Source organism: Lepidochelys olivacea (assembly GCF_965140295.1).
Source record: "Lepidochelys olivacea isolate rLepOli2 genome assembly, chromosome: 15".
NCBI classification, from domain to species: Eukaryota; Metazoa; Chordata; order Testudines; family Cheloniidae; genus Lepidochelys; species Lepidochelys olivacea.
Genome location: NC_140425.1, coordinates 21,092,580 through 21,380,937, shown reverse-complemented (window position 1 = coordinate 21,380,937; position 288,358 = coordinate 21,092,580). Strand labels below are relative to the sequence as shown.

General features: G+C 42.7%; 1 protein-coding gene across 3 annotated transcripts; it reads right to left on the bottom strand.

Moving 5' to 3' along the window:
• Positions 1-61,553: 61,553 nt before the first annotated feature.
• On the bottom strand, positions 61,554-286,692 carry GALNT9 (polypeptide N-acetylgalactosaminyltransferase 9). 3 transcript variants are annotated; one of them, XM_084649614.1, is made up of 11 exons: positions 286,265-286,688; positions 242,239-242,419; positions 208,933-209,099; positions 206,281-206,455; positions 185,023-185,220; positions 165,199-165,316; positions 92,049-92,234; positions 88,261-88,398; positions 84,338-84,433; positions 68,923-69,090; positions 61,554-67,452 (listed from the first exon to the last, which is right to left on the bottom strand). In XM_084649614.1, exons 1-11 carry the CDS (start codon positions 286,506-286,508, stop codon positions 67,306-67,308), a joined length of 1,818 nt encoding a protein of 605 aa, XP_084505740.1. In that variant the 5' UTR covers positions 286,509-286,688; the 3' UTR covers positions 61,554-67,305. The 3 variants fall into 3 exon arrangements, with proteins under 3 accessions (XP_084505740.1, XP_084505739.1, XP_084505741.1); XM_084649613.1 differs by lacking the exons at positions 206,281-206,455; positions 208,933-209,099 and having other exon boundaries at positions 286,265-286,692; XM_084649615.1 differs by lacking the exons at positions 208,933-209,099; positions 286,265-286,688 and having other exon boundaries at positions 242,239-242,314.
• Positions 286,693-288,358: the final 1,666 nt, after the last annotated feature.

The window sequence follows — 288,358 nt, the reverse complement described above, 5'->3', positions numbered from 1 at the left end:
AGTGGGATAAAATGAGTCACATTACCACTGGATTAAACTCAGTGTCGCTTCACTTAACTGGAGCTACACCAGTTTACATCAGCTGAGGATCTAGCATGCCAAGCTGGCACACACGACTTGTGTTGATATGTTTGGCTAGCAGTCTGAGACTACAACTAGCGGAGTTATATTAACTGAATAATTTATTTAGTGAATTACACAATATTTTATCATAAATTATTCAACTTGTCTTTTTCCCTTATCAAGTTAGGTTAATGCTTCACAAATATTTGTTAATATACATTTAATGAAATTTTGAAAATATTAGCAAATAATTTTTCCCTCTCACCATTTGTCCAGCTCTTTGTTATACTTCTAAGGAAGATACTATAAATAGAATTCCAGAAGAATGTGCATTATTATTAATTTATATTACCTTTAGTAAGAATTATAAGCATGTATCTACAGGAGATTATACCTCTTAATTTAATTGTCAAGAATTCTGTTCAGCAGAGCTCTGAACAACAAAGAACAATCCCCTCCGAGATCCCAAGCAATATGGCATTAGCATGGTATATTGCTTTCCATCAAGAGCTCCCTAGGCTTCTGATACAGATGAGGTTTAAAACAGATAAAAATCCCGCCATGCACAGTTGGAGAAATTAAGGAATGAGACCCAACAGAGATTTTGGAAGTATGGTTGCAATTGGAATGAGGATGATCTTGGAAATAAGGCCCTGAACTGAGAGTCCGGAAACCTGAGTTCCATTCATAATCGTGCAACAGATTTCCTGTGTGACTTTGGGCAAGACCCTTAGCGAAACATCTGCCTGTCAGATGTGCCCAGCTATTTGAGTAACCATTTCTGATGTGTCCTTGGATCTAGCCACGTGCCAACTGCTTTGTGCAGAATGCTCTACGTGGCATTAGAACATAAGTGCTCAGCTTGAGAGTCCTGGCTAGATCCTGTCAGATAAGAAGGTGGTCCCAGGTATGGGAAAAGGGCCCCAGTATGGAAAAGGTTGAGAGAACCCCTGCATTAGAAAGCCCATGACCCAATTAAGGAACTTCAAGACTTGTACTTCAATGGTTGCCTTAATTTCTTTCATATGGAAGCTCATTTTTATCTCACACTAAAATTTTCCAGCAGTTTTCCATGAGCCCATTAGGGGGCCTCATTCCCTAGCAGGATGTTCAATGCCACCAAAGAGTATCAGAGTGGCAGCCGTGTTAGTCTGTATCCGCAAAAAGAAAAGGAGGACTTGTGACACCTGAGAGACTAACCAATTTATTTGAGCATGAGCTTTGGTGAGCTACTGCTCACTTCAGCTGTAGCTCACGAAAGCTTATGCTCAAACAAATTGGTTAGTCTGTCAGATGTCACAAGTCCTCCTTTTCTTTTTACCAAAGAGTATCTGTCTCTAAATCATCCCCACTAAGAATATACACTCATCCAAGGCTCACCAGCAACAGACGCAGCTTTCCCACATGATAACAACTCTATTGTCATGTGTGGTCACGGAGCATTGGAAATTCTGATGACTGGCTTAAGGATATTTGTAAGCATGGCTTTACCCCCATTCCAGGACTCTTCTAATTATCACCTTGCAAGAATCCTTTAAGCAATTTGTTAAAAGGGAGCTGTTAAAAAAAAATCTGTACAGGAGTCTGAAGTTCTTTTTAGTCTGAGGGCAATATTCCTTAATGCTTGGGACTCTCTGAAGCCTGGGTGATGCTCCTAAAGGTGTCCTCAACCTAGAACTGCAACCTAGCATGGCCCGAGAGCAGCTGCTACTTTAAAGTGAAAAGCTGTTCACCAGCACCATGATAATGCTTCCTCACTCATTCTGCTTTCCACCAGAGAATGGACTGAAGTATAGACAACAGTACGATTCAGGAAACGATGCACAGGAAAGAGTTTTGCACAGAAGGGTTACAGCAAGAGCATTGCATTGATATTGAAACACTGTTTCTCTAGGTTAGAGGGCTTCTAATGCCACAAGCCAGTATGGGCCTGATTCTTCTCTCACTTAAGTCAGTGTACAACTGGGGTAACTCCATGGAAGTGAATGGCATCTTCCTGGTGTAAAACTGGTGGGAGGAGAATCAGACCATACATGACTTCCTTAGGTTTAGAATCAGGACAGTGGATGACAGAAAACAGAATGTTGATCCTTCACAGTTTAAAATAAAATTGTTTTGGAAGAGCCAATCATGGTCCTTCTTTAGTTGAGAACACTATTTCTGGAGCATTCAATGGGCTATCAAGGAGATGTATCACTACAATGCTAGAACTCGGCTCTGTTGCTCAAATAGTATATCGGTATCTTATTCAGAACTTGGTTTGAAATGAAAGTCATGAACAATGCTTGTTCCCAAAGATTTATTTCAAGAAGTAGTTTTTCCAGCTGAGTATATCCACGTGCTTCTCCTACTACTAGTTACTGTAGGTACACAGTATGTAAAGCATTGCAATGTGAGCGCACTTAAGAAGTTCCTTCTGGTTTTAGAGGTTCTCATAGACTTTAAGGTCAGAAGGGACCATTATGATGGTCTAGTCCGACCTTCTGCACAACGCAGGCCACAGAATCTCACCCACCCACTCCTGTAACAAACTCTTGACCTATGTCTGAGCTATTGAAGTCCTCAACTCATGGTTTAAAGACTTCAAGGTGCAGAGAATCCTCCAGCAAGTGACCAATGCCCCACGCTGCAGAGGAAGGCGAAAAACCTCTGCCAATCTGCCCTGGAGGAAAATTCCTTCCCGACCCCAAATATGGCAATCAGCTAAACCCTGAGCATGTGGGCAAGACTCACCAACCAGACACCCAGGAAAGAATTCTCTGTAGTAACTCAGATCCCACCCCATCTAGCATCCCCTCACAGGCCATATTTACCGCTAATAGTCAAAGATCAATTAATTGCCAAAATTAGGCTATCCCATCATACCATCCCCTCCATAAACTTATCAAGCTTAGTCTTGAAGCCAGATATGTCTTTTGCCTCCACTGATCCCCTTGGAAGGCTATTCCAGAACTTCACTCCTCTGATGTTTAGAAACCTTTGTCTAATTTCAAGTCTAAACTTCCTGATGGCCAGTTTATATACACGTTTCAGAGACACTTCATGACTGGAAGAAACTTTTAAAACTGTGGTCACTGTATACATTTAAGATGGTGTTGAGTTAGATACTCAAGCACCATTGATAGTCAATGGAAGTTAGGTATCAAACTCTCATAGGCTCCTTTGACAACCCCAATCATTTGAAATGTGAAACCTTGCAAAATGTGGGTCAGCCAAGAGGTGCTTTTTCTGAGGGTCAGGAACTCCCCTTGTCACTACAATGGCAAATGAAAAAAGCAGCACAACCCAAGTTATTCAGAATCTTTGGGATCACTCACTCATGTTGCTTCTCAGGCCACTAGCAATAGGCACGCAGGAAGGTGGTCACTGCATGGCAGGAGAAAACCATTTTTTGAAAGCTGTGAGAGGTGGGAGATGGCGGTGGAGGGAGTGGGGTAGAAGTGATGGAAGGGGAACTAGGTAAAGAAAGAATGAAAAGAGAAAAGGGAAGCATCAGGGAAAGGTGGGGTCAGCTGCCACTCCCCTTTCTTCTCCTTTCCCTCCCTCCCTCCCTCTCATCTTTCCCCTTCCCTGTTTCCAAACCCATCTCCCCTTTCTCACCGGGTTGTTTTCGCTTCCTTTCCCATTTCTTCCTCCCAATAGCCAAGCCCCCTATTTTGTATGTTAAACAGTTGGCAAGTATTGCTTGGATTGACTCTGCCGTTAAGTCAGAACAAGTTGTAAAGCAAGGTAGCCAGAGGTGTCGTGTGTGGAAGATACAAATATTCTTACAGCTTTCTGAAGAGCTGGACTTTCTATTAGAACCACAGGCCACAAATGCCACCCAACAGCCTCACACTAAACCCAACAAACCCAGGAGATTACAGCCCTCAAGAGACTAAACTATCATGTGCTACAAGAGGAGGGACTCAAGTGCACCAGTCCCCAAGGCCTGCAATGGCAGGGTATTGATTAAGTGAGCTTTGCCCAGATGATAACTTCTCAAGCAATTAATATTAGTCATTCTTATAAACAATCATTTGCTGCACATTGTCAGGCTTCATTATTCAAGGACTATACCACAATCCATGATCCTTTCTCCATGCAGACTTCCAGTTGCGTCTCATCTGTGTCAAAAGTCATCTTCAGCAATTAGTTTTCCTTCCCCAATTTTCCTGTCTCAAGCAGTTACAAGTTTTACAATCCCTGAAGGATCCTGTGCCACGGGTCTCTTGTGGACGGAACTGAAAACTTCTAAAAGACCTCAGCAAGAAGGGATTTTGCCATGCCTCAGGTGAATGTGTACGCTCTGCAGTCCATGACTGATTGCTTTTCAGCAGCCTGAGAAGTACAGATGTAGTAGAACAGTATGCCTGTGTCTCTGTGGGTGTATTTGCAGTGTGTCTGCATGTGTGCACACAGGTGAGCCTCATTGCTATTGTAAAGCAGGTCTTTCTTTTAAATTAAATTTCCTCGTTTTGACTCAGATCTTCTATAAGAGAAGGGCAGTGAGGACCAGCAGATCTTTCCCAGGGATGCCGAAGGAGAGGCAGCTGTGGTTCTGTGTGGCACAGTCCCTTCTGCTTCAGGCCCTGTGGAAGTCCCTCTACTGAGGCTGTACAGAGAACTGGCCCCATGATGTGTTAGGAGTGAAATAGGGCGGAAGTGGAGACCAGCCAGTCTCTGTGTTTAGCTTATCCCATTGGGAGTGACTCCTGGTTGAAACAGCATGTAGAATTTCATTACACTATTGTGCCGCCATAGAGACTCAACCAATAGGTTTTAACCTGGGAAGGGGAGATCCAGTTCACTGTTATCTGGTGAATTATTTATGGATCCAGAGAATAACTTTTCAGAGAAAGCGTCACATGTTTGATTTCTGGTCTGAGGAATTCTCTTTGATGTGCCCGTTGACGAAGAGTCAGATCGGATCAGTTTGTACCTTGTCCTCATGCTCTATAGAAGCTGTTTTCTAGGGGTAGAATTTCCTGTTTGTTTTGAGTTCATTGTTCCTGATGATGGTTTTGGAGATGTTCCATAATAAGGTAATTCTGTGTTTTGCAAGTAAAATGTTATCTGGACAAAACATTTTTCTATACATGTCTAGTATCATCCATGACAACACACAAACCTTAGCTCCATTGGTCAGGTCTGTGTTAAATGTAGATGTAATTTTCACGTTACCATTCCAGTAGCACTTAAATTTCAGTGACACCCATTACACATGGAGCTATGTCCTGTCTGAGCATTACAATCACACTGATGCTTATGAAGAACAAGATGATATCACGGTATCTCAAAACCACAGCATGGTAACTGGCTTTTTTATGGAGACTGTCAAGGAGAGGTTCCAGAATGTGACCAACCAACCTCAGGGCAGACTGTTACAAACCATACTTAGATTTCACCAACCAAGCATCAAGTGTGAACTCTTCAAGAGCTACAACAGCCTTAACATGGAGTCACAGACAGTCCATTTGAGTACTCCGGTCTATCTTGCCACTTAGGCAAGTTTGTCTTTAAGATAGATGGTCCTTTACACCATAAATCACAATAATATTCAGGTTACCCCCAATCCCAAAGGACTAGTCACTTACCCCAGGTCAACTGCACTTTAGATTTTACACTAAATGCTGGCAGCCAATCCTATAATAAGCTAACTAAAGATTTACTAGCAAAGAAAAAGAAATGAGAGAGTTATTTGCAAGGTTAAAGCAGTTTTACATACACACACAAATGAGTTATAGTCTGAGTTTTCAAAAAGTAATAGACGCTTCTATAATAAGCGAGCTCTGTATGTCCTTCAGGGCTAAGCCAGGCCAAGCACTGAGGATCTTTGCTTATGCTTAGTAATCCTTGCCCTTCAGAGTTCAACCAGCAAAAAGATAGTTTTATCTTGTCAGGGATTTATATTCCCTTCCCCCAAGAGTTCAAAATGATGGAACGAGTTCGTATGCATGTCTCTTCTTCCTGAGTAGGTGGGGGAAGCAATCAACAAAGTCTTTTGTCCTCTCATGTTTCACAATGGTTTGTCTGGTGTCTATGGGCATCTTTTGTTGGAAGGAGATAAAACCTTTGGTAAACTAGTATTTCACACTTGGTAATGTTTCTCTCTTGACTGAGGATTTACAGTTACAGAGCAGACACATAAATATTACCTTATAACACGGGATACAGATATTATAAGTGAGATTAATGCATGAAGCAATTTATCAGCATTTCATAAGGTCTACACACTAAATACATTCGTACAAATTTAACATAGATTTTACCAATACTAACACACAGGTGAGCCAGACTGGTTTCCAGCAGGTTAGTGTTCAGTTGTGGCCTAGGGGCCTTGGCATGAGCTGGCATCTGGTCTGCCAGAGTCGCAGAGACCCAGGTACATTTATTTCTCTTCTCCCCTTACAATTAATCTCTGCTCTAATTAGAACTAGATTATTAGTTAGCTTTCCTTCAAGGTCTGTACGTTTGATCTTAATTATAATGTGATCAATAAATGACCTTTGGCTCCATGCAATCATCTCTGTCAATATTTCCTGTTCTGTCATCAATACACATATTTGTTAAGCCTTCTTGGACTCTTTCTGATGCTCTACACAATGTAATTAACAGGTGGCTCACTGACAGTCAAAGTTTGAGCAGCACTATCCCCAGAGCAACCCAATTTTCTCTGTGAAGAAGATTTTTCTACAGTTTGAGAAATTCCTCTAAGGAGGAAGGAAATTTCATTACCTGAAATGTTCGTGGCTTTCATACACTCAAAAATGATTCCAAGAAGGAAAGTTTCTAGGTAATATGTTTTCTGTTCTTGTTTATCTTGTTAAATATGCCTGGTGATACATGGACATTCAGTATCTCCCATTAAATATACAGAAGATGTGCAATGTGACCAAGTTTTAATGTGCCGCAGAAAATGGGTTTTCCCTTCCCAAAGCTTGATGCAAACTGAAAAATACCCATGCTAAGGGTGAGATAGGAGGAAGCTTCCTTTGAACATAGTCAGGTATTTCTAAAGTGTGGTTCAGTCTGAACAGTGACTGTATCAAAATAGCTCATTTATATTCTTATGGAAGGGTAAGACACAGCACTGCAGTCCCTGAAAATTTCCAATTCGCCATTATTTTTCTTCCTATTTACACTTTGCTCCTTATCTTAATTGTATTAAAATGAAATTAATCATGTGCAGCTTTTCATCTTCCAGTTTCTGTATTCTGCTTTTAGAACAATTTTACTGTGCCCCATTTCTTTAAAATTTAATTTCACTTCTAATTACCGCTCTCTTTTTCCATTTGATTTTCATTACATTTTATTTTACACAAAAAGATTAACTCCTCTTTATGAATTCAAGTTTCTCTGTGTTGTTCTTCTCATCGCCTGATAGATAAATTATAGTTCATACATATTAACCCCCATTCTGCAATGGTACTGCACAAGCATTTCCTAGTTTTCTCATCCTATGAACGAGTTCATTCTCTTTATGCTCAGATACTTCCGTGTTTAATTTCACTTTCATTTTAGCTGAAGCGATTCAGAATTCTGTATCTAAGAGAATTAAATAGTAGCTGGGGCCAAATTCAGTCTGGATGTAAATAGGGGCAACTCTATGGAAACCAGTTTGCAGAATCAAGCTGCTTTTTCAGGATAAAGTCAGAGAACATTAATTCAGGCTTTATAACAAGAATAATATTGAAACAAATTGAAATCATGTTCACTGTAGCCTGAAGGCGGATATGTTCCTTGTAAACAGACCTGGCCTGAACTCCAAGGGCTAAATTTTGCTCTCAGATGTGTGTGCGCAATTCCCATTGAATTGCAGGGTATGTGCCCGCCTTGGAGGGCAGGATTAGACCCCTGGGATGAATTTATGGTTGTTCTAGTGATTGTCTGTGGTGCATCTTCAAGATTTGTTTTCCTCTCACGTATTCTATTTTAGTGCAAAGCAACAGCCTAGTGATACATTGTTGTGCTGTGAGATTGTCACTTTCCAAGACAAGAAATCATCTTTGTGCTGTTTGCATGATCACACCTTTAAATCCAGTCACAGTGGTTGTTGCACTGATTGCCCTGTGGCTGGTGCTGCTTCTACAGACAATTCTGGGGCCAGGCTTTGGCCTATCTAACATGGCCATGCAGCCCACATTGCGGTTAGCAATGTGGTGAGGATAGCCTCACCAAGACACTACATCCAATGCCACGCCTGCAGGCAAGGAATGGGCAGGAACGAGGTGAAATCTTGTGTCTACCACCAAAACTCTAGCCAATGCACTGTCGGATCAGAATAGGGCTGGCACCATGTATGCTCTGCTACCCACCTCCCCAAAGATCAAGCATGAATGGGAGGCTAATTGTGACTGTGTCAATGGGCATCCCTCAGTCTGCTCTGGGGGAAATGCAGCTACATACTCCCCCATGCACAGGACTTGTGGCAAAGCCACAACCAACACCTAAAAGCAGGAGCAGTAACAGACAGGACATATTTATAGTGATTCATTAGCTAAACTGGGCAATTTAGTAGATGAATCATTATATTAAACCAAAACTATAGTCAGAGACACTGGAGAAGTTCTCTGAGCTTGGACCCAATTAATAAAATATTAAAAGACTTATTCAAAAGATTGATTCCTATTTGTTACATTTACATATCCAGCCTTAGTTAAGTTGTCACTTTGTTCTGATCACTTCTTTGCTTATTATTTATTTTAAATTATAGATGTATGAACCTCCCGCGACTTATGCTTCCTTTACAAGCTGCTGGAGAAAAGTCTGTACCTGTCTCCAACCTGTTTATTGCCATTTTTAAGCTAGGAAAACCTGACTATAAATTGATCTAATCTCTCCTTGTTAAAAATAATTCTGCCCTGCTTTATATTTGCCACAAGTAGCATCCTTTAATTAGCCAGTGGAACGTATTCATTTTCATCTAGGTGAGTTGCACCTTTATTACACTGTAAATGATGTGATCCAGCAAGGCATTTTACAGCAAATGGGGCTAAATGGCCAAAGCCTTTGTAAACCAGTTATCAACATCAGGTGCTTTTGTCAAAAATTACAGGGTGAGATGTTCATTACAACTCCAATTCATACCAACTCTAAATTCCAATATAGTGTAAATGGAACACATCATGCTAGGCCATGGACTAATACATTTGCCTGTGTGGCGTCAAGATTCACCTGAATTAGAACTTGTTTTTCAAAGTTAGCGGCAATAATTCAGCTCACAAAAATGACTCTGGTAACAGTAGTTTTCTATTCTGTTTCAACTCATCTTTACCTGTAATTATAGCTTCACCATAGTCCTTGAGGGAGAACATCTGTTTTCACAGATCATGGTAATGTTGGACTTAGTACAACTGTCTTTAGCATTCCCTGAAACACATTTGGCAGATTCTAAACATGTCTTATGTTAGATCATTTTTAATGCTGTGAAAGGTTGTTTTTTTTTTACCCTTCCCATCCAAATCCCGCGCATCAATGCCTTTAGTTAACTGACAAGGAAATATTGCCCTGCTTCCATTGCCTGGAAACAAAGCTACAGCATGATATCATTACCATTACTGTGTTATCATTACTCTCAACTACTCTTCAAGCTACTGCTACAAACAGTACGTGAGAGCATCCTTATCCCTTGCAACTGAGGAAAGTAGAGTTATGAAAGGGATAGAAGGGGTCATAACAAGCCTGCCTTTCTCAGTCAGATTCTCCAGTCTGCTGTTTTCGAAAGTAGCCATTTTCTTGTGGCCATGATGAAGGACGGGACAAATAAAAGGAGAAAGGGTCGTCAGGATTCAGGGGGCAGATTGTGTAGTTTGCTTATCTCGCTTCAGTCAAAATCACCAAACCCAATCAATTCTGACTGTTGCTATTCTTGGCGATGGTGCTTCTTGGAATGAAGTCATGGCACTGAGAGCTACTGTTTGGATGCTGCTGCCCGGATGTCATTTCCCACTTTCCAGAGGTAGTTCCACTGTGAATTAAAACAGATCCTCTTGATAAGTTGAGCACTTGGAGACCTTGCTGAAGTCATGCAGGCCTAGGGCTCCTACTACAGCCCACTGGTAAATTCTTTATAAAAGAAATGGGCCCAATTAATTCCTGCTAGTGAAGGAGAAGATGTTGTTTAAATGTACCTCCCTGTTCCAGCCCTGGGGGAATTCATGCAGGGGAAGACAGGTAGCATTTCCATTCTAAGCTGTCTTTAGAGTTCAAGTTTCAGTCACCACTGGGCTCTCCATAGCTGAGATTGTAGCAAGGATTTTCTTAATTCACACTTCCTACGTTGCTCTGGCGATGCCCCTTCCCAGGTCAGCATCACACACCATTTGGGAGACAATGGCTTTTGCCAGGCCTTCCAGCAAGGTTGAATCACAACCTCCACCTATTGTGGTTCTCATCTATGGTCTGAACCAGGGGAACTTCCCTGGTTCACACTTGTATTCAGTGTATGGGCCGCTTCACCTTGAATGGTCCCTTGAAATATGTGTTAAATCATTATGCTAAATAATCTGTCCCACCATGTATTTAGCTGTGACACTCTGAGTAAGTTTCCCAGACCTGAAGAGCTCTGTGTAAGCTCGAAAGCTAGTCTCTCTCACCAACAGAAATTGGCCCAATAAAAAATATCCCCCCACCCACCTTCTCTCTCAGGTTCACACTGGTAGAATTTGACTTGCAGTAGGTAGATCTCTGCATAGTTCTTTTGCCTGTTTTTTTGGTGGTTATTGATTATTATTGAGTTCCAATTCACTGTAATTTAAAGAACTGAGGGCTTGTAGAGTTTTAGTCCAAGAATCAGGCACAACAGAATCAAGGTGATCAAGTTCAGTATCTGGTTGGGAACCCCGGTGTGCACAACAAAGACATACTGAAGCAGAGCAAAGCTTTAACCTCTTTTATTAGCACAGGTGAGTAAAGACAGAAAAGCTCTGACCCACAGAAACATATAGCAATAATACAGAGTTAGGGTTATCTCTTGTACCATTCCTTGCATATACTCACACCCTTCTTTGGGGATCTGACGGTAAGAGACAAAAGTCCAGCCCTGTCCTGCCATGCCAAACAAGTCTGATGGTCCAGATCTAGATCAACCGACCCCACTCACATGGCGCTCCAGCCTATTTTAGGGTCTCGGGGCTGCCATGGACATTCACTCAAAGGCTCTGCCCCCCTAGTCCACATCTAACTTTCTCACCTTAATAATGTTGGGGTACATTTATCCTATAGATTAGTATATTAATGATTTAAGCTTATTACCACGTACATCAATTTGTTGCCAATGCAAATTCGCAGTTAAGCATTTGCCATCATTTTATCCTAAAATATCCAAGCCTAGTATCAGTTCAATGTTCTTGAGGTTACCTGGTATGAACTTTTCCCCCCTTAAATGCTCCTTTTCCAATTCCCTAAAACTCAGGGCGACTGTCAGGCTATCTATCCAGGCTGAAGTTCATAGGTCTCAAAGCCTTATGCCAACAGCTTAAACTCAAGACTCTCAGGTACGATACAGGCCTGTAGGTTCCTTGCATTACTGCTAAGTAAAACTGAATGCTAAAGCTAGCTATATGGGCTACAGATCTTTGGTGAATTTAGCACTTGTGAAATGTTCCAGGCTGATAGCTAGAAAGACTGAAGTCCTCTATCTACTGAAAGGGTTCAGCTTGGCTAATAGTGGTACAAGCTTCCATTATCCTACCCCAGCAAATGCTGGAGGGACCTACTCTGGAGGTGAGTTGGTACGAAGTCCATTCTACATAGCCTTTCTCCTCAGAGTGCCAGCAAGGGTTGCATCAGTTTTGATGGCAGTTTGCGTAACACTAAGTGAGCGCACACAAACCACTGAGCAGGCATCAGCCAAGTGTAGCATGTTGTTAGTGACTGCCATATCTAAACTGGATTTGAACAGATGATCTAGGAGTGTGTATTAAGATCATAGAATATCAGGGTTGGAAGGGGCCTCAGGAGGTCTGATGTAAAGAGTTGCACAAATGAAGCCATTTTCATTGCACAACAAGTTGTATTACTCCTACAAAATCCAGAAACTTATACTACATATTCTGGAGCACCATCTTCTGGCACCTTATCTATCAACTGCTTACTCATAAATAGAACATTTCTCATTTACGGAGCACTTCTGTAACAGTGTAACGTTACTGGGCCCTTAATATATCTACTCCCGCAATCTCGTCTTTAGCTGTCTCTGCCTATCACTGACACCTTACAGTCTTTCCATTCTCTTATGAAACTTTCCCTCTGGCTGTATTCTGGATACATCACTGTCCTGGACAGTAGAGATTCTACAACATATCCAACTATTATCCCCCATCCAGGCCCATCAGTTGTACACATACAGGAGGAAAATAAGACAGTAACACTGAGACTTCATTCATTTTTTGGCCCTGATAACTCATTATTTAGAGGTTTCAGAGTAACAGCCGTGTTAGTCTGTATTCGCAAAAAGAAAAGGAGGACTTGTAGCACCTTAGAGACTAACCAATTTATTAGAGCATAAGCTTTCGTGAGCTACAGCTCACTTCCTCAGTTTCTACAAGCCATTACCCTCTGATCCCACTGAGAGTTACCAAAAGCAACTACAGCATTTGCTCAAGAAACTTCCTGAAAAAGCACAAGATCAAATCCGCACAGACACACCCCTGGAACCCCGACCTGGGATATTCTATCTACTACCCAAGATCCATAAACCTGGAAATCCTGGGCGCCCCATCATCTCAGGCATTGGCACCCTGACAGCAGGATTGTCTGGCTATGTAGACTCCCTCCTCAGGCCCTACGCTACCAGCACTCCCAGCTACCTTCGAGACACCACTGACTTCCTGAGGAAACTACAATCCATCGGTGATCTTCCTGATAACACCATCCTGGCCACTATGGATGTAGAAGCCCTCTACACCAACATTCCACACAAAGATGGACTACAAGCCGTCAAGAACACTATCCCCGATAATGTCACGGCTAACCTGGTGGCTGAACTTTGTGACTTTGTCCTTACCCATAACTACTTCACATTTGGGGACAATGTATACCTTCAGATCAGCGGCACTGCTATGGGTACCCGCATGGCCCCACAGTATGCCAACATTTTTATGGCTGATTTAGAACAACGCTTCCTCAGCTCTCGTCCCCTAAAGCCCCTACTCTACTTGCGCTATATTGATGACATCTTCATCATCTGGACCCATGGAAAAGAAGCCCTTGAGGAATTCCACCATGATTTCAACAATTTCCATCCCACCACCAACCTCAGCCTGGTCCAGTCCACACAAGAGATCCACTTCCTGGACACTACAGTGCTAATAAACAATGGTCACATAAACACCACCCTATACCGGAAACCTACTGACCGCTATTCCTACCTGCATGCCTCCAGCTTTCACCCTGACCACACCACACGATCCATCGTCTACAGCCAAGCTCTGCGATACAACCGCATTTGCTCCAACCCCTCAGACAGAGACAAACACCTACAAGATCTCTGTCAAGCTTTCTTACAACTACAATACCCACCTGCAGAAGTAAAGAAACAGATTGATAGAGCCAGAAGAGTTCCCAGAAGTTACCTACTGCAGGACAGGCCTAACAAAGAAAATAACAGAACGCCACTAGCCGTCACCTTCAGCCCCCAACTAAAACCCCTCCAACGCATTATTAAGGATCTACAACCTATCCTAAAGGATGACCCAACACTCTCACAAATCTTGGGAGACAGGCCAGTCCTTGCCTACAGACAGCCCCGCAACCTGAAGCAAATACTCACCAACAACCACATACCACACAACAGAACCACTAACCCAGGAACTTATCCTTGCAACAAAGCCCGTTGCCAACTGTGCCCACATATCTATTCAGGGGACACCATCACAGGGCCTAATAACATCAGCCACACTATCAGAGGCTCGTTCACCTGCACATCCACCAATGTGATATATGCCATCATGTGCCAGCAATGCCCCTCTGCCATGTACATTGGTCAAACTGGACAGTCTCTACGTAAAAGAATAAATGGACACAAATCAGATGTCAAGAATTATAACATTCATAAACCAGTCGGAGAACACTTCAATCTCTCTGGTCACGCAATCACAGACATGAAGGTCGCTATCTTAAAACAAAAAAACTACAAATCCAGACTCCAGCGAGAAACTGCTGAATTGGAATTCATTTGCAAATTGGATACTATTAATTTAGGCTTAAATAGAGACTTGGAGTGGCTAAGTCATTATGCAAGGTAGCCTGTTTCCTCTTGTTTTTTCCTACCCCCCCCCCCCCAGATGTTCTGGTTTAACTTGGATTTTAACTTGAAGAGTGGTCAGTTTGGATGAGCTATTACCAGCAGGAGAGTGAGTTTGTGTGTGTATGGGGGTGGGGGGGATGTGAGAACCTGGATTTATGCAGGAAATAGCCCAGCTTGATTGTCATGCACATTGTGTAAAGAGTTGTCACTTTGGATGGGCTATCACCAGCAGGAGAGTGAATTTGTGTGGGGGGGTGGAGGGTGAGAAAACCTGGATTTGTGCTGGAAATCACTTTAGATAAGCTATTACCAGCAGGACAGTGGGGTGGGAATAGGTATTGTTTCATATTCTCTGTGTATATATAAAGCCTGCTGCAGTTTCCACGATATGCATCTGAGGAAGTGAGCTGTAGCTCACGAAAGCTTATGCTCTAATAAATTGGTTAGTCTCTAAGGTGCCACAAGTCCTCCTTTTCTTTTTTCATTATTTAGAGAGGAGAGTGATTTTATGTCAAATCTGACTTAAAAAATGACTGAACACCTCCGATAATTTTCTTACAACTGAATGCCTTATGGGCACATTTTCAGTGAGATGAGCTAGGAGCGACATACACTCATACTTTTTACTAACAAGATGTTGCCTAACAATCTGCACCCCCATCCAAGCCCTTTGCCCTTTCCATGTTAACACACGTGCAGAAGCAGGGAAAGGACTCTGGATTTAGACCCAGCCTTTCTTCACTATTCTTCCCCCCTTGTCTTTGGCTTTCTGAAGAGGCCACTGGCATGAAATGGAGAGTTGCCTCATTCCCTTTCTCTCCTTGCTTTCTTCTCTCTCTCCATCAGAAAATCCACTGTCCCCTATTGTTACGTCTACAATTAAAATATGCTAAAGCTTCTGAATTGCAGAGGGACTGATCTTTGCAGCTGATACAGCTGTGTTGCAGTCTTGCCCTTTTTTTTTTTGAAGGCATAAGAGTACCACGAGAAATGGAAGCAAATGATAAAAGAAGAAAAAAGAAGGTCACACTAGTGATCATCAAACACAGAGAAAAGTGACAATCCTTAGAATCAAATGATCCCATTATTGACAGGAACTAGTTTAAAGAACACAGAGAACAATAGCTCGATAAATAATACCTCATTAGTGAGGATTCAAAGAGTGACAGGATAGTGAGAGCTGGGGGTCCTACTTGCAAATGAAACTTTCGATTTGGAACATGTAGAGAAAGCTGGGGCTGAGTGATGCAGCTCAAGGCACATTTATGATACTACCCAGGTGCCAGACATTTTCTCTACAGGAGCCTGCACAAAGACAGACTCTCCCCGCCCCCGCCCTTGCATACAATTGTCTAGTGTTTTCAAGTAAAAGCTTTAACTGTTAGAATGTGGCACGGGTAACAATGGGATGATTTGCACATCTGATGTTTCTCGAACAGGCAACAAGCCTTGCAATCCAATTAGCCGCCTTTGATGGCAAACTTAATTTCTAACCTCGAGTAAAACTGTTTCAAATAGACTACTTTATGCTCTGAGCTCTAACTGCAGGTAACATTTATTTGTCACTGTCAGAAATGCCAGCTACCACCTCAAAGTGCTAAGGGGGAAAGCTTTTGAAAGTTATGTTTAGTATAGATGTGGTAGAAAAAGGCAGAACAGCCAAACACTCAAATTCCAAGTTTCCGCTTGACTAGCCCTGGTACATCTCACTTAGTTAGTTAGTGAACAGTCACATGGAAGTCATTTGGGGGATGGCTGTATTCACTTGTGATCAAAGGTTCATGTGACAGCAAGAGTAAGAATGATTCATTATTTGCTATTCTCCTGGCCAAAAAGGAGCAGAAAAAATACCGCATGATCTAAGAGACCAGTCAATGTCATGGAAGATTAGGGTTGGAAGAGACTTCAGGAGGTCATCTAGTCCAACTCCCCTACTCAAAGCAGGACCAACCCCAACATGCAGACATGCACCTCAGGCTGATAGTTGCACCAGATGGTTTGCCAACACCCCATAGGCTGAAACAGTTTTGTCTAAACCTCTCAGTAAGTGTTTACAGATGATGAGCATATTCACAAACAGAAAAGCATAAATGAACTATTTATAAAAATAAAGGAGCAGCAAATCTGGAGTGAACATATTTGCAAGAAATAATTCTACCATCTCAAATTAAATACAGTGTATCACAAATGAAATTAGCTTAGAGCATCTTTGCACTTTGGGACGAAAAACAATTCATACCACTTAGGACGTATCAAGTTCAATGAGCCCATTGCTATGGGAGTGCTTGAGAATATAATCTATGGTACCAGCACACATGGGGTACGTTCTATTTCCTACTGAATGGTAAAACTTTTATTGATTTCTGTTGCAACAGAATTGGGGTCTTTATCTTGACTTTAGGGTAGATGCTCAAACTAGTCTTAGTCTGGGGAACAACCACTCTTCTGATACTCTAGGGTAAGAGTGTGATAGGTGAACTGGACCAGGTGGTAGGAAAGCGTCCAAAATCTCTGCTCTCTCTTGGGATACTTAAGTAGAACACTCTTTGAGCATGTTACATACCAGTGGACTCACAATGCCCAATTCCTTTTTTGAATAGCCTTTTTCTCTCTCACAGGAGTGTCTGTATGAGCAGGGAATGAAGGGGGAAAACGAGAGGCACACAGACCCAGGGAAAGTCATGAGGAGAGAACATACCTCAGCCAACACACATTGCTAGGGGCCCTTGGAGGTCTGCATGTGCAATTAAGGGACTGAGGCAACAGGAACAGAGTCCAGTCTTTCAGGTTCTTAAGCAAGGCCCCCAAACTGTGGGCTTTTCTCCCTATTGCCTTTTTTGGAGGGGAGTTTGGGGTGGCATGGGGTAGGGGAATGCCTCCTTACTAAAATGCTGTGTGTTTTTTGCTGGGCTCTGGGATGTTTGTTTCCTTTACAATAAGGAGAGTTTGACTGAAAGGAATAGATAATAAGACAGAAACTATCGTGTTGCCTTTATATAAATCCACGGTACACCCACACCTTGAATACTACATGCAGATGCGGTCACCCCATCTCAAAAAAGATATAGTGGACTTGGAAAAGGTTCAGAAAAGGGCAACAAAAATGATTAGGAACAGCTGTCGTATGCGTAGAGATTAATAAGACTTGGACTTTTCAGCTTGGAAAAGAGACGATTAAGGGGGGATATGATAGAGGTCTAGAAAATCATGACGGTGTGGAGAAAGTGAATAAGGAAATGTTATTTACTCCTTCTCATAACACAAGAACTAGGGGCCACCAAATGAAATTAATCAGCAGCAGGTTTAAAACAAACAAAAAGAAGTATTTTTTCATACAACGCACAGTCAACCTGTAGAACTCCTTGATAGAGGATGTTGTGAAGGCCAAGACTATAACAGGGTTCAAAAAAGAACTAGCTAAATTTATGGAGAATAGGTCCATCAATGGCTATTAGTCAGGATGGGCAGGGATTGTGCCACTAGTCTCTGTTTGCCAGAACCGGGGAATGAGCAGGAGGGAATGGATCACTTGATGATTACCTGTTCTGTTCATTCCCTGTGGGGCACCTGGCATTGGCCACTGTCAGAAGACAGAATACTGGGCTAGATGGACCTTTGGTCTGACCCAGTATTGCCGTTCTTATGACATTGTTACTTTTCAGAAGCACCCAAATTAAATTCTATTTTATTTATTCGAAGGAGTTGGAGGAAGTTTTTGGAAAACGTACGGGACAATTTCCTGGTGCAAGTGCTAGAGAAGCCAACTGGAGGGGGGGGAGCTTTTCTTGACCTGCTGCTCACAAACTGGGAAGAATTAGTGCGGGAAGCAAAAGTGGATGGGAATTTGGGAGGCAGTGACCATGAGTTGGTTGAGTTCAGGATCCTGACACAGGGAACAAAGGTAAGCAGCAGGATACGGACCCTGGACTTCAGGAAAGCAGACTTCGACTCCCTCAGGGAACGGATGGGTAGGATCCCCTGGGGGACTAACATGAAGGGGAAAGGAGTCCAGGAGAGCTGGCTGTATTTCAAGGAATCCCTGTTGAGGTTACAGGGACAAACCATCCCGATGTGTCGAAAGAATAGTAAATATGGCAGATGACCAGCTTGGCTTAACGGTGAAATCCTAGCGCATCTTAAACATAAAAAAGAAGCTTACAAGAAGTGGAAGGTTGGACATATGACCAGGGAAGAGTATAAAAATATTGCTCAGGCATGTAGGAATGAAATCAGGAGGGCCGAATCGCACCTGGAGCTGCAGCTAGCAAGAGATGTCAAGAGTAACAAGAAGGGTTTCTTCAGGTATGTTGGCAACAAGAAGAAAGCCAAGGAAAGTGTGGGCCCCTTACTGAATGAGGGAGGCAACCTAGTGACAGAGGATGTGGAAAAAGCTAATGTACTCAATGCTTTTTTTGCCTCTGTCTTCACGAACAAGGTCAGCTCCCAGACTGCTGCGCTGGGCATCACAGCATGGGGAGTAGATGGCCAGCCCTCTGTGGAGAAAGAGGTGGTTAGGGACTATTTAGAAAAGCTGGATGTGCACAAGTCCATGGGGCCGGACGAGTTGCATCTGAGAGTGCTAAAGGAATTGGCGGCTGTGATTGCAGAGCCATTGGCCATTATCTTTGAAAACTCGTGGCGAACGGGGGAAGTCCCAGATGACTGGAAATAGGCTAATGTGCCAATCTTTAAAAAAGGGAAGAAGGAGGATCCTGGGAACTACAGGCCAGTCAGCCTCACCTCAGTCCCCGGAAAAATCATGGAGCAGGTCCTCAAAGAATCAATCCTGAAGCACTTACATGAGAGGAAAGTGATCAGGAACAGTCAGCATGGATTCATCAAGGGAAGGTCATGCCTGACTAATCTAATCGCCTTCTATGATGAGATTACTGGTTTTGTGGATGAAGGGAAAGCAGTGGATATATTGTTTCTTGACTTTAGCAAAGCTTTTGACACGGTCTCCCACAGTATTCTTGTCAGCAAGTTAAACAAGTATGGGCTGGATGAATGCACTATAAGGTGGGTAGAAAGTTGGCTTTTAGATTGTCAGGCTCAATGGGTAGTGATCAATGGCTCCATGTCTCGTTGGCAGCCGGTGTCAAGTGGAGTGCCCCAAGGGTCAGTCCTGGGGCCGGTTTTGTTCAATATCTTCATAAATGATCTGGAGGATGGTGTGGATTGCACTCTTAGCAAATTTGCGGATGATACTAAACTAGGAGGAGTGGTAGATATGCTGGAGGGCAGGGATAGGATACAGAGGGACCTAGACAAATTGGAGGATTGGGCCAAAAGAAATCTGATGAGGTTCAATAAGGATAAGTGCAGGGTCCTGCACTTAGGACGGAAGAACCCAGTGTACCACTACAGACTAGGGACCGAATGGCTAGGCAGCAGTTCTGCGGAAAAGGACCTAGGGGTGACAGTGGATGAGAAGCTGGATATGAGTCAGCAGTGTGCCCTTGTTGCCAAGAAGGCCAATGGCATTTTGGGATGTATAAGTAGGGGCATAGCGAGCAGATCGAGGGACGTGATCGTTCCCCTCTATTCGACATTGGTGAGGCCTCATCTGGAGTACTGTGTCAAGTTTTGGGCCCCACAGTACAAGAAGGATGTGGATAAATTGGAGAGAGTCCAGCGAAGGGCAACAAAAATGATTAGGGGTCTGGAACACATGACTCATGAGGAGAGGCTGAGGGAACTGGGATTGTTTAGTCTGCAGAAGAGAAGAATGAGGGGGGATTTGATAGCTGGTTTCAACTACCTGAGAGGTGGTTCCAGAGAGGATGGTTCTAGACTATTCTCAGTGGTAGAAGAGGACAGGACAAGGAGTAATGGTCTCAAGTTGCAGTGGGGGAGGTTTAGGTTGGATATTAGGAAAAACTTTTTCACTAGGAGGGTGGTGAAACATTGGAATGCGTGACCTAGGGAGGTGGTAGAATCTCCTTCCTTAGAAGTTTTTAAGGTCAGGCTTGACAAAGCCCTGGCTGGGATGATTTAATTGGGGATTGGTCCTGCTTTGTGCAGGGGGTTGGACTAGATGACCTCCTGAGGTCCCTTCCAACCCTGATATTCTATGATTCTATGATTCAGAGGGCCTAATTCCCCTCTCACACCAAAGTCAGTCAGGAGCAATTTCACTTGAGTCAGTAGCAGTATGAAACTGCTGTAAGTAACAGTAGAATCAGGGCCTGACTACTTATTTCTACCTCCCAACTGAAAATGAATGTTTCCTTACAAGCTCGAATTGTAATTACACCCAGAGACATTTCCTTTTAAATTCACACACACAGCATCCTGACTAATGGTACCAGACTCCTAGAATACACCACAATGCAGTGAATTCCCAAATTTCCCTAGGCTCTCCTAGCTCAGTGCTGGTATTATGGCTTCTCATACTACTACTGGCTTTAGAGATTGCTTCTAAACCAGGTAAAGTTATAGGAGCATCAAAGCTGTTTTGATGCTCATCTGCAGAGCTCTCTCTCAAAGCCTTTTTAAGCAAGCTAGTCAGGGGCGCCCTGGTTTGTTGGATGAGTTATTCCTACATAGTCTTTAGTCCATGAGACCCTTTGCTATGGGGCAAATTACCCATTATCACAGCATAGGACTAGATTCTACAGAAGTGGATATGCTCCTCTCAGATCCTACATTGCTCTTATTTAATGAAGGTGATGCAGTAAGCTAGCTCATAAGCCTCACCATTGCTACAAGCCCCCCTATGTTAGTATTACAATGCACTATTTTAATCAGTCTACGTAGCCAGCTACCAGAAGACTAAGACATAGCTACAGAATGATTTTAAAAGAGCTGGTCAGCCCTGGGTTTCTTCACCATGAGAAATTCCTCCTATCTCTTTACTTTGCTGGCTCTTCCTTCCCCAGCACAGAGCTCCTGGGCAAAATGAAAACCGAGCAGAAATACAAAAAAATCCCCTTTCCAGAGCATTTCAATAGACTTTCTAATCAACAACCTCCTGCTACTAACAACCCTGAAAGCAACACAGCAGTAGCAGCATGAATCTCCCACTCCTTCCTTTTATATGGCTCAGTGCAGCTGTTTACCAAATGCTAATTGAAGATAATTAGCCCTCAGTTATCACCTGTTATATTTTCACCTGTTCCACTTGCAAATCCCCAGCATTTGTAGCTTCTCCAATTATCATGGTCTGATCAGAACAGAGTAGAGGCCCTGCCCATTTGGCTAAGGAGTTAACCCTTAACTTGCCAACCTTCCCTGGTTTCGTGCTATATAATGCTATCATTGGAAATTACATTCCTTTCAATCAATCCAAAGAGCACCTGCTCAAGCTTTATATTTACAGATCTAGGGCAGCTGGTTCCTGATATGGTGGATATACAACCATGGGCTAAGATTTTTAAATGTGACTAGTAACTTTGCCCTGGTCTACACTAGGACTTTAGGTCGAATTTAGCAGCATTAAATTGATGTAAACCTGCACCCGTCCACATGATGAAGCCCTTTATTTCGACTTAAAGGGCTCTTAAAATCGATTTCCTTACTCCCCCCCTGACAAATGGATTAGCGCTTAAATCGGCCTTGCCGGCTCGAATTTGGGGTACTGTGGACACAATTCGACGGTATTGGCCTCCGGGAGCTATCCCAGAGTGCTCCATTGTGACCGCTCTGGACAGCACTCTCAACTCAGATGCACTGGCCAGGTAGACAGGAAAAGAACCGCGAACTTTTGAATCTCATTTCCTGTTTGGCCAGCGTGGCAAGCTGCAGGTGACCATGCAGAGCTCATCAGCACACGTGACCATGATGGAGTCCCAGAATCGCAAAAGAGCTCCAGCATGGACCGAACGGGAGGTACGGGATCTGATTGCTGTATGGGGAGAGGAATCCGTGCTATCAGAACTCCGTTCCAGTTTTCGAAATGCCAAAACCTTTGTCAAAATCTCCCAGGGCATGAAGGACAGAGGCCATAACAGAGACCCAAAGCAGTGCCGCGTGAAACTGAAGGAGCTGAGGCAAGCCTACCAGAAAACCAGAGAGGCGAAAGGCCGCTCCGGGTCAGAGCCCCAAACATGCCGCTTCTATGATGAGCTGCATGCCATTTTAGGGGGTTCAGCCACCACTACCCCAGCCGTGTTGTTTGACTCCTTCAATGGAGATGGAGGCAATACAGAAGCAAGTTTTGGGGACGAAGAAGATGATGAGGAGGAGGAGGTTGTAGATAGCTCACAGGAAGCAAGCGGAGAAAACCGGTTTTCCCGACAGCCAGGAACTGTTTCTCACCCTGGACCTGGAGCCAGTACCCCCCGAACTCACCCAAGGCTGCCTCCTGGACCCAGCAGGCAGAGAAGGGACCTCCGGTGAGTGTACCTTTTAAAATACTATACATGGTTTAAAAGCAAGCATGTGAAAGGATTACGTTGCCCTGGCATTCGCAGCTCTCCTGGATGTACTCCCAAAGCCTTTGCAAAAGGTTTCTGGGGAGGGCAGCCTTATTGCGTCCTTCATGGTAGGACACTTTACCACTCCAGGCCAGTAACACGTACTCGGGAATCATTGTAGAACAAAGCATTGCAGTGTATGTTTGCTGGCGTTCAAACAACATCCGTTCTTTATCTCTCTGTGTTATCCTCAGGAGAGTGAGATATAATTCATGGTCACCTGGTTGAAATAGAGTGCTTTTCTTCAGGAGACACTCATGAGGAGCCCATTCCTGCTGGGCTGTTTGCCTGTGGCTAAACAGAAATGTTCCCTGCTGTTAGCCACACGGAGGGGGGAGGGTTGAGGGGGTAGCCACGTGGTGGGGGGAGGCAAAATGCGACCTTGTAACAAAAGCACATGTGCTATGTGTGTAATGTTAACAGCAAGGTTTACCCTGAAAGAGTGTAGCCACTGTTTTATAAAATGTGTCTTTTTAAATACCGCTGTCCCTTTTTTTTTCTCCACCAGCTGCATGTTTTTCAATGATCACAGGATCTTCTCCTTCCCAAAGGCTAGTGAAGCTTAGAAAGAAAAAAAAACGCACTCGAGATGAAATGTTCTCCGAGCTCATGCTGTCCTCCCACACTGACAGAGCACAGACGAATGCGTGGAGGCAAATAATGTCAGAGTGCAGGAAAGCACAAAATGACCAGGAGGAGAGGTGGCGGGCTGAAGAGAGTAAGTGGTGGGCTGAAGACAGGGCTGAAGCTCAAATGTGGCGGCAGTGTGATGAGAGGAGGCAGGATTCAATGCTGAGGCTGCTGGAGGACCAAACCAGTATGCTCCAGTGTATGGTTGAGCTGCAGCAAAGGCAGCTGGAGCACAGACTGCCACAACAGCCCCTGTGTAACCAACCGCCCTCCTCCCCAAGTTCCATAGCCTCCACACCCAAATGCCCAAGAACGCGGTGGAGGGGCCGCCAGCCACTCCACCACAGAGGATTGCCCAAAAAAAAGAAGGCTGACATTCAATAAATTTTAAAGTTGTAAACTTTTAAAGTGCTGTGTGGCATTTTCCTTCCCTCCTCCACAACCTCTCCTGGGCTACCTTGGTAGTCATCCCCCTATTTGTGTGATGAATGAATAAAGAATGCATGAATGTGAAGCAACAATGACTTTATTGCTTCTGCAAGCAGTGATCGAAGGGAGGAGGGGAGGGTGGTTAGCTTACAGGGAAGTAGAGTGAACCAAGGGGTGGGGGGGTTCATCAAGGAGAAACAAACAGAACTTTCACACCGTAGCCTGGCCAGTCATGAAACTGGTTTTCAAAGCTTCTCTGATGCGTACCGCGCCCTCCTGTGCTCTTCTAACCGCCCTGGTGTCTGGCTGCGCATAACCAGCAGCCAGGCGATTTGCCTCAACCTCCCACCCCGCCATAAATGTCTCCCCCTTACTCTCACAGATATTGTGGAGCACACAGCAAGCAGTAATAACAGTGGGAATATTGGTTTCGCTGAGGTCTAAGCGAGTCAGTAAACTGCGCCAGCGCGCCTTTAAACGTCCAAATGCACATTCTACCACCATTCTGCACTTGCTCAGCCTGTAGTTGAACAGCTCCTGACTACTGTCCAGGCTGCCTGTGGCTTCATGAGCCATGGCATTAAAGGGTAGGCTGGGTCCCCAAGGATACATATAGGCATTTCAACATCCCCAACAGTTATTTTCTGGTCTGGGAATAAAGTCCCTTCCTGCAGCTTTTGAAACAGACCAGAGTTCCTGAAGATGCAAGCATCATGTACCTTTCCTGGCCATCCCACGTTGATGTTGGTGAAACGTCCCTTGTGATCCACCAGAGCTTGCAGCACTATTGAAAAGTACCCCTTGCGGTTTATGTACTCACCGTCTTGGTGCTCCGGTGCCAAGATAGGGACATGGGTTCCGTCTATGGCCCCACCACAGTTAGGGAATCCCATTGTAGCAAAGCCATCCACTATGACCTGCACATTTCCCAGGGTCACTACCCTTGATATCAGCAGATCTTTGATTGCGTGGGCTACTTGCATCACAGCAGCCCCAACAGTAGATTTGCCCACTCCAAATTGATTCCCAACTGATCGGTAGCTGTCTGGCATTGCAAGCTTCCACAGGGCTATCGCCACTCGCTTCTCAACTGTGAGGGCTGCTCTCATCTTGGTATTCATGCGCCTCAGGGCAGGGGAAAGCAAGTCACAAAGTTCCATGAAAGTGCCCTTACGCATGCGAAAGTTTCGCAGCCACTGGGAATCGTCCCAGACTTGCAACACTATGCGGTCCCACCAGTCTGTGCTTGTTTCCAGAGCCCAGAATTGGCATTCCACAGCATGAACGTGCCCCATTAGCACCATGATGCATGCATTGGCAGGGCCCATGCTTTCAGAGAAATCTGTGTCCATGTCCTGATCACTCACGTGACCGCGCTGATGTCGCCTCCTCGCCTGGTATTGCTTTGCCAGGTTCTGGTGCTGCATATACTGCTGCATAATGCGTGTGGTGTTTAATGTGCTCCTAATTGCCAAAGTGAGCTGAGCGGCCTCCATGCTTGCCTTGGTATGGCGTCCGCACAGAAAAAAGGCGCAGAACGATTGTCTGCCGTCGCTCTGACGGAGGGAGGGGCGACTGACAACACGGCTTACAGGGTTGGCTTCAGGGAGCTAAAATCAACAAAGGGGGTGGCTTTACATCAAGGAGTATTTCAGGCAGGACTTCATGGAGGGTTCCAATAAGAAATGGTGCACCTAAGTTATTGTTCTTATTGGAACAAGGAGGTTAGCCTGGCCTCTGATTGATACATGGCTAGATTTACCTCGCTGCACCTTCTCTGTGAGTGACTGCAGTGTGACCTAGAGGAATGAGTCCCCTAGATGGGGGATGAGGCAAATGAGTACAAAACAAATCTGGTCTATTTCTTGTTTTGATCCACTCCATCTATCTTTTACATCTTTGGCTGGCAGCAGACGGTGATGAAGGGCTGCATGCCATCCACATCTCATGGCTGCTCGACAGAAGATGGTACAGTACGACTGCTAGCCATCCTCATCTCTTGCCTGCCCGGCAGAAGATGGTACAATACGACTGCTAGCCATCCTCATCTCTTGCCTGCCCAGCAGAAGATGGTACAGTACGACTGCTAGCAATCCATATCGCCTGCCTGCTCACCATAAGACGGTTCAATAGGACTGACTGCAGGACTAAAGAGAATGACCTGGTCAAGTCACTCCAAATTTAGTCCCTGTGCCCATGTCTGCCCAGGCACTCCCAGCTGACGTGGCCAGGAGCACCTCGGACACGACGAGGACGGCTACCAGTCGTATTGCACCGTCTGCTGCCACAAGGCAATGGGTTGCTGCTACTGTGTAGCAATGCCGTACCGCGTCTGCCAGCACCCAGGAGACATATGGTGACGGTTACCTGAGCGGGCTCCATGCTTGCTGTGGTATGGCGTCTGCACAGGTAACTCAGGAAAAAAGGCACGAAACGATTGTCTGCCCTTGCTTTCATGGAGGGAGGGAGGGAAGGGGGACCTGACGATATGTACCCAGAACCGCCCACGACAATGTTTTAGCCCCATCAGGCATTGGGATCTCAACCCAGAATTCCAATGGGCAGCGGAGACTGCGGGAACTGTGGGATAGCTACCCACAGTGCAACGCTCCGGAAGTCGACTCTAGCCTCGGTACTGTGGAAGCACTCCGCCGAGTTAATGCACTTAATGCACTTAGCGCATTTTCTGTGGGGACACACACACTCGAATATATAAAACCGATTTCTAAAAAACCGACTTCTATAAATTCGACCTTATTCCGTAGTGTAGACATACCCTTTGAGTACCTTATTTTTTGAGTGACCAACTTAAGACCCCTTATAGGGGATTGATTTCCAAAAAGTGCTCAACATCTAGCCTTTCAAAGTCAGGCTTCCTTAAAATGGCTCAGGTTAGGCATGCACACATCACTCATCACGGTTGATAATCTTTGACATGGAACCTTCAAATTCTAGCTGGAGACCTGAGTGCTGATTGGGCACTGCAGGAGTGGACCACGCAGGAGAGAATACAGGTGCCATTACTCTGAAACTGTCATGGTTCTGATTTCACAGGACCTTTAGATTTGTTGGCTTCCTCTACAAAGTATTCTGGGTCCAGTGGCTTTATCAGAAAATCTTCCTCCCCTTCAAAAATAAAGGGGAGAAAAATAAAAAAAGGCAAAGTTATTGTTAACTTATGACCTCCATGATGAAAATGCATCCAGTTCTGAATTAATTTATAAGTAGCATAATTATTATAAAGTTAATTATGTGTAAGTGAATAATGAACTGCAATCATTTACTCACTGAAGAAATATAAGCCCATCAATTTGTATTAGAATAGTTAAGCAATTTAATTCAATTTTGGAATGACTGTTGGGTTTAAAGACTAAGAACAAACAACAAATAAGGCTAGGCTCATTTTATTTATCCACTAGCTGTTAACTATATGACTTACTGAGATTGGCAGTTTAATTAAACTGGGCCCTTGTGGGAATCTATCTCCTATTGATAAATGTAACAAAAGTGCACACAATGTTCCCATTGCAGGAGATCACTCCCTATTACATTGGTTATTGCCTTTCAAGGAATATGTTTATATTGGAAAGTGAGCTAGCCTACAGGCAAACCTCATTTTACAAGAGTCTTAAGACACTCACAAAACTTTCATAAAGTCATGGTTTTGTAAAATCAGGGGGAAAATAAAATTGCCTTCTCTTCAGCTGGGGGCCACAAAGGCATTTTGTCCAAAATGGAGTGCTGCAAAACCAGGGTTTATCTGTCGTGGAGCAGGGGACTAGCACTCAGGACTCCTGGGTTCTAATCCTAGTTCCGACTCACTATGTGAGCTCATGCAAGCCATGAAAGATGAAGACCCTGACTGAGGAAAAACACTTAAGTGCATGTTTAAGCTGAAGTCAATGCACAACAATTAACCTTAAATGTGTTCGGGGTGGAGCACACCCTTGGAAACTCCCTTTAAAAATTTCCACTGCTGCTACATTGCCCTCCTTCAAATCTCTGCTTAAAACTCTCCTCACTGAGTAAAGCACTTGACAAGGGCCAGGAAGGGAGGTGAGCTGTGACCACTGATTATCACCCTGATCATAACTTTCTCACTGTTTGAGGGTAGGGAGGACAAGGTGGTGGTTGTATCCATGCACATGCTTGGCAAGCCCTTGGGGACAGTGATTGTCTTTTTGTTCTATTGTTGTACAGTGCTTAGCACAATGGGACCTCAGTCCTTGCGTGGGGCCTCTGGTCAATCCTGCAGCACAAATAAGAAAAATTAACAACAATAATTAATAAGCAGTCCCTACCCAAGGGAAAGAGACAGGGGAGTTTCTTATTATAGCCAAAGCTGGGTATAATAATATTTGCCAGCAAGTTAAAATATCTGTCCATTTGCTTTAGTTTTACTGATCTCTGGTCTAATTTCCCTGGGACGCTTCCAGTTTAACATGCAGCACAGACCTTCCATGTCAGTGGACCGGCATTTTTTAATTATAGCCATATCGCTGAATGTAATGGCAATAAGGTTCCCATAAATGTTCAGAATCTAAACTTCATTGTGCTTTGCAAAGTATAACCATCATTTCACTGAAATGTGAGAATGCCTTTTACTCCCTTTCTCTATTTCCCAGCAAGCCTCTCAGGAGGACCATGAGTTTTAAATTAGCTTGTGCATGAAGCGATTGTGTCCCCCTTGAGCCTTTGTATTATGATAATGCATAGATAAAGGTAAGTTTTATTAATTGGAGCTGTATCCATGGTGGTTACTATAGAGCAGGGGAAGGGGGAACTGGGAGTAGCTCTATTACACGCTGATTCAAGGATCCAAAATTTGAAGCACAACACCCTTCTCCATGAACCTGCCCTCTTCACCTGCACACTGATTTAATGTGAATTGTTCCAGGCAGCACTAATTCTAACAACTCAATCCAATTTATTGTCTTTAAAAAAAAAAAACAATACTCCAAACTCTCCTCTGTACTGGTCTTAAAAATTGCTCTCAGGCAAGACTGGAATTCATTACTGTAGCCTTTGCATAAAAGTACTTTGGATTCACGCTCTGTGCTTTCCTAACAGCTCTCTCTTTGCTAACAGCACAGAGCAGGGCTACGATAGATTTTTCAGCTTTTCCTTGTTTCTCTAAACCTAAACCATTTCACTGCTTCTTAGTTGGCCTCCTGTCATATAGTCTGTTCTCACTATTTTGTTTTTCTTTTCATTATCTTCTGCCCCGACCCCACATCTCAATATTCAATAGATGCCCAGAGATATTTCTTCTGACAGTAGTGCCTGCTCTCTTCTTTGAATCTCACTTTGGAGGTTTGTCTACATGGAGACACTCAAGCAAATTCATCAGAATTAACTTTCCAAGTGGATCAGTTAAATCACATTAAATCCTTGTGTAGAATCTCTTTGGCTTGTCCACATTTGAAACTCTACCCCTGCAGTGCTCCAGCCGTGCTGTCATAGTGCTTCAGTGTAGACACTTACGACAGTCATGGGGGAGGGCAGGGGGGTTCTCCTGTTGGTGTAGTTAATCCACCTCCTCAAGGGGTGGTAACTAGTTCAACAGGAGAATTCTTGCTTTGACCTAGCCATGTTTACACTGGGGGTTATGTGGGCTTTACTACATTACTCATGGGTCTGGATTTTTCACACCGCTGAGTGATGTAGTGGGATCAACTTAACTTCTGAATCTAGCCCTGGCCTTAATTCACTTTGATAGCGAATTAAACGCAACTGGATTAAGGCCACTCTAATTCTCAATAAGAGCATCCACACTGGGGATTAATATGGTTTAACTAGTCCACTTTAAATCCACAGCTTCAGTTAATTCAGATTAATTTTCCTGCATGTTCCCTGTTAAACAAGCCCTGACAGCATTAGCTAGTCAGCATGCAGCTGGTTTGCCATTGTCCAGGGATTTGCCATGGATAAGCCTGACTAGTACTGCTACTGCCTTTGGACTATATTGGGAAGCTGATCGTTTCATAGATCCAAAGGCCAGAAGAACTATTATACTCTGACCTCCTGTATAACACAGGCCATAGAACTTCCCCTAAGAATAATCCCTATAGTAAATCTTTCAGAAAAACATCCAATCTTGATTTAAAACTTGTGATTGAGAGGCCACCAGGACCCTTGGTAAATTGTTCCAATAGTTAATTACTCTCATAGCTAGAAGTTTATGCCTTATTTCCAGGATGAATTTGTCTAGCTTCAACTTCCAGCCATTGGATCATGTTATACTTTTATCTGCTAGATTGAATAGCCCGTTATTAAATATTTGATCCTCCTGTACGTTCTTATAGACTGTAATCAAGTCATCCCTTAGACTGAATCCACCACAACCCCCAAATCTTTTTCAGACTTGTTGCTTCCGAGGATAGAGTCCCCCATCCTGTAAGTATGGCCTACATTCTTTTTTCCTGGATGTTTGCCTTTACATTTAGCCTTATTAAAAAGCACATTGTTTTCTTGTGCCCAGTTTACCATGCAATCCAGGTCACTCTGAATCAGTGACCTGTCCTCTTTATCATTTACCATCCCCTCTATATTTGTGTCATCTGCCAATTTTATCAGTGATGATTTTATGTTTTCTTACAGGTCATTGATAAAAACGTTAAATAGCAGAGGGCCAAGAACCAATCTCTGTGAGACCCCAGACCTACTTGCCAATGATTCCCAAGGTACAGTTACATTTTGAGACCTATGAGTTAGTCAGTTTTCAATCAGTTTAATGCGTGCCGTGTTAATTTTATATCGGTCTAATTTTTTAATTAAAATGTTTTGTGGTACCAAGTCAAACACCTTACAAAAGTCTGAGTATATTACATCAACACTACTACGTTTATCAACCAAACTTCGTAATTTCATTTTAAAAAATTAAGTTTGACAGAATCTGCTTTCAAAAAACACATGTTCATTACCTGCCTTTAATTCTTTATGAATCAAATCCCTCATCAGCCACTCCATTATCTTGCCCAAGATTGATATGAGGCTGTCAGGCCTATAATTACCCCGGTCACCCCATTTACTCTTTTTAAAAGTTGCCACACTATTAGCTTTCTTCCAATCTTCTGGCACTTTCCCAGTGCTCCTAGACATATTTGGATGAGAGAGACATTGCTGAGGCGTGCGCCTCACCAGGGGAACATCCCAGGGGAATTCTCACTATTACTAGATGAGTGAACATTTTAAAACATGAAGAAAAGGAGGACTTGTGGCACCTTAGAGACTAACCAATTTATTTGAGCATAAGCTTTCGTGAGCTACAAAGTGAGCTGTAGCTCACGAAAGCTCATGCTCTAATAAATTGGTTAGTCTCTAAGGTGCCACACGTCCTCCTTTTCTTTTTGCGAATACAGACTAACACGGCTGTTACTCTGAAACCTGTCATTTTAAAACATGTAACTACATGCTGTGTGGAGAGACCCTTTAAAGCTTCCTGGGGTCAGGTGCTAGGGGAAATTTTGGACCCATGAAAGTCCTGATCCAAAGCCCATTAAGATCAAAGACTCCCCACGAGTGAACTTATTATGGTTTGCTTGGAAGGGAAACATTAAAGGAAGGGGGAGAGGAGAGGAAAGACCAGCTTCTTCAACTCTGGGGCTAATTCTGCCTGCCTTGCAGCTTGTGTAGTCTGTGACACCAATGCACCAATGTCACCTATTGTCCCCTGCAGCTGAGGGCAGGCGCACCTGTTCCTCTGTGCTTTTGTAATCTTAGTCAGCCATCCTTCTGTTTTCCCAAGGCTCCAGGATGAGGCCTTATTGGGGCACCTCTGCTCAGGCAGATAAAAGCCCAGGTGCCAAATTATTTCTAGGGTTTCCCTTATCAGCCTCACGATGTAATTAAGTTTGTAGGCACCCAAGATAAAAAGAAAGAAAGAAAGAAAGAAAGAAAGAAGGAAAGAAAGAAAGAAAGAAAGAAAGAAAGAGAGTGGTGGCAGGCTATCATTTGTTATGTTGCTGGCTCAGTGAGCCAGCAAACACGGACCTTGAAGATGATTTGTAGGGTCTGCTAAGCTGCTCATTTGTTAGTGGGAATTACAGGGTGCAAGGGCTCCTCGTTCATAGCATTAGCAATTGATGGATAAATAGCTAGGCACCTGGAGGGACATATGGGGCCCAATTCTGCTCTCAGCTGCTCCTGTTGACTTAAATGAGAGGCCTATGTGAACACACAGAGACAGAATTTGGCCTACAGATGCTGAATGCTAAACAGGGCCCAGTGTTTCCTCCTCTCTCTTCAGCCATACTGTGGGGTGGGGGTAAGGGCTCCCCCCCTCACAGACAAAGGGGCAGAGCTGGCTGGAAAATGACTATTCCAAATCATGTCATCTTCCCAGGTTTCAGGATCTGCTTTTGTTCCATATTGGCGTTCACCCTCCCACAGGGACTGAGATCCTTCTGTGGTCTCTCAGCTTAAGAATTGTCCCATACACGACAAAGGGGAGACTAAACCTCTGAGGATTCACCACTTGGCAGCTGAGGAGTGCAACTGGAGTGGGGAGGGGCGAGCACATCATTGCTTTATTGTGAAATAAAAGGAAGCCCCTGCCACTCTTAAAAGCACCACCCGTCCACCACGTTCTGAGTGCTCCTAAGGCTGGACCTCAGCAACAGAATGCTGAGGGGACACTGTTCTTAGTATTGCGCAAAACCTACAGCAGGGAGACCACTGCCTCTCAGAGCTTTAAACTGTGCAAAGTTGGGGGTTGGATCAGCCCTTACCTCCTTTCAATGTATTAGGGCAGCATAAATAAGACAGGTGTCTTAGAAAGAGACATCAGACTCTGACACAGGTGTGGGCTGCCAGGTGAGCTTGACAGCAGCAGGTGCTAAATCAGGGATGGCTGTCACATTCCTAGCTGTTTCTGGGAGAGGTGTCGCTTTCCTATAGCACACACTGGTGCATCCGTCTTAGGTACTTATAGACACCGGAATCATAGGGTCTGAGCTCCTGGGTAGTAGGAGTGAGCTGTTACACTCATGTCATAGACAGGGAACTGAGGCCCAGAGAGATGAAGTGATGTGACCAACTCAACGGAACTCTGCTGATTTGCCCCAGCCGAAGATCTAGATCCAAGAGTTTAATGTGTACTCGCATGTTATAGCATGTACTGGAAATAAATAACACATTTAATAATGGTTGGCAGCTGGCCTGACTTCATGAACCTCAGTACAGAAGTATGAGCTGGTAGCCCTGCTAGCTACCTCCTTTCTTCAATAGGATGCAATAAACAAAGTTCTGTTTCCTAATCTGACAGCTGAGGAGAAATTGTCTTAGAGAGTTTAATTACTTTAAAAACCAACAACCCACCAATGCAGTCGGTTGCCATGGCAAGAAGTTCTATCTGGATGGAATGGCACTGGCAATATTGAGGAAAGTGTCTGTCTTTTAAATGCTGGCCTTATAATGAAAGACAATGATCAGCTATAAATGCATCAAGGTATTTAAAGCTGCAAATACAATTGCTAATATGATAGTCAAGGACTTGCCTTGCTGTTATGAGAATCTCAGTGTCTTGGTTACTGGGCTAACTGTACCTCAGACACCTCCTGACCTCTCCAAGCTCTTTTTGCTCCAGGCCTTGAGCCATCACAGCTTTCTTAGGGTGAAAACATACATTTCTCCTACTCAGACCAGATGCTGAGGGTATGTCTACACTACGGAATAAGGTCGAATTTATAGAAGTCGTTTTTTTAGAAATCGGTTTTATATATTCGAGTTTGTGTGTCCCCACAGAAAATGCTCTAAGTGCATTAAGTGCATTAACTCGGCAGAGCGCTTCCACAGTACCGAGGCTAGAGTCGACTTCCGGAGCGTTGCACTGTGGGTAGCTATCCCACAGTTCCCGCAGTCTCCGCTGCCCATTGGAATTCTGGGTTGAGATCCCAATGCCTGATGGGGCTAAAACATTCTCGCGGGTGGTTCTGGGTACATATCGTCAGGCCCCCGTTCCCTCCCTCCCTCCGTGAAAGCAAGGGCAGACAATCGTTTCGCGCCTTTTTTCCTGAGTTACCTATGCAGACGCCATACCACGGCAAGCATGGAGCCCGCTCAAGTAACCGTCACCCTATGTCTCCTGGGTGCTGGCAGACGCGGTACGGCATTGCTACACAGTAGCAGCAACCCCTTGCCTTGTGGCAGCAGACGGTACAGTACGACTGGTAGCCGTCATCGTCATGTCCGAGGTGCTCCTGGCCACGTCGGCTGGGAGCGCCTGGGCAGACATGGGCGCAGGGACTAAATTTGGAGTGACTTGACCAGGTCATTCTCTTTAGTCCTGCAGTCAGTCCTATTGAACCGTCTTATGGTGAGCGGGCAGGCGATACGGACTGCTAGCAGTCGTACTGTACCATCTTCTGCCGAGCAGCCATGAGATGTGGATGGCATGCAGTCCTTCTGCACCGTCTGCTGCCAGCCAAAGATGTAAAAGATAGATGGAGTGGATCAAAAGAAGAAATAGACCAGATTTGTTTTGTACTCATTTGCTTCCCCCCATCCCGTCTAGGGGACTCATTCTTCTAGGTCACACTGCAGTCACTCACAGAGAAGGTGCAGCGAGGTAAATCTAGCCATGTATCAATCAGAGGCCAGGCTAACCTCCTTGTTCCAATAAGAACGATAACTTAGGTGCACCATTTCTTATTGGAACCCTCCGTGAAGTCCTGCCTGAAATACTCCTAGATGTAAAGCCACCCGCTTTGTTGATTTTAGCTCCCTGAAGCCAACCCTGTAAGCCGTGTCCTCAGTCGCCCCTCCCGGCATCAGAGCAACGGCAAACAATCGGGCATCTGAGAGTGCTGTCCAGAGCAGTCACAATGGAGCACTCTGATGGGGCTAAAACATTGTCGCGGGTGGTTCTGGGTACGTATCGTCAGGCCCCCGTTCCTTCCCTCCCTCCGTGAAAGCAAGGGCAGACAATCATTTCGCATCTTTTTTCCTGAGTTACCTGTGCAGACGCCATACCACGGCAAGCATGGAGCCCGCTCAGGTAACCGTCACCCTATGTCTCCTGGGTGCTGGCAGACGCGGTATGGCTTTGCTGCACAGTAGCAGCAACCCATTGCCTTCTGGCAGCAGACGGTGCAATACGATTGGTAGTCGTCCTTGTCGTGTCCGAGGTGCTCCTGGCCACGTCGGCTGGGAGCGCCTGGGCAGACATGGGCGCAGGGACTAAATTTGGAGTGACTTGACCAGGTCATTCTCTTTAGTCCTGCAGTCAGTCCTATTGAACCGTCTTATGGTGAGCAGGCAGGCGATACGGACTGCTAGAAGTCGTACTGTACCATCTTCTGCCAGGCAGGCAAGAGATGAGGATGGCTAGCAGTTGTACTGTACCATCTTCTGCCGAGCAGCCATGAGATGTGGATGGCATGCAGTCCTTCTGCACCGTCTGCTGCCAGCCAAAGATGTAAAAGATAGATGGAGTGGGTCAAAACAAGAAATAGACCAGATTTGTTTTGTACTCATTTGCCTGTCTAGGGGACTCATTCCTCTAGGTCACACTGCAGTCACTCACAGAGAAGGTGCAGCGAGGTAAATCTAGCCATGTATCAATCAGAGGCCAGGCTAACCTCCTTGTTCCAATAAGAACGATAACTTAGGTGCACCATTTCTTATTGGAACCCTCTGTGCAGTCCTGCCTGAAATACTCCTTGATGTAAAGACACCCACTTTGTTGATTTTAGCTCCCTGAAGCCAACCCTGTAAGCCGTGTCGTCAGTCGCCCCTCCCTCTGTCAGAGCAACGGCAGACAATCGTTCTGCGCCTTTTTTCTGTGCGGACACCATACCAAGGCAAGCATGGAGGCCGCTCAGCTCACTTTTGCAATTAGGAGCACATTAAACACCACACGCATTATCCAGCAGTGTATGCAGCACCAGAACCTGGCAAAGCGATACCGGGCAAGGAGGCGACGTCAGCCGGGTCACGTGAGTGATCAGGACATGGACACAGATTTCTCTGAAAGCATGGGCCCTGCCAATGCATGCATCATGGTGCTAATGGGGCACGTTCATGCTGTGGAACGCCGATTCTGGGCTCGGGAAACAAGCACAGACTGGTGGGACCGCATAGTGTTGCAGGTCTGGGACGATTCCCAGTGGCTGCGAAACTTTCGCATGCGTAAGGGCACTTTCATGGAACTTTGTGACTTGCTTTCCCCTGCCCTGAGGCGCATGAATACCAAGATGAGAGCAGCCCTCACAGTTGAGAAGCGAGTGGCGATAGCCCTGTGGAAGCTTGCAACGCCAGACAGCTACCGGTCAGTTGGGAATCAATTTGGAGTGGGCAAATCTACTGTGGGGGCTGCTGTGATGCAAGTAGCCCACGCAATCAAAGATCTGCTGATATCAAGGGTAGTGACCCTGGGAAATGTGCAGGTCATAGTGGATGGCTTTGCTGCAATGGGATTCCCTAACTGTGGTGGGGCTATAGATGGAACCCATATCCCTATCTTGGCACCGGAGCACCAAGCCGCCGAGTACATAAACCGCAAGGGGTACTTTTCGATAGTGCTGCAAGCTCTGGTGGATCACAAGGGACGTTTCACCAACATCAACCTGGGATGGCCGGGAAAGGTGCATGATGCTCGCATCTTCAGGAACTCTGGTCTGTTTCAAAAGCTGCAGGAAGGGACTTTATTCCCAGACCAGAAAATAACTGTTGGGGATGTTGAAATGCCTATATGTATCCTTGGGGACCCAGCCTACCCCTTAATACCATGGCTCACGAAGCTGTACACAGGCAGCCTGGACAGTAGTCAGGAGCTATTCAACTACAGGCTGAGCAAGTGCAGAATGGTGGTAGAATGTGCATTTGGACGTTTAAAGGCGCGCTGGCGCAGTTTACTGACTCGCTTAGACCTCAGCGAAACCAATATTCCCACTGTTATTACTGCTTGCTGTGTGCTCCACAATATCTGTGAGAGTAAGGGGGAGATGTTTATGGCGGGGTGGGAGGTTGAGGCAAATCGCCTGGCTGCTGGTTATGCGCAGCCAGACACCAGGGCGGTTAGAAGAGCACAGGAGGGCGCGGTACGCATCAGAGAAGCTTTGAAAACCAGTTTCATGACTGACCAGGCTACGGTGTGAAAGTTCTGTTTGTTTCTCCTTGATGAAACCCCCCGCCCCTTGGTTCACTCTACTTCCCTGTAAGCTAACCACCCGCCCCTCCTCCCTTCAATCACCGCTTGCAGAGGCAATAAAGTCATTGTTGCTTCACATTCATGCATTCTTTATTCATTCATCACACAAATAGGGGGATGACTACCAAGGTCCAATTAGGATGACTACCAGAGGAGGGAAGGAAAATGCCACACAGCACTTTAAGCACAGCACTTTAAAAGTTTACAACTTTAAAATTTATTGAACGACAGCCTTCTTTTTTTTGGGCAATCCTCTGTGGTGGAGTGGCTGGTTGGCCGGAGGCCCCCCCACCGCGTTCTTGGGCGTCTGGGTGTGGAGGCTATGGAACTTGGGGAGGAGGGCGGTTGGTTACACAGGGGCTGCAGTGGCAGTCTGTGCTCCAGCTGCCTTTGCTGCAGCTCAACCATACACTGGAGCATACTGGTTTGGTCCTGCAGCAGCCTCAGCATTGAATCCTGCCTCCTCTCATCACGCTGCTGCCACATTTGAGCTTCAGCCCTGTCTTCAGCCCGCCACTTACTCTCTTCAGCCCGCCACTTACTCTCTTCAGCCCGCCACCTCTCCTCCCGGTCATTTTGTGCTTTCTTGCACTCTGACATTATTTGCCTCCACGCATTCGTCTGTGCTCTGTCAGTGTGGGAGGACAGCATGAGCTCGGAGAACATTTCATCGCGAGTGCGTTTTTTTTTTCTTTCTAAGCTTCACTAGCCTCTGGGAAGGAGAAGATCCTGTGATCATTGAAACACATGCAGCTGGTGGAGAAAAAAAAAGGGACAGCGGTATTTAAAAAGACACATTTTATAAAACAGTGGCTACACTCTTTCAGGGTAAACCTTGCTGTTAACATTACATACATAGCACATGTGCTTTCGTTACAAGGTCGCATTTTGCCTCCTCCCACCGCGTGACTACCCCCTCAACCTTCCCCCCTCCCTGTGGCTAACAGCGGGGAACATTTCTGTTTAGCCACAGGCAAACAGCCCAGCAGGAATGGGCTCCTCATGAGTGTCCCCTGAAGAAAAGCACTCTATTTCAACCAGGTGACCATGAATTATATCTCACTCTCCTGAGGATAACACAGAGAGATAAAGAACGGATGTTGTTTGAACGCCAGCAAACATACACTGCAATGCTTTGTTGTACAATGATTCCCGAGTACGTGTTACTGGCCTGGAGTGGTAAAGTGTCCTACCATGAAGGACGCAATAAGGCTGCCCTCTCCAGAAACCTTTTGCAAAGGCTTTAGGACTACATCTAGGAGAACCACAAATGCCAGGGCAAAGTAATCCTTTCACATGCTTGCTTTTAAACCATGTATAGTATTTTAAAAGGTACACTCACCAGAGGTCCCTTCTCCGCCTGCTGGGTCCAGGAGGCAGCCTTGGGTGGGTTCGGGGGGTACTGGCTCCAGGTCCAGGGTGAGAAACAGTTCCTGGCTGTCGGGCAGACTGGTTTCTCTGCTTGCTTGCTGTGAGCTATTTACAACCTCATCATCATCATCTTCTTCATCCCCAAAACCTGCTTCCGTGTTGCCTCCATCTCCATTGAAGGAGTCAAACAACACGGCTGGGGTAGTGGTGGCTGAACCCCCTAAAATGGCATGCAGCGCATCATAGAAGCGGCATGTTTGGGGCTCTGACCCAGAGCGGCTGTTCGCCTCTCTGGTTTTCTGGTAGGCTTGCCTCAGCTCCTTCAGTTTCACGCGGCACTGCTTCGGGTCCCTGTTATGGCCTCTGTCCTTCATGCCCTGGGAGATTTTGACAAAGGTTTTGGCATTTCGAAAACTGGAACGGAGTTCTGATAGCACGGATTCCTCTCCCCAAACAGCGATCAGATCCCGTACCTCCCGTTCGGTCCATGCTGGAGCTCTTTTGCGATTCTGGGACTCCATCATGGTCACGTGTGCTGATGAGCTCTGCATGGTCACCTGCAGCTTGCCACGCTGGCCAAACAGGAAATGAGATTCAAAAGTTCGCGGTTCTTTTCCTGTCTACCTGGCCAGTGCATCTGAGTTGAGAGTGCTGTCCAGAGCGGTCATAATGGAGCACTCTGGGATAGCTCCCGGAGGCCAATACCATCCAATTGTGTCCACAGTACCCCAAATTCGAGCCGGCAACGTCGATTTAAGCACTAATCCACTTGTCAGGGGTGGAGTAAGGAAATCGATTTTAAGAGCCCTTTAAGTCGAAATAAAGGGCTTCATTGTGTGGACGGGTGCAGGTTTACATCGATTTAACGCTGCTAAATTCGACCTAAAGTCCTAGTGTAGACCAGGGCTAGGTCACAATACAACAGCAATCACCTTAGCAGGTCTGGGCTGGGTTCAGACTCTGCAGGGCAATGACTGAGGTAGTTAGTGACCAGACCAAGTAGCTTCCTTAAAGCATAATTTATTTAGAACAAAAGACTTTCAGAGAAAACACAATAAAGCAAACTCAATGCAAAGCTAGGTCTTCCCTAAGGCTTAGCCTTGCCTGGATCTGGGAGGCCCAATTCTTTCAGACTCACCCATAGAGCCTATCTGTTCCAGTCATCTGCCTGGACAGCTGCTCACAAGTGACCTCCCCCCATCTCCTTACTGGTATATATTAGGGTAGTCAGTGAAGCCTATTGAAGTCAATGGATCTAAATAACAGTATGAGTGTGATTCAGAAAAACACTTAAGGATATGTTGAAAGCCACCTTCATTCAATACAGGGCTTAATCATGTACTTAACTTTAAGTATGTGTTTAAATCCCATTGACTTCATTGTGCTATCCTAAATAAGGGTGTTTTCCTGAATTATAAATAGTAAGACAAACTAAATTAATGTACAGCTAATCTTCAACACTTGGGCACATGTTGGTATCCTTGTAAATTCTTAGTTAGCAATTGATCTCTCTCTCACTCACTCACACTCACGCGTTTCAGTCATCACCAAGAATATGTGGCAAAGCTTTGCTTGCTTGATTTTAGTTTCATTAAATTAATTGCAGTAATTGATTTTTTCCCCTGGAGAATATATTCTGCATTTCACAACGAATTGTCTCCTGGCAACACCAAATACAGTCTTGTCTACATTATGTCTCCCCAGCATTGGGGGGCGGGGGGGGGGACAATTGTTATATGTCACACTGAATACCAAAGAGACAACAAAGAAACTGTGACAGAGCTCTGACCTTGTCCCTGTTGGTCCCGCATTTCCAGGCGGTTTATGCTAGCTTCAGTGGCTCACTGCAACCCTCTACGTAGCCCTTCTCTCTCTAGGGCCAGGGATACAGTCTACTGAGCACTTTTCATCATAAGCCAGCAATGGAGGTTGGTGAGAGAATTGCCACCGTCTCTGTTGCTCCTACGGCCTCATGCCAAAATAGTTTAGCCTCCTGTCCTGACGGGCCTGTTTTCCCCTCCCAGGAGGTGTTTCTGTAGTGGTGGGTTGGGGGGAACCCAGGCCCGCCCTCGACTCCGGGTTCCGGCCCAGGGACCCTAATGGTAGCAGCTGTTGGCAGCCAACCTTTCACTGCCAGATTTGCTACATTTCCCTGGACCACTTCCCCACAGCTCTCCTGCTTCTCCCTTCTTCACCCTTACCTTAGGGCTCCCTTACCAATGACTTGAGGATGTCTTTATTAACCAGCTCTTCAGCCGCACTTCCTCTCCTCTGGCTCCCCTCTGCCTGACTGGAGTGAGCAGGTTAATTGGAGTCAGGTGTTCTCATTAGCCTGGAGCAGCCCCTGCTCTGGTCAGTCAGGGAACAGAAAACTGTTAATCCAGTTTATAATATTATGAACTAGCTAATTAAAATGTAGCTGCACCATGAACTTCAGATCTTTGGAGAAAAAGGAAAGAACTACACAGGATGGAAATAAGAAATCAGTTCACCCCAGTAAAACCTATGCAACTTAACTAAGACAAAAATGTAAAAAAAGAACTATGCAAAATGAGAGCTTCTTCTCATTTATGCTATATTATTGCAAAATGGTTTGAAATAAAATGATACCTTTCTTTGAGTGAAATGGAACTGGGATTGTTTTTAAGCAAGTAGATTATATCTTTTTTCATGGCACGATGGGAAAGCGCAATGTTTCAAGCACTTGACCTCACAACAAGATATAAAGTGACACAAAATTAACATTACAATTGAAAAATACATTTGGAAATTTTCTCTCTCATCCTCTTGCAATAGCAACAGTGAGGATTTGATTCTGACAATTCATCTGGACCCACTGAGTGTTTGTTCAAGGTGAGATCAAGCAATGAGCATGGATTCAGTGCAGGTCAAGACACCCAAAGATAACAGCATGGGCCAATATTTGTTTCCTGACTTCTGACAGAAGGAACATATTTTCAGTGAATATATGGAACAGATTTCCCTCTAAGGGCCCATAGAAATATATAAAACATTACTACTTAGTTTTTATTTAGGGTTTGTCCCTAAATCTCAAATGGCTTTACAAATTAATAAGCACTGTGACTGCACAGTGGGTTTAAACACAAATCTGTCACTGCTCTGTTTATTTTCTACAGTTAGGGCTTCAAGGTGTTGAAATAATTGGAGAAGTTTTATTGTATCATGTCAGGGTATAAAATCTGGACTGTGTGTACAGATCCGTGGGAAATGGGTGGGTTCTGGCAGACAGAAAGGTATGCTTTAAGAATAAGTAGCTGACCCGTGTTCTTTGAAAAATCTATAATTGCAATGATTTTGTTGGTGGAAATCATCAGGGCTCTTCTAAAGGAAAAAAAAAAGTTTGCTTGCAGCTAGAACCTGGGATTTGGAGGTCTGAATCTTGCCTTTGCTCTGTCAATACATTTCAAGACGGCATTATAAGGTCCTATCTGCAGGTGGGGATTTTGCAGCTTTGCTTGCAAACTAGCAGGAAGGCAAAAATAAACATTTGCAAGGCTCCACAGCTGACAGTTTTCAGGACTTGACTCTGTGGAGCTTGGTAGGAGAGAATGTAAGATATTATTCTGTCCTGCAGGTAAGGATTTGGAAAGCTTCCCCTCTATCAAATTAAAAAGCAGATCATCACAGTATATAAAGCACCCCTACATGAGGGATTTGCTACGGAAAGTATTATTCTTCTTTTTGTGACAGACTGTTCAAAATAAACCTCATTGGATTGTGCCTTATGAAGACTAGTAAAGAGCTTGTCAGACTGGCAAAAAGCACAGGAAACTGAAATGGATATTGAATTGTTCCTTTAATTCAAAAGAAGAGCTGATAGTCATGCAGTATTTATCGCTGAAGGGCATAGGAAGCAATAAATGATGCTCTCGCACTTGGACCATATTTTAGAGGATTCTCAAACGTGCACTGTGGATGAGATTCACCCTTCTGTAGAAAGCCAACACAAGCCCTATCCACCATCTGTGTCCCATTTTGAAAGCATCAAGGGGTATATAGGCTTGGGCTGATCCTGCAGCACAGGGGTGAATTTCCATCCCATAGGAGTTAATTGCACCTAAGTGAGAGCAGAATTCGGCCCTTTACATTGCATACAAGTGGCTCGTTGTCACAGACTGGGACATGGATGGTCAGGCCTTGTGGTCAGAGCTGGAGTCAGGAACCAGGAGGACTGGAACAGGGTGAGGGCATGGCTAGAGCATAGGTGGGGACATGGCAGGAACAGAGGTAGGGCAGGGCTGGAACAAAGCAGGAGCAAAGCTGGATCAGCGCTGGGAGCAAGGCAGACCCAGGAGCGATCGCAGCATCAGTGGACTGAGCTGCCACTGGTGAAGTGATACTGCTCAGCTCAGCCAATTAGGAAATCTGGCCAATTAGGGGTTTCAGCTGCAGTCAGCTAGCTGCTCCCAGGCCTGGCTGCAGGTCCCTCATTCCTGACACTGATCACCATGGAAAAGAAGACAGTACCTGATGGCGAGTGCAGCAAAACCAGACCATGCCATATGAGTTAGAAAGATTGGTCTTTCCTGGATGCAGTATTAGGCTACCCTCTTTATTATTATTATTTCTATTATCATCGTGCCTAGGAACAGAGTCATAGACCAGGACCCCAGTATGCTAAGCATCGTACAAACAGAAAAAAACCAGTCCTCCCCCAACAGCTTATTCTCTCTCTTCTCCGGTCCCCTCTTCTCTCTCAAATCTCACCAGGTTTGCTCCCTGCTCAATGAAAACTCCCATTGGTTCCAGTGGTTTGCTTGATTAAAACCCTCTCGGAAGCGGAGACAAAAATGCAGAGGACGTAGCTATTATTATTAATGGCCCAGGAATCCTGAAACAGCCGGTATGGTATGGATTTAGCCCTTTTCTTTGTCTTCAAATGCTTTTGGCAAAAAAACACAATCAAGTGAAGATACATTATAATTGACAAGAATAATCATTCATTTATGAGGTAGACAGGCCATCAGCAGCTCATTTTTCTGGAAAGCACGTGTTTACAGCCAGCTACAGGAAAGGAGAAATATACCCAACCAGCATGCAGTAAATGGGGGCGGAGGGGAGAAAAGATTAACAGTGAGATTCAGAGCAGAGCAAAACCCTTTGGGTTTCCCTTTGTGAAACTATCAACATTTGGTGAAGTGTCACGGTCATGCTTTCAGCCATGCCTTCTGTTCAGTTTTATGCAATTGCTCGGTGGAATCAGCAACAGTGTATTTTTTAAAAGCAATCGTTTTATGAATTGCTCTGTGGTGTTCATGACATTTACCATTTTTTGCCAGCAAACCCTGCCATGTGTTCCTGGGGAAAACGTGTAAACCTGCACAAAAGGAAAAGGGACTTTTTCTTCTATTTTCTCATGCATGCACAAAACAAAAACAACAACAAAAAATACAGCTATCATGTGGAAGTGTTAGTTCACTTTTCTTAGAGCTGCTAGAAGAAGAAGGGGCAGTTACTTCAGTGCACCACTGGTTTTTGAAAGATGGTTAGTGTATTAACATATTCCGGTGCTATCATGGTGTATGGAGCGCTGAATGACACTAATTATAGCTTGATCCCAGAGGCCTAACATATGTACGATTCCAGTAAACTTTGGCCTCTCCAAGTGGTGAGCCCTGTGTACTTACACATAGTCCAATTTTGTGAGGGTGCATGGGTCTGGCTGCATGGGGCAGCTTGTAGGTAGCCCTTGTTGGGAATTCCATAGGTTGAAAGGCCTTTATAATGGTATGCACCATATATGTAATGTAAGGGATAGCTGAACTGATTTGGAAAAGGAAGCTCATTGCTCAGGACTCTTCATTCATGTATAGAACTGCATTCAAATGGATTTTTTAAAGGTTCTTAACTATTCACATCTAAGTTGGGCTCAGTTGTCTAATGCTTTTGTTTCCTGCTAGATTCCGTAAAAACCCTTATGAAAACAAACCCACCAGTGCTGTTGTTGAACTACCTTGAAATGCACCACTCTGGTTTCTTACTTTCTTGGATGTCTTTGTGTTTCCCTTTCAATTTACTGCTGCTGATAAAAGTGTGTGTATGTATATGCACACACACACGCTTTTTAAAAAGGCCTTGCTTTTATGTAGCTTTTGAGTAAAATAAGCTATTCATCTCATTCTAAGGGCTAGGAATCAGAAGGCGTCTGCATCCTTATATCGGAATGGAATAATGGACCCTTTGCATAGCTGAGTGGAAGAAGCTGCCATAAAAAAAAAGGCAGGGGTGGGGGAGAAATCAGGAAAGAAAGGAGTGTGTGCTTTCAAATCCTCAGGAGCTTTTTGCAATCAGATCACGGGATGACTTGAAGCTTGCTTTCCCCTTGTCATGAGAAGGGAATGACTGAAGTCTTAAATCTGAAAATGATGCTCTTATTCCATTATTTAATCCAGCAATGAAAAGCTCCTTTGATATGTGGATACTTCATTTACTTCAGTTTGGAAAACATTACGGACCAATGCTGCAATGAGAAGCCTATATGGAAATGGAGGTAGATTGGTGCTCTTTGGTTTGTTCTTGGCACTAAAATGTGGACAGCTAACACTACACATTTCTGTGGCTGCTGGAATCTCTCGGCACTGTTTTACTCTCCCATACACAGCTACGAAGTGCTAAAAGCCAAAAGGAGCTAGTAACTTCTTGCTTTCTACTCTGATGAAAAGCAAACTCTTGAAGAGAATATACTCATAGGGAAAAAGGGCTCTAGGTCATTCTTCCCTGCTGCCCCAATATTTCAACAACACAAATGAAATCCTATTTCAGTGGTGGCATACTTGCTACCGGGGCACGTGCCGCAAGATATGACTTTGCCTTCAGCAGGCTAGCTTTGAAAATTTCCCATCTTTGAAGAACTGCACAGTACCCAATGCACGAAGTAGCTGTCCTAGCTGTGAAAGGATGTAGGTGTAGGTGCAGAGGCCAAAGGTCATCCACCATGTTGGAAGGTGGGGCTCTGGTCTGCAGGGAGCTGAAGGTTGCCATCAACACCTGGCTTTGCTTGCTGCTGTGTTAGAGGCAGATAATATTCTAGTAAAAACAAGGTGAGCATTGAATACAAGCTCTGGCTCCGTGCACAGCGAGTCGTTAGAATTAGAGAGACTACTAGAGATATTGTTTGATTTCATCCATAGTGAGCCCATCGGTGTTGATGAATGATGATGCTTCAGAGGAGGCGTCCTGTTGATTTGGATGAATATCTGTGTTATATTACATCATATAGCAATATTTGTTGTCTAAAAATATATTTGAACCACGGATGTTCTTTGGCCATCCAGTCAGAGAACAGAAACAAGATCATGTGACTAATTTTGACGCTCTCATATAAGCTTTGAATACTGTGTAAATTCTCTCTAGATTGCCAGTTATTAGCTTGTAATAGTCACCTGTTGAATATTTTTGAATACTAAATATATTTTGGGGGGGAAAAAAAGGTCGGATTCATGAATGCTTCGGGAGGCAATATCTGACCCAATAGTTAGTATTTGTTTAACAGTACTCAGCTAATTCTAATATTGAATATGATACTTACCAGATATGGACTTTCATGGGCATTTGTTGGCTTTGAAGTTGAGGGAATTCAGTGAACGTAATCATAATGGGTCATGGAATCGAACATACTAATACCAATGCTAAATTTAAACCATTCAAGTCATAAATATCACCATGGAAGTGGATTCTTCTAATTTAAGATCCGCTTAGAATTTTGAGGGTGTAAGTGACATTGAGGTGGTGCATAGAGGCTCATGCTTCACCCCAGTGAATAAAAATGAGTAATTTCGCTCACCACTTGGGTGGGAATCTGTTCAGCTGCACAAAAGTGGGAAAATTAGACTCAGGAAGTCCTTGGGTACAAATCACAGCTTGAGCTACTGGTTTCTAATGATAGTCTGGAGATCTTTTTGTTTCTAGGGCAGCAGTTCTCAAACGTTAGGAACCTGAGGACCCCCATTTTGATTTACAATTTTACCACAGACCCCCAAGCTCTCCCACTCAGCCCCAGCCCTCAATCTACCCCATTTCCTCAAGGCCCCACCCATCTCTTCCCCCCTGCTCCACCGCTGCCCCTCCTCTTCCCCACCTTTTTCTGCCCCCTCCACCAAGTGACCCCCTCTTCCCTCTCCCTCCCAGTGCCTCCTGCACTCCGGGGAACAGCTGTCCCACGGCGTGCAGGATGTGCTGAGAGGAAGGGGGAGGAGTTGATCAGCGGGGTCAGAGGACCCCCTGGAGTACCCTTGAGGGGTCCACGGACCCCAGTTTGAGAAACGCTGTCCCAGAGGAAAAAGACTAGTATGTGTTCACTTCAGGAATAAAACACATAACCCACCTCCACTCTTCCTCCAAGCTATGTATTGCTGTAAACAAGTTTCCATGGAAAACTAAATTGAGAGAGAGAGCACCAAATTCATTTCACTTGGGACAGCTCAGTAATTTAACCAAGCTTGTCTCTGGACATTCCAGTCATGGCTAAGCTTTAGGCTCCAATCTCAGAGGGGGGAAAAGTGATTACTAATGCAAACAAATCAATATTTGGAGGCAACGCGGCTCCTAAAGTGTAGTTATAAACAAAAAGGCATTATTAAAACATAAAGAGCTCCGGGGTTCTGAGGTGGACTGTGCATTTAGATTTGATGATTAAACTCTCTGCCATTATCATGCCCTCACCAATAGGGCTTTTCGATTTCGTATCACAAAGTCAAACCCCCAGGACCAACGGGTTACCATTTATTTTCAGCAAATGGGCAAGACTTGCTGGTAGAATAGTGAGTGAAGCCAGAATGAATTTAATTTGCGCATACACACACACATCCTGTCTGGGGTTTAACCTCTGGCTTCCACATGTGAAAAGTGTTAGCTAATGAGATCTGCTTCAGGATTAGATAGGGCAGGGGAGAGGAGTAGCTTCGCTTGTTAATGCAGCAGGAATAACTATGACAAGAATCTGAACTGAATTTTGGTGCCCTTCTTGTACTAGCTCTAGTGGCCCTTCTGAAAAGGCGTCTCAGCTTCCTAGATATTAAGCATCAACCATATTGAATGAAGATGATATGAGATCCAGGGAGGCCAAAAATGACAGTAGCCACAATAGCAGATTCACTACCATTATGAGGCCCTTTCCTACTCAGCTAGTGCCTTAAAACAAGATCTGTTTGATCCCATCTCTGATGAGCACTGAGGTAAGGTACAGGCAGATGATAGCTCAAGTTGTCAGAGATGCTAGGACTGCAGCTAGTAGAAACTTAAGCAAACCTCAAGCCATTTAAATAACATGGGATCAGAACTCCCGCTCCCCCACGGAAAAAAACAACCACCTCCTTTACATAAATTGCAGATGCAGCCAGAATTGCTGGATTTATTTCTTTGCAGTTCTTTGCGTATGTGATTCGAGGGTCAAATCGATCCATCTTGAAACGATCTCTAGCATCGTTTTTCACCTATTCACATTAGCATGACTCAGTCTGTGGGTATGATATGCTGGACCGTGCCAGATGAAATATGTTATCGTTAACATGGTTTCAAAGCTTCTGCACCCAAAGAGGTGTCTTGTTTTCATCATTACCCAAGCTTGTTAAGCTAAGGAAAAAAGTGGGAGGGAATCTGTTACATTTAAGTTTTATCCAGTTCAGCTTCCTAAGATTAACTGGAATAGAAAGGAATGAAAAAGAATAGGAGAACTGTTATGATTAAGGACAACATTAAGGAGAAAATTTCACCCTATGAGAAATGGATGTTAACATAGAGAGCTTTACTGCCTATTTCAGCCGTTCACTTTTCTGTGGTCACAAAAATATTGTTCTCCCTCAGAGCCCAGCTTCCTCTCTGGGATCCTATTGATTTCAGTGGAGCTGCACCAGAGCTTCATTTGTACACCCCCCCCCACCCCGACGGTGTTTGTGACATCAGATTTTGTTGCTATGGAAATAACCAATCTGTCCCTGAGTCAGTATTATGACATCTCCACAGGATCAAATAAGAGTTGATCAGCTGAGAAGGAAGCTCCTAGTTAAAGAAAGCTCTCTCTGTTTGTTTGTTTATTAGGAGAAAAGAAACCGGTGATTATGAATGGATTACTGTCTGACAGATCTGACAGTAGGAAAGAGGAAAGACCCCTTTTAGGGTTTGACTTTAGTGATATTTGCTGTTTAGTTTTTCACTCCATGAGACTGCAAACTGTTGAAGTGAGGATTTACTCAGAGCAGTGACTTTATTAAAAAAACAGCACCTGCTTATTTAACAGTTCCTCGGTCCTGGTTTTCTGTCACTGTGGCCATTGGGCAGTCACTTTCTTTAGTGGAAAGTAAGTGTGCCATGCTACCAAATTAGAATAGAAGCCTAATTCGAAACCCACTTTGTATGGGTGGAACACAAAAGGTGCAGAATCATAGAAATCGTAGAAATATAGGATTGACAGGGACCTCGAGAGGTCATCTGATGCACCCCCCCACCCCTGCACTGAGGCAGGACCAAGTACAGTTGAACCATCCCTGACAAGTGTTTGTCCAACCTGTTCTTAAAAACCTCCAATGATGGGGATTCCACAATCTCCCTTGGAAGCTTGTTCCAGAACGTAACTATCCTTAGAGTTGGAAAGTTTTTCCTAATATCTAATCTAAATTTCCCTTTCTGCAGATTAAGATTATTGCTTCTTGTTTTACCTTCAATGGACATGGAGAACAATTGATCACTGTCCTCTTTATAACAACCCTTAAAGTATCTGAAGTCTCAAGTCCCTCATGCATATTCAGAATCATATCTCCTGACTTTGGAAGCAAAGATAAATTCTTAGGCCCAGATCCTCAGAGTATTTAGGTGCCTAACTCCCATTGATTTTGAGGATCTGGGCCTTACTCTTTTCACTCCTGTTAACAGAGCCATCAGCGCTGAAAGTTAGCTGCAGATGCTATTCCACTGGGTGTATCATCAACTGAATAGCTTGCTAAATTCCCACCAGCTGCTCCTGTGCAAACCTGTTGAAGATAATGGAGTTTCACAGGTGTCACTGGGGGTGTCATTGAAAGACAGTGGGGTTGCACAGGTGAAAATGAAGACCAGCTGGACTATTATTACTGGTGATGATATATGAAAAAGCAACAACCCATCTTGAGTCTCAAGTCCCAGGCAGCCTCTGCAGGGGCTAGCAGTTAAAATGGAGAGCAGCTATTTATTTATCAACAGAGCACACTTGATGGAGAAGTCAAGAGAGACAATAAATATGGGTCCCCCATGGTTGATTTTAACAGAAATTTTTCAGAGTAGAACCTCTAGTTTCTGGGTTCCCAACTTTAGACACCCAGGCCCTGATTTGTGGTGCTGTTGAGCACCCCCAACTTCCTCTAACTTCAGTTGAGTGCTCAACATTTCTGGGAGTCAGGCTAAGATATCTCAGTTATGCATTCAAGTATGAGCCACCTCTGCTGAAAAATTTAGACAAATGGCCAGATTTTTAAAAATATCTAGTGGCTGAAAGTTTCAGATAGGCATTTTCAAAAGCTCTTAGGCACCTCAGCCCCCTTTGATTTCCATTGACTTTCAATGGCTCCTAAAGGCCTAAGTCACTTTTGAAAAGAGGACTGAGCTATCTAAGTCACTTAGGCCCAGCTCCACAGAGACATTTAGCAGTCTAACTCCTATTGATTTCAATGGGAGTTAGGTGCCTAAATACCTTGAAGTTCTGGGCTGTAGGGAAGCAATGTCTAAATACCTTTAAAAATCTGGCCCTAAGTGTGAGTTCACACAGGACCATCTATGGCAGAGCTCACAATAGACCCTTGATCTCCAGAGGCCCAGTTCAGTGGCTTAGAAACAAGTGTCCCTACTTTCTGAAGCTGTGCAAGCTTCCCCAAAGTGCTCTGCCCATGCTCCTGCTAACCTGTGTAACCTCCTGACATTTCAGGTCTCCACCTCTCTTGAATGGCCATCTAGCTGCATATCATTGTGCAATGCTTTTGTGAACTGGAAAATAGTCAACGATCTCCTCCCCCTTGTTGATGACTGCTCTGGGCTTTGACTCCAAATTTGCCGAGGTGAAAGGCTTCAAAGCCCACTGCCTTGCTTTCCTTGATCAAAAATATCCCCAATTATTGCACCCAGAACAAACGGCAGAAAGCTGCAGCCTGCAAACTTCTCAAAACCGGAATTACCTTTAGCACAGTGAGATGAAGTCATTAGTTATTTATTCTCTGGCAATGTAGGTAGATAATTAAAGCATAAATTGAGGTTTTCTAGGTATGACAGCTTGTTCTGATAGCTGCCCCTGGTCCTGATTAAATCTCTGCGTCAGATCTCACAGCAGTTCTTATGTGAGAAAATTCCAGGCTCTGCCAATATTGGGATACAATCTCTCAGTTTGAAATAATTGCAGATTTTATGGGAGGAAAAAACCCCTGAAAACTTGTCTCTTTTTCTGTTTTGATGAAACTTGAGCCTTCACATCTAACGCACATGTGAGAACATCAACCATCAAGTAGGGAAAAGATGGGAATATTATAAATAAGGCATAATAGCATTAAGAGCTGGGGAGTGTAACGTCTCCAGTGAGGCAAATATGCATATTTATGAAAAAAAAGAAAGTAAATTGTATTAAAATTGCTGTAGCCCCTACACAGAGGACAGGCATGGAGGCATTGCTATGCTGAGTCAGGCTGGTGGTCAGTCCAGTCCAGTATCCTGTTTCCAATAATGGTCAGTACCCAGTGATTCAGAAGATGGTGTGAGAATGGCAGTAATGGCCTATTAGACTATTCTAGAACTGAAGCCCAGATTTACATTGCCAGTACTTTGGTGGCAGACTCCAGTCTGCAAGGGAGAGGTTATCACAGTACAAGCCTCCTGGAATCTACCATCCATCCTTTTGAACTGGGAAATGGATAAAAGACGACTGAGGGTGGACCTGATAATCTTCAAAGGGCCATTATAAAGAGGATGGTGATTACTTGTTCTCCATGTCCACTGATGGAAGGACAAGAAATAATTGGTTTAATCTGCAGCAAGGGAGATTTAGGTTAGATATTAGGAAGAACTTTCTAATGGTAAGAGTAGGGAAGTACTGGAACAGGCTTCCAAGGGAGATTGTGGAATCCCTGTCTTTGGAGGATTTTAAGTAACGGTTGGCCAAACACCTCTCAGGGATGGTCTAGGTGTCCTAGACCATTTTTTGTCCATAGGACATAGGTCCATATTTGGTCCTACCTCAGTGCAGGAGGGATGGCCCTCTTGAGTCCCTTCCAGCCCTAAAATACTCTGATTCACCAAGGGACCAGCAAGAAGTGATGGTTGTCCCAAACGTGCTGGCCATGAACAGGGTATGACTAGAATGGAAACCTCCTATAAAGCCTTGGTGGAGGCTAGTGCCTCCTCTCCCAGTTGGAACCATTGCTGGATGGTAGCTGAAATACCACTTGCCTTCCTCCTAGGATGGCTTCTGCCATCTCTGCACCTTTGGAAAATGTCCATTGCACATCCATGGCAGCTTGAGGCTGATTTTTAGAGGTGCAGAGCTCCTGCAGCTCCCCTGGACTACCACTGGAGATTTGCGTGCTCAGCCTGGACCATCCCAGTTTTGCAGCATCCCCCAGAATGCCAGTGAAGCAGAAGGGTAGCAGCAGAGGTCAGGCTAATGAGATATTGATTTTACAGATGGTGCTGGCAGCGGGGTTCCTTGTTCCCACCTGCAGCTCTGAGATACAGTTACTCGTTGTAAGCAAGATCGGCAGATTTTCTCCTTTGTGCTTGGAAAGGTCACAGCTCTCTGAAGTGTCCAAGGTTTATTGTCATTTCCTTCCTCCGTCGATTCACTAAATGCCAGTTCTCCCAATGGCCTCAAGCAAGAAATTAACACCAAACAGCATAAAATGGACCATAATCTCTGATGTACAGGTGGGGTTTGTGCACAGATTTTTTTAAAGAGGGTTCTTTCCCCATGAAATACTTGAGCCATTGCCACTTCTCTTCCTAGGTTGCTTCCTCTTTTGTTTTTGTTTCCCTGTTGTCATTACTCTTTGCTAGACCAGAGCACAATGGGCTGATGGGGATTGCCCAGGAGTAACAGAGAAGACTTTGGCCTGGGGTGCACCCAGAATTCCACACCCTTGCTGCTCACCAAGGTCTCACAATCCTTCTGGAGTAAGCAATGCTGTACTATTTATATTTTGATAGGTCCTGTGGGCTCTAACAGAGATTGGAATGCCATTGTGCCAGGCACCATGAAGACACATAGAAAAAGGTAGTCCATGCCCCAGAGAGCTTCTCCTAGTTGGAGAAGACAGGGAAAGGGACTATTACTTATCCACATTTTACACATGGGCACCAGGTACAGTGAGATTAAAGCCCAAGATCCTCAAAGGTATTTAGGTGCCTAACTCCCATCGAAATCAATTGGAGTCAAGTACCTATGTGCCATTGAGGATCAGGGTCTAAGTGACTTGCCAAATGTCACATAGCAGATCTTTAGCAGAGACAAGACTAGAAAAATATTCCAAGTTCCAGGTCAGCCCCCTTAATCCCAAGACCATCCTGTGTGAACGAACATCAGATTCTTCCCTGCAGCCCTCCCAGAATTACCCTCCCCAGCACAATAACTGCCTCTAATGATCTTAAGGAACACACCCCACTCTGACTCTGGGGTGCAACCTCTGTTGCATCTCAAGTGTTAGCCAGCAAAGGACAGGTTCATTTGCTAATACATGAATCATTATTGCTCTGAGCCGCCGAGCTGTCTTTTTTACAAGCGCGTTTCCAAATGTAGCTGATTGCTGTTAGAAATCATTGCGCTTACACTCGGCAACCAGGCAACCTTAAGCCAATATGCTCCACCTGGCACTGGGAGAGGGTGTTGTGAGAATTTAATTACTAACGGCAAGACGCTGTGCATCTGGTGGATGTAAAAGTGTACAATTCCATTTTTCCCCTCTGAGATAATAGCTGCAGTAGTTTAACTCCAGTTTATTCAGATTTTCTCTGACATTTATGATAAAATGGTTTCAAAGCAGATAACCTACAGAGAGCAGAGCTCTGTATGCCCCCTTCACAAACTGGTTATGGTGTGACACTTCCGCAGAGAACTCTTGGTTGTGAGGCACCTCTCCACTCCCCATCCTTAGCATACGGGAGCCTTGTCTGTGCCAGCTATGGATCAACTCCCTGAAACCACCAGCACCACAAGCACCACCTTTCAGGGCTCACTCTCTCTGTACAGGTCAGCGATAGGCTCACACCAACCCGAGTCCTCCAGGCATCCCTGGGGAGTCCTTAGCCCCTGTTCCACAGAACACTTTTAGAACTCTTCCATCTGCTATTCCTAAAGGAATAGGCCACACCAGCTTGTAAGATTCAACTCAGGACCACCACTCTGCTTAAGACAAAGCCCTTAGAGATTATACATATATATATAGTGAAACAAGAATAAGTGTATCATCAAAGCACAGCGATTCATGTGATAGTGCATAAAAATACTGGAAACAAATGGTTACATATAAAACACAATCATAACATGCTTTCTAGAGACTAAACTAACCGGGCTTTCCCCTATCTCCTACAAGATCGCTAACCCCATGTTCTTGGCCCAGCAGTTTCAACAAATTTGGTTGAGACCCCATCTCATAAGATCAAGCCCACTGGCAGCTTGTCCTCACAAACTGAAGGAACATCTGGACCCCAAATACAGTTTCTAAAGTTCATTGGATAAACTGGATAACTGCTGCTGGGTTTTTTTCCTCCAGCTCCTGAAATCTATTGTTTAGCATTTTGCTCAGACAGTAAATGGGCACTCATTGCGAATGATACAATACTCAGTTTGTATATGATCAGCCAGAGCGTTCTCTATCCCCTGCCCCCTGTCTGCCAGCAGGACATGGATCACCTTTTGGTGACCTGTTGTAACTCACAGACCTAGAGAACATGATTTTTAGTATATATACACTTAACTCCTCACATACATCACAGGCTTTCATTAGAGACCTTACATGACATTCTTTTGGTGAACCCAGGGGATCCCTGTACCCCTATGTACTCCTGCGCCTTCTGACAGTTGGTGTCAACAGTTCCTTGGGTCACACACGGATAATAAACACCATCCACGCCAGGAAGATCTCTCTCTCTCTCTCTGCCCTGCTGCACCACTAGGTTGGACAGCTGAGATTTAAGTTACTTAGTTGTTTGAATATAATGAAGCTTTTGGCAAAATCATCATTCAAAGTTATGGGATACAAATAAACAGTGCTCAAATGCAGACTTCTGGGAGTAGGGTGGCAGAATCCCCACGTTATTCACTTTATTTATTTTTAAGGCCATCTCCCAAACTAATATTGCCAAGGAGACACCAGGGGTAAAATTCAACAGCATGGTCTGGAAACCTACATTCCTGCTATAGGATGGTTTGTTCTCTTTCTTTAATTCCAATGATAATCTGTTTTCCTTGGGTGTCTTTATCTGGTGCAATTCAGATCAGAAGGCTGGATATAAAGACCACGATTTGAATTTATTGCAGAGGAGATAAGTGCTGTGGATGGTGAAAAGCAGGACTGAAAATCTGGAATAATGATGCCAGAAATAGAATCATAAAAACTGATTTAGCACCAACATCCTGAGAAGCATCTGCTGACTTCCCTCTCATTATGAAATTGAATCTGCTCCTGAAAACCCATTCTCCCTAGACGGTGCATCTCTGTGGAGGCCGATTTGAAGGAATTTGATAAGGCGCTATTCAAAGGAGAAATCAGTAGAGAAATGCACCAAAATAAATATTCTCAGCAAACATGGACTGGCTTTTTTAGGAGACCAGAGAAAGTGGCCATTATACGTAGGCACAGGCCTGAATGGCATGCTCTCAGCTCTGGTGTCCTGAGTCACCTGCTCTTGCATCTCTACCAAACCGTACATTACTTTTGGGGAAAGTAGCTGGAAAATTGTAACTGCTGTGCGCCAAATCCAACAAACCAAATCCACTTTTATATGAATAGGTGGCTAACAAGGGGGAATGATGGTCTTTTGGTTAAGTCACTCACCTGGGACTCAGGAGACCTGTGTTTAACTTTCTGATCTATCACAAACTTCCTCTGTGACCCTGAGCATGTCACTTAGTCTCTCTGTGCCTCTCTTTCCCACTCAGAATATCTCAGAAACCTGCTATGGGGATAAATTCATTATTATTTATGAGGTAAGTCAGCATGGTGAGGGAGGTCCTATGGGTGTTTAGAATAATCTGCAGATACCGCAGCAGGCTTCTGAGAGCTTTTCTTTTGTTCCTCTTACATTGGTTTAGTCTGTGTTGTGCAGGCGGGAGGGCGTCTTTCAACAATAAAATGATTGATATTACTGCCTAGATACTGTACCTGTCACTTCAGTAGTTCTTTGACTCCTGAGCTTGCAAAACACCTATGATCCCCATTTTCCCGGTGCTTGTGACTTTTCAAGTTTTCTTAACCTTTGCTCTTCATTGTGAGCCCAATAAGCACACCCAGTTGTAGAGCAAAGCATGCAGTCTGCAGGCCTTTCATAAACAAATGAATGAGGAGCCTGGCAGGTTTCTTAAGCAGCAAATAGCATATCACAGCTTTGTGGACAAATTCTCTGCTGGTTTAAGTGGGTGAAACTCAATGAGAATCGCCAGAGCTCTGCACACGTACACCAGCAAAAAGTTTGGTCCTAGCTTCTCAAAGCATTTCAAAGAGAGAGGCAAGTGGATCCAGGGGGGGTCCCATTATCTGTCTCCCTCTCAGCTGTGTAGGTTTTTGCTCCAAATATCCCACAAAGCAAGGTCAGAAATGAAATAACATTTTGGGGGTTGGCTGGCCTCCCTTAGCACCCTGAAAGCTGTCAATCCCGTCCAGTGAAAAGAGGAGCACCCTCAGGCCCCACTGAAGATATAAATTCCAGGGGCGCTGAGCGTGCTGATCATTGTTTGTGATTGGTCCCTTAGATACCACATGCAGAAGTTATGCAGCATCCTTTGGCACTGAGAGTTTGGTCTGTTTTGAAGATGCTCAATAAATGGAGCGTGGATGGCTGGCAGGCAAGAATGATCTAGATCAATGCAATTGGCTCTCATTTGTCACAAGCTAAAATTAACTGTGTTGAGAAAACTTAAGTTAGGCCTTGGCTACACCCAGAAGTTGCACCAATTCATCTAAACTTGGTGAGTGTGTATGTACAATTTCTATATATATAATGGTTACGTGTATAATTATACAGTCTATATTATATAATTGGCATATTTATATTTAGCCAGGCTCTCTAGGAAACTCTGCTTCTCCAACCCTTTTTTGATTGTGAGAGTCTATACCATCTGCCCGGCAGATTGCAATGAACAGTTTAGTCTGAGAAGTGTGCTGGTCCTTTTAAAGTTTAAAGGGAAAGCTTTATTAGTGTACCTTCTCTCTCTCCCTGAGCCTGTCATTGCCAGAAGCAAGCAGACAGGGGAGGAGAAAGCAGAGATCTAGCGCTTAGGGTCTGTGGATAGGTGTAGTCATCAGTTTAATGTACCAGTGGGTTGTTATAAAAATTAAATAGATGTCTTAGTGAGAACAGACTGCATGGCAGCTAATCTGGAATGCTGAAAGCCCTGGGCCTGAAATGAATGAAGCAAAATACTTTGGTGTTAAAGTCTCTATGCTGCAAACTCAAGAAGCAAGGAGGGAGGAGAAAATAAACCTTCCTCTGGCCTTACAAGATGTCACAGTGGTATATGAAAGACTGTGGGCCTGATTCTCAGTTCCTTTACAATGTTCCGGTGGCATAAAGGACCTTCACCTGGGTGGAAGCAGCTCCGCTCCCATTCCCCAGCATAGCATGTGTGTCAGGGACATGGCCCAGCTCACTGATCTATGGCTATTATTCATTGCTTCCACAGGGGCCACAGGAAGCAGGATACAAGTTAAAGCAACCCCGAGGCTGCTCTAACTTACACTGGGGGTGGAAGGCCACAGGATATGAGAAGCACAGACATGGCTTAAACCTATTTCCTCCCTCCCCAATTTCAGCCCCAAGCACAGGAACAGAGTGACTGGGAGACAAGGCCAAATTCTTCTGACAGGACATGTTACCAGGTGGTGTTAAGAAAACCTTTTATTAGGTCTCCTGCACCAGGAGCATGGCTCATCTAATTCCCTTGGGACCCATACTGACCTCACTTTCTTAAAGTGCTACCCCAATGTAGCTCTATGGACTGCTACAGAGCAACTCCCAATCTACACAATGAGATCAGAATCAACTCTGGTCATGCTGTCATGGAGGCAATAGCCCAGGGTTCACTTTGAAAACTGTCTTTGGACACAGGGAAAGCACAAGCCATGCTGAGTAACAGACAGCCAGAGAAACCATGTGAATGAGGAGGGATTTAAGGGACAGTTTCATAACTCTTAGATGTGTAGGATTTATTTACCTTGAATAGCTGTGAAGTTCCCCATCCACTAAGCCCAGAGAAATGAAGGTAGCCGAAACAGAAGGATGCTTCTGCACTGAAGCAGCCATACCTTGAAATATTCTCCCTGTAACTGCTGCAAACAGAAGTAGTAACTTTGGATCAAGGATACCATAATAAATGAGACACAAATATTGTCCATATTTTTTCTGCTAATGGTGTAAGGCAGACAAGTATAATTTCCTCACTACACCAAGTGAGCCACATTGCTTAGTGGGCTTCAAGGTTTATTTTTGACTACAAAGGGCAGGTGAAGGGTGAAATATAGTATCTTGGGTATAAATACTATGGTAACTTGACACCATTGTAAGGGGAGTATTCTATACTGCTGGCCTCCCTACCCAGAGCAGTAAGTCACTCCAGGATCTACTTTGAGTGACTTAATAAAACAAAAGATTCGTTCAAAACACACATTGCCAGTGAAAATGGGTTAACATTTTCAAAAGCACATAAGTGACTTAGGAGCTGAAATTCCAGTTTCAGAAGTGACTTTTTTACTGAGCAGCCTTCGTCCCACTGCCTTTCAATAAGACTTAAGCCTCTAAATGCCTAAGCGCTTTTGAAAATGGGCCTTAGGTTTTGTCATAAATATAAAGGGAAGGGTAAACACCTTTAAAATCCCTCCTGGCCAGAGGAAAAAACCCTTTCACCTGTAAAGGGTTAAGAAGCTAGGATAACCTCGCTGGCACCTGACCAAAATGACCAATGAGGAGACAAGATACTTTAAAAGCTGGAGGGGGGGGGGAGAAACAAAGGCTCTCTCTGTCTATGTGATGCTTTTGTTGGGAACAGAAAAGGAATAGAGTCTTAGAACTTAGTAAGTAATCTAGCTGGATATGCGTTAGATTCTGTTTTGTTTAAAGGGCTGATAAAATAAGCTGTGCTGAATGGAATGTATATTCCTGTTTTTGTGTCTTTTTGTAACTTAAGGTTTTGCCTAGAGGGATTCTCTATGTTTTGAATCTGATTACCCTGTAAGGTACTTACCATCCTGATTTTACAGAGGTGATTCTTTTACTTTATTTCTTCAATTAAAATTCTTCTTTTAAGAACCTGATTGCTTTTTCATTGTTCTTAAGATCCAAGGGTTTGGGTCTGTGTTCACTGATGCAAATTGGTGAGGATTTTTATCAAGCCTTCCCCAGGAAAGGGGGTGTAGGGTTTGGGGAGGATTTTTGGGGGAAAGACATTTCCAAGCAGGCTCTTTCCCTGTTATATATTTGTTAGATGCTTGGTGGTGGCAGCAATAAAGTCAAAGGGCAAAAGGTAAAATAGTTTGTACTTTGGGGAAGTTTTAACCTAAGCTGGTAAAAATAAGCTTAGGGGGTTTTCATGCAGGTCCCCACATCTGTACCCTAGAGTTCAGAGTGGGGAAGAAAAGTCACATAGGCACTTTTGAACATTTGCCCCTTGAGAACTCCACTGTGGAGCATTTCCAGAATCTAGCTAAGCCCTCTTTTGAGAGATACAGTTGCTGGAACCCACCAAACTTCAGACTTAAAAACCAAAGAGTTTACAGACCTGTGTTCTTCCAACCTCTCCAACATGATGTGGTCAGGTCACTCAGGAATCTTGCAGATCTTTTACTTATTATTAGGGCCCTACCAAATTCACGGCCATGAAAAACGCATCACGGACCATGAAATCTGGTCTCTCCCTGTGAAATCTAGTCTTTTGTGTGCTTTTACCCTATGCTACACAGAATTCACGGGGGAAACCAGCATTTCCCAAATTGGGGCTCCTGACCCAAAAGGGAATTGCAAGAGGGTCACAAGTTATTTTTGGAGGGGGTGGGTGGGTTTGTGATATTGCCATCCTTACTTCTGGGCTGACTTCAGAGCTGGGCAGCCAGAGAGCGGCAGCTGTTGGCCAGGCACTCAGCTCTGAAGGCAGTGCCCTGCCAATAGCAGTGCAGAAGTAAGGGTGGCAATGCCATTCCATGCCACCCTTGCCTCTGCGCTGCTGCCTTCTGAGCTGGGCGGCTGGATAATGGCGGCTGCTGACTGAGGGCCCAGCTGTGCAGGCAGCAGCGCAGAAGGAAGGGTGGCAATACCACACCAGTCCATCCTTACTTCTGCGCTGCAGCTGGCGGCTCTGCCTTCAGAGCTAGGCCCCTGCCCAGCAGCCACCGCTCTCCAGCTGCCCAGCTCTGAAGGCAGCACCGCCAACAGCAGCAGTTCAGAAGTAAGGGTAGCAGTACCGCGACCCTCCCTACAATAGCCTTGCAAACCCCTCCCTCCCCCCACAATTCCTTTTTGGGTCAGGACCCCAACAATTACAACACCTTGAAATTTCAGATTTAAATAGCTGAAATCATGAAATTTACGATTTTTAAAATCCTAACTCTGTGAAATTGACCAAAATGGACCCTGAATTTGGTAGGGCCCTTATTATGGTAAGGAGCTCCATGCTTGAAGCTTATCCCTGATAAAGCAGGCATTGAAAAGAGGGGGGCATTGGCAGGCCTTATCTCACAGGTAAAGGGCTTTACATAAACCAAAGTTCAACTAAAGTTGCTTGTACTCAACACAAATGGAATGAGGGGGAGGAGTGATAATGAAACTAAATTCCATTCCCACCTCCCCTATGAAGGTTAATACCAGCACCCTTTCCCTCATACCTCCCCCCTCCCCATACTCCCACTTCTAGGACCCCAGAGATCATTTCAAATTGCCAAACTAAAATGTATCTTTCCTGATATAAAGACTTTAATACCAACAAGGCCCATGCTGCTTCTATTGTCACTTTCCCTTTTTCAGTAAGATAAGGACCACTGTGAAGATCTACTGCTCCAATAGACTTTTCTCTGACAGATCATGGATTGTTATAATGAGTATTTAGTGCTTAATGAATGCCATTTTACTTTGGTGACCTTACTTTCGGAAAGAAGCACTGTAGATTGCAATATGATCTTTGTTAATTAGAAATGCTCCCCTTTCCAACACAGACGCTTTCATAAAGTGCAGGTCATTCACACTATTAACCGGTCTGAAAATGAATCATCGTACACAGTTATATTAAAGAAAGACAAGGAAATATTTAGCAGAGCTGGCCTAAACTGAAAGAAAATATGGCTAATTACTAATGTTGGGCTAGAGAGATAGACCCTTTTGCAAGGGTACTGTTTCCTGCACATGTAGGGGAATGACTGCCATATGCTATCTGATTCTTTCCAGCTGCTCTACGATCTTAACTCAGTCAGCTCATCACATCACGTACCGTACTACGAACTTTTGGTGTTATAGAAACAGCCTAGCCTGGATCCAGAATCAATACAGTAAATACAGGCTGTGTGTTTCATATTGATAAGTAATACAAAAACTCACCTGTTATCATGATGCTTATTACCTGTTCATGCTGATTACACTGTAAGAAATTCCTGATGTGGAATTTTTTTTTAACCTGGATTTTGACCACTGTCTGTGAAACACTTACTAGTCCCAGAAGGACTTGCGAGAACTTTAGTTGATATTTCTACATGGATTGGCCACTGCAGGTGCTGTACTCTTACATATCTGCACTGGAACTGGGACTCCAAGACCAGACTTCCCCGTGATATAATAGACACAGTGCAATCTTGAACTGCAGAATTATGAGGCTAGAACTGGCAATTCACTTTAAAGGGCTAGATCCCCAGCTGGTGTAAATGGTCATAGCACCTTTGACTTCAGCTGAGGAGCTCAACTAGGTATCAGTGCAGACTACCAAAATGGGCTCATTAGCGTTCATAACATATTACATTTAATCTACATTTTATAATGAAGCATACCTTTTTGTTGCTGACTTTACATTTTATTAGAAGATTTCAAAAGTTACAATAATCAAGACTGCAGCTCATGTCACTGGTAAAATGCATAGTGGTTATTAATTCTTCAGGTGTAAGTACAAAAGGGCTTAGCATGACAAAAGGATGAAAAATTATTTGCAATTGCAACTTGCCTTGCAGTTGGCTGTTAGCCTTTTTTTTTTTTAAATCAGATTTATTAGAAATAGTTCAAAGCCTAGGTAATGCTCAGTGCTGGGCAACAGCAAACTGTAGCCCTATGAAAAAATAATAGATGCTTCTGCAAGTCCTTGAAGTAATATCTTGGTACAGAAATTCTACTCTTATCAGATTGACATGCATTGGTTGAGCTGGATATTTCTGATAAGTAAATGTTGTCTTGATTTATTAGAACAAGCCAAAAGTACTCTATCTAAAACGTTGTATTGATACTTCTGTAACTAAGTTGTTAAACTTTGTAAAACCATACATGAAATCAGCAATCACGTGCTAGACGTGCCATTGTATAAATCCACCAACAATCAGGTGGTTGTAGAACCTCAGCCAAAGCTTCATGTGGACATAAAAGTTCAAGTGGTTTTATAAGGCCAAGCTGTTATTTTAACAATCCCCAGTTTTAAATGTCAGCTAAGATCCAAGAGGTGACTAATACATTTCACTTTTTAGAATATTCCTAGGTGATATAAACATAAATGAACTTTACACTGTGTTAACTGAGAATTCTTAGACCTATATGTACAATGTTTACTCCTTGAGTTTCTTTCAATTCATGAACCATGCAGATTCCATTTCCAGATGAACATGAAGATGTTCCAAGAACATTTCATGGTTGTTTTTTTCTTAAACACACAAGGAGCTATAGATGCATGATTCATGCACTCCATTAGATCATGGTGCCATTTAATAATTTCCTGTAATTATGGCCCTTACCTTATTCCCACGGATGTCATGGAAAATATGCTATTAACATCAAGGAGGCAGGATCAGGACTTACAACAAGGCGATAAGTATATTCTCAACTCCTATTCATGAAGAAGCAATAGAATAGCTAGCCCCTGTACAACTCAGGACTAATGCCAGAGAGGGCATGATATGGAGACCAGTGTGATGGTCTGAGGTTCTAAAAATGGGAGAAGAAAACCCCCCTCCGCATCCCTCCACCCCACGAGCCATCCAGGATGCTAATTAATTCCTGTATTTTGAATGATCTTGTCCTCTCCATATCCAGACTCTAGGAGGGGAGTTACTATATAGCATTCAGCAGTAAGTAAGCGAGCAGTAAGTAGCAGTTAGTCAAAACGGCATGAGCCACATGGCCCTTCTTCATTGCTACAAACTTGATCAAGGGAATTCTGACCATTGCTCTTCCTCCCAAAAGCCCCTGCACAAAGTCCAGGTGCTTGTATCTTTTAACTCTGTATATTGTATCCAACATTCTGGATACAATCCTACTTCTGTTGAAATCCATAATCCATACAACCCTATTCACTGGGAGCAGAAGTAGGCAGGCTGCTTAGTATGGCTGTAAATAAGTCATTTCAAATGAATGCTATATATTGAAGGAATTACAAACTGTGTAATTAATCTAAGGAATTGATGAGGGTCAGTGTTATGTCACTGAATCATATTAGTCAAGGCTTCGGTATTTAAAATTTCAAGTCATGTGTCAAAGATTTTGCCCTTGCTATATGGTGAGTGGAGATTCCATCTATGGAACAATATGCAGTCAAGCATCTTTATAAATGAATGGGCCAATGGGAAAAGAACAACTATACTAAACAACAGGGAAGGATTTGTATCCTTATTAGCAGGGAAGGATTGCCTGATTTTCAGAGGTGCTTAGTTCAGGAGCATCCACTGAAGTTCAGGATGCTGCCAGGGCTCAGCACTTCTACAAATCAGGCCCTGAATATCTTTTCAGATCCCTTGCCTGTGGCTGTACACTCAACAGGATGCTGCATGCAAGTAGCAGCATGAAGAGCCTCCTGCTGCACCACTGAAGGTGGGTGACAGCAGTGACCCTGGAGCTGACCCTTAGATTTTAAGCTCTTTGAGGCAGGGATGACCCTGGGAAAGACCTATAGGCATAGCTGTTGATACAAAAATGGATCCTTAATAATCTTGTAGTTCTTGGTTGATTTCTATACCTGGGTTTGCCATGGGACATGCAAACCATACTGTGAGTCACATGTCAGCCCAGCAATATAGCATCCCAGGGCCTGATTCTGAAAGATTCCATTGACTAGAGATGAGTGCTTCATCTCTAGGCATGATGGGGCCCCTGCGAAGCAAGCTTGGGTTACAATGACCTTCAGGGCCCAGTGCAAAGTCCATCAAGCATCTTTTCAGCCGGGGGTTTCCTGTAGCTGATCCCCAGCCCTGAAAGGAGCAGAGCACCTTTGCTTCCTATTGAGGGGGGCTCAGCACCCGCACTCGTGGAGTGAGGAACATTTTTGGGTGGATGGATGGTGGTAACTGTTGGTGTGGATTAGTGCTTTAGTGCTGCTAGTGGACAGACTAGGGAAGCATGTGTGCCTGTTTGGCTTCTGAATTTTGTAGACAGTCCAGATAATATGGTGACAGGTGCCAAGCAAGTCTCTAAATAAATCCATCAATAGATAAAACAACTATTGCCATTTAGAAACAATGCTCTAGATATTTGAAAGTAATGGTGCTGGCACCAGATGGCTTGATTGACTAAAGTAGGTGATAGTCTGGATCTGTAGTGTAGGAGAGATCATGGGAAAGATTTTCCTTGACTCTAAATAACTCAGCAACAGAAGTTGTGTTAGGGCTTTACAACATAAGACCCTGCACCACACACCTAAGCTGCTAACTAGAGGAGAATCAGCCCTGATTCTCCAGTCACATTCCCATCAGGCTGCAGTAGAGATTGAGTCCCTGAATGACTTTTTTTCTGCTCCAAGCTTGGAAACTTCTCCATCCCCTGGCTTCCTGGATCATCTACGGAGGTCACCAAGAGCTATGAAACCTGGGGGTGGAGGGTATGTATGTGTCAGGAAAGCAGATGTTAGAGTTCAAATGTCCTGGGTCCACAAAAGCGCAGAGACCTGTCCATATGTAGAGAGGCAGCTGGTTGAGCCACTCATGCGTTGCTTTGCACAGGAACCTGGAAAATCTGGATCAGGTTCATAGTGTCACTGAGTGGGGCTTTGGCACCAGGCCTTGCAATCTTTCTGGAAGCGGATCTCAAGGACAATCCTTTCCTGTTCATTAACATGTGTAGGTCTCTGAAGTAATGAGGAGGTCCCCTTGCTCCTGTGAAACTCTTTGCTGGGAACTGCAGATCTGCCTTGGCTTCTCAGCTCAGGTCACCAAGCTGGAATGCAACATTCCCTTTTCGATGTCAGGTTAAGAATCCTGCATTCCCTCAAGTATCTCTAGAAGATGTGTTCTTTCCTATTATTCCTTCCAGGCCTGCAAGGGCTCAGGCGGGCTTGCTGTCCCACCCGAAATCCATAATTATGTGAGGATTCATGATCCCTCACAAGAGAAAAGAGTAGAAATAGTAAGTGCAATATGTGGATAGGTTAAGGGGGACAGTTAAGGTTAATGTTACACTTGAATAGGTACATGAGTAGTCTTTTCCTCAGCTTCAAACCACCCTCACACAAACCATTACTGGGCATTTGTGAACTGGAAAGGCTGCTTGTTACAATGGCGGTGAGTGGGAATGAGTGTGCCTCTGTTCCTCAATAACTTTCCTTTCCTTTGTCTTGTTTGTCCAGGCCAAATATTTCAAGGCATAAACTCCAGTCACGGTAAATGACACAGAACAAGGCCTCAACACAACTTTTCTCTCTTTACACTGTATCAGGGGAGAAGATGAACTTTCATTCTTACAGGGCATAAGAACAGAGTGCATTTTTCAAACCTATGTAGAAATCCTGTGCCAATCCCTGCACATACTATTTAAGACCTACTGTACAATATAGGGCTAGAGGATTTAAGTGGTGAGCTTCTGTGGATCTCCTGTACTGAATCTCACCCAGATTCTATATATATTATTAAACTGTATATTTAATTAATACATAACCCCATCCACATGACCCAGGAGTAAAGATCAGTGGTTTGTCACCAGAACCTCCAGAAGGAATACCTTTATATTACATAGTCACATATTCAGCTTAAGAAATAAAATAAGGACAAATCATATTAATGTGCTCTCCAAGTTTCAGCTAAAAGTTGACAGGAGCCAATGAAATGTACATGTTTACTTTTAATGTTTTATTTAGTACAATGCCCTGGATAGAAATTAACTTTCTTTGCTTCTATTTCATTTTGCTCCACTTGCCTTGAAATGGGAACTGCAAGCTCTTTGACAAGCAGATCATCTAATTCACTCTACCATGGTGTCTGTAATTACCTATGATTCCTTAGTGAATTCTAACAGATATTCCCTTCCCCTCCTACCCCTTAACACTGTGACTGAATCCTGTGCTGCAAAATGCTGTGCACCATGGGCCTGATCCAAAGCTCACTGAAGTCAATAGGAGTATTTCCATTGACTTCAGTGACCTTTGGATCAGGTTCCATCCTTGTTCTAGCCCTTTGCATACGGACCCTGATGGGTCACACAGTGAAGTGCAAGCCTACAGAGGTGCTGTCAGTGCTAAGGATTATATAGTCAACAATAGTAAAACGTATCAATGGCACATTAATAGAAACATTACTTTTTATGTTTTCTGGTTCTTTCTTGTTTTAATCTTGGACAATTTTAGGATTTATCCTTGTCTCTTTTCTCAAGTGATAAAAGGATGTGGTTACAGCAGGAAATGTGCCCTTGTGATCACTGACATTCTGCACACCTATGGGATGTGTAGCAGGGGGTGCAAGATCTTTAAAAATAAGAGCCTAAAGTCAAGCTCCTAAATGCAGATTAGGCACCTAAATAAATCACCTAATTATCTGAGTATCCAGCAGTTCCCCTTGGTTTCAGTGCAGAGCTTCGTAGGTGCAGTGTTATGCCTTACATTGTAACTGCAGTCAGAGGGTAGGTTCCAGATGGATGTTCTATAAATCCAAACTACAGTACATACATTGTCCCTCAGGAATTAAATAAGGAAGTGCTGTACTGTGGTTCTTTTATACTGGCAAGACCTAGAGGTGACAATAAAATGGAGCATGTTGATGTTTTAACTATTCAGAATTTACATGAGGACCACCTGGATGCTGCTTTTGAGCAGCCTGATGGTACAAAACCACTTGTAAACATGTGCAGAACTGGCTCTTCCTATAAATACAGACGCTCAGGCAACCACCCTTGAAATTTATAATATATCATATTTTGAAGTGTTATTTATTCACAGTTTTTAGCTGTTTAATACAATGAACCAGACATGCTGAAAAGATGGGATTTCCACTTGTATAGGAAGTACAGTAGAAAAGGCACATGATTATTCATCATAGGAGTTGTGCACCAGTCAATAACTTAAAGCTAAAAAGCTATCCATCAGAGGATTCTTTTTAATGAGGCAGTAGAGGGAACTCCCCTTTGAACTCATCACAGACACAGCTGTCTTTTAATTCCTCTGGGAGAGCTGGAATGAGCCCACTTCTCTGTTCAGTTTGACCATCCCAAGATTTCCAGGGCATCCACTGATCTGAGGGAGAAGGCAGGATGCTTATTTGCCTGTTTGTTAATCAGTGCCTAATAGTCCCTGGCCCTGGGGAGTCAACTCCTTTTCATAGTAGTCTGCTTTAACACAAATGCCTTGAAGGGTATCACACACCGAGCAATGGACGATGGCAGAGGTGACAGCTTCTCAGCCCCAGTAGTCAATGTCGACCATGTTTTATCCAGTTTCTAATCATCCATTTTTGCCCCGAGCATCTTTGTACCACAAGTCTGAGCCCAAAATTGGCATCCTTTGACATTTCCACTTCTAGACACCGTCCAGTGTTTCTGCTGATGATTGGACCATTCTGAATTGAAGAAAGAAAAACGTTAGCACTGAGGATTTGTCCACACTACCCAATGGCTGATTTTTGCATTACAGTCTTTCCATTATTCAGGTATTTGAGAGAGGAATGAGCCTGCATTTGTGGCTGGTTGCTGACAGAGTTGTGCTTGGCAGTGTGGCTAGAACAGAAATTTCTAAAACAGAACAACTTAGCTGTGCTAAGGCTCCTTGGGATGAACCTCTGCTAAGAAAGGTGGGACGGGACTGTCTGTAAATATGCAGCATGATCACTTTCTATCGGCAAAAGTTTAGAGCCCAGGAAGTGGATTCATACAAGGCAAATACTGCTCTGCCTGAAGTCTCCGGGAATAGGTTTGGGTCCACACACAGATCTGGTGTGATGACACAGGTGCATATGGCAGCTGCAACCAGTTGGAGGCAGCGCAGGAGTAACAAAAGTCTATCTCTTGCTGTTTCAAAAGCCTCTATGACAGCTAGCCACACGTTTCATTTGTAGATCAGTTCAGAGAAGCTGATGACATCCTTAACTGAGCTCTGATGCCTTTACGGGGACATTGTGACTTTGAGAATCTTACACAAAATGATTTTTTTCTTCCTGTTAATCCATCAGCATGAAACAAAGACGTGATAAAAGCTGGGGAGGCACAGGGGTCGAGTGGATATGGTACTGGTGTAACAGTCAGGATGCTTGGCTTCATTTCTCAACTCCGCGGCAAACTGGCTGCATGACCTTGGGCAAACCGGCTCACCTTTGCCTCTTTTCGCCCTCCTGCTCTGAGTCTGTCATGTCTATTTAAGACTGGGAGCTGTCTGGGACAGGGACTGTCTCTGGCCTCCGTGCTTGTACAGTGCTCAGCGCAAGGGAGAGCTGTGCTGATGGCATGACATAGCCCGGGGATGCTGGCTTTCATGGCTGAAGTTCTCTTACACTAAGGACTTTATACTTTGCCAGTACGCATTTGAAACGGTAACACCCTATGTCATTGTTTTTCTATTAAACTGAGAATTTTAAAACCAGCCTTTGACTCCAAGGGTACATCTATGTTGCAGCCAGCGGGAGCTATTTGCAGCTCAGTTAGATGTACCAGCACTGGCTGGACGCTAGCTAGCTCGTGTGAGTCCATCTATGCAAGTTGCCATTCCCATCCCCTGCTGCAATGTAAATGTATCCTCAATGGAGGGGTAAGTGGAAGGGTTAAGTCTCATTTGTAGCTTCAGAGAAGTGTGTGTGTGTAAAAGAGTTGACGCAATCTCAATATCTTTCCACCTGGTCTTGTGTTGTGAGCTCTGAGCTCTCTCCCTTTTCCTGAACTTTCTGAGGAACCTGTGGTTGGAGATATATAATCAGTGCAAATAATGTGCTTTACTTTTGCTTAGCAGCAAACAACTACATGGATTCCCTATTACCTAGAGCAAGCACTCCAGTCTAATTCATAGGATCACAAACCTCTTTGAAAGCTGTCTTCCATACCTGTGTAAAATCCCAGAGTCTTTGTGCTGGTCTCAAGACATCTTCACATTTCTTCAGAGTAGGGGTCCTGCCTTTCCCATCATCAATGAGACATTTGGAGTCAGGCAGAAAGGTCGTAGAGCCCAGAGGCCCTAACTGCAGAAGCCCTTCAGAACTATAGCGGACAAGCTGGAGAAAAGAAGGAAGAGAAAGACAACACACATTTTAAGCCATATCAGCACCACTAGAGACTTCCAGTGCCAAAGGCTGGAAAATTATGCTCACCCACCACATTTTCAACTGTGGTTGCTTGTTTTGGGTGCCTTACTTTGGACAACTAGGGCCTGAGTTAAGGTGTGCCAACTTCAGAGGGAGTTGAGGCTGGACTAACTTACACCAGGGGATGGTTAGAATATAGGGAACACACAAATGGCTTAAAGCCACCCTGGCCCCACCATCCATTTCTGCCTCAAGTGCAGGAATGGAGCAACTGAGAACAGGGCCCAGTAGCTCCTTTGTGTTATCCCTTGTGGTTGGGGTGCCCTATTCCAGCACATACTTTTTATGCAGAGAGGGAGTGAAACATATATTACCAGCATGGCATCGCTCATAAGACACATAGTTCTTCCTCCTTCTCCCCACCCTCTCAAAAGAAAAAAAAAAACAACGTTGCAAAAGGGCAATCAAGAAAATGAAGTAATCAATATGTAAATCATAACCACTCTTGAATCCATTCAGTGGGAATTGATTTAACAAGGACACAATGGCAATTTGCCATGCAGTTTGTTCTTAAGAGCTCTGTCAGAGCCTATTGATAGCAACCACTCTAATTAGTTTTTGTAAATAAACATTACGGAAAAAAATCCATCAGCACAACTTGTACATCAGGTATCCAAAAATAAGAGAGGAGGAAAACAGTCGATTCATGAAGGAAATAGCAGATCTGCTAATGTATGCTTCAGATCTGGACAACAATGAGCTAGACTCGGCTATTTCACTTCTGTTGAGGGCTAAATATTCAGAAGTCTAGTGATGTGGTAAATGCTATCGGCTATAATTAAAGGGTTTAGTAAATGACATCTCTTATTTTTGAGCTTTTTTTAATAAAGAAAAAAGTTTAAGCAGGCTGCATGCAAGCACTAATGGCTTAACACACACAACACATGATACACTCATTAATATTTCCTATAAGAGTATAATGACCTTCAGAATTTACCCTTTCTTCATTACACACACACACACACACACACACGACTATTTCACTTGTTTGAAGCCATTGTCCAGTCCAGGAGATGTGAAAAATGGATCTTTTGGAGCTGTCACTATGTGGAAGCAAGGATTCATTTTATTACATTAGGGCCTGGTTGGGGGAAAATATTAAAAAATCAAGAGGAGGGCCATTGCTGCTCATGACTAAGGGTTGCTTGTACATCATGCAGTACCAACAAATCTCTCATTTGCAGGTTCTCATTGCATTTCATAAACTGAATATGATAATAATTAATAGTACTTTCCTCAGAGTTATAAAACAGCCTTTCAGCAGAAGACTCCAAAACACTTTTAAAACATCTTAAATTTCATAACACCCCTGCCCACTCAGGTGGAGAAATGTGTTGTCCATTTTACAACCAGATAAACTGAGCCACAGAGAGGTTAAGTGATTTGCCTTACTTGAAATGGGGAAGTATTTTTAGCCTTCTTTTATAGACTGGTCAAGTAACATGTTCACGATCGTGCGTCACAGAGGTCAGGAACATGTTCAAGATTACACAGCAAGTCGAAGGTGAGCCAGGGATAGAACCCAGGAGTCCTAACTCCCAGTCCCTCCTTCCCAACCACTATCAAATGCTTTTTCTCCTCTATAAACTGTTTTGAATTTTTTAGTTAAACAGTAAGGGCATATTCTGCCCTTCTCAGTTACATAAATGTGATTCTGGGATAACTTTGTTGCGTCAAATTCCGATCAGTCGCTTGTTTAAATCCGGGGTAACTCCACTGATGTCTCGATTTACATGTAAATGAGATCAAATTTTGGTCCCTGGGCTCTAGATTTAACCATGAGCAGAATTTAGCTCTAAGGATATTGCTAACTGGAGACTACTGTATGGCTCACATTTAGTATGAGGCAGAGAGCTGCAGAGCAAAATCTTCAGCCATTGGAGAAATGCAATTATCACCGAGAAATTCACTACCTGTCTTGACTTATTGCTGTTATGAGACTGAAAATACTTAAAAAGGAATGGAAGGAAGGTCGTGGACCCTTGGCATTTACTGGATATTACTGACCAGGGCAAGTGATGATATCATTAAGGGCCAATCAAAAAGCTAGATTGCTAAAGATATTTCCTCATTCTTCTTAGCCTCAGCAAGCACATACTGTGAATAATCATATCTTCCCATGGCAAAAGAGCTTTGTCTGTTCACTTTTAGACCCGAGGTCCTTTGACAGAGCATGTGTTCAATGTTACCACCTGACATTTTTTTTCAGTGCAATCATGTGGAGCAAGGAGTTAGGCTGGAGACTGCATCAGAGAAAGCAGTAGAATAACCCCATGAGGATTTCTCTTGTGGATGAGTAAATGACATCAGTCAGTGTACTGTCTGTACATTGTAAATCAAGGTCTATAAGACACCTTTTCTTGCCTTTGCCTCTGCGGGGTTGGGGAAGTGTTTAAAGCAGGCAAACTAGTTCAACATCTGAATGGCCTGTCAGCTCACACAAGTGAACTTCTTTTCCTTCCATACAAGGGTAAAATCTGTTGGGTTTTTCAACATTCTGCATATTTCACACTTCCAACTCACTGGGAAGGATGAGCAGAGAGTGAGAACGAGACGCAGTTGTGGCTGGGAACTGCAGCCACGGCAATATGGTTGGCTTGTGTTATTGTAGTTTTTATGTATCCACCCCTCCCCTGCACAACTCCAAATCAAAATATTCACTGAAGACTGGTTAACTTGCACTAGCTAGACAACTAAGTCCGGTGTTGATAATCAGCTACATGATCTATAGTCCAGGGTCAATTTCCCCTGTGGATCAGAACACTCTGTGGTTTAAATGACAGAATTTGCCACTGCAAACCCTAAAATAAACAGCTTTTCTATGATAAAATATTTCATTTCCTTTGGAATCCCTACAGCCTAGAATTGTGTGTGCTGAACATCACAGGAACCAGCACTTTCTGATGTTATAATATTTATAGGGCAGACCCATCAAATACAGATAACCTGCTAAGTAATGTTATTTCTGCTTAGGTCTTATATAGGAAATATATATGTATATATGTAAATATATATATATATATGTATATATATATATATGGTGAAAGATACAGTCAGTCTACAGAAGCCAGTCTACCTGCTACCGTGACGGAGTGAAGGCTACAGCCAGAGAACAGATCAATGCTCTCAATTATCTCAGTAGATGAAAATGGTCCCATTTGTGCCATTGTTGTAAAGGGCATGTCAAGGGTTTAGTCATCAAGGATTCATATTTTCATTTGAGTCACATTGGCCATCAAGACTTCAGTCCACCATGCAAGACCTTAACACCATAATAAGAAACACAGTTCTTAGCATCCACTCCTGTAAGAATTGGAGTTTAAAAACTCATGCCCACAATCAGGTGGTTGATAAAATGTAATAGTCCTCCAATTACTCCAAACTTGCATATGGCTAACAGATCCTAAAACATCCCAAGTCATCAGTGCTAAAGTACTTTCATATTAAAGTAAGTGGTTTAATACTGTAGATCAGAAAAAAGGGGCAAAGACAATGCTTCAACTCCCCTGTGGCCTTCCTTAACAATATAAATAAGATCTGGAGCTTTGATGCCAACTTGTTGGAATGTTATTGGATTTTGTCAGATATTGTAAGTCAGACAGAGAAATCTCTCTGCAGCATCTGAATGGATACAATAGAAAATGTTAGTTCTTTCTCTGACTAACATTTTACTTTCTATCAAGGACAGAGGGGAATTTAGAGAGCTAACTTCAACTCTGGTGATCATTCACTGAGGTCAGTTTAACTACACCAAGGGTGAAATTAGTTCATACTATCCTACCTGACTGCATGGGACTCATTTGTTTCTTCTTCCTTTGTATTGTGGTGGCACTTTGAGGCCCCAACAGAGATCAGGTCTGATTGTGCCAGGTACTGTACATACATATACTGAAGAAACAGTTCCTGCCCTGAAGAGATTATAATCTAAACAGACAAGATAGAGTAAAGGTGGGGGGAAAGAAATTCTATTATCCCCGTTTTATACTGGGGATCTTAGGCACAGAGGTTACACAGGGAATGAGACCACATATTGAACACAAATCTCCTGAATTCCAGAGCCTGGCCTTCTACCAATATTTTATAGTGTGCTCTTTTTTCTTTTTAATCACCTAACACACATTCATAAGGTTCTGTTAACTTATTAAGAGAAAAGCTGAAGGCTGAGGCGAGGTAGCGAGATATATACTGCAACTGTTAAATTAAAAGTTCTTTTCAGAGGGTTCAACCTTTGTGGGACATGCTCCCAACCAGAAGAGCATCTATACATTCTCCCTGCAGCATGGGTTGTAACATCTTGGGCCAAATTCTTCCCTGGTGTAACTCAACTAAAGTCAATGGCATTGAACCCTTTCATTTCTCTCTATAAAAACAAGTATAACGCTGTCTCGATGTAGATTATATCCCTGCTCGTTTTACATGTTCATCTTCTGTCGTCCAGAATGAAAACAAAAATATGCTTTTGAGACTGGCATGAGGCTGAACCTTAGCCAAGCGTTTCCCTTTTATCAGAGAAGAGCTAAGCGATCCATATAAGTGAAACTGAAGCCAAGTGTTCTATTGAATACCTCAAGATATAATCCTCTGATTATCTGTTGTACATGTGACACTAGAGGATTTTTTCCTTCTACCCTTCAGGAACCAAAGTGGAATGAGAAAACCGCCAGAGGTTATTTATCAAAGCAACCATCTCCAGTTTTAAAATGGTAAGCAGTGCTATCTCTGGAAGGTGTCACCCAGATGGTAACTTTCTGATAAGTAAAAGATAGCTTTTAATTCAAGGTTGGTAGCTTAGAGTGTCTGCTCCACCTCATTTTCATTCCACAGAGACAAAGTGTGAAGATCTCCACATGCTCAGATGACTGTTGTAGGAATTACCACACTGATGGACTTTGGCAGTTTTTAAAATTAAACTTTTTTTTTTTTTTTAAACTTCCAACACTGTTTTGTCTTCCTAGGCTAATTTTAAAGCAGGCTCTCTCATCTGTAAACCTGTACGGAAAAAAAGAGAGAAAGTCCCCTTGGAGTCTGAAACTTCCAACCTACTCGGGAGCATAAAGAAATGATGAATAAATATACAGATTTGTACAGAACATGCAGGTGCCAAGAAGACAAGCAATCACGCTTTCATCCACCCCAGGTTCCAAACAACTGACCGCACCATCCAGTATGCAACTCTAGAACACCAGAGCCCTGTCAAGTAAATTGTTAAATATCTGCCCTCAAGCAACAGTTCAAGCGAGGCCTTTCATCTACTCCTTTCCCCTCTGTTTCTGTAGCTACAGTGCTGCGGGAATCCAAATGCTGACCTCTCCTCTTTCTGCTTGATCTATATGCCAAGAGAGTTCTCGCTTCCCCATCGGCAGTGACTCATCTCTGTGCCAGTGGGGGAGTGTGTATGCATGGCGGCGGGAGGAAAGGGAGTTGCTGTACGTTGTTCATCAACACGTTTATGTCCCCGGCTGCCATTTCCCCTCTTATTAAATCCCCTTCCTCTTTCGCACACTGTATAATATCAGGGCTACCTCATAGCATTCAAGATAGACACTGAATTCCTTTGAGACTGTGCCACCATTCGCAGATAGTTGATGCAGGATTGTATATAAACTCTGCAGCCATTCTGCAATGCTCCCAGCCCAAGTTAGCCAGGAATAGGAGAGCCTGGAAATGATTCTCCTATGAGACAGCATATCTTCCACTGACTGCCTCATCTTCTCGTTCAGAAGCGAGTCTATAATAATGGTTCATTAGACAGCAATGCAAACCAATGAGTATTAGAGATGGTGGTGCAAGACGGCAAACTTGCAGACCCCCGGTCTTAGCAGTTCAAGATTCTTGTCATTCTTATTTCTTTCCTAAAAACTCTTAAACCCTATACCACATTTTGCATGTTCTTCAGTCATTTCTTGTCCAGCAATGACTCACCGTAGTTTAACTACAGGTGTGTTTTTAAATAGATTTGGTTAAACCAGTGCAAAACCCTGTGTCCACACGCTTCACTTGGTTTAAACCTGGCTTTTATTGATTTTGCTTGAGTCAGTTCTTTCACAAGTTAAGCTAGTGGTAACCCAGCGATAACTGGTGTCAAAAGTGTCCACACAGGAGTTTGCATCGATTTAACTAAATCGATTTTAGTTAAACTGGTGCAACTTATGCAAGAAGATAAGACCTTAGCTAGTGAAAAAATAAACCCAAAGAAAGAAGTTTTGTTAATGATGAGGATTAAGGAGTTAAAGGTGGAACGGTTGGGGTGTCTTTGGCTAGTTGTATGGTGAAGGCTATGGTTCTAGGCTATGCAACACAGAAAGAGTGAAAAGGATAGGTAGTGGAAAAGGAGGCTAGAATGAATAATGCACTCATAGACACTGATTCAGCATGTGCTTAATTGTAAGCATGCCGTTGCTCACTGGCTTCAATAGGACTTCTCACATACGAGCAGTCAAGCACATGCTCAAGTACCTGGCAGAATCGGGGCCACAAAATCTAACAGATCATGGGATGAGTATTGAGCTGCCTTCACAGCAGTGAGAGGCACAAAGCATTGGTGATAATCCAACTGGTGAAAACAAGTGCCGGTCTAGATGGGATACAGTCTCACATGCAATAGGAGCATTAAAATAACCCAACACAATACAATACAGGCATCTTATGTCTAGTACATGAGACTTAAAATGTCAGGAACTCAAAGCTAAACCTGACAGACAACTATATTTACTCACACTCATTACAGAGGGGTTTTAAAAATGATTTAACCTAGTAAAGTGCTAGCTGTCAACACCTTTCGTGCTATCTACTTGAATATCCTTGACTAGGGTTTGTGCTGCTGCGGTCCTCACACTGAATTAATTTTGTAAATTGTGGTGAGATGGTATAATTTTTCCAGCTGTGTAATCATTAATTAACTTGGCTCCATGTGAGTGACTCCAATCCATGCTTATCTGCTAAATGCTCATCTTAGATAACACAGCACCTCTCCATACAGCTTGGCGTTTCTTACAGAATGTAAACTAAACTGGGGCGGGGGAGGGGGGATGGATAATAGTACTGGATGATCCAGTAGATTAACTCCTCCAGTTTGCCGATTTACTTCCCCTAAATATCATTCTCAGGCCCTGGAAAAAGGTATTTTATAGAGCGATGCAAATGGAAGCGGGAGGTAGTGTGGTCTGGTAGGGAAGGCACTGGACTGGGAGTAAGGAGAACTGGGATTGATTCTGGGTTCTGCTGGCATGAAGGGCATGTCATTTCACTTTTCTGCGCTTCTATTTCCCCTCCCGTCCTTTGTCTTGTCTATTCAAATTGCAAGCTTTTTGGAGCAGCGACTGTCTCTTCCTATTCTTTGTACAGTCCCAACCCCCAACCCCCAGTGCTACTGTAATATTAACAGCAACAACAGAGTTTCAACATTTCTCTCAAAATATGACTGCAGTAGGTATTGAGTATCTGAATGCAAGAGGTTTTAGACAGAAAAATCTCCAGCCTGATGTACTGAACAGAACCATCAGTAGCAAATTTTGGACAGGGCTATGAAACAGTTCTTGTCCTGCCTCCAGCCCTAAGGGATTGAGGGGAGGGGTTAGTGTTACAGTCCAATACTAACTGAATCCTTTTATAAATGTGTAAATGAGGGGGAGGGGAGGGGAGTCTTTAGGTGTCCCTCAGTCTCCAGTTGCATATGAAGCCAAGCTCAGATGCTCTTGCTTAGGACTGGGCATAGCTGGTGAAAGGGCTTGCAGGGACACTTCCCAAGCTTGCAGGTTTCGGGGGTTGCCAGGCTCCTGGCTGGTGAAGTGGGTTTGTGTGCATTCTGGCATATTGACACCTATTAACTAATCAAGAGACAAAATACTCCTATGATACAGGTAGGTAAATATCATGATCCCCATTTTACACATCGAACACAGAGATTAAGTGGTTTGATTAAGGAAGAGTTGGTGTCAGAACTAAGATGAACATCATGTGCTTAGTCTATGAGATGACAATACTTCTCCCACTACGGAGCTGCTCCTCCTTGTGCTCGGGACCACAACAGCCATTCAGCAGATAAGCCAGCCCAGCTGCAAGCAGCTATCTGGGAGGGCATCTTCAGCAGCATTCCAGGCAGTACTGCCCATCAACCAGCTATGTGGAAACCAAATATCAATGCCATTTTGGTTCAAAAATATTCAGATTCATGCACCTCCTTCTCCCCAACGCTAATAAATGCCTGGTCCCTGTTTCCTCAGAGCCCTTCCAAACAAACTTCTTGCTCACCTTCCCTCGCTATTGGGCTCCAGGGCTTTTCAGATCTTTGCCATGTTGGCTGTCTCTGCAAGATCAAGAATTCTGGGTCTCCCATGCTCACACCCGAGAGGAGCATAGTTTATTACCTTCCTTTGACACATCAGTTCTCGTGGAAAAGAACGTGTGTGGTCCATCATCACTGAGCACTGTAGCTGCATGATGGATGCGCTACTTCAATGGGAAGAATTCCCAACCCTCAGAAGAGGATCCATATCATCTACTGGGCAGTGCCGTGTGATCCTGAAAGGCAAGGGGGACTTGTTACGTCCCACATGAAATGAACTAAGATCCGACTGGAAAGTCATGGGAGAACCTAGTCTCTGCTGATACATTAACTGAAGCTTAAGACCTATGCAGCCTGATAGCCAGTTGGTAGACATTGGGGGAAATGACTACTCTGCTTTTCATGGCTGTTGTTAACCTTAGCAACTTTCTAAACCACAACTGTGATGCATCCCATACCCCTTTCTTTCGAGAGTGAAGTGTATTGTATCAAATAAGAGAGTCAGGGTGACCCACTTCTAGGTTGAACCTGCAAAATAAATTACAGTCAGAACCATTTACCTCACTATCTCCACGACTACTGGCACTAGGCACAATATTAGAGATTGAAAAGAGACCTTCTACAAGGACTTTAAACTGGGACCTTCTGGCTAAAAGAAAATTTTGCTAGAGATTGAACTCTCTGTATGAGCCTTGGCAGCCTCTCACTGAAATGGACTCTTCCTGGAAATCTCATTTGCATCTAATTAAGAAACTCTATTTTGTTATCTTAACCAAAGGCTACTCCATCTAAATTTACTCTGAAAGTGTCAGTCAAGTGTCTCGTAATAAGACCACCAAGGGTGGATGCTTTTGCAGTGTGAATTGAACATCTATCCACTTTGCTGTAATAAGGTATGACCTGTCACTGGCTTGCAATTAACCGCAATAGGCAATACTTATATTTTGCAAATCTTGTTATGCTTCCATGGTAATGTACAAGCTAAGGTTCCAAGCCAATAATATGTATAGCTGAACTTCAGTTAATCGTTTAGTCGGTAATAAGGTCAGACTTTATTTATGCATGAATGCCGGTTCATTAATGCGGGTCTGATTTAGATGGTGCTTCAACAGAATTTAAAATAACATCACAGGAAAAAACAAAGTCCTGGATTTAAATAATATCTATGTTCATTAAAAAAAGTAAAGTAACAGCAATACAAGTGTGGCATGAAGAGATTTCATTTTAAAACCTCAAAACATTTGTAAGAAAAAAATTATATACATACAGACGCTCCCCGATTATGCAATCGTTCCGTTCCGGAACGCCTCGCGTAACTTGAATTTTGTGTAAGTCGGAAATGTATACCCAACCATTGTGAAAAAAAACGAAACAAACAAACAAAACCCTCTCCTATTTCTAGCTTATGGAACTTTTTCCATAAGTGCGGATTTGCATAAGTTGGATCTTGCGTAACCCGGAGACCGTCTGTATTTAGGAAATACACCTTGATTAGAAAAGCACTTAAGCATACAAATTAAACCAATTTTCATAATAGTCTTAATTTAAAATGTGCTTAAACACCACGTACATCAACTTTAAGCATGTGCTTCACTCCATCCCTATTCAGCAATGCACATAAGCATGCGCTTAAAGTTAAGCTCATGCTTAAGTGCTTTCCTGAATCGGGCCTTACCGGTCTACTCTAAAGCTCAGTTAAGTCAATAGGACTTCTCCTGCGAGCAAGTGATAACAAACATGTGTAAGGGTTGTACCTGCTAACCTGAATTAGCTAAATTTAGTATTTTGCAATGGGTCTCTGAGTTATAAGAACAAATTAACAAGATTCTGCTATTTTCTTTAATTGACATCTTCAGAACATAGATTCACATAGTAAATTATGTAGTTCTTTTATTACTATAGTGTGAACAAAATGACTGGATTTTGTTCAATTAAATTCTTACGGTGAAGCCAGACATTTTCATTTAGGATTTAGAGAAATTTTTGGTTTATAATTATTATAGGTCAATATATTTGTGAAAATATCCCCTATAAATTGGAAAAGCATGTGCCTAATATCCCATTCTCTTTGTTTGGCTAATATTGTACTGGGATCAGTACTGTTCAACATATTAATAAATGATCTGGAAAGAGAGGTAAACACCGAGGTGGTAATGTTTGCGGACCATATAAAATTACTCAAGATAGTTAAGTCCAAAGCTGACTGCAAAGAGTTATAAAGGGATCTCACAAAACGGGGTGACTGGGTAACAAAATAGCAAATGCGATTTAGTGCTGCTAAAGTAATGCATGTTGGAAAACATAATCCCAACTACATGTACAAAATGATGGGGTCTAAATTAGCTGTTACTACTCAAGAAACAGATCTTGGAGTCACCGTGGATAGTTCTGCAAAGACATCTGTTCACTGTGCAGTGACAGTCAAAAAAGCTAACAATGTTTGGAACCGTTAGGAAAGGGATAAATAATAAGACAGAAAATATCATAATGCCACTATATAAATCCATAGTACGCCCACACCTTGAATACTGCACGCAGTGATGGTGGCCCCATCTCAAAAAAGATATATCAGAATTGGAAAAAGTACAGAGAAGGGCAACAAAAATTATTAGAAATATAGAACAGCTTCCATATGAGGAAAGAGTAAAAAGATTGGAACTGTTCAGCTTGTAAAAGAGATGACTAAAAGGAAATATGATAGAGGTCTACAAAATCATGAATGCTGTGGAGAAAGTGAATAGGGAAGTGTTATTTACCCCTTCACGTAACACAAGACCAGGGGTCACCCAATGAAATTAATAGGCAACAGTTTAAAACAACCTAAGGAAGTAATCCTTCACACAATGCACAGTCAACCTGTGGAATTTGTTGCCAGGGGATGTTGTGAAGGCCAAAAGTATATCTGGGTTAAAAAAATAATTAGATAAATTCATGGAGGATCGGTTCATCAATGGCTATTAGCTAAGATGATCAGGATGCAACCCCATACTCTGAGTGTCCCTAAGCCTCTAACTGCCAGGAGCTGGTACTGGATGATGGAGGATGGATCACTCGATAATTGCCCTGTTCTGTTCAGTCCCTCTGAAGTATCCGGCACCAATCACTGTCAGAAGACTGGATACTAGGCTAGATGGACCTTTGGTCTGATCCAGTATGGCCATTCTTATGTTCAAATGTTTATGTACTAGTGTGAGATTGTACTGACCTTCTTTAGCAGGAAAACATGATTAACGAAATCTCTGGAAGGTACGAGGCAGTTCAAAAATCCTTCTGGAACAATGTGAGTGAGGTGGATTTCCTTATGAAATACCTTGAGGTGAGGGAAATGCAAATTCTCCCTCTCAAAAACCAACCTTTGGAAGATATGCCTTTGGGAGATATGTGTATACTAGTTCAAACTGGATTCTCCAAAGACTAACAGACAAAGAAAAGACTTTTGGACAAAAAGCCTGACTTTAGGCTGACTCAGGGCCTTCTTTCTGACCCAGCAAACTGATATGTCCCCCTGTCCTTGGAGGACCCGCACCCTTAGGAGAGGATTGGAAGGAGCTGGCCTCATAAAACTGTGTGCTTGTTCTGAGCTGAAGCTCTGATGAACTTGTGACCTCAAGGAAGGCCCTAGGGTAAAGTGTTGAAAGATTGCTGTTGCCAGCACCCGTGAGAGAGTGGGGATGAACTCTGGTAAGTTTATTAGCATGCGTGTAGCTTCTTTCATTTTTTTTTCTGTGTAGTGCTTTTTCCCATAGGAATAAAGTAGGTTTGCCTAGAAAACTCTATGTGGTAACTTATATCTGTAGCAATCACTCAGTTACTAGTCTCTAAGGAGAAAGCAAGCAGGTCTGTTTAGGCAGACTCTCTTTGCTGGGAAATATACAGTGAAGGCAGGGAACTGTGCAGCCTGGAAATACCCTGGCCAAAAGAGAGAGACGTGGGTCTCCACCCAAGACAGGCAACAGCTGGGGAGCTTGAAGCCTGGGAGTAGGTGCCCTCACTGAACCACTGAGGGGAGCTAGGGGTGCAGTTGCCCTGAACTGTGATGTTACAGGTATAGTGTAAAGTACAACATAGTATAAAGTCTAGTCTAGTCTAATTTTTAAAAAAAATACATTTTAAATGACTCTCTGGGTCTCATCACTCCCTAGATAGTTATGCTATGGATCTTTGCAATTCCCAAATGATATGATACGCCAAACATCCAATGACCATTGAGATTTATATCTATGGCATACTTATACCACCAAAACCAGCTAGGATTCCCACTGGATCTAGGAGAAGAATGGGGGAAAAAGTTTTGAACATATTTTCGTCAAAGAAGGTCGTGGCATTGCAAACATCTGTGAATTATTCACCCAGCTTCTAATGAAAAGACATTACCCAAAATTATTCCATTCAAAAATATGATCTAGTGGTGAAGTCACTTACCTGAGACTCAGGATATCTGGGTTCAATTCCCAGCTCTGCCACAAATTCACTGTGCAAACTCTAAAAAGTCATTTAATCTCCCTCTGCCTCAGTTCTCCATCTGGATAATGGGATACTACTACTTCCTTTGTCTGCCTGTAGCTATTTGCATTGTAAACTATCCCAGGCATGGATATAGCTCACTATATGTTTTTACAGATTGCACAATGAGGTTCTGACTGGGGTCTCTAGGCATTACTGTAATGCAAATAATTAACAAACCACCACTGCCACAATTAATTGACTAAACTATTTAACTGGCTTGGACAGTTACCTGCATGATCCTGTTGAAGGACATATTCACACCAATGAGTGATACCGTGTTGGCACAGGCCGATATTGTACAGGTGTGGAGGGGAAAAGCGCTGGAGTACTAGAGTATCAAAGATGACCTGATAGGGGACCCAGGGGATAGCTGAATGATAGCCACCCAAGTGGGAAGCATGCTCAAAAAGCTTCGGGGCTCATCTGGGACTGTTAATGCAGGCAAAATTCCCATGGCTGCATTGTTTAATCAGGCTCTGGCTTTGGTAGCAGAAGGAATGACAATTTTGTGAAGTGAAAAATAGTTTTCAGCAGTGAAAAGAGCTTTCTGAGTAAAGCTTGTTTCTTTGTGAAACTTGTTGGCATAGGAATAGCTGAGATGTTTTGACTGCTCATAAAAATGGCAAAACCATACATTCAATTAGCTATACTTTATGTATGAAATGTGTCACACAGTTTGATTGCCTTCTTCTCCAGGGGAAAAATCTCATTTTAACAATCAACTGGGATTTTTGTGTGTAGGTGTGACATTTATTTACTACTCATTACTACTCATTCAAACCAAGGACCCAATCCCGCAAGCATGTGCATGCTTAATTTAACCACTTGGGGCCTGATTCAAAGTCCACTGAAGTCAATTGAAAGTTTCCCATTGACTTCAGTGGGCTTCGGATCAGGCCCCTGAGCGATCTTATTCAATGGGACTAATCATGCGCATAAAGTTAAACACATGCATAAGCACTTGCAGGATTCAGGTCCAAATGAAACTTTTTGGTAACAACTACTTTATACATACAAGCTACCCCTGCTAAACCTAGTCTACACACAAAGCTGCACCAGTTTAACTAAAGTTAGGTTTTAAAAATGATTTAGTTGAGCTGGTGCAAAGAGCTGTGTGGAAAATCTTATTTTGGTTTAAACCAGGCTTATTTTGGTGTAGTTTAAATCAATTATAAGCAGGTTTAAACTAGCCTGAAATAAGACACACAAACCAAAATAAGACTCTCCACACAGAGGTTTATATCAGTTTCACTAAACATGTGGTGTGTGTGCGGACAAGGCCTCAAAACCCTGTGTAGACATTCTTAAATAAATTTAAAACGGGCTTACATCAGTTTAGCTTGTCTGATGCAAGGATTTGCTCCAATTGCCCTAAGGAATTGCTCCAAGTCAGTTTTTAAACCACTTTTAATTAACCCAATGCAACCTCTGTGTATAAATGTGGCTTTGCTCTTTCAGCTTTCATTTGATCACTGCTGCGCCAGAAAAAATATCCTCAGTTACTCAAAGGATAAACTAGTAGGGACCAAAAGCCCAAATTTTGCCAATATCCATCTGTAGTGGGTCGACACCCGCTCAGGCCCACAGTGGTTTAAGATAGCCCTGGGAGAGGGCTGGGGCAGAGGAAGGCAGCTAGGCTGATTGTGGAAGCAGCCTGAGCGGGGTGGGGGGCTGGGGGGGATGGTAAGGGGCCACTCCCCAATCAGGGCTCAGCTGGCTCTATAAAGGCTGTGAGCCAGAAGCCCAGAGAGACTCTCTCTAGCTTCTGAGAGCGAGGGATCTGGCTGCAGGGACCTAAGCAGAGTACCTAGATTGGAGCAGGGCTGGGGAAGGGCCAAAGGAGCTGGGGAGCTCTAGCCAGGAAAGCCCCAGGCTGCGACCTAGCATTAGGCCCAACAGGTACTGGGGTTGCAGGGCACATTCCAAGGTTAGACAGAGGCAGCAGGTCCAAACCCAACCTTGCCTGTGATGAGTGGCTCATACTGCAGTCTGCCCAGGGCGCGGGGGCTAGCTGGTGACTGGCAGGAGCCTATGACTGAGGTGAGGTAGGGATAGTGGGTGGGGGGGGGGTTTCCTGGGAGGGGGAGACCCAGAACTGTGGGGTACTGCCAGGGGGCAGCACCCAGTGAAAGGGGCATCGGGGTCCTGGGAGGGACACTGGAACCAGCAGCAAGGCGAGACACCGGCCTGAAGAGGGCGCTACAGAGGCTGGTGACCTAATTCCCAGAGATGACCAGCAGGGGGCACCGCTGGTGAGTCTGTGCCCGGTTACACCATCAAATCACTTTTTGTTTCCTTTGAAAGTTTCTTTGTTTAGGTCTAAGGCTTTCCATCACTTAATGGTAACAAGAATTTTAGTTAATTTACCTGGGAGGACATTCCATGGCATGGATAGAGGATCGCTTTGTCATCATCTTCTGCTCCCTGGTCTAAACAGTAGCCACTAGCTTTGCTGTTACGTACCTACAATGAGAGCAGAAAAAACAATTGCTTTAGGCACCGCTATCCATAATAAAAGCCCAGTTGATTGAAACTTTGTCGCTTTACAATTACCAAAGCAAACCGTATATGAAGATGCTCAACATTTCTTTGAGGAAGGAAAACACTCTCATTCACCATCACTGACACTTCATTAGTCCTTTACAAGTGTCCTACGAGAGACTTTGACAGTGAATTCCTTGTATGAAAAACACAGCTGCATTATCAAAATGTGCTACAATCTTGCCAAACTACCAACTTGGACCAGATCTGTATTTTCAAGTAATTGCACAAAGATCATAAACCACTAAAATTCACTGTAAAAGCCATAGGCCAAATCCTGCTCCGAGGTATGCTTGTGTAAATCTAGATTAATTATGTTGACTTCACTAGATTTACAATGGAATAAATAAGGGGAGAATTTAGCTCTTTATGCTGAAAACATGACTAGCTACACCGGGGTGTTTCTGACAGAAGAGCACTTTATTTGTTAGTGTAGGGTGTATATAAAGCAAAAGTATATATAATGAACCTCAGCTGAAGTAGGAACATATATAGTAAAGTATGGGAGCAATATATTGTGTTTGGTGTATTGTCATGAGACAACACAATAATAATAATAAATAGTACTAGGAGAAAAGGAGTACTTGTGGCACCTTAGAGACTAACCAATTTATCTGAGCATAAGCTTTTGTGAGCTACAGCTCACTTCATCGGAGAATTTGTAAAGGTTCGAAGGTTAGGTGCAGGTAATCAACTAAACCAGAAGTTCAGATACTTTCCCAGACTATATGGGCTTTATCAGTCTGAAAAATCAGGGTGAAAGTATGGTGAGATTTCAGATGTTTCTTCCCTCTTAGTCAGGCTAGAAATATCACACAAGCAGCTTCTTTTATATTTTGGAACTGCCCGGAATCAGGGAGTGCAGATGAACATGAATATGTGACAAACACCTATTCTGATTTTACAAAGGAGTCATTTAACTGAACGTCTTGAAACCATCAATAGGTCAGGTTTAGTTCAGAGGGTGAACACATTTTCAGGCATCCACATGTTATACAAATGACGGTGTAATTACTGCATAGGTAGCATAAAATATCACACATAAAATATAAGAAACTCAGTAAATACTGATTACTACATGAAACATAACAGGCAATTTGATGAGGGAATTAAGATATACCAGCAGTTAAGCTTCAGTAGGATTATTTTATGACAAAGGTACTACACGGGATAAATAAGATGAAGACAACTTTATGACGGGGCCTTAAAGATTGTGAATTGCGTCAATAAGAAATATACTTTTACTGCTGTGTCCATCTACTCAATACATTTATTTCCCCTAAACTCCAGAGACTATAGTGACCTCTTTCTCTAAGAAAAATAACCAGAAGGGAAGATTTTTAATAACAAGTGATCCTTAGGTTTCAGAGTAACAGCCGTGTTAGTCTGTATTTGCAAAAAGAAAAGGAGTACTTGTGGCACCTTAGAGACTAACCAATTTATTTGAGCATGAGCTTTGAGCATTTTGAGCAATTTGAGCATGAGCATAAGTCATCCTTAGTGTCAATACATATATTTACCTACAGTATATTTCAACACAGACAAAGACTCCAGAGGAGCTATGCCAATTTACATCTGCTAAATATCTGGCTTTGACTCTTTATCTTGATACATTTTAATAACTAAGATACTTGACCATCAAGCTTCCTGTTTAACTCAGGGACCTTCTATCTGATCACTCAATGGAAACAGACTTCGTTATAGTGAATGATTTGCTGAAAACCTGGTGTAACAGGCATGACTTGATAGTGCCAATCCGCTTCTCAGTTTACAACCTTCTTGGACCTGACGGTTGCTAATAGCTTATGTTGAATTTACTAAATGTCTTTTCTCATTTAGTGCCAGTGACTGTTATATTAAGTTGCAAAGTGATATTACCCAATAAAACGTGCACTTTGTATCAATATCTAAAGTGAATGACCTATTTTTATATGAGCTCAATCAAACGGCACAGGAAAGAAGAATGACCATATGAAAGCTCATTCCCTTAGGATTTGAATTTACCATCAGTAGGCAATTTCAGATTTTTTTACAAATTGCATGACAGTGAAGTTATCAGAACTTTGCATAATTTCAAGGCCATAAGTCATATCAGCCTTTTTTTAAAATAGGAGATTATGCTATTTATATAGTTATTAAAACAAACAACATCAAAACCCCTACAGGTGAGCCTGAGCCACAGATGCACATCCAAGCTTTCCTAATTATCAGGGAGTTTTGGATCTTGGTTTTTGAATTGGCCATTGTAAATCAAAGGAATCAGCCACAAAGTATGCGCATGGATCAAAGCCTCTCTGAAGTTCTGATGTGTCTAGAACCAGGAGTTTTGTTTGGGCTGATCTTTAAATATATCTGTCTACAAAAATTAGGTTATATTTTGCAATATCTTATTCAGCAATAGTCTATGGGTGAGAGGGGGAAGAGGAGGAAAAGCAGAAGCTAATTGCAAACCAACTGTGATGTTTTTATCTATTTTGAGTCACATGTGTTGAGCATAAGACACACCCAACCGTAACCTCCACTCATGCTCTCTCAAGGGTATCAGTTTTCCTCCGATCAGCAGGATTTTCAAAACTCAATGGGCAAAGTCATAGAATCAAAGAATATCAGAGTTGGAAGGGACCTCAGGAGGTCATTTAGTCCAACCCCCTGCTCAGAGCAGGACCAATCCCCAACTAAATCATCCCAGCCAGGGCTTTGTCAAGCCTGACCTCAAAAACCTCAAAGGAAGGAGATTCCACCGCCTCCTTAGGTAACCCATTCCAGTACTTCACAACCCTCCTAGTGAAAAAGTTTTTCCTAATATCCAACCTAAACCTCCCCCACTGCAACTTGAGACCATTACTCCTTGTCCTGTCATCTGCTACCACTGAGAACAGTCTAGATCCATCCTCTTTGGAACCCCCTTTCAGGTAGTTGAAAGCAGCTATCAAATCCCCCCTCATTCTTCTCTTCTGCAGACTAAATAATCCCAGTTCTCTCAGCCTCTCTTCATAAGTCATGTGCTCCAGTCCCCTAATCATTTTTGTTGCCCTCCTCTGGACTCTTTCCAATTTTTCCACATCCTTCTTGTAGTTTGGGGCCCAAAACTGGACATAGTACTCCAGATGAGGCCTCACCAATGCCGAATAGAGGGGAATAATCACGTCCCTCGATCTGCTGGCATAAATTGGAGCTACTTATACAGCCCAAAATGCTGTTAGCCTTCTTGGCAACAAGGCACACTGTTGACTCATATCCAGCTTCTCATCCACTGTAACCGCTAGGTCCTTTTCTGCAGAACTGCTGCCTAAGTCAATGTATTCCATCCCAAGATCATAGTGTGGTCCAAAGAGAGGCCCTTTTCTTAGAGGATACAGTGCCCCACGCCACCCCCACTTACGCCAATTAATTTAGATTACTCTAGGCAGCTGAGCTAGTTAAAGACTTTTTGTTTCTGGTGTTCATGCTGGCCCATTTGGGACAAATTGCCTTGGATTTACATTATCGAGGCTGCTATATACCAAAAGAAAAACCAGGAAGGTGCGTCTCATTGTTCATGACAGTGATTTAATCTGGTGCACTCCAATGGGAAAGGTAACATTGCTTATAGCCTACACTTTATAGACTGGATTAAAAGAGGTATGGGAAAGTTTGTGTTCCTGCTGTCAAGGCGATTTTAAATTGTACTGTGTCATCTGATGCCCACTAATTAAGATGAAAGGAATGCTCTAATGCAGTTATGATGTATTTTCAATGTTATACAGCACCTCTCCATAAGTGATTGTATTGTTGTAAACCCTCATTTCAGGATAGACGTTCTCCAGGTACCACTTAAAACTCCGGCACTGCAGTCGCTGTCGTAGAGCTATTCTTTCCGAAACATCTCCGAAATCAACTCCCGGGTTCTGCAAAGCAGGAATATAGCAGAGAAATTCCATCATATTGACTTTACAGTTGTTTTCTTTACTTGAAACCAAACTGGAATTTCTTTTGTTTGGAAGCTACATTTCCGCCTTTCCTTTGTAAGTAGCTACTTATTGTACAGCTGGCCTGGACAACAGAGAATGGCAAAAGAAGAAAAACGAACAAAAAAACAAAGTAAAAACAACATTTAAAAAACTGATATTATTGGCACATAGAGCTGTGCTAAATGTTTGCAATGAAACTTTAATCTAATTGCCCTGGTTACAGATTTTGTTACAAACTCAGGGCCTAATTTTGATTTAAGGGTACATCTACATTGCAGCCGGGACTGTGAAATGCAGCTTGTGTAGACGTACCCATGCTAACTTGCTGAAAATAGCAATGGGGGTGTGGCAGTCCATGCCACCGCATCCTCTCTGCTATATTAAAGCTAACTTGGGTACATCTACATGAGCTTCAAATCACACCCCTGGCTGCAGTGCAGACACACCCTATAGGTACGTCTTCACTGCAATGTAAGCTCAGGGTTAGTAGAACTTGAGTTAGCAGACCCTGGGTTTGTTAAGCTAGGGCTTTAGCATCTACACTCATTTGTAACCACAGGTTAGGAATTACAGAACCCTGGGTCCCAACCTGTGGCTCCAGCATCTACATTGCATTATGCAGGCCTGAGTCCAACCACTGTCCCAAAACGTGGCTGCTCTAGCCCTTTGTTCGTGTTGCAGTGTGGGAAAACTTGACTGCCCAACCTGACTGTCCAGAGGACAAAGAAAGTCAGCCCGTAGGATTGTGGAATACTTTGTGGCAGACTCCCAGGGCATGAGTCCAGTGGGGCTGCACCCACACTGTAAAGCAACAGGGCTTGAACCCTGGGTCCCAGTTTGACTCAGGCTCAGACCCTCCAATCCCCCCCCACCACCACCCTGGGGTTCTGGAACCCTAGTTCCAAGCCCTAGGTTAGTGCAATTTATTTATAGAAGGAAGGGGTGTTGGGCTTGAGCTTGAGTTCAAATCCTGGGCTTACACTGCAATGTAGACATACCCTAAATCAGTGGTTCTCAACCTGCGGCCAAATCAGCACACAGCTGCGGCCCATGTGACATCCTCAGGGCCATACAGGTAATAATGGATGTGGCCCACAACCTAAATAGGTTGTGGCCCTAAATTATACCAGTTTTACACTGGTATAACTCCAGTAACTGACTCCTATAGAGTTAAAATCAGCGTAAATGGGATCAGGATTAAGCCCCCCAAAACTCAGCTCAGGCCTGGTAAAAGGTTCATTACATTTCACTAAACTTTTGAGTAGACCGTTCTCCAGTTTCATATGAATCAGAGTTGATTTGTGGAGTTTTGACGTAACATGTGATGAAACTCAGCACCTGTGATGGAACTGTGCTTTGAGATTTTGCATGCCTTTGAAAACAAAATTAAAAACAAAAATTCAGGTTGACGCATCAACTCATGTGATCCAAAAACCGAGCCAGATCTTCAGTTAGTGTAAATCAGCATAGCTCCATTGACAGCAAGCAGGACTTCAACACTGATTTACACCACCCAAGGATCTGTCCCAATGTTTGTAGGAACCCCAGTGAACTGACGCTGAGAAGTTTTGCACTGATCTAATTGTAAGCACCTTATATGTTTCCTTCAGAAAGATCCCTATGTGCTTTACAAACAATATTGAATACTGGCTTACAGTTCAGCAGCATATTTTAGCTTGAGCTTTATTAGTATCCCCACTAGACAGGTTTCTGGAGAGAACACAACTTTAGTAATGAACAGCCTTTTCTATTGAGTTTGCTGGGTGCATTGCTGCTTGCTGATGCAAAGTTCTGTACATTTGCTGATGCAAAGTTCAGCATACATTCAAAGGAATGTGAAGCTGAATTGTGTGTTACTTCTGGCTACACTGAAGGGGAGTATCTTTCATATGTAGTCGATATTGCACATCATTCAGCATGAAGAAGGTTAATTGCTAGATACCTGGATCACCACAGTTGGCAGGGAAAGGATTCCAAGAAAGGGTATAACCAAATCTTTGGTGCATTGAAACAATGTTTTCTTGACTTTGTAAAGAAGTTTGCCGGTTCATAGGAGCATTGTTTTGCTTTTGTGTATCAATCAACCATCCTCTAGCCAGAATGCAAGCCATTCATAGACTCTCAGTGGCTTGAAACAGCAATCAAGTACAGAAAGGATAGTGTGAATTACAATGGAGTGCTGTCCACTGATAGGGCAGGCGTTAGCAATGCTACTATCTACTTTACTGGCAAAGAGCACTCACTGTTCTACAATTAAGCTACCCATCATCTCATTCACTGTCATTTCAATTGAAAGTGAAACTTAGTATGACAAACAGACAGGCTTCGCAGCTCCCTGTACTATTGTGTCTGTCCTAGGTAAGCTATGGTCCTATAGCGTATGGATTATTGGCTGGTGGTGTTGGTGCAACACACTCAATGCTTCATGTGAAGATGAATAGGGTAGATATTCTTGTTGACGGAGCGGGAGGTTTTTACTCCTCTAACACCCGTATGATCTAGTCCTATAGCTAACCAGAGTACCGTACGTTTTGTTTAATACCCCAGTGCAACAGAGCTGTGAAACAGCAGCACTCTAACTTTTTTCAAGAACGAATGGGGGTTTTATGACCTACATTTTATCAATCATTTTCTCTGATGGAAAGTAAGTTTTAATGTACCAGGCTTCTTGCTGATTTTATGTCCTTCCAATATAGATGCGTCTGTTTTTTTCAAAGCACTGCTTTATGGTTTCAGTGCAGAAAACTGCATCAAAAAGTAATCTCTGAGAAATTTAAGAAAATCATATTTTGGCATAAATGTTTATTTAAATGTCTCTCTCTCTTTTTTTTTTTACTCTCAGCTTTGATTTGTGGAAACCATCAAGCAAACAGATTTAGCAGTTTCTTTTTTCTCTTCCCAGCGGAAGTCTAAGAGCCCTTTCCAAGGGATGCAAACCCGACCACAGTGGGTTTACAGGAAAATGTTTATCGATGCACATTTTTACGTCATTCCCACACCAAGATCAGGACCCAATTGTGCTAGATGCTATATATACACACAGCAAGAGATAGAACGTGCCTACACCATTGTGACCAAACTACAAAGCTAGACCGTTTGGGTCTGATTCTCCCATCCATTATACCAACGGTGAGCTCCACTGAATCACTCCAGCATAAACTGGTGTAAACGGAGTGGAGAATCAGGCTCAGCGTGTTTATTCATATCACGCACCATGACATTTATCTGTAGACATTTCGGGGTGCTTATCTGTGTAATATCTGAGTATCTCAAAGATGAATGACGTCATCATAAATGAATGACTTCCTCCCAGGAATCAAATTAGCCCAGTTCACTGTGTTAGGATTAGGTCATAAACGTGGGTCACTGCTCATCAGTGTGCACCTGAACTTATTCTGGGGCAACAAATTAAGATGGCAGAGTTCTTTGTTTTGAATATTTGCTGCTATGAAAGTGCTCTTCCTCCCACCCTCGGTCAATAGGTGATGGATTTAATAGTATCACCCAGCACAAACAGAGGTAACTTAGATCAGATATCCATAGTTCTCTGCCTCCATTTACTCAGTTATAGAGTGTTCTCCACTTACCGTCATTGGGATGTTCCATGCCATGTAAACATGTGACTTGAAGTCATCCATCCAGACCTCAGCAGCCCGCAGGGCATTGCGCTTTGCATAGTAATCAATGTCATTGTTGTAAGGTTTCTTTGTGCGTTCAATGTGGGCAACTCTTGAGCAAGGTAAGACTTCCATGCTTCCTCCGCACTGCCAGACCTGTGCAAGAGTTGGAGGATAAAACAAACCATCAAACAAGAACTTTTTCCTTGAAAACAGGCTGATATGACTGTTTATGGTAAGATATTGTACAGCGGGTGATACATCAGACTCTGATGACTTGAGATAGAGTTACTGCTCTTTGAGCCCTTAGGCAAAGCAGCAATTGCATGAGAAACCCTGACATCTGGATGTTAGGCACTGGATTCAGGTGGTGTAAACTGACACAGGTCCACTGAAGCTAGCTGAGGATCTAACTGTGGCTGTCATATTCCATTTCACGGGCTGTGTGCTTGTGTACACTGGGGCTTATTTCCTGCACCAAATTTCCATATAAACGAATTAATTGCTAACAGCTCAGGTATGCCCATTTCTGAAAGAAGCTATGTGATGCCTGTGCAGTGGGCATGGAACATATCAGATGGGGCATTCAGCACTGGAGCCTGTAGGCGCTTGAAGATTGCCCTTCAGTCAGGAAAGGAATTATGTGCATGAGAAATGTAAACAGAAAACAAGTGGCACACCTTATTCAGCTTCCCATTATAGAAAACACATGCTTTCCTTTTGAAAGTCAGGATATTCTTCCTTTTCAAAATTTGCCCGAGAACAATCCTGCCCAACCCCCTGGGTATGTAAGGCTATTATGGCCACACTGCCCCTTTTAGGTGCTAGCTGGAGCAGAGCTAGCCCGTGTATGTCTACCTGTGACAGGAATTACATCACCCAGCTGCTGTATAGACATGCCTTTGGGCTACGAGCCTGCACAAGGGAGTGAGGGTGAGACTACTTGGACTGCATAGACTTTAGGTTTCATTGTGTAAGTGAGCAGGTGCTCCAGGAGAATGTGGGCAAGAGGACTGGGGAATGGACAGAGCCCTGGACCATGCAATACACATAATGTCATAATCTGCTGCTGGTATAAGCCAGCGGTAAATTCCCTCTGTCCCCTGACAAAGCCAGGGGGAAGCAGAGCAGGAGCAGTGTCAGAGGCGTCTCTCTAGTCACAGTGCCTCCTAGTGTTATCCCAGCGCTGGTGCAGCTTATGCATCTCAACCTGCACCTGAAGTCTCAATCCAGCCCTTAGGAAACAAGAGATCTTAAAATATAAGCAAGAGTCCATAGCTTCCCAAGGTCACATATTGCTGAGAAGAACAGCTCATTTTCCACACAAGTTGGACTCCATGAAAAGACAAGGGATTTGTACCCTACACATAGCATGCCCTTTCAGAAAGAAAGACAAATTACTTGGAGAATGGCAGATAAAATTCTGTTCCTTTACGCTGCTTTTTTTTAAAAAATACTTTATTAGTAAATATTTATTTATTGCCCTACTAGTTGTTGACTAGTAAATCACTGGCCACAGAAATTTGCATTTGATAAATGAAACACACTGAAAAACACATTGCTCATAAATTTGGACTGACATACGCCTAGAACTTCCACTGTGAAAGGAAAGTGCACCCCTGCCCTCAAAAAAGGGAAATGAGCAATACTCTTCAGTGTATTGTTATTTGTCCTACCCGGCTTGGGATCCAGCCATGTAATATGCTGTACATTTTTCTTTCTCTTTCTATGGTTCATGACCTTGTAATTTTTATGAATATATTTTGATACTAAGGGTAAATACATTATCTGAGTGGCAGATTTATTTCCCTCTAACAGTGATGCTTAGGCAAAAGAGAGAAACTAAAAGGTACTAAACCACAGCATTAAGAGAAACTATTTAGCTCATCTATAAATTCAACATAAGTAATTATATTTTGGTGATGAATTCTCCCCAGATGAAATCCACAGGGGACCTGGACACCTCATTTTGAAGAAAACAGCATCAGAAATATATTGCCTCAGGGTACAGAACGCTCACCCTGTCAAACATGCTGTGTGTTGCTTAGCAGACTGTGCACATTTGCACAATTAACCCATCTGCAAGCACTCAGATTACTTTACATTTCACTCCTGTCTCCCCTCTTCTGCCATCCTCTAAACAGGAATGAGGTATCCGTTGAAGATGAGGCACAAGAATCCTTTGTGAGCTGTGATCAACGATGCCAGGAAGTGGAACATTTCAGCGTATGAAACAGACAAGATAGTTCTGAGCTACTGCCACTCAGACTGGCTGGTCAATTCTCTATGGAGGGGTACACCCCTTAAAATGTCCTAGAGTACGAGGAATATCCCATATTCATTCCCACATCTTATAAAACTTAGCACTCACACAGCAGTTCTCACGCAGAGCTCTTGAAGTGCCTTATTCAGGTGAGTAAGCATCAAGATCCTCATTTCACAGATGGGGAACCAGAGATGCAGAGAGTCTAAGGTCCACACTTTCCAGATTGGTCACTAATTCTCGAGTCTTCCATTTCTGGGTGTCCATTTTAAACACACGTAGGACTTGGTTTTCATAGGTGATGAGAACCCACGATACCAAGTGATGTTTCTAGCAGCAGGAGGCTAACCATGCTCTTTGCTCATTTAATGGGAAATGCCAAAGTGAGTATCTTTTTCAAGACTATTGAACACAAGACCCAACCTGGCTCTTTTTCTCCCTAATGTGATTTAACATGGCCCAGATGTGGTACAATGCTCTTTGCTGTTTAAAAAAAAAAAACAGACAAAAACAACAGGAAAGTATTTTGCAGTGAGCCACCCTGGTTCACATATTGAGAGCTGCCCAGCTGTAGCATTGGAACAAGCAGGACAGGGAAGGTACAAGAGAGATGGGAACAAACTAAGGCATTTAGCCAACCATTTGTTCTTGAAACAATGCCTCGGATTGCCCCAGACATGAGAAACAGCTGTGTGTTTTATTCTGTTCTGTAGAAGTTCTTGTACTGGGCTCATCATTGTCATATTTACCAGCAGGGGAACCTCAGACTTTGCAGGTTGTTCTGTGGAGATGAGAGTGAGAGTGTTGTTATTCCACAGGAGGAGAGATGAGAGGCTCAGGCTTCTCAAGTCTGCATGTCTCCAGACATCTGCCAGAGGCCAGGGCCCACCAGACTAGTTCTGGGACTCCTGCCTCATCTGCCTGGCAGCATGTCTCCATCATCAGTCACTCCCGCACCCCACCACGTACTCGGTGGCCCATAATAAATAATAACAGGTTTCAGAGTAACAGCCGTGTTAGTCTGTATTCGCAAAAAGAAAAGGAGTACTTGTGGCACCTTAGAGACTAACCAATTTATTTGAGCATAAGCTTTCGTGAGCTACAGCTCACTTCATCGGATGCATACCGTGGAAACTGCTGAAGACATTATACATGGTCTCTGTGTGTATAATGTCTTCTGCAGTTTCCACGGTATGCATCCGATGAAGTGAGCTATAGCTCACGAAAGCTTATGCTCAAATAAATTGGTTAGTCTCTAAGGTGCCACAAGTACTCCTTTTCTTTTTGCATAATAAATAAGTGTGTTTTATTTTGAAACTAGCTCACTGGGAATGTGGCAATTAATTGTCCAGCTCACTCAAGCGTCCCATTGGAAGCTGGTGTGTCAGTCAAACACCGGCTTACACCTTTTGTACTCACTGATAGAAGCCAATTCCTATGTAGTAAATCCTGTTGCCATGTAGAAAGAGGACAATGTCTAGATGCTCTCAAACACTGCAGCTCAGAGTTATTTCCAATACTGCCATGCTCCTCTGGGTGACTGTTAATGTTCAAAAACATCCCAGGATTTAGAACGCAACTGAATAATTTGCCACCAGGGTGGTCCCAATTTTGAAGTAACTTTTACAAAATTACAGGATTGCTCGACAGAGACCTAATTCTCTTTAAATTGAAATGTGTCCTATGTTGTCGTCAGCCATTCAGCCCTTGGAAACCCACTTTCTGAAAACATTTGTCCATTGAGTAGTGCGTGAAATGATTTGTTTTACCTCAGAAAATTAGAGTGGAATTCAAATGCTTTATGACCACTCTTGTGTGTGTGTGTTTAAAAGCACTGAGGGAAGGAGTTCACCTGCATTTCAAAAGCAACTGGGGTTGGAGATTATTCCTACACCCACGCTCCAACAAGTGCTCTCATGACGTGGTTTTGTACGGTCAACACAGCTATACAGGAGTCGTCAGTTTGGCAGGTGTGGTTATGGCTAATCTATGGCCTGACTAATCTAATCGCCTTCTATGATGAGATTACTGGTTTTGTGGATGAAGGGAAAGCAGTGGATGTATTGTTTCTTGACTTTAGCAAAGCTTTTGACATGGTCTCCCACAATATTCTTGTCAGCAAGTTAAAGAAGTATGGGCTGGATGAATGCACTATAAGGTGGGTAGAAAGTTGGCTAGATTGTCGGGCTCAATGGGTAGTGATCAATGGCTCCATGTCTAGTTGGCAGCCGGTGTCAACTGGAGTGCCCCAGGGGTCGGTCCTGGGGCCGGTTTTGTTCAATATCTTCATAAATGATCTGGAGGATGGTGTGGATTGCACTCTCAGCAAATTTGGGGATGATACTAAACTGGGAGGAGTGGTAGATACGCTGGAGGGCAGAGATAGGATACAGAGGGACCTAGACAAATTGGAGGATTGGGCCAAAAGAAATCTGATCAGGTTCAATAAGGATAAGTGCAGGGTCCTGCACTTAGGACGGAAGAACCCAATGCACAGCTATAGACTAGGGACCGAATGGCTAGGCAGCAGTTCTGCGGAAAAGGACCTAGGGGTGACAGTGGACGAGAAGCTGGATATGAGTCAGCAGTGTGCCATTGTTGCCAAGAAGGCCAATGGCATTTTGGGATGTATAAGTAGGGGCATAGCGAGCAGATCGAGGGACGTGATCGTCCCCCTCTATTCGACATTGGTGAGGCCTCAGATGGAGTACTGTGTCCAGTTTTGGGCCCCACACTACAAGAAGAATGTGGATAAATTGGAGAGAGTCCAGCGAAGGGCAACAAAAATGATTAGGGGTCTGGAACACATGACTTATGAGGAGAGGCTGAGGGAACTGGGATTGTTTAGTCTGCAGAAGAGAAGAATGAGGGGGGATTTGATAGCTGCTTTCAACTACCTGAGAGGTGGTTCCAGAGAGGATGGTTCTAGACTATTCTCAGTGGTAGAAGAGGACAGGACAAGGAGTAATGGTCTCAAGTTGCAGTGGGGGAGGTTTAGGTTGGATATTAGGAAAAGCTTTTTCACTAGGAGGGTGGTGAAACATTGGAATGCATTACCTAGGGAGGTGGTAGAATCTCCTTCCTTAGAAGTTTTTAAGGTCAGGCTTGACAAAGCCCTGGCTGGGATGATTTAATTGGGGATTGGTCCTGCTTTGAGCAGGGGGTTGGACTAGATGACCTCCTGAGGTCCCTTCCAACCCTGATATTCTATAATTCTATGGCAGAAGAAGAAAAGTCAGTCTGCCCTCGGATGTGTGTTTGCAGCTTCTACTGACTTTCTGCAAGGCCCAGCAGGTCTCAAACCCAGATTTGCAGAGCTGCTAGGCAGCAAACACCTCCACGCTGCTGTAACCAGCTCATCTTCCACTACCCCTGTCGCACTATGGACACAGACCACAGGAAGTCCCACTTCAAGGGGTCTAACAGGCAAAAGCCTCATTGGCTCCCTACTCTATATAAACCTAAGGGGCATTTGAGGACATGTCCAGGCAACAGTGTAGGTCTCCTGCCACTGGACCATTCCTGCTTTCTGCTCTTGAACTCAGTTTTGGCCGTGGTTTAATTTGGACCTTGCCTCCTGACCCAGATCCTGAAACTCGACTCAGATGCTGATCCTTAGTATTGTCCCCAGCCTGGAACTTGACCATGAACTTCTCCATTATTCTTGGCCTCATGTTTGACCCTGCTCTGACCCTCGGTCCTGGCTGCCCTTGCCAGGACTCTGACACGTTCATACGAATTGTAACTGCACAGCCAGGGATATAGTTGGCAGTATGAAAACCCAGTCTAGAAAGAAAGACTATAATAATAAAAAATAGAAATCTGTATCCTGCTTTGAAGTTCTGCAGCTCAGATATGTCACTGTTCGGGAAGAAACTAAAATAAAAAGCAAACCCCTCCATTAATAAAACCTTTCACTCAAGGCAACCGCAGAGGAAGAAGTATCCAGAATGCTTGGCATTAGAGCAGGTGTTCAACTTTTGTGATGGATTTGCTTCCAAGTAATCACCTTCACTGAGGATTTACATTGCCACTCCAGAAGCACACACATTTATTGGAAGCTGAGGCACAAATTTATTAAAACAAAGCTCTAACCGTTTTTGTTTCGCCCAACCCATCAGGCTGAAAGTTTAAGGTTTCTCCAAGCACTTCTCACCTAGACCCAAGTGGGGGATCCCTTTAAAGACACAGAGGATTTAATTACATGCTGGTACTGATGATTCTGCTGCTAGCAGCGGTCATTGTACTAAAGAGAGCACCCTATAGGCATTTGGGACACTGTTGTACGGGAACCTCAGGAGTGTGGGCCACATTCAGTTGCATTTATACAGATGATTTATGCCTGATTTACACGAGTGTCAAATATCAGTATATTGTACTAGGACTAATTAACCTTGGCGTCATACTGTGGATGCCAAAGAGACTTCGGCATGAAACAAGGTCAGGCCTTTTATGCATAATAATTTCCAACCTGCTTCAAGACTAGTTTAACAAACACTAATTTAACTTTTCAACCGTCTTCCCGTTCGCTGAATTCCTCTCCCAGTGAGCCTGGGAATTTCACATAAGCCCTGAAGAACAGATTTGATTTTCTATCTGATCTTTGTAGATATTAAAGATTCCTTGGTACTTTTTGTAAATCCTGATGTCGTTAGCCATAATTTGCCTTAACCTCCACGGCTGCATTGTACTGTGCCTTATTATATAAAGCTCCATCCTAAAGAAAAGGGTGATATTAGTATAGAAAACCCCAAGCAGTCATGTCAGCAAGCAGTGATGCTAGCAGTGCCTGGACAGGAATAGATATTCTACCCTGTCCCTTTCAGGATACTGACCTAGATGTTTTACTGGTGAACTGCACACCAGTTTCATAGGCCCATGGAGCCACCTCAGCCCCTCAGCACCAGGCTATTTCCATGCATTGCCCTCCTGCCCACACACCTTGTGAAGGTTCTTTCCTTATTTCCTCCCCACCCCTCCTCTAGTGAAAGAAGGCTCTTTATCTCCCAGGGAGTCTCAGACAAACTGAAACAGGCCAAATATAAGATCATCCGAGACTTGCCGTTTCCCATTCATTTCAACTGTTCAAGTCTACATTCTGCCACGAGGTGTGCCTGCTTGAGATAGTACAATCAAGAACCCTTCCAGGCTCACTGCTAGCAGCTTCTCCTGTGTCAGGAGATCCAGCGCACTGGAGGGGATCCCTTTTTAAAAGGGATAATGATTGTCCCAGTCACTATTTCTTTCATGCAGTAGGTAAGAGACTGGAGGAAGCCAGCTTTGCATTGCACACCTCGCAGCAGGTTCCTTCTTCTCAGTCTCATCCTATTGATGATGACAATAATACTTTGCACCAGAGGGTAGCTGTGTTAGTCTGTATCCACAAAAACAACAAGGAGTCCGGTGACACCTTAAAGACTAAAGGTTAAAATAAATCTGTTAGTCTTTAAGGTGCCACCGGACTCCTTATTGTTTTAATAATACTTTGCACTTCTATAGCTATTTCCATCTGAGTCAGCACTTCACAAAGGTGGATGATCAGCACCTCTGAAAGCTAGGCATTTAAGCCATAACCTGCTAGAATTGGACTCCTTGATATTTAATTCAAATGGTTCTGAACTCCACCTAAACAATGCATACCACAGAGAATAATGTAGGGAGCCTTTCACTGAATGCCAGACTTTCACTTTTCTACATGGCATATGAAACCAACAGATCAGATAGTGGAGTTTTTAGTACTGCTCAGACATCACACGTTTTATGATATCCCAGCATGGGAATTCTTAAAAGCCAGTGATCTGAGTTTTACTTACATTTTCAAAGTAAAGCCTCTCAGAGATCTAATGTTTTCTACCTGTGATGTTTTGAATTCAATTTATCAAAGTGATTTCAAAAGAAATTCAGGAAGGCAACGGAAAGGAAAAAAAAAATACATCCCACGCTAGGTACCAGAAGGAACCTATTTAACCATCAGCAGCACAAAACAGCAGAAAATAAATTGGCCCAGCCTTGCAAACAAGTGGAGGAAGCTGAAAATCAAGTTAGTATTGCTCTGGAAGACTGTAATGTTTCCACTAACCTTATTCAGGCTCTAGAGGTGGTGGAATCTCTTCGTAATGATTAAGATGACTTGGAAAATACGAGCCTGCACTCTAGTCTATACTTTCTTGGTGTTTGTCAGCAGTGGACATCCTCTGGGCTGCAGCCCCTGCAACTCATTCAAGGAGGCCACCAACTACTGCGAGAGGTGCCGGTGGCGTCAATCTATCTTATATGGCCCCCATTACAGTCATGTCTGAACATCTGTTCCCATTCTCTCTCCCTCTCTGGTCCTCCACTGAAGCAGGTCACTTGCAACTGCTCCTCTAGTCCCCAGAAACAACAAATGCCTCCAAACCCTTGCACCAATTCCTCTGGAGCATCGTGGGACCTGACACTTCCTTTAAAGCCGAGATGGAACAAGGATAGAGTGGGACTACCGTTAGTCTTTGGGGCTCGTGGAGATCAGGAGGCCCTCTCAGAATGATTAATTGTGGGGTCCCTGGTATGAAAGTCATCATGAGCTCTGCCTGGAAGAAGCTGGCAACACCTGAAGGCTAGAAAGGTAGGGACACAGTAGCCAGGCAATCATGGTGTGCAATTACAGGTCATGTGGATATGCCTGAGCTAATTTAATCTAGCTGACTTGTTACCAGAGGCTCATGGACTATAGAACTCCACCTGGAATCAGGCTGCCAGCCCACACTGAACACCAGGATGCCTTGGATTCATTGCTCTGGTACCCAAGATAGCCAGGTTAAAACTAACTTAGGTCTGTCTACACAAGCTGCAATCACACCCTATGACTGCAGTGTAGACGCACCCACAAGTAACACTTACATTCCCATCAGATCTATTTGGGCCTTTTCCAACTCCCTTTAAAATTTTGTTTAAAATAAAAACCCAAGCACACAGCAAACTGTATGACACTGAAACAAAAGCCACAGGAATATTCCTAACCAGGCAAGGCAAAGTTTCATTTTTTGCAAGAGAAGAAGAAATCTTCAGGGTCAAAAAATGCAGAAGAACCATACGACTCATCTCTGACTCTCGCATGACATGGGATGTGAAAGACTAACACAATGGGCATTGTCCCAAGGAAAGTGAAAAAACACGCCAGCACTGTCTCCTATTGCCAGCCAAACACAGAACAATACTGATTTAAGCTGTTCCCCAGTTCTTTAAGGATGTAGCCCAGCTCTTGGTCATACTAGAAACATTTTTAACAGGCATTAACATTGATGTTTACAGTAGGATTATATTTCTTGGTTTGCCAGTTACTTTCTAGGACCATAGGACTGGAAAGGACCTTTTGGGTCATCGAGTCTGGTCCCCAGCTATCACAGGCAACCCCACCATATAATCCTGTTCATAGACTTGTCAAGCTCCATCTTAGAATTTATACCTATTTGTCCTTGTGCTAACATTGTCCTTTAGCTTAAAAAGCTCTTTTCCCTCCTTGGTGTTCACCCTTCTGATGTGTTTAGAGAGAGCAATCACATCCCCTCTCTGAATTGGTGCTGCTAAACTGAACAAGCCAAATTCTTTTAATCTCCTCTCATAAATTAGGATCTCTATTTCCCTGATCATCTTAGTAGCCTTTCTACCAAGGACTAACATTGTTTGCTGGTGTTAGAGGATTCCATAACATTAACTTGATGTTAAATATTTCTTTTTTTCTTTGAACCTACTCAGAGAATTAGACTTAAAAAAGAGAGAGAGAGAGACAGCTAATATTATGGTGCATTATGGTATATCTCTACTTTTGTCATTGGGATTATAATATACTGTGGCAATTATTTAATTGAAGTTGCCCTAAAACTGGTTGATCTTAATAGATTTTTTTCCTCCCTGTGTTGTCAGTCCTGTCTTCAGCATTCCGTATTTAATTAGGTAACTTAGAAAAGGGCCCTCTTGCCTTTCATTTGTTCATATATGAAGCTATTTGTAGTCAGGAAGCTTTTATAATAAAATATATTATGTGATCAGATTAATCATATGAGCTCATTTAAGGTCACGGATCACACTTTTATGATTGTCTCTAATACCCACCATAATTATGGTTTAAAAAATGCCTCTTGAAATATCCTGTGCTATTTACACAGTGCACTCAAGAGGCAAAGATCTTTCCATTTTGGCAAAACAGTTAAACTGGAAAAGATCACATTTACCTACAGAAAATTATACTCAACTGAAAGAAGGAAAGAGACACTTCTCTGGATCTAGAGATTCTAGCTAAGATTACAGGGCACAATTCTTGCTGGTGCCTGAAAATGTGATATGATCCCAAAGAAGGACTAGAAAAACAACTTCAATTATCACCTGTATTTTGACTGACAAAGACTACACATGCACCCTTTCTAAGAGTACCTTCTAAGTGGTTGCATAGCTGTATATCTATAAACATGTGGACCACACCATTGTTATTTCCCTCTAAAATACTAGCCATGGAGAATATGCAGAAGCATTTCTCTGCCTCTTTTTATCAGAAGCCAATTTTAGGTGGTTGTCTTCCGTTTCGAGTGCCTGCAGCTTTTCATTGTTTTTCTAGCATGGAGAATTTGTGCAGCTTAATTTGACCCATACAATTTAGATCAGATGAGATGGGCAGATTCAGTATTTTGAAACTCTTAATACATGCCCAGCTCCTATTGTTTCTCTCCTGCACACACCCCAAACAATTCTTGGCAACAGGCTGAGTGTTCTGAACACAAAAGTAAGGGCTTTAACTGCATTTTGTTTTACACCCTCTCACAGAATGACGATTCTAACGTGGGGACTGATTCAAGGGTTACAGCTCATGCCCTTAGCAACCCACTGCTGGTAAGAGATGGAATGCTTCTTTATTTACAGAAGCCTAGAATTCATTGCATAGATACTAGAATTTCCTTAAGCATTTGTTAGAATTCTATTGGATTGGACCTGTTTGCAACCAAACTAATGTACCCTTAGGACCCTTCTCCAGAAAATATGCTGTGTCGGTCCTTGAGAAAGAATCAGTGATGTAGATAGTGGAATCACAATGTTCATCCAATAAAAGTGGTCACACATTTTCTAACTTCTCCACTGTCTTTTCACCAGGAATTTTATGGGATGTCCTTCATATACTCTTTTAGAGTTAGAGCGGGATCTCATAGTAATTAAAGATTCAGACGTCACAGTATTGAGGAGGAGAAGGACTTCTGTTAACCCTCTTACAGAAGAAGACGACGTAAGTATGCTGAAATCGAAATAATTCCTGGAGAAACTTGCACTCAGCAATCGTCATACTGCAAAGCTAAGTTTTACAAGTGGAGAGCTAAATCAGGTAAATTAATAGTCTGGCTGCTATGGGAGGGAGAAGATAAGGCATAAAATATTAAAAATGACCCATATTCTTTAACTACTAATCTGACCTCCCCAAACTCATGTTTTGCACAATTTTACAAAGGGCATGACATCTTTGACTGGAATATGTCTGGGAATGAAACTGATGTTTTTATGAGTGGACTAGAATCCCTTCCATAAAGAAAACCCCATCTCTTTCAGACGCAATGATTTACTTTGGAAGAGGGTGGGTGTGTGTGTGTGTAAAAATCATGAAACCTTCATGAAATGAGTATAGAATAATATTGCACAAAGCAATCACATAAGACACTAAGAAAACATCCAAACCAAGATGGTTCAGCAATTATTAGTAGCTTAGAGGGTAGCTCATGTATTACTGTAGTGGTAACTGGTTATAAAGAATACCTCCTTTGATCAGTTCACTTTCTAATGAGCTGCTGAGGTTGTTTTGTTCTGTGGCAGAACATAGCAGGCAGTAAGTAGGAGGTTGAAGTGGTGGTCAGGTGCAACTTGAGAGTCATATTCTAAGACAGACTGCAGTCTGTTAGGAAGGTCAGAAGAGATTAAGCAGATCTATCAGTTCCAATAGAAATTGGACCCTCCCTTTGCCGGAAGCATGGAAACATCAGGAGAAAGCCTGTAGCCCCTTCCCAACCTTGCAGCTGTAGGATGCAGGTGGCTCAAATGAACAACCTGATCCTGGGGAACTCTACCACCTACCCCTATTGGATTAAGGTTTCCTAGATCCCCGTTCTACCTTTATGTGGTGAGTCAGTTCTGGGACGCCTTGTCCAATAGTGGGGCCAAACAGTGAGATCTCCAAGTACCTGGCTGACATAAGGCCATACACCTGCTGGGTCCTGCAGCTGTAGTGTTGAGGAGGGGCAGTGGCCCAATCCTTCCTCTGAAGATTTTGGGTACCTGGCAGACACCCTGGCACCATGTCCCATTAAAGAGGGAAGATGGGGAAAATAACCAGTCAGTCACCCCAAGAAGGCAATTAGGTGACCCTTCCAAATGATACCTAAAATGTGAGCAATGGGTGCAATCGGGGCATGGGCATAGAGAGGAAATGATGGGTCTCCCAAGGGTGAGTTTTCAGTCTTCAAAGACTTGCTGTTCTTAGGGAATGAATACAAGCTACCAGCCCTAAAAAGCAATGGCAGAGTATAAACAGCTCCCATCATGCGTGGGGCACACAGTCAACAACTCTTAAAGGCTTTTTTTTTCCTTGGTGAGGCCTTTTGGCAATTTGAGAAGAAAAATCTAGCAAGGTAGAGTGGAAGTCTACACACATGTATAAAAATGGGCCCCAATTTGAGATATGCCCTAAATAATTTGGCCTGGAAGTTCCTAATATCTCCCTCCTCCGAGCTGTACTGATGCCTGGAGACAAATGTCACTTCCTCACTGCAGATGTTCTCTTTCAGTCTCTTTCTCTTTCAGAACTGTTGTTGGTTCTGATAACTCCCAAAGTTTTTCTCTTGCACACTGTAAATGCAATTATCTCATATTTAAAAGAGTAATTATGCTGGCCATTGTTCCTTGTAACGTATTCTTTGAGAACACATTTTCCGAGCATCATTTTACCTTTGCGATTAGTACAACTTTTTTCCAAATCAACAGAATCCCTGTCATTCATTTCTACACATCTGCTAGTACATCATCTGTTTGTACATATGGCACATTGTATTGTATCTCCTAAAATGCAATAAATGGACACTTAAAAAAATCTCACATAGGGTCTGTGAAATGCCATTAAAGATCAGTCAATCATCCCTAGCTCCCTACTTCCCAATCAGATTATTGCTTTAGGTTGTTTCTTCTTGCTTATCCCAAAAGACCCTAGAGAAAATTTTCCCCTAAATTCAAGTCTCAGCAAGGGATAAAGATGTACCTACATTAAGCTTAAACCAGAAAATCAACAGCTGAGCTCCTGCTGAATTTAAGTACTCAGGAAATATTATAGTCTATAGTCTGTTATAGTCTAATCTTTACTAACCTGCAGCTGAACCAACCATGATGCTGACTAGTCAATCCGTAAGCTTTGTATGCAATACAGAACCACCATTCAATCTGCCACAGTCCTGTACAAATTGGCATCTGCTAAAAAGAGGCCCAGAACTGGATCAGTAGAGAACATGGCAGTGGATTGAGCAGGATATGATGGAGGTGTTGTGAGCCCACAACAAGAGTAGCTGGGCTACTGCAAGGAAGACTGGGGATGACTTCCCGGAGCTGCATAAGGAAGACTATGAAAACCTGGCCATGCTATAATTGGCTCTATCAGTCACTGGTATTCCTAATGCATCCAAGCATGGCAGTGTCTAGGCATTAACATTATTATTCCCTCATTTTCATAACTGCTAAATTCTCTCTTTAAAGAACAAAACAGATTTTTTTTTAAAAACCACCCACAGAGAATCTTTTTATTTACCACATTTGTGATTTCTGTCTACAGTGTCATTAATTTAAATCGATATCAGCATGTTCCTCATCCATTGAGCAATCCAGCATTGGCTGAACAGACCTTTTAAAAAAGGGTGAAGTGAAGTGAGCTGTAGCTCACGAAAGCTTATGCTCAAATAAATTTGTTAGTCTCTAAGGTGCCACAAGTACTCCTGTTCTTTTTGCGGATACAGGCTAATACGGCTGCTACTCTGAGATCTTTTAAAGAGATGCTTAACCTGGCAAATCTGCTGATATTGGGCATGTGATGGTCTGAGACTTTGATTTCCAAAAGATAACCAGTCTTGAACCTTGGGGTCTTTGGCTCCCTCTAGTGGTTACACCATTAAGACTCTGCTACTGGCTCTAACAATGGAACTGGTCTTTCAGATCAGACAGTAAGGAAGGGGGCTCATACTTTTAGATCAAGAGGTCTGGTCCCAGGTTCAGTCTGTGCAGATGATCTTGCCCGAGATACTGAGTGAGATCTGAATGCTTCAGAATTTCAGTTTTCTGCATGAAACCCACTTTTCCCCAGTAGAAGTGATGGTTACAGTGACAACAGCCAAATTTCGTTCAGTCCCGTCATGTGGCTGGATTAAATCCACTTTATACATTGACCTAAAGTAGACTTAAAACCAAATGTGATCATATTTAAACTGCACTTGGGTCAAGGTGGTGATGTTTGACTGTGGATTGGGTTTAGGCTTAGGTTTGGGATTTGAGACCAAATAAGGGTTGGACTTGGGGTTTGGATCTAATGGTGCAAAAAGCTTTTGAGCTCAAATCTCTCTTGAGGGATTTCTCCCATTTTAGGTTCAAATCTCAGGTGAACTTCACCTTCACAGGAGCCAGAAAACAGTCTCCTCCTGGACACAGCCCCTCCTGGAACCAAAATCAGAGGTCTAGTTCGGATCCAGTTATTTGAATTTAAACTATATTAGAAAGCATTCAGACTCCAGCTTCTGATTTGGTCTGTTTTGAACATAAATATTTTTTTTTTTGCACCCAGAAAAAAAAAAAAAGAGAGAAAAGAGTTTTATGCTACAAGTTCGAGTCAGTCAGAGCCAGACATGTGGCTGCTGAATTCTATATCAACAGTTTGATTTACTTAGACTTTCTTGAAAATGGCCTATAAAAATGGATTTCAAAATATTGTTTGGAGAGCTTATCCCTTTTGGTCTTGGCAATAAACTATTTACATCCTTTCAGAAAGAACAGGCAGCTGACATATAATTTAAAGGTTGACAAGGATGACAGGCAGTCAAATAGACAGTGTCAACACATTGGGCTAGGACTATCTAGCACCCCTAATATTATCTCACTGCAATAGCTATTCCAGCTGTCCAGGTCTCAGAGAAAGGGGCAAGGAAGTTTTCCAATAAGTGAGTTTTCAATTCTCTCCTGTAATAATATTAGCTCTTGGCTTAATTATTTTGTTAGAGGAACAATATTTACTCCATATTCAACCCCTGAAAGAAGTCAGAGCTGATAAAATGCTTCCTGCCACTTTTTCCTTGATGTTGGCTACAGCTGAAACCAGAGGGAGGAAAAATGAGAGTGGAATATATTGATGCCTCCATTCGAGTCAAGTCATTCTTGAATCAAAAATTCAAAAAACGAAAATAGGCTGTCTAATGAAGTGACCACTAAGGGTCCATTCAAAGGACCCAATGTGGAGTTGTCATAATTTGTTTTGTCTTTCCCACAACAAGCTGTAAATGATCTTTGCATATTGTCTGCATTAAGTCCTGGAGGGTTTTTTATTTCATTTTATTTTAAAGAAAAAAGCTTTTATGCTGCTAAAGATTCATTCAGCGAGAGCCATTTCCAGTACAGAGCCAAGGGATTTCCTATATGCTCATTAGATCCTGCTTTGTTCCAAAACACTCTTTTACAATGCAAATTTTAGCGTGCTGATGTATTTACAATAATACATCTAAACAAAGGCTATTAAAGTAAAAGCATTCTATAATACAGAAATGCTACAAACTCAGATTAATTACTAATATTTTAGGCTATGAAAACATCTAGAGTCTCAGCTTGAATTCATCCCTTGAACACGGTTACTAGAAGTCACTGTAATTCAATATTTCTAAAGGGTATAAAAATAATGCTGCTGGAAAGTCACTCAGTTGAGTTCCTGGTTGACTTAAGTCCACATTATAAAGCTATCATCCATTAGGCACAACTCCCAGTCAGCTTCTAGGCCTGTAGCATACCCAAGGGTTTATTCATTTGCCTGCATCTTAAACATCTAGTCCAGATGCACGGTGGGGAGGGAGAGCTTTTCATATACCAGGAGCTTCAAAGGAATTAACATGTGAACTCAAAATTCTAACCTCTTCAGGTCTACTACACCAGCTCACTACAAAAGAAGGAAGTTGAAATGAAGTGGGTCAGTAATCGTGGAAGGAGGGATGGAAGAAATGAAACAGAGAGAAGACATGGCAACACAAGCAGTGTATTAAACGTTGAGGCCAGATCCTCAGCTGCTGTAAATCTGGTGACTTCAACGGAGCTACGCTGATTCACACCAGTTGGGATCTAGCTCTGGAACTCAAGTTTGGTGGCTGCACCATGCAGCCATGTTGATGGTGGACATGCAAGAGCAGAACATGGTCTGCTGCCCTTGCAGAATACAATCTTGTTTTCATTTTAATATTTTAGCAGGAGTCCCCCTGATCGGATCTTCCCAAGGCATGAGTTAAAGGAACATAGATATTCTGTGCATCTTATCACTCAATAGATATGACTAACAGCAAGATCTATTGTGCCATTACAAATGAGCTAGGGACATAGGAAGTCCTAATACCTAATGTGCCCAGTACAGATAATAGCTAGCACGAATTGCACAGCCACAAGAGCACTGTGAACCCATCCCCCAGATAACCCTAGAAAAGAACAAAAGGTCTAGTCGTGCCTTACAATGGTGTCCCCTCCTTGCACTTTCACAAACAGAATTCAAACTGGGGGAGGACGGCAGGAAACCCTCTGAAAATTGACTGCATGGAGTACAGTTAATCAACCATCAGTGTTGAGCAGTAAAATAAAAGGTTGAAATAAGTCATCACAGCAAAGAGCAAAGAGATAATCCTTCCCGAATTATTTCAGCAAGTGGAACAAGCACATGGTAGAGCTAAAACAACACAAACTCTGCATAGACTTCAGAGTAGCAGCCATGTTAGTCTGTATTCGCAAAAAGAAAAGGAGAACTTAAGGCACCTTAGAGACTAACCAATTTATTTGAGCATAAGCTTTCGTGAGCTACAGCTCACTTCTTTGGATGCATCCGATGAAGTGAGCTGTAGCTCATGAAAGCTTATGCTCAAATAAATTTAGCTCACGAAAGCTTATGCTCAAATAAATTGGTTAGTCTCTAAGGTGCCACAAGTCCTCCTTTTCTTTCTGCCTAGACTGGGTGAGTGCCTTTGATTTTAATAAGCAACTTGTTCTTCCTCAACTAATACATGGTCATTTCAGCCACATAGGGGTCCAGACTCCCCAGCTGATCCATTAACTTCAGCAGAGTTGTGTCCATTTACATCAGCCGAGGAGACCACCATTAAGGATGCATTCCCCTCTCAGTGCATACATGCAACCCCTCAATACTTCTGGATGTTGACTGGGGAGACGTAGAGACAATACATAGCTGGGGTGAGCTAGCTGGTGAGAAAGAAGTGAAAACAGACCCAAACTTTCAAGCCAACCCTGAATCAAACCTTTGAGGTCTGAAACAATGTGAATAATTTACCCCCTCTCCCATGGCCCCATTCTCCCACACCTATTATTTCTCACATGTACCAAGAGTTCAGAGCTGCAGGTAGAACTGAAAAAGGAGCGTGACAAAAGGCCACAAGAATCTGTTTTGAATGATTTCTGTCCTGACCAGAAGTATCTTCCGGCAAGATTTCTAGCCCAGTGACAGCGCATGTCTGGAGTGATTATTGGACAACTCGGATGATGCTCTACAGGACAAAGCCAGAGGCAGCGTGATTTTAGTGAATGAGAAATGCCATAATGCCCTCGACATTCACTGCCCTTAGGATGACTAAAGGCAGAAGGAGACTAAGCAATTGCTTAGGGCCCCAAAGCAGCTCAAGGGGGCCCCCTATAATTATTAGTATGTGTTGGGGGGTGGAGCGGGGTCAAAAATATTCCTGCTTAGGGCCCCCAATGGGCTAGCACTGGCCTAAATACTGCTATTAAAAGTATTGATAAAGAGCATTATTGATCTGGCTGTGATATGATTGACAGCCAGAGAGAAATCACTTTTTGCATCTAATGTGCTAAAGAGCTAAATGTGCTAAAGCTAAAGAGGAAATTGCCGTCTGTTTGATGGATGGGGTGAGGGATGGGGGTAGAGAAGAAAAGCAGGGTAAGGGACAAAAACTACTGTACATTGTTTTGGTGAAGAACTCCCTAAAGCATCTCCAATCTGAAGTCTGTAAACTAGTTTGTCACATTTGTGCAGATCCCAGAATAGTCTATTTTTTACTTTGCTCGCTGATTTGCTGCCTCTCCAGGGAAATTTAAACTGAGCCGGGCTGCTGGACAAGGATCATGTTGTTTCTTATCATCTCACTTCTCCAGTGCAGAGTATCCCCAGCTGCAGAAACTTAGAGTAAGGCCTGATTTAACTCGCAGGCTGGTTTTTTAGTTCTATCGTGAAAAACAAACAAATGAAAAAATTATCGATTGTGACACACAAAAGAGTTTACATTTTGTGGTATTTATTCCCTAGGTTAAATGCATTCCATATTCCATCCAGCATATGAATTTGAAACCAGTTCTCTGGTGAAAATTAGACAATAGCTTTTTGCATATGGCAATATTTCCCTCTTTCCTCGCCCATGAACCAAAAATACCCTCCCAGCTGAACATTTGTAATTATTCACCTCTATTTATTGGGAGAATAAGCATTGCCTCATGATCCTGCCCTTGAATATCTACCATGTATTCCTTTTACATTTAATGGACCAAATTTATCTCTGGTATAACTCCATTTAAAACACACACACACACACAGACACACAGAGTGTATTTAAGCTTCTAAACCTTTTAGTGACTTCTTTAATTAGAGACAGGGACAAACTGGTTTGAATCTTTCATTTTTAATTCATTATTCCTAGGCTGAGAATTTATAAGACAAATTTCTTCCTGAAATGGATTTTGAAAGCCCTTCTAGTAGAGACAGACCTGAACAAACTTGACATATTGGAAAGTCCCTCAACTTTGAATCTTAATTTTGCAGTTTAGACCCATCTCTACTAGTTACGCCTAAAAAAGATCATCTACATCTGAAAGGCCTTCACCTTACCATAAAAGAACAAAATAATAAATAGTTACAATATCTCTCGTAGGACTGACTCTCTGGGCTGCCTGTCAGCAAGAAGAACAGGAGTACTTGTGGCACATTAGAGACTAACAAATTATCTGAGCAACGAAAGCTTATGCTCAAATAAATTTGTTAGTCTCTAAGGTGCCACAAGTACTCCTTTTCTTTTCGTGAATACAGACTAACACGGCTGCTACTCTGAAACCTGTCAGCAAAAGTGCATCTCTTCCCAGGGGCTAATCTTTGGGTACATGTGGGAGGCCAATTCTCCACACTGCTTTAACTACCAGTCTCCTGTTTTTAGCCACACACAAGGCCTGAAGTTTAAGAAGGGTATTGGGGGAAGGGATTGGGAGTCAGGACTCCTAGGGTATGTCTACACTAAACACTAAGCTCAGGCTCTGACTCAGGTTTGAGCCCAAGCCCTGCTTCTGTCTAGACACAGATCAGTCTGGTCTGGATCAGCAAGCACTCAGGACCCAGATCTTTGGACCCCCTTTGGGTCCAAGCCCTGTCACTTTGTAGTGTGGATGCAGCTCAAGCCGCAGACCCAATCACAAGGTCTGCACAGTGCAGTGGCTGTGAGACTTGGGTTCCGCAACTTTAAACCCAGGTTTGCAATGCAGAATGGACGCTCAAGTGCAGGCTTAGAAACATTGAGTCCATGAGCCAGCGTCCCACAAACCCCGGTTCCCAATGCAGAGTAGACATACCCCTAGAATTTATTCCCAGCTCTTAATTGCTATGTGACATTAAGCAGCCAATTAAACCTCTCTGTGTCTCAATTCACCCATCCATAAAATGGGTATAAGCACCACTTCCCTATCTCACTGAGGTCCTATTTGTAAAGTGCTTTCAGCTCTTCAGAAGAAAGGTGCTATATAGTATGGGCCAATTTCTTTGTCTGTTGGTGTAAATGGGCTGTTCCATTGACTTCAATGGAGTTTCACTCACTAACACCAGCAGCCTTGGATATTCAAAGTACTACTATTCATTAAAAAGACCTACCTGGCAAGCCATACAAATCAAAACCCACAAACAATGCTTTGTGTGGCCTTTATTGTCTTATGACCACAGTAAGCCAGTGTCCATTCTCTAAATCTCAGTCACAATACATCAGTATCAATACAGGATTGAATTCTGGCGGATGGCAGATGTGACTAGAATAGTATTGTAGTTGGAATAAATTGCCTATAGTGTTTACTTCATGAACTATGGCATCTTATGTTCCTGGATAGTTGCTATAGTTTTACTCCAGTAAGTACAGTTCAACCACAGCTTAATAAAAAACTGTATTAGCCCGCTGGTTTTTGTTATTTTGGAGAATAATGGAAGTCATTAAATGATAATTTATCTCATTAGAATCTGGATTTCAAACCTCCAGCAGATAATGTGCAGAGAGGATGAAGTAATTCTCCCATCACACATCTGCTGGGTTTTACTTCTACTGGATCACAATGGCTCTTCTTTTACAGACCTCGGGGTTGTTTGTTTATTTATTTATTTGTGCGTGCACTTTTTTTTTTAAAGTCTCCTCCGCTGCCAAAGGAACAATTAAAAGGCTTTTTTGGTGCAGCGTGGCTGGGTGGGAAGATCTAAAGCCAGTTCACTGTTAAAAAGGGAGTCTTTTCCCGCAAAATGGATGTATAGTAAAAAAAACAATAACCGGGGCTGCATTCCTTTGCGTATCATCTATACAAGAAAGTGAGAAAATATAGCTCTACATCATTTTTATGAAGGCACTTTTCTGGACTTTCAGTTCATTTAATTTTGCCCTGCAGCATCCTTGCTGTGAGTAACGTAGAATACAATCCGCTTGTCTGTTCCGGTGCTTCTAAATAATCCCTTTCCATCTTCCATTGCACCCGGCCTGTCACATGCAGGGTAATACCTCTACAGAGATTAAATAAGACAGAAGCAATAACCATAGCTCATGCCTTAGGGATTTTTTCACTAGCTCTACCTACAAGATGTCCACTGTATCAAATGCCTGCCTTATAGCCCTTGTGTCAATGTTTACATGTTTTTCTGCTCTGGCCACTTGCACTTCCAAAGGAATTACAACCATGTCATCTGCTTTGCCAGGTGATGGTAATTACTATTACCTTTTCCTTTCTAACCTGTCAATGCCACCTATTGCCAACTAACTCCGGTCATCAGCTTTGGCAATGCAACTGAACTATGCTGAGCAATCCCCTCAGTGCATGAAGTTGCACTTTAAAAGATTCAGGCATCCTCTACATTCTCGAAAGCAGGCTCCATGGGACAGATGTCATATTGCTGAGAATCAGAATTACCTGAAAAAGTGTATGTTGTCCAGGGCCTGTTAAAGAATGAATTACCCTTATACAATGTTGTTTGCAGTGTTGTTGTAGCCATGTTGGTCCCAAGATAGGAGAGAGACAGTGGGGGAGGTAATATCTTTTATTGGACCAACATGAGTTGGTGAAAGAGACAAGCTACACAGAGCTACACAGAGCTCTTCTTCAGGTCTGAGAAAGGTACTTAGAGTGTCCCAGCTAAATACAAGGTGGAACAGATAAGGAGTTAACACATTTTGCAAGTTAACACCTCTGCAGTCCTAGGACACAGGAGGGTTAGTGGGTTACAGGTTGTTGTAATGAGCCATAAATGTAGTGTCTCGATTGAGTCCATGATTTTTGGTGTCTAGCAGAGTTATGAATTCAAGGTCCATATAACGTTATTACTATTGTTAGTGGCATTGCAGTAGCATCAAGAGGCTTCAGCCAAGATTTGGGCCCCATTGTGCAAGGCACCATACACTCGCGTAATAAGCGATAGTCCCTGCCATGGAGATCTTGTAATCTAAATACACAAAATAGTGGGAGAAAGGAAGCATTATCCCCATTTTGTAGATGGGGAACTGAGGCACAGGCTGACTAAATGATTCACTTAAGGACAAACAGAATGTCTGCGGCACAGCCTGAATTAAACCCAGATTTCCCAAATTCCAGGCCAGTGCCTGCACAAAATGGATCTCTATTTGGCCTAGAACTGGGCAGAGAATGGCAATTCTGTTTTGTGGAGGATTTTGAGAATTTGAAATTTGTTTTCTAAAAGCTCTCCATGAAACAAAAATAAGAAGAATTTGTTTTGAAAAATCAAGGTCGTGTATTGTGTCTACAAAGTATTTTTGGAATTAAGCAACACTAGCAGATTGTCTCAGAAGAAAGGGGTCCATTTGCAGTCAGCAAGGTCTTTTCCACAAGGGATAATCTGCATAACAAGAAACTAAAATCAGCTAACATAATTAGGAAAGCTCCCTAGCTTGGGGTTCAACCCAAGCATTCACCATTTGGCTAGCACCTACCTTGCTGCTTCTCTGGATCCCTAAATATCTATGACACCTTGGTGTGGAGTCTGACCTGCCCAAAGCCATATTCCTTCCATCTGTCTCCTAAGCAGCCATTTTTACAGTGTTTCTCCTGAACACCTGTGCAAGGGGTGGGAATATTGAGCTGAGGTTAACATCATCTTCACCAGGGACCTGTATGCAGCATTCCAAGACAGCAGTGTCTTAATTATAATAGTACTAATCTAAAATACCGTAGTAGAGCAAAACCCTGATCTTGGCTAATTTTAGCTGCTTCCCAAACGCTGCGGGGATGCTACCTACAGCCAATTGCTTGCTGCAGATAGAACAGAACTAAATGTGCTTGAGAACAGCAGTATATTAATGGTTTTATGTTAAATAAACTTGATGTTCAGGCAACCCCTAGGCAGACAACATGGCTACAAATGAGCACAACATAGCACAAAATTTACCCCATACCATCTCAGAAGGAAGTTAGTAGTAAATATTCCAGGCGCTCCTTTTTCCCTCAAAATGAAACTGGAACCTTATTTTTAAGCTATTACTTAAAAAATATAAGAACACATTACTCCAAATATAAAACTTGACAAAAGAAATAGTCAATGTCCTTCTGGAGAGATCTACAGGCCCTATAGGTAGCTGGGTGGATACAGAAATGTGCAAGCAGTGAAGCTGCTGATAGTATTATGCCAAGAAATAATCTCAGAGAACATATTAGAGAAAGTCCAGGTAAAGGAACAACCCCACTGTCTCTCCAAACACCATAACAAGGGCATCTCCCAAGCCCTACCGCCACCAGTATGCACCAATCACAGGGACTCAAAGTACTAAAAAATGGCTGTGTTTAGGGCATCCTGGGGACTATTTTTATAGTCTCATGCTGACTCCATATCTAATTTGCTCACTTTACAAGTAAAACGGTGGTTTTCCAACTGTCAGCACCCTGCACTCAACTTGGGACTTGAGAGTTAACCTGGGTTCTTTCTGTCTGGTGTATCATTGCCATTAATAAGGGTTCTGCAGGCCAAATTTGTAGAGTCATATAGATTTTAAGATCTATTATGATAATCTAGTCTGACTTCCTGCATAGGATTTCACCTAGTGATTCCTGCATCCACCCTTAACTTCTGATTGTCCTAGAGCATACCTATTAGAAAGACACCCTGTCTTGATTTAAAGGTTTCAAGTGAGGAAAAATCCACCACACCCCTGGACAAGTTGTTGTCAAGGATAATTACCTTTAAATTTGAACCTTTTTTCAATCTAGCTTCAAGTTCCAGCCATGAGATCCTGTTACACCTTTGTCTGCTAGATTGAAGAGCCCTCTGCTATCAGAAATTCTCATCGTGTAGGCTCTTGTGGATTGTTATCAAGTTACTTCTTGCACTTGATAACAACAAGTTATCTTCAACGCCTCTTCAACACCAATGAGTTATGAGGGTAGAACTGGGACCTGAATTGAAATTTAGGCCCCAAATCCAGGAAAGCACTTAAATGCATGCTTAACTTTAAACATTTGTGTAATTCCACTGACTTCAATGGGACCACTCACATGATTAAAGTTAAGTACACGCTTAAGTGCTTTGTTGGATTTGATGTTTATTTAAAAATTTGGCTGCTGAGGCCCAAGCCAGGTTGGAATGCAGCTCACTCTCACTTACAGTGCCTCTGCAGTACTACCAGGAGTAAAGTAGTAGTACAAATATCTTATTCTAATTCAAATGAGCAAGTATGCTTCTGAATACACGCAAGCATATGTGTTCAGGAACCTGATGTCTTTCTTACCTATATTTTTTTAATAGCACAACTTATTCTGTTAGTAGTCATTGCCTCAGGTTGTATATACAATGTGGGCACGTTTTCCTATGACTGATAACTTTGCTGCCTCTCTGTGATGCCCATGAATAGCCACTGAAATCTTTACAGTTACTGTAGTCTGGAATGTAAAGTTTTAAACCAATATAATATGCAATAAATCAATTTAATGCCCAATTCATTAAGTGGCACAGCACAAAGCAGCCCCCTTGGTAATGGCGGGCCAAAACCCACCTGTTAGTTGTGTGGGAGGATAAGTTCCATTTTCAGCAATTATTGGCCTAGAGTATCTGATAGAGGGGCTGAAATCTCAGGGGCTTTCCAGACACCAGCAGTGTCTTGAATCCCTCCACTCCCATTTCTCCCTAGTTATTGGACAGCCTAGAAACAGCTACCATATTTGTTGCACTGTGGAATTCAGAAGAGAATATTTAGGCCATCTCACACTGGATTTAACCCAATAAGGTGCTCCACTATGGATAATAGAAGTCTCCCAAGTAAAACTTTATACGACATTGAGTTGAACAGCATGGGAGTTACTGCTAGTATCAGCAGTGCTCCCTGAGGGTCAGACCTGGAATGGTCTGGTGGCTTGATTTGGATAAGCACCTGAAGACACAGACTGCCCTTCCAGCTAAGTCACATCATAAATAGTACCAAAGCGGTCTCTTATGTTATTTCAGCACTTCCATTTCCAGCCATGACTGTTGCCAGGACATGCAGATACGGGACAATGGAAGCCATTTTAAAAAGAACTTTCTGGAACACAGACTCAGATTATATGGCTAGATGGGACCATTGTGATTATCTAGTGTGACTTCCAGTACTGACAGCATTTCCTTGAATTAATTCCTATTTGCATTGCAGCAAATCTTTCAGAAAAACATCTAGTCTTGATTTTAAAATGTCCAGTGATGGAAAATCCACCCCGACCCTTGCTCAGTTGTTCCAGTGGTTAATTACCCTCACTGTTAACATCAGAAAGTTGTGTTTTAGCTTCAATCTAAGTTTCAGGAAAACGCTTGTGCTGAATCTCATTTGAACTGAGCTCTTGTGCCCATCCCTCATAGCAAGCTGGCATTTTCCAAACATATAACTCATGTAATGGTCACCTCTCGTGCCTTAAAATCTCATCACACACCATTAATAAATTCTACTAATCCCCAAATAACGCCATACCCTGGAGCCACAGCTAAGCGTTTTATACAGATCATAGCCTCTCCTCTAGCTAAGGCATTTTTTCCCATCTACTCACCCCAGTCAACTGATGGTAATAGATCTCAGCTAGAAAGGTAAGGACGAAAAGCTGCATATGCGAATAGGAGAGGATATTACAATGGCAGCAATGACTTATGAGGGTTATTTCTCATGTCTGAAAGCCTAATAACTCATGAGTGCCCAGCCATAAGTGAGTTATGGGAGTCTTTTGTGAAAGTAAAATTTTCCATTATGCACCTATTCTGATGCACTGAAACATTTTCTCTCGCCATAAAATGAAGGGGAATATTTCCGAGCAAATCCCAAGAGCCACAAAGGGTAACAGGCTTCCTTGCCTTGGTGGTCAAATGTCCATGCTTCACTTGCCACGTTGAAGGCTCTGAATAGTCATTTACTCTCTCTCTCTCTGATGTTTTGTGGAAAACATGCTCTGGAAAACATTGCTTGGGACACAGTTTATGCCCCTGTCTCTCATGCTTTTAATACATTAAAGGACTCAATTGTGCTTTCGGCTAAGCTGTTATAAAATTGCAATGAAGCCATTGGCTTATAAATTAATCCATAAATACACAGAAGTAACAGAGCAGAATTTGGCCCCAAACCAGTTTCTATGTGTTGTAAGTCAGTGTTCCTTTTCTCTCTCCTTTCCTCTCGCTATTCCTTGAACAATATGAGCCAAAGACTGTCCTCAAATTCACCCAGGCAACCACCTTGATTTCAGTGGGGTTGGACAGGAATATCTATGATCAGAACTGGACTCATTAACCAGCAGTGTTTTAGGCTTATTCTCCGCATGCACACATACAGACCTGTTGGTATCTAAATCAATAGTTAGAATACTTTTGACTCTCTCATCAGCTATGTGGTGTGATATTTCACATCTTTAAAGTTCATCTCAAATAAAATACTGTAAAATGCACCTATAGATTATCTGCTTCACATGCAGAGAAAGTAATACAAGTACTACTAATAATATTGTAGGGTCTGATCACACACTAGCAAGGGAATAGGCCTATTAGGTCTTCTCCAGTTTTTATCTTATGGCTCGTTGGAAACCTACTTGACACCTTCAAGCTTGTGATGAAACATCAACCTCATAGGCAGACTGGCCAAGAGCTAACATCTGAAGGGGCCACCTCTACATGTATTTGCATTTTCAGATATTGGCATAAGAGAAAACTAATTGTAAGTAGCAAATACCAGTGTATGGCTGAAAGTCTGAAATGTGCCTAAACTCCCAACCTCTCATCAACTTGTCCTACAAAAGCAAATATCCCAAACATATTGATACAAGATGCATATCTTATCAGATATGAACTAAACCAACAGGGAAGATGGAGGTTCTCTTTTTGAGCTGGGCTCAGAAGTAGGAAAGAATGGCAGCTGCAAGGAGCTCATGGTGTTTTCTTGATCCTCAGCTACGCAGCCCCAGCAGAAATTAAAAAATCAGGAGGCCTGCTCTATGCTATACCAGCTCTTTTCCATACCTCACCACTGAAATGCTCTGATGTGCTCCCTCCCTTTCCTTACACGAGAAGGAGCTAGAGCAGGAGACAATGGAGCCTACTCCACCAGCTTTCTGATGGCAGAGAATTCCCCAATGCAAGCGGAATTTGCCTCTACATCTGCTCATTTTAAAACCACTTTGCACCAATTAAGTAAATTAAATCCCCCTAAACCAAAGTAAGCAATGCAAAGTGACATGAGCAGATTGGGCAATCCAGGCCCATTATAACCGTACAGTGACAGGCTCTGATCCTCCAGTTAGATCTATGCAGGACAACCATTACACCTGTGCCATTGGTCCACTGACTGTAATGGAACAATGTGTGGACACCAGGATCTGCCCACATGGATCCAATGGCAAGGCTGGGGAGAGTTTGGGCATTCTTATAAGCCTTGATTCAGAAAACCATCCCTATTCAACAAAGCACTTAAACACAAGCTTAACTTTAACCACATGTTTAAACCCTACTGACTTTAATGGGGCTTAAGATGTACTTAAAGCTAAACGTGCTTAAGTGCTTTGCTGAATAGGAATGGATTTAAGCATGTGCTTAAACTGGGGGCATAGCATCTTTACTGCAATCACTGGATAATTGGATCCTCTATTTCATTTGATTTGTGGAAAATCTCTGGAACCAAATAATAGCTATTGAGAACAACAGAACTTCCACCCTTTATTCTAATTAGTTCTGATTGTTATGGGCAGGTACTACACAGTTAATACAATTAGTACCTCTTCAAAACTGCATTTAATCAATGAGGAAGGACAAATCCTGAATGAGACAGAATAACAAAAAAGAGTCAAAGAAAAACCATGTGATAAATGTGCTTGCTAATAAAAGTTTCTGTCCAGAATAATTTGGGAGCTAAGCCAAGGAAGCCCAAGTTAGCAAAATGTGCTCTAGTAGCAAAAAGAAAAAAAACATATAGCTTGTCTCAGTTCTGTGATATTTCACAATTGCTACAAGTTGCTATACAAGAAAGGGTTTTAAAAAGAATGTACAATTGTTTTGCATTCAGAATAAATTCAGTTGCTCAGCAAGATGAATGACATTAAGGTGGAAACAAAAAAATAAATAAAAAGGACAGCGGCTCTCAGATATGCATGCCTTCAGCTGTGTCGAAACCACTGCAAACATTAGTATCAAACCATGACTGCCTCTAATAGACACGGTGACAGCAGTCAAAATAAATTTTGTCTTCTAAAGCATGGAGCTTAAAAACACATTTCAAGATGATGAAGGGACCTTATAAAACTCAGGTATTGATTTCATGGGCATTAAACTATACCTAATATATATATATACGTAGGGAGGAATAGTGGATAAGGCACTTGAGCAGGACTCGAGAGACATGGGTTCAATTATTGGCTCTGCCATTGTGTTCTGAGTGACCTTGGGCAAGTCACTTCCCTCCCTGTGCCTCTGTTTTCCCATTTATAAAATGGGAATAATGATATTGACCTCTTCTATAAAGAGATCTAAAGAGGAAAAAGGATATATAAGAGCTAGGTATTATTATAATAGCCAAGACTTTCCAAAATAAATAGTGATTTGGAGTGCCTCAATTTTTGAGTGCCCAACTTGGGACACCTGAAAGAGGCCTGGTTTTCAGAGGGTGGTTGCTCAGTGCTTTCTGAAAATCAGGCTCAGTTAATGTCTCAGTTTGGGCACTCAAAATCACTACTCGCATTGGAAAAACTTTTGTCATGTTATATGTATATACAGAATACTAAAGCATGTTGTTAAATTAGCAGTGCAGTTGGTCATATTTGCCCTATTGCAAATATACCCACTTCATACAAATATCAGCTTCGCCGTATAATTTTTTATTGTCATTGGTGTCCTTTACTGGATGGGAGGTCAGATCTACTTTCACAGGCATGTGGGGAGGGTTGCATGTAATTAAAGGCTATTCTCCCTTAGCTTATGTGGTAGGGGCCAGAGGTTCTGGAACAGAAGATCTTGAGTTGTATCTCTGCAGACACCAATGGAATGGTTACTGTTCCCAGCAATTTGAATCAAAACATATATTGGGACAAATTCATACCTGATTTCAATGAACTTACACCAAGGATGAATTGGACATTTTTTTAAGCCTACAATCAACTGGGACTGCAATTTCAACTGCTTCTCTACAGCAAGTGTTGCAGCATCTGTGATCACCGTCATTTCTATACAAGGGGTAAAGAAGAGGTGAGGCCCTGCTCTACCTCCAGTGGGGTAGGACAATAAACAAACATCCCTCATGCAAATGAATGACCCTCTCACCTTGTGCTGGGAAGTGTGGCCAGGGATCATGCCATCCTGGAGCACAATTCCTCCCTGAGCTTTCCTGGGGCCTCCCCTGCTGAGGTCTTTGTTTGAGAAATCAACCAATTCTCTGTAGCTGGGGCTTCACCTACTCTTCCCTTCTGTACAACCCTGGGACAGGTCTAAAGCATGGTGAACTCCAGCTACTGGAGAGTCTCTTGGGGAACATTACCAGCTGAGATCAGTTACAGCAGCCCTCAGGGCTGCTCTAACTTACACTGGGTCTGGGTCACCACCAAGTATAGAAACGGGAAGCCATAACAATCTTCCTGATGCCCCCACTATGCTGCACCAAGCGTTTGCAGCCTGAGAATCTGCCCATGGAGTTGGAAAGTGCCTAGATGGTTCATTAACTTGGTGATAAAACAAAAGGCTTTAAAGAAAGAGACTGCATCTATGAGTATAAAATATCTGCTTCCTGAGAGCAAGAAAAAGGAGAAACACCTTGGTTTCAGAAATGATTAAATCCCTTCTAAGAACAATAAGCTGTTTTTGCCAAAAATGTGGGCCCACATCTTTCATCGGTTAGTAATGAATCTTTAAGTCAAGGATCAAAGGGTACTGAGGATGGAATGCCTATGTCATTGCAGCATTTCTCATCTTTGGAAAAACCTCATCGTGCTTTTAACACAGGATAACTTCAGTGTGACTTTCACTTTTCTGTGAAACAAATGCTCAGTGCCAACAGGTGGTGGTTAGGGAGCCTGTTGAGTGGAATTATCAGTTGCAGAGTAGACAGCATTGGACTTTGTACCATACGTCACTGTGTCATACCGAGAGTGAGACAAACCCATCTTGCCAATTGCTTTCTCTATGGAGTAACTGTATCAAGAAGAGGAGGTTACATGGCTCGGTCATATCAAGAGAATGGAAGGAGACTGTATCTCCAAGAATATTTTGTACAGTGAGATTCGGGATGGCTCTAGAAAGCAGGGTTGCCCTTTATGGGGGTACCACGATGTGTGCAAAAATGTAGAAAGCTGGGAGGAGCGCGCAGAAACGTGTCCAATTTGGAGGGAATATCTGGCACTGGATGCAGTTCAACATCAATGTAGAAAGCTGGTAGGAGTGCGCAGAATCCTGTCCAATTTGCAGGGAATATCTGGCACTGGATGCAGTTCAACATGAAGTGGCTTTGTCCAGAGGATGGAAGCAAAGCAAGAAAGAAGAAAGCAGCATGCTGTAATCTTGGACTTTAACTCGGACAACACATGGATCTGTAAAATTGGTGACAATCTCTGTTGCTTGGGCTTCTCAGTGACTTGGCTTCCCCTGCTGGCTTCATCTATCAACTGTATATGGATGTTTCCCAATCTACCACTCTACCATTATTTGTATGTCAGTAGCACCTAGGAACCCTGGTTGGAAAGCAGGACCTCACTGTGCTAAGTATTGTACAAACACAGAAGAAAAAGATGTCAGAGGTCTTCTCTTTCATCCAACATCATATCTCACTGTAATAATAGGAAATTACCATGTGAATATAAACGTAACTAATATGAGGCCAGTATATAGTCTCCCGGCTCTACCCACTGCAGAATGAAGAAAACTATAGTAGTTTAACAGAAATCATGCCTGAAAAGCCCAGGTACGAAGCAAAACCTTAATACTCTGCCATAACTTCCAGCACTGAAAGATTCCCATGTAGAAGACAGGCAAACTCCACAAAGAGAGGACGTGGAAATGTGAAAGAAGTTGGGGAAAACACAAAGTACTGAGCATGGTACCCTGGAAAACAGCCTAAGAGAAAACACAGAGCAAGCGACTGCTGCTTAGAGACAAATGCTAACAAATCTAACTGACAGGATTTTGCATGAATGAAACCAAAACACGTCTTTCCTCACCCATCTCTAGTAAAACAAGAATGCTGTAAGAAACGTCCAGCTGTTGCACAGAGAAATCCTTCTGGGAATGAATCCCACTGGTACTAATTGGCTTGTCAGTGTCTTCATTACTATTTTGTGGTTTCAATTTCTGAAGATCTGAGACTGAAACTGTAGCGGTCACATTTCTCGGGTAAATGTTTGAAACCAAAGGGCCAGATTCTGCAATCCTGACTCCTGGTGGTGATCACAAGCAACCCCAATGGAGCTCCATAATTAAGGAAGTTCTACTCAGTGTGAGTAAGGGCTGCCAAGTGTAGCCCACCACAATCAGGCTCCATCAGTCCCTGGATACATTTTCATTTCTCTCTTCATCCAACTGCGAGGTGACAAATGATGGACGAGTAGTGACGGAAGTAATTTTTCACTTGAACAGACCGGCTTTATCTGTTCCGCTCCTTGTAAGATAGTCACGTTGTCATTACTATTTTTGTTACCACAACACCTAGAGGCCACAACTGCGAACAGGCCCTAGGGTGCTAGGCACTGTCCTAACCCATAGGGAGAGACTGTCTAATCAGACAAGACAGATAAATGGCAGCAAAGGAAAGAGCGATACCGTGAGGTGAAGTAACTTGCCCCAATGGTTCATTGTGATCTAAATCAAGAGACAGCAGTGGTGCTGTTGTTCCCATGGATGGCAGCCTTGGAATTTGAAGAATGGAAATGTTGTCAGTCAGTGTTTGTTGTTCCCTCTCAAGCAATTCCTTTCTCTTCTTCGTTTGGTCAAGATCCTGCTGCCGTACCCTTCACCGTCAATGGAAAACTATATTGAGTTGTGCGCTTCCCTGCTGTTTTCTCACATGCTGCCTCCAGGTGCCTTTGTCTATAAAGATACCGCACCACTGTTCCAATGCAGCATTTACTTCTATTTGTATATTTTAAGTCCTCATTTTGAAAGCAAAGGCTCTAGGTCAGCGGGACACTTAACAGTGTGCCTAAAGGAATCCCTATTTAGGAAAGCACTTAAGCACATGTTTCATGTCAACCACATGCTTAAATCCTATTGACATCAAAGGGACTTAAGCATATACTTTAAGTTAAGCACATTCCTAAGGACTTTGCTGAATTGTGGCCTAAATTACAATTGAAATGTTTGGTGCTGAGAGTTATGAACTACATTTATTTTTTGTTTTACAGTCTCTTTTCTCCCTGAAACGTGGTTATATCTCCCTGCTTTATAGTCCCTAATATGACTATATCAGCTAAGTTACTGTCACAGCAGAATTCAAACATTCGAAATTCAGGAGTCAAGCCCCCAGAAGCCTGAGACTTAAAAATATCACAAGATTTTTCAGTATAAAATAACAATAAAATGAAGATAGCAGATTGGGGATTCTTTCTCTCTGCTTTCAGAGTGTTTAGGGTGTGCTCGGAGCATAGTTTCAGATTTTCTTTGCCACCATGATGCTAGAAACTTACTTTAACCCCTCTCCCCCAAACAAACAATCAAACACACACACAAACAAAACAAACGCCACAAAGCTGAGCTTCCCATGAAATGACTAGATTCCATGAGCCAGAGGTCTAAGAAAAACTCCAAATATAGTGAGACTTGTGATAAATTCGGGAGAGTTACCAATATGGAGGATGTTGCCAGGAGAATCTCAGCACTGAAGAACTGTCAATCGAAAGGCATGAGTGGGCACGATGCTGAAAAAATACAAAGGCTTTCTTCTCCTTTCAAGGTGGTTTGCTACCATCGTAACTTCATTGAGCTCAGTGGAATTACTCCTACTTTACACCACAGCAAGTTAGAGGAGAATCAGGCCCCAGGCCTTCGCTCTGTTGGATACTGAGCCTTACCACATTTTGCCTTTTGTAGGCTAGCAAGCTCATGAATGGTATAGTTATGCTAGTGTTGGATGGGAACCAGGCCAAATCTGCTAGGGCTTCTCTTATCACTCTTAGGAGGCCAAGAGAACCTGAAAATCAGATGATGAGGCTGAATGGTCACACGCTAAAAGAGACAATGTATGTTAGAGATTGCTCACCTAGAGGAAATAGAACTGACAGCTTTGAGAACAAGCTCAGTCTGAATAACAGTCATTTAGGAAAGGTTTCAATGGGCATGGAGATGGATGAGTTACAAGGTCTTGTTCTCTGAAGAAGCTCGAAACACTGACATCAAGGGCCTGAATTTCAGGGGTGCTGAGCGTCTATAGCTCCTTTCTCACAACAGCCAGGGCACGCCATCCTTCTGAAATCAGGCTACTCATTCTCATCGATACATACTTGGAACAGAGGATGCTGATCTGGCACCCGCAGACCATCAGCCTTGCTCCTCTGAAAGGAGACATGCACAGTACAATAGCAGCCTCAGCTTTCACTCTGAGACACAAACATGAGACACAATGCTAGAACCTTACATCTCAATCCAGGACGACTTAGTTCCTTCACAGCCTCTTCTGAAGGGCTGTGTGAAATTCTAGCAACACTTTGAAACCTAGCACCCACAGGAAAGTGCCAAAGATGATTTTTTCTGGTGTTGACACGAGTAAATGGTTTGCTGCGACCTGTTTGAAAGGCTGAAGTGAAGCGTAATATAATTTACACTGCTCACAAAAGAAATCTAAAATTGGAGTTTGTAAAAAGACCAAAGAAAAGGAATACAGCTTCATAAAGTTCTTTCAAAGAACCTCGTCACGGAAAGCAGGTGCCAGCATTCCATCTTTCTCTCTATGCTAGTGTATTGAACCTCATCCAGGATTTGTCAAAGGAGTTCTGTGAATGTCATTGAGATACTGCCTACTGTTGCCTGTAAACTATCAACTGGCCTAAACTTTAGATCATCCCACTAACCATGCTGCCCATCTGACTGAAGTTAGAGACTGAACACCTGCTAGTTAGGAAGGTTTTAAAAGCTGCTTATGGCTCACTCTAGATTAGAAAAACTAACTATGAACTAACATGCCCATACGTTATGGCTTCTGAACTAAAACACCTCATTAAAAAGCAAAGTCAGAGATCTATTTAATAAGCTTACCATCTGTGTAGCTGTCTTCTCTTATTTGTATATGATGAAGCAGTATCAGACACTTGGGATTAGCAGCTCTGTTCACACATTCAAAGTATTCGTATTTTCCCCCCTATGTAAAGAGGAACGGGCCAGACACTGTGTCTCTTTCTTAGACAAAACTCCTACAGAGCTCTTATTGCACCAGCCAATGATGAAGGGGACCAGCAAGAAGCACAGTTCCACCAAGGGAGAAAGAGGAAGGGGAGCTGCACTTCCGCATTACTTTCCCTTGCTTTAATCCCATGATTTCAGTTACATTGTATAAATGTAACTTTGGGACATTTGGGGACCGATAGTTAATGCTACACAATTTACCGTCCAGTTCTTTTTGTGAGGAGTAAAGAAATAAACAGAACCTTAGACCTTCACACTTTAAATTGTACTGATTGTAACCCATGGGTCTTCAACCTGGCACGTGTTTCTGATATTTTGTCTTCCTTGCTGCTTATCACACCACCTGGGAGAGAAAAGAGCTGTGATGCCTAGTTAACTGAGGCATAAAATAAACACTTATGACTGCTAACCAATAATAAGCTTGTTTATTACTTTGATTTATATGAATCTTTGTAATAGGGCCATACCACCTGTCTTACTTGACTGTTTTGTCCATGAGATCAGTAGTTTCCCTTAGAGAGAACTGTATGTCATATTATTCTAGAACTAAGAGACTTTGATGATCTGTGTTCACAACCCAGGGTACCATGGAAATATACAAATGAGGCGGCAAAGAGAGGAGACAAAACAGACACTTTGGTGTCCTAGTGGCTCCTGAAGAGTATCTTGCAGTAGAGGAAAGCTGAGTAAAACAAAAGAATTGGTGACTGACACCTGAACACATGCAGTACTTTCAAACTGATGCCATTTCACAAACAAACAAATAAAAATGTTAAATAGAAAATATTCTCCTTCCTCCTATCCAATCACTTAGCACTGTACCTGTATGACTAGTTAAAATATGCTAATTAGATTGTTTCTGGCTGGAAATCAGTGGTTAAAATGATGGTGAGAACCTACTGAGGGCTGGAGAAAAATCTTTTTGAACCAGCCTAATGGAAGGAATGTAGAATGTGCTGCAGCTCAACTGAGACCAACAATTAACTTTCAACTGCAATCTGAGGTTTATGAAATGTTCATTTTTGATATTATAGATAATTAACATCTTGGATCACCAAGCATGATACAGTTGGCTGAAATGGGGAGAGGGGAGGGGATTTGTTTCCTGATTTTGGCTGTGCCAGGAAACAGAAGTACTGAAACATGACCAGGCTGTTAGCAATGTCTCTACAGAGCTAGAAGTGCAGCATGCTACATGCAATGGCAGGTGTGACATGTAAGGTGAATTCAACCAACAGGTAAAAAAAGTTATAAGGACAATTCCTCAGTAACCACGAATCAATGCTCATGTCCTCACATTTCCCATAACATAGCAATTCCAGATTTTAGATTAAATACTGGTATTGCTGGGTTAGCTGTACAAAAACTGCTGCAAATTCATGCTGCAAGATAGCTTTAGGGCTCCGATCATGCCAAGTGCAGGGCTCCCATTGACAAGAAGTACTGAGAACCTACAAGAATTAGACCCTTAATCTGTACCCCTAGCAGGGCTAACAGCAATTCCTACACAGACTATTCCTGCTAGAAGCAGGAATAATCAGAGAGATTTTGTTATTTGCACTGTGTAGGATGCAAACAGAAGGGAAATGGGGGAATACCAAGACCTGTGAGAAAGACTGGCCAAAACATGCAAGCTGGGAGAGTCAGCACTCAAGTAACTGATAGAGCCAGGGTGTGGTCTAGCATCTCACTATTGGCCTAGTTCAAAGCTCAGAGCCCAGGAAAGATTCTCCTTAATTTCAGTGGGCTTCTTGCTGCTTCATAACATCCCTTGGTGGCAACTGTTGTGAAGGGTGTGCAACTCCCATAAATAATCCATACCCAGCAGGCAACTGCAGACTTTGGGCAGCAACCTGTAACAAATTCAGATATCAGCCACAATCACAATATAAATCCTACATGCTTACAGGAAGCCAGGATTAGAACCAACCATCAAAAAACACAGCAGCAGTGGCCTGTATCATTTGAGCTAAAGGAGAATTTCTTCATCTTGTAGTAATACACTAGATCCCATATTCTCTCTTTGGCAAAGCCACCGGAGGGCAACCTCACTCACTCACACACACACACACCTGCCAGCACTTTACAAGTGGTTTCTCCCCGGGTTCTGCAGGGAACCTGAATCAGTTGAGATAGCCTGTGGGCAAAGGAGAAGTTTTATGGTCAACAACAGGCACCTGGAATTTGCCCCTTTGTGTTTCTTTTAATCATTTTTTTTATGCTACAAACCTCAGGCAAACGTAAGAAAAGCAATAAAACTTAAATGTGATTTGTTCTTCCCAATTAATTAATTGTTCCCCTCAGAAACCATTTAGTAAATTATCTGGATGATGAATAGAGTTTTGAAAAGGTTTTGCAGTTACTGATGGCATCATTCCGTCTTCCTGTTCCACAGCCGGTTTCATTAATAGAATATTTTCATAGATCAAGTTTGAGCTGTGAGGACAACATCCAGCCAGAAACAATATACATAACCTTTTTTTTTTTAAGCTCTAAACCCTTGAAAGGTACAGGACTATCTTAGGAAACCATCAGAACATTGGTTAAAACAAAAGGAGTGATTTCAGGAACACAGAGTTTGACATTCTTTAATATAAAATCTATATGGGTTAGTACTTTCCACACAACACTAGAGTTTTTAATAAGGACAAATTCATCTGCTTTATTTCGTATTGAACTTTATCAAGTCTAATGGGCACCACTGATCCATTTTCACTTAATTGGCTCCAAGACGTTACCCTCACTCTTGGCTGAGCTGCTGCCATTCATACAATCATAGAAAGGTAAATTGGCTCTAAAACCAGAGAATTACTCCTTTAATTAGGTTGGATTGATCAGAAAGGCTATAAGGGCCACTTTCAATAACTACAAATCAGACACCATCCAGAGTATCTAACCTGCTTAGAGTCCGCGAGTGACAAACTACCAAGCCTCTGTTAACCATGGAGGAATTGTCCTACAGCACTCACTAGTATGAGAAAAGCTTATGAGATGCTTCATTGATTCTGTCTTTCCAAGGTGTTAGCAAACACATCACAGTAATAATCATGAATAGTTGGAATGTGTTATTGTTAAAAGCTGAACCATTTCAAAGTAACAAAGGATGTGAGGGTGGGATATTAAATGGATTTCCAATATCAGCCAAGCAGCCCAAAGCTCAGAGCCAACATTCTGTCACTCTGTTGTTTCATAGTGTCTTGTTTGTGGACTTTCATTACTTCACCAGCTTTGTAAACCACTCATTCCAGAACTCCTAGTGGTACCTACAACCTATCATCACTTGCTGTCAGCTGTTTTATATTATGTACATTAGTGAGACTCCCCCTGGAGAAAACTGCACAATAAAAACTGTTATTTTTCCTAGAGAAATCAAAATTTCTGCTGAAATAGGCTTCTAAATGTACAGTTACTAGTAAGAAGGCATTTAAATTTTCCAGTACTAACTGACAAAATAGGACACCAAAAGCTATTAAATACATAGATGTTGTTGCTAACAAACATATACATACAGGGTGGGATTTTCAAAATCACCTAAATGACTTAGCAACATAAGTCAGTGAGACTTTCAGTGAGACTTTTGCTCCTAAGTGACTTAAGTGAATTTGAAAATTCTCCCTTCTGGACATCCAAGCTATCCCATCTGACAGCTTTCAAGCAGAGTCTATGGTAATGTAGTTAAACGATAAGCACCCATTTGGATGTTACTAAAACATATTTAAATGAATTTCCTGCTACTTTATTCATTCTATATCCTGTTGAAAAACAGTCCTAAGTTAGACTATAGCTACTCCTGCCTGCAAAATCCCATAAAACAATCCTGCTTATATGCAAAACATCTGTACCCTGTACTCATGGAGGCAATAAATCAATATTACACACATTTGCACACCAGTATTTATCAATTTTGGTTAGTGCACCTACACTTTCTGGAGAATTCATTAGCAGAATGACACAGTTATGCAGCGTGGCTATAAATTAGAGTTCTGCCTGAAGGAATGCTATTGATTCTGTATGGCACGCCTGGATTTGCATGCTTGCCAGTTAGTTTAATCATAATACTATAACCTACATCAAAGAGCGTCTTAAGACTTAGTTGAGTTTGCAGTCTACAGCTGCCTTTTTGGCCGTGTGTTCAACCTTCACAGTGCACTGGTGAAAATCAACTAGTCAGGCTGCTCAGATTTAGTAAGCACAAGATCTTTAGGGGGTTCACTTTGTACTCTGTTGTCTTTAACAGTTAATTATAACAATGATCATTATAACATCCGATGAAGTGAGCTGTAGCTCACGAAAGCTCATGCTCAAATAAATTGGTTAGTCTCTAAGGTGCCACAAGTACTCCTTTTCTTTTTGCGAATACAGACTAACATGGCTGTTACTCTGAAACCTATAACAATAGTGCGGAGTCAATCTTGTGAAGTCTTATGCTCAATGCGAGGGCATTTCTCTGTTTGGATGTTTCGATTTCTGCATGTAACACGATAACTTTTGAAAGATGTGTCCAAGCAATTCCAAAATGTCAGGGAATGTTCCAGGCATCAATGGGAAGAATCTGATTGATTTTGGCAAAAAGCAGAAAACCAAATGGTAGGAATGGAGTACACCTGGAATCCTGGCATCTGGGGAACAGAACGATTGGCTTTAACTAGTGCCTCTGCAACTGTCGAGAGATCAAAGAATCAGTTGATGGCAGCCCATTAACACGTTGCAGCATAACAATACCGCTCGTTTTAGCTCTATGGCCTCTACCCATCCTCCCAGACCAGGACAGTTCTGAAACGATATGACACACTGAAAGGAAAGGAGGAGGAGGGAGAATAAGGGCAAGTCTACACTACAAAATTAAGTCAACCTAAATTACATCCAATATATAACCACCACAGTAATTAATTTGTTTTTGCATGTCCATATGTCAGTGTGGGGCATCGTGGGGCGGCTTTTGAAAGGCAGCAAGAGTCGATGTAAGCAACACAGTATCTACACTGGTTTCAGAGTAACAGCCGTGTTAGTCTGTATTCGCAAAAAGAAAAGGAGTACTTGTGGCACCTTAGAGACTAACCAATTTGTTTGAGCATAAGCTTTCGTGAGCTACAGCTCACTTCATCGGATACATACTGTGGAAACTGCAGAAGACATTATAACATGTCTAATAATGTCTTCTGCAGTTTTCACAGTATACATCCGATGAAGTGAGCTGTAGCTCACGAAAGCTTATGCTCAAATAAATTGGTTAGTCTCTAAAGTGCCACAAGTATCTACACTGACACTGCAATGACCTAACTACATCGACCTAAGCACTACGCCTCTCATGGAGGCATAGTGGGCGAGTTACATTGGTGGGAGCTAAATTTTAGTGTAGATATTTACAGAATTTGATCGACATGAGCTGCCTTAATGCGACCTAACTCTGTCGTGTAGACAAGGCCTAAGAATGGTGGGGGAAAGAGAGAATAAGGAGGGCATGGGGGAAAGGGGGAACAGAGAGCTCGTGCCATGAGGGGAGAATGGATGACCCTGAAATGGGGAGCGGGAGGGAGAAAAAGGGGGAATAGGGATGTACACTGAGCCCCTTGCATGGGTGGGGGAGAATGCTGGACCCTGGCATGGGGGTGAATGAGGGACTTGCACAGAACCCCAGACAGGATGGGCAGAATGGGTGACCATGGTATGGGGGGAAGGAGCTGCATATTTGCATCAGGGAAACCAATGATCATGATTAATTACTGTGAGGGTAAAATTGCAGAGTGTCTTGTGGGGATCTAGCTATGTGATATGCAAGTCCCATTTATGTTAATGGGAATTTAACTGCTAAATTCCCCATGGATCACTTAGAAAAAATTACCCCTTAAGGTTAAAGGAGATTTCATTAATTATGTTCTCATGATGCTCTGACTTAGAGGTACCGTAGCAATTTAAGTCTTCAGTGTCATGTAGGAATCTAATCTGTGTCCTATTGTTTTTTTATGTCTCTTGTTATTTCACTCATGTTACCCCTCTCGAATGTAACCTCAGACTAGGGTTCAGTCTATTGAAATATAAGGCACATTAAGGGAAACAAATTTTTATAAGGTTTCAGAGTAGCAGCCATGTTAGTCGGTATTCGCAAAAAGAGAAGGAGTACTTGTGGCACCTTAAAGACTAACCAATTTATTTGAGCATAAGCTTTCGTGAGCTACAGCTCACTTCATTGGATGCATCCGATGAAGTGAGCTGTAGCTCACGAAAGCTTATGCTCAAAGAAATTGGTTAGTCTCTGAAATTTTTGTAAGTGATCCATGGAGATTTATCTGTTAAATTCTCATTAACATTAATGGGAATTGCCTGGCTAAACTGCCATCAACAACCCGGAAATCTTACCCTGATAGAAACTTAATGTGCCTTAATTTATGGTGCCAACATATTGCAGGACACACAAGGTAGTATATATCTGAAATTTGCACTGCAATTATGAAGATTGTAAGGGCCACATAAGTGCAAAATTTCCATTGTCAACAACAGTCAATCATGGATTACGATCAGAAACAGATATAATTTTACAATTGACCATGCTGTATGTTTGCTCAGGAGTTCAGCTATAGAATAATTTAAAAAGTCAGGGTTTTAAACTGAATATTAGCTTGTTCTCTGGGAGTGCTTTAAAATTATGGGACCAGGATTTTCAGAAGGGGTTAGGGACTTTGGGTGCCTACATTTTTGGGTGGCCAATTTGAGATATTTTAAAGAGGCTTGATGCTCCAAAAGTGCTGAGCTCCTACCCCCTGAAAATCAGGCCTCTTTAGCATGTCTGAAGTTGGGTCATTTTGAAATGGGTCACTTTTGAAAATCTCAGCCATGGTACATTGGAGGTATTATTGCACATTTCAGCCTGAGAGACCCATAGACCTTGAGTTTCCCACTGACTGAGTTTGTGAGGCTCAAGTTCAAACAATCAGGCTATGGACAGTCACTCTCACCCACACCCAAGTGTCTCCTCCTGGCTGAGTCGGGAATCACTGCTGGAGTTAGCTTTGATTTGTTACCTGCCCTGCTGACTAGAGGAAGTGGCAAGGCAATAGCAGCAGAGGAGAGAAAACAGGCATGGACAAAATGGTAGTTACTTAGAACCAACAGGCATCCTCAAGTCTTGAATTGGTTGAATGAATCACAGAGAATAAATTATTTTGCTTCTCTTACAGATCACCATTAACTCATGAATGAACTACGATTTCCATGAGTTCATGCACTGTTGATAATTGTTCTACTAGTTTGTGTAAATGAATGTCTGCCGTAGGAATGCTGGCAAACTTAACTTTTACTAATTATTACTTAGTCTGCAACTGGCCATCCAAGTCACATGGAACTGCTTCTTTCCTTCATTGTCTGAAACTTCCCACACAGGAGACTAAAGAATAACGAATGGTAAATAGTGAAGAATGAACACACTGATTTGTGTGTGAACACATTCATCCACAAGCAAAACATCTGTAATCATATAGCGACCAGCCATTCCTGAAATATTTGCATGCTTTGACATCTCTTTGTGTGAAGCATTTGAGCAGCTCCAATTGTTATAATAATAAAATAAGTGAATGATTAACTAGTTGATTTAAAGTGTGCCGACTATAGAAGCATATAATGCCAGCAACATTCCTTATACACCCTTACATTTGGTTTATTTAACAGAACCATTTGAGAAAATTTGGATGTTGCACCAGAGGGTGCATTACGGCTGATGAATGGCACACACGACTCCTGTTAACACGAAAAGGATTTGTGCAAGTACTTTCAACCAGCTCTCTGAGGCAAATGTTTAGCTATACCTCACACATTCATAGGTTTTAAGGCCAGGAGGGACCATTATGATCATCTAGTCTGACCTCCTGTATAACACAGGCCAGAGAACTTCCCCCACAATAATTCCTAGGGCTGATCTTCTAGAAAAACATCCAGTCTTGATTTAAAAATTGTCAGTGATGGAGAATCCACTAAAATGCTGGGTAAATTGCTCCAATGATTAATTCCTCTCAGTGTTAAAAATGTATGCTTTATTTCCAGCTGGAATTTCTCTTGCTTCAACTTCCAGCCATTTGATTGTGTTATACCTTCCTCTGCTAGATTGAAGAGCCCATTATTAAGTATTTGTTCCCCACATAGATACTCAGAGACTAATCAAGTCATCCCTAATCTTTCTTTTTGTTAAGCTAAATAGATTGAGCTCCCTGAGTCTATCATTCAAACATATCTATTCAAGCTGTTAAGAAACTTCTGCTGCACAGAAGTGACCAGGCCCACAATAAAATTTCAGGTTCTGTAATTTAATGCTGTTTTGCTTTGTGGAGACATGCACAGCTGGTTTTCTGAAGGACCTAATCAACTTTGAGGCAGGGGAGCATCTCAGCATCAGTCCTAAAACACACCAAAAAGGTATGAGAAGGGAAAAGAAGGCAGAACAAATAGAATGTAGCAGACAGATGGGAGAGCATAAAAGAGAGAGAGAATGGGGATTGAAGAGAAAGAAGACAGTGTGGAGTAAAGATAAGAGGACAGAGAGAGAGACAGAGAGCACAGTAGTAGAAAACAGGAAGAGAGTGATAAGGGAGACAAGATAGCAGATCAAGCCTAAGCTCAGAGCTGGTTCAGTTATTTAGATTCTGGCAACTTCCACCTGTACTCATAGATTCTGTCAAGGTTCCTCCCCCACTCTGAACTCTAGGGTACAGATGTGGGGACCTGCATGAAAAACCTCCTAAGCTTATCTTTACCAGCTTAGGTCAAAACTTCCCCAAGGTACAAAATATTCCACCCGTCGTCCTTGGATTGGCCGCTACCACCACCAAACTAATACTGGTTACTGGGGAAGAGCTGTTTGGACGCGTCTTTCCCCCCAAAATACTTCCCAAAACCTTGCACCCCACTTCCTGGACAAGGTTTGGTAAAAAGCCTCACCAATTTGCCTAGGTGACTACAGACCCAGACCCTTGGATCTTAAGAACAATGAACAATCCTCCCAACACTTGCACCCCCCCTTTCCTGGGAAATGTTGGATAAAAAGCCTCACCAATTTGCATAGGTGACCACAGACCCAAACCCTTGGATCTGAGAACAATGAAAAAGCATTCAGTTTTCTTACAAGAAGACTTTTAATAGAAATAGAAGTAAATAGAAATAAAGAAATCCCCCCTGTAAAATCAGGATGGTAGATATCTTACAGGGTAATTAGATTCAAAAACATAGAGAACCCCTCTAGGCAAAACCTTAAGTTACAAAAAAGATACACAGACAGAAATAGTTATTCTATTCAGCACAATTCTTTTCTCAGCCATTTAAAGAAATCATAATCTAACACATATCTAGCTAGATTACTTACTAAAAGTTCTAAGACTCCATTCCTGGTCTATCCCTGGCAGAAACCCAGCATATAGACAGACACACAGACCCTTTGTTTTTCTCCCTCCTCCCAGCTTTTGAAAGTATCTTGTCTCCTCATTGGTCATTTTGGTCAGGTGCCAGCAAGGTTACCTTTAGCTTCTTAACCCTTTACAGGTGAGAGGAGCTTTCCCCTGGCCAGGAGGGATTTCTAAGGGGTTCACCCTTCCCTTTATATTTATGACAGATTCTCATCAGAAACCTCCCCAGATGCTTCCAAATTGCTTTCTCCTCCTGGCCTTCTCTTCCTGGACATCCAGCTCTATCTTGCCTCCTTCTCTCAGGTCCCGCCTGTAGATGCCTATCATTGCTCCCTCAAATTCACAGGCTGCACCTCAGGTCTCCAAATATTCAAACAGCCTTTTCCCTGTCCAGTGGCAGTATCTGGGGCACCTTCCTAGGATGGGGACAGAGGAGGAGCTGGGAGAGGCCTGGGGGTGACTCCCTCCAGAGACTCTCCTATCTCTGTGCGGGGAAGTAATAGTCTTCCAATATGTTAAGGGCTGTTATAAAGGAGGATGGTGATCAACTGCTCTCCATGTCCACTGAATGTAGACAAGAAGTAATGGGCTTAATCTGCAACAAGGGAGATTTAGGTTGGATATTAGGAAAAAACTTTCTAAGTGTAAGAGTAGTTAAACCCTGGAACAGGCTCCCAAGGGAAGTTGTGGAATCCCCATCATTGGAGATTTTTAAGAACAGATTGGACACACACCTCTCAGGGATGGTCTAGGTTCACTTAGTGCTGCCTCAAGAGGTACCTTCCATACCAACATTTCTGTAAGTCTATAATGCATAGATTATAAACCCCTAAGGGACCATTGTGATCATCGAACCTGACCTCCTTCATAGCCCAGGCCTCTTTAGGACTTCCTTGTATTAATTTCTGTTTTAACTACAGCCATCTTTTAGAAAAACATCCAGTTTCAATTCAAAAATTGCCAGTGATGGAGAATTCACCACAATCCTTGGTAAATTGTTCCTATGGGTAATTACCCCCACTGATAAAAATTTGTACCTTCCCACAAACTGCTAACCAGTTCTCTCCTTCCCACCTTCCAAGCCCTATCCCTCCTAAAGATGACTCCTCAAGCCTCTGATGAGTGTACATCGTGAGATCCATTTGTGTGCATTGCTGGAGGCTGTTTCTGTTCTTGTGAACCCTGGTGTGCAAGGCTGCACATTGCACAGGATTCACTGGCACAGGCAAGAAATGAGCATGGAGGCTTTAGGGTCCAGCAGAGTTGAGGGTTAACCGCAACATGTCTAAGAGGCAAGGGGTTCAGAGAAGACTTCCAAATGGAAAGAGTAAAAGCCTAGTTAAGGAGCAGTGCCGGTTCATAGAGGGACACTGGCAGGGAGTTCAAGGCATGCAGGTCAGTCAGACAGAAAAAAAGGTTTAAAGACTTACCAGGCAGGGGTGGAAAAAAACATGAACCAGAGCCATGGAATTAAGATCTAAAATTTAAGCCCTCCAAGGAGAAAGCAGAGAAACCAAGTCTATCCTTGGGTCAAGTACCAACTTTCAAGCACTCCACCTCACAACTGGATGCTTCTTTTCTTCTTTTTCCTTTCATGCACATTTGCTGGGCCTTGAAAGTATAATCAGCCCCAGCTATATCCATTCCTTATCTGCTCCTGGTTTGGTAAAAATACCTCTGCAGAGCTAAGAGACAATGGGTTTTGTACCTTTGGTTTCCTGGGGGTGGGTGGGGCATTGTCAAGGTGCCTGGAGATACAGTGACCCCGGGAAACAGTCAGCCAGCAGTCCAGATCTGGTATCTGCACACATACATATCCACCTGCAACGTTTTGGGGATATTTGGATCTGGGATTTTGGTTTGGGGTCCATTGCTAAAGAAAATGAAATGGATGGAGCGGGAGAGTGAATCTTCACTTCACTTTCTGCTGCAAGCCTTGGGGGAACCCCCATCAATAATAAAAGGAAAGGGCACAACCAAGACAGAAATGCTTCTGTTAAAGAGTTAAAGCTGAGTCTGTTCACATGCTAAGGGGGAATCACTGCATGAAGCCACCACAACAAAGGAAATAGAAACATCATAGAAATTAGAAGATCGAACAGAAGAGTTCAGGAGGTCAGGGGAGACCTTTCTTAATGTAGTAAGAAATGCAGTACATCATCAGATTTACCAGAGGTGGTTTGAAAGCAAGTGCTATTCAGATCTATATTAAATTAAATCTGTGGTTGCTTTGGCTCCATGCTCAAAGCTAAATTCCAACACCCACTGAGAGAAGGTCTAAAGGTCTTCCAGGCTGCAATTTGTTTTGTGTACTCCATTTGGTTGTGTGCCACAATTTAAAGCAGGTCAACACGCTGTGTGTTGAAAGATTTACCATATCTTCTCTAATAAGCTCCCGGATTCAACTTTGTTATTCAGCATTGTTCTGTTTTGCTAATTATACCAATTTACTTCATTACATCTAAGGGGTGGGTTGAAATACCTCATTAAGTAGTTCACAACACTGAAAAAGAGCTCTCTTTAGCCTTTCTTCATTAAAAGAAATGCATAGACTAGATAGCTACAGTGTTACCTCTTTTTCTTACTCTCAGTTGCTTCATACTTTCTTCTGTTGTCTACACCTTTACTCACTGCTAAAATGTAAAGTTATAAAGAAGGATTCCATCGGTCTCTTTCTCCTTTCCTTATCTGCTTTCTTCGACATGCAACGGTTAGTGCCCAGAGAGTTATTCACTCTGTGTAAGTCCGTGGAACAAGTTATAAGGAGTCGCTGTCTCTTCACATGGTAGTGACCACTGATGTTGAAATGACAGGATATGTTGCTTCAAGAATTAATCATAGCATGTTGTCAATATTCAAATCGGTGGAAGAGGGAATTTTAAACCCAGATGCTTATACTGTATTTGCCTATTATTACCATTGCCATAAGTGCCTGAAAAGACACTGGATCTGAATTAATGGACCAAAAAAGAGTAAATGATATTGTCTTTAGTAATCACTTAGTTTTGCTTCTAACTGAGGAAGACTGAGTGAAAGCTCAGACAATGAAGCCATGCAGAAATGTACACAGCTACTGTTGAGAATGGACTGCAAGAAGGCTGTTTCTGAATTCGGCTTTCTAAAATTCACTTTCTACGAATTGCAACTGCCAAAAAGTGCATCAGCATGAGAATGTTAGGAAAAGCCACACTGGCTGTCAGCTTAGACCACCCAAATAGGAGTCATAAACTAGGAAATAGTTGTAAGTCCAAGGTACTGCTACACATAGGAATAAAATTCTAGGGACTAAAAATTCTAGGACTTAATGGAGCTCGACCAATTTATGTCATCTGAGGATCTGGTCCTAAATTTTTTAATGGTTTTACTATTTGTGGGTGCCTCAGTTATTGAGTATCCAACTTGTAACAACACCTAGGCCCTAGTTACCAGAGACACTGAGCACTTACAGTTGGACTTCAATGGGAACAACAGGTGCTGAATGCCTCTGAAAATTAGGCCCCATGAGCCTCAAGTTGAGCACCTAGCAACTGAGGTGCCCCAAAGTAGTGGGCACATGAAAATGTAGATTTCTTGAACAGATTCTTTTCACAGGATTTAGCACGGAGTTTATATCTGCACAGTGATATTTTCTAGCGGACATCTTGCACATACTTTACACTTACAAAGAACTGTAGGACATATGTAAGAGAATTTGCTAAGGTCATTGTAGCCTCATTCTCATCATTTTATAAAGGAAAAAAGGCTCCCAGTAGCACTTCTATCCTTGGTCTAATGATCACGAAAGATCTACCAATCCAGCAACAGCTGTCAGGAATTACTGCTCCTACTGCCCACTGACTTCACTTATATCTAAGTGCAATCAACCTTCTGCCTTTCCATCTTGTTGCGTGGGCAACCCACTGCCACAGTAGCTGTGCCATAGTTCTCTAGATGAGGTTCGCCTTGGCTGTGTCTTTGTCACTAGTTGCCTCTCCCGTCTAATTGCATAATTCCAGTGAACTGAAGTTTCACAGTCTTATTCTTTGTGTTTATCACAAACATCCCTGCTTTAGACCACTATTTGATACTATATAATTTAGTGGCATTAACTATTAGAGACAGACATATTTAAATAACACCATCAGTATATCTAAGCCACATTCAGAAGGGCTATAACATGTGCCTCTTAGGCCGTGCTATTCATTACCTCCAGATTCATTACCCCAACATTTAGTTTCCTGGCAAGATCCTTCTCTTTATTTGTCCTTCAATGTTGTGGTGCTGTAGGGGATTGGTGGGTATTAATTCCAAGTACTTCGGAAATCATTTTCCCTGCAACCTAATCTATATAAAGTGCAAGCAGATACTGTCTGATGGCAATAGTCAGATTAATGATAAAGGAAAACTCTAATCTGAAACAAACCCCTGCATGGTAAACCACAATATAATGGACACAGAGAGGATTGTAATGTTTGCATAGGCCCACTCTTATAAAATAGGCACTACAAATCAATCTACCTTTTTATTTCCATCCCCCAATATCTACTTATGATTCTCTTCTTGCATTTCCAAAAAATCCAGATCCTCTCAAAATTATTTACATTTCTTTGCAGCGTTTCTCTTGTTGACTATTAGTTTGTCCCATAGTCCAGCCACCCTTTATTTAAAACCCAGATTTCATCTGTCCTCCAATCCATAATCTCTGGCATTTATTTATTCCCTCAAATAGTTCATTTGCATCAATCCACTCCTGTCCCGCATAACCTTGCATCCAACCTCTCTTTGAAATTCTCCTTCGTTCATTTTCTTTCTCTCCTCTTTTTACAGGTCAAATCGGGCTCCTCTTCTTTTCATAATTCACACTTCATACCCCAAGGGAGGCAACACAAGGGTATGTGGTGTTCATAATGGATTCAATAATCAGCCTCTTGAGTGTCACTGGGAGGAGGAGTGAGTTCAAATGATATTAGAGTAATACAGTCAGATAAGAAAATAGATGAACTGTGTGTAAGGTGCTGGGCAGCCAATGTTCCAGTTGCTTTCAAAGAGAGTCAAGAGGCACTAAGCACCATGCAATGATCTGACAAGCAAGAGATGGACAAAGTTACCCCACTCTCCCCTCCCCTGGTGTGTGTGGATCCAGATACAAATTTGGCAGCTCTGGCTTATCTTTAACAAAGACAACAGATGTGTTCAAACAAGCAAGAATTTGTGCTCAGACATCACGTAATTACACCTCTAAGCAGGTAGCAGCTAGGCATGAAATTACCTGATTTGCTCTGTGAGTGCCCATTTCCATCTGCTGGTTTTTGTGGACACTGCAGATGCCTAGACATATTCTGCTTTGGGAATTCGGACTCCAGCTGTCATTTCCAATTGATTACTCAAAATAGATTTAATGAGGATCAATAGCTGAAATAGATACTATATACATCTCTTATAAAGCTGTCACCTGACAATATAATAATTGATATTTACTATGATTGCAATTCGATTGAATTGGTTACTACATGTGACATTGTAAGGAATGCTTATTGAGGACTATCACTTATGTAACACATATGCACGCATTAGTAATGACTACATTGTATGGGAACATGCTGTTTCACCGATAAAGCTACATTACAATATAATATGCAGCTAGAGGAAAGGAAAGTGGTTTGTAAATTGAGATGGTTTCATGTGTGAACCTTACTTTAGACCAGTAAAAAGTACAGGAGTACTTGTGGCACCTTAGAGACTACCAAATTTGTTTGTCTCTAAGGTGTCACAAGTACTCCTGTTCTTTTTGCGGATACAGACTAACACGGCTGCTACTCTGAAACCTGTCTTTAGAGCAGTGTTTCTCAGCCCTTCCAAGCTGGCAACCTCTTATTTGAAGTAAAACAATTTCACAACTTCCTTACATTCACTATAGAAATAAGAGTAAAAAATGTATCAATGATAAGCAAATACTGTGTGTGTGTGTATGGAGAGTTTAACAGAAAATATTTCACCCTGCCAGGTAAGGGTGTGCAGGGCGTGCTGGAGTGAGATTTTCATTGCTTTAGATTGTAATAAAGTTTTCAACACATCATGATTCCCTGTTGAGAAACGCTGCTTTAGAAGGTACCAGTTCAGTCAATGTCTGAGTTCACTCAGAAGTGTGGAACATTAGATGTAGAGACAGACTAGTGGGCAGAGTGCAGGGAAGGTAGCCAAAAACTTGGTGATAAATGCAATTGACACCTGGCTGAACTTTATCACATGATTTTCACCACCGCAGTATTGTATTTATATGGCAGAAAATAAAGCCTGTGGCTAACCCTGAAGCTTTAAAGGTTTAGCCTGATGGGTTTAATGTTTACAAGATCTGAAAACAAGCCACCTTATAAGTGAAAAAACTGAGACACACTTTTGCAGGCAGGAGAAAGAAATCCTTGGTAATCTGAGCAGCCACCTGGGCTAAAGTCCGTGTAGCCTCTCTGACCCATACGTATAAATTACTCCGGATTTCATTTGGCAAGGGTTCAAGGACCCATGTCATAGAGTTATCTAGTCATTTTAACAGCTTCTTAGTGTGATTCATAAGCTTAGCACAATGCTTCCTTGGGCTCTCAAAATATAATCATCATCTTCCTGACTGCTTTGTAAACATTTTCTCCATAATACCAGTAATCAGAAAAGTACATATTTTTAGGCTTCGAGCCACCCGCATGCTTTGGCTAATCTTTCAAAAGCTTCCACAGAATTCTCAGTATCCTCCTTATTAGTCTATTTACTTCATAGGCATTAATTCTGGGATACTTCTTCTTACCTTCAACTAGACCCCCTAGTTTAACTTCTTTTTTGGCATCCTGGACATCCTGACTGCAAACACACTGGATGACAAACATAATCTTGTCTGGTTTCAGAGTAGCAGCCATGTTAGTCTGTATTTGCAAAAAGAAAAGGAGTACTTGTGGCACCTTAGAGACTCAAATAAATTTTGCTCAAATAAATTGGTTAGTCTCTAAGGTGCCACAAGTACTCCTTTTCTTTTTGCATAATCTTGTCTGTTTGTCTGGTTAATTCCTCCCAGTTGGCCCTTTTTTCTTCGCCAGCCATCTCTCTCCAGCCTCCTCTGTCTGTTTTGACCTCAGATGACATTACTCTGTTATGGTTCATTTCAGCATAAATAAAAAATGCCTTTCTAGAGTACTGAAATCTTCCACTAGATGACAGTCTTTTTCCCTAGTGTACAATTTAAGTCCATCAATTTATTAGGGGGACACAGACCGTCATTCTTAAATCCTTGGTTGTACTATTGATTATGTATATTAATAGCATCATGCATATATTAAGCTGTGAATTAAATAGATATTTACTGGCTAAAATGATTGGAAGCTGGACAAAATATACACAATGAAAATTGAAACCCCTACTAATTTAAGGTTTCTGCATTTTGTTTTAAGTTAAAAAAATGGTCCAATCTTTCAACCCCCACCCCCCGACATTTTTGTCATTTGTTTTGCTTTAAAATAGGGTATTTCACTCAAATATGGTTCTATTGCTGAAATAAACCCAACCCTCTATATGAGTTGTGAATTGTGAATTGTGAAAACAATGCAGTGAAATTGCAAAATGTACCATATTGCAAAACTGCAGGGCTGAGAAATGGCCCAGAGGGAAATTGTGAACACTACTTCATAACATTTCACAAAAATATATTTGCAGTCTTCAGATAGCCCTAAAAATATTATTTTACCGAAAAAGAATATCCAAGAAGTATCTGAGTAACAATACATCATGGGGAAATTATACTAAGTGCTTCTAATGAAGAGGGAGTCGCCTACTTTAAATGTCTTGTGCTGGGAGTATTGTGATATTGTAATATTTAGATTTTAGAGGATATGGGCTCAGAATCTAAGACTCTGTTTGAAACCTGGATATGGTTTTGATGGGGAGAAGAAAAAAATAAGATTTAGCAATCATCTGAATACAGGATTTTTTTATGAAGCAATGATTTGCCCTGCTAGTGCTAATATTACGCATGGGGGGAACTGAAGGAGATTAGCTGTACAATTCAGATAGCCATAGAAGAAAGCTACACACTATAAATTATGCTTTGCAGGAAAATCCATGCTGGTTTCACTGTAAAATGTCCCCTCACAACAATATCTGACTTGCAAAGTAATCATCACTAGGACTCGGAGCATGTGGTCTCCTATAAGCAGTAAGATAAGATGCAAAGTGCTCCTTCCAACGCTCAACTTCAGTCTTTTTCGTACAGAAACTGAGCAGCCATGATCACTCTTCAAAACACTGAGATCTCAGAGTAAGCTGTTCTCATATAGCCCTTTGGCAAGGGTAGTATAAATTCACATAACACATGGCAAGCCAAACCAAATCAACACTTGTGAACAAGACACGCCCATCTTGGCACAGAATTGCAAATGAACACAAGGAGTCCTCCCTTTTTTCCAACCATCACTCCTTTGAAGTGCAGAATCAAAATTTACCTCTCATTGAATATTAATGTCTGTGCAGGGCACTGTACCCCCAACATCTCCCATGCCCTTCTTTAACATTTACTGTTCAAACTCGGTAGTCTATACAATTTACTGCACCCGTCAAGGCTAATTTATTCATAGGATTTGGCAGTAATCAAAAAGACTGAGATCAATGCTCCAGCAAACCCTGACATTTACTCGTATTTTAAAGTCCCATTTGACCTTGAACTGCAGCTAACTGGAGCTGAACTTGTCAGCTTCTCTGTGAGGCTCAGTCGGTCTGGCATGTCATGTACCTCTGGGCCAAAGGCACAATCTCAGTGAAACCAGCACACAGCCCACTGAAATTAAAAGGATGAACCACAGATGGAAGGGTGGGGAGAGGGGAGAAATGGCATTTGAAATGGTGACAGGTACTCTGATTGGTTATCTTCCTGCAAGAGACAAGTCTGGCAATGGCCCCACTTCTTTGCACTATGCCAAGTACCAGCTCAGACAGAAACCCACCAGTAAGCTAGAAGGTGCTTTTCTGTACACTAATAAAAGTGCATCTATAACAGAGAAGAGAGGATGGCAAGAGAAACAACTTGGACAAAGGGACAGAAATTCTTCGGCTAAGATCTTCCAAAGACACCAATGGGATTTGGATGCCCAATCCCCATTAGAAATGAATGGGAACTGGCTATCCAAATCCTCTAGAAACTTTAAAATCCCAGTCCAAAACATGTTTACAAGTTATTGGGCTTGATGCAGGCAATAATGGGTGAAATTATGGCCTGTGTTTCCGCGGAAGGTCAGACTAGAGCAGGGGTTTTCAAATTCTGGGTTGCGGCTCGGCAAGGTTAGCCTCTGGCGGACCGGAGATGCTTTGTTTATATGTGGCGTCCACAGGTACGGACGATTGCATCTCTCAATGGCTGCAGTTCACCGTTCCAGGCCAATGGGAGCTGCGGAAAGTGGTGGCCCAGCCCACACTGCTTCCCACAGCTCCCATTGGCTGGAAACAGTGAACCACGGCCACTGAGAGCGGCAATCAGCTATACCTGGTGGATGCTTCAGGTAAACAAAGCGTCTCCAGTCCGCCAGCAGCTAACCCTGCGGAGCTGTGAGCCACAGTTTGAAAACCCCTGGTCTAGAGGATTCTTAGAATCCAAGGCCAGAAGGGACCATTGTGTTAACCTATACTGACCTCCTGTGTAACACAGGCTACAGACCTCCCCCAAAACAATTCACAGAGCAGATCCTGTAGAAAAACATCCAAACTTAAATTAAAATTAATTGATCCTTGGTAAATTGTTCCCATGATCAAAAGTGGTACTTTCTGGCTCCATGAATGATGAACTTCTGGGACCAGTGGGACGGCAGGGCAACTACAACTACATTAAAGAAGTTAAAGAGGGGTGTGTGCGGGGGGTGAGAATGAATTAGTCCTATTGTTCTACAGAAGGACGCGTGAACAGGATAGTAAATTGTTGGGGAAGGACGTCACCACAGCCCTTCATTGGTTGTAGGATGGGACCTGGGTGGACAGAACCTGTATGCTGCTGCCACACCTCAGACACATCGGCTTTGTACAGTTCAGTAGGGAGGGAGACATTGGAGATGAGCCAATCGAGGGGGTCGAGTGGGCCAACATCTCCCTTTTCTCCAAGAAGCACAGAGCGGTAGTAACTGCTGTTTCAGCTTATACAATAGACTGGGCTGGGCAGCACAGTCTAGCAGTCAGCTAGAGGAATTAACAGAAAGCTGGGCTCTTAATAGAATTCCTAAAGTTTTAAAAACGTGTTTGCCATGCTCCCGATTCAGGAAACCATCCTTATTATGGACAGCACTTACGCATGTGCTTAAAGCCCATTGAAGTCATGCATGTAAGCGCTTTCCTAAGTGAATCTGGGCCTAAAGCTATGTGGGAAATGAAACTACAGTCCTTGCAATATGAGCAAACTGTGCACCCTGGCACAGGCATTTGACTGAAGCCCTGAATTCACAGAAGTCTCGAAATTTTGCAATTGGTGGGAAACTCCCCCTCCCCCACAATGAAGATAATAGGAGTCACTGTTAGATAGTTCTAGTCATGGCTTTGTCACTGACTATCCTTATTCCCTTGGGAAAGCCACTTAACATCCCTACCTTGGTTTCTCCCATGGTTAAATGGAGATACACTTATTTATCTGCTTCTCCAGAGTGTCATGGGGAATTAATGGCCATACCGTGCTTTGAAGATATAAAACTGTTTGCTTTTCTGTTAGCAATAAGATATTCAGGTAAATAGCATTATATTAGAGCTGCAGAGGCAAATCTAAATAGGTTTTTAGGTACAAAAAATGCAGCTTTGATTTTACTGAGGCATACCAATGTATCATTTTATTTTAGCTCAAACACTTTAATATACATGACACGGTTGCACCTAACCCAGCATTCACAGATGTGTTTTGACTCATTTCTGAGTTTCTTGTTGGCTGCGGCTCTCACGCTATCAGCACAGATACCATATGTCGTACTAAATATGATTTTCAGCCGCATACGCATTTTCCAAGCCAAAATTAGAAACTGAGATAATAGACTTGCCAGATTTTGTTTTAAACAGCAAACGCCTTCCTATTATCTTGGAAAAAAGTTACAACAGGAAAGCAAACAGGCCTTTATACTAATAGTTTTGTGTACGTCATGTTTTTAGCAATCCAAAGTATGTGGATCTATATAGGAAATACATGTAGTAATGCTGCCAGTCACAACTCAGGCAGGAAATATACAGTGGTTTGATGTGGTGTAAAGATTTTTTTCCTGCCTGAGTTGTGACTGGCAGCATTACTCACAAGTAGGGAAGCCACATGTGTTCTGAAGGTCATGCCAAACAAATGGCAGTAAAAGCTTTATACTGCACTATATCACTGTGTATCTTGTGTACAACACATGTTACAGAACAAACATTTTAGGAATGTTTTGGAGAGTTCTTAAATGTTTTATTGGGATTTGTGACAGGTTTGGTCACAGGGATCCCCTTGGGACTGTCGCCTAATGTGCTGAAATTACCTCTGAGCCCGTTTTCTCTGCCAGCTTGGGACTCCAGAACCCTGCCTTGTTGAGCCAGACATGCTAGCCCGCTGCAACACAGACCCAGGGTTTGGGCCATGCCCCCAAAGCTGCAGACTTTAACTAAAAACAGCTCAGCAGTTTACCTGTCTCCACCACCCAGACACCAAGCTCCCAATGGGATCCAAACCCCAAATAAATATGTTTTACTCTGTATAACGCTTATATAGGGTAAATTCATAAATTGTTCACCCTCTATATCACAGATAGAGAGATATCCACAGGTGTTTGCTACCCCAGGTATTAATCACTTAATCTGGGTTTATTAATAAACAAAGGTGATTTTATTAAGTATAAAAAGTAGGATTTAAGTGATTTCAAGTAATAACAGCCAGAACAAAGTAAGTCACAAATCAAAACAAAACAAAACACGCAAGTCTAAACCTAATACATTAAGAAACTGATTACAGGTAATATCTCACCCTCAAAGATGTTCCAATAAGCTTCTTTCACAGACTAGAGTCCTTCCTAGTCTGGGCCCAATCTTTTCCCCTGGTACAGTCTTTGTTAGATCCAGCAGACATCTCAGGTGGTAAGCAGGGGTATTCTCATGACTGGCAGCTTTGGGGGTGTGGCCCAGACCCTGGGTTAGGTCTGTGTTGCAGCAGGCTAGCGTCTCTGGCTCAACAAGGCAGGGTTCTGGAGTCCCAAACTGGCAGGGAAAACAGGCTCAGAGGCAATTTCAGCACATCAGGTGACAGTCCCAAGAGGATCTCTGTGACCGAACCCATCACAGGATTATTATTATTATTGTTTCCTGCCTGTAAAGTGGAGTGGTTTAGTTCCCAGAAGTTGACCTTTGAAGGGCACAGAAGGAGCCTCTAGGAGGGGCAGCGAGGGGGAGAGAAGAAACAAGCAAAAACTGCAAGGGAAACCTCATGGCGTTCCCTGGCCCCTATGCAGTTATTACCACATAACAATGCAACTGGGCTCTATGTTACTGGTGTAATACATACACCCAAGACTTGCTGGAGACTGAAATACATGTTGTAAATATCATCATTATAAACATGTCTACAGAGGACAGGAATATATTTGGTTGCATTTGTTCACCCTTTACTAAGCTACCCCAACCAAACACCCAAGCTGGGAAAGGGCAGTGTGAAGAATGGAAGATTGTGGGATAGTTTGGAGTATTATGGCGTGTGCCTCTGGGAGAAGGAGCAGAGGGTTGGTGGCTTAATTTTTCATTGTCTTGCTTTTGTGGTGTTGAGTTAGGAGTATTGTATGAGTGTAGCAACCTTCACCCTTTCACAAAGGAGATTTTTAATACACTCCCACAAAGGGGTATTTTCTCCTTGTTGCTATAAAACAAACATTAAAAAAAAAATTCACATGACTTTTCATGCTCAGCCGAAATGGGCTTTGTCCTCAGGAGAGGATACTCTCGGTGTGGAAAATGACACATTTGGACTTTAAAAACACCCTCACTCACATGTTCACTGAAGCAGTTTGTTACATGAAATCACAGTCCCCATAACGTATATGAACTGGATGCAGCTGAAGCCACCATTGAGCTGCTACACTAAACTAAAAGCAGCAGATCTGAAATTCATGTCTACATCCCAAGAAGAAGCCTGGCCTCTTATCCACAGCATATACATAGTCTGTTTCTCCCCCATGCGTACCTTTAATCTTCAGGCTCCACTGCAGAACGCAGCACAGGCACATGTCCTAAGGAGCCAGGCTTCCTTCCACCCCGCCTTCTCTACCTCACCCAGCTCACTCTCCAAGTTCCCCTCGTACTTCCTGTTCCTGCCAATTATATAGCTTCCCCTCATTGAGCTAATCACCTCATTAGCCCAACCATTGCCCCCAAATGTCAACAATCCCCACCAATACAGGCTAACTGATTCCAGTTTAGCCCATGATCTTCTCTGTTATGCAATTCCCTATGTGACCACGGGCTACAGCTAGCATTATGTCACAGACAGCAAATTCCCAACTGGCTCTTGGGAAGTGACTGGCCCAAGCTCTCCCAACAGCAGAACCAGGAACAGAACCCAGATCTCCTGTGCCCACCTTCAATGCTTAAACCGCTAGGCCACACTGCTTCCTTTCTTACCATTAGGCCATGTTGTTTCCCTGATGAATGTAGTCCAACCAACAATGATTTGCAAAGAAGTTAATAAATTAATTTAAAATCTCATTGGTGCCTAATATTTTTGGTACTTTTATATTTTGGTGCAGAAAAAGTATTTTGGAAAAGGCTTTTTTATTCCCAGAGATTCCTCTAAAGGATTATATGCAGCATGGTTAGTAATGGCATAGCTTTTGTGTAATATAGAGTGAAATCCAGAAAGGTTTTTTCAAGTGCACAGGAAAATACATTGTCAGAAGAAGTCACCCTTTCCCTTCTCCCTCTTTAGCTTGGAGATAGTGTACAGTACAGGTCAGCATATCCTGTTTTGCTGTGTTCCGAGAACTTAATAACAAGGGTGATTTTTAGTCAGAGTTTGACATTTCCTCACCTGATTGCAAAGAAAAAAAACCCAAAAAGATCCCAGGCAAGTCTCAAGACAGAATAAATAAAAAGCACACCAGAGATACAGTTCTGTTCTCCTCAGACTCACAACAAAACTGTGCTACAACTTGCCAACACTTATTAATTACTCAGGTCTACACATGAACCTGAGGTGTGAAAATCTGAACCTTCCTACAGTTTCAGCGGCTTTCGATCCAGAGTATCAGATTCTCAGCTGGTGTAAACTGGTACAGCCACACTAAAATCAGTCACCAATTGAGGTTACAGTCCAGAGGTCTGGGTCAGACCTACAGAGGAGCTCATACTAGAGCTGGTCAAAATTTGGAATTTCCTTTTAGCAGGAAACACTGAATTTTCTTTTAAAACAAATTGTTCCTTTTCAGAACAAAAAGTAGAAATTCTGACATTGCCAGTGAAAGAGAAATTGCAAATTATTGTTTTGAAAAAAAGGAGACCTTTTCATTTGGAAAAGTTTGAAAGAAAATTCTGCCCAACAGGCTGACAGGGAACCAGAAGCCTACAGATGTTCAGGACCCCAAAGGTTCAGAGCCAGGCCTTCCCAGACTGCAAGTCTCCTGGGACAGCTGGCTCCCTGAGCTGCCCAACTTCCAGGGTAGCTTGGTCTCCTAGAGAAGTGGGTGAGCTGAAAGACAATCACACAGATATCTGATGGAAATTGATTGAAACTGACCTGTTCCTTTGGAACATTTCCATTTTCATGAATCAGCATTTTGTCATGGAAAAACCTCCCACTGGAAAGTTTCCAACCAGCTCTAGTTCATACCCAGAGTTTTGGTTCAATCACTAGTCAAGTGAAAACTATTTCAATCACAGAACAATTAACACACCCACCTTCCTTCCAGTTTCCCTGTCCCTCAGATTCAGTTCATACTTGTCATTGTGGATTAAATTAAAGTTGCATGGAGGAGGATGAGAAGGAAGCAGCAAAGACTTATAAAGGGAATATTTTCCTTCCTAATCTCTTTTGCTGTAGCCCTCTCTGAAATTTCCAGACTTGTGCTTTTATAATGTTCTGGTACATGAAAGAATTTGCAACAAACTCCATGGTGCATGATGTGATGTGGAAGCCAAATAGCCAGATGCTGCTTTCTAAGCTATTTACAACGCTCTCTCTTTAGAGAGTGTTTTTAACATTATTCACAAGTTCTGGTACTGTCGTTTGCTGGCAATTTCATGTGTAAAGTTTATCACTAGTCTCTCTGATGAAAACATTGCTCCCCATTCAAGGTTACAGTTATCTTCAATTTAGTAAGAACTATCACAATCCAGCCCAGATAAATCAGACAGGTAGGTACATAGATCCCACCCACAGAAACTAGAATGTGAAACTCATCTGGAGTTCATTTAAGAAATATGTAAACTGTCCTTAAGTAAAGTGTTGAGTACTCTCTCTTAGTGTGGATAGCTCAAAAGGTATCATGTGGCTCCTAGACTTTGCAATGCTTTATTTTAGTCTCTTTCAGATGTTGGAATATCACACAGAAGACAACCTTGGTTTCAAGCATGGTTGTTGTCAGGCATTTGAAACCTGGCATCAGAAGCTGACCATCAGATTGGAACACAATCTGTCCTTTTCAGTGGCTTTTTCATGGTTTCTTCATTTGCTTACAACATCTCCTTGGCTTAGGGCAGCAATGCAAGAGTGACAGCTGCTGAGAGGCGAGGGTTGAGTATACACAGCCAGAAGGAGATTGTTGCATTTGTTGAAGGGTTGCAGTTTCCACATTCCAGAACAGAAGTTTGCCAACATTGCTGTCCATAATGCTTTGCTAAATTGGACAATTCAAACCTTTGGGGATGTGGGCGAATACGATTCATTTAATTTGTTTTCCAACACACTTTTGGCACAGAGTCCCAACCGGAGTTATTCAGCATGAGATAAAACACCAGGGAAATCTTCTCTACTTATGGCTGTTTGTCTCCGTTGTTTAACAACAACGTTCTATGCAGCAAACATGCTGTCGCGTCATCTGCATACCAGGCAAAATTCTCAGCTGGTGTAAAGCTATGTAGCACCACTGATGTCAATGGAGCTATGCACATTTAGAGCAGCTGCCAGTCTGGCTCACTGTACGTGTATGCTTGACTTTGCAACCTTATCATTCTTTTAAAGTAGCTTTTTGTTGTAATTTACTAGGTTTTGAAAAAAAGCCAAACTGAAACCTCTCCTCCACCCAGAAATTCCATCACATGTTCCTTATTGGCACCCACATCGCTCCTCGGCAGGTTGGAACTTTTAGATCCACAGCACAGACCTCAGCCATTTGCGCAAATAGGGTACCTTATAGCAATAGTAGGTTATCTTCCACTAGAAGGAAATTTGGCACACGTTTGCCAGTAGGTTTCACAGCTATTTACTTACAGCAGAGAAAGGTTGAGACTCAGGAATCCTGGTTCCTTACCGCTCTGCATTCCAATCAGGTTGCTTCCCCCTTCTCCTCCACCATACTACAAGGGCCCCAGCAAAGAAGCACTGAGAGCATAGGATAGAGACCATCTCCCTGTCTGGATTCTTGTGCCCAAAGCCACAGTGGCCCTGTGGGAGGAGCAATTAGAAGGAACGTCCTGCTTAGCTTCTGCAACCCTAGGCAGAGGCATACTCAGTGCATATAGAATCCTTAGAGAATTTAGCTGCCTAACTTGAACCAGTCTCTACGGAGCATGTGCAAACTGAAGTTTTCTGAGGGCAGATTTTCATGGGAAAGGCAACAGGCATGTTCTTGGCTCCAGGGACACCCCACTACCAAATCTGAAGCTCCTGCTCCAAAGCATGGAGATGATAAAAATTTGTAGTAGTTTTGCTGAGAAACTCTAATACAGGCAAAACAATGTATTTTCCCTTAAATCTCATTCCAATATATGGATGAACCATTTTAGCTGAAGCCTTCCAAAAAATTCAGCCTGAAGCAGACATCTGGCATGAAAAATCTCATCCCAAACAATTACATTTAGGGAAGTTACTAGCAAATGGAAACAGCCTTTTAATGGAAAATGCAAGGCAACCTTATAGCCAATGCTACCAGCATGGCCTACATTTTGTTTTTCACGGTTCATTACTTCACAGAGCACTAATCCTGCACTGAGCTCTGGCTGTGTGGGAGCCTCATTGAAATCAACTGGACTCAGCTCAGACTGTTCAGGCAGGATCAGGGCCTGAGGCTCTGATGCATCACTTAGTGTCATATGGGTGGTTCAGAATTTAAAGTGATAAGTCGCTCTGTAGATTTCATATCAGTGTATGTAATAGGCTAGGCCCTGAACTAAAAACACTGACCTTTGAACAATATCATGGCAGATGTCTGTGCAGCAATGTATTACATACCTCCGTTTAGTGTCTGGTAGAGACCTGAATAAATCTGTGTCTTGTACCCTGCCCCCAAGTCTAAATATACAACCAAGCATTGCTGGTCAACTCAAGAGAATAGCATCATCAGTACAGTCTTGTTTTGTTCGCAGCAGGATGAATGTATCCTGGTGGTATAAAAGGACATGCCAGTTTGAATGATAATTCGGTAGGGTTTTCCTACTTCTGCAACTGGTTTAAGTCATGTTCTATTGCCTTCGTCTTTATCAGACATCAGACAATGCTTATATCCTTTATATAATACATAAAGAAAGAGCTATCATCACAGAAACACAGGTTTTTGCCATACCAGATCGTGTCATTGGTCTACTATCTCTAGGAACCTCACCCTGGTAATGAACTATACCAGATGCTTTTGATGAAACTCCCTGAGGATACAAATAGCCAAATAACTAATGCTGTATATGGAGAAAATAAAAATATTCTCTTAACCCTGGCAGCCCCCAGCTTATGCCCATTATCATCCATAGTTATAGACCATATGCTGTTATTGGTCATAACATTAACCAGCCACAGTGTTTGAAAATGTAATGGCCATCTCATCAGTACTCCCCAGGAATATTAGTTGCATGAAAACAAGCACACATCCTGTATCTGCTAAAGAGTTCAATGAAATCTTTTGATGTAAGTAGCATTCCCACTGAAAATATGTTCTACAGGATTTAGGCCCTAATCCAAAAAACACTAATGCACATGCTTAACTGTGGTGCACACGTGTTCACCGGGATTACTCATGTGTATAACACCAGGGTCATGTCTGCAGGATCAGCCCCTAAAGGCAAAGTGAAAATTAGTGAGTTGTTTCTTTTCTCTCCTCCCATGTCAAGAAGGTTCAGCAGATATCCTTAAAAGAACACACGTGTCACAACTTGACATCAGATTTTTTTTCATGCAATCGATGCCCAGCCCCCACTGTGCAGTGGCTCACAGGGCAGAACTATTGAGCAGAGGCAAGCATGGTGTAGAAGTGGGCAACTTCTTACTGCCCCAGAAAACTACACAAGAGCTCTTTTTGAAGGCATGTGACTCCTAATAGGCACATCAGAGACCTAGGCTTCTCAGTTCCCCTAATTACACTGCACTCTTAGAAAAGTAGGACTGGAAGGAACCTTGAGAGGTTATCTAGTCCAGACCCCTGCACTCATGGCAGGACTAAGTATTATCTAGACCATTCCTGATAGCTGTTCGTCTAACCTGCTCTTAAAAATCTCCATTGATGGAGATTCCACAACCTCCCCAGACACTTTATTCCAATGCTTAACCACCCTGACAGTTAGGAAGTTTTTCCTAATGTCCAACCTAAATCTCCCTTGTTGAAATTTAAGCCCATTGCTTCTTGTCCTATCCTCAGAGGTTAAGAACAATAATTTTTCTCCCTCCTTGTAACAACCTTTTATGTACTTGAAAATGGTTATCATATCCCCTCTCAGTCTTCTCTTTTCCAGACTAAACAAACCCAATTTTTTCGATCTTCCCTCATAGGTCATGTTTTATAGCCCTTTAATAATTTTTGTTGCTCTTCTCTGGACTTTCTCCAATTTGTCCACATCCTTCCTGAAATGAGAACTGGACACAATACTCCAGTTGGGGCCTAATCAGTGCAGAGTAGAGCGGAAAAATGACTTCTTGTGTCTTGCTTACACCACTCCTGCTAATACACCCCAGAAGGATGTTTACTTTTTTTGCAACAATGTCACACTGTTGACTCATATTTAGCTTCTTGTTTCTCTCTGCTCAATAACCTTCACCAAGGCAAGCCAAGGAACTCATGCTCTTACCCTCTTCCCTATTGTCAGCTCCCATCTGGGAGATTAGGCAAGTATAAAAGCCGAAGTTACTCTGATTTGGGTTACCTCCATTTTTGGGTGCACATTTTGAGACACCTTGTAGGGGTGGGTGTTCAGTACTTTCTAAAGATCGGCTCCCTTTTTGGGCATCTCAAATTGGAAAACTTGCAAGCCATTTTTGAAAATCTTGGCCACAGTATCTAAAAATCCATCTCCCAGTAATGGACCCTTTTTGATTAACACCTGAGTGCTACATATATATATATATTAAAGAAAAAAGAGAGAGAGAGAGAGAAGAATCTGGTTGATCCAGGCTATTATCTGAAAAGACAGGAAGATCTGCCTCCAGCTGTCAACTTGGCAACATATTATTGTTGTGTTTTTAATGGTGGTAACAGGGAATTTCTTTGAAACTATGCATCCTTTAAGATAAACACTCAGACTGCTCCCATCCTCCCATGCTATATATGAGTATAAAATTGAAAGAGCAACAACTCATCCTCCTTATCAGTGGAGCCCTGGAGTAAGAGACAAGATCTTTACTGTGATGATTAACAGTTCTGTTATAAAAAGAGGGATCATAAACTCCTTGTATTAGGTCAAATCATAAACTAGGCTTTTAAAGTTTATGTGATCCCTTTCTAAACAATCAAGGGTATGTGTAGCTCCCACTAATAAGGGAACTTATATGAGGCTTGTAAACCACTCAGTTCATTAATGAGTTGGCGAGTCAATCTATTAGTCTGTTAGAACTATTTCTCTTCCCTAAACCATCTAAGGTATCCCCTGGATAGTTTAATAATTTGGGACTATTACACCAAAGAGAGACTCCCATCTTCTTCTTCATAATTATTCCAAATGCATGTTAGAACAAGGGCTGTGCACCTCTCCCATCCCAGTGGGCCATTCAAGGCCAGATCATGCCCGAAATGCATTGTACTGTACTGAGTTGGCAAAGACAGGCACTGACTTGACCTCAGTGTGGGGATGGATTGTGTCTCCTGGAAACAGGGCTGATAGCTTTGTACTGTACCATTCACCATCCCTGAGGATACATCATCCTCCCCTCCCTGTGCATCCAGCTAGCTCTGCCACCTGGGGCAGAGGGCAGTTGGAGCCTGATCCCATTTTCTCTTCATCCCTCCCCCGTTCCCTTAAGGGTGGCTAGAATCTCAGAGTGCTAGGAAGGAGAGTAATACAGGGATTGCTCTTGTGCCTAGCTTCTGCACTGAGGACATGGGGTGGGTGTGGGCTAAGGCTCTCCCCACCCAAATAAGAACCAGCTATAATCTGATCTAATATTATATACATATGGGCCAAATCCTGTTTTTAGGTGCTCATGGATCACTCCCATCAACTTCAGTGGCAGCCTCATGAGCACACTAAGTGACAGAATTCAGCTTTAAATGTATTAGCTTTATGGTAAACAGTTTACACCTGAAAAACAGACTATAGGAGAGGAGATTATATAGCTGAACTACACAAACTTCCTGTTTGCTACTTTTCACAGAATCATGCCCATCTGCTATTTCCAACCCTGCAAACATATACTGGCTTCCCTGCAGACTAAACAGTCTCTCCCAGCTCCAACCCACCTCTGGGAAAATCATAGGGATTTTTTACAAAGATGCTAGAGTGAGTGTTAGTTAATTCCAGGCTTCCACATATCTAGGGCAAGTGTGAAATTTGCATAACCTCCATCAGCTGGCCAGGAGCATTACATATTATGCACTAAAAGGAAATCCCATATGTTAACTATTTAATTTCCCAGCCTACCCACTACTGAATAGGGAAAACCCATTAGAGAAATACCCAAGAAGATAATATTTGTAATAAATGATATATTTAAGGAGGATTAGTTGGATTACCAAACAGTATCCTAACCAAATCAGGCTCATTTGTTGCGCTGGCTTTTCCAATTTCACTTCATTAAAATAATTAAAATCAAGGTTCATTAGATGTACTATAATCTAGCTGGAGCACTCCAAGAATAATCCCTTTGGTTTTAGCGTGAACACAGCATTTGCAAAGACATTTAAAGGATTGGATTTTTTTAATTGGTGGCCATTGTTTTTAACAGAATTTCTCCTTCCCTTCCCCCCTCAGTCTTGTAGTTTTTCTCTCTGCTCCTTTATTTGTTCATTGTTTTTTCCCCTTCTTCTCCGCTGTCCCATCTCTCTGCTCCTTCTCTTGTCTCCCAGTCAAAAGTCTCTGCTAAACTGAACACAAACTCCAGTGTGGGGGGTAGATTCTCCTCTTCCATGGTGCGAATGCACAGAACAGGAGAAGCAGCCACCCCTTCCTACCTCTGCAAAGACTGCGTAGGTGCAGAGGGCAATATGGAGTCAGTGTGGCCAGATCTGTCAATCATAGAATATCAGGGTTGGAAGGGACCTCAGGAGGTCATCTAGTCCAACCCCCTGCTCAAAGCAGGACCAATCCCCAATTTTTGCCCCAGATCCCTAAATGGCCCCCTCAAGGATTGAACTTACAACCCTAGGTTTAGCAAGCCAATGCTCAAACCACTGAGCTATCCCTCCCACTCCCCCCCCCTTTTTTTTCCTCACTGCACCTCTCTGCCAGCCGCCCTGCTGGCCACTCGCTGCACCTCTCTGCCAGCCGCCCTGCTGGCCACTCGCTCTGTCTCTCCGACTCTGCCAGTCACTCATTCGCCAGCCGACTGTCAGTCACCTTCGTCTGCCATCTGTCTCTCTGCCATGAACTCTACACATCAGCATCTTAGTGATTTTCAGCTCTTCGCAGGCTGGGCAGAGTCACTGCCCCATCTCAAGTGATTTCAGCTCTCAGCGATAGAGCATTTAAAATAACAAAAGAGGCTCCAAATAAACCTATTTGGTGTTATTTTTAAAGCACTAGCTCGCATGTGATTTTGCATGTATCTCAGCTTTTGTTTAAAAAAAAAAGGGGGGGGGATTTCTAGCCCTCATGGTCATGGAGGAAAACTTCAAAAAATCAAGTGTATACACCTGAAAAGTTCAAGCACCAGAGGGCAAAAACAAAGAACCCAAATTTTTCATTGTTTTTGAAATGTCATGGGGGTTTTTTCAGCCTGACCCATGGTTTTTGAACACTTGGGGTTGGTCATGCTGTGCAGCCTAACTCGGTATCCAGTTTTGGACATCTTGACCTTAAGGGCCTGGTTTTCCAGAAGTGCTGAGAACCAGCCATTCAAGCTGAAGCCAGCAAAGACTGCATGTGCTTGAGCCTCTGGAAACCAGGCTCTAGCCTGGGATTCCAGAGCCAGGCACCCAAAAGTAGAGGGCAATTTTCAAAACATTGGCCTAAATGACTGCCCAGGGTCACATACATGGGCAACAGAAATAGGCACAGGGCTCCAGATTTCATAATCCTATTAGAACCCTTTCCTCTATTTCCCAAAAGTTCTCATCACACACTGCAAGTTCTTCTCATACAAGGAAGACCGACAATTTTCAGATTCCTTTCCAGGCTTATTCATCAGTTCCTATAGAGTTTTGCCAAGATGTTCAATTTATTCTTTAAGCAGTCATGTGGAAAAAGTTTCAAACAGCTCAAAGCCCTGCTGAATGAGAAAGGAAAGCTGGGGAGCTCACACAACTCTGGCAATTTCCTGATCCTCTTACATCTCTTAAGGAAAAAGGAATGAATTGCGGTAATAGCCGATCTGCCCCAAACCTGCATTCAGCACCTCATCCAATTGTGGGTATCCTACTCAGACAATCCCATTATAAACCCCATTGCTGGAATAACAAATGTACACAAATATGTGCAAACACACACCTGTCACAGTGACCATCTTCCGCAATCTGTTGGTGTGAAGGTTTGCATTTATTTTATATAAATGAGCTGGCTGGACTAATTTGAGGATTAATGTTCCAGCATGAGCAGAAGACATGCTTTAATGAGCACACTACATGCACTGGGGGCACACTGGTTTGAGATGGGGATATAGTGAAAGGTGAAGTAATTAAACACTCAGCTTTATAATGAGGAGACTGTGTTCTAGCAACATTAAGTGGCCTAGTTTTCAGAAGCGCTGACCTCTGACAGGTCCTCTGGACTTGTGGGTGTGCAGCACCCTTGAACATCACGGCAAAGGATCACAATGTACTGAAGCTGCAATATGCCAGGCAGCTCTGGCTTAATGCGGACAGACACTGTCCTTAACTAAGGGGTCCACATTTTGCAGTACATCAAAGAACTTAAGTTCTTTATCTCTTGGGGGCATTTCTTGCTGTTTCCATGGTGCTGCTTTACATGAACACATTCCCCAATAAGTAACAGATCTCCTTAGTCCAGAAGGCAGCCTGAGTAACTGGGCTAAGAGCTGGGGAGATGCATGAAGGGAAATGAAGACCAAGTCATTGAGCCCTGAGGCTGCAGGCGTCTCTGTGGTAGCATCATGCTGCTCCTTGGCTGCGGGGCTGGGCAGAGAAGAGAACAGGAGAATCCTCAATGCACTGGATGCTACAGTCTCATCCCCAATGCACTGGCAGATGGGGAGGTCCTGTAGAGCTGAGCTCTCTGCCAGGCAGAGGAGTGGGCATGCCCCATCGTGCAACAAGGAACTATCCCTAAATCCTGTACAGTAGAATCACTCCCCCTTGTACGGTGGAGCCACTCTGGATTCACTCTTGGGGAGCCTTCATGATGATGGGGATGAGCCACAATTTTCACTTAAGTCCTTATTTTGCAAAGAATGCCCCTGGAGATTTAAGAGAGACATGTACCTTCTTGATAGACAAAGAGGAGTGGATCCCAGAACTAAAAAATTAATGATGGCTTAGATACAAGTGATCCTGACATGATCACACTGATAATATGCAAGCAGAATAAAGTCCAGACCAGTAATATAATGAAGACAGGTCACTGATACAGGGCAATCTGGATTGCTTGGCAAACTGGGTGTAAGCAAACAATATGCATTTAAACACAGCTAAATGTAAATACTTACTTCCAGGAACAAAGAACATAGGCCACAGGACAGGGTACTCTATTCTGGGAAGTAGTGACTCTGAAAAATATGTGGGGGTCATGGTGGATAATCTGTTGAACATGAGCTCCTAGCTGTGACCAAAAAGGTTAATATGATTCTCGGATGCATATAAACAGAAGAATCTCTAGTAGGAGTAGAGACGGTAGTTTACCACTGTATTTGGCAGTGATGTGGCCTTTGCTGGAATACTCTGTCCAGTTCCGGAGTCCACTATTCAAGAAGGATGTTGATAAATTGAAAAGGGTTCAGAGAAGAGACATGAGAATGATTAAAGGATTAGAAAAAATGCTCAAGAAGCTCAATCTATTTAGCTTAACAAAGGGAAGATTAAAAGATGACTTGATTACAGTCTATTACCTACATGGTGAAATTTTTTTTGGTAATGGACTCTTCAGTCTAGCAGAAAGAGGTATAACACAACACAGTGGCTGGAAGGTGAAGCTAGACAAATTCAGACTGGAAACAAGAGTTAAATTTTTAACAGTGAGAGTAATTAACTATTGGAACAATTTACCCAGGGTCTAGTGGATTCTCTATCACTGGCAGTTTTTCAATAAAGATAGGATGTTTTTCTAAGTGATTTGCTCTAGGAATTATTTTGGGGAAGTTGTATAGCCTGTGTTTTACAGGAGGTCAGACTAGATGATCACAATCGTTTGGCCTTAAAATCTACGAATCTCTAGTGGATTGCGATCCCGTATACTATATAGAGTATACTCCCATTTATCCAAAACCCTATTATCTGAATCCTTTGCCTTGTCCCACAACATGAGATACATGCTGCAGAGGGTATTTGTCTCATGCTGGGGGCGAAGGAACCATAGAATCATAGAATATCAGGGTTGGAAGGGACCTCAGGAGGTCATCTAGTCCAACCCCCTGCTCAAAGCAGGACCAATCCCCAATTAAATCATCCCAGCCAGGGCTTTGTCAAGCCTGACCTTAAAAACTTCTAAGGAAGGAGATTCTACCACCTCCCTAGGTAACGCATTCCAATGTTTCACCACCCTCCTAGTGAAAAAGTTTTTCCTAATATCCAACCTAAACCTCCCCCACTGCAACTTGAGACCATTGCTCCTTGTCCTGTCCTCTTCTACCACTGAGAATAGTCTAGAACCATCCTCTCTGGAACCACCTCTCAGGTAGTTGAAACCAGCTATCAAATCCCCCCTCATTCTTCTCTTCTGCAGACTAAACAATCCCAGTTCCCTCAGCCTCTCCTCATAAGTCATGTGTTCCAGACCCCTAATCATTTTTGTTGCCCTTCGCTGGACTCTCTCCAATTTATCCACATTCTTCTTGTACTGTGGGGCCCAAAACTGGACACAGTACTCCAGATGAGGCCTCACCAATGTCGAATAGAGGGGGACGATCACGTCCCTCGATCTGCTCGCTATGCCCCTACTTATACATCCCAAAATGCCATTGGCCTTCTTGGCAACAAGGGCACACTGCTGACTCATATCCAGCTTCTCGTCCACTGTCACCCCTAGGTCCTTTTCCGCAGAACTGCTGCCTAGCCATTCGGTCCCTAGTCTGTAGTGGTGCATTGGGTTCTTCCGTCCTAAGTGCAGGACCCTGCACTTATCCTTATTGAACCTCATCAGATTTCTTTTGGCCCAATCCTCCAATTTGTCTACTTCCCTCTGTATCCTATCCCTGCCCTCCAGCATATCTACCACTCCTCCTAGTTTAGTATCATCCGCAAATTTGCTGAGAGTGCAATCCACACCATCCTTCAGATCATTTATGAAGATATTGAACAAAACCAGCCCCAGGATCGACCCCTGGGGCACTCCACTTGACACCGGCTGCCAACTAGACATGGAGCCATTGATCACTACCCATTGAGCCCAACAATCTAGCCAACTTTCTACCCACCTTATAGTGCATTCATCTAGCCCATACTTCTTTAACTTGCTGACAAGAAAACTGTGGGAGACCGTGTCAAAAGCTTTGCTAAAGTCAAGAAACAATACGTGTCCACTGCTTTCCCTTCATCCACAAAACCAGTAATCTCATCATAGAAGGCGATTAGATTAGTCAGGCATGACCTTCTTTTGGTGAATCCATGCTGACTGTTCCTGATCACTTTCCTCTCACGTAAGTGCTTCAGGATTGATTCTTTGAGGACCTGCTCCATGATTTTTCTGGGGACTGAGGTGAGGCTGACTGGCCTGTAGTTCCCAGGATCCTCCTTCTTCCCTTTTTTAAAGATTGGCACTACATTAGCCTTTTTCCAGTCATCTGGGACTTCCCCCGTTCGCCACGAGTTTTCAAAGATAATGGCCAATGGCTCTGCAATCACAGCCGCCAATTCCTTTAACACTCTCGGATGCAACACGTCCGGCCCCATGGACTTGTGCACGTCCAGCTTTTCTAAATAGTCCCTAACCACCTCTTTCTCCACAGAGGGTTGGCCATCTATTCCCCATGCTGTGATGCCCAGCGCAGCAGTCTGGGAGCTGACCTTGTTCGTGAAGACAGAGGCAAAAAAAGCATTGAGTACATTAGCTTTTTCCACATCCTCCGTCACTAAGTTGCCTCCCTCATTCGGTAAGGGGCCCACACTTTCCTTGGCTTTCTTCTTGTTGCCAACATACCTGAAGAAACCCTTCTTGTTACTCTTGACATCTCTTGCTAGCTGCAGCTCCAGGTGCGATTTGGCCCTCCTGATTTCATTCCTACATGCCCGAGCAATATTTTTATACTCTTCCCTGGTCATATGTCCAACCTTCCACTTCTTGTAAGCTTCTTTTTTGTGTTTAAGATCCGCTAGGATTTCACCGTTAAGCCAAGCTGGTCGCCTGCCATATTTACTATTCTTTCGACACATCGGGATGGTTTGTCCCTGTAACCTCAACAGGGATTCCTTGAAACCAGTTCAGTGATTTGAATTTTAAAGAAACTTGGCAACGAGCATGTACTGCTTAATATTTTATTAATAAATTGAAACTATTTTAATACATTATTAAATGGGAAGGGATTTGGATAATGCAGGGAGGGTTGGACAACAGAGTGGAGACCCGCAGCCATGACTGAGAGGAGGAGTCCCCAGCTGCTGCTGAATGGCTCCCGTGGCAGTGCAGGGAGCCCTCTGCAGTCCCGCTGTCATGGGATGGAGTGAGCGTGGCCATGACAGAGGAGCTGAAGAGGTCTCCTGGTGCTGCCGCAGGGCCGAGGACACATGGCTCCTGCAGGCACAAGGTGCAGAAATGGGGGTGGGGAGGCTGTAGTCCTCGCAGGGCAGAGCAGTGACCCCAAGCCAGGACTGTGAGGAGGAGGAGGAAGACGAGCCCCCGGCCATGGGGAAGGCCACGCTGCTGCTGAATGAGTCCCGCCTTCTCGAATATCTGAAGGAAATCTCTGTCCCCTGGGCTATTTGGATAACGGGGAGTATTTTTGTTTGTGTGCGCATGTGTGATAGCTGTGTGTGTGATAGCTGTGATGTGTGATAGCACATGCATGTGTGATAGCTGTGCTACATACACTACAATGAGCAAATGGAGTCAATTAGCTTAACTCAGGGGGGATAAAAATAATTTTTTAAAAATAAAAAAACAGATTTAAAAAAATTAAATTGGAGGGTTTTTTATTCAAATTAAATAAAGTGTTTTTTAATATAAACCTATTTAAAATTAAATTTGAAATTATGGCAATCCATGTTAAGGCCTAAACCAACTATAATGTATTAAAATAGTTTCAATTTATTAGTAAAATATTAAGCAGTACATGCTCGTTGCCAAGTTTCTTTAAAATTCAAACCACTGAACTGGTGGAAGTCACTGGCCAAGCACCTGGAACCAGAGCTGTTGAAGTACTAAACCAGCTTTTGACAGCAGTAGCCTCTTCTGAATGTTCAGAAAAAATATTCCCTTCATTTTAGCTAATTCAGCTAGATCAGTTTGATTATTTCATTCAAAGTTAAGAAACCAATTGGGAGATGAAAAAGTAGGAGAGCTTGTTTTCCTCTTCCAATTTATGAATAAACGGTAGGTGTGAGAGAATGAGATCTAATAGCTCTAAAATCTTGAAGGACATGGTGACCAGAAACAATCAGTTCAATTCACTAACTACAGATGATACTTCCTTTGTCTAATAAATTAGTCTTAAATGAAAAACATGTTTTAATAAACTTTTTGATAATTTTTGTCTTGTGTATCTAGCACATTTAAGGAAGTTTTATTTAACTAAAATACTCTTGTTGTGCATTTTAATTGAATTTTAATTTCCATCCATGTAGAGCTTGAACCAAATTTATCATCCAGTAAATAAGAAGTGCATCATTCATCATTTTCTAATATAAACAAAAATGTAAAAATTAAGAATTTGAATAAATGTAAATTAAGCTATAGAACAGCTTAAAATGTGCATAGATATAGTGTATCCTCCTGGTTAGCAAAAGAAAGTAACAAATGTAGTGTAAAGGCTATACATAGTTGTCAATCACCACCTTTTAATGGTTACCAGCCAATGAGAATCAGTAGTTCTTTAGGAAAATAACTAAAAACGACAAAGGCAAAACAAGATTAAAATTGATTATTTAAATCAAGGTTTCCTGCTTGCTGATTTAAACCATGATTAACACTGGTGATTTAAATCAATCCACCCTGGCATAGGCCCATTGATGTCAATGCAGCTATGCTGATTTATTACAGCTGAGGATCTGGCCCAATGAGCTGAACCACTCACACAGAGTAAAAACCATACTGCTGAATTCTATGAATTTGCACAGTGTTAGCGGGACCATGATCAATTTCTTATTGTGTTTGAGTGTGGTTTTGTTATTGTTTTTGATTTTTCTGCAATACCAGCCACCTCTGTGTAGTAAACCGAAAGATAGAGGACAGTTCTGTAGGGTCAAGTGCTCCTCTTGTGCTCTGTACACTGGTACTACATGGAATTTCTCATTTGCCACTTACCCTCATGCCCAGTTCAATATTTTCTCCCCCATAGACCTCCATGCCAGGGTCAAGCAGGCCAATCTCCCCGAAGTACTCTCGGTCCACCACAAACGAACATCCAATCATTGCTGGCGTCCTGCCCAGAAAAAAGGGGAGAAACAAAGGTGTTTAAACAGTATATAATGGAACCTGATTATAATGAGCTCTAATGAGCTCTGACATGAAATAAACAAGCTACTGCAGAGATGCCCCAAATTCTTTTAGGGTTAAATTCACCCCTGTGCAGAGGGCCAGCAGAGCCCAATTAAACCCTTTGGGGGGGATTAAGGCCCCATCCAGCAATGCTCTTAACTTGAAACACATGAGTAGTCCCTGCTCAGGCAGGAGTCCCTTCAAGTAGAGCACATGCTGAAGGGCTCTTGATGGATTAAGGTGATAAGTGGTATGTGGACTTTTTGCTGGCACTCTGCTTGTGAATGAATTTCTCCCCTCATAAAGTCATTCGGGGCAGGGGAGGGGGAGAATGCATCACTTCACTAAGGTCAATTCTTAGAAGAGGAAAACTCACCAGGGAAAGAGAAAACAATCCCAGGGCTGCACTTTGAAAAGATCAAAAGTTTACAAGCAACCCTGGAGCTAGGTCGGAAACCTTCAATGTAAAGTAACTTAATTCTGCTTTTAAAGAGCTGCTCCAAAGAAATCAAAGCGTCCAGAAACTGCTGTAAAAATCGTGTGCTACTTAGAGCTCAGCAGAACTTCTCCTTTACTTCCTTGCCACAAAGAGTTCACGTCAAACCTGATAATTAAATGGTGGCATTACAGGACTCATCTCTCGGAGGTTTTTTTTCCCTCAGAGAAAGATATGACTCAGCTGCACCGGAATGCAAGGAGTCGTCGTGGTTCTGGACAACTTGTCACTTTCATGGCGTCTCCCCTATTTAAAACAACCCCCCACTATTTTTAATTTATATTATAAACGTGAAAATTGCGCCAGCGAATGGCAAACAGGCAAAAGTTGCTAATTACGTTTTACAATGCTTCCCATGCATTTCTGCTGCCCTTAGCTGAGAAGGCAGAAATTGCCTGGAGTTTCTGGGGGCATCTTTGCTTGTTGGGTACGTTGAGTAAAATGCCCCATTGTGATGTTGCATAACCACACAATCCTCCCCTTCCATAACTTTACATAGGCAAATGGGGGAATGGCTAGGTGCATTAGCAACTGTCTGACTGAGCAAAAAGGCTCTGGCAACTTTCTGCCCGTGTACACATATAAACACACACACACTGATGACAAATCCATCAACGGTACAAAAATAACTGTAAAAAGCTATTACCCTTTTACTTGTTAGACGATCCAATTTGCTCCTTCATTAGACCTTGACCCCAAACTTGCACTAATGAAATTTTAATACTGCCTTTGATTTTTAATAGCGTTTTTTAACTACTGAAGTGATATTTCACCGACATGCAACAAATATCTCCCTTCTCCTTATGTTTTAAAAAAAATACTACTAATGATGTGGAGATCTGATGAACTGGAATGCCAAGTCCCCTGCCAAGTCTGTAATGACTTTGTTATTGCTCAGGGTTCCAAAATAAACTTAACTAAATTAAAAAAGAAAAGGCACCAAGATCAGCTGGCACCACATTTATTTGCATCTCAAATTCTTGCTGCCATCCTATGGGCCCTCATCCTGCAATCTGATCCACCGGGACAGACCCATGCAGCTGGGCAGAGTCCCACTGATTTCAGCATGGCTCTGTGTGACTCACATTGCAGGTTCAGGACCTTCATCAGGAAAAGCCAGGGCTGTAAAAGCACAGAAGTTTTAGGCTGCAGTGAGGATAAATGATTAGAATAATTGGTCATATCCCAGCTGTGAGTTTGGCTTTTCAATAGCTGCAGCATTGTTCCCAAGGGCCCAATCAAAAGCCCACTGAAGTCAACAGAAAGAGTTCCATTGACTTCATGGGCTTTGGAACAGGCTCAAAGTTTGCTAATAGTGATTTTCTAACAGTGGAGAAAATTCCTTCTATGGCCTTGGTTTTAGAAACAGTCCATACACAGTGTCTCTGGAAAGAGAGAGGATGGAAAAAGACCTGAAACATATTTTATTTACCGTGAAAATCCAGCAAAACCCCCTCCTTTCTTTAATGGCTTGTTGCTAAAATATCAGCTCACTCTTACCAGGTAACCTAGTTTTTCCAGTGAGCATACAAAGCCACGAAACATAAACTAGAAGCAGGTGGCATCTGAGTATCATATTCATCAGTTGGTTTCATATGCAGATAAAATAATCCCCATAGTGGCAACATCAAAACATACTGATGAATCCACGGGTAGCAGCAGGTGGCCACAGTGATAGTGTCATTATGTAAGCTGCCTTTTGTCATCAGGGGTTTGTTGCCTATATGCCAACAGGTTAAAAAGCCTTAAAGAAATGGCCAAGTAAATAGATATAACAATCCTTCCCTGCTGGGCTTGAAATGTATCTAACATCCAAGAAGATGGCCTGACCTATGGAAAGAACTATTTGGTGCCCTTGAAAAGGTTCATTTGCTGAGGCACTGCTATTACTTATCTATAATGGACTCCATTGTAACACTCACATTACTGGTACAACTTCAGCTGTCTCTCTCTTTCTCTGCTGGCCATTTCAGCCTCTCACATCATTACCGGGCTATACTGCACTGCACACCATTCCCCTGATGTTTTCTCTGCATAATTGAAAAAGGCAGCTGTTGATGGAAACACATTTGATCAGCGCTATTTTCTGACATGGAGACTGAAATGGCTTGATTAGCTCCTGGATCTCCTCTCGCCCTCCCCCACAAAGATTATCCAATAAACTCCTCAGGTAGCAAGCTGAACCAGGTTAAGAAACAAATATATAAACTGCTGTGAGCATTTTGCTTCCACAAATGAATTTGGTTTGAGGGGGAGAAATTATTAGAAAAAGGTGACAATTCTAAAAGAAAATGCCATTTTTACTGCGTGTGAGAAGCTCCTGTCTGAACCACCTGCAGCCAGGGGGTCATCAGCCAAGACTTTCAATAGTGACTAGTGATTTGGGTGCCTCAGTGTTTATGTGACCAACTTGAGACACCTAAGGGGGCTTGATTTTCAGAGGGTGGGTGCTCAGCACCTTCTACAACTCAGGACCCTTTTAAGAATGTCAAGCTAAGAATCCAAAAAGAGAGGTATCCCAAATCACTAGTCACCCTGGAGAAACTTGGCCATCAAAATCCATGAACTAAGCAGGTCAGGACTTACCAGCATTTGGATGGGTAACTGCCAAGAAAACCCAGAGAGCTGCAGGAAGTGCTGTGGGTAACACTCTTTCTCCTACACAAGCACCGAGCAAATGCCACAGGGGCTCTGAGGAGATTCTCAACTGATGTCAAATGACTCACTGCTGTTGATTTCAATGGAGTCTCACTGATTTACACCAGCTGAGGATCTGGCCTATTTTTGGCTGTGATATCAAACTAAGCTCCTGATCTCTAAGGTAATTAAAGAACCCCTGACAATTGTACGATAGGAATATTTGTCCTGGTCAAATTCCAGTTTGGGTAACTACAACATGCTTTCCTAAATACCTGTTACAGGTTTAATGTGATGTGGTATCACTGTCTTTTTCACTTCTTGACCTAACAGGTACTCAGTGGTGATGTGTGTTTTTAAACAGTTGCTGCATTCTGACTCAAAGACAGAGTGTGTGTGTAGTTTTCCCGTGCTCTCACACACTCTGCATGTAAAGAAATAACACCTCTTTGCAAGTCACAGATGCTATGTGAATGTAGGATATTGCTGTAGTAGATCTTCATCTCTGAATTTAGCTAGGTGGTTACAGCATGCTGAAGAGAAGCATTAGCAAGAGGAAACTAGGTTCGGGAAATATGATGGGATTTGTCTTAGATTCTACATTTCCAGCAGTAAAGTGTGTACAGTTTCCTTTAGATTAATGACTGGTTGGGAGAGCTGGTGCCCTGAAACTTTGCCCTGGGCCATTAACCTCTCATGTCATTAATTCCTAAGGAAATGCCCCATGTTGAGGATGTTGCTACCATTATAATTTATATATACTGCTAATCTACTTCTCTCCTATGAGAAAAAAACAAATCTTTTCACTGTCTGAGTACTCCTATTCTGAAACTATGTTTCTGCACAGGGTATGCGTGTAGTAGGAGCGTTTTGATAATTCCACAAGAATTAATTCATAATAGTGCATATAAGGTGATTAACAAACAATCAGAATTTTACTATCAACAGACTTTTATTTCATGTTTCTCCATCCCAGAAAGGGGAAAAAATCTTGAGGATGAGAGAGAACAAAACCTGGAGACGTTCATTTGAATGGAAATTATAGAATCAAAGAATCATAGGACTGGAAGGGACCTCGAGAGGTCATCCAGTCCAGTCCCCTGCACTCAAGGCAGGACTAAGAATTATCTAGACCATCCCTGTCAGGTGTTTGTCTAACTTGCTCTTTAAAATCTCCATTGATGAAAATTCCACAATCTCCCCAGGTAATTTATTCCAGCACTTAACCACCCTGACAGTTAGGACGTTTTTCCTAATGTGCAACCTAAACCGCCCTTGCTGCAATTTAAGCCCATTGCTTCTTGTCCTATCCTTAGAGGTTAAGAAGAACAATTCTTCTCCCTTCTCCTTGAAACAACCTTTTATGCACTTGAAAACTGTTATCGTGTCCCCTCTGTCTTCTCTTTTCCAGACTAAACAAACCCAAATTTTTTCAATCTTCCCTCATAGGTCATGTTTTCTAGCCCTTTAATCATTTTTGTTGCTCTTCTCTGGACTTTCTCCAATTTGTCCACATCTTTCCTGACATGTGGCACCCAGAACTGGACACAATACTCCAGTTGAGGCCTAATCAGCGCAGAGTAGAGCGGAAGAATTACTTCTCGTGTCTTGCTTGCAACACTCCTGCTAATACAAGAACAGCTTGATGTTTATCAGTGGGGAGAACAAAATCCGGCTTAGAGTCAGAAAAGTGTGTCTGATTAGAAGAAAATACGGGAGATGAAGAATGTGAGAGTTTTACCCTTTCAGCCGAGCACAACGGTTGGCTCTGAAGCCATACTAATCAGAGTGCCTTCCAGAGTGTAAGAACATTTGACTACCAGGACCAAATCAATGACGGAAGGATGATTATGGTCCAGAAAAAGACTGTGCAAATGGCACTGGGCTTGTGCCCTTATTTGCTCCTGTTGTGTCATTTTAGTCACATCTGCTAGGGCTAATGATAAGATGAAGTTAGTATCACTTAAATGTCTGTTCTTTGTTAATAAACCTATTCTTGTTTAATTACAAAACCAGCTCAGTGCTTGTATTAAACTGGAGGGTAAGTCCTCAGCTAGCCAGATAAGCTGGTGTGTACTCTGTCTCTTTGGAAGTAGCAAAGTTAACTTTGGTGAGCATCCAGTGAGAGGAAATGGACACTGCAGAGAGACATCTCTACTAGGGAGCTCAGGAATTGGGATGCACTGATTGTGACCTGGAAGGCAAGGTTTGGACTGACAGAGCCCTTAAGAGTTTGCTGACCAGGCAGACAACAAACAGCTTAACAGCAGCAAAGCTCTCGCTTGCTGAGGCAGTTGAAACAGGGGGTCACAACTCTGGGTGGGCATCCTAAGTAAGACATCACACTGATTCTTTTAGGCGCTTTTAAAAAATTTACCTCGGATCATTACTCACAGTGATGATTAAAACTAAGCAAATAATTCACATTGACTATTTGAATAATTAAGCTACTTTCTGTTCCTTAAATGTGTGTGAACAGCTTGCAATATTCTTTGATTGATTAATTATTTCACAAATATTTCCTGTTGCTTGATGATCATTTGCTGGAAATTATGCTAGGTGTATTCAATATCTGAAATTTGAGCAGCATCGGTTAGCTTTGATTGCACATATCCATCAATCTGGTAGCGTTTTGGTTCCCTGACTGGATGAGAGTGACTCTCCAAACCAGCTTCCTGGTAAGTCAAGTCATGTTCACGAGGTCAAAATGTGCTGTCCACAAATATATTCGCTTGTTTCTGCAGAAACTCCTGGTGATAAACGTGTTTTCCAGAATATTCACAGAGGATGAGATTCGTCCCTTTACAGACAGCCTGTGCAAAGCACATGCATCAAACATGTCCCATTGTGAGGTCATAAGTGTGATTTACATAATTTATATGTCTTTTGCTGGCCAACTGCAGAGGAGTGAATTTAATCTAGAAACTGGAATAAAAAAGGGGATGTGAATAAAGCTGAAGCAAATTCAATAGTTTTGAAAAGGAGCAAATATCTGAGCAAGCCATTAGTTGTTTACCAAGCTCTAATGATGATGAGCAGAAAAATCAACTAATCACATGCTTAAATGAAAGCACATGCTTACGTGCTTTTCTGGACCAGGGCCAGAGTATGCAGCATCTTGCAAGAGGAAGCCTTTAGTTTGGAATCAGCGTGATTCCCTTTTGCATTCCCCAAAAAGATTAACAGGAAGCAGCTTCTTCCAGCAATAAAATGCTTCCCCTTGGGGACTCGTTTCTTTTTCCTCCCTAATGAGGAACAATATCTTCAGGCACTCAGACTTCTCCCAGGTGCTGGATCCTCTCTCACAGGAAAATGGATTTTGCAGCTGTTGACGCTGTACAATAAAGCAGTGACTCTTTAATTAAATAAGGCTGAGTATAAATTTTCTGGATGTGACTGTGTGCTCATCTTTCTCTCTATGGGCAACAGAGACATACTTCTGTTTGTTTTCTCTCTCTCTCTCTCTCACCCCTATCATTTTATTTATTTTGACTTAAAATAAACAAACCCACCCAAATCCCAGGAGCCCCAACAAATTGTTAAAAATACAAACCATGACCACAAAATAGAAGTAACAGAGAGACAGTGGCAGATACAGTACAATGCAGCCCTTTGTGTAGGAAGGTAAAACAAAAATTCCCCTTGTCCCCCTCTTTCCCTCTCCATTTCCATATGGCAGTATGGAGCCCACAGTCACCAAATAGTAGCTTCAGAAATTGTACAGAAAATCATCCTTGTATAAGACTGTGGTCTACAGAACAGGGAGCCAGAAGTCAGGAATCCTGGGCTTTCTCCTCAGATTTGTTGTGACTCATTGCAAGACCTTGGTTAAGTCACTTAGGGCTTGATTTTCTGAGGTGCTGAGCACCTGCAGCTTTCATTATTTTCCGCTGGAGTTTTGGGGGTTCAGCCCCTCCGATCATCAGGCCCTTAACCTCTCCATGCTTTGGTTCATCCAAGTGTTAACTAGCTATAATGCTATGCACAGTACGGTGGATTGGTAATGGGACTGTGAGTCAGGAGACCTGGCTTCTGTTCCCAGCTCTGTCACTCATCTGCTCTTCGATAGTGAGCAAGTCATTTCTCCTCCCTACGCCTCTGTCTCCCTATTTGGGAAAGGAAGATAGTAATACTGGATGATATTTTCAGTAGTGCCTCAGTAGCTCAGAGGCCTAAGTCCCATTTTCAAAAGTGACTTAGGCACTTCGGCTCCTGCATCTTATTGAAAGTCACGGGGACTTAAGCTCCTCAGTTGCTTTTTAAAACGGCAACTTTTGGTTCCTAAGTTACTGAGGCACTTCTGAAAACGTGACCCACTGCCTCACCTTGGAAAAGCACCACAAAGAACTCCAGTGCATGTATGCGATTATTGCCTGCCTACTTCCAAGGGGTGTTGAGAGACAGTCTTTGCAAAATGCTTCGAGACAATCTAATTGAAGGTAATATAAGCACCAAGTATTAGTGACAGCAATGGGAAAACGATAAGGTTAGAAACGTACAATACAATGGCTTTTTGTTTTGGCATGGCTCAAGCTTTGAAATGCTGTCTGAGGAATCAATAGTATTGGCCGGGGAAGGATACTGTGTGGTCAATTTGTGTAAATTACTTTAAGATATTCTTCAATGAACACAACTTGAAATCCTTTCTGTGTCACAAGGAATATCAATGTCAAAGCCAGAGCTCAGCAAGGACAGAGGAGCTGAACTAGTTTTGACCTCATGTCTCTGTGACCTTGGGTGTGAACAAGAACAGAACATCTGGTACATTGCTCCTCCAGGATGGCGTTTGGGAGTAATGCCCCTGCACCCCTCTTTCCTAAACAAATTTGAGGATACTACTTGGTGGATTCGTCAAGAACAAAACAGACAAAGTGACAGAGAAAATGAAAAGGAGTACTTGTGGCACCTTAGAGACTAACCAATTTATTTGAGCATGAGCTTTCGTGAGCTACAGCTCACTTCATCGGATGCATGCCGTGGAAACTGCAGCAGACTTTATTTATACACAGAGAATATGAAAAAATACCTCCTCCCACCCCACTGTCCTGCTGGTAATAGCTTATCTAAAGTGATCATCAGGTGGGCCATTTCCAGCACAAATCCAGGTTTTCTCACCCTCCACCCCCCCACACAAATTCACTCTCCTGCTGGTGATAGCCCATCCAAAGTGACAACTCTTTACACAATGTGCATGATAATAAAGTTGGGCCATTTCCTGCACAAATCCAGGTTCTCTCACCCCCTCACCCCCCTACCAGCCTATTTCCTCTTGTTTTTTCCTACCCCCCCCCCCAGATGTTCTGGTTTAACTTGGATTTAAACTTGGAGAGTGGTCAGTTTGGATGAGCTATTACCAGCAGAAGAGTGAGTTTGTGTGTGTATGGGGGTGGGGGGGGATGTGAGAAAACCTGGATTTGTGCTGGAAATGGCCCACCTTAATTATGCACATTGTAGGGAGAATGGTCACTTTGGATGAGCTATTACCAGCAGGATAGTGAGTTTGTGTGTGTGGTTTTTGGGAGGGGGGTGAGGGGGTGAGAGAACCTGGATTTGTGCAGGAAATGGCCCACCTTAATTATGCACATTGTAGGGAGAATGGTCACTTTGGATGAGCTATTACCAGCAGGATAGTGAGTTTGTGTGTGTGGTTTTTGGGAGGGGGGTGAGGGGGTGAGAGAACCTGGATTTGTGCAGGAAATGGCCCAACTTGATTATCATGCACATTGTGTAAAGAGTTGTCACTTTGGATGGGCTATCACCAGCAGGAGAGTGAATTTGTGTGGGGGGGTGGAGGGTGAGAAAACCTGGATTTGTGCTGGAAATGGCCCACCTGATGATCACTTTAGATAAGCTATTACCAGCAGGACAGTGGGGTGGGAGGAGGCATTTTTTCATATTCTCTGTGTATAAATAAAGTCTGCTGCAGTTTCCACGGCATGCATCCGATGAAGTGAGCTGTAGCTCACGAAAGCTCATGCTCAAATAAATTGGTTAGTCTCTAAGGTGCCACAAGTACTCCTTTTCTTTTTGCGAATACAGACTAACACGGCTGTTACTCTGAAACCAGAGAAAATGAAGAGCATTAGCTTGATATATAAATATTGCTTGAAATAACAGATTATTTTTCTGCTCCAAAAAGTCATTTGATTTGCAGCCAAGCTGCATTTGAAATACAATACTTCAGGGGGGATGGACGGACAGACACACACACACTCTATTCCCAATACACACACACTATTCCCAATACACCTGACCAAAAAGAGTGCAGTTCAAAAAGTGCATCACACCCAAAATATTTGAGCTTTCTACTGCCTGGCTGACTTGCCAATTTTTCCTTTTGATTTAGGTGCATAAGCAGCACCTTGACTCCTGATGATGGATCAGTGGGAAAACTGCATGGCACCTGTGTATGCATTTATTTTTCCTACAAATCATGTCCTGTGTAATAAACAGTCACACGGTCTCTGAGATATGGCCTCAAGGTCAGATTCTGTATTCTGGAGTTGCAGGAGCTGGCAAGCTTAACAATGGCAAGGTTTGAAAATCCCATTGGAGAGAGGCAACAAAAACAGGGCAGCTAGCTTTATAAACAGGGGGAACTGGGATGAGGAATGGAATCCTGATGACACAAGGCAGGATAGGGTTTGTTGTTGTTGTTTTTAATAGTAATAATTGGAGGTCAGAATCTTAAAGAATAAACCAGGTGAATTCTGTTCTATGCTTTTGTAAACCGGCAGCCAAAAAAGATGTCTGCCGATGAACCGATTAGTACAACACAGCACTTTCTTTCCCAAAGGACTTTACAGATGAGCCATACTTTGATTTCAGTTACACTGGTGTAAATCCAGAGTAGCTCCACTACAGTCAGTAGAATTCACCAGTGTAAAAGAGATCAGAGTTAGGCCCAATACCTGTCTAAGCCAGGCTCTCTCTCACCATGGAAACACGAAGGAGACCACACTCCCATGGCATTTTGGAAGCTCATTTTTATACATCAGTGTGTCACAACACACTTGCTGGAGTTTGCTGACTGTGGGTACTCCTGACAGCACTCCAGTGGTACAAAGCTATGGCATATTAAGCAATCAGTGAGAACATATGCAATGCTGTAATACACCGCTGCTGCAGTAGGAAGATAAAATGAAAGGCGAGGCCATGCTTGGCTGGGTGCAGCTGACTAATGACTCCAGTGTTAGTGGCTGCTGATAATGAAGGCAAACACAGAGCAGTCCATCAAAAGACAGGGCAGGTGAGAAAAACAGGGCCCACAGATAAAGCTCAGTACATTAGGTGCTTTCCTTACTGTTCCATACCTTGCTGCAGAAAGAAAACCCTCAAGGAATCAGTATCCTCTAGTGCATGGTCATTTAAAATCCTCTGAAATAGGGTTCTGTATTATACATTTTCTTGCAATGTTATAGGGTTTAGGAAAGGAGTACTTGTGGCACCTTAGAGACTAACAAATTTATTAGAGCATAAGCTTTCGTGAGCTACAGCCCACTTCATTGGATGCATACGGTGGAAAATACAGTGGGGAGATTTTATATTCACAGAGAACATGAAACAAAGGGTGTTACCATACACACTGTAACAAGAGTAATCAGGAAAGGTGAGCTATTACCAGAAGGAGAGCGGGGAGAGGGGTGGGAGATAGAGGGGGGAACCTTTTGTAGTGATAATCAAGGTGGGCCATTTCCAGAAGTTGACAAGAAGAGTAGGCAGTGTTTTCTAAGGAACACAAATGGAAAATGACATGATGAATGTAGTGCATCAAAATAACGATCTGTATGTTAATCTTTACTTTAGAGGTGACTCACACCTGAAACAGCAAACACAGAAAACAGACTGCCCGAGAATCCTTTCTGGGGAACATCAACTGTCCGAAATATCAGGATATTAGCATGGGATGAAATAAGAACCAACCTTTACCCTTATCCTTTATCAAAGGTTTTTAAAGCTTTATCTCAAAGTCAACATTTCCTGAGGTTTGAAAACATTGACCAAACTTGAGTGTCACTATTTTTCATTTTTGTTGCACTCTGCACATCCAGATTCCATCTGCTACTGGAACTGGAACACCTATGATGACATCACATGGCATGCACTGGACCTGACTGCCTATATGATGCCTCAGTGATTTCAAAGGGGCTCTACACTGGCAAATCCCTGTACCTGCATGAAGCACCTCTGAAATCAGTGGGGTTCTGTGTGGATGCAGGAGCCCATCCACCTGCAACAAGCTTCAGAATTGTATCTTAAGAGCCAAAACACCACAAAACATGGCTGCTACTCTGAAACCTGTCATATTCTGTGTGCGGTACGAATACGGGAAGAAAGAAACAAATCTCATGGGGCAGCCTGTACTTCCAAAATGTCAAGCCCAATTTTGCAGGTTCAAGATGTTTGGATTGTACGAATAAGTATCAAAAGTTCTGAGTGCTTAACCGCATCTGCACCTGTGAGCAGCTGCTGGTTTAATCACCACTAACAGTAATGTTTTGTGAAAAAAGAGAAATATTTGCCCTCCACAATTTTTGAGGATGGGGAAGAGGAATATTAGCTGTCAGCTAGGACTAAGTGATCTCAGAATTTCCTTCATGACAAGCAGCATCAAAACCTTACGAATGTTAAGACTCTAAAGTCCTTTATCTAGGCCAAAACCTCCTTCTGATTAACTGACACAGGAATCATGACAGCTACATACAACTTGGGAACAACCTGGTCTCCATCACTTGAACTATCTGCTACGTCATCAGAGTCCTGTCACACTTTTGAAGTGAGCTGTAGCCCACGACCACTTATGCTCTAATAAATTTGTTAGTCTCTAAGGTGCCACAAGTCCTCCTCTACTTTAAAATAGGCTTGCCAATTTCGGTTGGATGCGTTCCTGGAGATTTCATCACATGACATAATCTTTAATTAATGACTAGCTTTTAATTCCTGGAGACTCCAGGCCAATCCTGGAGGATTGGCAACCCTACTTTAAAAGGCCACACCGCACATCAGGATGTGAGACGCACAAGAGATCAACTGGACACCAGGCCGATTTTCAAAAAGAAATCGGCACAGAACTTTTTGCTATAGAAATGCAAGGGGATGTCTACACTGCAGCTGGGAGCAAGCCTACCAGCCCAGGTAAGTAGATTTGTGGTAGTGGGGCTTGTGCTAGCATGCTAAAAATAGCTGTGTGGAGGCTCAGCACTGACAGAGGCTCAGGCCAATCACTCAAGTGTGGACCTAGGAAATAAGTTGGGCTTGAGCCTGGGTGGCTAGCCTGCACCCCCGCCACTGCTCCAGTTATTTTTAGCGTGCTACCATAAGCCCTGCTACCACAAGTCCTGCTAGCATGGGAGGCTCGCTACCAGCTGCAGAGCAGACATACTCTACGGGTGTGTCGACACTGCAATTAAAAACCTGCGGATGGCCTGTGCCAGCTGACATGGGCTCGCAGGGCTCAGGCTGCACGGCTGTTTAACTGTGGTGTAGAGGTTCAGGCTCCGGCTGCAACCCGAGCTCTGGGAGCCTCCCACCTCACAGGGTCCTAGAGCCCAGGCTCTAGCCTGAGACCGGAAGTCCACACTGCCGTTAAATAGCCCCGCAGCCCAAGTCCTGCAAGCCCGAGTCAGCTGACACGGGCCAGCTGTGGGTGTCTAATTGCAGTGTAGACATAACCTAAGAGACATACAGTAAAAAACACCCAACCACAATGAATTGGGAGCAATACTGAGTCAGTAACCAAAGGTGAAATCTTCCTCAAGAGTTTCAGACAAAAAAAATTTCTAAAAATTGAGAGAGAATTTAACGATGCTTTTCCGTCATCATAATGTCTAGCAATACAGACAGAAGCATAACCACCTAATTCAGCAAACTCAGATTTAAGCACCAACCATTTCTTCCTATGAGCCTGAGTGGTGTGGCTTCCCTTTGTTTGTATGCTGACATGCAAGGTCTACTTCCTCCCATCTTCCCAATTTCCTTGCATAATCCTCTAGCTATCTATTGAAAAAAAGCACAAAAATAACCATTGTGGTAAATGAAAAGCGAGCTGTTTCCTAGGAAATGTATTAGACCATCTAAATACAGAGATATCTGGAGGAGAAGATCAAACTCACGTAAAGAGCTATTAAAAAAGTGGAAATTAATTTTAAAAAAGTATTTTCTCCCCTCTGGATATCCCAGGATCCTAACATTATTAGCTTGGAAGATAATCAAGAATCTTTATCTTTTGATGGAGAAAGGCATAATACTTAATAAAAGCACTGGGAAAGATCTTATTTCTAAATTTCCTCCGATTCCCTAATCTACTTTTTCACTCCATCAATTTGTTTCCCCAATTAATCCTGTCTTCTGCCTCTGAGTTCTTAACACACGAAGGATGAAATCCTGGCCCTGTTGAAGTTAGTGGGAATTTTGGCATTTACTTTAATGGGGCAAGGATGTTCCCTTAAGGAACCAGTTCAGATGTCTCAGAACAGGGTTCAAGACTCTGCACGGTCAGTAAACAGAGCTTTCAATGATGTAGCAGATATGGGAATGGATTTAGAAGAGATAACTCTATCGGCAGACATACTGCTATACAAGCTATCATTGCCAAGGGAGAGATCTATGGGTAGACTTTGTTTAACTTCCATTGGCCAGATAAGAACCACAGTAGCTTCAAGTGTCAGATATCTATCAATAAAATTCTCATTTTTATTTTTTGTTTACATTTTTTATGCTTTTGTCTCAGAAAAAAAGGAAATATTGTCTTTTATTTTCTTCTTTGCCATCTGGCTTTTTAAAGAATGGAATTACATGATTAGAGTTGGGTGGGAAACAGTTTTCCCAACCCACAAGAATTTTTGAGATTTAAAAAAAAAATTCCCGTCCCTAATCGTGATGAAAGGTTGAAATCTCACAAATTTCTGCACACCAAACATCTGAAATAACCAACCCACCAAGATATGGTCAATTGAAACATTTAATTTCAAATCTGACCTTTAAATTTTTTAAAAAACGTTTCCCTCCCATAAATTAACTGAAATTTCTCAACAAAAAGTCCTTTCAAAACAATAATGGAGCGTTTTTATTTTAAAAGTGCTGAAATGGGGCATTCCAACAATTCTGAAACTCTGTTTCCAAAAAATTTCAAAATGGGGAAACCATTGGAACCAACCCTTTCCCATGAAATGTTTTCATTTTGACAAATCGGCATTTTTCCAATGAAAAATGTTTGGTTGAAAAATTCCTGATCAAGAGTTTAAATGACAGAGTGAAATTTAAATACATCCATGCACAAAGATATGTCTGACTTTCAAGAGTGCTGAGCAGCTACAGTTGGGACCAGGTTCTCAAAAGATTTTCAACATACAGCAGCTCCCATGGTTCTGCAGGAGATGTGGGGGAATTCTCCACAGTCCTCAACAGGAGCTGAATCTCCACCTCTCTATGCTCCATTGAGACCAATGGGAGCTTCTGTGTACTGAGCTCTTTTGAAAATCTGCCTTTACACAAATAATCAGTCTGCAACTCCTAAAATAGGCTTGCTTTTAACTTTTAAAGTATAGCTACCATGCGTCTATGGAAGTGTTTTGTTTTTCCTAGGGAGGGAAAAAAGATTAATGATACTAATGGGACAGGACGAGGCCTGCCAATCTCTTCACAGGTTCATTTGTTTTCTCCAGGAAAGTCTGCAGGATTCTCACTAATTGGAAAATAACAGGGATGTCTTTGACCATTTAATAAACACTTTTAGTTGAAGACAGAGCTTTCCTTAATTAGAGCTAAAACTATTCCCAGATTTTCCTAGCTATATGCTGTAAATCTGAACGTTTGGGAGATGCTGGACATGAGTCTGCTATGCCGTCAGATCAGGACGACAGTGTTTGACACTCACGTTGCACTTACTTGGCATGGAGACGGGAGGCCAAAGTAGAAAGGAAGGATGGCCTAGTGGTAAGGGTACTCGCCTGGGCACCTGTAAGACCCTGCTCTGCCACGTTCTTGTGTGACAGTTGGCAAATCACTTGGGGCCAGATTTTCAAAGGTATTTAGGTACCTAAAGAAATAGGTAGACCACTAATGGGATTTGACAAAGGCCTAAGCATCTAACTCCCTTGGGAACTAGGCATTTTAAAAACCCTGCTACGCAACGATCTGCATCTTGAGGTGCCTGGTCCTGGGTCTCTCCGTGTCTCAGTTCCCATCTATAAAATGGGCATAATGGTATTTCCTTACTTCACAGAGATGCTGTGAGGATAAATCTGTTAAAGATTGTGAGGGGTAAGCCTTGGTGTGCTTCCCCTGATGCTTCATGCTTTATCAGCATGGTATTCTAACGAGTGTGCAAATATAATTGAGAGGCAAACTTGGTTGCTTTGAAATAGAAGAATAAATATGCGATTGCTGTGACTAATCTCCTGAATGCCAGTGCTGTGATAGCAACTCCTTGCTGCCCCCAGAGAACTGGGGAAAAGTGTGCTCTCCTCCCTGGTTTCTCTTTGCTTTTAACAAAGCCTCTCAGAACAGGTATATATTGTCTAGTTAGCAAGCCTCCTCCACTGGTAGCTGTAAAGGCCAGCTCTAAAAAGGACTTCCTGTTCCTCTTCATCAGTTTCACACAGAAAAAAGGATAAAAGACAAAAACACCATATCACTCGGGGGTGAACTCTTTGCACAAAATGATCACTCCATATCAGACTTTAGTCCTAATCCTCAAAGGAAACCTGCACAATGCTTTCAAAAGAGCCTAAATTCACAACTACGATAGACACTAAAAATCATGGTCTTATAAAGACACTGATATATGGTAGATTACAACAATCTGTAACCCACTAACTAACCCTCCTCTGTCTTATGACTGCAGAGGTACTGACTGCCCACTTCACCTGGAATGGTCTCTTGCAACATTTGTTAACTCCTTATGCTTAACAGTCTGTTCCACCTTGTATTGAGCTGTGACATTCTGATTAGCTTTTCCAGACCTGAAGAAGAGCTCTGTGTAAGCTCAAAAGCTTGTCTCTTTCACCAACAGAAGGTGGTCTAATAAAAGCTATTACCTCACCCACCTTGTATCTCTTCATCAATGGCACTTTCATACACACCTTTTCCATTGCTGTTACTGCTGAGTGCCTGGTGTAGATATTTATATGACTGAAATGCTATAAAGCTGGATTGTATTTAAACTGTATAGAAGGCTCACTTCGTGGTTTGATGGGATGCTTGACATTTGAAGAATAAATGTTACGGCTGGCAAGAAAACAAGAATTCTGTTTTGTGAAAAAATATCAAAATTTGTTTTCATTCTTTATCAGAACCAAAATGAGAACTTTTAAAATTTTCCATGAAAAAAACACAGTGTTTAGGGCACTCATCTGGGACGTGGGAGGCCCAAGTTCAGATCCTTGTTCTGCCTGATTTAGAGCTGGGACTTTAATCTGGGTCTCCCATATCCCAAATGCTTGCCCTGACAACCAGGCTATTGGCTATTCTGGATCAGTGTCTGTCTATCTGTGTCTCTGTGTCCCCAATACCTTGGACCTGTGAAACCTGCCCAAGTAATGGTTCATCAAAACTGGTACATTTCCACATAAAGATTTGGTTTTGAGGAATTGGCATTTTCCAATGAAAAAAACCTTTCACTGAATAATTCCCAGCCAGCTCTAATAAAAAGGACTGCAAGTCCAGCAGCGTGTCACATTTCTGGACGTGCACTGACTGCCCATCAACAATCCGAGCTATGTTGATTTAGTGTCGATATTAGATGGATGCCTAACTCCCTTACGCTCCCTTGAAAATCTCAACCTAAAACTTTTTTGAGGCACTTGCTCCCAGTGAGATCGTCAGCATTCACAGCTCGACACTGATGCCTACATTTCAGCGCATATAATTCATCATTTCAAAAGAAACACTTATGTAATCAGAACATCTCTGTGTCCCAGGTATTTGGTAATCAGGGTCAGGCACCCAATCCTAGCACTGCTGTCTCATCTCTCTCTGGGCAGCTTATGCATTGTTCAGCTGGAGAGTTTCTTCAGTTAGGTTCTGCACGGAATAAAATTGCTGCTCTTGGGAACTAGACACTTAAATGCATCAGATTTCAACAACTCTACTCCTGTGTTTGTGGGCCTGGCTTTCCACTGCATTAATCCAGTTTGATGCCATTGTAACCCTATTGAGCTCACTGGCATAAAACTGGAGTAAAGCACTGGTGAATCAGACCCTGTATATTTAAAGTGAAATTTACTCTTCCATCCTGCATCTGAAGAAGTGGGTTTTTTACCCACGAAAGCTTATGCCCAAATAAATCTGTTTGTCTTTAAGGTGCCACCGGACTCCTCCTTGTTTTTGTAGATATAGACTAACATGGCTACCCCCTGATACTGGACTCTTCCACTATTTCAAGAAACAAACATGATCCCTTCCTTCTTTTTCCTCTGTCAAAGGATCTTGAGGCTGATGTTCAGACGTGCTGAGTAAGTGTAGCTTGTACTAACATCAGGTGGAGAGCTGGATGCTCAACACTGCACCAAATCAGGTCCATAATGACAAAAGGAACTTCCTAAAGTGAGACTTCATGGTTCAGCCTCCTTTGATGCACAATAATTGTCCCCAGTACGGTAGATGTTCAAGACACTGGAACAATGTATATGAAAATTAATATAGTGATTTTATTTATGTCCTGGAGACAGTGAGGCATGCACTACCCTTGGGAACAGAGAACAAATACTGATTTCAGAAACTAAAGCCTTGGTTGATATATTTTCTCCATTAATAAACTATATCCAAGAGCTGAATGGAAACATAGAACAACAACTGCACTTTAAAAACTACATGAGGAAAGCAGTCAAGTTATCCAGGAAAACTGATTTCCTAAATAATTACTTTCTAGTTTATTGAGGTTTCACACAGAGCAAAGGGTCAGTGATGAAGGACTGTGCTGCTCTGTGATAAATAAGGTTAATGTTACGGTACAGCTCCGTGCTGTGGTCACGAGGCAAAGGTAGGAATATACGTGCACTTTCAAGGTTTGCTCTGAAGCGGAATGATACTTTCCTGTACGTGAGCTTGACTCTGCACTTTGCTCCAATCAGCAAAGCATTTAGGCACATGGCCAATCCCATTGACTCAACTGATATCAGTGGGACTACTCAGGTGCTTAAAGTTAAGCACATGCTTAAGTGCTTTGCTGGATCAGGGCCAGCACACTCAACATCTTGCAGGATCGAGCCCTGGAAAGGAAAGTAGATCTCCATGTTACTCGGAGACTGCATTGGGGCAGTATGTCTGAGTAGAAGTGCTAAAGAGCCAAGACCCAGGCTAGATTCTCCCATCAACCTTGCACTGCCTACTCCAGGGGTTAGGCTGGCTTAACTATGTTACTCAGGGGTGTGGATTTTTCACACCCTGAGCAAAGTAGCTGGTTTGACCTAACTTTTTTTGTGTGGACCTGGCTTTGGGCTACTCACACACTGTCACAGTTCCTTACCACGTTACCAAACCTCAGCAAAACCCTGTCTTGTTCTTGATGGTCTCTATAATGTTTGCTCAGGTCTGGAGTGAAATGACACTTTCCGGTATGAGAGCTCAGTCCTGCAAGGTGTAGAGAAAAATAAGGTGCATGCCAAAGATAAAAGCCTTCCATCCCGTTTTTAATATATTTCCAGCACAAAGTGTGCCGGAAGTGATTCACTTAGCATTAAGTGAAGAACCTTTAACATGATACATTAATTTTGGCTAGATATCTGTAGCTAACACACACATTCTCACTATCCACAGCTGGTGCAACTGGCCAACCTTTCAGTTCACCTTGAAAGCTTCAAGGTATTGGGTGAAATTCCACAAGATCTGAAATGTGAACAGGGTCATGGTTAGCAAATTGTACCAATAGAATACCCATTGCCTGAAAGCCATAGCTTACCCAGGATCTCCTGAAGGACCTAAGCCATCCTATATACCAGCATAGTTAACACAGTAGGTGCAGTTAGATGGCAACAAATGATGCCAGATCACAAACATTTTTTTTTGCAATCATAAGGCATCAAAAACTATATGAAAAGGCCAATAGTACTTGTATATCAAGGTGAATGGTGTCTGGGGAATACGATAGATAGTTATACAAGCTTGGGTAGGTAGATGAGGTAGGGATTGTGCCTTCTTTTGTTTGGAAAACACTTAGATTATGTGAATAAGTAACAATAGCTAGAGGAGCTATGGCATGTACCTGGCTAGAGCTGTGACCTTTACACACTGAGGGCCCTATTTCAAACCTTGGTACACCCACTATGCCCTCAAAATCCTGCATTTGCACATGGCAATACAGTAACTGCACACATAATTAAATACCTCTTTGGCATATGCACTTGTAGGCTTTGCAGACCCCACAGGCAAACCCGTGTGTTTGTGGGCATGCTTGTTCTGCCTACCTTGACTAGTCCTATAGAGAGCCTACAGCACATCCTCGCTTACCTTGCACAGCGGCAGGCAGCAGCTGAAACGGAAACAATATTAGCGACAAAGCAACTGCACTGTAGATTCACCTGATGGGAGCAGACTCGTCCCCTTTATCGAGCCAGTCCTGGGGCGGGATTATATACATGCACCAGAGTCCCCAGTTGTAGCCATGGGCAGCATTAGCATATTGCTGCACTTCAAAAGTGTTGTACTTGATGTTGTCAATAGCTGGTAGGATGATTCGCTTTCGATCTTCTTTGATCCGGGTAAGCGCTGGTTCCACCCTGGAGACAATAAAAGTAGCAAAATTTTTTTCTGGCCATTCAATAATCCAAACCCCTTTAGCAATCTGATAAAGTGAACAATGAAGTTCTCTAATGCTGCAAGCAATGACACAGAGAAGCAGCCGCCTCTGGTGCAGCTTAGAGTGATTTAATGCCGGTTAGGGTCGCACACAACAGCGACGGGGGGCATGGTGCAGATAACTTGTGCAGCAACAGCTCCTCAATTGCATGGAATTGATGGATCAGAGGAATTAAATATCACCATTTTATCTTCAAGGTCACTAGTTTGGATCCAGCCTGGTCAGTGGTTACTAGGGATTTAGCAACCAAAGTTTCCCCTGATGCCTTTTCAGTGGCCATTGAGAAATGAGTTGGGGTTCCCATTCCTCTTCCTCATGGGAAAGGGTATATAAAATTTGTAAAAACACCATCAGAATTAGCAATAATTGATGTCCTGGTTGGCTGTCTCTGGAAGAACCACCTCTAGGGATGGGGGGACAATTTGGTCTTGATGGTTCTTGAAGAACAGAACTCACCAAGGGCTGAATGAGTATGAAGACACTGCTTGTTTTTTAAGACTGGTCCCTCTAGCTCAGGGTCGACTGGTAAGCCTACTCTGTACCTTCTATACCACATGTATCAAGAGAGGACTTCAACCCCCAGGCTTTTCGGCCCAGCAGCTTTCACAAATACTATAATCATTTCAAAATACTTAAGTTGATGAAGAGCATTGCAAAGGGAACTATGCTCCAGCGGGTTTAAGAACATGCTAAAAATACTGCACACCGTTATCCCTCAGTGAAGTGCTAGGTAAATATTAACTTACAGATAGGGAAATGGAGGCAATGAAGGTCACTGGCTGGTGCAAGGCCACAAAGCAAATCAGTGGTAGGTCTGGGAGAAGAACTCAGCAGTTCCCAGCTCCTACTGCCTTTCTAGTCCCTTAGATAATGCTCCCTCTTCCAGAAAACATAAACAATTAAGGATGAACCTAAACACTGAAGATTTTACAAAACTCTCAAACTTCTTTAATTTTTTTTTTAATTTTTGTGGAAGTGGTGGTTTGTTGGATTCATGAAACTCGTGAGAGGTTAAACACTCATTTTCCCCATGATTTAAAAACTCATGCTTTGTTTTATTTTTAAGTGAAATTATTTTTTCTCTTTGCTGACTTTCTTGCATATTAGGTATAAAAGCTGTACAGACAGCAGATACGTTGAGAAACCATCCCCAAGTCTCATCGTGAAATGCATCCTCTCTGGTTTTCTGCTTCCTTCCATTTGCTGAAACATCGTGGGTCCAATCCTGCAAGGTGTGAAGCATGCCAAGCAACCTTAGCTCACAGCAGGAGTAAAGGGTGATCAGCTCCTCTGAAGAGCTGCTCAGCACCTTGCAGAATCAGGTTCCATATGCACCTCAGCTGTGACTGTTCCTTAGGCATTCGTACCAATTTTTTTTTATTGCATGTTGTTTAAATAGGCAATGCACCCAAAGCACAAAGCAGCATATTCTTCTGCTGGAGTGACAAGTAACATCTGCGTGGATTCCTGGACTGCAGTACATTAGTTAGGATGCCAATTTGCGGGATCTTTGGGCCAGACTCATGCACACTCATGCAGAGTCAATGTGACCTAGCAAATCAGGATAAATAGCAACTTTGCCATTTATACAAGATTATAGTTATGAGATTAAGTGTCTTTGAAGGACAGTGGGTGTCCAAGGGAAAAGCTCCTGATATTCTAAGAAAGCAGGGTGGAATTCAAAAAGATGGATCTGCATAAATTATATCTGTGCTTGTCAGGCTACAGACATCAGGAGACACACAGAAAGACCTTGCCAAAGTGACTGAGGTGTCAGCCAGCCACTCTTCCCCTATCACAGAGCTTGTGAATAATCTCAGTGGGAGCATCTCCCACTCTGGTTCTGCCTGAAAAATGAAGCATTTGAAAATACCAAACAGCTGCAGATGTCACTTATGACATACCACTAATGGTGTATCTGCAAGAGGAGCCCTCCTCTTGTTGTGACATAGGTTACGGAAGAAGTCACCTTGGTGCACATTATTGTCAAATAAGAACCATCTGAGGAAAGAGCCCTAAAGGATTTATGGGCTTTCCAGAAAAGGGAGAGAGGGATTTTTCCCCCTCGTTTCTTCTCAGCATTGATAAATGGGTCGGAGTGTCCTGCCGTTACTGGTGTTATTCATCTTATGTACATTTATCTGCAATAACTGTGGAGCTATGGTCTGCAATGTGGTACAGTGGATAAGAATGTGCCACTGTTGTATAATCTTGGGTAAGATACTTCACCAGTCTGTGTCTCAGGCTATGTCTGCTCTGCCCCACAGTTCGGACTACGGGGGGGCTGAATAGCAGTGAGCACCAAAGTGCTGCCCTGTAACTCCTCCCTGTAGATGCGGCAGAGGTGAACTAAAAGGTTCCTAGTTTACATTAATGTAGCCCTCTTCAAACTGGACTATGTTCATGCAAACTAGGAACCTTTTCAGTTTGTGTCCGCCTGGATATTTTTTTTCCTTTTGATTTGTTTTGTTTCGGGTCATTTTGGGATGTTTTCTCACACCCCCACCTTTTTTATGTTAATTTTTTAATGGGACACCATTTCTAAACAAAAAATCAAAACCTTTCTTTTTGAGCCATTTCAATTTTTTCCCCCAGTTTTTTTCCAGCTGAAACTATTAGGCTGAACTTGACCCACTTACAATTTGCCAAAAAAAAAAAAAAAAAGCCCAGCTATAATCCTAACCCAGTCAAATACCCACTGAGTAGACACAAAGCAAAGCCCTCAAAAGATATGGCCCATTGCTCTGAAAGAAGTAGTGCCCGCATTAAGCGACAGCGATTTACAACTAATACAACTAATGATGACCATTCAATGAGTCTGGAGCTGCAAGCTCTAATACTGTAGGTAGATATCCAAAGCGTAGGTGACGTTTCATATTTTCCTTCTCCTTCAAACTACTGGTATCTGGCATCACATTGTTCTCCTTCCTTCAGCCTAAGCTCCTCTGACCACCAAGAGATCTCTCAATGCATTTCATGACTCTAAGGAAAGCCACTGGCCGTCTACAAGTTCTCCGAGCTAGTCCAGTATCTTCAGCAATAACACATGGTGAGGGACTTCTAGGTAACTGGTATTACAGCAGGATGAAATTGGTGACAAATTTTCACAAACAATTTTGCAAGCTATTTTGATCTTTTGTGAAATTTGAGGAGTCAGAAAGTTATTCACAGTGAACCCCCCAAAAAGCCACTTTCCTGTTAAAATTTGCACTTGTGAATTTTGAACAAGCTAAAAGAGGAGGGGCTACAGCCTCAATACCACCAAAAACACATGGTCCAGGGCAATTAGCAGAGTGCTGGAAGCTGGAAAGCCCTGAGTTCTATTCCTGCCTAGCAGACTTCATGTGGGTGCTGTGTAAACGCAAGGTATTACTATGTCTGTAAACATTCCTGCCCCTATTTTACAATGGACAATCTGAGGATAAGTTAAGTGACGTGTTAAGATCACACAACAAGTCAGTATCTGAACCAGGACTGGAATTCAGGTCCCCTAACTTCCCAATGCATCTCCAGGCAAGTAACTTTACCTCTGAGTACCCGTGTCCTCATGAACAGAAATCATTCACATTCACATATTCTGAACTATAAAGATCTGATTTTTAAAACAAATGTATTCCTTATATATCCCACCATCTGTTTTAGCCACAACCTTCACAAAGGGGACATTAGAATGTGTGGCTCAAGACAAAGGGAATTAGAAAACATTTAAAAAGCAGAGAAGCTGCCTGATACTATTTCTCAGCAAAATCCAAAACAAGTTGATTTTTCCATTAAGCACTACGTACCTGTGAAATTTCACAGCTTGATGTGCCAAATCAGTGGTAATAGGAATGCAGAGATGAGGTATTCCAACACCATGCTACAGCTCATCCCGATGTTGCTCAGGACTGTTATTATCACAGATTCCGTCAACACCTTTTTTACTGCAGAACCTAATTGTGCTCTGTTTTGCAGAACAGCTGCCAAGACCCGTATGAAATATTTAGCCAGCTGATCTAATGGAAAGTTGCCGTAACAGGACTGGCATACTGTGGCATGAGTGGCATACTGTGTTACATTATTGTTTCAGGTAATCCATGAAATATGAGCCATCTATTGTTGGGTGTTGCCAGCTAAATTCAGGCTTGGTGTAACTCCAGTGCCGTTGATGGAAACTACTCCAGATTTGAGATTGCCTCCATGGGCTGAGCTGCACTGACAGCAAATCCTTTGTCAATTTGGCTAGTAATTCTGGCTTTGTTTACCTAATCACTTATAAAGAAAAGGAGGACTCGTGGCACCTTAGAGACTAACAAATTTATTTGAGCATAAGCTTTTGTGAGCTACAGCTCACTTCATCAGATGCATTCAGTAGAAAATACAGTGGGGAGATTTATATACACAGAGAACATGAAACAATGGGTGTTACCATACACACTGTACCGAGAGTGATCAGGTAAGGTGAGCTATTACCAGCAGGAGAGCGGGGGTGGGGGAACCTTTTGTAGTGATAATCAAGGTGGGAATGACCGACAGGGGATGGGTCACTTGATGATTACCTGTTCTGTTCATTCCCTCTGGAGCACCTAGCACTGGCCACTGTCAGAAGACAGAATACTGGGCTAGATGGACCTTTGGTCTGACCCAGTAAGGCCATTCTTATGTTCTTAACACAGTGACTTTAACAAAAGCCATGTGTGGTTTGAACACCTTTTATATTTTTTGCTTCTTCATGTTTTTTTAATGGCATCAAAGGCCCTTTTGGAACACAAGTTACCATTCCGAATCAGACTGTCTAGCAAAGTATCCTGCCTCTAGCAGCATCTGATGCTCTCAAGGAAGGCAGCTCCTCTTCAACGCTTCCCCCCTTGATTATCACTACAAAAGGTTTTTTCCCCCCTGCTCTCCTGCTGGTAATAGCTCACCTTACCTGATCACTGTCGGTACAGTGTGTATGGTAACACCCATTGTTTCAGGTTTCTGTGTATATAAATCTCCCCACTGTATTTTCCACTGAATGCATCCGATGAAGTGAGCTGTAGCTCACGAAAGCTTATGCTCAAATAAATTGGTTAGTCTCTAAGGTGCCACAAGTCCTCCTTTTCTTTTTGCGGATACAGACTAACACAGCTGCTGCTCTGAAAACTAATCACTTATGGTTTTTTAAGGGAGTAATATTAAATCTTTTAAAGTAATTTATGTTTTATTCTCATTTTAAGATGCTACACTATGTGGATGTACTCGCCCTCCTTATGGAGGCTACTGTTCTACCCTACCTTTGTACCACCTCCTCCAGCACACAAGGAAGTCAGGAGTTCTGGGCAGCTCCCAGTACAGAGAGAGCTGAAGCTTAAATTGCTTACAGATAAACTCCAAGAGTTAAATGCTCCAGAATGATCAACTGCAATACAGTATTTGAATGTTTCCTCTCCGCACGTCTGTTCCCACTTCCTCAGCAGCTTGAGCTGTGAAATTTCACAGGTACAAAACAGAGAAATCCCTGTGGTTTGCAGAGAAATACAATCATGCAGCCATTCTGCCTAGCTCCGAATAGTGGGATTAAGCAACAGCCCTGTGTTATGGGCTAGACAGAGCTGTGCCACTCCAGGTGCAGCTCTGAGAGGCGTTGTGAAGCTAGGAAGCAGGCTGCCGCACCAGATTTAAAGCGGGCACAACACAGAGTTCCCCTCCAAGCCATGTCTCTGGCCCTATCCTGCCCATTTTGCTCAAGCTATTGCTGACAGTAGAAGCAGCTTTGCCGTCTCTTGGTACTCCCTGACCATAAGAACCCCCATTGGGCTAGGCTCCTGAATTGGGGCGCATTAGGTCAGGAGAGAGGTTCCTTGTGCTTTCCCCTTCCCTCAAGTAGCTGCACAGCAGCCAAGCGAAACTAACCTCTTTAGACTGCATTTTAAGTGTCCAAGATGGACAGCACTAGGAGGCTGCCCTCAATGTGCATTTACTGGGAGACTACCGCCTCCCTTCCTACCACCTGCCTGAGCTCCTACACCAATGATCTCTCTTACTTTCTATCCCACCTACAGATACTCCCCTCCCGCATCAAACGATACCATAACAAACAAAAAAAGCTTCAGAAAGAACGTAGATGCACTAACCCTGTAAGCAGGTGAAGAGGAGGTCCGACGATCCTTGGTGCACTAGCGGAGCACTGATAATGCCTCTAAAAGTCATAGGCCACAAACAGTGAATCTTGGCTAGTTTTAGAGAAACTGGGATCAGCAATTGTGAATAGGCAATTTCAATTTTCCAAGTATCGCCTAAAGTTATAGATAACCTCATTCCAATGTAAGGCTCTTTACAACAGGTATCAGAGCTGCCACCTCAAGGCTTGAGTTGCTATGCTTCTGTTCTTACCTGATTTGGTTTGAAAGCTTTGTTTTAGCTTCTAGAGTTCTCTATAACACACACGGGGGAGGGGGGACATATAATATTCAGCTTGTCTGAGGATGAGCCTTTGTTCTTGAGGGTGTAATTTGTGCTCGCGTTTTTGTGTTGGCAGAATGAACTGTGGGCATAGATATGAGCATTTGCACCTCTAAATACCGGCACTGCAGTTAGGTAGCTAGATGTGCCTAAATTCTGATTTGTTCACACAGTTCAACTGTGGGCAGAAAAATGGATGCATAAATTGTGTAGGTGCCACTTGCAGCTGTAAAAGTGATGCCATCCCTCTTAGAACAGACTAGATGTTTTTAGCGCTTGTGTGTCATTTTCTGCTAAACGCAAAGCAAACAGACAGTAGCCCTGCTATGTCACTGCAATTTTCAACTGCAGATGCTCTTTTGACAAGCATCCAAATGTGTCTGGATACCTTTTCGTGTGAGAGAGATGAAGCTTTGCAGATATTTCAGAACCCTAAATACTTCGTCAGCATTGTAGCTCTACGTGGAAACAGAAGGGAGGCCTGCAGTGCTCCTCAACTGTCTCTTCCTTTGGCACCTTACATTCAAGCTCTGCTACACAGACCCTAGAAATGGGCTCATGGGGTTCAATCCTGCAGCAACTGAAACCAGTGGCAAAACTCCCGCTAACTTCAAAGGGTGCAGGATCAGGCCTATAATGATACATTCCAAACACCAGAACTGCATTTTGAAGTTTGGGCCCATTTTTCATGGCTACTGGGTTGTTGGCCTCTGTATGAATTAACATGCTTTACGGGCGCAGAACTGCATCTATTGTTGACAATTAACTAAGCCAAAAGGGACAATTTTTTCCTCACACACATTTTATAGATACCATGGATTCTAAACTAAACAGATATTCAGTTTTCAATTTAGTGCTTCTTCCTAGGACTGCTTCAGTTTTTAGCTAAGACACACACAGTGGAGACTACTGGCTGGAAATGTAGATGGAAGAAAAGGTCTCCCTTTCTCTCTTCTAATGAGAAATGTTACCTAGGAATTTCTTATGCTTCTTCTCTCTCTTAGCTACTGGTGGATTGCTAAGGTTGAAAGAGAGAGAGAGAGAGAACATTCAACTTGATTCTCATATATTCTCTATCAGGTGAATGGTGTATTTTTATGGTGATTTATTTCTCCAGAACAGCGTCAGAAATGCTTTTTATTCTAAGGCCCCGATTCTGTAACTGACAGTGCATAGGGCATAGTTCTGCAACTGCATGGATTCTCATTGACTTCAACAGATCTCCCAGCAGACACAAAGATGCCCTGGTATGCAGTCAACTGCAGAAGAGACTTCAGTAAGCATCTCTTTCTTTCATAAATCATCAACAGGAATATGCAAGTCCAGACTGTGGACTTGATCAACAGCCCCCAAAAAGCTGCTTGTTTTCTCCAAAGTGTTGAATGCTTGAGATCCACCTGAATATAGATGTGCATGTGCATTTACTCCTTTTGTCTTCTTAAAAATTATGGGGCCGAGTTTTAAAAGGTGATGAGCACTCACATTGGTATCAACGGGTGCTACAGGTGCTGGGCTCTTCTGAAGAGCTGGCTCTCAAATTTGAAGACTTCTATGGAAAACAAGGAGAGTTAACGCAAGAATCAGGAGGCAGAATTTGGCCCAAAGCATCACAGAAGTCTGTAACGCGATCCAGAACACTGGGGTGAGGTCAGAGCTTGTACTGTGATCAGATTGGCTCCTCTAAAAGTCACTTTAAACCTATTGTAAAAGTCTATCACTGGATAGGTTAGCAATCTATGTTTGAGACTGGCCAATTCACAGCACATCAAATGCCAGAGGCAAATCAGTGGGAACAGGAATCATATGCTTTATATTCTTCCACCCTTATCAATTTGTCAAGGCGTAGATGCCAATTGGAAGGCCTGATTTTTCACAAAGCTACAACACTAAAACGAATAGCTTTTACCCAAAGCACTGATAAAGCAGGTTCCAAGTGAAGTCTTCAATGTGCTGCAAGACTATAATATAGCCTTTAAGAAAGTCAGGCCACCCGCAGACATCAAGCAATTGTTTTTAAAGGCATAACATAGAAATAAAAACATGTGATCCAAGAGAAATCATAAATACGATACAGGCCAGATCCTGAGCTGTTGTGAACTGATGTAGCTCCACGGACTTCAATGCAGCGAGACCAATTTACATCATCTGAAGCATTCATTCAGTACATCTCCAGCTCCTCTCACATCTCAAATAGTTCTGAGCTGATATAGTCTAGAAGTAGTTTCGACATATACTCAGATTAGAGACATCATGGTCCAGCAGACAGGGCAGCGAACTGGAACTCAATGGATGTAGGTGCTATTCCTAGCTCTGCCACTGACCTGCTCTGTGACCTTGAGCTGGTCATTTCACCTGTCTATGCCTGTTTGCCCTCCCACGCTTTTCGGTCTTAGATTTTTAAGCTCACTGGGACAGGGACTGTATTTCTGATGTTTGTTCAGTGCCTGGCACAATGGGGTGCTAATGTCATTCAAATATTTTTAAAATATATATAATCTGTGTAAACAGAAAGCTCATTTTCCATATGATTTTATACACCATCTTAAATTTCCACTGGCAATATAGTTTATCGTACATAGAACAGTAAATCTACTGAGACATATTTCTCCATTTAAGATAGTCAAACAAATATTACACTGGGTATGTCTGTGCAGTAACTAAGTGCTCAGAGAGTTAAAAATAATCATATCCATTTCCTCGCACTGCAAGAGAAGAGAGGAAATTCCTCATCTGTTCTACCTGACATCTTTATCAGCTTTTCTGAACTGCCCTTCGAGATTTCAGACCTGCAGTCCACCAGCCAGAATAGAATGAACACTGCAAAACACACCTGCTTCAGAGTTAAAAGATCAGCTCTTTGGCAGCCAAATCTGAATAGCTCTTGTCTGCATCACTGAAAAGCAATGAGGATGCTTCAGTGAGTATTCCACGTTGTTTAGGTAGATGAATAGTTGGAGTTGTTTTTCTGGCTTGTCCTCCATATGTATACTGGCACTGTCCTATAAATCTCAAAAGCCCACATGGCATATGCTGTATGCTTCTCTCTTTATTCAATGAAGTAATTTTAGTATACTTCTGCTGTCTGAAACGTGTACTCCATTAAGCTACAAAATTGATCTTAAATGACTGATAAATGCTTTGGAAAAAGAGAAGCTTTCTAGATGCCACGCAATCATGGAGGACTTCAGTGTTGGGGCGGGGGGTCTCGTGCTGCCAGTACGAAAACATCCTTGGAATTTCTAAACATTTAAATGACAATTTCCTCACTCAAAAAGTGTTGCAGCCAATATGGAGGAATACTTTATTAGACCTTGTCCTAACAGATAAAGAGGAACTGATCACAGAACTAAACATTAACAGTAGTGTTGGTAATATGCACTCAAAATAAAGTTGAGACCAGTAGCATATATATTTGGTGCTTTAATAGGGCCAATTTCACAAAGCTAAAAACAATAATAAGCTAAATCAGCTGGGAGGAAGAATTTAATTAAGAAAGTGTGAGTGATAATTGGAAATAATTTAAAAATGCTTTAATAGATGCCCCCAAAGCCAGAATCCTGTGTTGGTTAAAAAGCTGACCTAGTTTAGAGGGGAAGTGAAGGCAGTTGTAAAAAATATTAAAAAGAATATATATTGAATAGAAAAAAGGGGAAGTTGATAGTGATGACTATAAATCAGAAGTTAGAAATTGTAGAAAGTTGATAAGGGACGCAAAGGGACATAAGGAGAGATCTATGGCCAGCAGAGTTAAGGACAATATGAAGGTGGTTTTTAAATATATCAGGAACAAAAAGAATTGGTCTATTACTAGATATAAATGGAATGGTAGAATTATCAAAAATAATGCAGAAAAGGCAGAAGTGTTTAATGAATATTCTGTATTTGGGAAAAAACAGATGATATAGTCTCATGCAGGAGACTGGACTAGATGACCTCTCGAGGTTCCTTTCAGTCCTACACTTCTATGATATGAAGATAATAACTTTCTTTCCATTCCACTATTATCTCTGAAAGATGTTAAACAGAAGTTACACAATTAGACATTGTTAAATTAGCAGTTCCAGATAACTTGCATCTAAGAGTTTTTAAAGAGCTGGCTGAGGAGTTTGCGGGACCATTAATGTTGATTTTCAAGAAGTCTTGATGTACTGAGGAAGTTCCAGAAGACTGGAAGAAAGTCTTATAGAGACAGACTCCACAGTTTCATTTATTTAGCTTAACAAAGAGAAGGTTAACGGGTGATATCATTACAGTCTATAAGTAACTACAAATATTTGATAATGGGTTCTTCAGTCTAGTAGAGAAAGGTGCAATGTGATCCAACAGCTGGAAGTTGAAGCTACACAACTTCAGAGAAGAAATAAAGTGTAAATTTTTTAACAGTGAGGGTAATTAACCATTGGAACAATTTACCAGGGTTGTGGTGGATTCCCCATCACTGACCATTTTAAAATCCAGATTAGATGTTTTTCGAAAAGATGTGCTCTAGGAATTACATTGGGAAAGTTCTATGAGCTGTGTTATACAGGAGTCCAGTCTAGATGATCACAATTGTCCCTTATGGAATCTAGGAGATAAGTGCATTGCAAAGCACACACTTACTGTGAATGCTCTTCCTGCAATCTTAGAGTTATAGAGGGGTGATGCTATAAGCAAAGTGACAGGTTTGACATTGTAGGGAGAGTGGTCACTTTGGATGAGCTATTACCAGCAGGATAGTGAGTTTGTGTGTGTGGTTTTTGGGAGGGGGGTGAGAGAACCTGGATTTGTGCAGGAAATGGCCCAACTTGATTATCATGCACATTGTGTAAAGAGTTGTCACTTTGGATGGGCTATCACCAGCAGGAGAGTGAATTTGTGTGGGGGGGTGGAGGGTGAGAAAACCTGGATTTGTGCTGGAAATGGCCCACCTGATGATCACTTTAGATAAGCTATTACCAGCAGGACAGTGGGGTGGGAGGAGGTATTGTTTCATATTCTCTGTGTGTATATAAAGTCTGCTGCAGTTTCCACGGTATGCATCCGATGAAGTGAGCTGTAGCTCACGAAAGCTCATGCTCAAATAAATTGGTTAGTCTCTAAGGTGCCACAAGTACTCCTTTTCTTTATAAGCAAAGGGTGATCATAAAGGGGCTTTTCACAACTGGGAACCAAAGAGCCATAAGTTTTACTTCTATCCCTAGACATGCCATATCACCTCATTGATTTCATTCTGGTGATGCAGATTTCAAGTGATGGTGGAATTTGGTCCACACTTTTTTGCCCAAGATTGTTAAGAAGCAGAATTTTATAATAGGGTGCAAAACATCTCTAACATCCTGCAGGTCCCCACAAAAGCAGACCTGGAGTAATAAAAGTGGCTGAGTAAAACAGCCTGAGCATTGTCTCCAGGTCAGTTATTGATTACTAGGAAATCAGCCTTTTCCTTGCTTTAAAGTACATCTTGAGAATCCCAATACAACATAATGCACTACACATTTTTATATAGAACAGCAGGTCTAAAATCATATTCCTAGACCTGGGGCCCCACAAAGCTATACCAAAAGCTTGGTTCCCTCTAACTTCATTAAGATCCATATTTTCTACACTGTAAAAGAACACGTGCTTCTGGGGATAATCTCCAAAGATGGGCTACGCTAGTCACAGATCTACATGTCCCAGATCCTTTTTTCTGTGCTAAGCTCTCTTGGCCTCTTTTGTATACTGAAATCTCTTGATGAACTCCTTTTACTCCTCTGCTTTTTATGGCAACACTCCATTCTGTAGCACTATTTTTAATTACTACTGTACTGCATAGCTCCATTCAGGGCTTAGACACAACTATGATGGAAAGCAAGCCATTATGTCTCCTTTTATGGATCCCAGCACTCTTTTCATGGCTCCTAATATGTGGCAGTCTCTGTCTTTCACTTTCTGATTTCTACCTTCCTGAGCTCAACACCGTCTCTTTCTCATCCATAGAATTAACACACTCATCTCTCAATCCTCATGATCTTTTATTCCCCCGCTCCACCGGCTCCAATAACTTAATTCACGTTCTTTCCTCTCTGTCATTTACTCTCTCCCGCTCCATCTCAAAGATGGAATGTTATGTTATGCTCCACATCTTCTGTAACACAGTTAATCGTGGCTGTGCAGTGGTTGTAACCTAAAGCCATGAGTGTGTTGCTTAACTGGAAAATGGGTGCATCTAAATAAAAAGGAAAGAAAGTTGGCATTACAGAGTGAATGCAGAACTCCACTCAGCTGCAGGGAGACACAACTAAACGATGTGGACCTAATCCTGCTCTCACATATGATTGCACAACTCTCATGGGCCGGAGTGTGAGCAGCACAATGCATCTGAGGGTACTTTGTGCGTGGCTCATCATTATGTTACATTGTTAAAACCCTGACATCATCCTGTACCTTCTGTGTATTGTATTCTTTTGCAGCCCTCTCCCAGTATCTCACCCCGACCTTCCCTCCTTATTTCACCATAACTCTCTGGTCCCAGTTACTCTTCCCAACTCAACTTCTTTCAAAGCCTATTGTACTCCTGTGCCTTTCTGCTATGTGTTCCCTATAAAAAGAGAGGGAGATGGAAAATGAGAAATAGCTGTGAATTTTAAAAAGATATAAGCAGAGAAAAAAATATCAAACACAGATAGGTTCATTCCCTGTCACATAGCCCTATGACATCCAGAAATTGATTGGGATCTGAGACCACAGAACACCTCTGCAGGACTTACACGGGGACTTCCAAATGTACAGAAAGGTAAAGAAGTCTCTGCATCTTATACAAGCTTGTGAGCCTGGGGGGCCAGATCCTCAAGCTACACTTGTGCTGAAACTGGTACAGCTGGGCATGAGGAGCATCACTGGCTTTATGCTTCCACCCATCCCTGGTATATGGCTCTTTTGAGTTGCACCTAGCTGCAACAGCTCTCAGTGGGCTGTACCAGCAGCCAAGAATATTTTGAGTGCAAGTACTCCAGCCATGCCCCTTCTACCTGGGCCATGTCCCCACATCCCCCTCCCCTTATACAAGCTCTGAGTAGCAGGGGGCTTTGGGCCAGTATATCCACTTCTGGGGATTCCCCTTTAGCAGAATGCCCAGGTAACTGGCTTTCTGGCTATGGATCAGAGCAGCCAGAGGGGATGGGGGCAAGGATCTGCCCCGGGTATCCACATATGTATTTGCAGTCTTGGACCCTAACAGTTCCATCTGTTTTGCAGAGATTTTTAGCCCTGCAGGCTGACTTCCGTTGATTAGCATTGAGTTCCTGTAAAGAAGAAGAACATTTATTGAGGATAGGTGGAATTTTACAGAAGAACTGTTTGGTGAAATTATTGCACGATTCTAATTGAAAGCTCCATTTAAGAATTAATGGTAATGGCCTCCCTCTTAACCAGTCCTCTCCACTTATTCCTGCCACAGAAGTAGTATCAGCTCACACTAAAGAAACTCTTATGGGGAATGGGTCAATAGAAAATGTCTGGCCTGCACTAATATATTTCAGCACCTAACAGGCAAAAAAGTAGCAATTAAGCACAGCACAATTTGAATAATTCAATAGTTAATTTGACCTGCCAGCTTTCAGCCTATTTTTTACTTCCTATAAGACTGTACTCAGTCTCCTGGGAGAGAGTTATTCTGTAAAAGCCTACACCATGGTGCAGTGCAATATAATGGAAAACAGCATGCACAAAGGGAATAAAAACTATTTAAAGGGAAATATTTTTATTTTCTGAAAGTGATGAGCCACCTATGCTTAATAAAAGTGACTTTCTATAAATCAACCTGCCGAGTCACTGTGCAGAAGGTAAACCAGCTCTGTGCTGGCCATATCGAAGATAAGCAATTAAAGATAGTCTATGCTGAGTTTTTCGGTTATGAGTTTGCATGTAATGTTCACATTTATCAACCAATGACTCAATCCACTGGGACTCTTTAGTTCCATTCAAAACCAGTCATTAGAACAACAAACCACCATTAATGGTGTTTTATTTACTCCACAGTACAGCAATACTGATTCACCACAACCCAGTAGTTTGATGCAGCCCTGAGCAATAATGATACAGAGACAGAGGGATGGGCTTGTAGTTAAGGCACTGGACTGGGATTCAAGAGGTGCGGGTCCAACTCCCAGCTCTGCCACAGATTTTCGGTGCGAGTCTGGGTTAGTCACAATTTCCCAGTTCCCCCATTGGGAACTTCCTGGGGTGCTGTATGGATATCTGTGAGGAGCTTAGACATTGCAGTGGTGATCAGAATAGAGAAGTCCATAAACAACAAATGACTGTGAAGAGCTAAAGGTTTTCAGATCCTGCAGCTGACTCTGTAGTTGGAAATATGGATATCACTGCTGTGACCCAGGAAACTATCAACCTGCACTGCTGTCTCAGAGAAGCTTAGTGGTCACTCAACAGCCTCAGAGAGAAATTGAACCTTCTGTTCATTGCCCATTTTCAGGCTGGCTCCACCCTAATAATGATAATAACCTATCAACTCAAGGATAACTAGAATATGTAATTGCTTTGAGTTCCTACAGAAAGATTGTAGATTCAAAAAGTAGTTGTCAATGGTTCACTGTCAAACTGGGAGGGCATACCGAGTGGAGTACCACAGGGGTCAGTCCTAGGTCTGGTACTATTAAATAGTTTAATTAATGACGTGGATAATGGAGTGGACAGCATACTTATAAAATCTGCAAATTATACCAACCTGGGAGGTATTGCAAGCATTTTGGAGAACAGCATTCCAATTCAAAAGGATCTTGACAAATTGGAGAATTGGTCTGATTTCAGCAAGATGAAATTCAGTAAAGTTAAGAGCAAAGTACATTTAGGAAGGAAAAAGCAAATGCATAACTACAACATGGGGAATAACTGGCTAGGTGGTCATGCTGCTAAAAGGGATCTGGGGGGTGTAACGGATCACAAATTGAATATGAATCTACGATGTTGTGAAAAAGGCTAATATAATTCTGGGGTGTATTAACAGGAGTGTTGTATGCAAGACAGGGGAGATAATTGTCCCACTCTACTTGGCAGTGGTGAGGCCTCAGCTGGAATCATCTGTCCAATTCGGGCACCACACTTTAGGAAGGATGTGGATAAAATTGGAGAGAGTCGAGCGGAGAGCAACAAAAATGATAAAAGGTTTAGAAAACCAGATCTATGAAGAAAGATTAAAAAAACTGGAAATGTTTAGTCTTCAGAAAAGAAGATTGAGGGGGAACCTGATAACAGTTTTCAAATATGTTAAGGGCTGTTATAAAGAGAACAGTGATCCATTGTTCTCTATGTCCACTGAAGGTACGACAAGAAGTAATCAGCTTAATCCGCAGCAAGCAAGATTTAGGTTACATATTAGGAAAAGCTTTCTAACTATAAAGGTAGCTAAACTCTGGATTAGGGTTGTGGAATCCACATCACTGGAGGTTTTTAAGAACAGGTTGGACAAACACCTGTGAGGGATGTCTAAGCTTACTTGGTCCTGTCTCAGCACAGGGGGCTTCATCAGATGACCTTTCAAGGTCCCTACGTTTTCATAATTCTATGATGTTTGCAACTACAGTAACCACATACTATACAGACTCGATGGTGACAACGAAGATGTAAAAGAGGCCCAGAGGCAAATAACACTGCTCTGTTTTAAGGCCAAATATTCATTTCAAGTACTAACATCATGAATGACTTGCTTTCCTTTAAAATACACAACACCACTTTTTCATTTTGTTTGATTAGGGAAACTGTTTAAACATATGAGATCATTTATGTTCAATATGAAAGTTACAGTCTCACCATCTCTCTCCTGATTAATATAGAAGACTTGCCTTCAAAATCCCTGGCTAACCCAGCTGAATCAAACTGACTCTCACCTCTGCTCTATTTTGATGACATTCAGGGACCAACCTGGAGTGATTAAGTCCTAGTGTACATTTACTATCTCAGTCTTGCATCCTCTGAGTGTCAACAGAAGAGACTGGAATTTACTTAACACTCGCCAAAAATATTGATATTCGCTTGAAAATAAAATCTGTCCACATAACTTCAGTCTCTTTTCCTTTCAGTGCTATTCTGTTAATATTATGCGGGACCATTTAGCAACCAGTTGCCATGTCCTTGTGTCTATTGAGGACATGACGGACTGTCTCATAACATGTAAGGTAGCAAGGCTTGATTAATAAGCCAGAGAAACACACAAGGGGCCAGTTCCTCAGCTGGTGTAAATCACGGTTGCTCCACTGAAGCTATTTATATCTACTGAAGACTGGGCCAGAATGGGGACAATAACACAGGGTAAAGTTGTGAAGGGAAAAGACGACCAACTGAGAATAAATTAAAAGAAACCTTAGTTTCCTCAAATGGAAAGCAGCAATGTGTCTCCAACAACTGGATGAAGAGAGATCCGAGAGGATCATCAGGCTTCCAAATATTTGCCCCATATTGTTCTCCATGATTTTGAAACCTCTGGCCATATTCAGCCTTGACGTATGCTGGTGGAATTCTACTGAAGTCAAGAGACCTGCACCCACTTCCACCAAGGCTGAACCTGGCCCTTCATCACTAAGGGGAAATTTTGTACTCTTTTCCCCCTTTATGTTCTCATTGTGGTGTGGTTTCTTTACATTTGTGCACCAGTCTATCTTTCAGAGTGATACTTGGAAGACTCTCCTTTGTCAGTCACAAGCTGACTGCATTACAGATACACCACTCGCTGGTTACACCACAAACTGAGCACAAAGCCGGAGCATTTTTCCCCACAGGAAAAGCCACGTTTTCTGTTCAGTCGCCTCAAAAAGACAAGGTATGCAGGGCTCAATGGAACCAACTCACTTGCCATCTGAATATATTATTATAGATTTGCAATCTGGAAAAAGTAGTTCCTACAGGATCAGAACTTTAATGAGAGAATGTAGATGGGGTAGTGCCTTGCTCTGGCACGTGGAAGATTTAGGATTGAATCCCAGGGCTGGAATCTCCCATTCCTTGTCCTGATAAGGGGTGGGAGTAACACACAAAGTATTTAACAGTAACACCGTTTGAAAAATGAAGCAGGAGGATAAATAAGCTCCTGTCAATCTAAGTCCATATCGGCTGGAATGGGAAAAGCAACGGGAGTGGCCACTACATGAGGCCTTAAAGGTGGGTACTACAAAGATGAGAGGAAACAGGGAGAGCAGAAATTCAGTGGTGGAGATGGTTTTAGACACACCCAAGATTTGAGGGGGAGCAGGAATAGGAGAAAGATAAAGTAGCAGTGTTGTTGCCCTCCACTTGTGCCTCTGAAGCAAAGGGATACATTATCCTTTTGATGCATTTGCTACTCTGATTGGTTTAGACTCTGCAGCGACTGCATGAGCAGCGCTCTCACAAAAGGGGGTGATGCTCTCAAAGCAGCTGCAGATTCAGGCTCAGTGGTAACAATGGGAGTTAAGCAATGTGTTGAGAGGAGCGCATACCAGAATGGGTGTGCTGTTCCATAAAGGCTTTTAAATGGTATACACATAGTCTCATTTACTGTATTAAGTTCTGTCCATGCTGACCTTGATCCTCCATGACATTATTATAAAACAACAACCTTTAAGAAAAGAAAACAACAACCCCCTCTTACTGTGTAGTTACCCCACCTAGCTTTTACACAGCTGTTCACAGCAGTAGATCTCAAAGTCGTGTGGCAAATTGCCGACACTACTATGTGGGTCTCGCGCTTTCTCTTCTTGAGGGGGGTTCAGGGCTCCGTTTCTTGTCCCTGAACTGGGGTACTAACTGCCCCACTGGTGTCCTAGAGGAGGGGAGTGGAAAGGGAGGGACCCAGGCCTGCCCTCTACTCCGGGTCCCAGCCCAGGGGTCCTAGGGATAGCAGTAAACCACTTGAACTAACGGTTCCTTCCCCAGGCTACTTCCCTCTCCTGCCTTTCAGCTTGTCGGGCTTCCTGCCCTCCCTCTGCACAAACCAGGTGTCCCTTTACCTAGGGTCTTGGTCTTCTTAGCCCACCGCAGCATTTCTCCAAACTCTCCTCTGTTTCCTTCCAAACTGCTCTTTGCTCCAACACCAATCCACTCTGCTTCAACTACTCCTCTTGTCTGATTGAAGCAGGGGGGTTTTATCATGTGACTGGCTTCAGGTGCTCTAATTGGCTTCAGGTGCTTTAATCAATCTATAGCAAACTTTCTTCCCTCTACAAGGAATAAGGCTCCCTTCTAACACTCTCCTGCTGCCCTCTGGCCATGCTGTATCTCAGTCCTTACAAAGGAGGTCAGCATCATTTTCCTCACTGTATAGAAAGGGAAACGGAGGATCAGATAGGCCAAGTGCCAGGACCAGAACCCAGACCTCTGCCCGGTTCAGTAGCCAGCCAACATGGCCTCCCACTGACAACCAACATCACTTGAAGTGACACTGTATCTGCTGGTTAAAAAACAAAGCATGAGCTACTGTAACATTGTTACCACAGGCACAGGAATCACCCCCTCCAGTGTAATTGTAGAGTCTGGTGTGAAATAGTCCAGGCAAAGTCCCATCAGCTGCAGTGCGGCAGAACTTATTTTATCTCAGCTTTTATAAAGACTTGCGAGATGCAAACTGTCAAGGTTCCTTCCCCACTCTGAACTCTAGGGTACAGATGTGGGGACCTGCATGAAAGACCCCCTAAGCTTATTCTTACTAGCTTAGGTTAAAAACTTCCTCAAAGTACAAACTTTGCCTTGTCCTTGAAGCCTATGCTGCCACCACCAAGCGTATTAAACAAAGAACAGCAAAAGAGCCCAAAATATCCTCCCAAAATATCCCCCCAAGCCCTACACCCCCTTTCCTGGGGAAGGCTTGATAAAAATCCTCACCAATTTACATAGGTGAACACAGACCCAAACCCTTGGATCTTAAGAACAATGAAAAAGCAATCAGGTTCTTAAAAGAAGAATTTTAATTGAAGAAAAAGTAAAAGAATCACCTCTGTAAAATCAGGATGGTAAATACCTTACAGGGTAATCAGATTCAAAACATAGAGAATCCCTCTAGGCAAAACCTTAAGTTACAAAAAGACACAAAAACAGGAATCTACATTCCATTCAGCACAGCTATTTTAACAGCCATTAAACAAAAGAAAATCTAATGCATTTCTAGCTAGATTGCTTACTAACTTTTTACAGGAGTTATGAAGAGCATTCCTGATCTGTTCCCGGCAAAAGCATCACCCAGACAGACAGACCCTTTGTTCCCCCACCCCCGTTCTCCAGCTTTGAAAGTATCTTGTCTCCTCATTGGTCATTTTGGTCAGGTGCCAGCGAGGTTATCTTAGCTTCTTAACCCTTTACAGGTGAAAGGGTTTTGCCTCTGGCCAGGAGGGATTTTATAGTTCTGTATACAGAAAGGTGGTTACCCTTCCCTTTATATTTATGACACAAACATATCAACAAAAATACTTGCCCCCCCAAATCCATAGGGCCTTTGCTGTCAAGCATCCCCCAGAGAATACTCCTTGGCTATACCTAGAGCTACTTTTTGGGTTTGTTTTTTTTTAAACTTCCTCCCAGACTCCCAAAGCAAATACACTTCACTGCACAGTGGTGTTTCCTAATCTACAATTAATTCCTTCTTTTTTGTTTTGGAAAGACATTCACGCTATATGTACCAGCTGTCCTTTTTCAGCTGAGTGTAGATATTAGTCCATTCAGACCTACTTCCACAGTGCTCCCTATTGGGAAATTCATTAACATATCGATTATTTTCTTAATAAACTCATTCCCGTTGCCAAATTGTGTTCTTTTAAAAGAAACACACTGTAAGGTCCAGTGCAACTTATGCCAAAATAGCGTTTTCTGCTTTTGTGCTCTCTCTGCTGGTTCTTCAGGAGTTATACCACAACAGATATTGGTGTAATCTGGCTTGATCCCACTGAAGTGAATGGAGCTTCAAAGATTTACCCCACCTGAGGATCTAGCCCATTAAACTCAGAGCCGTGCTCACATCATCAGTGTTGCTGGTTTGGAAAGCAAACAAAAAGCGGCATACTGATTTCAAGATGCATTAGAAGCACAGGGAATAATTCAATTTTCCCCCCAAACGTAAATGCAAGAAAATATATAGAAAAAATCATGTTTATATTCAAGCTTCTGGAAGGAAATTACAAACAATGGAGAGTAAACAAAACAAAACAAAACTGAAAGTACACAACAATTTATTTTTAAAATGTCCTTGAGCACAGAACTTGCTTAATGGTTTTTCGCCATTTGCTCACTTCAGGGATCTCAGATTGATTTCCATGCAAATTGCTTCCCTGTACGTTGAACTGCACAGGAGCTAGAATGACAGTCCTTAATGGATCTGGCAGCCATTGCAGGAGACTTCAACACCCTAACGTTGCAACAACCAAGAACATTATTCAAAGTAAATTGCTAATGCTCCCAAGCCTAAAGCGAGCTCATCACTGGAATTCTTTGGCTCCCATCACCGAGAAAATCTCATTTACAGGCTTTGGGAACGTAGCTTACAGTGTAATAGTGCTGCTGTTTCCCTGTGGGAAATCCAGCATGTAAAGACATCCATGTTGCCACCACAATGCCTTACCAGCCAGTGTTGAACTCAACATGAGCATCGAAGAAACCAACAATCGGAGAAGTTGCTGCTTTCCAGCCTTGGATTCTGGCTCGAATCAGTCCTTCCCGTTTATTATTGCGTACTATCTTCACCAGGCCTGGGTATCGCTTATTGACATACTGGTCCAGATTAAACTTCAGCTCAACTGTAAAAAAGACACACACCACACGCTCTCAAAAGAGATTTCCACTGAGCATATATAGCTGCCACATAACATTTTATTTAAATATGATTTACCCTGGAACAAACATTTTTAAGCCCATGAACACAAAAACAATTCTGAGGCTGAGACTTTCCGGAACAATTGGCCACATTCCAAGAGGTGCTAGGCACGTGCAGCTTCCACTGATGTATATGGGCCCCGTTCTAAGGTCGTGGCTTGGCCCAAAGTAGGTTCTGAGTTACAGTGATGTAAACCCAGAGTAATCCCATGCAAATCAATGGTGTTACTCTGGACTAATATCAGATTTTATACACTAACTTTTATAGGCATTTTGCCTTAATAAGACCCTCAGTACTGGGCCACTTGGGAATTTGCAGATGACTCAGCACTGCTCAGGATTTTGTCCAATGTTTAGACAACATCAAGTTTCAATTAGTTTCAAAATAAAGATTACTGTACAAGTCCCCTAACAACTTCTGACATGCTAAGGTCAGTCTCTGTGAGCCTGAGTCTGATCACCCATCAGCGCAACTCAACTGTCATCAGTGTCATCAGTGGTGTAAATCCACTCTTGATTTACACCAGTCAACAAGAGTCTTTCCATTGACTTCAATATGCTTTAGACTGGGCCCTAAGAAAGATCAGAAGCAGGCCCCCTGAGTTTAAGGGTTTGCAATTAAATGTAATTCAGAAGCCCTCCCCCGCATTACCATCACCTTAAAACGGAATCTGATACTGTATATCTAAACAGATCCCTTCCCGTCTGTGTCACTTTCCAGTCATTCACCTACATGTGATTCAGAACTCATCAGCCATGCTACTCGCCTTCACTTCAGTACATTTATAAATGGACTCTGATTATGAATAAAGATCTTTGTACTTTAAAAAGTTCAGCCTGGTCTATTATTGTAATTACTACGCTAGCTTTTATTTACAATACTTTCTTTTTTAAAATGCTAGATAAACTTGTAGTGGCTTATGTGATATTAGAGTCCTCCATTCTCATGGCTTACGTTAGAGAAAGGAACAATTACCAGCCAAATCAAAGGATCTGGTTAATCTTCAGTAGTGGGGACTAGCCACAAAAGCTGCCTCAGGGACACTGGGTCAGATTCTGCTCTCAGTTACACTCATGTATATCCCGAGTAACTCCACTAAATGATTCTTTACCTACATTGGTATAACCGAGAGCAGAATTTGACCACGTACTTTCAGGTCTATATGGACTTATTAGTGTGGTGGTGGTTTTTTGTTTTTGGTTTTGTGGTTTTTTTTGTTTTGTTTTGTTTCTCTTTTGAGGTTCCTGAGAAAGAGAAGTGTCAGAATACAGGAAGGTTCAAATTGCTGGGCTTCCAAGAAAATGCTACACTTCAGATCTTATTCTAAGTGGAGTTTTCTTAAGATGGGATATGCATCCTAGAGCTTGAAATAGGCAGAAATGACCTAAAACAAAACAAAACAAAAAAATGCACTATTTGCTGATTTACTCTTCTAATCTATTAAGGGAGTTACTAACCTAATTAAGCCATAATGACTGTTCACACCTCAAATATCATGCTGACCTACATTTTGAGTTTTGTCTAAGAAATTATATTAGTTAACACACATGCTATTTTTGTATTAGTTAATTATATTACTTTACCGTTAGACTGGCTTTGTGTGCATTCTTGTAGTATGATTCTTGCACTCTAATTACTAGCTGTTGAGTACCAAAAAAAAAATAAATGAAAAAGTTTCAGAACCTGAATCAGATCTCAGTTACACCAAGGTAAACTGGGAACAATTCCATTCATTCCACCGGAATTGTGTTCAATTTATCCCGGTGTAAATGAAAACAGAATATAACCTTAAAGAGAGTCAGCAGCTCTGATTTCCTTGTAAGTAGAATTGCTTTATTTAATCTTCTGAGCTAATAATCGACACATTGTCCTGAATCTGGAAGTGTGGGGGATCAAATAAACTGTCTGAACCTTTTTAAAAAAAAAAATAGACAACTTCGGTGACGGTTTATTTTCTATCAAGAATTTTAGGCAAGAGACTAAAATATATTAGGTTCTACTGTATGGCCTTTACTCATGTTAATTAAGTTGTTACACACGTGAGTTGTCTCAATGAAGTCAATGGGACTCCGCACACGAGTAGCTTCTCGCCAGCGTGACTAAGTTTTGTATACCTGGAGTTGCTGGGCCAGATCCACCACTGACACACACTGGGTCATAGCTAAGGGATTTACATCCTCTGAGGATCTTGGCCATTACCTACAAATCTGTAGTTAGGTTTCTGATGTTCCTTCTCTCAGCTATTTCAGATGTGTTCAGATTAGGCTTGTTCCATTCCAACCTCAGAAAAGTACATTTAAATTAGAAGTAACTAAATTATTTCAATTAAAAATTTAATCTCATTACAATACACAGGATAAAACACTTAAGAGAAAAAAAGCAGGCTTTAATGACATTCACCGTTATCACTGTTGTCATCCACCAGAATTATCTCCTTGAGCAAATGGGATGGGGTATGGTTCACAACACTGTGCACTGAGCGCAAGATGACAGACAGAGCCTCGTTTACAAAAATAAAGACCACCGAGATCTGGGGCAGGTCATCGGAATAGGTCATCTGTTTGCACCTGGAGAGAATAAGGTGAGAACTAGAACCCAGTAAGAGACAGATATTAAACATGCAGAAGATTGGATTTCATCTCTCTCCTCCCCAGCATTTGGACACAGAGTACTTGTTCATTCTGATCTATTATAATGAACGGCATTCCCCCAGGTACACACTATTTGGGTACAAATGAAAACCATTTTAGCCCTGAAGAAAAATCACCTAGTTAAGTGCTGCTAACATTTAATCACCTTAATGACAACAGAACCATATATTTGCATATATGCCTGCACATAGGCAGAATTTGTAGAGGATTTTAGTTGCAGCAAGGTTAAAATTGTCTCATACAAAATGAAATGCTGTACAGCCTTTATATGTTTTATTCTAAGAGTCCAGAAATAGGTGAAAACAAGACATTAAGGATTATGGCTCGCTTCTGCTCATGAAGTCAATTGACTTAAAAGGAAGTTGGATCAAGCCCCATATTTTCAAGTGGCCTAAAAGTAGATCTCAAAATTATACAGAATATTTTTCATGTGAACCCCATTTATACCCAAGCCAGCACCACATTTTCCCATGCAAACAAGAATTTGCACCCACAAGTGTTATTTATGCAGCTGTCCGGCTTGCAAACAAATGGATGTATTTACAAAACATATCTCCACAATTTGTGAGACCATATTTACAAATCAGTCTCTACATGAAGTTTTGGATAAAGCAAAGAGAAAGCCTGGAATAAATACTGGCTTATTCCTGCCCTCCACAGACCATTCTCTCATTTCTTCTGCAGTTGCTATGCTCATTTTTATAGACTACAGAGACCTATGCTGTGGATGAATTGTCTATACCAGCACAGTGAGTTCATGCAAGACAAGGTTATTGCTGTGAATTAAACTCGTTGCTTCTGTTGAAGATACAGAAATAAAGTACTTTGGTAGGATCGGAAAATGTGTGAATTTTTGCAAAAGGTGCAAAGCCTCTCCCGCAGCTACTTGAAAATACATGCTAGCGCAGGTGGTCTGCTGCATGAGTTCCCTAAGGCACACTCTTCGGAACGCTGTGCACTCCCTTTTTGTGCACTGGTATCAGTGATGATGTCAGTCAGGGAAGAAAACAGAAGTGCATCTAATACAGTGCAAGAAATGCAACAAAATACAATGCTTCCTAAACCTTCAAGTCAAAAGGACCAAATATTCATCCATATGTCCACCCCATGCAAATCAGTGGGTTGGACAGTGATTATTTGGAGTTATCGGGTGACAGCATTGCAAATGGCCTTTAGGTCTCTTTATCTCATGGATCGGTATTAGAACTTGGAAAAATATTTATTTTCAGCTGTGATAGAGTGTTGGGTTTTTAATGAAGTCTGTCCTCCTGGCCTGAATCTGTTCTGCCCTAGTGCCTCTCTCTCTCTCTCGAAGGTGTGGGTGCTTCACACAGCAGGTGAGCAGCACAGCCAGGAATAGCATCTGTGTCTCCCAGTCAGCGCCCCTTCTACTGTACATGCTGCCTCATTTTACTGAAAATCTCTCTCACTAACATGGACATTAACTTAAAAAATTACCTATATGTTCTCACAGCCAAAATTCACTCTCAATTATCATAGCAATTACGGAGCCTATCCTCTAAAATACTGTTAATGATACCATAGAAAATGACTTTTCCTGCTCTTGTCAAACTTTTTGACCTCTTTGCTCATCACTTCGGTATAATGATGACTTCTTTCCCCACCATTAGCAGTTAGTTTTTTGGGGATGACAGTGGTTTGACTGCTGGGTAACCTCTGGAAATCTGCTATGAATTTAAAAAACGAGCTGTTACTCATAATTTCTACTCATCCCAACTCCATTTTCTGAGAGACGGTGTGGCTGTGTCATTGATTACACATCAATGACGGTGCGGCTGTGTCATTGATTATATTGAAGCTACTTACAGCCCACTTGCCAGTGATCTGTGCTATATAGAAGACCACTGGGCATAGCTTTTGTGTAAGAAGCATGCTGGTGTTGTCTAAAAGTAACTTGGACAAGAGCAGAATATTGCAAGAGCTGTGAAAGTTCTACTAGTTAAAGCCGCCTTTCTTTGGGCCCAGTTCTCCTTCCACTCATACCAGCATATGTCAGAAGTCAATCAGGATCATTATTTTAAAATGCAGCAGCACACAGGGTCACCAGCTAGAAAGTATGAAATATGCTGGATTTCCCACTATGGGGTAGGGGATCCTGCACGCACCTTGAAGGATTTCACGGGGTATTCAGTGAAAGCATGCAATGGAATAGCAGGACCTATAAATAAAGGTATCATGGGGTCTGATTCTGATCTTGTTTACACTGCTCCCAAATCAAGAGCAACTCCAGAATCAATTGGGTTATACAAGTGTCATGCTCACACGAGATCAGAATTAGGCCAAAAGTTCTGGATACAGGAGTAACTATGCCAGTGAGATGATGTAAAGCTAGCTTGAGAGTCATTATACGTTAATACTCATGTTAAGCCTCTGAGCAGATTCAATGTGACCTAGATGTTTCATAAACCTTAAGCAGAGTAGGACTGAGCTGAGTGGCTTAGAGAGAAAAGATGGTGCAGTGGTTAGGGCACTAACTTAGTATGTGGGAGAGCTGGATTTAATTCTTTGCTCTGCCACAGGGTTTCTGTGTGTCTTTAGGCAAATCACAGCCTCTCTGTGCCTCAGTTCTGTAAAATGGGGATAATAGCACTTATGAGGTGCTCGGACACCACAGGAACGAGGCCATAAAGGTACTGTAGATAGAGCACTCATGAAAGTAAACTAAAAAGAGCTGTTTCTTCCCTCTGTGTCAGGCCCAAAGATTTACTGAAGATTGCACAGTATCAGAAGTTTTACTGGCCCTAAAATGGAGCAATTACTTCCCCAAGCCCCCTGGGTGAGGAAGGAAAGCTCACAAAAAAGAGGTGCCGCCAATTTGAGATTTCCCTCCTCGCTTTGAGCTACGGGCAGAGAAAGGATCTGAATGGCAGGCGAAAGCTGTGATGGGCTGCCTTGCAGGCCTGGGATGGCTTGCCATGGAAGGAGGGAGATAGAGAGGATCTGGAGAGATTACGGATAAATTGGAGAAGAGTTGTAAAATCTACAGCTAGCCCAGGAAAAGAGAGACCCCAATGAAGAGGTAACACCTTTACACGCATGCCACTCACATGGAGGGGAACCCCAAACAGAAGTGCTGCACCTTGTTCTTCACAGTGCACCTAGTGCAAGGCTCAGGCAACCTTAGCCTGGGATATTCAAATAATCTTCCTTTGCCTTCTGGTCCTGATCATTTGCTGAGCTTTTCAATAGCTGGTTTACTGATGGGCCTGAAACACCACAAGCGCCAAGCCTGTTTTTATACCCTAGCTGTCAAGTTCAGTGCCAGCTAAGATACTCGACATTTTTAATTCCACATTAAAAACAAACCCACACAATCCTAAAACAAAACCTCTCCGTTTGATCCCTCTGTTTCTCACTTGATCGGGTGCCTAAATCAATGCATTATTATCTGACAGCAATTTCTTCTGCTCACTTTTACGAGGATGTTTTCCTGTCTCAGTGCTTACTTTGTGGTGTGCAGTGGGACACTATTAAAAAAGCACTCTGTTAAGATAAAATTGGTTTCTGTTGAAGTGAATCATTGCTGTCAATTCAAATACTAACTTTCCTTCAATGAATTCTTTCACATCTATTAGCAGAACATTTCTGGAAAGCAGTGTTTTGCCTCAAAATGAAAAGACCAATCTAACATACTAGAAAATCTTCTCACTTTACGATGGCTCTTGCATTGCATGTTCTTCAGAAGTAGCTAGACGGACTAAGATAAAGCGGTCAAATTCCAGAATCTAAGTTGGGTCATGAAATTTTATTTACTGGATCAAGGTCATAAGAATGAATGAAGAAACCGAGAAGATGCTGGGTAAAAATGTCAACAGGTTAATCTTTTTTTTGTAACTGTTACAGAACTTGTACAGAGGGCATTTGCAACTTTCATTTCTGGCAGCCCCAGTAAATGAATCCCCTTCCTTCTTTGAACTGTGTATGTGTTTTGGGGACACTCCCAACCCCTCGAGAGCTAGGGCATAAAGAGATGAGTATTTGGAGTGCCTACAATGCTAGCTGTATGCCCAGTTCACTGCCAAATATACAAGGAGTTGGTGTACCACAGTACTCTCTATGAATCCCTGCAGTGGAGTTGGTTACAATATGATGAATAGAAGCTACCATGAGAGGGCATGCAATTAAAACAACTGGCAACTAAACTCTGCCCTCATTAAAATCAGTGTAATCCCACCGACTCCAGAAAGGACATACCCAAGGGTAAACATTTGACTGTATGTGTGTGTGTGTGGTTATTGATTGTCTTAAAAATCAGTTCACCAGTCAGCTTCATTATGGACTTTAACAAAGGCTGATACTAAATTAGCATCACAAGCCAAAATCCTGAGCCATTATCTGGACTCTCAATTTCCCGCAAGGAACAGAATCATACACTTTACTATGAGCAACATTTTTCCTCAAAGGTAGATTAGCATGGAGCATGGCTTTAACTTGAGACCAGCGATTCCAAATAAAGTGGATATATTTGTTGTTACTGTGGCTAAGCACTGCTCTGAAGTGTCTAGAAATGGCTAAAACCCGGTATGTGAATTTCTTCTCCTTGCACCTGTCATAGACCCAATATTCCCCAAATCCCCAGACAGCATGCTTTTGTAAAACTGAGGATGAATGCTAGGGGGTATTCTCTGTGCTGGTTATTCCAAAACCCAGGTTAGGAACCCACTGGGGATTTTCTCTTTATGTTACACGGAGCTCAACGTCTGAATATTTTTCTCCGCAGAAATAATTTTCATGCAATGACCCCTCCTATTATGCCAGTTCCCCAACATACCAACTTTCTTCCAATCTCCAGAGCAGTGGTGCCCAAACTTTACCTCTTGCTCCCCCACTTACCATGAAAGGAATATGTCCATGCCACCCCTGGGCCGGGGGCCCGAGCCGCGGCCCAGGGGCAGAGCTGAGGGCCGGAGCCAGGGCTGGGGACCTGTGACCAGGAGCCGGGCAAGGGGCAGGGCTGGAGCACAGCTGGTGGAAGAGTGGGGTTGGGTGGCACTCCCTCCCCGACTCACATGGGGCTGGCCCAGGCCCCACCGTGCCCCCCGGACATTCCTCTGTGCCCCCTGACAGAGTCACGCCCCACAGTTTGGGGACCACTGCTCTAGAATCTAACCATGAGCATTGTCTATTCAGCTGCAGACACATATGCAGGCTGTTTGCTTTACAGACCAACTTCATAGGAATAACAGAAACTTTAACAAAAAACTAGAACACATTAAAAATCAGGCCAATCAGAAAGTAAATGGTCATTGGTGGCACGTCAACAACTTCATTTACACCCTGTATACTCCAAAGCAAAAAAGGAGAAGGAAAGCTTCCTTTATGTAAGGGGACTGTTGCCTCCTTACTAACATTCAGTGCGTTTAGTTACTAACATTCAGGGTGTTTTAGTTGCTAGCTCCCAGTACTAAAAGGGGAAGGGTCTATGGGAAATCAGGACCATAAGACTGATAGTCCCCAGGAACAATGGGGAGACGCCAATGCTCCAGGTCAGCCTGAATGACAGGGCGGGCAGGCTAATCAGGGAGTCAGGAGTCCAGGGAGGTCCCATCCTCCGTGTGACCTGGATTTGCCTGGGTCAGACAGGGTGGGGCCGAACTAAGGAGAAAGCAGGGGCCCAAGCTAAGCTGGGGAGCAGAGCTGGGCCAGAAAAGCAGCGCAGAGAGAGCAGACCCTGTCCTGGGAACAGAGCTGCATCCCCAAAGCCATTGGCACAGCCCAGAAACAGCAGACTTGCCCTGGGAGCAGAGCTGTAGCAACCAGAGCCAGAGGGGCCAGAAAAGCAGCCCAAGAAGCAGATCCGTGCTGGGAGCAGAGTCACAGAAGCAGCCTGCAGAGCAGACCTGTGCTGGGAGCAGAGCTGCAGCAACCAGAGCCAGAGGGGCCAGAGAAGCAGCCCAGGGAGCTGGAGGCAGAGCAGCAGCACAGCAGTGCAGAGACAGAGTGGAGCAGTCCGGAGCTGGGTGCGGTGAGCAGCTGGGGAAACCGAGGGGGACCCTGGGCAGCGGCCCCAGCACAGGGAGACGCCTCAGCCAAGAGGCTCTGCGGGCCAGGCTTGGATCGTAACCCCGACAGGGCGGGGGCGACACTGGGAAGAAGGGTCCTACCACTTAGAGCCTGAGAGCGTGTGGCCACCACCAGAGCAAGTGTCCAACCCACAGCATCCCTGCAGCACAGCCAGGGCCTGAGAAGGCCTGGGACTTACAAGGAACAGACTGTGAACTGCCCAGACATTCCAGAGACACTGTTTGTGAGGTTCCCTGCCACAGAGCGGGTCGATGTGTTTCCTTGAACCTTTCCCATTATTCCTTATTCTTTTTAAAATTAATTGTTGATTAAATAACTTGCATTCGCTTTAACTTGTACATAATGGTCAGTGGGTCAGAGAAGTGCCCAGTGCAGAGAGAGAGTACCCTGGAGTGGGGACACCCTAGCCCCTGGCCTAGGTAACCGCAGCAGAGTTGGGGGTCAAGCCCCCCAGGAATCTTGGGCCCAGCCTTGTTGGGGTTACGAGGACTCTGCCAGACAGGAGAGTGGAAGGGGAGTCCTCAAGGGCAGGGAGGTCACTGGGTAAAGGAAGTGGGAGCGAGGACTCAGATCCTTTCGCTAGCCCACTTCTTTAGGGTAGTGCAGAAGCCAGGAAAGTTCCCCACAATAGCAGGAGTATTCCCCCGCTTACATTTATCTGGACCTCCTTTCCCTGCTCTCTTTCGCTGCAGCTGCATTTGATCCAATCTTCTATTTTCTGTCTTCCAAATCGTTTTGAGCTACCCCATTTTCTGAATGGCTAACACCTCTGGGGATTACCAGAGAAAGAAAATCTTTCCTAGTCTCTTTCCCCCTCTCTCTGTATATCTGCTAGCATCAGAATGAGTTTTGCTTGCAGACATTAATACGCTGAGTTTCAAAATGGATTATGCAATATATTTAGAGTTTTCAGACAGCTTTACCCTCCAGGAAGAAATGCAAATGGAATTAAAGTTGCGTCATGAATCTTTGAAGTATTTAATACAGAATGTGTTCTTTCCAACGAACCAGTCGGATGGGTACTACTGTGGGTTTACCTCTTGCTTTTCCACTACAGATGAATCTAATGTACATGCAGATACTTGGCCCCTAATTTCAGCAACAAAGGGAAAAAACATCACTACTCCTCACAGAATTTTAGAAGGGATTGGATTTCATACTTTCAGGCCAATGGCAGGGTCGGGGCCAGAGGGGTGGAGAATCACTATCAAATAGCAAATGAAAAAGACAAGAAATGGAACAAAAGAACTAGCATCAATAAAGATTACTTTTAATGATTGGATATGTGCATATTTTGCCCCAAATCTAATCCCAAAGCAGTTACACACAAATGCCCCCCATTACTGCAAGTGAATTACTCATGTGCATAAACTTAAGCATGTGTTAAGTGCTTTGCTAGCCTCTGGCTGGCGGGGGAGGGAGAATGTCCGAAATGCTGAGAAAAAGGGGGAAGGAGGGAAGAAAAAGAGAGGGGAAAACAAGTGAGAAAGTTCTGCATGTAGAATCAGGAAACCATAGTAATGTAGGGCTGGAATGGAGCTTGAGAAGTCACCAAGTCCAGCCCCCTCTTCTGGGTGAGATTACCTACTCCCCCGCCACTCTTTTCCCCTCTCCCCAAAATAAAGCCCGCTCTCAGACAAGCCTGCTAACAATATGATTCTCCGTCTTTTGTCCCTTCGGAACACACGCCAGTGCCACATCCTTCGGAATGCATGTTTTTACATTTCCCCTTCAGGTTTTTGTTTGAGAGGAATATAAAAACACACATTCCAACAAGGGTATCTGCTAGTTTAGACGCAGTGATTTTGTGTGTGTATGAGATGTGGACACTCATCCAACAGGAAATGGACTGAGAACACCTGCTCATTCAATATAGGCACAAAATAAGCAGAGAGACACTTTTCAGATGCTAATACATCTGAACTGATGACCTTTGGTTTAGGAGTTAGCTCTAACTCTATTCAGCAACAAGGCTAATTATCGACAGTAGAAGTGACAATTCCAGCCCCATCCTAATTTTTCTAATAACCCTAATCAAAGATTATTATTCCTCCTGGTGGAAGGTATTGAATGCAGGGGACTGGACTAGATGAACTCTTGAGGTCCCTTCCAGTCCTATGATTCTATGATTGACTGAAGTATTCTACGACCCTCTCTTCCTGTAGAATAATGGATTTTTTTCTTGTCCTGCTGAATTAGAATGAAAGGACAAAAATAATAAACTACTGACTTCAAGATATGCTTCAGTTTTCCCCCATTGGAATGATAATATCAGAAGTTCCCACCAGTGTGAAGAAAGAGGCCCGATAACACACCTCCTCTTAAAGGAGGAGATGATTACATTTGACCTGGGGGAAGAAAGGGACATCTGAGCCTCTTCAAGAAAATTAAAAAAAAAAAATCTAGAAATATTATGTCTGGATGATTTTTTCCATATGGATAATCTTTTCAAAATCAGTATTGCCTCATAGGCCTTCACTGTCTCAAGCCACCTTAATCACTAGAGAAGAAAATCAACACATTCTTCTTTCTCCACACTTCAATTTAGTTGGGGATAGCAGATACAAGATAAGGAGCACTTTAGATCGGTAACACTAAGTCAACTTGTTATTCTAGACAGGTCCTCAGAGCCATTAGCCCAGCACTAACAATCCAAGTTCTCCCAAAATGGCAGCTGAAAATACTTTGTGCTTTTCCTACTCTGCAAACATCATTACATTCCTATCTGCTTTTTTACACTGAAGTATTTGACGACTCCACGTTGGCATCGACTGCCATGTCCAGCCAGTTTTTGGATCATTGAACCACACTAACATTTGTTCAATTAACTGAAGCTAATCTTTGTATCCTATCTCCTGATTCTTCCTTAAGAGAAAAGTCTATTACAGTGCTGAAAGAACTCAGTGTGATGTCAAAGGGATGGGGGTCTTTTGGGTCCGTCCCCCCACATCTTGGATGCAGGAGATCATTGTTCATTGTATGCATTATTCAAAGGAATCCCCCATACAGAGGTTCTCAAACTTTTTGTGCTGGTCACCTCTTTCACATAGCAAGCCTCTGAGTGCAACCCCCTAGGCATGGTGGGGCTGGGCTGTCAGCCCTGGGCATGGCCATGTGTGACACACAGGATCTTGAAGTCATACCAACCATTGCCAATACTAGACTTTCTGCTCCTCTTTTGAACTCTCCCTGGTTTTCTCAAGTATTAGTTTGCAGCCCTGCTACTCAACCAGGAACAAATCCTGCAAGCAAATGTTCAACACCCATGATCCTTCTCACTCTTCAGTGAAATCTCTCCTTCTTGAAGCCTTTCAGTGTTAATCCAGTATGGAAAGAAAAGTGTTCTAAAAAATGTGTTCACCCCTAACAATGACTGTGCATATGATGTGCCTATTCCCTTTGTCTAACTCAAACCCCAATCCTGCAAGGTGTGCCGTACAGGCAGACTTCTCTTTCCCACCTGGGGCCCCAATGGACTTTAATGGGGCTCTGGATGGATGAAAGGGTCTGAACCCACACTGCACTTTGTAAGATTTGGTTATTGGATTGTGAGCTCTTCAGACAGGGCTGTTGCTTCCTCTCCATTTACTTCATCACCCAGCACAATATGTCAGTGCTTCGTAAATAAATACCAAAAGCCAGTCAAATAAACTAATATAATCCCTTTTCCTGTATGCCTGGTGCACATCTAACTTCACACACCAATTCCATGGTCATTTCCAGAGTTCTCATTAACTGTGATGGAAAAGTCTATTGTTGTACCTGTTGGACTTTCCACCTTTTCCATTTCATATCTTTCTTTCTTTTTCTTTCTTTCGCATTCATAAAGCGAATGAGAAAACACACACATTCGTCAGCAGAACTTGAGCCAAATCTTTGTCCCTGTGCTAATCTCAGATAAAGGCTATTAAGTGAGAGGTGTCATTATTATTGATAATAATCAAACCATGAATCACATTCTAACAGAGTCACTGTCATTTTTTATGCCATTTCTATCTGAATCCATTGATTTAATGCTAGTTTTCACCTTCCCCCCCCCCCAGCAGCTCCTTCTTTCCTGACCACTTTTATTCTCAATGGTGGAAATGAATTTTTGGAGCCTAATCCCAACTGGCCAGTGCTCTGCTATAGATGCCTTTTGCAAAGGGAGTTTTGACAGACTTCTACTGGTGATAATCTGAGAGAGACTGATATGTTCAGGCTAGCTTACCTGCTGCCACATCGGACCCACTAACAAAAATAACTGTTACGTCCTAAGCATCAAACTCATTCCCCTCTGTCACAGTGTCACACACCACACTGGCGCCACCTGCTGGGCATTTCGGGAATTAGCTCAACCGCAGCAGGCTTGCCCTCAGGTGGTGGTAGCTCTCCTGTCCTCGCTTTCAGACCCGTTACGACTCCTTCCTCTCGGCATCTGCTTCGCGGCACAGCCCTCCGGCCATGTCACCATCCAGTTTCTCCCCCTTCTGAGAGACTCCTCCAACAAGAGACCAGCCATTCCTCACAGCAGCTTGACAGTCCACAGCTGGGCTGCTCCTTCAGCGGCTAGTGCGGGTGGAAGGGGGTCCTGCAAACAGCAACTTCCTGTTGCCTCTTCCTTCCAGCTCACTGTCTCTATTCTCTGGGCCACTTCCCCACATCCTCAGTTCCTTCTGCTCCTGCCTCTGGCTCCAGTTCCTTTGCCCTCTTCCTTGAGCCTGTAAGTCCTGGCAGCCTGTCAGGAGCTCTCTAGGAAGCCAGTCTTCTCCCTAGGGCTCCCTACAGCAGACTCACTCACTCTAGTCTGCAGCTTCCTTTTTATATGAGCTGGCTGGGCCCTGATTGGCTGGTCCAGCCACTGCCCTAATTGTCTGCAGCCACCACCCTAACTGTCTGTTTCCTCTGCAGCCACTCCTTTGGCTGCCTCCCTAGGCTGGTTTTAACCCTCTCAGGGCCAGTCTTGTTGGGATCAAGGAAGTGGGCAGGCGGAAGCCCGCCCACTGATAAAGGACCTCCTCCCAGACTAAGGGGAGGACCCACAGGTCCGGGATTCCAAATGATTGCGGGGGACAACTAAAGATAGAACAGGATCAAGAGTGAGGTCACAGGGTTAAATGAAGGGAACCTGACTGGGACACCAAGCAGAGAACCCCGGAAGCACCCACTGCTCCTTGAAGGTGTCAAGGGAGCCAGAGGACGCCACCCAGAGGAACTCAGCCCGGATGCGTGAATGGACTGAGGAATGGAAATAGGCCCCACAGTCACAGGAAACCCCGTTGGCCAACCTCTTCTCCCTGGTTTTGTAGATGGCCATTTTGGCCAAGACTAGGAGGAAGTTGACAAGGAGATCCTGCGACTTTGTGGGGCCACGGATAGGGAGTGCATAGACGAGAAGGTGACGGGAAAAGTGCAACCAAAAATGTAATAATATATCGAGAAGGAGCGGAATAGGGGCTGCAACCTGGCGCACGCCAGATATACGTGTGCCAGGGTCTCCCTCACACCACAAAAGGGGCAGGTGTCTGGAACAGGAGTGAACCAAGCCACGTACACACCCGTGACTGTGGCTCCATGAAGGAGCCACCAGCTGATGTCCCCGGCAGGCGTCGGGACTCTCAGGGACAGTGCAGAGTAGGCACCCTGACACACCCTCACTTTAGATGTGCAAGGTTCCCAAAATGTATTCTCTTGGGTGCTTGCCACACTCCTACAGAGAGGGAGTGGACCTGAAGATGGTAGGACCCGTGGGATGGTTTAGAGGAAAAGCTCACTGCTAGCGACGCAGCAACAGCAGAAGTGCCTGCCTCAACGTCTCACCATTGGCATGTGGCCACCTGCCTTGCCAGATGCATGGTATGGGCCTGCAGCTGCAGAATGGCAGGATAATCCTGTGTCACTTACAGAGCAATGGTCTCTCCTAGATATCAACGTCCTCGAATGCTGAGTTCTTGTTGAGGGACAGCAAGCCCTGGTACATACCCCTGTCACACTGGATTTCATTAGGGTTTTACTGTCATATTGTAGTGTGAGAAGGACAGTTGAATACAATTATTCTTTGCTATTACTTCACCTAATAAGCTTTTTATAGTCTCTGGAGGAAACACAATGTTTGGCAACATGGGCTCTTCCCTGGTTTGCAGGAGACCTACTTTCATCTCTGGTCAAATGGTTAAACAGCACAATGTACCTTTCTATCCATGTACAAATACAGGGCTACCAGAGGAGTGAATAGTCAAACAACAGGCCATTCACAGACTGAGTAAATCTGTCTCATAGTAAAGTTTGCTATGCTGGTACTATAATGAGCAGTCATTAATATTTCAGGGTTCTAGCAGGACAATGCATAATTTACTCTGCAGGTAGTTCCCTCTTGGTAACTGAGTGCTTGGAGGGGTGGAAGATAGAGGAGGTGAAGCTGCAACTTATACAAAGAAAAACAAACAACTGAACTGTAGCCTTGTATTAATTCCACAAGGTTTTTCTTTTACTTTAAATAGCACAGTTTATTTCAGACTGAAAATAAACCAAGTTTATTGTATCTGGGAAGAGTTATGGTGCAGCATGAACCTCTGGTCCAAGAACAAATGCATAAAGAACATTGATTTAGCACTGAGAATGGAAGCATTAAATCCTTGATGTTTATATTAGATTGAACACAGGAACTGGGAGTAGTAAATGTATTCTTATGGAAGGATCTTTCACAGAGTTAGGCAGAGAGGATAAAGTGAAGGTGTAAGCATCACCCGGAATTAGTCTGGCTAATAGGGACAGAAAAATGTCCAAATTAACTATGCCTCATTAACAACAGATGAGGGCCATCAAAAAAGTTAAATAAGCTTTGGATCAGGTCCATAAAGCATATGATTTCAGAGGTACAGGTCCACTATGCAGGCACAAATAACCTTGTAGAGACTTAAAAATGTTTTTTTTCTGGGCTCAAATTCTACAAGTTTAGTTCAGACAAAACTCCCATAGACATTTCTGATGGGTCATGACTGCAGCAGTGTGCCTCATGTACTTCCTGGGGCCTCACGGCACTTTTACAGCATTTGTATAAATGAAAGGAGAGTTAAAACTGTCTGGTACAGCATGGAACAATCACATGCATTTAGGCACTTTAAAGCTAAATGTAAGAGCAATTTCCTATCAGCTAATTATAACAGGCTCTTTAAAAACCTTGCAGTTGAATTTAAATTAAAAAATCATTTTCTAGCTATCTCTGTTGTCCAGCATAATCCAAATGCATACTCAGAAATTGATTTTCATGCCTTTTAAAAAGATACGGGGAGGAAATTGTTCCCAGCCATTCTTCTTAAGCAAATGTCCCTATTAAACATATCCCTAATAAGAGGCATTGACTGTATCATGACAGTGTTGTGGTCTATGGAATCCACTATTTTTTCTGGTTTCAGAGTAGCAGCCGTGTTAGTCTGTATTCACAAAAAGAAAAGGAGTACTTGTGGCACCTAAGAGACTAACAAATTTATTTGAATATAAGCTTTCGTGAGCTACAGCTCAGCTCATGAAAGCTTATGCTCAAATAAATTTGTTAGTCTCCAAGGTGCCACAAGTCCTCCTTTTCTTTTTACTATTTTTTCTGTATTCTTCAATATTTATTCTTACTGGATTTCTAGCAGTTACATATTTGTAACGAAACCAAGAGAGACTTTCTCCCTGTGCCAGCAACCAAGCTCCATATTAGATACTTTCTCTCATAAAACCATAGTAAGTTACCTCATCTTGAAACATCGAGACCACAATACGATGCAAGAACTGTATTCCCCCAACGGGAAGCAAAATGATTCACACAAATTTGTAGGGAATTATTAGAGTATTAACTAACATGCCCTCTGATTCAGGAAAACACATAAGCACCTGGTTAAAGTTAAGAATGGACTTAAGTAGTTTTCCCCAAATAGGGGTGGACTCAGGGATGTGCTTAGGTGCTTTCCCGAATCAGGCACCTACGGAAGTGAAGTTTGTATTGTACAGGGAAGGAGACATCTCATAAGCACATAACTATTCACACATGTAACACATGCATTAATCTTTCTGGTTTAAATTAATTTCCTCATTTATAGTCCACATGTTTTTCTTTGATCTGATCTTTTCAAGCCTGCGGTTCTCAAACTTTATTCCATGGATAACCAGTGGCCTGTGAAATCTTTTTCTAGTGACTCACAGAACATAATTTATTGACAGCCATGCCCTCAGGGTTTGGAGGTGGAGTGGTCTGTGGAGGGCCCTTTCCACTTGAAAATGCTCTGCAAATGCAAAGAACTCTAGAACAAAGTAAACTACACCACTGACAGTAGATTATTTCTGATACCATCTGCCCAATTATTTGAAGCTGCATTAGCAATGGCATTTTCTCTATTCCTCTTCCCTTCTACCTATAGATGTGTAGGTGAAAATGTTTATCCCTATTTCACTTAGAACTTTTGCCTCAAACATTAAAACACTTAAAAGATTTCCCTCCCCCAACTTCCAGAGAAAACGCTCCCCAGATCTGTCATGCAAAGAAGTTGAATACTCTGCGATGAGTAAACAGAAAACAAATTCTGGAAAACCTCTGGGTGCACTTGGGTTAATAACACTAAGGCAATAAACCAGTGCACTAGCTCTAGGTCATATATTTATTTTCAGGCAGTGAAGAAAAGGCAGGAGCAAAGCTTCAGTATCATTTTTATCTTGAGTTTAATGTAAACTGCATTGTGACCCTCTGGGGGAACAGTATCCTAATGAAACAGCCACAAAGTGGATGAAAGCTTACTTCAGTTTCTAACTGAGCTTTTTGGCTGGAGATAACTGAAATATGTGACTTTCCTTCTGGAATTCCCTTGAGAGTTTTTAGGGATAGAGTATGACTTAGCAGCAGAACCCAAAAGTGGGGTTTTTTTACATTATTAATGTTGTCTTTAGTCAGATCTGAACTACTGTCTCTGCCACAGAGATATATTTTGTACAATTCAGACTAGCCCATCTTTACATCATTTTAGAGGCAAATTACATACGTACAGATTAATAAAGACCGAGGACGCAACACATTAAGTCCTATAATTGGCCCTTAAAGCAAAGGAGAAAAAAATTAAGTGGCTATTTGACAAACTAAAGCCACTTTTAACACGTAGTGTGCCCCTCCATCAGTTCCTGAAAGCCAAGAAGCAGCCAGCCAGACACACATGAAACAAATACTTAGCTGGCTTCCAATTCCATAATGTACTATAGACATTAAATAAAACAGTGGGTGCCTTATGCCTACCATCATCTATTTTCTCTTGTGTGCATGACAATTGCCCTTGCCTTTTGTGCATATCTCAGCTACGTAAGTTAGTTTTTAGTTGGGTAGCAAGTGCTGATGTCCACCCCATTGCCTGACTTCCCTTCAGTTGTGACATGATCCTCCACAGAGTGTGTCCACTACACTGCAGCTCTCAACAAAAAAGGAATAACACTGCCCCGTCTTCTTACATCAGCATCCCCCCTCTGCTGAGCAACAGCAGAATTCCGGGGCCTTGCAAATTGACTTCCCAGTGGATGACATCAATAGAACAGACCTGGAGCATATTCTGAGTGTGCGTTATTTGACCACCTCTGTTCCAGGATGTTCATGCACACGTGCGTGTGTGTGTGTTTGTACCACCAGTGCCAGAACAGAGCTGGTCAAATAGCACATAGGGCAAACCTTTCTTTCAGCAATCTCGGCTCACACCAATGCCTGGTTCAAAGACAGCAACTCTGCCTCAAGAATTGACTCCGACACTAAGGCAGAGAGCAAACTGTCCAGCTCAGAGGTGGGCAAACTACAGCTCGCGGGCCACATCCAGCCTGCGGGACCTTTCTGCCCGGCCCTTGAGCTCCTGGCCGGGGAGGCTAGCCCCCAGTCCCTCCCCCACTGTCCCCCCTCCCACGCAGCCACACCGCCGTGCGGGGGGTGGGGCTGTGAGCTCCTGACGCTCTGAGCGGCATGGTAAGGGGGTGGCAGCGGCACATGCAGCATTGACAGAGTTGGGTAGGGGGTCCCGGGGGGCAGTCAGGGGACAGGGAGCAGTTGGATGGGGCAGAGGTTCTGGGGCACTCGGGGAACAGGTGGAGTTGGATAGGGTGTGGGAATCCTGGGGGGCCTGTCGGGGAGGGTGGATAGGGAGCAGGGTGGGGTTGGATAGGGGACAGGATCCCGGGGGGGGAGGGGTGGTTTGGGGCGGGGGGCCCTGGGAGGGGGTAGTCAGGGGACAAGGAGCGGGGGGGGGTTGGTGGGTCGGGGGTTCTGAGGGGGGCAGTCAGGGGGCGGGAAGTGGGAGGGGCGGATAGGGGGTGGGGGCCAGGCTGTTTGGGGGGCACAGCCTTTCCTACCCGGCCCTCCATACAGTTTTGCACCCCAATGTGGCCCTCGGGCCAAAACGTTTGCCCACCCCTGGTCCAGCTGCTCACCCAGCTTCCTCTCCAAGGACCACTACCTCCGCATAGAACCTGGGAGCACTAATATTACCACAGCATGTCATCGCAGGACTGAACATTTGATCTCATGCTAAGAAAAAAGAACTTTGACTATGTGTAACAATGACGCTTGGTGATGTCTGCCCTATGAATACTATAATTAGTCGAAACTGCAAGGAAATTTTTGTATACAAAATTTAAATACCCAGCTGGATTTTGGCCAGAACATCTGGGCTAACAGTCCTATTCTTGCAGAAGTCATAGGCTCTTTAATAACCACCATGATTAGGAGCCTGGTTTTACATCAGCTCCAAAGGACAATGGCCTCAATTTTGAGCTCATCTTCCATTGGGGGAGTGTATGTGGGAAAAGAAGGTGGCTGTACATCACCTTTGTACTGCTGGAGTTCTGGGACTGTTAGAGGCTGGTACAGCTCACTAAGACTTGCTCTGTTTTATGTCTGTACTGTATTGGTCACCATGGGACCATCTGACAGCCAAGAACAGCCAGAACACGCAGTACTCTGACGATCATAGGCCTAGTTTGACTTCTGTATTTGGAGGGAAGCTCCAGTCAGGCCAGTGGGGCTGCACGTGTGTGGGGGGTAAAATCCAAGCCTGCCCAAGACCTGCAGTTGGGGGGTGGACACCCTCCTGACCCCCCCAGACTACGCCCATGCTGACCATACCCTTATACTGGGGGCTGTGACGTGGAGACATGGTGCTGCTTTTTTGAGGAACCTCTCTCCATTCCAGAGGAATTCCCAGGTGTGGGATATTCAGCTGCTTTCTGGCTCCTTTTAGCCACAGGCACACAGCCCAGAATTCGAGACAGTACGCTCAATTTCCCTGTGGCCCCTGCCCCACGATGGAGAACTTGGTTCAGTACCAAGCTAGAGAAAAGACTGTCCCTGATGCATCACTAACATTACTTCCCAGAATGCCTAGGTTTTCCTTTGAGTTCTCCCATCAAAGTGGTGATCCAGCCTGAACGTTTAGCCTGCGAAATCTCAGAGGAAGGTGGTAGTATGGAAGCCAAGAATATTTCACACCTACTGGAGAAACATAAAATAAAGGCTCCATATTTCCAGCCACAAAACCATCACATGGCTTAACCGGCAGGCACTGTTCAGAAGCTGGGAAGGCACGTAGATCAAGCTGAAGTGAACTGGCAGAGGTATGTGGTGGACATACCAAGGTAGGGAGCTTATATCTTGCCAGCTGGCACTAGTACCATATCTGTGGCTCTATTACAGTTAAGAGTCCCTCACTTTTATGAGCACTAAACTCACACAAAACAAGAGGCACAGGCAAAGCAAACAAGCACCGACACTACTAAAATGAAACATTGCACTGACTTTGAGTCCACAACTCATTTTTATTTCAGGCAGAAGAGTAAAACTGCTTGACGCTTTCATAAAAAACACCTCTTGCGTGATTAGCCCCAAACCTTGATTTTCTCATTGCTGAACTGTTGTGAGAGGCATCCACTAAGATGGATTTTCTCTGCATAAGTACCGGAATCAAGAGATGTATATTTTTAAAGGTGTATTAAGGAATGTATTTGGAAATCGTATGCACTTCAGAATTGAACTGAACTAATTCAGGTGCAAATTTTAAGTAAAAGGAGGAAAACCCCTAGTCCCAGGGCATTTAAATTAACTACTTTAAAGCTTTACATGGACTAGGAGATTCAGCTTCATGGGGATGCACTTAACAAAACTTCCAAAGGGATAATCTGAATTTCTGGCTGGATTTGTCCCATTACCCCCCTCACCTTCATCTTCTGATGTGATACAGTTGAGTGTAACATGACATGACAGTTCAGAAATGTACAGGAATACCTGTCTCTCCCTGGAACTGATAGGAGGCAACAACCAGCAATATACCCAGGGGACAGAAATGAAATGAGCTTTAAAATACCATTGCACAGGTGCATCTGTGTTAACTGTGCATCACTGATGGAGAGGAAATATTTTTGGATGGTCCTTCCACAGCTCTTGATTGATTTGGTCAGATTTGACAAAACTTACATATACAAAAGACCAAGAAATGCAATTTGAAGAGGTCACCCCAAAAAGATTTTCAGATTGTGGAAAAAATTCTGCTCTTGGGTCAGCACTGCAGATCCCAATTGATTATTCTGCAGTTGGCTGCCACTTAAAACTTCCATACACACCATCAGGAATTCTGCATGGGGAACAGAGGGTGGAGTATGCAATATAAATCTTCTTCAGTGTTAAAAGAAAGACAACTCTTTGGTGCAGATCCAAATTCAGAATTTTGCTGTGTGTCTATAATACAGATACAATATTATTTTATTATTAAATGCAATACTGATTTATACCAGCTGAGGATTTTCTCATTATTAATTCACATTTGATAAAAGAGCAATTAACAGAACAATGGGCTTTTCTGCCCCAATTTTCATCTAGCACTTCAAGTATAAATGCTGAAGTTGTGCCATTTCTCTCTCAGTGGTAGATATCCTTACAGGTTCATACTCTCACATATCCTCAATGTCATCACTTTAATAATATTTAATGTTCCTCTACCATTGATGAAGCTTTGGAATTCAAGAATTTCCATGCTGGGTTTCTAGCACAACTGGAAATTTCCCATGGCAGCTGTCAGTTCTGTCTAACAGATTTTGTTTAGAAAGGCTTTTGTATATATGAAGAATGTGCCAAGGCTGTTTTCTCACTTCTTTCTTCATTCTAATGGTAGCAAATGATTTCAAAGCAGTAATGAATGCATATATGCTATATAGATCTCACCATGTGATTCTGAATAAGCCACCCGCTAGTAATAGCAGGTGGCCCCCCAAAAGTGCTGGTTACATCGAAGTGGCTGTTAAAAACAAGTAAATCCGTATGCATAGTCTTCATCAGAAGGAGGAGGAAGATGTATAGATTCCTGCATATTGTAAGAAAGACACTATTTAGTTCAGATAAATTATTCTCTTTTCTTCCTGAATCTTAACTTGCTTAAGAACCAAGCTCAAAAACCAAATATCTTGGAGATTCTTCACTTCCACCCCAACCTACAGACAGAAATGACAAATCTAGGAAGAAAAGGTATTCCCAGGAGATTTCCAGCCCACTTTTTCATATCTAAGAGGTTCAGATACACAAAATACATTTTTGAACACTTCTCTCAGAGCTACTAATCATGGGTAACCTGTGCTTTGGAGTCTATACCATTTAATCTCTCCCTGTGCTGTCTGTGCCCATGTAGTGTCCATGCAAGTGGAAAGGAGTCCAATCAGTGGTGCTCAATTTGGTGGCACTAACGGGTGCTCAGAACACAGCTGGGTAAACAGTTGCACAGATTTGCTGCATTGCCTTTTCATCAAAGCCTGTCAAATGCTAAAGGTGCACTAACTGTCCTTGCGTCCTTTACTATATGAGTGATACTGTGCATCTGCCAGTTTAAAGCAAGAGTTGGCTCAGAAAGGAGATGGCCAGGTAAACTAGGAACAACCTGTGGAGATACTCAAACTTTTCCCTGCTCTCCTCTTCGGAGGAGTTCTCTGCCTTTACGTTGAAGAAGCAGGTGTACACATTATACTTTGCAGTCTCCCAAACACTGAGCTCTCTTCCTGCTTCCTTCCCTCCAGGTTGTAGTAACATTCTATATTGTTTAAAGGAAATACAAACTCACCATTGGCCTCTCTAGCCCAGCATAAAGGATCAGGATTTCAAATCACAACCGAGAAAACAGTGTCACCTCACCAGAATTATGCAAAACCATTTCTGAAAGTTCTGCTACCACCCACAAGCCCATAATATTCAGCTACAGCAGGACAAGAGAAAATTGCTTACAGAGACTACAGCAAAAGTGGGCTGACAGTTCTGCAGTATCTGACACATGAGCCCCTCTTGGACTGTACGAACACTGGCCCATGGAGAAGTGTTCCTTGTTTAGCTTGACTGAGGCTGCAGTTCCTATGGAAGAAAACTCCTTTTGTTTTAAAATAGTAATAGTTCTCTTTTCCAACTCCAAGAAACTACCGTGACTCTCAAAACTTTACTTGCATTTATTAGAAAGAGCAATTGTGTCTTTAAGACACTCATGCAGTAGCAGGTCACACTCAACAATACAGAGCATGAGAGTGAATAAGGGGAATTAAGGATGCAAAAGGCCTGTTTGGTCAACTGATTCATACCCGTCCATTGAAAGATTGTCAGTGTAGTATATTATCTAGTGCTGATTCCAGTTTTCTATAGTGCAAGCCTCTTCCCCAATTTCTCCAAGGAGGCAATTCCATTCTTTAATAATCTCTTTAGTAGAAAACTTCCCTTAGGTTTTCTTTCATACTTTTGTCAACATCTCTTAACTCAACATTTTGTGTAGCAGCTACTGTTTACTCTCAGGACTGGGCATACTGAGGTCTCCTGTGCTTGTAGGCTTTCCATCACATCACACAAACTTTCTGGAGCAGGCAGAGCACAGGGAAGAATATCTAACTGTAATGTGTTTAAACACAATGTTGAAATCAACTAAGAATGAGATTCCAGGTTTCCTGCCTACTCAAATGCAGCAACCACTACATCTACACTTACTAGAGCTAACAGTCACGCAGAATTTGGCTTTCACAATTAATATACAATAAGACACTGCAAACACGTAACAAGGGGAAATTGTTACATATGAATGTAGAATGGGTTTTTGGAGAAGTGCATTCATTTTTATGATTCTGTTTAAGTTGGATTTGCCAGTTCTCCTGTCATTATCCCATAGGCCAGTGTTAATAATCAATATCTATATTATATGCTTTGTGGTATAATTAAAGTCACTACTTAATTAGAAAACCTAGCTAGCGATAAACAATGGGGAATCAATAATGTATCTAATGGGAAAAGCCAGAAAGAACTTTTGTTTTATATCAGAAACAGCTGAGAGCTAATAAGTATACCCAATATTGCTTATGGATTAGCATGTCTGTGATGTGCAGCCCTACCACAGATCTGATCCTATCATATTTTATAAGCCAAGCAGTGCCAGGCCTGGTGAGGACTTGTATGGAACATCTCCCTATCTCGTCCAACAAGCCTTGGGATTCTCTATGCATAAGCTACAGGACAGCCTTCCAGTGACCTTCTAGGGCAGTGGGGCAGGAAACAGCATAGGAAGTGTTTCATATTATTACCCTGGCAAAGACTGAGGTGTCTCATGGTCCCAGGCAGAGCATCCACATTAATGAGAGCAAGTCTGATTCCTGACTCATTGCCAATGAATAAGGAAGAACGGTCTGATCAGCCAGGAGAGCCTTCCTATAGTCTGGCCCTCTTATTACCCTGCTGGAAAGATGGGAAAAGTGGAGCAGATGGTCTGCAGGTACAAGTGGGGGTGGTAGAGTTGCAGGAATCTAAAGATACCTAAATGTAAGTGGGGGTAGAGGGAGAGGCTTCCCATGGGCTTGCTTAGAGCCTATAGTTGCACGGAGGGATTGTCTCATGTCCTAATGGTGCATAGGATAGTTGTGTGTACATGAGACTCCTGGACCAGCAGCCCAACTCTTCTCCAGATTAACGCAAACCTTGGCTAGAAATGTGTGTGTGAATCATGGAGAGTTTCATGTTCAGAACAAAATGTGAAACAAGGTGAATTTTGCTCCTATTTGGTTTTGCCCTGCTCCAGCTAGGACCCCCTTGCAAGTCAAATAAGAAATGCTTTTCAAAACGCAGCACTAACTCTTTGGGAGCATACATAGCAGAATAAGTCCAGTTGGCCCAGAGGCAGCAGCATGAGAATGTGTATATTGTCAACTGACATCCCAAATGAGCTGAGTGAGAATTACGAAGCTAAGCACTCTGCACAGTAGTTATCCAGAAACTTAGCACCCGAAGGATGAAACTAGCAGAGGATCTTACTCAACTCAGCGGCTCTATTCTCTTCTACTCTCAGGCAAGATGGAAAGTCAGATGAAAGCTGGGCAAGATGTACCTATTCAAAAGCCTTGACATCAGTTATGTACGTACAATACAATGGGTGGGCAAGCATCCCTGCACTAATGTATCTGGTCTGTATTTTGGGCCAGATCCTCAGCTGGAGTAAATTGGAGCCAATAGACGTATGGTGACTCACACCAGCTGAGGATTTGGCCCTTTCTATGTAAATTAGAAAGAGAACAGCCCCACCTATCATAGCTTTTGAAAACAGCCCCATTGGAAAAGCCTTGTTTTAATACTGACACTAACCAAACTACAGATAGGGATGATTCATCCCCCAACTCCTCCTTTGGGGTTTTAGAGATGCTCCCAAAGCAAAAATTCCCTGTACTGTCCTGGCACTAGGGGTATTAAAAATCTCTATCAGGACATGGATTTTGAAGCTGGTTGAAACACTTTAATCAGGTCACTTCTCACTCATCTTTTCTCAAACAGAAATCATCCCAATTTGTCATTATCCTCATATGTAATTCTGTCCATTCCATTTTTAATCTTGGACGCTCTATGCTATATACTCTCTGTTTTAACCAGCTCATATTTGAAGTCAAATAGGTTGGCCAGCACGGGACACTATACTCCAAATGTGGTCTAAGCAATGCTTCATAAAGAGCTAGCAAAATATCCTTGGATTTATGTAGAGCTAGTTGAAAACTTTGACAGAACAGGTTTCCAAAAAAAAATGCAACTGAGTCAAAATTGAAAAGTTTTTCAGGAACATGTTCATTCTGATGACTTTTTTTGTTTTGATTAATTTTGTTTTGACTTTTATATTACATTAAAACATTAATTAATTAGTGTGTGTGTGTGTGTATATATATATATATATATATAATTTAACAGTATGTGTATTTAATCCATACTATTTCATATTTTAATATAAAAATAAAATCTAAACATTTTGATGGTCCCAAATCGAAACTTTTTGGATTTTCGTTTTGAGGGAAATGTCAAAATTTCAGCTTTTTGTTCTGATTCACAATGACTTTTCTTTTTAATTTCAGAATTTCCCATGGAATGGAAATTCTGGGTCCTGACTAGATCTAGATTTGTGCCAGATTAAGAATTGTTTCACACTGGGGGATTGTTAATCCTGTACTCTAATCTACACTGCCCAATCTGCACAGAATTTAAAATATGAATTTTAATGTCACCAATCTTAAATCATCTTTCCCCAAACTTTGGGATGGAGACCTGGGGTCACCAGACTATTCCAGAAGTAAAGCATGAAACACTGGAGAACAGTGTGGGTGGAGAAAACTTTATGACATTGGATATGCCCCTCCCCAATAACTGATTTTATAATAGTGGGTAATCTACCCAATGCTCTTTGAAAGCAATTCATCTTCCATCCCTGCTCCGATATATCTTCTAATGCAGATGGCCACAAGAACTGCTCCCTAGTACAGGCCTTCAGGCAGAAACCCATCAACCAAAACTTCTCTTCTCTTCTCCCATGGCACTCAGATAAGATGAAAGTGCATAGGTGACTTGCCTCGGTAAAACTATTAATGGACACCCACCACACTAATACCATCCTCTGGGTGAGGAACAAGTTAATCATACTTTGTAGGAAAGAGAAAAATGTCTAAAATAAATGTATGCTCTTGCAGCCATGAAGCTGGAAAGTCTTGAAGGCCTAGAGCACTGAAGGACAATCCCTGATGGAATGGCTGGTTTCTAACAAGAGGCCTCAGAGCTGGCTGATGTTATTAAACTCCTGAATGAAGAAACCAGAGGTCTATTTACTAAGTCTTTCCCCTTGATAGCCCCATTTGATCAATTCCAGAGTCCTTTTGATAGGTAATTAAAAAAGCTTTTCCTAAGGTACAGTGTGCAGTGAACCATTAATTACTTTTCAGAACCCCAGAGATGCAATTCCTTTGCTATTGTGAAGCATTAACAGCAAACAACTAAAATGTCTGCCTCCATAAAAGGGCTGAATAAATTAAAGTAATTTATCTAAGATCTGGTGTTCTCTGCTCTTTGTGGCTGAAAATTTCAGTTCTTTCAGCATTAATAAGTTTGCTCTTTAAGGCTACATTTTCTCAATACAAATATCCATGACCATAACACAAAGAAATATCTTCTTTGGCTGATAGAGCTGATAGACCGAATCCATCTATTAGTATTATGGCTGTCACTTAGTTAGCACAATGTGCTAGGCATACAGTTACACAAAAGAGATCAGTTAATGTAAGGATCCTCACCTAGTGGCCACAATTTCTTGTAAAAGCCAATTTAGCTCTTATGGAGCTCTAGGATCATACTTTTCTCTAGTGTGTGCGTAATGCATCACAGCAAGTGTTTTTGACAAGAGGGAGCATGTGTGGGTGTGGCTAGGTCAGTGGTTCCCAAACTTTAAGAAACCTTTGAACCCTTTTCACTAAAATATCAAGTCTCGCGAACCCCCTCCTAAAAATGAATATTTCCAGGGATTTTCTCCTTTACCTGAGTATAAATTATAAAAGCAGTGATCTTAGAAATATAAAATTTGTTTTTATGACATGCTTATTATTATTACAAACTATTTATTATTAATTATTATTTATCAATGCAGTATTTTTTATTACATTATGAAAACAGCAACTCTCTTCCAAGATCTCACTTTCATAGCTTGTATCACTTTGAATAAGCCTGTTATATGACAAGGTTCCTATGTTTCATCAAGGAGTATCAGCTGTGAAACAGCATGAAGGTATTTAAGAAGCCAATTCAAAGAGTTCCTCCTACATAAGCATTCAGGTCTTGAGCAGTCCAGGCAAACAACGCACGTTACAACAAAGCTTAAACTTGTTCTTCATAATAATTTTAAAAACAACACTAGCAGCCTATTTAATTTTAAAAACAGCAAAAAATATCCACCTCCCTTTCCATTTCTTATAAGAAGTCTTGAAGTTTAAATCTCCTCAGTGTGATAGATATGCTTGCTTTGATCTGCTTAGCTCTTGGAAGTCCAGGGGCTCAGGGCTGCTGGCCCCATGCTGCCTGGGGTCCCTAGGGACAGCTCTGTCCACCATTAGGGAATTTTTTCCCGAGAATTCCCTGTAACATTTCACGAACCCCCAGTTTGGGAACCACTAGGCTAGGTCTACACCAGCAGTTGGGGTGTGATTCCCAGCTTCAGAAGACATACTCATGCTAGTTCTCATCACAGTAGCAGTATCGAGCAGCAGCATGGGCTAGCTACCCCAAGTATGCACCCAGAGGGTCAGGTGGGTTTGCAGATAGCCTGTGCTACCCCAGCTATATTACTATTTTTAGCCAGCAAGCTCAATGAGAGTAGCACGAGTACGTTCACGGGAGCTGGGCATCACACACCCAGTTCTAAGTGTAGACGTAGCCTGTGTGTATTACATAAAAACACCTATGTTATTTATGTTGCAAAGTCAAGCCCTGGGAAGTTAGGAAATGCTGGACTTACAGTTGCCCGTGCTACCTTAATTTGGGCCCTGTGCATCCAATCTGTGCACTGAATGAGGCAGGAGATGTGTGGGAAAACATAGTATGTGATCATGCATTTGAAGAATTTATCATAATGCATATGCACAAGAAGGAAGAATTAAGATTACCTGAGCAACTGTAAATCTGGCATTTCCTAACTTATCCAGGGCTTGACTTTACAACCAAAATAACTTCCTTTTTACATGGTTTTTTGTATGCAATTTCCTACATGTGGTTCACTTATTTGAGTTGGTTTTTGTTTTTTAGGAAAAAGGCACAAATTCTGCTGTGCACAGCTGTAAACCCCCTTGCCCTATCATGCACAATCAGGAGGAACTGAGCGCTGAACTTTCAGCATTGTAGCACACATGGCTAACCCTTGAGCTAGAGACTAACTACATTAGCCAGTCGCAACAGACAGCTGTTGTCCCAGAAGGGGGTTGTGATGCTGGGACCATGTCCTAGGTCCAGGAGTAGTGGCCTGGCACATCCCAGCCCCCTCTCTCTCTCTACCCCTTCAGCACCTCTGAAAATCAGGCCACTCATATTCAGGTGCCTAAGCCAGGATTTAGGTAGCTAACTTTAGGCATTCATGTTTGAACATTCTGGCTGCAATCTGTATCAAAATTCTACTTGCCCACAGTGATCTGGGGAGCAAGATATCAATGTTTTCATCGGTACACAAAGCAGGAGCTCGAGTAGTATCAAAAGGCAGATGTTAGATTTGGAGTCTTCTCATCTAAATGGAAAATGGCCAACACACTGCATAATAACAGTGATTTATCAGAAAGGAGGTGTTGGCCAACTGGACTCTGGTATTTGGTGATGGATGTGGTAGAAGAACACAGATGTTTAGAAAGACATTTTTGACCTTGTTTTCCCCAGGTGAGAAACTTACAGAAGTGTCTTGGAGAAGGGTAAGGAAGACCGAACTGTCATACTCATGGAATATCATGAATCACAGTATTTCCAAACGTGATTTCTCTATTAAACAACATTTTGCCCAGAGAGGTCTCCACACTGTCACTACTGGCTCATCTAGGTGCTGCCATAGAAAACTGAAGTTTGCCTCCTGTCCATGAGTAAAAATTACAACAGAAAAGCAGAATATTTAAGCATGGCATAGGAAGTTTTGCTAATGCTTTACTGAAGGTGCCCTCTGGAAGATAAGAGGGAGCAGGAGGTGTAGCATCCTTGTATCACTACTGAGCTGACCCCCTATATGCTGAGACACTTGTCTGCATTATGCTTTTCATGGTAGCAACAAAAGTGATAGCTTCCACAATATGTGCTTTTTTGTGCACTGCAACTAAACTGAGAAACTGCTGCAAGAAATATAGAGCGAGATGAAGAGGGAACAGAGCAAATATAAACAGAAAAATGCATTAGTCAATAGTGCCCACAGATCAGCCTAGAGGTGAACAACCTGCAGATATTAATAATATACTCAGCAGCAGCAAGGAGCTGTGAATGGGACTGCATGTGGGAGAGCTACATAATCCCTTACTTCCTTCTTCATTCCTTCTTCTCTTGGCTTGTGCCTAACATGATGAATAGTGAACATTTCTGAAGTTTCTGTCTGTTTGTATGAAGGGGGATCCAAATAGTTCCACCAGAAGCATTAATTCCTTAGATATTCACTGCAATAAAAATAATCCTGTGCAACTCATTTGGCATTAATGTGGATTTTATAAATACTTTTATAGGATTTCCACTGGAAATTAGATAGCTAATTGGGACCATTGTTAGCTAACTGGACCATAAGTTTTAAAGCATTACCTTGTTTTTTCACAAATCTAAAAGACATAGAGCACATTACGCTGACAACAACAAGCTGCAAAATGAAATCCCAGTTCAGTCCAATGCAAAATGTTTCAGCTGAAAATGTGTGGAAAATCACCCTGAGTCATAATTAATCCATATAATAATTATTATACACCATTTTGCACTTGAAAGTAATATGTAAGTATCCCTTCTGATATTTAACTCTTGCATCTTCCCAGAGCATTAACAGTTCAAAATTGCTAGAACACAGAAATTGACTACGAAGGCCTATGAAATTTCCTAAGTGATGGTCAGCAGTCCAACTCCGTGTTCATCAGATTTGGTGCAGGTGAAATGCAATGGGAAATCGGACTTCTCAAAATGCTGTTCAAGATCAAATCTAATTAACTCATCTAAAAAGTCCATTTGAAAAAACAACCCTGCCTCTGGTGTACGTGGGATACCAAGAGAAGAGAGAGTTGAGATATGTTTCCAGCGGAGGGCAACAAAAATGATTGGGGGCTGAAGCATATGACTTATGAGGAGAGGCTGAGGGAACTGGGATTATTTAGTCTGCAGAAGAGAAGAAATGGGGGTGGGGGATTTGATAGCTGCTTTCAACTACCTGAAGGGGGGTTTCAAAGAGGATGGAGCTTGGCTATTCTCAGTGATGGCAGATGACAGAACAAGGAGCAATGGTCTCAAGTTGCAGTGGAGGAGGTTTAGGTTGGATATTAGGAAAAACTTTTTCACTAGGAGGGTGGTGAAGCACTGGAATGGGTTACCTAGGGAGGTGGTGGAATCTCCACCCTTCGAGGTTTTTAAGGTCAGGATTGGTCCTGCTTTGAGCAGGGGGTTGGACTAGATGACCTCCTGAGGTCCCTTCCAACCCTGATATTCTATGATTCTATGTTTCCTACACCATGTTTAGGTCAAAAGGTGATTTTTATTGCAATCAAGGGAACTGTAATTTCAAGAGAACTATTTACTGTAATTAATTCCATTTGGCACATGAAAATAAAATGCCTAAAAAATTGCTGCCTGCTTCTGTGCTGAGTTAGTGTTTCCCCATTTATGGGGACAGGCTGTCCTTTGAGTTTGAAGGTCTCTGTGACAACAGCAGGTGGAAAAGCAGAGAAATGCAAACATACAGGAAAAGCAGCTTGCTGGCAGGATTACACAGGTTTGCAGATTTCTTTGCAATGGAACGACACTGGGAGTTGCTACAATTTAGTACACTAGCATTGGTTCCGTCTGGCTGTATGTCTCCTTTGCGAGATATGCCTTTCCTGTTTATTGCATGGATGAAAATGCATCCAGAAAAGCCATTATATCACTGCAAAAGGTTTTTTTTTCCTGCTGATAATAGCTCACCTCAACTGATCACTCTCATTACAGCGGGTATGGCAACACCCATTTTCATGTTCTCTGTGTATATATATATCTTCCTACTGTATTTTCCACTGCATGCATCTGATGAAGTGGATTTTAGCCCGCGAAAGCTTATGCTCAAATAAATTTGTTAGTCTCTAAGGTGCCACAAGTACTCCTTGTTCTTTTTCCTGATACAGACTAACATGGCTACCACTCTGAAAACCATTATATTGCTGTACATTTACTTAAGGTCTGCTAGGAAGAGTCACAACTAGAATGCTTACCGTATCTCTATATAGAAGATGGACAAAAGTGGTGACATTTACAACAGTTAAAATATAATGAAAGTCAATATTTAAAGCCACAATTTTTCCAAAAGAGCAGTAATATGTGGGAGTTTATCTATTTGCATATTACAACCTCCACATTTGCATGGGTAAACTGTATTCACATTCATAAATTGGGTATAACAATCTGCACAAAGTCAGTTGATCAAAAATATTCCCAGTTTGCATTCACAACACCTACATGTGTGTGCAAATGTGGGCGTTTGAATGGGCAAAGTGGAGGTTAGACAGGGCAGGAAGGATGGCCTGGAGGGCAGGGTGTTGGATCATATTAAAGAAGTTCTGTATTAAAATCACAAATGAGTTTGATTCCCCAGAGTTTAAATTCCAGGGTATTACTAATTAAGAGGTCTCTTGGTTTTTGGTACTGTTTCTCTCCCTCTATGTGTGAAACTTGCAAGCTGCTAATTGTGTTAGTACATTCTAAGACAGAGTCTGTTCTCAAAGCAATTCACAGAGAGAGAGACTCAAAGCAATACTCTAACAACAGAAACAGCACCCAGAGACTCCCCGCCCTTTTGTTGTATTAACAATTGTGATTAAAATAGAGATAGAGGATGTATGTGGATGGATGCTTGGTGTGGATAATAACTGAATGATCAGGGAGGTGCCAGCCTAAGAATCCAGTGTCCATTGGCTGAAGAAGGCGTCAAGTGGAAATAACCAGAGGACCCGCCCCCCCGGAGGGCAGACTGGAATCCACCCAACAGCCTCAAGAATGGGAGAACCAAAGAACAAGATAACATCTTGGAGCCGTCAGGAATGTGCTATCTGCTGATTGATTCAGCAACAGCATGATGAAGCAATTCCCATAGACTGGCATAGGAAGAAATTCCTATAAAAATAGACTCTAAAAAGTGAGAACTTTGGGGTCTGATTCTGCAAACCAACTTCCAGGAGCATCAGATGAGCATCTGACAAGGCCCTGCTCCCTCCTCATGTCCAGGCCACCTGGCCAGTGGCTTGGCATGAGCAACTCTAAGGCTGGTAACTATGATAACAACCTTGCAGAACCTGTGTGTGTGGGTGTGTATGTGTGTGTTTGTATGAATGAATGTGTGAATAAATATGAGATTGAATGGAATGTTATAGCTATAACTAACTGCTTACTATGATTCTTTCTGTATTCACAATAAATGTGGTATTTTGCCTTTTTCCCTTTAATAAGATCCTGCTGGTTTTTATTTTATTGGTACAACAAGGGCACTGACGTGGGACTTGGGAGTTCTGGGTCCAGTTCTGAGATCAGCCACAGACTTCCTGTGTGATTTACAGGCCTTAATTCTACCACTGTTCTTCATCTGTAAAAATAGAGATATTTCTCTACAGTCTGAGGATAAAATCTGTTAATGATTGTGATGGCCACACAGTACAAAGGAAGACAGAGAGATAAGGAGTCCTTTGGCGTACAAGGTTTTACATAACAATTTAGGGTGGGATTTTCAAACCCTCACTTATCACTAATTTCTAATGAGAACTGGGCATCCAACCCCCTTAGTCAGCTTTGAAAATTTCAGTCTTAGTATATGGATGAAACTGCACATCGGTCACACCATAGTAGATTTGTTAGGATGCAACATTCATGTATAACACTGAACAATGGATAAACCAAGAAAGTAACTCTTGATAGTTTTTGCTCTTGTCCCTTCCTTCGTGTTAGTACATGGCTCATGTGGGATACTGTACTTTTGAACGCTTCGTGTCAGTGGGTGTTCAAGTGAGAGAATTCCCAAGTGTACCTCGTGTTTAAGTGTTTGTATGTCTGTCGTTGCCAGAATCAAAACAAGGTTGTTTGTGAGAATCACCGTAGAAAAGTCAAATCTAATCAAATTCGCCAACTGAATGGAGGTAGAATCTCCCTCTGATACACACAGATTAAATTCAGCCCTACTGCTGAACTTTCACTAATTTTTCAAAACAAATTCAAACTAAAGGTTTGTTGAGGCTTGGACATGTCTGAATATATATGTTTCCAGGCCTAACTAGAACCACCCCAAGAGTATCGAAATATCACACAGAAAGCAGATCTCGTGGTATTTCAGACATTTAAGGAGACAGTATAATCATATGGGAGTCCAATCAAAATGGGGGCACCCAAAAGGTTTGGATAATCACAGATGCTGATCTGAACCAATGGTCAAAGCTTCTAATTAGAGCTGAGCCAGAGCCAAACTCCAAATTCCAGCATCACCAATTTGAAATATCCCCACATTTTGAAGATATAGCAGCTAGATCCAAACTTTAGCATTGGCTTCTTTTCACCTTTTTAGTGCTTCACCCACCCGTATTTACTAACTACTTGAGTTTATTAGCTAACAAGAGGCATGACCTAAACCTCACTGAAGTCAAATGAAAGATTCCCATTGACCTCAATGGTGTTTGAATCAGGCTTAATATATAACTTTAGTGGTCACAGGATAATCCCAATACTGGAGGGTTTACCCTTTCTCCAGGTGAATCCCATGCTGGATTTTCATCACATGTTGAGTCAGGTGTAACATCTAAGCAATATTCTTCTCTCTCTCTCTTTATAATTTATCTAATTTAAGATTACTTTTCCAAACCAAGCATCTGAGTCAGTGAATGCTGAGTCAATGGTTCTGAGACTAGATTGGCATGTAACATCTAAGGGAATCTGTGAGTAGGCTGAAGTTTTATTTTGCTAAATTTAGTTTCTGGCTTCTTAAATTGTCTAAGATCTTTTTTGAATTGTAATCTGCTCATAGAGCTGTTGTGCTTGACTAAACTTTTCTCCCCCCCTTTTCTCTCCAAGGTACTTTTATTTAACTTCCACTTCTGCCTGGGAACCCGAATGGGGATTTTTAAACAGAAGATTATTATTAGAAATTAATTAACTATTCTTTTCAGTTCTGTCTACTGAGAGCAGCTAAGCATTGCTGCTGATCTTCACTGCATTAAGACATTACTGATTGTCATTCTCAGAATGACTGCAAGAATGACTTTTCTGGAGAATATATAATGATATAAATATGAAAGATTTGAAAGGCACTTAACACAACCTATAATAAATCAGTAAAAATATTAAACATATAATTGCCATGTCAAATGCAGTGTAGACATGTGAAGAATGAGATATTATAGTGCAAATATGCACATTCCACAGACAGTAAAAAATCTTAAGTGCATCTCTGACTGTAATTAAAGGCCCCTGCTGTGATAGTCTTATTCCTTGTTTCATCACAATATAGACATGAGTAAATACCCTGCCTCTACTGTTCTTTCATAAGAACACCCAAGTATAATTAAACATGAAGCATTTGATGTTTTCAATCTTAAACAATCAGTGTCTACAAAACAGAGCTGTTTCCATTTGTTGGTGCTACCTCATCTTTCATAGTACATGAATCCAACAGGCAGAGAGAGAGGCTCCTGCTGCTAATATCTGAGCTCATTTGGCTGTGGCTAAGATTTTAGTGAACAATGCTTAGCAAAGCTTGCACTTTGAAGTCATTACTGAACCAAAGGCATGGACGTGCATATTGCGGTATTACTTGTAAGGTTAGCTACAGATGCTGACCTGATCTCCATGCTTGAGATCACAATTGGTCTTTATAGTTTTCATTACACTCAGGAGCGTATATCTGGCTAACCTTTCAGTACATTCTGAACATAAGGCATGCATACAGAGCTGCTACCATGGTCAGAGGAACAACAATCACTTGCACTAATAAAAATGTAGGATTCAACTTACTTTTTTGGTCTGTAGTCAGGAATGGACCTATCCAGTGATATCCTGTCGCTGAGCTGGGCATTGTAACCATACTCTTCATATTTAGTCTCAGATTCATGACTGTCATCTCTCAAGGTAGCAGCCATTCCTCCCTGGCCCAAGCCTCCTGGACCTTCAACTAGTCCCATGGGCTTGGCTAGACCTAGAAAGAAAACAAAAATGCAATTGAAAGGATAGTATATAGGAGGTAACAATAGGGTTGTGCTTATGTGTTTAGTTTTTTTAAACATTTAAGCAAATAGTAATCTGTTCTGGAGTTTTTATTAAGTAAGCGTACAATGACTGGACAAAGAAGGTGAGGATCAGAGAAAATGTTACCTCTAGGAATACTGGGCTAGATCCTCAGCTGAGGTAATGTAGCATAGGCTCAATTCTTTTTTACTCAAACAAAATGCTGAAAAGCCCATCCCCACTTGAGATGTTAGCCAATGAACAGTGCACCTGGTATGTTTTATCCACTAATGTAATAATGCTAATTTCAAGAAATCAATTTAAAAACAACAAATATAAACACAGAGAAAAAGAAACCCATCTACAGATACATTGTCAAATGCATCTTCCATGGCAACAGAAACTTAGATTACTGATGGATTCTAATAAATAATCTCATCACATATCACAAACCTTAATGGTGCGGTTCCATTTTCTGAAGAGCTGCCTATCCATAAGTCATTAAAAGTTATGAACTTATTTATAAAAGTCTTCTGGGTCCTGTACAGTAGCTTACAAATAATTCACAACACAGAGCAAAACAATTATAGCTAGAGCTGGTTGACATGTGTCAAATTAAGATGGTTTGAGAAAAAATAGTCAACATTTTCTCTCTCTCTCTCTCACACACACACACACCAGACAATATTTTTAGTAAGAGGCTGAGGCTATATCTCCTTCTTCCTTGCACAGGAGTGCAAGGGCTTTGACAATCTTGCCTTTACTATGTAAGAGATGGAACTCTTGGGGATCTCCTTTGTAACCTCATTGCTAAGCTCTGCCCTCGTTGTTTATCATAGCACCATCATTGGCACCACAAATCCCTAGTTACAGATCTAAGGTGGACTTACACAACTTAGTAGATGACAATAAGTTTGAGAGCTAAAATATTAAGGCCAACATTTTTAAGTTTGGGAGCCTATAGTGAGACACTTAAAGCATACTTAGGCATCTAAATATAAACAGCCTGCTTTAACATAGGTACTGAGCACTTGAAGCTCAGGTATTTAGTACCTCTAAAAATCAAGCCACTGTTAGTTAGGTGCCTAAATGTGGATTTAGGCACTTAACTGTTGGCACTCATATCTGAAAATATTTGTCTTAACACTGCAGGGAGCAATCTCAATGCAATTTGGGCACTTGACAGCCACTTGAGCCTTTGAAAATCTCCCCTGGTAACTCACAAGTTCATTGCCAAGTATCTAGTTAAGTTCCTCTTCATCATGCCCCTGAAATGCTTGATACTCTCAGTGTGAATCATGGGCCTTCGGTTACAAGGGATTGAAAACACTACAGCAAATCTTTCTTGACATGGCCAAGCCATTGAAAAATTCAAACAGCTCTAGGCAAAGAAGCCAACTGAGTTGTCAAAATGAAGGAAAAACATGAGGATCATGCTGGCAGAATCTCATTATGGTTATGTGGTATGCGTGGGAGGTGAGCCATTGGTCTGATGGGTGACTGGCTTTGAGGAAGAGAAAGAATAGGTGAGCAGGAGCAGAACTCCCCAAGGCCATGTAGGCATGGGAGGGAGAGAGGGAAAGGCTGGAGTTTCAAAACAGAATGTTTAAAAAGTTTCTTGTTTTACTGAGGAAGAGAGAGGAAGGCCACAGAACAGTGACATCTGGCTTGAGGTAGAAGCTAACTTGCACAAAGGTTCTCTAAAGCCGCAAGTAAAACAGAACTCAGAAAGGTACAACATATGAACATCACAAGTGCATTTTGGGATGGAGAAACTCACCCGAGCACTCTACCAGGGGAATCCCCAGCCCACCCATTTAACCAGCTTTATTGGCCCTTTGTGATACCGGAGCGGAGATCTGGCCCATGGTGTCCTCACAAGTGCCCTTGCACTTACACATCTACATAACCTGTGGATATGGTGGGTGCTGGCGTCACAGGGATAATGCATCTGATAGCAATGGATGGAGTCCATATTAAAAGCCTGATTTATTAAACGTATTGCTCCTTTCTATAAATAAGCCTCTTATCTATTTGCAAGAAAGGAACAGGAGGGTCCATATCAGTAATTAAATACACTTTCCTCACTCTCCACTTCCCAAAATCCAATTTTCCCCCTTAAAAGTAAAATCTGGGAATCAAATGAGCATACCTTCAAGTGGGAGTCTTGCAACAAGAGTAAGGTATCAAAAAACACAAGGGGAAATTCAAGAAGTTAGCTCAGCTGGACTGTATAAAAACATTCAACATCAGGCAGTTTTGGCAGCAGGCACAGAACCTTTTCCAGCTTTGACAAATGTTGCAGCAAGTCGTCTTTGTGCTAGTCCAGCATGCAAATGCTGAATGCATCTTTCCACGTTATGCTGCGCTGCCAAATGCAGGGGCAGAAAACCCAGAGAATTTGTTTCTATACAGCATTGTGCAGCAATATGAGCAAAACTAAACAAAAGACTTGACGAGCCAGAACATTTCCGGTGATTTCATTGAAGTTGGCTGTGTTTTGAAGCTATCCTTTAATTCATGGAATTGTTCAAAGTAAAGCTCCCACAAGCTACAAAGCATGTGGGAATCCTTTGTTCCTTTCTTCAGGCATGTGCTGAAACATTTATAAAACTGTCTGGTTGATACTGGCCATCCTCCTACTCTGTAGGCTATACTGAAACTTGGACTGCATCCCCGCAGTGAGGGGACTTACTAAGACTCCCACATCTGCCCTTAACCAAGCTACCTGAGCCGTGGGTCTGGGGGTGTAAAACCCAGTTACTCCCTCTCCAGAACAAGTGAGAGTGGAGGGATGGGGAACCAACACAGCTCTGGCTCCACTATCCTTCCCACTACTGGCCAGCGTAACTCTGTTGGTGTGGAGGGTGTCAAAATTTGCCACAGGTGTAGGCCGGTAGCAAATCACTCTTGCCTCGCCCGTGGATTTAGAGTGCAACAGGGCAGGCATTGTGTCTCAGTGGGGAGTCTGAATCACAATGCCTTCTGGGACTCCTCTTCTGTGAGAACTGCAGCTTATCCCACCCCACCCTGTGCTCAAAGGCACAGCTGAGCCCTCGGTTTGTGCAGTACCCAGCATCATGGGGCACAATGCTGATTGGTGCCTCTAGGTGCTATGCTAATAGTGATAAATACTGGGGCTGTGGAGTGCCATTTAAAGTGTGCCTTGTCCCCCTCGCTGGACCCTCCTCTTCCCCTGAGGCACCCATCTCTGCCCGCAGCCTTACCCTGTGAGCACGTGTTCCTACACCTACCCCCACCAAAGCTGAGTGACTGCTATTGAGACCTGGAGAGCAGAGATGCAGCACCCCTCAGGTTTGGCCTTGCCAAAAAGTGGCCGGACGGTGGCCCGGGTGGACCTCCTCCCAACTGGCGCCACAGCCTGAAAACTGTAGCCTCTGAAGCATGCTAGCCGCTTTGCAAACAAACACACTGACAAAGACAGTTCCTGCCCATAAGAAGTTAATGTCCCCCCATGTAATTTGCCATTTTGCTCTATAAAAAAGCAGCATTACCCCATCCATCATGAATGGCTATTCTTTATTACTCATCCCATTTAGAGGAAATGCCCAACCAGCACCCCTTTTTCACTGAAACTCCACCGAAATGTTTTGGAAATCTTTTTCTAAAGTACGTTAACCTGCTTGTAGTTATCCCAATAAAACAGCTGGGATTGTATTATTGACCAACATACAACAGTATTACATTTTTGCATTCTGCAAGTATAAGGAGAAACTATAACCAACGATGCCTAAGTACAATTAAGAATTGATTTTATCATGCCTATGATTCAGTACATGCAAATGGAGCAACTGTAACCAATAGTGCTATGCCTCAGATTTTTGCGGTTGAAAATTTTCCAACAGACCAGCTTTCTGTAGGAAAATGACAATTTGACAAGATCAAAACATTTCACTGTATAGATTTTGTTGAAATTTTCAATGAAAAATTATTGAAGAGCTTCATTTTCACTTTAACAAATGGAATATTCTATCATATGTATAAAGTTATTATATACTATAGGAATCAAACCAAAGCTCTTGGACCTGATTGAAATGAAGTGCTTCAATCAGGTCATTAGGAGTTTCTCAAAAAAAAAATGCAGAAATTCCATATTGTGGGAAATGTTGACATTTCTACTTTTTGTTCTGATTTGGGACCAAAGGAAATTAGGAAGAGTCTGAATCCTCCACGAAATGGAAATTCTGAGTTTTGACCCATGCTAGTATTTAATATGATGCAATGTAGACTACAATGTAAAGCACTGATCCTGCAAGCCCATACTCAGACAAGTAGTCCTTGGTCACATAAGCAGCCCTTCAGAAAGCAATGGAACTACACCCCTGAGACGCTACTTTATTAAGAATAACTACATGCAGGTTTAGACTTCTTCCAAAACACATGATTTCCAGTATTGACTAGTGATTTTGAGCACCTCCGTTTTTGGATGCCAACTTTAAAGGGGCCTGATTTTTCAGATGGAGGGTGCTCAGCACTGTCTAACAAAAATCAAACCCTTTTAACATGTCTCAAGTCACGCACCCAAGAATTTGAAGAACTCAGAATCATTAGCAGTCACTTTATAAATGCTTGGCTGCAATGTTTAAGTCACCGAAAGATCCTGGAGTATGAAGGTTTCTTCTTTAGGCTTACTGGCTCACATTCTGATGTCAGTTACACCAACGTACATAGAGGGTGACTCCAGCAAAGCCAATGAATTTACACTGGCATAAAGGACGTAAGTTCTGGCCCACTCACTTTAGTGGTAAGGATGGTTTGGTTACAATAGAAGGTAACTGTATTTACTTCTTATAGTTCAGGTTCTGCTTCTTTATGAGCAAAATCGTTGCATCCTGAAAGGCCCAAGGACAAGAGGAATCAAGCATTCAGCATGTGGAGAGTCTCAAGCGGTCTGTTTGCTATTGTTCTCGCTAGAAAGATGGCTAGGTAACACAGCCCAACCATGTATAATTGTAATACTTTAGTATGCTTTATTCCCAAGTCTAGTATTTTAACTGTTCGTGCTGCTAATCTGATCTCGTTCTAGAAAACAACCAGAGTTGTACTTAAAAGATACTGCTGGGTTAGGTTTTTTTGTTCTCATTACCCCGTGCTACTGTAGCCTGCTTGCAATTACCATAATAATGCAGCAATATTGACCAATGTACAGCAGCAAAATAAATGATAACACATTGCGTCATTCTGCAAGTACAATGTAAAAGTGGTCCTACTAGCATTTAAGAACAATTTACTATTACTTGTCCTATATTCTCCATCCATACCTGCGAATGCAGTAATTACAGGCAATATGTTTCCTTTTTATACTTTGCTAGTCAGCAGTTAGATGTAATGATCCCATATCAGATAGCATCTATATAGCACCTTTTGTCTCAGATGATGCCCAAATGCTTTACAAATTGCTTTCTGTATAGAAATAACTGCAAAAGCCAGTAGCATTTGGCCAGGTCATGGCCCCTGATCCATGCATGGACAGTTCCCTCAGCACTTGGCCCTCCAGCATGAAAGAGAAGGGTGGGCTTGCCATCTCTGCAGCATCATTCTGCATGGAGATGGGGTCAGGATATGAGGGATGAGGAGCCCCATATTGGGTGGAGGTGGAACCAGGGCTGTACGGATATATTTTGTTCATTCTTGTGCCCTGTGGTGCTTGCCTGGAAACGACAATACAGTTCAGGACTGTATTATCTGTTCTGCATAGCTCCCCTTCACGGTGAGGAACAACGCTTTAGAAGTAGGAGAGTGGGTCAGCCATTGCTAGGGAAAGTCATAGGAAACAATGCTCCCAGGGTATAAGGGAGACAGAGACCCAGCATAAGGCACAAGTTCTCCTATGTGTCCCAGACGATGGCTCCAGATTTGGGGCAGGTCCCACAGCTCTTTCCAAAGGAGGAAAACCCTCACACTCCTGACAGTACGATTGAGGGGGATCCTCATAGAGATTTCTTCCTCCTTATTCACAGATGATCCAGGCCACCATGTGGACATTCGAAGAGCTACATTCACTGAATCTGCAGGGTCAGGTCCCACAGCACCTAGAATTCCCCGTAGAATTCTCCAATCCAAGTAGTATGCCAACCTACTCCTGCTTAGCTTATGAGATCTGATGAGATCACATCATGCTGTAATACAGTTGAGAGAATCCAAAGAGCACCAAGTGCTCAAACAAGTAGATATCTCAAACTACTTGGAGCTCAGATAATAAGACTGCAGAGCTGAAAAGCCCTTCAAAGACTGGCTTCGTTAAATCCAGCATAATTTGCTTTATAAGTGACAGAAAGCTTATTCACTATGAATAATCATTTTTCACAGATCTCAAGATGAAGACAGAAAGAACCCACATACATTTCTTTTTTATTTCAGATACTGAACTCCTCTCTGTCACAAACCCAAGAGATCAGCAAAAAACAAATGAACAAACATTAACACCATATTGTACAGCAGCCACTTAGGAACTGTACAATTCCTAAGGTCATCCAGATTCAGAAAACCTATGGTAAAGGTGTAACATCAACTGCTAATCAGAATCAGCAAGAAAAAAAAAGAGAATGGTAAGAAAATGCAGACTGTAAGAATACACACATGCCCTATCCAATTTCATAGTCAATAATAGATGCCAAATCTTCACAGTGTACACAAATGACTGCATCAGGACAACTGCAGGCGTCACTTCCAAAATATAATGAAGGTTTTACTAGAAAAAGAATCCAGTGTAAGAAACTTTGCTTGTATTAGTAAAATAGATGACTCATCAGTCCTGTGCGGCAGAGTGTGAGCAACGATTTCAGCCTAAATAACACTGTCAGCTCCTTTAAAGGTCTGATATGGAACAGAAAGTTAAAATAGCATTTTATAAATCTTATTAATAGATTAGATAGAAAGAGTAATAAGAACTGTATTACTCCAGCAAGGCCACCACAATCAATGGAGAGAATGAAGTACCGGTTCTAGGCCATGGTAGCCTACTGATACTGTGCTGAGCCAACATAGGTGGAAGGACTCTAAGAACTTTACTTTGCTCTGGTGCCTGGATCTTTTCTCTACTATGTTGTGTCTGAGCAGCATCTGTGGAAAGAAATAAGCTACTGGAAATATTGGTACTGGGCAGAGGTGCAATTGCTATTGATTTTATGTGGAAGGTGCTCAGCTACTACAGGGATGGATAGCAGTATACAATCCTAAGATGAAAGAAAGAGAGAAAAGCTCCCACCTCTGAATGTTGGCAAGCATCTGGGTTTTAACCCTTTTTATCATGTTTAGTTGTCTTTTTTTAAGTCACATTTTCTTCAAAATCTATTTGCATTTTTAACCTTTCATTGCATACCAGTAAGTCACCGTGGCACAGTGGTGGTGTTTTGTTTTTGTTTTCTTAAGAAACCACTGCTTTAAACTAGCCACAGATATTGCCAATATTTTATTTCACAGAAGAATAGACTGAAAAGATTATTTTATACTACTAGAGGAAAAAAATTTAAAAATATTTACTCTGCTTTATCAAAGATTTCTTAGGGGCTTATTAAGCTAATAGGAGACCATGAAAAAATTCCAGGACGCAGATCCCCCTTAATGTCAATCTGGTCATACATTGGTCTAAAACCAGTCTACAGCATAAGACTGGTGTAACTCAGTGTTGAACAGGGCCCTACAGTCTCCTTTGTCTTGAAATTTTAAGACAGTGGGAGGACTTTGACTGTCTGTTGGAGCCATCAAAGACTCAGGAAGGCAGGCGAAGAAGTTTGAGGAACACTTTTGGCCATTGCTTAGTGATAAGGTCATGGGCGAGATGTGTGAGGATGCTGGTGGCAGAGCTGTCAGCTAATTGTCTGAGCTAACGACTTATAGCTAAATCACATTTCCAGCATATCTTGCCTATTTCAATCCCATAACTAGGGGATAGAAAAGTGGAGTTGGGTCACAAAAGGGACTCCCCAGTTGAGCTGCCACCAGCAGATGTATATATTTGTCTGAATGTTTAGGCTTTTCTGCAAAAATACAGACCAAATTCTGCACTTAATCACACCTGGTACAACTCAACTGACTTCAGTGTGGTCTGATGGGATAGTTCAGAATTTATCTTGGTCATTTTAGAGATCACTGTGGAAGAGAGGAAGATCTGTACACATGGGGAGCAGAGTCAGTCTTGGTAATCTTAACCAGATTAATTACTTCACGGAACGCATCATTTTCTAGGAAGAAACAAGGCTTTTCTTTTTCACTGTAAATCCTGTCACAATGGGAAAATAACAGAACAAATGTATGTGGAAGACTGATAAAACAGGGAGATCAAACTGCATCTGTGATTCCTTTTTAGTATTTTTTTTTCCACTTGCAGAACACATACATGCAGTAATATTTCAGGTTCAATCCAGGGTTGTTTGAGCCATACTTAACCTTCCTCCCCTTCCAACTTAGAACAACAAATAGAGAATATTCATCTGCATTTACAATTGCCTACAATAGACTCCATTCCAGACCATTTCCTGGCTTTCCTGCACCTTCTGTCTTAGTTCACCGGCCCCTTTGTCACAGTAGCTTTGCTCCCAACTCTCCATTATTAGTATTAGCACCACTTCCAACTCCCTTCTGATCCTACCAAAGTAATACAATGGATCTCCTGACACAACCATGCCAGCTCCACCACTGTCAGTTCTGGTAAGCACCAAACTTTCTACCACTGAAGCAAATGGTAAACTCCCATTGACTTCAGTGGTGCAGTTCAGTCCTCTTCCAGGGCCGACCGCCCAGGGGCACCACGGTCAAGGGGGCACCGTTAGGCAGCGCAGAGTTGAGCACCACCAGTGTAGTGTCAGAAACTGCTCCTGGCTAGCAGGGGAGCACCAGTTGTGGGGGCAGCCAGATTTCTCCCTCCTTCCTCCCGGTGCAGGAACATGGGAACAGAAGCAAGCGGTGACACACAGATATTGCTCACCGCCCCCCGCACCATGTTCCTCTGGACCTCCCTAAGGAGCTGTGAGGGGGGAGCAAGGAGCAACACCAAGCACTCTGTGCATTGAGGGACAAGCAGCAATGCCAGTTGCTCCATGCATTCAGGTCAGTTTCATGTGGGCACAGGGGGCACAGTGCAGGGGTTAGGGGTGAAGGGGGATGGAGAGCCAGGGGAGCCCACAGGGACCAGGGGCAATGGGAGTACACCCACAGGGGGCCAGTGGGCGGGTGCGGGTGCCATGCCTATGGAGGCCAGGGGTACCAAAATACATGTTTGTCTATAGCACCATTTTCCCTAAGGCCAGCCCTGTTAGAGGCCACCCCCATGCATCATTTTTGCTTCTGCTCTTGTCTGACTCTTGTCCCAACCCTCCACATCAATAGTGGCTCCAATCCCAACCCTTTGAACTTGATTCCTCTTTTATTCACACTGGTTTTACCATAGTATAACTCCATTGCCTTCACAGGAGTTACTCTTGATTTATAGTGCTGTAAATGGGAGGACATAATAGCCCTTAGTTGATTATTTGCATAGGCATCTTGCAATTTTCTTTTCCAAGGGTTGCATCTTCCTAAATGTTTTTTTTAATTGGGGGGCAGGGGGAAATGGCACTTCATCTCTTTAAAAGCTTCCCCCTTCCCACCCCCGCCCCTAGATTTTTCAATTGAAAACCTGTCTGCAATATCTTCTGAGGGAACCAATACTCTTAGACGTTAGCTTAATCATAGAATAAAGAAGGAATTCAGGGACAATGAGAAATTCACATAATTTGGAGCAGCTGACTTTTGGTAGTCTAATCAGTTTTTTAAATTACAAGAAAAAAGGTTTGTAGGCTATACGATAGATATGTTAACACAGTTCAAGCAAGCATTGACTCAAAAGTTCTTTTTATCCAAGTAGCTCTAGACAGAATTTGTTAATATGCTGAACAGGAGTACAGGACAAAATGAAGGAACAGCATCAGTTCTCAAAGCAAGTACAAGATTGGTTGTGTCTAGCAAATACTGCAAGTCTCAATTCTCTCACCTTTATGTTTTATTATTATTTGTACTGAAGTGGCACACAGAGACTCTAAACCAGAATCAGGGTGCCATTGTGCTAACTGACGCATGGGCCCAAATATAGCTACAGATGACTGTTTGACAGATGACACAATAAAAGACAGACTCTTCCACAAAGTGTTAAGAATGTAGGTTAGGGCAAAATACTGCTGATGTCCAAGACAAGCAGCTGGGTTGGGAAGGGTGAAGCAATAGCAAACCGAGCCAGATGTCACACATTAAATAAAGGTCTCAGTACTAAAGTACTCAGTGCTTTTTTTGCCTCGGTCTTCACAGACAAGGTCAGCTCCCAGACTGCTGCACTGGGTAGCACAGTATGGGGAGGAGGTGAGCAGCCCCCAGTGGTGAAAGAACAGGTTAAGGACTATTTAGAAAAGCTGGACATGCATTACAAGTCGATGGGGCTGGATCTAATGCATCCAAGGGTGCTGAGGGACTTGGCCGATGTGCCTGACCAACCTGATTGCCTTCTATGATGAGATAACTGCCTCTGTGGATATGGGGAAAGCAGTGGATGTGATATACCTTGACTTTAGCAAAGCTTTTGATACAGTCTCCCACAGTATTCTTGCCAGCAAGTTAAAGTAGTATGGATTGGATGAATGGACTATAAGGTGGATAGAAAGCAGGCTAGATCATCGGGCTCAATGGGTAGTGATCAACAGCTCGATGTCTAGTTGGCAGCTGGTATCAAGGGGAGTGCCCCAGGGGTCAGTCCCAAAGCCGGTTTTGTTCAAGTCTTCATTAATGATCTGGATGATGGGATGGATTGCACTCTCAGCAAGTTCGTGGATGACACTAAGCTGAGGGGAAGAGGTAGATATGCTGGAGGATAGGAATAGGGTCCAGCATGACCTAGACAAATTGGAGGATTGGGCTAAAAGAAATCTGATGAGGTTCAACAGGGAGAAGTGCAGAGTCCTGCACTTAGGTCGGAAAAATCCCATGCTACAGGCTGGGGACTGACTGGCTAAGTGGCAGTTCTGTAGAAAAGGACCTGGGGATTACAGTGGATGAGAAGCTGGATGTGAGTCAATAGTGTGCCCTTGTTGCCAAGAAGGCTAACGGCATATTGGGCTGCATTAGTAGGAGCATTGCCAGCAGATTGAGGGAAGTGATTATTCCTCTCTATTCGGCACTGATGAAGCCACATCTGTAATACTGCGTCCAGTTTTGGGCCCCCCACTACAGAAAGGATGTAGACAAATTGGAGAGAATCCAGAAGAGGGCAACAAAAATGATTAGGGGGCTGGGGCACATGACCTATGAGGAGAGGCTGAGGGAACTGGGCTTATTTAGTCTGCAGAAGAGAAGAGTGAGGGGGGATTTGATAGCAGCCTTCAACTACCTGAAGAGGGGTTCCACAGAGGATGGAGCTAGGCTGTTCTCAGTGGTGGCAGATGATAGAACAAGGAGCAATGGTCTCGAATTGCTGTGGGGGAGGTCTAGGTTGGATATTAGGAAAAACTATTTCACTCCAGCGAAGCACTGGAATGGGTTACCTCGGGAGGTGGTAGAATCGCCATCCTTAGAAGTTTTTAAAGCCTTGCTTGACAAAGCCCTGGCTGGGGTGATTTAGTTAGTGTTGGTCCTGCTTGGAGGAGGGGGTTGGACGAGATGACCTCCTGAGGTCTCTTCCAACCCTGATATTCTATGATTCTATGCTCACCTTTAGCCTAGCCATTTATAGAGCTATTTTTAGAATCCCTAAAAAATAACTCAGAGCAAAGAGTCTTAGAAAATCTCATCAGCTTACCTTAGAGAAGGACACAACCAGATCCAGATCACAAACACCCTAACGTTCCAATCTGGTGATTTGGTTTAGTCCAAATTCCAGACTGAATTCATATATATTTTAGCATAGAGACCCAGAATAGATTTAATAATAAGGAGGGTGGTATGGTGCAGTAGTCATTTCAGGGAAAAGGAGTCAGAATGCCTGGGTTCTATTTCACATTTTGTGGCTGATTTGCTCTGTGGGGCAAGTCACTTAACCTCTACATGCTTCAGGTTCCCCTTCTGTGAAAAGGAAATAATACGTATCCATCTTTACAAAATGCTTTGAGAATTTTGGATAAAAGGTACTTTATAACTGCACAAAGTTAATTACTATAATCCATCAGAAGTAGTTTAGTAGTTTGGAATTTGGGTGACAGATGAGAAGGCAAAAATCAGAACCAGAAATCTGTTTTTCAAAAAAAACCCTCTCATCTCCTGAAGTTTTAAATTTTGAACATTAAGCTGATCCAATATGGCATTTTCATATTGGGTTTTATCCTTTCTTTTCCCCCTGAACTGTGCTATGGTATACAAAGCCATCCAATGGAAAACAGTCATCTAGCTATATTTGGGCCTATCACTATAGTATCTGAGCACTGAAAACACGAATGAGGATAAATTCACAACATATCTGTGAGGTATAAAAGTGTTATTGTTAGACCAGGTCTAACAAATTGTTAGACAAATTTTCCGGATGTTTTTCCATTAGAAAATGCCAAGTTGACTAACCCACCACATTCTGTGGGAATGTGTTCAATTTTATCAAACCTTCCCACAGAAAACCTGCCTGGATTCCTGCCAGCAATCTGGGATGCTTCAGAGCTGAGATCCTGGAAATGTTACCTTCAGCTAAGGCTCTCAGGGCTTCTAGGGTCCTACTCTGAGGAAGAGAGCCTGGAAGAGGACTGCCAAGTCTCTGGACAGCACCGGGAGCATCACTTGTATTTGAAGAAGTCAAAACAAAATGTCATTTCATTTTTGGAATTCCCATTCCATGGGAAATTTAAACATTTCAAGGTTTAGTTCCAATGGAGAACAATTTTGTTTGAATTTCCCCTGGAATACATTCCAGATTCAGACCAGACCTGACTATCATCCCTAATTTACAGGGGAGAACTGAGGGAGAACAGAAATAATGAAGCAACTTACCCAAGGTCACACAGAAAGTCTGTGGCAGAGCCAGGAACTGAAAGCGACTTACCTGAGTCCAGAGTAGCAGCCATGTTAGTCTGTATCGTGAGCAACAGCTCACTTCATCGGATGCAGTGAGCTGTAGCTCACAAAAGTTTATGCTGTAATAAATTTGTTAGTCTCTATGGTGCCACAAGTACTCCTTTTCTTTTTACCTGAGTCCCAGTCCAATGTGGTTAAGTGACTTTTACCACTAGATCACCCTTTTCCAAAATGATATATTTATTTTATTATACGCCCACTCTACCAAGGGATGGAGTTTCTCCCACAAGATGCTAAACACCACTGACTTCAGACACCACAGGGACCTGGAGTCTAGGGTGCACAGAAACTTGCGTAAGCCCTGAATGCCGTCTCCGCTCCAGTAGCTGTGTTCTTCTATGGAAGTGAACAACTCTCTTTCTCCTTCTATGGCACCCGAGTGGATTTCATTCTGCCAAAAATGCTGAACATCCTTCACAGGCTGTGCCTCATTTTTTGCTCATCTTTTGATGCCTGATTTTGGTCAAAGGATTGCATGTTGCCAAGAAAAGGAATCTGCCTCTTTCACTGACTATCATAAACCCCATACAAAGTATGTGTAATGAAAAGATGGCCACCACTAAGGAATGGCTCCCTGAAATTATTGCCTTGGAGAGCATCCAAAAAATGTCCTGTCCAGAAATATAAAGAGGTCACTGAATGCAGTATCCGCTCAGTACACCAAAATTAGGCCTGGGAAAATGGATGTGCTGTGCAGAAGCATACACCAGACTCAACAATATCCAGAAGAAAGTGTTATTTAAAACTTAGATTTCAGACAATTTCACAGAAGAATAACATGGAGTATGCTGAGATGGAAACATGTCTGCTTTATGAATCAATCTGAATGTTAAACAGACATATGCCCTCAACTCCTGCATATCTGAACTTTGCATATCCAAAGCTCTGTTCCCTCTAATGCATGAAGCCTATACAATATATGAGGGATAGGTGAATTGGTCTGCAAGCTAATCTGAATCATGACTATTCTCTGAGCTGGAGAGAAACTCTGTATAGGGATGAGGTTTAGACTCATGTATGGAAACATTCACCAAGTCACACACCACAGGGACCTGAACTTTCCCACTTTCCGCAAAGGAAGGAAGCAAAGAACAAAAAACAAAACAAAAAAGCAAAGGCCTGGCCAGTTCAATGTGCACTACAGTACTTTCGTTTATCTGAAATCCAGACTGGGTACTATCCCATTGTTTATTATAGCCAAGTTTCCTGAATCCTCTCTTGAAAGACTTATGTCCCTGAGTATCCTTGTTTCTCTGAAGACATATCTGGCTCACCCATGGGAAAGATGAGCAGTAAACTGGGGTTAATGGGTTAAAAAAGAAAAAAAATGAAATTACTTTGCAAAAAGTCAGAGCATTTCCTCTTTTGTAAGGTGTGGGCACTTACCTACAACACAGCAGTATTTTGAGGTAGAACTGACCAAATAAGATTTTCATTTCACCAATATTTTTGCAGCTTGGGTATTTGGTTCCATTTTGATGCAGAACAAAACCAAGACCTTTTGAAGTTTTTTATGAAAAAATGACAGAGACAGAGAGAGAGAGAACTCCAGAACAGCCAATAGCTTAGTGGTTAGGGCCAATTCATAGCAGGACCTTGAATCTGGTCTCCCACATCCCAGGTGACCAATGGGCTATTGGCTATGCTGGGGTGCCTCTCTCTGTCTCTTGCTCTCTCTCAATTACCTCCTGGACTGAGAAATCTTTCCAACAGAAGTTTCTGTGATGTTTCAGTTTCAATGAATTAACATTTTCCAATTTCCCAATCAGCTCTACTCTGAGGCTTAGTTTATCAAGGGTTGTAAAGTACTTTGAGATGCTTAGATGGAAAGTGCTATAGGAGTGCAAAGAATTAAGAACAATTATTTGTTATAAATGACACAATCCCTGGTGTAAATGCATAAAACAACCAGATACTCAGCATGCACTTTGGGCAAAATTCACTCAGGGGAAGGAGGTCTGGCACAAGACCCTACCCGTCATTTAAACCTCACATAGGGGTTTGTGCAGCAGGCCCAGGTCAGAGCAACCTCACAAGGGATATCAATGAATCCTTGCGGTAGGGAAGAAACGGTGTGCAAACTGTGCATGCTGGCCTCACATAGGCCACAGAGGAGGAGGACAAGGTTGGAGCCATGGGCTCTGGGACTGTGAGGATCCAGTGGCTCCAACATCTGTCTCATTCCATCTGATGGGCTGGGACAGCCATTGCAGGAGGCAGGGGCTACACGGCAGCCCTGGGCTCCAATTCTAGGCTGGCGAGGTGTATTTCATCTCAGTTGCTCCCTACTGCACCTGATTTTATGAAGCTGGAGTGGATTTCACCCATAACATTCACAGCAAGGTATCAGAATGGTTCACTCTCTACTGTGGAGCCTTCTGTGACTTTATTTCACCCACAAATTCTCTCCCCTTGTGCTTCAGGAGGGACACCATCTGCACAGACGTCTTCTTGGGATCAAAAAGCAAGAAGCTCCTGCTGGGAAGTGCCCTGGGTTTTGTTTTCCAGACTTTTCTCAAAAATAACCCCAACCAAGAAGATGCAGAAAGGATTCCTTTGCTGAAACATTTTGAGAAAAGCTCCCTATGCTCTAATGCTGGTTTGATAAGATGAAAAATGGCAGTTCTGATGTATGTAAGGATGACTTCCAGCTGAAAAGCCTTAGCACCACTCCTCCGATGTCAGCCAGAGGAAAGATTCAATGTAGTTCAATACACAGTATGTCTGCCTTGCAGAACACGAGGGTTCTGGTGCAACTCGGGGCTAAGCTGGTAAGCAGGCTGCACACAAAGAGCAGACAGCATTCGTTGCTTAACATTACAAGGATCTCTCATAATGGCATGGGTGCACATTGGGACTCATTTGCCTTTGAGTTATGTTGGTGTAAATCAGGATTAGCTCCACTGCAGTCAATGTAGGAGGAGGAGAATCAGGCAATGATGGGAAATATTATGAAAAAACGTGCAATGGCGAGCCAGTCATTGGCTATGAGCACAAAATAGAAGATTTTATTGCACTATGATTTGTGACCAAGTCCTCATTTTCAAATAAGGCAGGAAACCCTGGGGGAGGGGGAAATCACATGGCTCTATTGTGCCATCATAGAAGTCCTCTCCAGTGTGATCACCCAATGTGCAAAGCAGCATTCCCTGCATGGGTGTAGCTATCCATTTTATAAGCACCAAGTCACAGCTGCCCTTCCTGCACAGACATTTCTGTGGGTGCCCATCGTGCCCCCATAGACTTAGCAGACAGAACAACATTGTACAGACTACTCCCTCTCTGGACATAAAAGTCATTATTATTTTTTTAATTGGAAAAGATATTACATTTACATGTGCAGATATCCAATATCAAAAGTAATTGCTTTTATGGAATACTCATTTGAAGCCTGTTTCCCCTTGAGATGAGAAAATGTTCTCTAATTACAACAGGTAATTTGGAAGGAGATAAACAGATTCCTGAGAGACAAGAATGGGGAGATGCAGATGCTGTAGGAAGCAGAAGGTAAAGTTCCCATTTATGAAGTAGATGCCGATCTCATTCCTACAGATCATAAACCATATCCTGGTCCCACCAAGTTTTACCATTTACTTTGGTGGGACCATAATCGAGCTCCATCAAAGAAAGATTCTGGGGGAAAAAAACACATTGGGGAGCTACATAGAGCATTTTTAGTTCATAAAGGAAAAGACAACCCACTATCATCAGCACACTTCTAAATCACACATCAGCTGTCCTGATTTTTTATTTTTATTTTTATGATCGAGCAATGAAAAGGAAAGACTTGTGTGTTTTCTTTTAATTTGATAAATTGATGCCAAGACTTGTCTCCTAGTTTTAAAATCCCAGCAGTCATGTGGCTTACAATGCTGAAATACATTTAATTGAGTGCTCTAAGCAGAAGAATGGAACAGGGTAGAAAAACTTCCAAAGGTCCCCTCGATGATGATGGCATGCATATGGAGGAAGGCCAGAGGGGCTGAAACTCTGGTCTATGTAGCTGCTTGAGAGCTAATTGCTTTTAAAGAAAGCCAAAATCTGAGAGTGTCGTCAGTCTGGTATTTGGTTTCTGGCAGTGGATGATATCTGAGGCTTCAGAGAAAAGCAAACACAAATCATAAAGTCCTTAGCCAATTAAGCAATGCTGTACAGTACATGGAGGAAAAATTCCTTCTCAAACCCCACTGGTAAGCATCTTAAGAGCTGAAGCATAATATCTGATTACCCTCATCATTATCTTAACATGGTCAGCTAGAAATATTCTTAGCCGTCTTAAAATTACCCAGCTCTTTGAAAAATCTGAATCCTTCCTGCATCAGACATCACTTAGGGCATGAACGAGGGTTCACCAACACTGTCTATCAAGCTGTTTGCTGGAATGGCTACCAGGTCATGTTTATAACTTAACTTCTTTATGAGGATAGATTGTTGGCCTACTGCTTAACCCCTGACCTGGAGTGCCAGCAGACTGCTTTTCATCTGGTCCCTACCCTTTGTCCTGTCCATCTTGGGTGGCCCTACCAGCAGTTAAAACTACCATTAGCATAATCCTTAAAGTTATTGGAACACATGAACCTGCCCATCAAGGTGCTTGGTTCAAGGTTCATTCCCACCCCAAGGGAAGGGACTAAAAACCAGCCACTAATATTTGACTGGACAGACTCCCATGGCAGTGAATTTCACATTGCTGTAATGATCGGTGTCTCACTGAGCAACATGAATTGGATCAGCTATATCTACACACTGGATTTTCTGCTAGCCTTAATTTTCCAAAGGAAACAAAGAAGTCCTGTGGTGAAGTGCTCATTAACATGACAGGAGAACTGCTCCAAGGAGGAGATGCACTCAGACACAGAGAGGTGGGCTCTCCCTGAAAAGTTCCAACACGTTAGACTTAAAACTTCTGGGATATTTAATTAGCTTCAGGCACAAGCTTTTCATAGCCAAGTTAAAGGACCTTTTTTTCTAATGGGTAAAAGATCTTCCGAATGGCAAGGAGTTCATTAATGCAAATTAGAGGAAGGCAACTGAAAGGTTGCGTATTTGGAGGAAAGGAATTCTGAATCAGATATGACGAAAGAATTAGATAAATCCCAACATGCTAATGAAGAGCCAAAGGCTGGAGGCTTCTAATCCAATAAAATTCCCATTGACATCAATGGGCATTTTGTTACAGATACACAGCAAGCTGTGCCTCTGACCCCTTCTCTGGCCTCTCTGAGTGCACTCCCTTGGTCTCAGGCCTCATTACTTTCCCTAATGTGGAATCCCATGATTCTCCTATTCTTAGACCTGGTGCTGGGTTACAGTTCCCTGTGGATGAACCGAGCCTAGTTACACCAACAGTCCTGACTGGGCTTGGATTTCTGAGGTTCTTTCCTTCATGAGCTTGTGACCAGTGGTGAATACAATGACACAACGCAGCCTTGTAAGAAATCCATAATGTTTAATCTTAACAGTAGGAGCAACACATACCGTCAAAGAAAAAGAATTTTAAACATAACAAAAGGTCTATGAGCATGCCTCTCTTACCTAAGTTGTATGCAGGCCCATCTTACTCCAGACTCAACACTGTGGGGGGTCTGGGCCTACTACTATTAAGGGCTTGTCTACGCTACGCAGCTTTTAGCGACAAGGCTGTGTCGATATAGCCTTGTCGCTAAAAGTCAGCATGTGTGAACGCCCTTTTGCGGAATTTTGTCGGCACTTTTGCCAACAAAATACTTCCAGCCCCGCAAGCGGCATAAGCTTTTGTCAAGGTTCCTTCCCCACTCTGAACTCTAGGGTACAGATGTGGGGACCTGCATGAAAACCCCCTAAGCTTATTTTTACCAGCTTAGGTTTAAACTTCCCCAAGGTACAAACTATTTTACCTTTTGCCCTTGGACTTTATTGCTGCCACCACCAGGTGTCTAACAAATATATAACAGGGAAAGAGCCCGCTTGTAAACGTCTTTCTCCCCAAAATCCTCCCAAACCCTACACCCCCTTTCCTGGGGAAGGCTTGATAAAAATTCTCACCAATTTGCATAGGTGAACACAGACCCAAACCCTTGGATCTTAAGAACAAGGAAAAAGCAATCAGGTTCTTAAAAGAAGAATTTTAATTGAAGAAAAAGTAAAAGAATCACCTCTGTAAAATCAGGATAGTAAATACCTTACAGGGTAATCAGATTCAAAACACAGAGAATCCCTAAGACTCCGTGCCCTGTCCTTGAGGGACTGCTTTCAAACACAACCAAAGTTCTTTGTTCTCTCAGCACACACTTTGGGTGAGCTCCACAGTGGGAAGTTGAGCCAACCTCTACCAGCCAATTCCCCTTCCATTGTCTTGTAACAATGTCAGAAGTGTTTATTTGGAGGTATATTATCTGGAGCCATTGTCTTACCTGTTTTTCCAACAGCCTGCTATTAAACTAAACCAACACATTCATACAGCAAACAAATCCAACAACAGGTCACATACAGTATTCAGAAAATATTACAGAGCAGCTCCATGTTCTCCACCTGGTTTACTTGATTAGACTCCAGCATTAAGCTCAATGACATTTAACTCCTGGACTCAAAGCCATACAAGACAACAAAGGTGGGCCTCCATCTTTTTCCCCCGAACCCATTCCTAGTAGCAGAACTACACTGAAAGGAGCATTAGCCAACTATGTCTGCAGTTCTCCTCCCCAAGCAGGGTTACAAGAATGGCTGAGATCAACAAGGGCACAAAGAGAACTAAGCAATCTGAGAGGATGCCGGTCTTGGTTAAAGTTGTGTAGAGCAACATTAAGAACCAAGGTGCTACCCTTTCATTTTATCAGGTGATTATTCTCATGAATAGCCAGGAAGAACTGATCAGCTGCCAGTCTGGACTGTGCAGTGTTGTCATAGCTGTGTTTGTCCCAGGATATTAGAAAGACAAGCGGGGTGAGGTAATCCTTTTGTTGGACCAACTTCTGTTGGTGAAAGAGACATGCTTTTGAGCTTACACAGAGCTTTTCTTTGGGTCTGGGGAAGAAGTACCTGAACAAGAGATCTGTGTAAGCTCAAAAGCTTGTCTCTTTCACCAACAGAAGTTGGTCCAATAAAAGATACTACCTCACCCACCATTCTGAACTTTGCATTTTGAGTACCCCTGTTAAGACCCCTCCCTAAGGACACAGTTTTGATCCCACTGAAATCAGTATACGTTTGGCCATTGATTTTGACAGGTGCTGGATAGGGCCTTGTCACTTCCATGTTCTTTCCATTGTGACATTGTTTTCTACTCTGTTTATGGATGACATACTCTCCTTTCATATTGCCACAGAGCAACACTGACAGCTAGCTTCCTAGCGTTCTCATTTCCTTGACAGACTGTATATTTTACATCTGTAGGTACATGTATTTTTCTTGAACTACATTTCTGTGCCTTTTGGTCAGGTGCATCTATGTCTCCTCACAGGGAGTTTTCTTTTGAAGCCTGGATTTACCTAGAACTTTGATCTTTTCTTTTTTCCCCCTCCCCTCTTCTTTTGCTCTTATTCTCCTATCTTGCTCCTACATGTACTTGGATTTTTCCCTATCTGCCACTGCCTGTCATACCTCTTCCTCTTTGTTTTAAAATAATTGTATCTGATTTAGTTTGCTACAGGAAGAGTGTGATATTAGCCAATGGGTCAGGTTGCAAATGCACACAGCAACATCTACACCCTTCTTTGTAGCAGAAAAAGTCAGATTCCAGAATCTAAAAGGAAAGGCTTAGAAATCAACCTTGTGTGGTAATTTTGAGGATTACAAGGGATGAGGAAAGTTCAATTTCTACTCAAAGGTCCATGCATCAAGTAGATCAGCCCCCAAATCTGTAACAAATTTATTAAAGAAGGTCTGTGTGATGAGGAATGTCCCCTGAACTTTAAGGCCTGAGTCTCTCCTCACTTACAAATCAGGAGTGGTGCAAGGTTCACTCCACTGATTCACTGTGTTGAAGCAACACCAGTATAACAGATAGAACCAGGCCCTAGAGGCCTATATATATAAAATAACATAAACTGCCCTGTTTCCAAGCACTAATAACAGAGTAGCCATCAGACAAGTCAGTCAGCCATCCAGTTGCAGACAAATCCAATCACTGAGCCCAGTTTCACCCAGTGCTTATGCATGGCCCACTAACATTGCTACCAGCACAGAAACAGTGAAGAGGAGCACAGGTTAATTTACAGGATATTGAGGATGCAAACAAGGCAAATCCATTTTTACCCCTAGAAGAAGGGGCAACAAGTCATTCACCAAACAGAAAAAGGCAAAGCAATGATAATTTGGGAGAATGAATAAACAAACGAACAAACAAAGGCTTTATTGTAATCTTCTTTACCCTGGTTTTACATTACTTTACTTAGAAGGCCTGAGTTTATGACAGGCTGAGCAACCCTCAACTCCCATTGCTTTCAACAGGAGTTGAGGGGGTTGGATCAGGACCTGAGAGCAGAAGTTATCTCTTACATTAGAAAAATGTTCTTGTATAGTTTCTCTAGCAGAAGGGAAAAAAGATACCCCTCAGCCTAGATTTGGAGGGCTGTGTCTATTTCTTAAGCAATCATGGAGCCATCCGTTTTCAGAGCAGTGCTCCCTACTGAAATCAATGAAGAGGTCTGCTTACAACTAAAGGTACGCTATGCCCATGGGCAGTTTACATCTGAGAAGAATTAATAGGGGAATAATATAAAGAGAATGAAATGCCATAGCCTCCTTCACAGTGAAATAAAACAACTGGGATGGGGTAGGGTGGGAAGAAAGAGAAGAGGACAAACAGCTACTGCGGATACATTTGAGAACATAAACATGGTACATATTAGAAAGCTGGCATGATGCTTTATTTAAAACTTGGACAGTTTGATTTCTGTCCTTTTGTTTACTATTAATACAAGGATGAATTAATTTTTCTTCTCCAGGTAGGGAAGCTCTGAGCCATGGTTAGGGGCACTTTACAATACGGCACACCTGTAGCACCTGGCACATCATTAAAGAGTTGGTTTGGTTCCTTGAAAAACTGACTGCAGCCAGTGCTAAGCTGCCATCCTGGCAAGCTCATATGTAGTTTGATCTTCCTGGCTTATCACAGTTGCTCTGTTTGGCTGAGAGGGTGTCTCTGGCAACCAAATGTAAGTTTGATCTGCAAGGAGGAGATTTTTTTTTTTAATATCATTTAATGATTGTGTGTATGTAGCATCCCAACAGGGAAGAGTGCAACGTCCTGGCTGAGGCTCAGCAGCAACTCCATTGACTTCAGGGGAAACTATCCTGACCTGCACCCGGGTAAAATAGGAAAAGATTCAAATCCTCTTCCCCTCCCCCTGCTTTTTTTTGCTGTTATTAAGCAGCAACAGACTCTGCACAAGTGCATACTTCTGACCTGGTTTCCTCTCCTGCCTCAGGTTATATTCTCCCTGCTACATCATTAGCCACTATCTCTAAACACTAATTATAGAGAAGTGCAAGTAGTGATGCCGGATTACTTTTTATTAGGTCAAAAGATCTCGCAACCGGTCTCAGAGCAGGAATGCTTATCAGGGATACAGATGGTCTGAATCAAAATTACACCTCTGAACTTTAGAGCTTGGGTCCATCTCTGCTCAAGATGTACCAGATAGATTGGAAATACAGCCTCCCACTTTCAGAGTAGACTCTGCACCGAATACTGAATATACCCTGAACTGGCCATAAAGGGTCCAGTCTTGCTCTCATCCAAGTCAATGAGGATTTTTACCATTTTAACTTCAATGGGTGCACTCTTGGGCACAAAAAGTTGTAACAGAAGAGGATTGCGTCAGCACCGGAGCATTCTTTTCTTTTCCCTGCATAGAGAAGTACGTTACTGTTTCCTCTGATGGCTTGGTCACCACTGAATGACAAGCGAGATAAGCTGGGGAACTGTGATCTGCTATTTTAAGAACTTGAAAAGAAAGAGGAAACTCTTATTATGTTTGTGTGCCCTGGCTGATAACTCAAACAATGACACCAAGCCATACTCAATAGCTAAGCAGCAGTTCTCAAACTGTGGGTTGGGACCCCAAAGTGGATTGTGACCCCGTTTGAATGGGGTAGCCAGGGCTGGCTTAGACTTGCTGGGGCCCAGGGCTGAAGCCCAAGCCCCACTGTCGAGGGCCAGAGCCAAAGCCCGAGGGCCAAAGCCCTGGGTGGCAGGGCTCACGTTGCAGGCCCCCTGACTGGGGCTGAAGCCCTTGAACTTCAGCTTTGGTCTCCCTTCACAGAGCGGTGGGGCTCAGGCTTTGGCCCCCCTGCCCGGGGTGGCAGGGCTTGGGCAGGCTCAGGCTTCAGTCCCCCCATCCTGGGGTTGTGAAGTAATTTTTGTTGTCAGAAGGGGGTTGCGGTACAATGAAGTTTGAGAACACCGGAGCTGGACTAACTTGGAGCTTGATCTTGGTTTAAAAGTTGGCTCGTGTCACTAATGACTAAGCTTAAAGACAAGGAACAAACCTGAAGATCTGAGTTAGATTTCTCCAAGAGCTTGATTTTTATTGTCATTTTTAAGTCTAAGGGTTATATGGCTACACAGCAAAAAAACAAAAACAAACACAAAAAAACAAAAACCCAAACCCGCGATAGTGAGTCTCAGATCCTGGGTCTACACACTTGGATTTGCACTATAGTAATAAAAACAGCTGTGTAGCTGTTCCGGTTGTCTCAGGCTCTGAAACCCGCCATCCTCCCTGAGCTACAGAGCCTGCGCTCCAGCCTGAGCCTGAACATCTCCAAGTCTGTAGACCTGGGCCCTCCAACTTGCTGCCACAGATTTCTTTTGCCATATAGACACACCCTAAATGAGTAGAGGACATTCCTATTTGGTTCTGATCTAGTTATGAATTGAAGGTTAGTGTTAATTAAAGCCATTATTACTGAACTTCCATGTTTAGAATATGTATTTATTTATATTATGGTAGATTAGGGCCCTGTTGAGCTAAGCACTGAATAGACAGTTCCTGTCCCAGAGAGTTTATATATCAGTGAGTGGGAGGGTACAGAGGAAACATATAGCAGATCCGTGGCTAAGCTGGGAATAGAACTCTAAGCAAGTCCAATGTACTATCCAATAGACAATGTTACCTTAGAAAATTGGGGCTTCATTAATATGGAATTGCATTGTAATCTATATGTGTATCTTTATACATTATGTGTCCTTGTCAAGTTATTTTGGACAGAGATAAGGGCCAAGTTCAGGGGATGCAGTGATATTCCTTTTGGTCACACTTTAGGGCATAGTTCTGAATGAAATAACAATGTCGCTCTAATGATGTAGAGACACTTCCCCACCCAAGCACCGTGCCCCTGGAAATTAACATAGAACTGCCTGGCTTGATAAATTGGCTTTTCCCACCTCAGAAGTGATAGATACAAACTTGGAGATGGTGTGTAATAGAAGTCGTGGGTGACACTTCTCTGAATACACTGAGCAAGCAAAAGGAAAAAGCAGGATGCTTACCCACAGCAGTAACAAGGGATAAAAGTAAATGATGCACATAGACTACAAAATCATGAGCTGCTCAATAAGCCCAGTCTAAACCAAGCTCATTGTGCAAAAGTCTACTCCCTGACATAAGCTAAAGTGAAAGTCACAGCATGAGAGGGTTCCAGGTATGCGTGATACAATACCAGCTTTCACATGGAAATGCCTTCGCCTTTCAGAGTCACATGCTGTTACATAAATATCACACAAAAGGAAGGGAGACTAGTGAGATGTTCATTCCTCCAGTGTGAGGAAGGCAGTCCTTCTCCAGGGGCTCATGTCACCTGGTCAGGGATGGTCTGGGAGTCTCCTGGCCTTAGTAGCTTCCTGAGCTGAGAGGGGAGAGGGAGCAACACATCCCACTTGTGTGATTAAGCAACAATCATCTCCATGTTTCCTGGGCCTATTACCTCCATGGGATAGGAGGACAACAACTTTCTTTCCCTCACAGATGCCTGGCTGGGATGATTTAGTCGGGGATCGGTCCTGCTTTGAGCAGGGGGTTGGACTAGATGACCTCCTCAGGTCCCTTCCAACCCTGATATTCTATGATTCTATGCTTCAGGCAACTCCCCCTTCCTGTTTATATGCCCATTTTAATGAGCCCAGCTGCAGGATCCTCCTTTTCCAACAGGTTGAGCAGCTTCTTTTGAGTGGGCCAGACCCTCTTCCTGCTTCCTCTGGAAGATAATTACCCCCGTCTCTGTTATACTTACTTTAACCCCTTGCATCCTCCTCCCACAGTCTGCATGAAGAAATGCAGCATGCATTCATATTTCTACATCCATCAACAGCACATGAAGTAAAATCAAGGAACTTGTCAATGAGTCAACTCTGAGTATATAGAACTGCTTTTGAAAACAGTCTGCCTCTTTTTCCAGGAGCTTCCCAACTGCAGGCCCTAGGCACTTTTAATTAGCATATAAAGGCCACAGTGCAGTACTGTCACAACAAAAAGGACTAGAGGGATTTTCTGCTAGTATAATGACAAAGATTAAAAAATAAATGCCCAAATGATAGCACTTTTCCCCCCAAAATTTAATTTTCTACATTACTATACAGAGCTAGGTCATACATCAGAGTACAATGGAACAGATTCTTTTCTACAATACAGCAACATAATCTGAATTAGCCAGATTCTGTTCTCAGATACTCTGGCACAGAACTGTAGTAACCTAATCTATGCCCATCTATGACAGCACAATCCGTCCCTTTACATCTAATTAGCCTGTTCTGGGAACACCAGCACTGAAGTGACTTAATATTCCTTTATGCTCTTTGTCTATTATTAAAATAATTACAAAAAATATTTCATTGCTTTCATTCTTCCATGACCTCTTGTATGTCTTCACATTAGCACAACTTGTTTTGCAACTCCCTCTCAGTAGGATTTAAGGGGAAAGATGCCTAAATACTAATATTGTAACATATGCGGAAATGCCCATTGGAATGAAGGAATAGCTCCCAATCACACCCGCTTTGCCAGTCCCACCTTTTTCCTTCTGATGCAGTGTATGCCTGTAGCATGTTGGCATTGCAGTGGATGGCACTGTCCCAGCTTCAAAACTAGTCTTGTATCTTTGTTCGCTGATGTAAGCTTTTCTTCAATCTTTGCTTACCTTCTGTTTGCTCTTCTAATTACACGAACAGCAGTTTTAAGCCCTATTTTATGTACTTTAGAATGCATTGATAGAAAAGAGGGAGACAAAGAATCAGATTAATAAGCAGTTCAGATTCAGTGCAATCAAATGAAAAAAATAACCTTATGTCTGCAAACATTCCCATAAATAGTTAATGGTTATGTGGGCTTTAAAAAAAAAAGAAAGACAAGGAGCAGTGAAGAGGGAATAAAATCTCATCCCCAATGACAGCAAGAGTGACTAGGTTGTATACAGTGAGATACCATGAGATATCATACAATGATAACTCCATTGACTAATAACACCTGCTAGGAAGCCACCTCAGTTTGGGAATCAGTTCTCTGTTGGATAAAAACTAATTCAGGCAGATGGAGCTATTGTAGTGTTGGGGATCAGCTACAAAATAACTCCACTGAAGACAATAGTTACCCCAGTATAAAACTGGAGGGACTTAGATCAGAATCTGGCCCTGTGCATTCCAAGTTTTTCATTGCATATTGCATAACTTTTGCGTAAATGAGGACTACATACAATATACTCCCATGGGTGGGAGTATCAGGTATGCAGCTCCTGCTCTTGCCCTTGTGAACAGACTCAATCCAGGGAGTCTTAATAAAGTCACACATAGGGTGGAGGGTCTTACCACTGCCTTCTCTACTCTTCAGAGGCGGATTAGGGGTTTGTGGGACCCTGGGCCAGAGCAAATGGGGGCCCCTCCCCACCCCTTCTGCCTGCAGTCCAACCCCTCCCAGCACTCCTGCCAGGAAAATGAGGTTGGGGCACGGGGGCTTGCCCCGCCCCCTCCACCCATCACTCCTTCGGGGGAGCGGGCTTGGGGCATGGGGGCTTCCCCCGCTCCCTGACAGGAGTGCCGGGAGGGCGGAGTGGATTGGGACACGGGGGTGCCCCACTTGGCCAGGCCCCTGGGCATGGGCCCCATTGGCCCAGTGGCTAATCCACCACTGCTAGTCTTCTACACAGCTGTTTTAGATCTAACCCAGTCTTAAGTAAACACTAAGGGAGAGTTAAAAGGTTTTTAAAAAATGCTGTGCTTACAGCGACACATATCTTAAAGGGAACTGAACTTATAATTGCACTGACATTGTCAGATGTATTTATTTTTAATGCTAAACAAGCCTTTTGTAATGATGAAAAGCTCTAGCAGACTATGTTGCAAATGCACACAGGAGATATTTCTTTTTAGTTCCAAAGATCACTTAAAACTAATTCCTACCTATAGGCCAAACGGTCACCAAAACTGAATGATGGTACTATGCTCTCTGACCAAGGTTTGGAAGGGGCTACACTCTCTGACTTGTTTTCTACAACTTTGGATTCATTTATATTATGGTAGCACCTACAGAACCCTAGAGAGGGATCAAGGCCCCATTGCAGTAGGCATTCTGCACAGATGTAGTAAAATGAAAGGCATTTGATTATAACAGGGTTCAAAAAAGAACTAGATAAGTTCATGGAGGATAGGTCCATCAGAGGCTATTAGTCAGGATGGACAGGGATGGTGTCCCTAGCCTCCGTTTGCCAGAAGCTGGGAATGGGCGACAGGATGGATCATTTGATGATTATCATAGAATCATAGAATCATAGAATATCAGGGTTGGAAGGGACCCCAGAAGGTCATCTAGTCCAACCCCCTGCTCGAAGCAGGACCAATTCCCAGTTAAATCATCCCAGCCAGGGCTTTGTCAAGCCTGACCTTAAAAACCTCTAAGGAAGGAGATTCTACCACCTCCCTAGGTAACGCATTCCAGTGTTTCACCACCCTCTTAGTGAAAAAGTTTTTCCTAATATCCAATCTAAACCTCCCCCACTGCAACTTGAGACCATTACCTGTTCTGTTCATTCCCTCTGGGGCACCTGGCATTGGCCATTGTCGGAAGACAGGATACTGGGCTAGATGGACCTATGGGCTGACCCAGTAGGGCCGTTCTTATGTTCTTACATTCTGTGCCCCAAAGAGCTTACAATCTTAGCATAGGTCAGGAAACAATAGAATACCTCAACCCCTTCCCCATTTGTTTTGTAACAGTAACAGAAAGTAATCAGGTAATGGATTCTGTGCATCTTTCTCTCACCTTAGGTATTTATATCGATGTTATTACTGTAGTATCTGAGCACCTAACGATCATTTACTATATCTATCCTACCAACACCTCCAGGAAATAAAGAAGTGCTATTGTCCCATTTTACATCTGGGGAACTGAAGCCCAGAGACAGTACGTGACTTGTCCAAAGTGACACCGGAAGTTCGTGGCAGAGCTGAGAAATAAAAGATCCAAGCTAGCACCCTACCCACTGGACCAGCCTTCCTTTCTTGTCTACCCTACTCATTGTTGAGTGTTTTGTAGGCAACAAATAATTCAATGGCTAAGCAGTTGTGTGGCATGACTGCTGCTTGTTATATTAAACATCCTATATTACCTCATGCTTCATTCCCATCTCCTTGTTGTACCCACCTACACCTCATCATGTGCTAGGACTGTCAGCTCTTTGTGAAAGGAACTGTCTTATTACATGTGTGTATAGGGCCTACCTCCCTGATCAGAGCCTCTATGTGCTACTATAATAAAAACAATTCTATAGAACTATGTAAACCCAGTCTGTTGGCTGACATCAACACATCAGGCATCAAAATCTTTTTAATCAACTGGCTTATGTTGGTAGTAAAGTGGCCGCTAATAGCACTGAATTTCTCTGGAGATGCGAAACTGCATGGCTATCAATAGTCTCATTCTATATTTGGCTAGTTGGCTAGGAATCTTCAACAAGGAACCTATAAGTGACAGCAAATTTTAATCCCAAGGAAAACTAACCTTTGGGTTAGACAATTCTATTTCAATCAAGGAATATATTTAGTTTTATCACTGCTTTCAGTTTGGTATGCATGGGGGAAAAAAACACTGCCAACCTTTTCTACAACACAAAGCCTGTTGGAAAATGAGTTAATATAATAAAAATACATTTTTATTTATTAAAGCATTTCCTAGAGGCATCTGGGAGCTGTAGAAAAATTAATTCAATTTCTAAAAGGGCAACAAGGCCTCCCTTGCCAAATAAAATACAAAAACCAGCATAAAAGCATCCAGATGAAAACAACCAATTAACCCTTATCGCCCTACCAAAAAAACCCACAAAAACTAAACAAAAGGCAAACTTTTTTATCCTTGCTGAGAATGCAGGGGGGATTTCCTGCTTTCTGGGTGGATACCATTGAAGAAAATTAAGCTTCTCTGCAAAGAGCACCTGTTTCCTGCATGAAAATAAGAATGGTCTGGTGGTTAGAGCACTAGCCGAGGACATAAGAGATCTGGATTCAAGTCCCCGCTCTACCATAGACTGTCTGTGACCTTGGGCAAGTCACTTAGTTTCTCTGGGCCTCAGTTCCCATTTGTAAAATAGAGATAATACCACAGCACACCGCGGTGTTGTGAGCATAAATCCATTAAAGATTGTGAGGTGTTCAGATACGATAGTATAAGGGAAATGTGATGTGACGGGGCAAGGCCAGATGGCTATAGAAAAGTAGATGGAGATAGATATATTAGCTCCAGGCTAAACAAATCCCTGGTACCAGGATAAGTGAAATAGCAGCTGCTCCAGGTCAATTAAGACACCTGGGGCCAATTAAGAACTTTCCAGAAGGCTAGGTTGATTGGGACACCTGAAGCCAATCAGGGGCTGGCTGAAACTAGTTAAAAGCCTCCCAGTTAGTCAGGTGGGGGTGCATGTCAGGAGCTGTGGGAAGAAGTTGTGCTGTTGGTGAGATTGAGTAGTACACACTATATTGGGTACAAGGAAGGAAGCCCTGAGGTAAGGGTGAAGTGGAGCTTGAGGAAGTGAGGGCTGCTGTGGGGGAAGTAGCCCAGGGAATTGTACATGTCATGTTTCTAAAAGGTCAGCTACCATAGCTGGTACTATTAGGGTCCCTGGGCTGGAGTCCGGAGTAGAGGGTGGGTCCAGGCTCCCCCACCACCACCTTTGGCCCCTGATTAATCACTGAGACTGGGAGACAAGAGAGACTGTGCAAGGAAGGATAACTTCTCCTCACCTTCCTTGCTGGCTTATGATGAAAATGGCTCAGTAGACTGTGACCCTTCTCTCTAGAGAGAGAAGGGTTACGTGGAGGGTCACAGTGAGCCTCTGAGGCTAGCGAAATCTGCCAGGAAACGTGGGACCCATGGAGATGAGGACAGAGCTTTGTCACAGTGAGTACAATAGGTGGATAGAATTCTAGGGTTCTATATCATTCAAAAGACATGGACCCTCAAATGAAATGATCCTGTTCCCAGTCTTACTGAAACTAATGCCTGGGAAGATCAGAAGATACAACTCCTCCATGCTGTTCATACAACAGTGTAGCTGGCCATATCCTGATCGCCCTATTGCTGGAAATAGTTTCATTTGGCCAAATTCATCACTGGAAAGCATTGCAATGACACCAGGGATGAATTTGGGCCATTGACTTCAACAGCACATGAGAGAGGTGAGAATTTGGAACATTTTCCCCATACAGAAAAACAACCAGTAAACAAAACATCTGTTCAAGCTGATCTGAAAAAAGCCATCAAGGAATATGTGCAAATGATGATACCTCTATACTGTCTAAGCAATTAGTTATGATGATGACAATACTGAGGCAGGGAATTGGGGAAAGGGGTGGGGAGAATGTGGCTTGCTTTCTAAAGTTCTCTCTTTCTTTGCACTTCACTTTTATTCACTCTGTCCAAACACAACTGCTAATTCATTACAGACAAGTCTTTTAGTAACCCTCTTCGGGACACAAACTAATAACATATTGTCAATACCACAGAGACTGACAACCCTCCCAGAACTGTGGAGCTGGGAATATTTTGCAGGGCATGGCAATACCTGTTACATATTTGTCTTTATGGAGACTAATAAAGCATTTGATAAATCTCCATACATGATACTTGTGCTCACATTATATGAATATTTATGGCAGCCTATGCAAGAGAGAGAAGGAAGAGCTGAAAAATACCTGCTAGAATCTATTTTCATTAAAGATCCACTTATCACATGTTAAAGCATAGTTGGGGCGGGTTACATAAACGACTGCACCACTTGTATCAAGCAGTGATAAAGTACCAATCTGCAGCAATCTGAGTTTTATTACGCCTTTGTACACTGTGGGCTAGATTGGTGTCCTTACGCTAGTGAGCGCATAGTTCCTTTGAAGCCAGCTGGGTTATTTATATAAGCCCTCCACAATTCTGCTCTATAGCTCTTTCTTGTGCACAGAGGCCCAGATTTTTCTCCCTTGGTGTTGGCCACTTTTTGGTACTCAGGTGGTGGAATCTGGCCCTAACTGTCCAGCCGAGATTTCTCCTAGTGAAGGGAAGCTTAGCTGGGATGAAAGGATATAGATGGCTCTGACACCAACTGTCCTCTTCCACATACATGTCCTAGTCTAGTGGGTGGGTCAAGTGGCGTTAGGGCTGTGCTGAGGGTAGGATGGAGTGTACCTGCACTATACCAACTCACAAATGGTATAAGGTCCCATAAGAACTTTAGCCAGTTTGCATAAGCCTCTAAGAGGGGCTCTAACTTATGCAGATGGGGCTGAAGCAAATGCACCAGGGAGGCATGACTGGCTCCCTGATACTCCAAGCATATCTCAAGTGCAGGAGAGAATCCAAGACACTGACTTTTTGGCTACTTAGGCATGATTTCTGGTGCTGATGATTTCTAACTGACAAAATAGAGAGACTAACAGTAGTTGGGATCCTTCTCCACTGAGAATGGCCAGCCAGCAGTCCTCACAAGTTCAGCCCTAACATCTGGCAGCAAGAGTGCCTCTCCCCTATCTCCATCATCCTGATGAAGTAGAGTTAGAAGCTGTCTCCCTCACCCACATCATCCAAGGCACAATACCAGTTAGCAAGGATGGACAAACAAGACACTTGGGTAGCTTAATCTGATGGCAGTCAGTGAGCAGGTGTTCCTTTTCCTGAGGCAATTCATTAATTTTGTCCTCTTACTTCCAGAGTCTGAATGACAAAGCTACAATGATCAGATCTGGTCCTGCAAACAGCCTCACTCAATATGCTTCTCAGCTAGAGGATGCACAAATTACAAAAAGAAAAACCAAACCCATCATTCAGAACTGAAAGGAGGTTGGGCAATCTAACGTAAGGAACAGAACCAATGCAAAGCCTTTTTTGGATTCTGAGTCAACTAAATCAGCTGAAATATGGTACTAATGCAATCACCAGGGAAAAAAGAGGCCAAAACAATAAGCACACGTTCCCTAAGCACTTAAATTGTGTGCCAAATGGGGGAAAAGTTTTGCCCTCAAATAACACCCGCCAACTTCCACTGAAGTCTGTGGGATTTCTACACACATTTTCGGGCTGAATTTAGCCCTAAGTAAGGATCACAGACTTTGAAATATGTTGTTTTAGAATATAATAAACCAAATGACAGATCAATGTAAGAAAGTCCCTGCGTGATTTATAAATCAGCCTGTAATGGCAACATTAACCTTGATCGCCTCTGTTTCAGAGGACCATTAACCGTCTGTGCCACTGCTCCAGAGTAAAAACCAAGGTAAGAGGAAGGTTTTTTAAATTATTTTGGATTATCCATGAGTTTGCTAGGTTCTTGAAAGATCCAACTGCCTACATGGGTTAATGGGGGTAATGAAATGAAATTGAAAAAAAAAACTATAGTTAAGCTGGTCTAAAAATCATTTCCTAAAAATGAAGTCTTCCTGACTAGCGAACGGTCTCCCAAGAAAAGCACTAGAAACCCCCACATTGCTTGATTTATATTAGATCCTGAAAGTGCTGTAGCAGATACTTTTGCACAAGTGAGGGAATGGACAAGATGGACAAACAGGTCAATTAATTTTTATGAGGCCAGATGTTCAGTATGTTTCACCCCCTTAGTGTTGTCTGAGTGGTGCACAGGGAATGTAGTGTGATCAGTTGAGAAATTCTTGTGGTGGGAAAGCCAGTAGAGCCACCTCCTGCTCCAGTTTCCTCTCCCTTGGCATAGGGGCTGTATCAGGGGAAGAGTGGTAGAGGTGGAGTAGATCTCCCCTAAAGCAATCACAGTGGGGCTCCCTAAGGGGGGCTCCCTAGTCAGCTATCTTACATTAAAGCAGCCCCCTTCAGTCAGAGGAGCCCGGGCAGCTTCAGAACTGCAGAACAGTAGACTACTCCCGGATGACACCTTCTTCAGCCCTGAGCCAAGTGACTCGTGGTTCAGGAGAGAACCTGGCCTATGGGCTGTATACTACCAGTTTAAAGGTTGCTGACATATGAGGTTACATTGTAACAGATCACTGAATCCTCTCTGAAATCTGAACATCAGAGAGAGCACTAGGAATGGTCAAAAATGTACCACGACTGCCATGAAAACCCAAACAGTCACATGACAGAAATGGCCACACTTCTATTTACAATGAAATCACATTTCCATCTACTGCAGTATCACATACGTGCATGGCCACTTCCATGGCATCGTGGTTGTGGATTGAGAAAAGAGGACAAGAGTCATCAAAATATGAGTAGGACTCTACTCCTGTTGAGCTACAGGCCTCCAGGAGCTGTGCATACTTGGACTGGGCTATCCACTGACAGCCATTACATTTAAGTTACTGTCTGTAACCCAGGGCAACCTTAATTTTCAGTGCTTTTGATGTAGCTTCATAAGCTATTTTTCCTAAGGAGGCCATGGGGTAAATTGGTGTTTTCACCTGTCCCTTCCTATCTTGTCACCGGCCATGGGTAGATCTGGTTATGACCCTTCCCCCCCCCCCTTTGTCACATACCCTTGTGGGGATACACCATGGTGATTGTATGAGTCAATCTATTTCAAGGCTTTAAATTTATAAGACTTACCGAACACTCAGGCAGGATTTCTTTGTGGCACGCACTTTGACAATCTGATTCACAGCACCTGGGAACAAATTATCTGATTCTGCGATCCCTTGCAAAGTGAGATAATTTTTGGAAGTACAGTGAAGATCCTTGCCATCCCTACTGTCTGAACAATGTTGCTAAGTTATATTTTCTCCTCTTTAATTAATGTTAAGAGCTCAATCTAACCGTATGAAAGCACCATTCAAACCAATAGCAGTCCCATTCTCCAACAGATGGAAGCTTCACTCACACGTTCCTTATGAGCAGAACTGAGAGCTTACTTAGGGGCCCATCCAGTATCCTCTGTAATCAATGAGAGGCTTTCCATTGACCTCAGTGGTCTTTGGCTGAGACCTCTCTGATTGTTACTACTATTCAGCTAGGCCCCACTTCAGGAAAGCCTTTAAACACAGGCTTAACTTTAAGGAAATGGAACTTAAGCATGCACTTAAGTGTTTTGCTGAATGGGGATGGACTTAAAAACATATGTTTTAAAGTAAGCATGTGCTTACATGCAGTGCTAAATTCAGGGCCTGAAAAACAACACATTTGAGTATGCCTGTAAAGATATGCACATGTTTAAGGGCTTTGATGAACTGGAGCCTTAAAGAACTAGTGTTATAAACCAATTTTTAAAAAGTATATTGTTACCACATTTCATGGACTTTTCTGAAATATCGTGAACCTCTTACGAGCAGGATACCTAGAAATGGGGAGGATCTTCATGTCTGATTTTCCATTCTTCAGGAGCTAAAATGTCCTGGGTTTCAGAGGACCATTTCAGTCAATGGGGCTAAAACTCCCTTAGCGCAGTGCCTCTGCTCTCAACGGCTCCCATATTTCCTATGACCCAGAGCACCTGAAGTTATTTTCTTTTTTTTGTCCAGCTTACTAGTGTAAAAAGAAATGATGGAAGGGACCAACAAGTCCAAATCTACAAACAAAAAAGTTTGCCACATATAGTAAGAGAGCATGTGCACTAGAGGGGTTAGAGAAGGGCATTAATAAAAGGGAGATTGGTTAAAAATGACTCATTTTTGTTCCTTAGAGTCATAAATCTTATTATTTCCTTGGAGAAAAGCCATGTGCTCAGTGCCTGAAACTGCATTTTTAAATGATACTCTTGATTTTTCACTTCCTTTATTTACTTAAAAAACAAACTAACAAAACAAGAAAGCAACAACAATCCAATGGTTTAAATCACAGCCATGTTTTATGGTCAGTATAAACCCTTAAATCTGCCAGTCAGTTGACACAGATGAAAAAACCAAATTGTATTAGCTCTCCACTAGAAAAATGATGGTGCTTTATATACTATCCAAACTCTAACCAGATTCACAAAGAAATTGAACAGAACATGGAACATCTTTTCAAATACAGTAAAATAACATCAGTCAAATAACTATTTTTTCTTTGGCACCATTGTAAATGTTAATTTTAATATTACACAGTACAAATTATTCCATTTCTATATGTTAGACAGAAAAGTAATAAACAAATGAGTCAACCATAAAACTGTTACATGATTTATGTCAGAATATGTTTGCTTACCAGCTACAAAGCAAAAAAGAATAATATATATATATATATATATATATATATATATATATATATATATATATATTCTATAGAAAACCACTATTAGTACATCAGATGCACAATGCAGTAAGACACTTTCAATACTTTCATCAAACCAGGACAATTCCAGTTTTTTTCATAATTTTTATAAGAATAAATGACATGGGCCGCCATGCTATTATAACAACTGGAGACTTTAATAAAAGTCTAGACCCATTTCTTGACAAATCTTCTCCATCTCTATATAAAAACACAAATGCTCATCAGGTACTTCATACATACATGGCTGATTTAGGCCTACGAAACGTGTGGAGTTTCTACAGCCAGAGACTATTTTTTTTCCCCCTTGCAGCTCATTCAACATAGTCTTAGTTGAATTTCTTAGTGTCACAAGACTATTTTTTAATGCCACAAGACAAGATCAATTTTGTCACTGACTGACATTGGTATTATTGTTATATCTGACCATGCTCCTACACAGATGTCTTTTAGGCCCCCAGGGTATGTACCCTCAACTAAAATGTGGAGATTAAATACCTCTCTGCTGTTTGATACACCATTTGTTAACTCCATCCATCCAGAGTTAGAATTTTTTTAAAAATGTCCCCTACCACTTCATCAGCTCCCACACTTTGGGAAGCCTTTAAAGGCTTCATCAGAACATGTATCATCTCTATCACTTTTAAAAAGAAATGGAGAGAACACAGAATTGATACTCTTGCAAAAGAAATTAAGGCCTTGAATGTACACTGCTTCTGCGCCATCCCCAGAGATACTCAGAACGCTTATCAATCAAAGATATGAAATCAACAAACTTCTGTCCAAAAAGGCTGAGTTTGTTTTATTCTGTTTGAAGCAAAACTACTGGGAATCTGGCAAGAGAGCTGGCAAGCTGCTGGCACACAGACTTAAGCAAAAGGCTAACAGACCTGAGACTACAGCTTTTTCGAATTTACTGATCCCCACATAGGCTAATGGTAATGGGTCTCATTAATGCTGAATACAGTTGGTAACTCCCTTGGGGATACATTAGCTCATATGTTTTGGGAATTTCTGGTATGAGGTGAGTCAAAGCACCAATTTGATATTGGATGCTAAATTGGAGCTTTCCCTCTCCCACTCTAAGTTTCATTCTTGGATATATTCCTCATCAACCTAAACAAGACGGCATGATTCCAACATGCAGCTTTGGTCATTAAAACAATTAATCCTGCAAAAATGGACAGTAATCCCCACCAACAACTGAGGTGTGGCTCAGTGATACAACTGACCTTGTAGCTAACGAATGACTGGCATTCCGCACAAAGGGAATGCCCAAAAAATTCAAAGCAATTTGGGCTGCCTTTTTAGAGGTCTATGATTAACATAGACCCTGCAGATAGATATGTCACTTCCCCTCCCCTCCCTTTACTCTAACCCTCTTGATTCACTTTGTGTATTATGATCAATCTGGTATTTTGGTATATTTGTTGTATTTGGAAAAAATAATAAATAAATAAAGGAACGTGTTGACTTTTTATGGAGTCAACCCATAAATCTACTCTTCATGGTTTTTCCCCCTTAAATGTTGTAGGGTAAAATCCTAGTCCAGTTGAAATCAATGGGTTTTATCATTGACTTCAATGGAGCCAGAATTTCACCCTGGGACTTTAAGGGTCCAATTCCGCACTGTGTTGTCATTTAAAACCATGCAAAGTGGGTGCAAATGCTACCTTTCTGATTGGGTTGTGTTTTACATGCAGCTTTACACAGGTAAATGACTATGCAAGGGCCAAAGCAGTGGAGATGTGAGCCCTAAAATTCTTGAAAACCGTGATGCACTGCGTGGGCTTGATTCTCCTACTGTGGTAAAACTGACATGAGATCAGAAAGAAGTCCTGGAGCCTCTACAGTCATTTTGCCATATGGAAGGCCAGATCTGGAGCAATGCTGATTTGCACCAGCTTGAGGAACTGGCTTGAAATATGTAAATATTTATCCTATGCCATTTGACTAACGGATAAACTCAGCACAGCCTTTTTAATAAATCTGCTTGATACTTTGTCCTCCTGCCTGCACATCACCCAATCCTGCCGTCCTGAAAGGCTCCCAGTGGCACTGCAGGAATGAGCCCTACATAATGAGATAAATGCAGGGCTGAGAGCAGTCCCCCAAACAGAGTGGCTGTTTCTTGAGAATAATTAAGTGCTAATGTTATCAGATGTGTGTTAGCATCACGGGATACTTAAATTAAATAGTTACAATGGAAGACTCTCTCTGGTTTCAGAGTAGCAGCTGTGTTAGTCTGTATCCGCAAAAAGAAAAGGAGGACTTGTGACACTTTAGAGACTAACAAATTTATTTGAACATAAGCTTTCACCTAGTTTATTACCCAAGTTTTCCTTTAGCATTTACTCTGGCAAGGTACCTTATTAATTGTATTGAGCAATGCATACTAACAAGTAGTAGTGCTTGCCTCTTGTAGTGTTCCATTTGTTAAATAGCCGTTGAAACCTCTGTTTTAAATGAATTAGAGTTGGTCAAAAGACAGTCTTGAAAACTTGGTCATCCATGAAACAGGTATGGGGCCTGATTTTGCGCTGTCCTACGCCGGGGTCAATCAGAAGTAACTCCACTGAATTCAGTAGAGGTAAACCAGTTTAAATGTGCGTGAGAGAGCAGATTCAGACACACCAGTAGAGCAGCTGCCATTCTAGCTTCCTGACGTGGAGGGGCCAGTCTAAGAACGGAAAGGTTGTTCGGATTCCATGTCCACAGTCCTTGACTACTGCTCTGAGACTGCTAACACCAGCCCCCATTGTGTCCCGTCGGGACTGAGACTATCGCCTTGTTCCACGTAGGACACCTACTAACAGGGACTGTCCACATCATCTTTGAAGAGGCCACTCTACCACCAACCCCAAGGATAAAGTAGTCTGACCAGCACTAAAAACCCCATAACTCATCACCTGCAACCTGCCAGATGTAAAACACCCAGAGCCAGATGCTGATCTCTGGCCTGTGTAAAACAGGAAGAACTCAACTAAAGTTAATAGAGTTATGTTGCTGTAAAACAGGTGCGAGACTACTATCAGGCACACGTTCTGCATAAAACATGTTTGATAAGAAACCCCCACTATTAGATGGGAAATACAGGCCTGATTCTTCATTGCCTGCGCCTCATGTAGTCACTGACACCATTGCACAGTTGGCGTAAAATGTTACCCCCCTGGTTGAAATGACTGTACAACTCATCACCTTTAAACATATTGTACTTGCAATACACAGTATCATACGTGAATGAAAATTACTTATATATTAGGTAAAACCTTGGCCCCATTGAAGTCAATGGGACCAGGGTTTCATCCATTGTGTTCTTCCAGGAGAGCAGTGAGAGCTTTGGAAAAACTCAGTAGGTAAGAAATATTTTTCTCTTAAAATAAATAAATAAATAAATAAATAAGCTTCTCAACTTTCTAGCCCAGAGCAATATTGATTAAAGAGGGAAAGAGGCTCAATCTATGTGTTCACCAGAGGATTAATAACTAAGAGAGAGCTTTCCTAACCACTGAAGCTAAATGACAGGTTTCAGAGTAACAGCCATGTTAGTCTGTATTCACAAAAAGAAAAGGAGTACTTGTGGCACCTTAGAGACTAACCAATTTATTTGAGCATAAGCTTTCGTGAGCTACAGCTCACTTCATCGGATGCATGCTGTGGAAATTCCACAGCATGCATCCGATGAAGTGAGCTGTAGCTCATGAAAGCTTATGCTCAAATAAATTGGTTAGTCTCTAAGGTTCCACAAGTCCTCCTTTTCTCTCTCTCTGGTCTCTGAAAGGTGCAGTTTCATTAATGCAAAGCTAGCAGTCACACTTAATCCTCCCTCTTGTACACATGGCTTTGCCTCTACTTTCTGCAAAGGAATTACCTTTCATCTGAAAGACTCTAGCCGTAAAAGCTTCTTTTTGACAAATCTGATGTGGACATTTTAAATGATTCATTTGCAACCTGTTTCCAACCCTTATCACCCATATGGAAATTTGAAAAGGCTCATTTTCAACCAGTTCCTAGCCTGCAAAGGATAAACTGTCCTTTTAAAAATACTGCTGTACCTCTTAAGTATGCAGATTGCCCAACTGAATTTTAAATGCAATCACTTTGCTTCCAGTACACTCTAAAATCAGAAGTCAGAGCCTGCATGAATCAGTCTTCTGTGTCCAGGACTTGCTATTTACATAATTTTAAGTCTGTGTGCTGCAATTATGTGAAATGTCCACTTCTTCCCTTCATGCAATACATATGCAATTTAAGACCCATTTATCACACTGAAAATTGTGGTTGTATTTAATCTTTCCAAAGAGAACAAAATCAAATTATTATGTGTAAAGAATGATAATCTGCTGAATTAAAGAGAATATTTAGAAGTTATCCCTGAACGTCTGCAACCTAATAGGGCAAAGAGGTCTAATAAGGAAACCATGGGTAGGAAGGCATGATGTGAGCATACATAATGACAAGATGAAAACTCTCTTAATCTTTTCAGATTGAATGAAATCTAATTACATGCTGTATTGATTGTTATGTATTTCTGGAAAGAGACAGTGAAAAGGGAAAAAGGCTATTACAGTAAAATTGCAGTCTGACCCTTTAATTGCTTTTGGCACGAAAGCTTATGCACTAGTTGGGGATAGTAAACATATTTCACTCTCTGTGGTAAATTATTAGCAACAGAGTTAGATGCAGAACTAATTAGGGAAAATCTAGTCAATTAAATAGTGCTGCAAGATAAAAAAACAGAACGATCAGAAATTATCATTATTCTATTTCATAAATCACTGTCTGTTATTTCTGCCATAATATCAGTGTTGACTTTTAGATAAGTAATATTCACTGAAAAGAAACATTTTAACAAATTTAGGATAATACATAGATGGATGAACAGGAGCTAGAGTATTTCAGTGTTCATTACAGAAGATATTTTGAAAGCCATGAACTAACAGATTTATATAAACCCTATCAAGTAAACTCTAGAGTCACGTGATTCCCCCTTGTTGCCTTACTTCTGCACCAAGCAGCAGCTGGGTATGCTGGAAGCTTTCAGAAATATGTATCTTCTAAGATGATGGGAATCCAGAGGATCAGTATATTGAAAACAATTGTTTAATATGTATGTTTGCACATTTATACAGGGATGCATTACAATTCTTATTCATACAATTCTAAAAATTCTTCCTGTTTCATGAGATATAATTCTTAGGATTATACTTACTTACAGTGGCTTTCACATATGAACTTTTGTATGGGCATCTCTGTGGGCATTGCATGGATGAAGGGATATTGGTACATTTTACTCAGAATTGAAAGTTAATATGGTTGTTGCCTAGGGACTTCAGCTGAACAGTTTTGAGCTGGCACATGATACACATGTAACTCCCCATCCCCCCTCTTTTTTTTCCCCTCCTTTCTAGAGAAGGTGAGTTCTACGAAGTTTATTCTTGGCTGAATGGAAACAAATATGGGAGACAGGTTTTTTGACCAGCACGTTTCAAACTATGAAATTGGTCTCCCTATGGAAGGTCCTTTCTCTGTGACTGGAGCTTCAGACAGGTTCATGGAAAATATAAATGAGGTCTTCTTTGTTTAGGACTAAGCTTAATCAGAGCCCAGTATGGAATACTGGGGTAACCTTACCAAAATACTAAGTACTCAGCAGATGGTTCTTCATTTGCTGAGACCAACGTGGAAATGACTCAACAATAAGGGGGAAAATGAATGAACTGGCCAGACCCCAGGCCCCATCCTGTGTTGCCATTACTCAGTCAGAACTCCCACTGATGTCTCTGGGTGTTTTATGTGTACAAGGAATGCAGGATCAGAGCCCTTATGATTACAGTCTGCATCCCTAGTGGATTACTGGTCCCAACAAAAGATAACTTTAGAGAAGGCCTAGGAACTCTCGCTCACCTTAGAGGACAAATATTATGACAAAGTTTGGGAAACCTAGATGTAGAGCAATAGTGTTGTGTACCAGGATGAAACTGCACAGCTCTGGAGCAATTTGAACCTGTATCTAATATCATGGGCTTTCCCGAAGACAGTACATAACACTTTCATAAAGCGACTTACTTGCAATTACAGCGTCAGAGCGAAGTGTTTCCTGCTAAATAATGAGTCATAATGTTCAAAGAGAAAAAACATGAGCCTAACCCAAACATAGATAGCCTGGTTCTGAATGCACTTATACCAAGGCAACTCAACTGATTTCAGTGGAGCTTGGCCTGAATATTCACTGATGTAACTTAGCAAAGGCCCAGAGACTTTTTGTTGCCCAAATGGCATATAATACAAATGGATCCCCATACCCAGCAAATTGCCAACAAAAACAATTGAAATTACAAAGAACTTCCTGTTTGATGCAAGCCCACAGCAACGACATGCAGTGGTGCCTGCCTGGCTCTATATGCCTGGCACACTGAGCGCTCCCATTGACTTCAAGAGAAGTTATCAAGCAGGACTGATCTCCCTGGTATTAAGATTCCACCTAGAGTCACACCTTATGCACGCAGTCACTAAAAATCAGTGCGCTAAGAGCCAAATCCTATCCCCAGCACATAGCCCAATTAACTGGGATATTGGGGATTTGGGCTTGGAAAGAAGGAATCTGCCCCAAAACCTGTGGTTCGGCAGCACTGCAGCCACTACAGCATCCTTATGGCACCTGTACCCACAGTTCACTGGGCGCAGGGTGGGGACTGATCCACTGCAGTCCAGGCCCCCTAGTGCTGTGGTGCAGCTGGGGGACAGGATTTATCCCTATATTTGCTTATTCTTGACATCTCCTTTGAGCTGTTAGTAAAACACGCAACTGTAGACACAGCTCTCTCATGCTCATTTGTGTGGATTTGTATGTATATGATACAAACACACACACACACACACACTTGCATATGTGAGGGAGATGAGGGGGGAACAGTCTGTGCTACGTTATTACTTGCCTGGGTACACTACTTATTACCATAATAGTCTAAACTGTTTAGATTTATACCCTCATTCAGAAAAGAGCACGGGGGGGGGGGGGGGGGAAGGCAGCAATATACATATACACGAACCTTAGAGTTTTTCTGCATTTTGGGGCTGCAGTTGCCTGTGTTAAATCAATGTTATGATTAAGAAGAGTCGTACAATTGCAAGCACATTTGCTATAATTTAAAAATACTTCTAAGTTTTATCTGGCACTAAATGTAAGGCATATGTTACATTATATTGTAAATGTAACATTTATTCCTTCTCTCTCTTCTTGTCCAAAGCACTCATGTATTTAATTATATACTTAATCCCCTAGTATTTCACATTCAGCAGTTTATGAATCTTTAAAAATTTCAATGCACTTATCATTCCAGAACCAGTTTCTGTATGAAAGACTAGTATGGGTATAGTAACTTTGATCAATTAACATGTTCTATCTATCATGGAACATGATCTCATTTGTGTATCTAACGAGATTTTTCAAGGCTGGTGAATCAGAACTGAGTCCAGCAAAAAAAAAAAAAAAAAAAAAAAAGAGATGCATGCTTTGTTATCACCCCCCAAGATCTTATCAGATTTAAGTGCCAGTGTCATTAAAGAACCACATGGGACTATCAACAATGGGACAAAAGATGCATACTCTAAGAACGTAACAGACGTGGCTTTGAAAGTAAATGTTGAAACCAGACATGACAATGTGATTCTAGGTTACACACGGATTGCTAATAAATCCGATCTTTAACTCTGTGCCCGAGTGCGGACACACACCGTTCCCATCCACCCCTTACTTTAAAAATATTGACCAACAAACTTTGGGGCAACCTGTAGACCTGGAAACTGGAGAGAATTCACAACTACTCCTGGACACACACCTCCCTCCCCTTCCCCGGCCCCCTCTGTTCACTTCCACCTCCCCGGCCGCCTCCTTCGCATCCAACAGGCGATACTGACCGCAAGCCGTAGGCGGGAGTCCTACCCCCCCCCCCAGCCACACTCGGCCTCCCCCTCCCCAGCGGCCACCCCGGGACCCCTCCCCACGGGCTCCCCCGATGGGCTGGAGGCGACCGGCTCTGCTCCCAGGGAGGAGCGAGCTCCAGGCCGCCCGCTCTCCCCTCCCGCGGGGGGCCGGGCTGCTGGTGCCCCCGGCTCACCATTGAGCTGGTTGTACACCACTTCCTCCAGGTGGTCCAGGCGCTGCAGGATGGCCTCCCGCTCGCTCAGGCCGCCCAGCCCCTTGGCGTGGCGGCTCCGCAGCCGGCGGTCGGCGCTCCGCACGATCTGCACCAGCTCCGGGGAGCGCTCCTGCAGCCGGCAGTACACGGAGAAGAGGATGATCCCCACGAAGACCAGGATGTTCACCGTCAACAAAGTTTTGATTTTCCGTGCCACCGCCATGGGAGCCGCCGGGAGCCTCAAGGCATGGCAGCCGGGCCGGCCCGGGCAGCGGCGGCATGGACGGCGGGGCCGGCTCCGGTGCCCCTCGGCCGGCGGCGCGGAGCTGTCCTTCAGCACCACGCGGGCAGGCGGGCGGGCGGGCGGCTCCCCCCTGCGGCCAGCGCGGAGCTGGGTGGGGGGAGGGTCCGGCCCAACGGCTCCTCAGCGGCCGCCCCCCCCGCCCGCGGCGGCACGCGGCTGCCCCCCCGCCCCGCTCTCCGCGCGCAGGCAGCAGCGCGGCGCGAGAGGAGCGGCCGGCCCGCGCTGGCTCCGGCTGGCTGTGGTGCGGCGGGCTCGCCCCGCCCCCGCCCCCGCCGGCCGCCCCCTCCCCTCCCAACGCACGGCGCCGCCGCGAAGTGACGCGCCGCGGCAGGCAGGCGGCCCGGCCGCTCCGCCCCTCCGCAGGCCGGGAGGGGGGCGACCCTCTGCCCCCTCCCTGGGGGGGCGCTGGCGGGACCTGCTCTGCGCCTCGACAGCCAACGGCCTCGGCCCCCCCTGCGCGCTCCCTGCCCCTGAGCCGGCTGGGAACCTGCTCCCCGGGGTGCCGCCGGGTCCCCCTCCCGCAGCCCGGGCAGGGCAGCCTGTCTCTGCAGCCGGAGGTCCCTGCGCCTCACCCCAGGCTGCAAACAGCCCCCCCCGCCCCCCCGTGGGGCCAGCCTGCCCGGCTCCGCCTTCCACAGCACCGGCTGCCCCACCGGGTCAGGGGAGGGGAACGGGACCGAAGCCGAGCCCTAGGGGTGAGAAAGGACCACAAGGGTCACCCAGCCTGAGCCCCTGGCAAGAGGCAGGATTCCTTGTGTCTGAACCATCCAAGACAAAGGTGCCTTCTAGTGCACCTGATTTCTGAGAGAGTCAAGCACATGGGATCCCGCCTTCTCCCCCGGAGAGGGCGGAGAAAGCTGCTTAGTTCGCTCTGCCTGGATTTGTGGGATTTTGCGATTTCTTGCATTTAAACCAACAATCCTAAAAATTGCCATTCTTTTTATTCTCCACTGGGAACGCCCTGCCCCAGCCCAAAAATACCGAGGACAAGCCACCTTGGGCAGCCCACGAACGCAAGGAGAAAGACAGACAGTCTTCTAAAGTAGGTAGGGCTGAAACTGTTTTATAGGCATCACACCTTGAATTGCACCTGGAAATGAATTCAAGTCAGGGTGGTATGCTCCCAGCAAGAGGTAGCGCTAAGCAGAAGGCAGCTATATTCAGCACCAGCTGAGTTTCCTAATGATCTTCAGTCATAGCTAGGGTGACCAGATGTTCTGATTTTATAGGGACGGTCCCGCTATTTGGGGCTTTTTCTTATATAGGTGCTTATCCCCCACTTCCTTTCCCGATTTTTCACACTTCCTATCTGGAGCTATCCCAAGTGGAGTGTGTTGACTACTGATCCCAACTAAAGGAGAGAACAACTAGGAACAGGTCTGCGTTCAAAAGTTTCAGCCTTTTTGCCCAACACAGAGGGAGAAAAGTTCTCTAGGCCACTGCTGCTATTTGAACATCCAGCCAAAGATCCCACAAGATCTCCAAGCCGTAAGCCTCATTAACAAAAGATGGACAAACTCCTTCAGTTAGCAGCTTCTGATGGACTTAAGGACTGAAAATAATAACATCCTTCTGTGCCAGTAACAATGCAGTCTAGCAGCTAAGTAGTGCTCTGCCTCCAAGTCAACAGAAACCTCACTGGCTCTATCCCTCTTTGAAGGCAGACCAGTAAGGTAGCATAATTATGCAAGGTTGCTAGAACGCAGATCCACACAAAAACGCCAGTTCTGAACATCCACAAACTTTGAGCTGTTCAATAACTAGAACGT

Coding starts and splice junctions, on each gene's coding strand:
- GALNT9 (XM_084649614.1), bottom strand. CDS start 286,508: ATGGCGGTGGCACGGAAAATCAAAACTTTGTTGACGGTGAACATCCTG. Junction 242,420..286,264: donor GGTGTACAACCAGCTCAATG/GTGAGCCGGGGG, acceptor TTTTCTTTCTAG/GTCTAGCCAAGCCCATGGGA. Junction 206,456..208,932: donor GGATGACAACAGTGATAACG/GTGAATGTCATT, acceptor TCTTTTTTACAG/TTGAGCTGAAGTTTAATCTG.